We start from the raw sequence: 213,386 nt of genomic DNA, 5'->3' as shown, positions 1-213,386 counted from the left end.
CTCTTATCAAGAACCGTTGTCAACAAAGAATCAGAGACTGATCACTGATTGAAATAACTAAAGAAAAGCTGGGCCGGGCGCGGCGGCTCAAGCCTGTAATCCCAGCACTTTGAGAGGCCGAGACGGGCGGATCACGAGGTCAAGAGATCGAGACCATCCTGGCTAACACGGTGAAACCCCATCTCTACTTAAAAATACAAAAAACTAGCCGGGCGACGAGGCGGGCGCCTGTAGTCCCAGCTACTCGGGAGGCTGAGGCAGGAGAATGGCGTAAACCCGGGAGGCGGAGCTTGCAGTGAGCTGAGATCCGGTCACTGCACTCCAGCCTGGGTGGCAGAGCAAGACTCCGTCTCAAAAAAAAAAAAAAAAAAAAAAAAAAAAAGAAAAGCTGAAGGCCTGAATAAACAAATGCATTAATTGGAATAAAGGAATGTTGTTTACTAGCAATGATAATTATAAAAGTCTAACGTCACCCAGCAATGCAACAAAAAAATGTTAAATAATGTATTTACCCAATGGAATACATATCATATAGTCATTAAAAATGATGCCAAATACTAATCACAGGACAATGTTCACGGTATGTTAAAGGAAAAATGTGACTACAAAATAAGTACAGTATCTCCATCAATATATGTGCACACAGAAAACGGAAGTAGTATATATACACCGACATCTTAATGGTGGTAATCTGTGGGCAGTGAAGTAATTTTAATTTTTTTTCAGTGTACTCTTCTGTAATTTCTAGTTTTTCAGAAATGAACAAGACATATTGCTTATAGTAAAATTTAAATTACAATAAGTGAAGAGAATCTGAAGAGTATCTGAAAGGTAATTTGGCGAGAAAAAAATATGTAGCAAAGAAGAGAGTAGTGAACATCACAAAAGTGCTAAGGGAGAGTGATGTGACTCCAAGGGAGATGACCGAGGGAGGCAAGTATTATTCAGATAAAGAGCATAAGACTTTGATTCAGAAAGCATGAATTTGGGAACCCAGTTTTATAATTACCTGCTAAACCTTACATACATCCAGGGGTTACTGTGAAGTCCAAAATTTAAAAGGGATTATGTATAAGAAAGCATTTGTAGGGCCGAGTGTGGTGGCTCACACCTATAATCCCAACACTTTGGGAGGCCTAGGTGGGCAGATCACCTGAGGTCAGGAGTTCGAGACCAGCCTGGGCAACATGGTGAAACCTCATCTCTACTGAAAATACAAAAATTAGCCAGGTATGGTGGTGGACGCCTGTAATCCCAGCTACTGCAGAGACTGAGGCAAGAGAATCGCCTGCACCCAGGAGGCGGAGGTTGCAGTGAGCCAAGACCGTGCCATTGCACTGCAGCCTGGGTGACAAGAGCAAGACTCCGTCTAAAGCAAAAAAAAAAAGCATTTGTAAACCTCAAATGCTATGTAAAAGTAACATTCCTAACAGAAGGAAGACCCAACTGGCATGAGCAAAAAGGAATTATTTTATTGTGTATATTTATGAGGTACAACTTAATGTTTTTATACATTGTGGATCATTAAGTTAATTAACATCCATCACCTTACAGACTTAACTTTTTTTTTTTGTGATTATCACATTAAATTCCACTCTCATAGCAATTTTCAAATACACTTTATTATAAACTATAGTCATCTTGTTATACAGTAGGTTTTCAGAACGTATTCCTCTTTTATTTATTTATTTTTTAATTAGTTTTTGAGATGGAGTCTCACTCTGTCACCCAGGCTGGAGTGCAGTGGCGCGATCTCGGCTCACTGCAACCTCTGCCTCTGGGTTCAAGTGATTCTCTTGCCTCAGCCCAAGTAGCTGGGATTACAGGCACGTGCCATCACACCTGGCTAATTTTTTGTATTTTTAGTAGAGATGGGATTTCACCATGTTGGCCAGGCTGGTCTCAAACTCCTGACCTCAGGTGATCTGCTCACCTCAGCCTGCCAAATTGCTGAGACTAGAGGCTTGAGCTACCACGCCTGGCCTTCTTTTTTTTTTTTTAAATAGTCTTAGAGATGGGATCTTGCTATGTTGCTCAGGGTGGACTTGAACTCAAGGGATCCTCCCACCTAAGGCTACCAAAAGTGCTGAGATTACAGACATGATCCACCTTGCCCGGCCATAATTCTTCCTTTCTTTTTTTTTTTTTTTTTTTTTTTTTTTTGAGACGGAGTCTCGCTCTGTCGCCCGGACTGGAGTGCAGTGGCCAGATCTCAGCTCACTGCAAGCTCTGCCTCCTGGGTTTACGCCATTCTCCTGCCTCAGCCTCCCGAGTAGCTGGGACTACAGGCGCCAGCCACCTCGCCCGGCTAGTTTTTGTATTTTTAGTAGAGACGGGGTTTCAGCGTATTAGCCAGGATGGTCTCGATCTCCTGACCTCGTGATCTGCCCGTCTCGGCCTCCCAAAGTGCTGGGATTACAGGCTTGAGCCACCGCGCCCGGCCAATTCTTCCTTTCTAAAAGAAACTTTGGACCCTTTGACCAACCTCTTTTCCATTTCCCCACCCCAAGCCTGCCAGCTCCTGTAAACCACCATCCTATTTTCTACTTCTTCGAGTTCAACTTTCTTCCATTCCACATATAAGTGAGATCATGTATTATTTTTCTTTCTGTGCCTGGCTTATTTCACTTAACATAATGTCCTCCACATTTATTCCTGTTATTGCAAATGATAGGATTTCCTTTTTTAAGACTGAATAGTATTTCACAGTGTCTATATACTGCATTTTCTTTATTCATTCATCCATTGACGAACACTTGATCAAGACTTTGAGGCACTCATCTCTATGATTCCCTCAAGGAATTGTGTTGCCCTTTGTTTCATGTTTTCATAAGAGATATTGGATAAGAAAGGTTCTCTAAGTTTTATTATAGCTTCTAAAGCTGTTGTATCAGTTGGAATGCTTTTGACTGAATAGCACACCCAACTAACAGTAGCTTAAACCAATTGGTATGTTATTTGTCTCATACTACAAGAAGTGTAGAAGTATGTCACTGCTAAGCATTGTGCCAATGGCTCGATGATATCAGAGCTGATTATAAGATGGCAGCTTCCTCTCCAATTATCATAATTGTGCTTCAGACAGAAAAAAAAGTAAAAGGGATAACAAGCACAGGTGTTTCTCTAGTGAGGCTTTGCTTTTTTATTTAGGGAAGAAGACTCTTCCTATGTACTTCTACCTACATCTCATTGGCCACCCTTAGGTTCAAAGGTGGCTAGGAAATTGAGTATTTCATTTCCCAGTCTCAATAGTACAGGAAGATAATAGAGAAGATAGTGGGCATGGATGTGACTGAGCCGACCTACAATATCTGCCACATTCCATAAGCCCCACTCTGTCTGATGAACCACAGTGGCATTCTACGACCCAGGAATTGGTTTTAATTCAGGTCCAATGTTTTTGTGATGTTCACTACTCTCTTCTTTGCTACATATTTTTTTCTCGCCAAATTACCTTTCAGATTCTCTTCAGATTCTCTTCACTTATTGTAATTCCAAGAAGCCAGCATGTTTTCTGTTTCCTGGTATGAAGTTACCCTAACAAATAGCCATAAGTCTTTGAGGGAATAAGAAGAATGTGCAGAGTGCTATTACTATAGTGCTCTTTTTTTTTTTTTTTTTTTGAGACGGAGTCTTGCTCTGCCGCCCAGGCTGGAGTGCAGTGGCCGGATCTCAGCTCACTGCAAGCTCCGCCTCCCGGGTTTACACCATTCTCCTGCCTCAGCCTCCCGAGTAGCTGGACTACAGGCGCCCGCCTCGTCGCCCGGCTAGTTTTTTTTGTATTTTTTAGTAGAGACAGGGTTTCACCGTACTAGCCAGGATGGTCTCGATCTCCTGACCTCGTGATCCGCCCGTCCCGGCCTCCCAAAGTGCTGGGATTACAGGCTTGAGCCACCGCGCCCAGCCCAGTGCTCTTCTTTAAGGTTATCTGGAAACAGGAGTAACATTGATAACTCTCAGGAAGACTGAATTGAGGAGATATTAATATCATTTGAGCTAAATTTGAAAGATGAAGTAGTAAAAAGGAAACAAGCTTCATGTTAAGTTTGGATTTAAATCTTCTGGAGCTACAGTTTTAAGTTTACTTGCTTTACCAGTAAGGAGAAACACTAAATACAGGAGTCTGAATGTTTCCAACAGAAGAGCCACCACAATTTATTTAGTGACGGTTTATTTATAATGTAAACAAATTTCATTCCCTAGAGCAATATATTCTGTAAATTAAATGATCCACCAGGTATTCTATGCAGTTTTTCATGGCATGTTAACGTTTTGAAAAGAATAAAAAAAATCATACTGAACAGCTCAGAAATTGTGATTAACACTGGGTATCACAAGATACATTTTGCTCTTATATCAATCAGGACCCAAAAGGAAATAGATGGCAAATCAAAATTGGCATAGTTTGGGAAGTGGTTAATAAGGGAGTATTTATAAAGGCAGGGCTTAGGGAAACCTGGAACCTAGAATGAAGTTATATGAAGAGAGTTACCTTGATCAGAGCTGACATCACCCACATGGAGGGAGGTGGAGGAATAAATACCCTGACCTCACTCCTCAATTCCATTCTGCCAGGACTTTTCTCAATCAGAAACCAGGAAGCAAGAGAACTTATCGATATGGTCTATAAGGGTCAATCGCCAAAGAATGGAGCAGGGTGGATAATGACAGACAGTTGATCTGGAGGGGCAAATGGAAGAAATACATGAATAAATGATATCATTTCCAATTTGTCTGACTTCTTTGTTCTGTTTCTGAGATCACATGACTTTAAATATTGTTTTTTAGAACCCACTACCCTCTAAACTACAGTATTTGGTATAATATCTTTTTTTCTTCCCAAAGCTTGTAATTGTGATACACAATTTCTAAAAAGTCAACTAAGGCTAAATCAATTTTGTTTTTTGTTTTTTGTTTTGAGATGGAGTCTCACTCTGTCTCCGGGGCTAGAGTGCAGTGCCACGATCTTGGCTCACTGCAACCTCTGCCTCCCAGGTTCAATTGATTCTCCTGCCTCAGCCTCCTGAGTAGATGGGATTACAGGCGTGCACCACCATACCCAGCTAATTTTTGTATTTTTAGTAGAGATGGGGTTTCACCGCGTTGGTCAGGCTGGTCTTGAACTCCTGACCTCCTGATCTGCCTGCCTGGGACTCCCAAAGTGCTGAGATTACAGGCATGAGCCACTGCGTCCTGCCAGCTAAATTAGTTTTTAAGATAATGTATGTTTCTACCAGTGGGGATCACATTTCAGGCAAAGAGAAGATCCCACTTAAAGGTTTTGACACATAAAAGGGCTGTGGGAACTGTAGGTTCTGTGGAGTTACCGGGAGGCAGAAACAGTGAGAAGCCTGGCATGATTATGAAAATACTATTTTCCATTCTAAAAGTTTAGGATTTCTTAAAAAAAAAAAAAAAAAACCCGTGGAGGAAGAAACCAGTGGAGGTTTTTAAGCAGGGGTGTGAGAGCAATAGCACTGGATTGAAAGGTAAAATGTAAAAACCAGATAAAGGAAAACAATGAATCCACAGTGAATAAAGTTGAAGATGCAAGTAGATTTTTACAAAATGGCTATTTGAGTGAATGACATCTCAGAGATAATCTTATTTACTGATAAAGAAGTTGAGGCCACCTTAGAAAGACCAAAGAACCAGAAAAGGAGGGAAGGTCATGCCAAACAGTCACTGTGTAACAATGTCAGCAGCAAACTCTTTTTTTTTTTTTTTTTTTTTGAGGCGGAGTCTCGCTCTGTCGCCCGGACTGGAGTGCAGTGGCCAGATCTCAGCTCACTGCAAGCTCCGCCTCCCAGGTTTACGCCATTCTCCTGCCTCAGCCTCCCGAGTAGCTGGGACTACAGGTGCCCACCACCTCGCCCGGCTAGTTGTTTTTTTTGTATTTTTAGTAGAGAGGGGGTTTCACCGTGTTAGCCAGGATGGTCTCGATCTCCTGACCTCGTGATCCGCCCGTCTCGGCCTCCCAAAGTGCTGGGATTACAGGCTTGAGCCACCGCGCCCGGCTACAGCAAACTCTTGTCTCTCTTCCCAATGCACCACTCCCTTGACTATTCTTTTTTTTTTTTTTTTTTTGAGACGGAGTCTTGCTCTGTCGCCCAGTCTGGAGTGCAGTGGCCGGATCTCAGCTCACTGCAAGCTCCGCCTTCCAGGTTTACGCCATTCTCCTGCCTCAGCCTCCCGAGTAGCTGGGACTACAGGCACCCGCCACCTCGCCCAGCTAGATTTTTGTATTTTTTAAGTAGAGACGGGGTTTCACCGTGTTAGCCAGGATGGTCTCGATCTCCTGACGTCATGATCCGCCCGTCTCGGCCTCCCAAAGTGCTGGGATTACAAGCGCGAGCCACCGCGCCCGGCCAACTATTCTTCCCATAGTAAACATTTAAAAGCTGCTGTTTAAACCTGCTAAAAAAAACAAAAACAAAAACATGGCCACACTGTCAGAGAATCCAAAAAAGGTAGCTTGGAGAGTAGAAGAGGCAAATGCAAAAGGAAAGCTACTACTAGGTGCAGTGTGATGCAAGTAAAAGGTAGAAAAAAAGACCTAGTTTGCTATTTGGAAGTAAAGGTGCTGGTGAGAGGATTTATGATTAACCAGCGTTGTGACAAGAAACATCGTCTTGTAAATAATTATTTGCAGACGCGACAGATTCCAGATGAGGAACTTGGAGCCCAGTAGTAATACTACTGCACCTTGAACAAGAGGTTAAATGGTAAGTGATGGGTGAATGCAGGGGCACAAGTGTAACAGAATCTTAAAGGGAGAGAGGCCAGATTGGAAAGAAGTTTGTTTTTTTGTTAAAGTGGAGATGGCGGTACAACTGAAGAGGACTGCTAAGATTGTCAACGCATAGTACCCTTCAGTTTGTCCAGAGGATAACATATCCCTTTATATATATATATACACACACACACATATATATAACATATATATATACACACACACATATATATAACTATATATATATATTTTTTTGCTTGGCCAACTTTAGTCAGGTTTCTGAATCTTCTGCTAGGCTCTTCTGTACACTTTCTTTGTAAAATCCAGTTTAAACAAAGAACTTTGCTAAGTCAGATTAGCAATAAACCCCTATCCTTGATAGCTGATCATCCTCATTATCTGATCAGGTTCTTCAGTCTCCACCACCCCCCAGGTGATGCCTCATCATCTTGGCCTGTCTTCAGCAAAAATCCTATTAGGTGGGTTTAGCCAAAATCCCCCTTACCCTGATGTTTCCTCTTAATAATTTTCCATTCACTTACCTCTGCTCCTTGGCTATAAATCTCCACTTGCCCATGCTGTATGGGGAGTTGAGCCCAATATCTCTTTCCCCACTGCAAGTCTCCGTTGCAGTCAGTGGTCCCCATACCTATTGCGATGGTCCTGAATAAAGTCCTCCTTTTCGTGCTTTAACAAGTGTCACTAACTACTTTTTTCTTTAACAATAGCCCGTTCTCCAAACCCCTAAGTCCACGATTGTTTATTTTTCAGGAAACCTGAGTGAGCCCAAGGTCCATACCATCGTGAGATTTGTGGGTTTAAGGCTGAATTTCTGTCCGTTTTTAGGTAAATGTTTTAGTGTGAAAGCTTGAACAATTGTTGGGAAAGCCTTAGATTTGACCCGCAAAATGACATTTTGCCGTTTTTGGAGGGGAGGGGTCACGGCGCTGTGTTTAAGATCAGGCGTGTGAAAGGCCCTAAACACCCTCCTTTCCTTTGGGAAGTCTCTACGGAGGGAAAAGCACGTAGGAGCAGCGGTCCCCACCCTCGCTGGCGGCGGGGCGGGGCTGCGGGGGCGGGGCTGGGGCCGCACAGGCAGCCAGGATCCCTGGGAGGGCCAGGCCTGTGCGCTGCGAACCCACGTGACTTTTTCGCCTCCCGAGACACCGACGCATGCGCATCGTGCGCTCGACCAGGCGGCGGTGGCGCGGGTGGCGGCTGCTGTGGTGGCTGTGGGGACGGAGGCAGTGAAGTGCCATCTTCGGCTAGGTCGTCACAGGCTTCGGCTCATGGCATCGAGTAGCATCTATTACAAGGTCTGCTGGGGCGGGCTCCTTGAAATTAGCTGGGGGCGGAGGGTGGTACTTGGGACTGAAAAGGGCCTGCCCGGCTTCAGGCCGCGCTGTGGCCGCGGCCTCCCTCTCCCGCCCTGTTTGAGGCCTGGCTCGGACTCAGCGGCCAGTTGTCCATTCCTTTCTCCTTCCCACCTGTTGGGTGGAGCGGTGCGAGGTATTTTTTTCTTAGACCAAACGTTTCACTTGAGGGGTGCGTTAGGTAGGGTGGGGAAGTGTGGGCCTCCTTCGCCTGGATTTAGGAAGATATTTGCGGGTAATTCTAAAGCTCTTGCTTCCCTCGGAGCTGGAACACAGCTGGGATGGCTGGAAGTGGAAGGAGCACATTCGCAGCCGCCAGAGGATTGGGAAGATAATATACGTTCTATTACTAATGCATGTGAGCGCCCTGTAGGGCACGTTCTGCCTTCTAACTACATAAGCAACCTTTTAGAGACCCTAAGTCACAGCACCCAAAGCTTTTGGCAGGATATTTTAGAACAGAAAAAACAGACATCAGAGATCCTGGTAGAAGTTTTTCAGGGAATCTGCTTAAGAATATTTAACTTTGGTAATCAGAGACCGCCACTGGTGTTTTTTCTCCAAAATCACATCTTTAAGTTAATTAATACTTGAAGTTAATAAATAATACTGCTCAGTGTATTAGTGATGATGCCATAATACCATGTAAATTTATGCCGATTCTAATATTATTTTTTTGTTTGATATTCATATGGCCTTCTGTTTGAGGACTTCAGATTATTTAGCAACTGATTTAATCTGTTCAGAAATAAACTTTGCTACAGCTGGAAAGCGTGAGGCTTGAGAAATCAAATTTCGGACAGGGAAGTATGAAACTCATGTTGGAACTTAAGTGTTTGAGGCTCTATGGGAGCTTGAATGGAGTGAAAAGAACAAGCGTTTACTGTCAGGTTTTCCTCCTCCCTCTAGATTTATAACCTCATTCTAGAGTTGCAAAAGTTGGAACTTTCCACTGTTCACTGTCTAGCAGGGATAAAGTGATGGAAAGGAGTTCTGTTAAAGAAGACTAGTACTTAGATTGTGAACTCTGAAGTAGGGGTTGAGCATAGATGGCTAATAGGTGGTTATGAATCACTATTTGTTTAAAGTCTCAATATTTTTACTCGCGTATCTTATAATTGAATAAGAAAGAAGATGTTTAAAAGTCAAATGATAAAAATTGTATGTGCTGTTTTCGTGGTACGTTTTAACAAATCTTCATGGAAGATAGGACTTTAAAAAAATTTAAAAATAGCCAAAAGAGGAAGAAAGTGGTATAGTTCCAGGCAAATGGTGCGTTTTCCAAAAAGCCGAAGATGGTGTAGACATTTATGTAAATGCATATACAAAGTCTAGTTTCTAGAACACAGTGTTTAATATGTAGAGACCTTAAAACGTCAGCCTATGATTACTTAGCCCCTAAAAACAGCTGCCAAAACCAGTGGTTATGATACTTTCTTTTCTTCTTACATCCCACATCTCCAGATTGCCTTATTTGTGGATGAGATTTGTGTATTGCAAAGATACTTGAAAACTCCTTTCAGTCTTTAGTGATGACTTCAGATTTTTATGTATTGCTCTGTTTATGAAAAAGAATAGTCAATGGTATAATGTTTAAGTACCTCTACAGGAATAAGAAGCATACAGAGAATTTTAAAAAATAAGGTATTAGGTCAAAAGACGGCGTTTCACTCTTGTTGCCCAAGCTGGAGCACAATGGCGTGATTGGCTCACTGCAACCTCTGCCTCCCGGGTTCAGGTGATTCTCCTGCCTCAGCCTGCGATTACAGATGCGTGCCACCATGCCCGTTTAATTTTTTATATTTTTAGTAGAAATGGGGTTTCACCATGTTAGCCAGGCTGGTCTCGAACTCCTGACTTCAGGTGATCCGCCTGCCTCGGCCTCCCAAAGTGCTGGGATTACAGGCGTGAGCCACCATGCTCGGCCAAAATGTCCCATTTTTAATTAAGTGTTGGTAATTGAAGTCATCCTCCGAAAGACCTTTTAAATTTTAAGATTTCATAATTGTCACTGAAATATTTAATGTATGTCATAACTATACTAAAAGTGAAAGGTATGATAAATGTATTTTTTATATATTGCATATTCTCTTTATGTTATGTTTCATTTTATACTCGTGTCCTTTGTGCCTATCATATGATTTTATAATAAAGTGTAAAAATAATAATATATAATATAATAAAGTGAAAAGGAATCGACTGGTTTGGTGAGTTGAAAAAGGGAGGACTTTTATTAGTCTGGGGGAACAGCTTGTGTCAAGGCTCAGAAGGGAAGAATCTAAGGGGCTCTGGAAGTGGCAATGAGGAGGAGTATTGTAAGATTAATATTTTTGGAAACTTAAGTTGGGACTGGATCATTCAGAGATACTGTGCTGTTACACAGCAAGTATTATTTTAGGTTCTAGGGGGACAGCAGTGAACAAAACTGACAAGGCCTCGTTGTCACTGAATTTAATTTTTTTTTCCTTTTACTCCTGTTGAGCTGTGATCAGGGAATTTAATATTCTAGTAATATTAGGTTGCAGTAGTGCAGCAGTGTTTCTCATTTTTTTTTTTTTTCTGCAGCCCACAATAAGATGTATATGGACATCACTAACTCAATAAATAGTTCAATTGTGTGTGCTTCAACATTATGCCCTTAAGGTGTGCATGCACTCTGGCATATATATTTTTCTACGTTTACAAAATGAGAAGCTGGTTTGAAGCAATCTGCAGTTTGAAAAACATTGATCCAGAGGGGACAAAATAAATACTTAAATTATAACGCCAGTAGTGTGAATGGAAAGAAAGGGATGGTTAATTTTTTTAAGATGTATTATCCCATTCTGTCACCCAGGTTGAAGTGCATGGTCAGCTCACTGCAACCTCCACCTCCCAGGGCTCAGGTGATTCTCCTGCCTCAGCTTCCCAAGTTGCTGGGACTACAGGCGTGTGCCACCACATCCAGCTAGTTTTTAAATTTTTTTGTAGAGATGGCGTTTCCCTGTGTTGCCCAGACTGGTCTCGAACTCCTGGACTCAAGCAGTCCTCTCACCTCGACTTCCCAAAGTGCTGGGATTACAGGTGTGAGTCACTGCACACATGGCCTAGAGTGTATTATTATTTTTGATTGACAGATCATAATTGTATACATTGTGGGGTAGGAGATCGTTCATTTTTATACCAAGGTATGTTTGATTATTTTGTGAATGAGGCTTACAGAGGTTAAGAGGTTAAGTAATTGGCTCAGAGTTCCCTAATGAGTAGCCAGAAGTCTGTTTTTTTTTTTTTTTTTTTTTTTTTTTCTTGGAGACGGAGTCTGGCTCTGTCGCCCATGCTGGAGGAGTGCAGTGGCCGGATCTCAGCTCACTGCAAGCTCCACCTCCCGGGCTAACGCCATTCTCCTGTCTCAGCCTCAGCTGGGACTGCAGACGCCCGCCAGGTCGCCCGGCTAGTTTTTTGTTTTTTGTTTTTTTTAGTAGAGACAGGGTTTCACCGTGTTAGCCAGGATGGTCTCTATCTCCTGACCTCGTGATCCGCCCATCTCGGCCTCCCAAAGTGTTGGGATTACAGGCTTGAGCCACCGCGCCCGGCCCAGAAGTCTGTTCTTTTGGCCTCTAAAGCCCAAGCACTTACCACTTCCCATTTGGTCATGAAAGCAATATACTGGGTTTTAGTATGGGTGACTGAAGACTAATGTTATTTGTTTATTGTTCAATGAATTGAGTGTATACTAGGCCTCCAGGTGTACTGTATCCCTGTGTATTGGTAGATCAGGTCCGTACTGTCAAGAAATGTGTAATCTGGTAGAGAACATACACATTGAACAAGTATCACAAACGTGTTATGTGCTATGGAGACAAAGAATGCTGTCGGGGCATGATTGGGGGCAACCTAACTTATTTGGGAGATATGAGAACACTTTTCAGGAAGTGATGTTAAACTTTGCCCACTGTGATTTTGGCATTTCTTTTCTTTTTTTTTTTTTTGAGACAGAGTCTCGCTCTGTCGCCCAGGCTGAAGTGCAGTGGCCGGATCTCAGCTCACTGCAAGCTCCGCCTCCCGGTTTACGCCATTCTCCTGCCTCAGCCTCCCGAGTAGCTGGGACTACAGGCGCCCGCCACCTCGCCCGGCTAGTTTTTTGTTTTTTTTTTTTTTTTTTTTGAGACGGAGTCTCGCTCTGTCGCCCAGGCTGGAGTGCAGTGGCCGGATCTCAGCTCACTGCAAGCTCCGCCTCCCGGGTTTACGCCATTCTCCTGCCTCAGCCTCCCGAGTAGCTGGGACTACAGGCGCCCGCCACCTCGCCCAGCTAGTTTTTTGTAGTTTTTTAGTAGAGACGGGGTTTCATCGTGTTAGCCAGGATGGTCTCGAACTCCTGACCTCGTGATCCGCCCGTCTCGGCCTCCCAAAGTGCTGGGATTACAGGCTTGAGCCACCGCGCCCGGCCGTTTTTTGTATTTTTTAGTAGAGACGGGGTTTCACCGTGTTCGCCAGGATGGTCTCGATCTCGTGATCTCGTGATCCGCCCGTCTCGGCCTCTCAAAGTGCTGGGATTACAGGCTTGAGCCACCGCGCCCGGCCAGATTTTGGCATTTCTTAGACAATTTTGGATTAATTATGAAAACAACTACTCTCTGAGCAATTGTTAAAAAAAAAATTAAAAAGCAAACTTTGCCCAGAGGATTAGGCTTTAGTTAGTTTGAAGGCACTGAGTCAGAGTGTGGTGTCGGGTAAAGGGATGAGGAGGCATTCAGGTAGAAGAAACTGCGTATACTAGGGTTCCTAAGCTGAAAGGAGCGGAATTAGAAAAAACGGAAAGCAAAACTCAACAGAAATAGAATGTTTGAGCTGTACAAGTTAGTAGAGAAGAGGCAAGAGTTTTGGTGTTAGGATGAGGTTGAATCTTGGCTGTATTTCTTTTATTTATTTATTTATTTTTTTTTGAGACGGAGTCTCGCTGTGTCGCCCAGGCTGGAGTGCAGTGGCGCGATCTCAGCTCACTGCAAGCTCCGCCTCCCGGGTTCCCGCCATTCTCCCGCCTCAGCCTCCGAGTAGCTGGGACTACAGGCGCCCGCCACTGCGCCCGGCCAGTTTTTTGTATTTTTTAGTAGAGACGGGGTTTCACCGTGTTAGCCAGGAGGGTCTCGATCTCCTGACCTCGTGATCCGCCCGCCTCGGCCTCCCAAAGTGCTGGGATTACAGGCTTGAGCCACCGCGCCCGGCTTGGCTGTATTTCTTATTATTCGTATACATTTAGACAAGTTATTTAACCTTAATGCATTTTGGTTTTGTCATCTTTAAAAAGGAAAGTAGGACTTAACAAAATATTTGCTCAATAAATAGCATCTCTTATTATCATTAATAACTAGTAATTGAAGTTATAGCAGTGCAGATGACATGCTTTCATTGATTCTTCAGAAATAGTGTGTGTGCCAGTCAACTCAATATTCAATAGCTGAATTACACATGTATGTGTATTACATTTAAAGTGTTATAAAACAATATGCTTTTACTATGCAAAGCACTGTGCTAAATTTTTTTTCTATTCTATTTTCCATCTGAAGAAAGGTTCAAGAAACTGGTCTGAAGCAATCTACAGTTTGAAAATTACTGATACAGTGGAGAAATGATGATTACTTAGCCCCTTACTAGAGATATGATATGCAAATATTTTCTCCCATTCTGTAGGTTGCCTTTTCACTCCACTGATTGTGTCCTTTGATGCATAAAAGCTTTTAAATTTGATGTAGCCCTATTTGTCTGTTTTTGCTTTTGTTGGCCTGTGCTTTTGGCATTATCCAAGAGTTCACTGCCATATCCAATATCATTAAGCTTTTCCCTCCGTTTACTTCTAGGAGTTTTATAGTTTTAGGTTTTACATTTAGGTCTTTACTCCATTTTAAGTTAATTTTTACATGTGGTATAAGACGAGGGTCCGACCTCATTCTTCTGCACTTGGATATCCAGTTTTCCAAGCACCATTTGAAGAGACAATCCCTTCCTCATTGAGCAGTCTTAGCACTTTGTTGAGAGGCATTTGACAAGGGAGTTTATTTATGGGTTCTCTATTCCACTGGTCTATTTGGCTGTTTTTATGTCAGTATCACACTTGATTTCTTTCTTTCTTTTTTTTGAGTCAGGGTCTGGCTCTGTCACCCAGGCTGGAGTGCAGTGGCACAATCACGACTCACTGCAGCCTTGACTCCCCAGGCTCAAGCAATCCTCCCATTTCAGCCTCCGGCTAATTTTTGAATTTTTTGTAGAGAATGGTTTTTGCCATGTTGCCCAGGCTGGTCTGGAGCTCATGGGTGATCTGCCTGCTTGGTCTCCCAAAGTGCTGAGATTACAGACAGGAGCCACTACACCTGGTCCATTTTATTTATTTATTTTGATAGCTATTCTGTACCCTTTCCCATTTTATGTTGCTAGTTGAAAGTTACTGGTTGTTTTTAAGAATAAACTGGTAATAACTGACATGTAAATAATATGTTGGAGTAACTCATTAAAAAATAACTTTAGTGTATTCTTTTGGCTCTGTGATTTATGAAGTAATCATCAAAATGATCTCTATAAGCATAAGATTAATGTTCTTAAATCTTTTTACAACACTGTGATTGCAGGGTGTGGAGTAATTGACAGGCTGTGAAGATGCAGGGGTGTGGTAAATTTGCTGATTCCAGAAGAAACCCTTATGTCTCACTTAAGTATGAAATTAGGGTAGCTAGTTAATGACTCAGAAGGTATCAGCCTAAGTCTTTTTTATATTTTGTTTTTAAACTGAGCTCTGAAATATAAAACGAAAAATTGGTGACTAATTTGCATTTGGAAAATTAATCTTCAAACGTATCTTTTTCTTTAAAGGAAGGGGGAAAAAGAGCAAAATAAATTTACAAGTTACTTTGCCTTTTCCTAGAGTCTGAAGTGATTAAACTTGGAAAAGTTGATGACATTAATCATTCATTCAACTAGAAGGGAACTTATTTTTTCTGATAGTCTAATACTTTGGATTCTCTTTTATTATGCATTGGCTAGATTTGCTTTTTGTGTAATTTCTTCTCAAATTCTTGTCTCCATAATATGGCTCCATGCTACTTACTCTGCTTTTACCCTTCTACTTCTCAATACCAACCTCTTCATTCTGGTCATTCTCTCTCTTATCTTTTCAGTCATCATTTCTACCTTGTCTGCTGTCTAGGAGAGGTGTTTAATGGGTTGTTCCACATTCTAGAATAGTTTGCCATTCTTTTTCTATTATTCCATGATTTTTCAAAGTTAATTATATTTCACAGAGGTTTTCATCTATAGATTGCTATCGTTTTCAAATGATTTTTTTTCTAATCTTTCACTTTGTTTCATTTGAGAGTTTATCCCCAAATTGTGTGTGTGTGTGTGTGTGTGTGTGTGTGTGTGTGTGTGTTGTGTGTTAGCTCTTTCTCTACCTGGTTAATAGACCTTAGTGAGTAAGGGCCTTATCTTACACTTATACGTCACTACAAGGAATGTAATATAGTGCTGGAAATCCATCAGGCATTGACATTTTTTTGAGACGGAGTTTCACTCTGTGGCCCAGGCTGGAGTACGTGGCATGATCTCAGCTCACTGCAAGCTCCTCCTCCCGGGTTCACGCCATTCTCCTGCCTCAGCCTTCTGAGTTGCTGGGACTACAGGCACCCGCCACCACACCTGGCTAATTTTTTGTATTTTTAGTAGAGACAGGGTTTCACCATGTTAGCCAGGATGGTCTCGATCTCGTGACCTCGTGATCCGCCTGCCTTGGCCTCCCAAAGTGCTGTGATTACAGACGTGAGCCACTGTGCCCAGCCAGGCATTGAAATTTTATTGTCTCCTTCCCCCATCCCCACGTCCCATTTTTTCCTTTCATATTTTTGTGTATTCCCTAGATTTACCTGATTATGTCTGATTCTTTCAATGGCATTCAGATTCAGAAGGTCTTTTAACATTTAAAATTTATTATTTCTTAGGAACAAAATAGTTTCATACTGTTTGGTCTTTCTTTTTATTTTTTCCTTGTTTTTAATAGAATCTTGCTCTGTCTCCCAGGCTGGAGTACAGTGGTGTGATTGTAGCTCACTGCAGCCTTGAACTACTAGGCGATCAAGTGATTCTCCCACCCCAGTCTCCTCAGTAGCTAGGATTATAGGCACACACCACTGCACCAGCTAATTTTTACATTTTTTGGTAGTGATGGAATCTCACTTTGTGTGGAGAAAAGAGAGATCAGCCTGTTATTGTGTCTATATAGAAAGAAGTAGACATAAGAGACTCCATTTTCTGTATTTGAGATGCTGTTAATCTGTGACCCTACCCCCAACCTTGTCCTTGCAAGAGACCTGTGCTGTGGTGACTCAAGGTTTAATGGATTTTGGGCTGTGCAGGATGTGTCTTTGTTAAACAAGTGCCTGAAGGCAGCTTGCTGGTTAAAAATCCTGCCCGTCCCTGGGCAATGGAACATCTCGGTGTGAGACCCGATTGTATGCTCTGTTTACTGAGATGGGAGAAACCCGCCTTACGGCATAAGGTGGGACTTGCTGGTGAGACTTGCTGGCGCAATGCTGCTAAGAGGTTTATGGAGATGTTTGCATATGCATATCAAGGCGCAGCATTTTCCTTTGAACTTACCCACATCACAGAGATCTTTATCCATATGTCTTACTGCTAATTTTCTCCCTTCCATGATCCTATTGTCCTGCCACTCCCTTATCTTTAAATGGTAAAGATAATTATCAATAAATACTAAAACTCAGAGACCGGTGCCGGTGTGGGTCCTCTGTATGCTGAGTGCCAGTCCCCTGGGCCCACTTTTTCTTTCTCTATACTTTGTCTCTGTGTCTCATTTCTTTTCTCAAGTCTCTCGTTCCACCTAACGAGAAACGCCCACAGGTGTGGAGGGGCAGGCCACCCCTTCAACTTTGTTGCCCAGGCTGGTCTGGAACATCTGGCTTCAAGTGATCCACCCACCTTGGCTTCCCAGAGTGTTGGGATTATAGGCGTGAGCCACCTTGCCTGGCCATGCTACATTTTGAAATGATGGAAATGTTTTAAAATCTGGGTTTTGTATCTGTGTGACAATTTTAAAGGGTCACACATAGACGCACGTCCCCAAATGTAAAACTAACATGACAAACTCATAATAATATTTTACAATGTATTTTGCAAAGATCTGATTTTCTTAGTTTATGAAGAACGTATACAAACCAGTAAGAAAAAAATTAGTAATGAACAGAAAATATGGACAAAAGATGTGAAAAGCCATTTATGAAAAAAAGAAATAAAAATTTTACTTCACTCCTAGTTAAGGAAATGAAAATCAAAGTGAAGTGCTACTTTGTTAAAAAAATTAGATGAGCAAATGATACCTAATACCTATTGTTGACGGGGGATATAAAGCAGTGGACAGTCTCCTGTACTGTTGATGGCTTAATCGGTTAGGAATTCATTTTGTTCATTTTGTCTCAAAGTAATAGAAAATTTGTATATTGATAGTAGTTTAAACAAATAGGAATTTATTTCCTCACACAATAGGAAGGTGGCATTTTGTTAGCAGCTTGATGATGTCACGCTGGTATTTCTTAATATTCTTGGCCAATCCCTTATAGACTACTTCATAGACATGAATTGTTTCAGGTATAGTCAAATCCAAGATAAGAATAAATTGGTAGAAGAAAGAACCATACTAGTTGTGATTGTCCCTTTTTATGAAAAAAAGCAGAAGCTTTCTCAGAGCTCTGCAGCAGATGTTCTTTTCAGTTCTATGGTCACTTACATGAGATTAAGTATATTGCTGCTTTGAATGAAATCAGTCTTTTATTAGTAAGGAAATTACTAAAATAGTGAGAAGGGATATTCGGTAGGTGACTAAAAGTGTCTGCCAGATGACTAGTGCAATTTTTCCAGAGAGAAATTGTCAGCATTGGCCGTGTGCGGTGACTGATGCCTGTAATCCCAGCGCTTTGGGAGGCGGAGGCAGGTGGATCATGAGGTCAGGAGATCAAGACCATCCTGGTCAACATGGTGAAACCTCGTCTCCTAAAAATACAAAAATTAGCTGGGCATGGTGGTGCGCGCCTGTAGTCACAGCTACTCAGGAGGCTGAGGCAGGAGAATTGCTTGAATTCGGGAGGCGGAGGCTACAGTGAGCTGAGGTCACGCCACTGCACTCCAGCCTGGGTGACAGCGAGACTCTGTCTCAAAACAAAACAAAACAAAACAAAAATCATCAGCTCTTTCCAAATTTAATATTATTTTTCGATCCAAAAGTTACACTCTTCAGAGTTTACCCACAAATAAGTTTCTATTTTTCTGAATCATTTAGAGAGCTTGGTAAAGTATAACTTTCTTGGCCCTTCCCTAGACCTCAGAATCATTGTAGTTGGTAAGCAATCTATATTAGTTTTAAACAGCTTACTGGTTGACTTGTGTGGAGCCAGATTTGCAAATTTTAGCGTAGATGGTAGTGAAACCCAGATTTTTAAAGTATGGTAGTCATAAAATTGTAAAAAAAAAACATGTATCCAGTCATTATATAGTTGATTTAAAAAAAAAAAAAAAACAAAAAAATTCTCCCCCCATTCAGTTAAGTAATTGCAGATAAGCAAAAAGAATAAAGGGCACATCTCTCTTTTGTAGGGAGAACAACTGTTAACACCAGCTGTCAGTTTTATTGTATTTTATTTTATTTGGTGTAAATCCTTACAAATCTGTGAGTGCATGTGTGTATGTATATATATGTATTTTAAAAATATATAATGGATATTTTTCTGTATCAATACAGATATACATATTTCCCTTTTAATTCTTATTGTTCCATTATATGAGTGTATGATTTATGTTTTTGTTTTTTTTTTTTTTTTGAGACGGAATCTCACTGTATCGCCCAGGCTGGAGTGCAGCAGCATGATCTTGGCTCACTGCAACCTCCGCCTCCCGGGTTCAAGCGATACTCCTGCCTCAGCCTCCTTAGTACCTGGAAGTACAGGCGCATGCCACCACACACTGATAATTTTTTGTATTTTTAGTAGAGATGGGGTTTCACCATGTTGGACAGGCTGGTCTCGAACTCCTGACCTCAGGTGGTCCTCCCGCCTCGGCCTCCCAAAGTGCTGGGATTATGGTCATGAGCCATTGTGCCTGGCCGAGTATACCATTTATTAAAGCAGTCTTTTTCTTTTTTTCTTTTGAGATGGAGTTTTGCTCTTGTTACCCAGGCTGGAGTGCAATGGTGCAATCTCGGCTCACTGTACCCTCCTCCTCCCAGGTTCAAGAGATTCTCCAGCCTCAGCCTCCTGAGTAGCTGGGATTACAGGCGTGCACCACCATGCCCAGCTAATTTTGTATTTTTAATACAGACGGGGTTTCTCCATGTTGCGTCAGGCTGGTCTCGAACTCCCGACCTCAGGTGATCCACCCTCCTCGGCCTCCCAAAGTGCTGGGATTACAGGTGTGAGACTCCATGCATGGCCAAAGCAATCTTTTTCTTAATATACCCTCCATTTTTGCTATACGACAGTGCTGGTAATGAATGCCCTTAAACAGATATTTTTTTTCTGATTATTTCCATAGTATAAAATATGTACAATTGCTATTTGGTACACTCATTATTTTGATTTATGTCTTTATTAGTAAAGATACAATTCTTTTATATGTTTATTGGTCATTTGCATCTCTTCATTTGCATTATTGTCTTTAAAGTTTTAATCATCTTTTTAATTACTATTAATATATAAGCAGTATATTCTAAGTATATTTTAAGAGTAAGTCAGTTTTATGGTCAGCTTAATTTTGAGAATAATTCCTCATTAAAAAAATGGACATGCCCTATAATTTAATGATTTGGTTTCCATTCAGGCTATTAATGGAAGAGATTAAGGTGATTATGAAAATATAATGTGGCCGGGCGCGGTGGCTCAAGCCTGTAATCCCAGCACTTTGGGAGGCCGAGACGGGCGGATCACAAGGTCAGGAGATCGAGACCATCCTGGCTAACACGGTGAAACCCCGTCTCTACTAAAAATACAAAAACTAGCCGGGCGAGGTGGCGGGCGCCTGTAGTCCCAGCTACTCGGGAGGCTGAGGCAGGAGAATGGCATAAACCCGGGAGGCGGAGCTTGCAGTGAGCTGAAATCTGGCCACTGCACTCCAGCCTGGGAGACAGAGCCAGACTCCGTCTCAAAAAAAAAAAAAAAAGAAAATATAATGTGGTACTACCTTAAAGGGGTAATTCCCTGTTACCTTATAGCCTTAAAAATTAGATGACATAATTTTAGATATGTTGTGCAGTTATTATCCAGACTGTAAGCCTTTCTTTTTTTTTTTTTTTTCCTTTTTTTGTGGAGAACGGGGTCTTGCTGTATTACCCAGGCAGGTCTCGAACTCCTGGGCTCAAGCTATCCTCCCGCCTCTGCCTCCCTGAGAGCTGGGATTACAGGCGTGAGCCACTGCGCCCGGCCTCATAAGCCTTTCTCACATATGTTTTTTAGAGTTAGGGCCGTGCTCTGTTGCCCAGGCTGGAGTACTGTAGCAGGGTCAGTGCTTACAGCCGCCTTGAACTCCTGGGTTCAAGTGATCCTCCTGATTCAGTGTCTCCCGAGTAGCTGGGACTACAGCTGTGTGCCACCATGCCTGGCCCCTTAAATGTGTTTTAAGTAACATTCATTCACTTTAAAAATTACTTTTTAATTTTTTAAAACCATAATTTGTATCTTCTATAATAAATTTGAAACCTAGCTGTCAGGATTTATAATTCATAAGTAGATAGATGTATTTAAGCAATATGAATTTATCTTTTCTAAAACTTTATCCTGAGCCAAGTAATGAGCTTCCTTTTGAAATGTTTATACCCATGACCAGAATTTTTGTCAGTTTTACTTTTAGCCTCCAGAACAGTTATTAAAGATATGCCATTTTCCAGTGATTCATAGCAAGGTAACATTCAGGCACCGAATCAGATTCTTACCTAAATCTGAAAACATTGAATTTTAAATAGTATTTCTTTGTTAGGTAGCAGTCGACTTACTTGTTGTATGAATGAGGTAACAAATCTGTAGCTATTTGGTTTTTATTCAGATACCAGCAACAAAATGGCAGTTTTGTGAAGAATTTGTAATTTTATTTATAATATAAAAACTAATGAACCTTCTGATTCTGACTTGTAGGGGGTTAAGAATCACATTTCTTTAATAGCCAAATTAGGGCTTTTTAAAAGGTGTTGTTGAGACCAAATAATTTTATTGGCAGTTGGAAGATATTTCTCTTTTTTGTGTTTCCACAGATCATTTACTGAAGACAATATGCAAAATTCTCACATGGATGAATACAGAAATTCTAGTAATGGCAGCACAGGCAATAGTTCAGAGGTAGTGGTAGAACATCCTACTGATTTCAGTACTGAGATTATGAATGTTACAGAAATGGAACAGTCACCTGATGACTCTCCCAATGTGAATGCATCTACAGAAGAAAGTGAAATGGCAAGTGCTGTGGACCTTCCAGTAACGCTGACAGAAACAGAAGCAAATTTCCCTCCAGAATATGAAAAATTTTGGAAAACTGTGGAAAATAATCCTCAGGATTTTACAGGCTGGGTATATTTGCTTCAATATGTAGAACAGGAGGTTAGTAACTATTAAAATGGTATCAGAAGGGACAAATTAATCAAGTCATGTTAATTTATAATGAAACAGTTGAGCTTATTTATGATTAAAATCAACTCATAATTTTCAAATGAAGTTGAATAACATTAGGTAGATACATTTTTAGCTTTGAAAATGGCTTATAGCTTTTATATGTTGTAGAGAGTAGCTTAATATTTTGTAATAATTGAGGTGTAAGTGTGTGTGTAAAACTGCTGAATAAAATGTTGACAAAATTAGTTCCTTCTGTTTCCGTTGCATTTAGAAGAAAAAAAGTCAAGGAATAAAAGAAGGGCTGCTCCATCGGCAGAGCAGCCTGCATGTGGAGTTTTTAAGCCTGCCATTTTTTATTATTTTTTTAGATAATAACGTTTGAAAGGAATAATAAATATTTTTTTGATAGAAATTTCCCCGATATTTAAACACTGTTTCATTTTTATCAGAATCACTTGATGGCTGCCAGGAAAGCATTTGACAGATTTTTCATACACTATCCATATTGCTATGGTTACTGGAAAAAGTATGCGGACCTTGAAAAGCGGCACGACAACATTAAACCATCAGATGAGGTGCGTACATCACTGAATAAACTTATCTCCAATAGGTACTGTAAGCCAATTAATAACAAAACAAAGATTTTTTTTTTTTTTTTGGCTGGCAGTACCTACCATTTGTGGTCAAACAATTTTTATAGGGTATTTATTTGCATTTGTCACTCTTGTGGCATTTGTAGCTAATATTTTCTCTCTTTGTTGGCAGGTGCGTTAAACCTCTACAGTTTGTCAAGCTTTGCAGTGCAAGCCTCTGTATTACACTGCAGCTTAACAAGTAGGGCAGGGCTTTTCTCTCACTTACATTTATTTCTCATTTTCCAAACAATATAGTTGGTTTGCTAGTCACATTTGCTACGTCTTATTGCATTTTTGGTCAGACGCTGTCATTGATGCTCTAATGGGTCTGTGCCCTATGGTCTGTAACCCAAAGCCTGCCCACACAACCCGGTCAGAATGCAGGGACTGCTGCGCTTTGAAGATCAAGACTCTGCACGTGGGGATCAGAACATTGCCATGTTCTATCCAACCTCCACCCAAATGGTAATGGTAGATTATTTAAACAAAATTCCAGTAATTAGTATTTCTAAGGTTCACCGGATAACACAGTGTTGCCTCTCTGTTAAGAAATAATTAAATATTTGAAGTACAGTTTGCTGTTTTCTTCTTAGGTTTATCGGCGGGGGCTTCAGGCAATACCTCTTAGTGTTGACCTTTGGATACATTATATAAACTTCTTAAAAGAAACATTGGACCCTGGTGATCCTGAGACAAACAATACAATAAGAGGGTATGTGGAACATTGATACTGAAATGTATTTTATGATATAAATAATTATTCTCATGTTGATAATAGAGCTCATGAAAGCTAAGCTGGAAGTTTAACTTCTATTCCATTGTTAAAAAAATGATACATAAATAATAAACTTATGCTTTATGATTTGAAAATGCAGATAATAAAGCCCTCCTACATTCCATACCCCTTATGTCCCCAGTTCCACTCCTCATGGTTAATAGCTTGGTGTGTGTGCTTTCAGATGTATGTCTAAGTACATATTTGTGCGTATGTTTTCATATTGATCTTTGACTTTTTTTTTTAAACAGTGTTTGAGAATCTCTTCCTGCCATATTTTTTAACCATTACAAAAAGTATTTTATAATACTTTATAAAAAGTAACTTATAAGCCAGAGTACTCTACTGTATTTCAGCAAATCCTTATGTATAGGAAATAATCAGTGCTACAGTGAACATCTCTGTACAAGCCAGTATTTTTGTAGAATGCACTAGAAATTGAACTTCTGTTAAAGGGAACACATAGCTAAGTTTTATCACATGTTCCTTCAAAAATGGTATCAATTCTAAACTCCCACAGTGTATGAAAATAATCATTTTCCCACAGCTGTGCCACATTTTTTGTTTGTTTTACCTCCAGTGGCATCTCTGTTTTAATTTGTGTATATCTTGATTGCTCATCCTGGTTTACCATCTTCTCATATGCTTGTATAAGCCATTTCTTAAATTACCTGTTGATATCATTTGCTCAGTTTTCTATTACATTATCTTTTTCTTGATTACAGTAGTTTGTTAATGTATTTGTTTTTGGTTTTCAAAAAAAGCATGTGCGTATTGCTTAAGAAGTTAGCTAATGTTAAACTGCTCGTAACAAAAAGTACCCTCTCCACCTCCCTTCAAATATTTTAGCTCTTTCTTCTAGTATTTTCCACCACATGTATAACAGTAAATCTATGTTGCTTTCTTTCTTTCTATGTTAGTTGTAGACATTATGTATCTGTTACGGTAAATGAGAATTTTAACTCAAACACTTTGTTTTCCCATTCCTTTCCAATATAGCTACAGGATAGGTTTCAATAATCAGCTTCAGTATTTTTTTTTTAATCATTATAAATCCATAAATAAGGGTGGGCACAGTGGCTTATACCTGTAATCTCAGCACTTTGGGAGGCTGAGGTGGGAGGAGTGCTTGAGCCTAGGAGATTGAGGCTGCAGTGAGCTGTGATTGCACCACTGTATGTAGCCTGAGTGACAGAGTGAGACCTTGTCTCAAAAATAAACATTAGCTGGGCGTGGTGGCGCATGCCTGTAGTTCCAGCTACTCGGGAGGCTGAGGCAAGAGAATCTCTTGAACCCGGGAGGCGGAGATTGCAGTGAGCCAGCCTGGGTGACAGAGCAAGACTCCGTCTCAGAAAAAAAAAAAAAGATCAAAAACCTGTAAATATTTTTCATCATACTGCCCTTTCATTTTTATAACCTTTTTGGTTTTTAATTTCTCCTCCTCTGCCCCTCATTTTTCCCATTTGTCTAATTTTCTTTGAACATTTAAGGTTTTTTCGTATTCTCCAACAGCTTTGTAGAAGGCTTTAAATATAGCTTTCTATATAATCAGACCTGTTAAAAAATGTGTAAGTCCCATTTTTTTCTTCTCCTTTGAGCTGTCTCTCCTGGAAACCTTTCTACTATAATCTGGACTGGTCTTCTAGTTCTGCTGTACAAGAGTTGTCTTGGGATTTTCGTATCATCATGGTTCTAGGAGATGTCTTTACTTCACTTCTGTGAGAGTTTATTATTAGATCTCACTCTTTCTTGATTTTATGTCCAGCTTTTAGAAGAGTGTGTTCTGTAACTTCTTGTTAAAGGATGCTTGGATGAAAAAATAATTTTAAGGTTTGATAAGCTATAGAATTTGGAGTTGAAAGTTATTTTCTCTGTAGAGCTTTGAAGGCGTTATTTATTCCTTTATAGCTTCTGCTATTGCTTTTGAGAAGTCCAAAACCATTCTTCTAGAATAGATTCTCTTTCTGTAACATGTTTTTCCTCCGTGGAAGCTGTTAGGATGTTCTCTTTGAGTCTGATGTAAATGCAGTTTTATAAAAATGAGCTTTGATATGGATTTTCTTTTTCTTATTGTGATTATTGGGTGATTGGGTGAGTCTTCAATCTGAGATTCTAATGTCCTTCTATTCTTAGAAATGTTATTATGATGGATATTCTTGACAATTTCTTTGCCTTGATTTTCTCTGTTGTTTTTAATAGTTGGATATTGGACTTCTTTTAATTACTGAGTTTTTCTTTTCTTCTTCCTATTTTTCATATCTTAGACTGTCTGGCTTTTTGAGGTATTTCCTTGACTCTTGTATTGGATTTTTAGCATCTTCCATTAGATTCTTTTTTTTTGAGACAGAATCCCTGTCCCCCAGGCTGGAGTGCAGTGGCGTAATCTCGGCTCACTGCAAGCTCCACCTCCTGGGTTCACGCCATTCTCCTGCCTCAGCCTCTTGAGTAGCTGGGACTACAGGCACCTACCACCATGCCCGGCTAATTTTTTGTACTTTTAGTGCAGATGGGGTTTCACTGTGTTAGCCAGGATGATCTCAATCTTCTGACCTCGTGATCCGCCCGTCTTGGCCTCCCAAAGTGCTGGGATTACAGGTGTGAGACACCGCGCCCGGCTCAGATTCTTAATATCCAAGAATCTTTCTTGTTCTCTGAGTGTTCCTTTTTTTATACTCTCCAGTTCTTGTTTCATGGCTGCATATCTTTTCGTTTTCTTTGACGATACTAAGGATAGTTGAGGTTTTCCTCTGTTCCCAAGACTGTTTCCTCTGAAATTTTTCTGTTTACTCATTTTCGTCTCTGAGATACCTGATCTGTGGATTTTTGTCCCTATTAGAGATTAGATATTAACAAGCTGTATGAGCCAGGCACAGTGGATCACTTGAAGTCAGGAGTTCGAGACCAGCCTGGCCAACATGGTGAAACCCTGTCTCTACTTAAAATATAAAAAAATTAGCTGGGTATGGTGGCAGGAGTCTGTAATCCCAGCTTCTCAGGAGGCTGTGGTAGGAGAATTGCTTGAACCTGGAAGGTGGAGGTTGCAGTTAGCTGAGATCGTGACATTGCACTACAACCTGGGTGACAGAGTGAGACCCTGTCTCAAAAAAAAAAAAAAAAAAAACCTATATGGATGCACTGTGTGTTTTGTATGGGACATTGTCAGTTGGCCTATAGGGTTTCACAGTAGCGTAATCATGTGGCCACTCTTTTTTGCTGGTGGATTCCCAGTAATAGTAACCTTATATCTTATTCCTGAGCCAAGCAGTTTCTTTAGAGAACGGTAATTTTATTTACCTGGGGAATGGAAAGCTAGCTTCTGAAGTCCCTATAGCTGGGCGGGAAAGTTGAAGATTTCTCACCATTCATTAAGTATACCTTCTTCTAAACGTTCTCTCTTTATTTCATTACCTTCTTGTCTTCTTCCCCTTTTCTCTATACTTTTTTCAGTGTCTGGTTATTTTTCTGAATCTTTTGGGGTTCTGTAGGGACAATAACATCTATTTTATTCTTTAGGAAACCTTACACCAAATATGCACATGCATGCATACACAGACACACATACACACATGCTCTTCAATTGTTTATATTAAACATTTCCTCCAATGTTGGTATGTTTTTAACTTTTTTTATGGTGTCTTTTATCATATGGAGTTTTATTTTTTCCTTAATGTGCTTCTGGTTTCTGAATTTTGTGCCTATTTTGCCAAAAACATATAAATCCTGTATTTTGTTCTAACTTTTCTGTAGTTTTTTGCTTTTTCATTTATCTGACTTTAATTTCTATCTGTCATGAGATAGACATTTTTATTTTATATTTTATATTTTCCTATTATATATCATACACCAAATATTCACATACATTGATCTCTTTTTGTTTTCTTGGCTCTGTACTGTTCATCCATTTTTCTGTTACCGGGCCTGTGCCAAACTTGTAGTTACTGTAGCTTCCTAGTTTCTTATATTATCTTTCAGGAAAATGCCTGCTGCATTATCTTTTTACAAAGTCATTTTGCATTTTTGTATACTAGATGAATAGTGGAATTTGATTTTTTCTTGTTCCACTCAACATTTTCTAGTGCTTTATTGAAATTGTGTTAAAATTGTGGGTTAAGGGCCGGGCGCGGTGGCTCAAGCCTGTAATCCCAGCACTTTGGGAGGCCGAGATGGGCGGATCACGAGGTCAGGAGTTCGAGACCATCCTGGCTAATATGGTGAAACCCTGTCTCTACTTAAAAATACAAAAAACTAGCCGGGCGACGAGGCGGGCGCCTGTAGTCCCAGCTACTCGAGAGGCTGAGGCAGGAGAATGGCGTAAACCCGGGAGGCGGAGCTTGCAGTGAGCTGAGATCCGGCCACTGCACTCCAGCCTGGGTGGCAGAGCAAGACTCCGTCTCAAAAAAAAAAAAAATTGTGGGTTAACTTAGGGAGTGTAATTTTATACTTTTAAAAAATTTCTCTTGATTTTAAGATACTTATCTTAAAAGTATGTATCTAAAAGCTTTATCTCATTGGAGTATTAAATCTAGTGATTAAAATTGCTTGCAGAAATCTCTTGACATGACTAGGTATTTTAAAATACTTTTTAACCTTTTTTTTTTCCCCCTTGGAGACAGAGTCTTGCTCTGTCATCCAGGCCAGAGTGCAGTGGTGAGTGGTGCAATTTCAGCTCACTGTCACCTCCGCCTCCCAGGTTCAAGTGATTCTCATGCCTCAGACTCCTGAGTAGCTCAGGTTACAGATGTGTACAACGCCCAGCTAGTTTTTGTATTTTTAGCAGAGATGGGGTTTTGCTGTGTTGGTAAGGCTAGTCTCAAACTCCTGGCCTCATTTGTTGGGATTATAGGCATGAGCCATTGTGCCCAGCCTGTGATAAATTTTAATGATAGAATTTTAGAATTGAGAGGGGCTTTTGAGAGGTTTAAAGTATACTATACTTTTTTTTTTTGAAACAGTGTTGCGCTCTGTCACCTGGTCTGGAGCGCAGTGGCGTAATCTCGGCTCACTGCAACCTCTGCCTGCCGGCTTCAAGCAATTCTCCTGCCTCAGCCTCCCAAGTAGCTGGGACTACAGGCATGTGCCACCATGCCTGGCTAATTTTTTGTATTTTAGTAGACACGGGATTTCACCATGCCGGCCAGCCTGGTCTCAAATTCCTGACCTTGTGATCTACCTGCCTCGACCTCCGAAAGTGCTGGGATTACAGGCGTGAGCCACCGTGCCTGGCCTTTGTATACTTATCTTACAAGGCAGTCAGATTGCTTGTTGGAGAGTTATTTTTGCTTGAAAATATTCTTTTTTTTTTTTTTTTTTTTGAGACGGAGTCTCTGTTGCCCAGTCTGGAGTACAGTGGCGCGATCTCGGCTCACTGCAACTTCCACCTCCCAGGTTCAAACGATTCTCCTGCCTCAGCCTCCCAAATAGCTGGGATTACAGGCACCTGCCATCATGTCTAGCTAATTTTTGTGTTTTTGAAGAGCTGGGATTTCGCCATATTGGCCAGGCTGGTCTTGAACTCCTGACCTCAGGTGATCCTCCCTCCTTGGCCTCCCAAAGTGCTGCTATTACAGGCACGAGCCACCACGCCTGGTGAAAATATTCTTAAATTGAGATAAAATTTGCCTCTCTTTAACTTCCTACCTGTTTTAATTTTGTCTTCTATCATAAATGAATCTATACAACAGACATTTCAGATTGAACAAATACTTAAATGTCTACTCTTACCTATTTGCAATGTGTACATTTTGTATTTAATTTTCTATATGATAAAATTACATAAAGTACATTTAACTGTTCCCTTTGTTTTCTCACTCTTTTTAAGCAGCTCTTGTATGCTTTCTGTTATTCTGTCTACCCTTTAATCCCTACTTGCATAGGAAACAGTTGAATATAATTTTTGAAGTTAGCATTATTTTCTAAATTTAGAAATATTTTATAAGTGATTTTGTCTTGGAAAGATAACTTAAGAGTAATTTAATTTTTCAGAACTTTTGAGCATGCTGTTCTAGCTGCAGGAACAGATTTCCGTTCTGACAGACTGTGGGAAATGTATATAAACTGGGAAAATGAACAGGGAAACCTGAGAGAAGTTACAGCTATATATGATCGTATTCTTGGTATTCCAACACAGCTGTATAGTCATCATTTTCAGAGGTAGGTGGGAAATTCTGATCATTGAAACATCTTTGATTACTCAGATAGTTAGTTGATAATATTAAGTATTATAATTCTCTTGAAATGTTATGTAAGCTTTTATTACGTGGAAAGAGGAATAAATTTTGTTGCTAATCACAACCTACATGCTTGCTTTTGACATTTTTTCGTATGCCTTATGAAATGTTTAGAAATTTTACTGTTTTTAGATAGAAGTTTCTCCTTATTCATTTTAATAGATAAAGAAACAGAAATTCTGTCTTGTCTAAGGTAGTTCAGAGTAGTGAAGGAATGAGAAAATAGTAAGTTTAGTTATTTATTTGTGGCATTAAATTGACACAGTGCCTGGCACATGATAGATGCTTATTTTTTTTAAACTTAATGATTTGTTGAATATACATTCTTGTGATTGCTATAACACCTTATATCCAAAACAGTGAAGGATGCATTTTGTATAGTAAGTAGTATCTATTTTCAAACAATCAGGTATCATTCCATTTTAATTTTCTACCATGATTTTTCTGTTATGATTGGTATCCTTTTATTTTAATGATTACTGTTAAAACAACTAATTCTGTGTGTCATTATTTTTGTGTTCTGTTTCTGCTTTATTCAGAGTTATCACATCAATAAGGATCCAGAAAGTCTTTCTGAACAAGTATGAGGATTGTGTCTTTGCTTTTTTAAAATTGACATGTTTTCTATTTTTTGTTATAATTTTTATGAGCAGTCTTGAATAAACTTAGGTACTTTTTAAGTGAGTGATTTTCTAAATTTTTCTTTACTACCAAAAGTAGAAGGCTTTTATGAAGCATTTTAAAGTACTAAGGAACAGTTTGCTAGAGGTAGACTCAGGTTAGAAATAGGAAGCATATAGATGGGAACATACTTTCTGCTTTCGATGAAATAGAGGAAGTAGGCAGGTTTCTAAGATATAATGACCAGGGAAGACACTTGCTGAAAGGCGTTAACACAAGCAAGAATTGGCATATGGAAATGCTTGGTAAATAGTTACCGAACACATAAGTACAAAAGTACTTAAATTACCTGATGGGCCAAAGAGAGTGTCTTTTCATAGACTAGTTCTTCTGTGATTTAAAGTATAGGAAAAATCTGTGACTACAGACTTTACTGATGATGAAAAAAAATATGTGTAGGAAACACACATAGCATTTTCTATATCCCAGACACTCTGCTGAGTGCGTTATGATTCACTTAATCCTCCCAATAACCCAGTGAGGCAAGGACTATTGTTCCCATTTTATGAAAGGGGAGACACAGAGAGATTAGCATATTTATCTAAGGCCACAGAGTTTGTAAGTGATTGGAAGCTATTTGGAACCTAGACAGTATGGCCCTGAAGTTTTTGATATGTTATCCTACAAGTCCTTTTTTATTTCTGAATAATTATCCCACCAGGCTTTTATTTATTTATTTTTCTTTAAGTCATCAGTTACCCTAGGCTTTTAAAAATGCATATATACTTATAATAGATATTAGTGGGATTATATTACACATACTGATCTATAATCTGCTATTTTTCACTTAATGCATTTAGAACCACTTTCCTTATCAGTTATAGCGAACTCACAAGTAGTCTTTATGCAGTTCTTACAGTTTATATAAGTTAACTAATTCACATGACTTTGAATTACTTTGAGAACCACTGAATTTTTTTTTCCCCCGTTAACATATGCCTCTTTCTTAAAGTCATTTATTTAGCATTTGCTATGTACCTGTTGATAGGCTAAGTTGTAGGAATGAAGGCCCGAAGAAGCTATGTGTAAATAGCATGCCTGTGAGTTGGTCAGAAGGATAGAGGAGGAGGCGTGTGTTAAAAAACATATTCTAAGTGCTATACAGTAATAATGGAAATATTTTATTGTGCTTGTGCATTAGGCTTGTATATGGGATGTATACACAAGCCCTGCACATTATCTCTGAGATCATGTCTAATTTAAAACCTTCTTTAGCATGAGGACTTTGTGATCTGGTCTAATATCCAGGTCCAATCCCTGGTAGTTCCTGAGCTCTAAACACACCTAAGTCTGATAACTTCCAAAAGGGCAGTGCTGTTTTATATCTTTATGAGTGTAATACCTTTTCCTCTTTCCACTTGTCTAGTGGACTCATTCCTTGAGACCACACAGTTTTGTATCTTCTCTGTGAAATTTTCTCTGGTTCACCTATATTGAGATATCTAGTCTGTCATTTGTGCCACCACTTTACCTACATTTGTTTACATTTATATCAGCACCAGTAACACTGCTTTGAATTTATGTCTAGGCCTCTCAGTTTCTGAGGCGTAATTCTTTGTATCTCTAATACCTAAGAATAGACCTCAGTATATATGAGACACTCAGCCAGTCTTTACTGAATAAATGTTAGCTTTATAATACAAAAAACTGCTGAAAAAATACTGCTTAATATTATGCACACTTTGTCACTGTTTTAAAGAAGTTGCTACATGATGTAGCAATCAAGTCATTTTAGATTTATGTACTGTATGTAGTTATTTTAAAATTTTACCTTATTTTAAGTTTTTTAATTCATACGTTGACAGTTTTGAGTTTTAATATTCATCTGTAATTAAATTTGTTTTTTCATACTACATATTTGAGAGTTGCTTCCTCATTTTTAATTTTTTAACATGAGGCAATCTATGTTAATTTTTTTCCTCCTGGTGCTGAAATAGGCTGTTAGCCTCTATAACCATTGACTTTGCAAAATTTAAATTAGATTCCAATGTTATTTATATACTTTTTTTTTTTTTTTTTTTGAGATGGAATCTCGCCCTGTTGCCCAGGCTGGATTGCAGTGGTGCATTCTTGGTTCACTGTAGCCTCCGCCTCCCAGGTTCAAGTGATTCTCCTGCCTCAGCCTCCCGAGTAGCTGGAATTACAGGTGCCTGCCCTGACACCTGGCTAATTTTCGTATTTTTAGTACAGACGGATTTCACCGTGTTTGCCAGTCTGGTCTTGAACTCCAGACCTCAGGTGATCTGCCCACCTCAGTCTCCCAAAGTGCTGAGATTACAGGCGTGAGCAGGTGCTTGGGAGGCTGAGGCAGATGGATCACCTGAGGTCAGGAGTTCAAGAACAGGCTGACCAACAAGGTGAAACTCTGTCTCTACTAAAAATACAAAAATTAGCTGGGCGTGGTGGTGCGCAACTGTAATCCTAGCTTCTTGGGAGGCTGAGGCCGGAGAATTGCCTGAACCTGGGAGGTGGAGCTTGCAGTGAGCCAACATGTCACCATTGCACTCCACCCTGGGCAACAGAGCGGGACTCCATCTCACACACACACACAAAAAGAAAGAAATGCTGAGGGTATTCATTTTCAGATGACGATGCCATGCTTACTTTAAGATATTTCATATTTGAGGTTCCAAAGATATGTTCAAATTGTGATGGTGTAGATATTTTAGCTCCTCAACCCGGTGTTTTTGATTAAAATTTGTATGTATATAAATTATTGCATGTTTTTATAAAATAGTGAAATGATTTTTTTTTCAAAAATCTTTTTATAGATTAGCTTAAAACTAATCTATATTTCTTTGTGCAGAGTATTGGCAGTTGGATATGCTAATCTGATTAGGAGAAAGGTTTGGACTTGTGTTATAGTTTTGAGAGTCACCATGGTATACTTATTTCAAGCTGTATCTATCAGTGAGATTGGCCAGAAGTATATATTAATAAAAATAGATGAGAACCAACTGGAGAGTGGAATTCTTGGGAATAGAAGCATTTAGGGCAGGTAGGAAGGGGAACAGGACATAGAGCAGCAGTCAGAGGCTTGGAGGACCATACTACAAAACAAGTGTCCATTTAATTTTATATATGAGGTAATTGATAACCTTAATTGGGCAGTTTCATTGGATTTTTGCATACTCACGTAGATGAGGAGTATTTGGGAGGTGGGAAGGAAATGCTATATTTGTTGATTATTTACAAGTGATCATTTAGAATTTAAATGTGGATTACAATATTTAATTTTACTGTAACTTTTGTGTCTTCGTAGTAAAATAGATTCTATGATACACAAATAATAGGTATTAATCATCTTATTTTACAGTTGAGGAAACTAAGATTTAGAGAAAGGAAAAACTTCCCTTAAGTCAGATAACCAGTAACAGACAGAACTGAGGTTTCAGTTTATGCCCGTCCATGCCTTCTCCATTCTACTGTAAAGGAAGGAAGAAATATAAGATGTCTATAGACTGTTTTATCATATGGTAGTGTTTTATCATATATGGTAGGATTTTAATATAGAAAAGAAGGAGAAAAGTTATGATATTTTGGTTTCTTTCTTTAAATCAAATCCTTTGAAAGAGTAGTATGTAGTAGGAATCTCAATATGAGATCTAAAATTATGATTCAAATATAGAGGATATATTTTTACTGTCTTCCTTTAGATTTAAAGAACATGTACAGAATAACTTGCCTAGAGATCTTTTAACTGGTGAACAGTTTATTCAGTTGCGAAGGGAGTTAGCTTCTGTAAATGGACATAGTGGTGATGATGGTCCCCCTGGTGATGATCTACCATCGGGAATTGAAGACATAACTGATCCTGCAAAGGTAACCAGTCTTACTCTAAAGTTCGTCAGTGGCCAGGTGTGGTGGCTTATGCCTGTATCCCAGCACTTTCGGAGGCCAAGTTAGGCGAATCACCTGGGGTCCAGAGTTTGAGACCAGTCTAGGCAACATGGTGAAACCCCATCTATACTAAACATACAAAAATTAGCCAGGTGTGGTAGCACATGACTGTAGTCCCATCTACTTGGGAGGCTGAGGTGGGAAGATTGCTTGAACCTGAGAGGTAGAGGTTGCAGTGAGCTGAGATGGCACCACTGCACTCCAGCCTGGGCCATAGAGCAAGACTCCATCTCGGGGGGGGAAAAAAAGGTCTTTAGTGCAGAAGAAACTGGACCTGTTACCCCTTGACTCCATGAGTAGCACAGTGATCACTTATATTGCCGGCCATTTACCCAGTGACTTGTAGCTTGTTTGAAGTTAATTTCTGTTTAAGGCAAGTGGAGATTCAGTAGCTTGTATGTATAGATTTAAGGTAGAGAATCTATTTTACTATGAGACACCCCAAGATGAACTTAGCTTAGAAGAAATATTTTGCCTAGGTTGTGAATCTGCTATCCCAATGTAAGAAAAAAAAAAAAAGAAATGTATGAAAGTGGTTAATTAGGAAGTTGTGTGATAAATTTTAGTGTTGTTAATTGGATTTTGCACATACTTGCCAACAGTTAAAAATCTACCACTGTTCTAAGACTAAAATATCTGTGAATAATACTTAAATGTAAGCAGTGATATTGAAAATGTTCAGTATAGTTTGTGAGATTTATTTTTTCCCTTTTTCTTCCCAAGTTAATTACAGAAATAGAAAACATGAGACATAGAATCATTGAGATTCATCAAGAAATGTTTAATTATAATGAGCATGAAGTTAGTAAAAGGTGGACATTTGAAGAAGGTGTAAGTGTTTTCTAATAGTCTTTAAAATACGAAGTAGGAATAATTTATTTTTCTTTCAATTTTGATAGTACTATCTCTGTTGTAACTTTGTTTTTGCATATTTAAGCCATAACTTCAGATGTTCGTCTCATTTATTATAATCATTATCAGTTTTTCCATTTTCCCTAATCAGTTTTAGAATGTTTGAATTCAGATTTACTTGAATTGCAAGATATCTGCTTAATCCAAACAATTTTATTCTAATTATTCAATTTTTAAATGTCAACTTCATGGAGTTATACTTTACATATATTATAATTCACCCATTTTAGGTTTATACTAAAATGAGGTAATTTCCCACAGTTTTAATTCTTTGTTTTTTTTTCTGACTGCTTTACTGAGATAATTCACATGCCATATAATTCACCCATTTAAAGTGTACAGTTCAGTAGTTCTTTTTTTTTTTTTTTTTTTTTTTTTTTTTTTGAGACGGAGTCTTGCTCTTTCTTCCGGGCTGGAGTGCAGTGGCCGGATCTCAGCTCACTGCAAGCTCCGCCTCCCGGGTTTACGCCATTCTCCTGCCTCAGCCTCCCAAGTAGCTGGGACTACAGGCGCCCGCCACCTCGCCCGGCTAGTTTTTTGTATTTTTAGTAGAGACGGGGTTTCACCGTGTTAGCCAGGATGGTCTCGATCTCTGACCTCGTGATCCGCCCGTCTCGGCCTCCCAAAGTGCTGGGATTACAGGCTTGAGCCACCGCGCCCGGCCAGTTCAGTAGTTCTTAGTATATTCACAGATATGTACAGCCATCACCACAGTCAATTTTAAAACATAATCACCACCTCAAAAAATAACACCTTAACTTTTAGTTGTCACTACCCCTACCTCCTCAGCTGCAACCCTCTACCCCCAGTGCTGAGGTACCACTATCTGCTTTTTGTTTCTGTTGATTTCCCTATAATGGCCTTTCATATGAATGGAATCTTAGAATATGGAATCATTTCACAGATGTATGTATGTACATTGTAGTCATCACAGCAATCAAGATACAGACAGAACTCTTTTAGCACCGCAAAGGTCCCCTTGGCCCCTTTCCAGCCAGAGTTCCCGTTCTCTACTCCTAGCCCTAGGCAGCCATTGATCTACTTTCTGTCACTATGGTTGTTCAATTTTAAAATATTCAACAAAGTATAAAATGTTCTGTACATTAAAAAGCATGTAATTGGCAAAATGGCAGAATAAATAGGAAATGTATTATTTTATTTGTTTGTGAAGCTTAAGGAATTTAAGGGATTTTAATTTTAAAAGTTTTTTAAATTATGAAATACGATTAAAAAATTTTAATTATCAATTATATTTAAAATAATTTGTATTAACACTGTGCTTGTGCATATTTTGGTGATTTGGTTTACTTTCATTGGCATGTTACAATTTCATTACAGATTAAAAGACCTTACTTTCATGTGAAACCTTTGGAAAAGGCACAACTAAAAAACTGGAAAGAATACTTAGAATTTGAAATTGAAAATGGGACTCATGAACGAGTTGTGGTTCTCTTTGAAAGATGTGTCATATCATGTGCCCTCTATGAGGAGTTTTGGATTAAGGTAAGAAAATCATATGCTCTTAAACTTGAATATATTATAAACATTGATCTAGTGACTAACCTTTTTTGTACTTCTGTTGAATGTTGTTCATATAACTATATCTGTTGCATTAGGAGATGGTCTGCTTGCAACCAGATTTGACTGCTGCATATGCCAACCTCGTTGCCTCTCTTCGTCCTTCCTTACAGAAACTAGTCTAGTGGTTCAATAAAGGTGCTGAATGGGTTTAAAAATAGAATTTTATCGTTCTGTCACAAATTTAATGACTTGTTCAACTGTAAATTATTCAGTATTTCCTCTTTTCTGTATGTAGTATGCCAAGTACATGGAAAACCATAGCATTGAAGGAGTGAGGCATGTCTTCAGCAGAGCTTGTACTATACATCTCCCAAAGAAACCCATGGTGCATATGCTTTGGGCAGCTTTTGAGGAGCAGCAGGGTAAGAGTGGAGAAATTCAATTGATATTTTAGAGATTTTCAGTTATTTCAGGAAACAGTAATAACAAATTGAGTAGTAAGGGATGGTGTAAAGCAGTTTGGCAAATTTTTTCTCTAAAGGGCCAGATAGTAAATATCTTAGGCTTTATAAGCCATGTGTTCTGACTTTTAGGCTTTGTAAGCCATTGTAGCCCCCAGACAGCCCTAGGCAGTATGTAAATATGTGTGGCTGTTTCCCTTTAGTTGCTGGATTTAGCCCCTGGGTGATTGTTGTCAGTATGTGGTTATAAACATTATTTTAGTTGTTTAAACCAAAGCATAAACATTTAATTACTGTTTCTAGGTAATATTAATGAAGCCAGGAATATCTTGAGAACATTTGAAGAATGTGTTCTAGGATTGGCAATGGTTCGTTTACGAAGAGTAAGTTTAGAACGACGGCATGGAAATCTGGAAGAAGCTGAACATTTGCTTCAGGATGCCATTAAGAATGCCAAATCAAATAATGAATCTTCATTTTATGCTGTCAAACTAGCCCGGCATCTTTTCAAAATACAGAAAAACCTTCCAAAATCAAGAAAGGTGCTTTTGGAAGCAATCGAAAGAGACAAAGTATGCATTTGTATTTTTAAGAGTATCTTCTATAAAAACACCAGTGGTCAGTGTATTTTCACTGTGGCAACTATGATGAAAGATTTGGTCTGTATGTAATATGTTTTATTACTAAATGAGGACAACAGTCCCTCTAAACTGATGTTGCCATTTAAAAAAGTTTTTCAAATTATTTTGAATTAGAAGTTTGAGACATAAGATTATTGGGTTAAAATTGTTGTAGACGTGATACTTTATATTTTCCTTTTAGAAATTATCAACAAATTTACTGATTATTAAGTAGAACAGAGGACTTGGGAGAATACTTTATAAACAAAAGCATAGGCATTGCCTGTGTTGTAAGCACATTTGGCAGTGAGATGATTTAGTGTCTCCATAGAGTACTTTTTATATATCAGTTGAAAAAGGCAGTGTACAGGTAATGGGTAATTTATCAGGTTTTAGGATTTTAGTTATTGCCAGGTCTGTTTAAGATAAAGATTTATAGCAGTTTGCTTCTAGCTGCAGTTTAAGAGGTTTATCTTTTTTTGTTTGTTTGTTTGTTCTTTTGGAGACAGTCTCACTCTGTCACCTAAGCTGGAGTGCAGTGGTGCCATCTTGGCTCACTTCAACCTCTGCCACGCGGGTTCACGCAATTCTCCAGCCTCAGCCTCCCGAGTAGCTGGGATTACAGGCACGCTCACTGTGTACAGCTAATTTTTGTGTTTTTAGTAGACACGAGGTTTCACCATGTTGGCGAGGCTGATCTTGAACTCCAGACCTCAGGTGATCTGCCTGCCTCGGCCTCCCAAAGTGCTGGGATTACAGGCGTGAGCCACCTCACCTGGCTTTTTTTTTTTTTTTGAGACAGAGTCTCATTGTCACCCAGGCTGGATTGCAGTAGCGTGATCTCAGCTAACTGCAGCCTCCGCCTCCTGGGTTCAAGCCATTCTCCTGCCTCAGCCTTCCGAGTAGCTGGGATTAAAGGTATGCGCCTCCACACCAGCTAATTTTTGTATTTTTAGTAGAGATGGGGTTTTACCATGGTGGCCAGGCTGGTCTCAAACTTCATACCTCAAGTGATCCTCCTGCCTTGGCCTCCTAAAGTGCTGGGATTATAGGCATGAGCTACCAGGCCCAGTTAAGATGTTTATCTATAGTTGTAGTAAAGAAATTATTTGAAGCATAGAGATAATTTTTTTATGTTTTATTTTCTAATTGTCATGGTAGGTCAAGTCATACTAAATACAAGATAGGATATAGTTTTAATTTATTGGCATTTAACAATTTGTATTGTTTAGGAGATACTAGAATGATCAATTGATTAAAAAATTCATCAGTGTGTTAATGAATTTTTTCACCCTTTTAGAAATATGCCGAAAACATTTAGCATGAGTTGTATTTTAATACAAAACAATTTTCTATTTTTTTTTTCAAATTGAGACAAAAACTAAGGCATTTTAAATATCTGTGCTCTAATAAAAATATTTTAGAAATATTAATGATGCTGCTTTTTACACAGGAGAATACAAAGTTATACCTCAATTTACTTGAAATGGAATATAGTGGTGACCTCAAACAAAATGAAGAAAATATCCTAAATTGTTTTGACAAAGCTGTACATGGTTCATTACCTATTAAAATGAGAATTACATTTTCTCAGAGAAAAGTGGAATTTCTTGAAGATTTTGGTTCTGATGTTAATAAGTAAGATCTTAATTATATTACCTATTTGAATGATAAATGAGCATTGATATTTTTGTATGGGGATTTGATGATTAGTATAGATTAATACATTGTTAAATTTTAAAATGTTCGCTTAGTTTACTTTTTCCTCAGATATATGAGGGGGTAAATTCAATTTTATAAACGTATATGCATTTAACAGGAAGACATAACGGTTTGTCTTTCCTTCAAAACTGTTTTCCCAATTTTAGAATGACAATTTAAACCATGATTGAATGAGAGAAGGCAGGAAGGAGCAATCCTGTGAAAGGGAAATGGGATAAGGATTGAACCTTGAAACCCAAATGTTTAATATATAGGTCAATAAAGATGGATGGGATTAATCTCCAGTCAGAGTGCTGTTTTCTGAGATTGGAGAAGAGGATGGATATGGTCCCACAGAACATGCCTAGTGGCCTCATCTTCCTTCATTTTAAAAGGCCGAAAGTTGAGGATGGTTGAAGAGAATGCTCCAGTGGATTTGGGAAAAGGAAAAGTTTAAGATTTAATTTACTAAGAGTACAAGTATTGGCTAGAGCATTGCTGAAGTTCCAGTCTTACCTGATTCTAGTAAGGAAATATCAGTTTCTGTTAGGCATGTGCCTTCTCTGATTATTCTCATTTAGATTTCTGTTGAAACCACTGTAGATCAACTGAATTAGTTGTATCTGGGTGTTTGTATATGTGTGTATATATTTTTGATGGCTGTGTAAAATTTCAGTGCAACTAATAGAACAGCTAATGTTTATATTAGTATATTTTAATGTACTAATGTATAGATTTGCATGCTTGGCATGATGCCAAATGTTTTATATTAGCTATCTTGCAGAAAATTCATATCAGTAGAATGAGGGTATAGGGTTCTGTTCTCTTAATAGATGAGGAGAGGATTAAACAGAGATTAGGCATTTTTTCTGAGGTAATATAGCTATTATTACATTGTGGAGCTTGGACTGAACCTACTTCAGTTTCTGCTCTTAACTGCTTGGGTGCTGTGTATTTAGTGTCTTGTGTTTACACTGAAGAAGCTACACAAAAGATGAGATATGTAATTCTAGCTTCTAGTCTAGTTGAATGATATAATTAATAGAGGAAATAAGTGTATGAGGTAGCAAGTAACTGCTAGGAGGGCTGTGATCTCTCTGTGGATCAGAATGGATTTGTCATGCTTCATAGAGGAGGTTGAGCTTCATTTAGTTATTACTGGATTCTGATAAGCTGAGCAGAGGACACAGTGGCGAAAGCAAGTTGAAGCTCATCTAAAAGTAACATCTGCTTGATTGGAGGTTTTTGTGAAGTAATGGAAGCGTGATCTTGACTGTGTTGTGCATTGAAAGCTAGACTGAATTGATAGCACATGGAGTAGGCAGTTGATAGTAGTAAGCTATTAGAATTGTGACCAGTGATGTTAAATGACATTATTTTAATTTGGCAAAAATAGGCAGACAAATTGGAGATTCAACGCAAGTGTCATTTAGTCCATTGTAAGTATAGAGAATGGAGTGTGTCTATCAGAACTATGATTTTAGTAGTAGAAATTTTAAAAATAAAGGAGTCGCCTAGAAATTTTCTTAGGCAGTTTCTTAAGTAAAAATAACTTTAAATATTCAATAAAGTTTGTTTTTTATATATTCCAGAGGATATATTTTTCTTTCCTTTTAGGCTTCTGAATGCTTACGATGAACATCAAACACTCCTAAAAGAACAGGATTCTTTAAAAAGGAAAGCAGAAAATGGGTATGTCACTTTTTGCTAAGTCAAGAAGGGGTGCTTTATTATGGAAATGCCTTCAAAGACAAATGTTTTGAAGTGTTACTTTTGTTGTAATTTACACACTTTATTTTTATGATTTGAAAGTCATGAATGATTCAGAACTTCAGTAATACAAATATATAGATAACATTCATGTATTCGGTAAAGTTGTTATCTGTGGGAGTTTTGAAAGTTTCCATTTTGCCATTTTATAATAGATCAGAAGAACCAGAGGAAAAGAAAGCACACACAGAAGATACAACTTCATCATCTACACAGATGATTGATGGTGATTTACAGGCAAACCAAGCTGTATATAATTATAGTGCATGGTATCAAGTGAGTATGCAAAATTATAATTCTTTGTTCATAGATGTTATTAGCATGAATTAGGATACTTTTTAAAAAAAATGTTTTTGTTCCAATTGTGTAATACATTCTTTGGTGGTTAAGTACTAGAATTTTTAGCAGTGAACACTTGCTTGTTTTCTTAAACATACCTGCTTTAATTATACTTTTACATATGGAACTCTGCCACAGTTCTAATATACTAACACTTAATTTTTCCTTTCAGTACAATTATCAGAATCCTTGGAATTACGGACAATATTATCCTCCCCCTCCAACCTGATGGGAAAAGTGTAAATTTCAAATGGAGTGTGTGAAAAGTATGAAATTATTATTTTTTTTAATGAGGGATGTAAACAGTATAAGCTTGTTGTATTTGAAAACCTGTCTTCCTTGTTTCTGTGTAACATGATTTGTTTAGTAATAGGGGAAAAATGTCAATTAGTAGCTTACCACAGATACTGATACTGTTTCCTACCATTTATAAAATTTACTTTTTATTGAAGAACTATTTTTTGATTTTTGCATTAAGTGGTCTAGAATTCTTTTGCAATGCATTTGCAACAGAATTTTGTAGCCTTAAGAGGTAGGAAGAAAAGCCTGACTGCAAATCATGTCAGTGTAGTACAAAATTCTGACAACACATAAGGGCTGGTTATTAAGGATTTACCTCTTTTTTTTTTTTTTTTTTTTTTTTTTTTTTTAAAAAAAAGGACTTCAACCTTTGCTATCAAGGTTTTGTCTGTTTCAGTTATACTTGTGAATTGTGATCTAACGGCAGAAAGGATATATTATTAAAATACTATGCCTTGGAATAGAGAGATTATAAATGAGAAAATGGAATGTTTGCATCCCTTTAAAAATGAAAATCATATCAAAAGTATGTTGTTTCAGGAGACTTTGTATTTAGAATATTCATGTAAAACTTGTGAACAAGCTTTCATTTTGATCAAACTGATCATCTTCATTTTTGTAATAAAATGGAAGACTCATCCAGTAATCGTTTATGAATTTATTTTGGGGGCATCAATTAATAATATTAACTTTATGTTCACCTTTATTAGTGGCTCATTGGTTTTGAAGTGCACTTTTCCTAAATTCAGGTATTGATCTTCATGCCAACATTTCTTCCCTTTTAGCCTTTTGTTTCCCCTCAATCCCTATGCTTTTGCCTTCTCATTATACAGGCAATCTGTCCAGATAATTTTACTGGGAGTTACTCCCTGGTTTGATGAGGTCCTCAGTTCCAGTTACCTAATCAGAACAATAATATATTAACACCAAACAAATCACAGTCAGATCAAGACAGTGGATAAATTTTTATTGAGCCACTTAGTTTATAACATGAGGTAAAAGGAAAAAGTTCTCCTTGACCAGTTTTACACAGCTGTGGGAAAGTATTTTAGACTTCAGGGATTCATAAGGGATTACATCTCTCAAAAGCTGGGATCAAGTAAACAAATTTTATTAACTCCTTGAATTTTCCAGTTGACTCTTCCTTTACAATAGTAACAAGTTCTAACTAGTTATTTAAGTTTCTTCAAGGCCAAGTTTTATCATTGTTGCTAATACCCTTAGAGCTGAACTATTTCAGTCAATATCCACTAATTCCACTTCAAAAATGAGTTTTGCATTTGGTGGAATTCTGTTGAAGAAGTCAAGGTACATTTGATAAAAAGTGCCTCTCCCCTACCCCCATAACCTTAGTGTAGGAAAGGATGACTAGATAGGCTTACTAGATAAATTGAGCTTGGACTAGGATCCTCCTTACCTGGATGCTTTACAAGTACTCCTAAATTAGCCACCACTTAATGAAGACTATTAAGTACTCCAAAAAAAAGGTAATGTCATTCTATCTGGGAAAATACATATGTATGTATACACACACACACACACACATATATACACACTGTATTAAACTTTTTATGAGGTAGTACGCAATATTTACTGTGCATTTTAAGATGCTAAGTTCAAGGCCAGGTACGGTAGCTCACACCTGTAATCCCAGCACTTTAGGAGGTTGAGGCGGTGGACCACCTGAGGTCGAGTTCGTGACCAGCCTGGCCACTATAGTGAAACCCTGTCTCTACTAAAAATACAAAAATTAGCCAGGTGTGGTGGTACACACCTGTAGTTCCAGCTATTCGGGAGGGTGAGGCAGGAGAATTGCTTGAGCCCGGGAGGCAGAGGTTGCAGCAAGCTGAGATCATGATGCTGCACTCCAGCCTGGGTGACAGAGTGAGACTCTGTCTCAAAAAAAAAAAAAAAAAAAAAGCTAACTTAACAGTTACATAATTTACATGTCCATCAGACTGGTCTTGAGATGCTTCTTTACATGGGAGAGGGAGCTGCAGCTGACCATTTGATTTCCTCCCCACCCCTCCGCGAGACAGAGCCTTACTCTTTTGCCCAGGCTGGAGTACAGTGGCATGATCATGGCTCACTGCAACGTCCGCTTCCCAGGTTCAAGCGATTCTCCTGCCTCAGCCTCCAGGGTAGCTGGGATTACAGGCCTGCACCACCACGCCTGGCTAATTTGTGTATTTTTAGTAGAGGCGAGGTTTCACCATGTTGGCCAGGCTGGTCTTGAACTCCTGACCTCAGGTGATCTGCCTTCCTTGGCTTCCCAAAGTGCTGGGATTACAGGGATTAGCCATGGCGCCCAGCCTGGCCATTTGATTTTGAAAAGCTAAGAGAGCTATTATATTCCCAAATATGTTTATCTGCTAAGACTACAGAAAGCTGCCTTCCAAAGGAATTGTTTTTTCAAACTTAATCTTACGGGTCCAAGAGGAATGGAACCAACAAAAGCCATAAACTACCTTCCCTCTTACCTACTGGATTGGTCTGGTCTTAATGGTCTGGAGTCATTCCTTATTCTTTTTTAAATGTTCATAAAGTGGACTTTCAGTGAGTATTGTCATTAGTAGTAATAATAAATGCTTACGCTAACACTGTTGATTCTGTGGTCTCCTTCAGTTCACAACTGGTAATCTCCCACATCTATTCCATTTCTAAGCTTTGAATTTAATTGCCTCAAATTATACTGTACATAAAATTACCATGAGCCATATTTGCATCCTAGTTTGCCAGTTTGTACTGGGCATGGTAACTTTTCTTAAACTTAAAAACATTAAGAATTGCTGCTTAAGCTTAAACTTCACAGTTAAGGTCTTGAAAGTTAAGAATTTGAATAAGAGAAACAAAAATTCTAGCTGAGGTTGAACTTTATACCAATAGAAAATACTATTGTCTATTGGAGGTGCTGACACATAAGCATCTAAAGATCAGGAAGACTAGTCTGGACAGGATTCTTGATCCAGAAGTTTGTCTAGACAGCATCTTTCACATCTTCAGGTGATCTACAGGTTTTTTTTTTTAACTTTAATTACGAAGGGAAAAAAGGATACTTGGCATCAGGCTGTCCTTTCTTTCCATAAGCCCATTCTGGTTCAATCTCCAGTCGAGCCTTTTCTCCTTTACTCATAGTCAAGAGGGCTTCATCCCACTGAAGGCAAGAACAAAATAAAAACTAATGGTATTCTGCAAAAAGCACATGTAATACCAGGACAGTAAAGACAAGATTGTATGTTAAACACAGAATCTATTACTATAGATTTCACTATATTCTAAGGTAATGTACTTTAGTGAGTCCCTAAATCTTTGTCTTCCATTTCTTCAATAGAAAAAAATAAGGGTATTTTAAGCAGGGCTTTTTTAATGTGAAAAGAATCTTTTGGGGCTCACGCCTGTAATCCCAGCACTTTGGGTGGCCGAGGTGGGCAGATCACTTGAGGTCAGGAGTTCGAGACCAGCCTGGCTAACATAGTGAAATCCCATGTCTACTAAAAATAAAATTAGCTGGGTGCAGTGGCGGGTGCCTGTAATCCCAGCTACTCGGGAGGCTGAGGGAGGAGAATCACTTGAACCCAGGAGGCGGGGGTTGCAGTGAGCCAGGATTGCGCGACTGCACTCCGCTCTGGGCAACAGAGGGAGACTCCATCTCAAAGAAACACACACAAAAATTTTTTGTAAACTGTAACATGCCAAACATTATGAAAACCAGTTTGTTATTACATAAAAACAACCTGCAACGCTTTTATATCACAGGACAAACTTGAGTTTATTTTTATTGGAATATAATGGCAAGTACTCACTGTAAAACTGTTTTAAGATTACCAAATTGTAATAGTGGAGTCATGTTGGCACATAAAATACAATTTTTTTCTTTTGAGACGGAGTTTCGCTCTTGTTGCCCAGGCTGGAGTGCAATGGCGTGATCTTGGCTCACCATAGCCTCTGCCTCCTGGGTTTAAGCGATTCTCCTGCCTCAGCCTCCCTAGTAGCTGGAATTACAGGAATGCCCAGCTAATTTTGGAAATATAATTTGTAAAATGTTACGGCACTTTTGCAAAAGTGCAAAAGGTAAAACTAACTTTTCAAAGAAACAATAAAAGGCTTCTGGATTGGCCTCTCCATATTTTCCAAATTTGGATCTTAAAGCTAGTTGCCACAAACAGTGAAGTCCACATCACCACAGGGATAATATTACTAATATTATACGCTCTATTGAAATACAACAATCATATAAAGCTCAAGGGACAAAGTTATGGTGGTCACATTTGGAAAATAAGAATATGGTAGACTAGCCGGACATGGTGGCTCACGCCTGTAATCCCAGCACTTTGGGAGTCTGAAGAGGGCAGATCACTTGAGGTCAGGAATCAAGACCAGCCTGACCAACATGATGAAATCCCGTCTCTACCAGGAATACAAAATTAGGTGAGAGGTGCATGCCTGTAATCCCAGTTATTCCGGAGGCTGAGGCAGGAGAATTGCTTGAACTCATGAGACAGAGGTTGCAGTGAGTTGAGATTGCACCATTGTACTCCAGCCTGGGCAACACGAGCGAAACTCCATCTCGAAAAAAAAAAAAAAAAAAAAGTATGGCAGACTAGAAGAAATTTACCAGTATGCAAATAAGTTACAGAAATAGAAAAATGGCCCAATTTGATATATACTTGCTATCAACTTGGTATGGGCAAGTAACAATTTTTTTTTGTTTTGTTTTTGAGATGGAGTCTCGCTCTGTTGCCCAGGCTGGAGTGCAGTGGCGTGATCTTGGCTCACTACAATCTCCACCTCCCGGGTTCAAGCAATTCTCCTGCCTCAGCCTCCCAAGTAGCTGGGACTACAGGCGAGTGCTACCATGCCCAGATAATTTTTTGTATTTTTAGCAGAGACAGGGTTTCACACTGTTAGCCAGGATGGTCTCGATCTCCTGACCTCATGATCCGCCCACTTCGGCCTCCCAAATTGCTGTGATTACAGGCCTTAGCCACCATGCCCGGCCGGGGCAGGTAACAATTATAAGTTATGCTCAACTAAACCGTTAGTTTCAAGATATTTTATGTTCTGTATATGATTGTCTGAACCATATCTTAGTTCCTATAACTGCATTTAAATAGGCATTTCAGTTATTGCTGTCTGATGTTCTGACAATAACAATTTAAAACAAACAATGGGCACAATGGGCAGGCCCTAGCATGATTCATAGAAGGTGACAGTCCATCCTGCTCTTTTATCTTCTTTTGTACACTGTAATGGTCAGTATGGGTCAAGCCTAACTTCCCCTTTTCTCAAAGTTTCTTTCTGTTCTCTCTCATATATAAGTGTAGGTTAAAGCATGCTTATGTTTGAATGATTTTCTGGTATTGCAGCCTATGTTGTATGAGGTGAAAAGGCTACAGAAACAAACTCTGCTTCTATGAGTACTTCAGTGGAACAGATATTTTACCTTTGCAAATTATATGTAAATGGTACAAACGTCCTGTAAGACGTTTTACAGGAAGCTTAAAAAGACAAATTTAGAGGGCCAAATGTTCTGACAAAGACTTACTTTATGAAGAAAAATAATAAAATGGGTACACATGGAAGGGACTGAAGCCCCTGTTGTATTAGGTACTTCCAAGTTATGCTCATTTAATCTTCTAACAACCTTGAGGCAGGCAGTACTGTCCTCATTTTATAGATAGTGAAATTGAGACCCAAACAACTTGTGCAAGATCAGCTAGCAATGATTATACCCAATTTGTCAGACTCCAAAGTCTGTTTCCTTTGTGTTATATCCCCACACCTAATTATTTAAGGCACCATACCAGAAGCAGCATGTGCCAGAATATCTACTGATTCACTGGCATTCTTTACTTACTCCTCTGATAACTTTGCCTACTCCGACCTTAAAACTTAAAGGCTTGGCATTTTTCTTCTTCTTTGCACCTGTAAAACAGATTTTCCTTATAATTAATGATATACTCTAATTTATTATTAAGAAATTTCCATCGGAAATTATTAAATTCCAATGCAAAAATATAGTGGTTTGATTTCAGAATTACAATACTATGTATTTTAAAAGAAAGAAAAATTTACAAAGTCAGATCATCCATCAATAAAATTCTGGCTGTAAAAATAATTACATTCTTAACAAAGGGTAGAAGGGCAGGACCTATACTTACATCACAAAACAGCTTACTATCCTGCCTTTTCTATTCAAATACTAATGCCTTACTTTCGGACATTAACCAGGTTTAGACTGAGATTCCTTATCTTTTGCTTTCCAATGAACAAGAGGTCTTTAGCCAGCCAATAATCAGTGAACTGAAGACCTCTTCCAAGTAGATCTTGGGGGGAAGTATGTCTGGATAAAAGTAGGTGACAGTCAGGAAAAAGGTACTGCTAACTACTCATCTGTCTGGCACCCAAGTATTTCGAATCTCTTTAAGCCAAAATCATAAGACTACATTTAGACTTACTTGTTTGAATATTAGTATCAAAAACAGTCCCATCTTGTAGTGTTCCTGTATACCAGCAATGAACAACATCTCCCTTTTTGGGAAAGTTGGTTTTATCTCCCTTTTTCAGAACAGATTTAGTATATTTTGGTGGACCCTAAAAACAAAAAACAACACACACACAGAGTTATTAATTTGTGTCCTTCAAAAGAATGACAAACAATAGCCAACAATGACCAAAGTCTATTTGATGGATTTGGTAATAAACAAACAAAACACTCAGTATCTAATTTCAGGGCTGTGATGTGACTATTAGTAACTTACATATCTATAATCTCAAGTAACTTCCAGCTTCTTTGGAAGCCTAAATTATTCTAATAAGATTCTGTTAATTACTCACCAAACCATAACATGATTTCAGTTATTTCCTAAAGTTAAAAAAAATTACTATTTAATTCCTATGAAATCATAAGGCATTAAAATAAGGGATGGTGACTTCCACAAAGATTTGAACTGTTTTAGCAGCAATAATTGATATTACTAGGTGTTTTTATTATATCCAATTAGAATGAATACAGTGATATTGCCTCTGACCCTGATTTGGAAAATAAATTCACACAATGGATGACATTACCTAAAGAAATAACAGGCATATTTCCTAGAACAAAGTAGGATTATCAGGGTCTTCTAAAAAAAAAGGTTACAGATTAATCTAATCTATAGTAATTCATATATGAGAGGAAAGCAGACAGAGGAACTGTCAAGAATCTTAGGGAATTAATTAAAAAAAAGAGGTGTACCAAATTTAAAAGTATCCTCCTTACCTGATATCTATTTGGTTTCTAAATTCAGACCAAATTCAGAGGGATCTGCATTATCCAAATCTGTATTTGGTTTCTAAATTTCATAAAATAAATAACAAAGGTGTGGGTGGATATCAAATATTTCAAATCTATTAGTTCCTGAGTTTGAAAAGCAAGATAAAGTGTTTTCTTTATTCCTGGCCTATTTCCCTTTTTTTTTTTTTTTTTGAGATGAAGTCTCACTCTCACCAGGCTGGAGTGCAATGGCGTGATCTCGGCTCACTGCAACAACCTCTGCCTCCTGGGTTCAAGTGATTCTCCTGCCTCAGCTTCCTGAGTACCTGGGACTACAGGCGCCTGCCACCATGCCTCACTCATTTTTTGTATTTTTAGTAGAGACACGGTTTCACCATGTTGGCCAGGATGTTCTCAAACTCCAGACCTCGTGATCCACCCGCCTTGGCCTCCCAAAGTGTTGGGATTACAAGTGTGAGCCACCACACCTGGCCTATTCCTGATCTATTTCTAATTGGTCAAGGTATGCAAATTTTTATTCACTTTCATTTCCTAGCTGAAGATTTTATCCTTTTCCAAAACTTGTAAGTAAAAATATATGTGCTGGGTGCAGTGGCTCACACCTGTAATCTCAGCACTTTGGGAGGCCAAGGTGGGTGGATCACTCGAGGTCAGGAGTTTGAGATCAGCCTGGCCAACATGGTAAAACCCCATCTCTATTAAAAAATTAGGTGGGTGTGGTGGCATGTGCCTGTAATCCCAGCTACTCAGGAGGCAGAGGCAGGAGAATCACTTGAACCCAGGAGGTGGAGGTTGCAGTGAGCCGAGATGGCACCACTGGGCCACAGAGCAAGACTCCATCTTAAAAAAAAAAAGTCTGATCTCCTTGCAAATAGTCTACCTCTTGGACAAAAGATTCTCTCCCTGAGCAAACCCTAGCTAGGATCCTCTGAGCCCTCTTCACAAGGCTTCAACCTTGCACTATAAAGATCTGAACAAACACAAGTTTCAAATAGCTCAATGCCTTATTCCTAGGAGGACTTGGTCTCTCCTTAAAGTGCCTGCCCAAGAAAACTTAAGGTTGCCAAAAAAATTTACTGTTTGTTCCAGTCAACGCCTGAAGATGAAGATATGACCCTGTCTCTAAGTCTCTATGGGAGCCTAACTTTGATAAGCACCAGTTGGCAAACTCAGGTTTCTTATGGACCAACCCCACTTCCTACTTTTTGTAATTTTTCACTTCCCTAACTCTGCTTAAATAATCCCTCCCTACTCCCTCATTCTTTTTTTTTTTTTTTTTTTTTTGAGACGGAGTCTTGCTCTGTCTTCTAGGCTGGAGTGCAGTGGCGCCATCTTGGCTTACTGCAAGCTCCACCTCCCGGGTTCATGCCATTCTCCTGCCTCAGCTTCCCAAAGTAGCTGGCACTACAGGCACCAGGCTAATTTTTATTTGTATTTTTAGTAGAGATGGGGTTTCACGGTGTTAGCCAGGATGGTCTCGATCTCCTGACCTTGTGATCCGCCCGTCTCGGCCTCCCAGTGCTGGGATTACAAGGTGAGCCACCGGGCCCGGCCCCCTCATTCTTTTAAAAGGCCCAGTTACCTCTCCACAAATCAGACAGGAGTTCAGCTCTTTCCCCTACTGTCAGTAGGCTGAATAAAATCTGTTTTCACCACTTTAATGTCCAATTGTGTTTATCACTGACACCTTCAGTCAGTCCTCTACTCAACTGCTAGAGTGATGTTAACAATTACTGCTTATAGTTTTGTGTCCAAAGGCCTAAATCATGCAGGATCTTAATCTATCCCTCCCTAAAGCTCCAGAATTCTATCAGCCTTTGAACTCTTGTCTCTTCCATGACCTTCTCAGTAGAGCAGGTGCGGCCGGATGCAGTGACTCACACCTGTAAACCCAGCACTTTGGGAGGCCCATGAGGGTTGATCACCTGAGATCAAGAGTTCAAGACCAGTCTGGCCAACATGGTGAAACCCCCATTTCTACTAAAAATACAAAAATTCACTGGGCATGGTGGCAGGCGCCTGTAATCCCAGCTACTTAGGGGGCTGAAGCAGGAGAATCGCTTGAATCCAGGAGGCAGAGGATGCAGTGAGCCAAAATTGTGCCACTGAATTCCAGCCTGGGCGACAAGAGTAAAACTGTCAAAAAAAAAAAAAAAGGAAATATTTCTATATATATATTTTTTCCTTTTTTAAGAGACAGAGTTTCAGTGTTGCTGAGGCTGGAGTGATCATTCCATTGCAAAATACTGAGATATTTTACATTGGGGCAATCACGGCTCACTTAAAGGCTCAAGCAATCCACCTGCCTCAGCCTCCCAAAATGCTGGATTACAGGCAGGAGCCACTGTGCCCGCTTAATAATATTTCAAAAGTATAAAAATATTACTGTCAGGGAGCAATGAAAGGGAGAATGGCATGAAATAAGGCTAGAAAAATATGTAGGACATGCTAGAATCTGGGTTTTTATCTTTAGGACATTAGCCAATTAAGAGTTTTAAATAGAGAAGTTACAGAATCAGATATTTATTTATTTATTTATTTATTTATTTATTTCTGAGACCGAGTCTCACGCTGTTGCCCAGGCTGGAATGCAGTGGCGTGATCTCGGCTCACTGTAACCTCTGTCTCCCAAGTTCAAGCAATTCTCCTGCCTCAGCCTCCCGAGCAGCTGGGACTACAGCCTTGAGCCACCACACTTGGCTAATTTTTGTATTTTTAGTACAGACGGGGTTTCACCATGCTGGCCAGGCTGGTCTCGAACTCCTGACCTCAGGTGATCTGCCTGCCTCAGCCTTCCAAAGTGTTGGGATTACAGGCGTGAGCCACAGCGCCCAGTGATATTAATCACTGTGACTGAAATATAAAGAACAACCTGGGAAGCAAAAGTAGAAGTGGAGAGACTTGTTAGGAAAAAAAACTATTATAGTAGTTTAGGTTTAGACCAGGGTGCTAACAGTGAGGATGACAAAACACGAATGGATTTGGGATATATTTTGGAGGTAGAATCACCAGAAGTTGGTAATGACTACACATGAAGCTGTTATCTAAGATGAAGTTATCAAATTTTTCGTTGCAGTACTTTTATACTGACTTCTAATTGCTAAATGTGAGTTTCTGTTGCAACTTATATTTTCTCTCCTGTACAATACTCATTCATACCTTGAAAATTTTCCTCAACGCTATTTAATATATAATAGACAATAAATATATTGACAATGACTGATTTAAAGTTCTGTAAGAGCTATTAGACAATAGTCTTTAAAATAAAGGTAGAAATAAATAATACAGATACAATGTGCTTTGGAATGTATGCAGTTATGCATGTATACAGCAACGTCTCACATGGTAAAAATCCAGAGGAAGCAATGAGCCCAGGAGCTGGGTCTTAAAGGGAGCACAGAACTGACAAATAGGGAAGTAAAAGAACACTGTAAGGAAGAAATAAAATATGGAGGTAGGAAAGGGCATGATTTAGTAGACAATGAGCAGACATTTGTGGTCAAAGAAAAAAATTTTTTTTTTTTGAGACAAGGTCTTACTCTGCTGCCTAGGCTGTAGTGCAGTGGTACAATCTTGTCTCACTGCAATCTCTGACTCCCAAGCTCAAAGGATCCTCCCTGCTCAGCCTCCTGAGTAGTTGGGACTATAGGCACACGCCACCATGCCTGGCTACTTTTTTTGGTAGAGACAGGTTTTGCCATGTTGCCCAGGCTGGTCTTGAGCTCCTGGGCTCAAGTGATCCACCTTCCTCAGCCTCCCAAAGTGCTGGGATAACAGACGTGAGCTGCTGCACCTGGCCAAGAATATGTCTATACAGGCCGGGCGCGGTGGCTCACACCTGTAATACCAGCACTTTGGGAGGCCAAGGTGGGTGGATCACGAGGTTAGGAGTTCGAGAATAGCCTGACCAACATGGTGAAACCCTGTCTCTACGAAAAATACAAAAATTAACCAGGCGTGGTAGCACGCGCTTGTAATCCCAGCTACTCAGGAGGCTAAGGCAGGAGAATTGCTTGAACCTGGGAGGTGGAGGTTGCAGTGAGCCAAGATCACACCACTGCATTCCAGCCTAGGCGACAGACAGACTCTGTCTCAAAAAAAAAAAAAAGAATACGTCTATAGAAACATGGAATATGGAGCTTAGCAGTGGCCACATTTTGGAAGGCTTTGAATGCCAAGAATAAGAAATTTGGATATATACTGAAGACCAGTGGTGACCAATAACAATGGGAGTCACAAATGTAATTTTAAGTTGCTAGTAGCTGCACTTAAAAATGTAAAAAGATGAAGTATGTCTATGCCAGGTAGTAGTATGCCTGTAGTCCCAGTTATTCTGAGGCAGGAGGATTGCTGGAGCCCAAGAGTTCGAGTCCAGCCTGGGCAACACAGCATGACCCTGTCTTTTTTTGAGACTGAATCTCGCTCTATTGCCCAGGCTGGGGTGCCGTGGCGTGATCTCAGCTCACTGCAACCTCCGCCTCCTGGGTTTAAGTTATTCTCCTGCCTCAGTCTCCCAAGTAGCTGGAATTACAGGTGCACGCCACCATGCCCAGCTAATTTTTGTATTTTTAGTAGAGATGGGGTTTCACCATGTTGGTCTCAAACTCCTGACCTCAAGTGATCTGTCCCCCTCAGCTTCCCAAAGTGCTGGGATTACAGGCACGAGCCACTGTACCTGACTGACCCTGTCTTTTTTTTTTTTTTGAGACCGTTTCACTCTTGTTGCCCAGGCTGGAGTACAATGGCGCGATCTCGGCTCATCTGCCTCCCGGGTTCAGGCAATTCTCCCACCTCAGCTTCCCGAGTAGCTGGGATTACAGGTGCACGCCACCACACCTGGCTGATTTTTTGTATTTTTAGTAGAGACAGGGTTTAACCATGTTGTCCAGGCTGGTCTCGAACTCCCAACCTCAGGTGATCTGCCCGCCTCGGCCTCCCAAAGTGCTGGGATTACAGGCGCGAGCCACCACGCCCAGCCTCCCAACCGACCCTGTCTTATATAAATAAAATACAAATTTTTTAAATGAAAAACTGTCTTATTTAAACTAAAACATCCCAAATACCATCATTTCAATAAGTAATCAATATAAAAAATACTGAGATATTTTACAATCTTTTTTAAAAAAAGAAACGTCTAAATCACACCTTTGAAACTGAGTACATATTTTAGTCTTAAAGCACATTTCAGTTCAAAGTAGCTAAAGCACTCTGTAGCCACATATGGTTAGTAACTACCATACTGAACCGGACAATTCTAGACAGCACTCAATTACTGAATATATTCTTCAGCAGGGTGTGGTTTGGAAAAGTATTGTTTTAGAAATATTATTAGAATACCCATTTTGTTGCTGACTGGATAAAGAAAGAGAAGGGAGGCAAGACATGAACAGTGTTTCTAACATTCCAGGTATGAGGCCTTGCTTTGAATGCTTGAAAATGGAAAAGGAATGAACATTTAAAATAAAAGGAAGATGTTTGAGAGCATTAGTCTTGAAAGAGACATGAGAAAGAAAAAGGAACAAAAAGATTCAGAGAAATCTTAAGCTCAGAAGGGAATGGCAATGGCTAGACATTCACATTTTGGCAATATAGAACACAGGAGCATATAATGAGAAGGGAGGCCAGGCACAGTGGCTCATGCCTGTAATCCCAACACTTTGGAAGGCCGAGGTGGGCGGATAACCTGAGGTCAGGAGTTCAAGACCAGCCCAGCCAACATGGAGAAACCTCATCTCTATTAAGAATACAAAAATCAGTTGGGTGTGGTGGTGCCTGCCTGGAGTCCCAGCTACTGGGGAGGCTGAGGCAGGAGAATCACTTGAACCCAGGAGGTGGAGGTTGCTGTGAACCAAGATGGCACCTCTGCACTCCAGCCTGGGCGACAGAGCGAGACTTTGTCTTAAAGACAAAAACAAAAATAAAAAAAGAGAAAGGAGTAAGAAGAGACTGAGAATTTGTGAGAAAATGTCAAATACATTATGTGAGCAATGAGCAATGTGACGGAGAATTGGGCAAAGGATAGTATAAATGTTGAGTAGCAATGAAACTAGAAAACATGCTTGGCTAGTATTAGCATGAATTTATACCAGGCTCAAAAGGTTTTATGATTATGTGTGTATAATGCCTGCTCTCCAGTCCCAAAGCATAAAGACAGAGAGTAGACAATGAGGGTTAGCAAGGAAATGGACAAGAGGCTTTTGAATCTAGGATGCTAGGAAAACGGTCACAGTACGTAATTGGGCTCAGGCTGGCCAGTTAAATGAAGAGATTTTAAATAAAATGATATAGTTTAGGACCCTCATAAGCTCTCTCTAGATTGTCTCTAGCTCTTATGAACTTACCTTTTAATTTATTTATAACTTATTAACTCCTTAATGAAATACTGTATGTCTCCTAAAACCATCCTCATTCAAATTTCCTGGACGGTAAACTATGTTGCCAGTTGCTTCTGAAATCCTTCAATAATAATTGCTCCATTTACCTTAGTAGCTACTCAATAGATATAACATTTATCAAATGTTAATTGTGATAAACTTTAAAATTGCTTTATGTGCACATATACCTATAAACATTAATTTCTGCTTTTTGGCCAATAGGAAAAGATCATGCAAAATTAACTAGCTTTAATCAAATAAACATCTATAATTGTATAACTGAATTTATACTTTCCACAAATACCCAAAAGCCACACTGTCATCAATAGCCTTACCTCTTTACAAGAACTAAATATAGATTATTATCACTGATACTAAGACTGCTGGCAATGAGTGTGCTTATACAGTAAAGTATTATCAGAAATTACAAGATTATAACCAATTCAGCTCTGCTAAGTGAGTTCTTAGTAGCTGATCTTAGCTCTACTAAGGCTGTCAATTTGCAGGAACAAAATAATCTGGTTCTTCAAACCTTTGTACCAAAATATAAAACCTGAGTTGGGAAAACTAAGACAGATGAACCCACGTCCTGCAGCCAAGCCTGGATTATTTCTATTGCCAGGGACACCACGTACATTAGAAAAAGCTAAAAATAATCAAAGAAAATGTATGTCATTTAGTCCAAGTTGGCCATAGAATCAAGGCCTTAAAATAGCTTTGAAAGCTCAGAAGGTCTGGACAGATGTGGAGGCAATATTAAATACAGTATCAGAAGTGTTTCAAAGGATAGGCTAATAACTGTAAAGTACTAGTTCTTAGGATTATTTCTGTCCCAGTACACCTAAGGGAAACAGCACACTCCACTAAGTGTTTAGCTCACTGAAAGTGGTCATACTCAACCACCTTTCCACTACAAGAAACTAGTGCAAATAATAAAGAAATAAATACAATTTCTAGAATCCACATGATAAAATAAAAAAATACTATATACAGACCTCATCCAGGGTCTCTTCAGACTTGGTTTCTTTGGGTTTATCTTCATTAAGCTTCACGTTTTTTACTTGCTCAGACACTTTACTTATACTTTCAGTACCCTTAAAACGCTGTAAGGAAAATGTTCTAACATCATACTCAGGACAGGCTAAAACCAAGGAGCAACATCAAGATTTTCAGCCTCTCAATTAAATGAACATCTGCATAATAAATACAGGTTGTATAACACAGTTGTGAATAAATGGTCTAAGGAAACAAAGAGCAAAGAAATAATTTTGTTCATAATTTATTTTTAAACAATAAATTATTACCCTCAAACCAGCTTACAATATAAATACTGAAATGAGAACCATGACCTTAGAAAGGCCAATGCATACCCAGAGATATAAACACTATTCAAATAACTCCTAAAGACTTTTTTCCCGTGGAAGATATTCATTTCATAATAAACATATATGGGAGAATGTCTTAAAATTTATTTTTGTAAAGGCTCAGCCTAAATCTAAACCAGACTTTAAATTCATTAGTGAAATGGAAACTTATTTTCTGTATAACATTTAATATATATAATGACAAAATACATTTAATATACACCATATGCTAAAGTAATATGGTAATACCTAATACCACTGATCTAATGAATTTATAACTTCAGTGGCCTTAAGAATTTGTTGTCTCAATTTAAGCCACAAAATCCAGACCCTGCCGGGCGCGGTGGCTCAAGCCTGTAATCCCAGCACTTTGGGAGGCCGAGACGGGCGGATCACGAGGTCAGGAGATCGAGACCATCCTGGCTAACATGGTGAAACCCCGTCTCTACTAAAAATACAAAAAACTAGCTGGGTGAGGTGGCGGGCGCCTGTAGTCCCAGCTGCTCGGGAGGCTGAGGCAGGAGAATGGCGTGAACCCGGGAGGCGGAGCTTGCAGTGAGCTGAGATCCGGCCACTGCACTCCAGTCCGGGCGACAGAGCGAGACACCGCCTCAAAAAAAAAAAAAAAAAAAAAAAAAAAAAATCCAGACCCTTTGAAAATACTGAAACATTCTGCCATACTGCAGATTAGCCTTGCTAGATTTGACAGCCTGTCCACTTACGATAATAGTTCAGAAAAATTACAGGTGGAAAAGCTCTAACACATTCAGCAAATAAATGCATTTTAAACATATTTTTTGGAAATAAAATTTCAAAAGTGATGTTCTGTGAACAGAATCTAACAATACTCACCTTAGTTTCAAAAAGATGGTTATAGGCTGTAACCAAGTGGTCCTTGTTAGCTGTCTTGGCCACATTTTTAATGTTTCCTAATAATTTATGTTCTGCAAGAAACTATAAGGAAAAAAGCTGGGTAATCAAGATAACTTCTCCGGAGTAAGAAGTGTCTAAAATTAGAAAATGACCCTTTTATGTTAGCAGTTGTGTTTTCAACAGTACTAGTATTGAAGAAGAAATAAACCCTATAGTTTATACTCTACTTCATTATAAAAAAAATGTAAGATAGAGTTTTTTTAAATTGGGTATTTATAAGAATTCGTCACAAGACTGGAACTGCAGTGTTATGTACTGAACACAGTGGTTCATCCTAACCTTTTTCCTGTCAACACTCACGAAAAATAACATTTATACGGTAAGTATACTGTGGTGACTTGAGTCAGTTGCTCACTGCAGGAGGATACTTGGATGCAGTCCTTGAGAGTTTCCAGCCAGGTTGGGCATAGCTATCCTGAGGCATTTGTAACCCATTCCTAGCAGACTAGGAAGAGTCACTGTTACACACGCATGTAACATAGATATGTTGAGATTGCTATGCTTAATGTTATATATATAATTGCTGAGTGTATGGGCTGTGGAGTCATTATTATCTAGGTTAAAATCCTAGCTGACTGGGCTGGGCACGGTGGCTCATGCCTGTAATCCCAGCATTTTGGGAGGCTGAAGCAGGCAGATTATCTGAGGTCAGGAGTTTTGAGACCAGCCTGGCCAACGTGACAAAACCCCATCTCTACTAAAAATACAAAAATTAGCCGGCCATGGTGGTGCATGCCTGTAGTCCCAGCCCAGGAGGCTGAAGCAGGAGAACTGCTTGAACCTGGGAGGTGAAGGCTGCAGTGAGCCGAGATTGCGCCACTGCACTCCAGCCTAGGTGACAGAGCAAGACTCTGTCTCAAAAAAAAAAAAAAAAAAAAAAAAAATCCTAGCTGTCTGACACTAGACAGAGGACTAAGCTTGTCTGAAGACTCAGCCTCCATATCTGTAGTGGAAGATTAATAACCGTGTCTACGTCAAAGAGTTGATATAAGGATAAAGTGCAAAAATCCATTTAATGCATTTAGCATAGAGCCTGTCACACAGTAAGAACTTAATAAATATTGGAATTATGATTAATACTATATTTAATAACTCAAGGTAATAGCGGAATTCCTTTTCTCTCAAATATAAGACTGCTAAGATGGCAGAGGGACACTAAAACACTACTGCTGAAATAGCAAGTTGCAATATATCTTTATCTCAAAATCACGTAATTGTGAGGATTTCCATAACTTCTTTGTTTCCTTATTTTATTCTGCTTCTTTTTCTGCCTTGTGGTCCTTGCCTAATTCCTAATTTTGTTACCTTCTCAAAGTTGTCCTTTGCCATCTTCTAAGCTTTTGATAAAGCAGTTAACATTATTAGCAGTCAATAGCTAACACTATCACTATTGTTTTTTTTTTTTTTTCTTTTGCTTTTTCTTTCAAAGATATGTTCTAAATAACAGCTGATGGGGAAAGGAGACAAAGTTGATTAAACGGAAGTAATCAGTTACCTTTAGCACGCTGGTGGTTTTTTGTTAAAAGATTCCAGAAAATACCCAAAGCATAAAAGCATAAACATCTCTTTGATATGATTAATAAAATAATTATTGTCAAGTATAGGTCTAAGTGTTAATGATCACTGGAGATTATTATTATTATTTTTTGAGACAGAGTCTAGCTCTGTCGCCCAGGCTGGAGTGCAGTGGCCCAATCTCGGCTCACTGCAACCTCCACCTCTTGGGGTGAAACGATTCTCCTGCCTCAGCCTCCCGAATAGCTGGGATTAGAGGTGCCCGCCACCAGGCCCAGCTAATTTTTTTTGTATTTTTAGTGGAAATTAGGTTTCACCACGTTGGCCAGGCTGGTCTTGAATGCCTGGCCTCATATGATTTGCCCACTTTGGCCTCTGAAAGTGCTAGGATTACAGGAACCAGCCACCACGCACCGCCGAGACTATGCATTTAAAAGATTAATATGTTATAAAACCATTTTGATAATCCAAGTCTGTTAAAATTGTTCCATGTGGTCCAGTTTTACATACGATTTCACATGGCATGATTTGTTTCATAAGAATATGATGGATGAAGTACATGACTGAGGTATTATTAAATGTTAATATGTCTATTCTGAAATACGAATTGGCTTAAGAGAAAATAGTTCCATTAAAATGGGGTAAGATTCCCGACGCCTGTTCTTTCTTTTTCACCCTTGTACCTCCAAACATTGAGAGTAGTTCTTGTTACAGATGTTGTATTAACATCTGCTAATCTAAGATGCGGATGCCAGGATAATGATTCAGGAAGAAGAAACTGAAGTTGGAGAGTTCTTGTATCTCCCCGTCATGACGGCCGCCCAAAATGAAAATAAAATATAAGCTTCTCAAAATAACCCAGAAACAGTGGCTCACGCCTGTAATCTCAGCACTTTGGGAGGCCGAGGCGGGCGGATCACGAGGTCAGGAGATCGAGACCTTCCTGACTAACACGGTGAAACCCCGTCTCTATTAAAAATACAAAAAATTAACCTGGCGTGGTGACACGCGCCTGTAGTGCCAGCTACTGGGGAGGCAGAGGCAGGAGAATGGTTTGAATTCGGGAGGCGGAGGTTGCAGTGAGCCGAGATCGCGACACTGCACTCCAGCCGAGGCGACAGACACTCCGTCTCAAACAAACAAAAAATCCAGAAACACATTTTCTAAATGAAAAGTTTAGAATTTTTAAAATTGTATAGAAAACACAAGCAGGCTGCCGCTTGTAAGAGAATGCTGCGTGCACAACTATTCCAGCAATTCAAGAGATGCCTGATCTTAACTTTCAAAGGAAAAACAAATGTGACAAAAATAACTTGACTATAGACGGATGGTTAAGATGGAGACTATGCTGACAAATGGAGAGCGTACAGTATAAAGAATTCCAAATAAATTTTAGTCTGTTTATGACAGACCACCGCACAAGAGAAATGTGAATGTAGCTCTTAAAGTATAAAGGTGAAAAGGTCATTTAAAGGGTCGATATGTTAAAACAAAACTTTAGCCACAACCTACGGATTTTTAAAAATCACACGCATTAATGTTCTGTATCTAGTAAATTGTTAAGCAAGTTGGATACACCGTTCCCACAGAAATCTTCACGTCCCTTCCCATTTCCCTAGTAGCCGGCGCCCCACTCCCAGGAGTCTCATCCACACCACTATTCCTCGGCCTCCCCGCCCTTAACCCAGTATCTCCGGATTCCTATTTTTCTGGCCTCCACCCCCACTCAAGGATCCCAATGAGGTTCTAACTCTACAATTGTAGCCTGTGTGCTCCAATAAATAAGGCTGCTCCCCTGCCCCAGCAGAGCACGACCGAGGGGCGGGAGCGAGGCCCAAAGCACACCCTGGGCCGCTCCGGCCTTCCCGGCCACCGGCCGCGGGAAGACGAGGGCGGGGGCACAGAGGAATACGGAATGTATGGGCATCTCCAGGGGGGTGAGGCGTCCCTCAGCCGCACCAGCCCGGCCGCCCCTACGCCTCCGGTACCGAATCTGAACCGTGTTCCTGCAGAAACTTGATAATGTCCTTCTTGGGCAGCTGCTCACTGCGCAGCTGCTCCACGGTCCACGCCCGCTGTGGAACAGCCGCCGCCATCTTCCCCCGCTGCCTCCGCTTAACTGAGCCAGCCCGCCGCAGTTCGGCATCGCCCCGCCCCCTAGGGCGGGGCGTGACCCCTCACGGAGGTCGAGGGGCGGGCCACTGCGCTAGCAGTCGGGATTGGGGCTTGTCTTTGAGTGACGTCAAGGATGTGCTATGAGGGATTCTTTGTTGAGTCCGGGTTAAAAAACCTACCGCGGTCGTCTCTGCAGTAGGCCGAGTTGAAGACCGCTAGCGATTTTCGATTCTGAGTTAGATCTCTTGTGAAGAGACCTCTGAGGGTAGCGACATTTATCAACCATTACCCACATGCATTACCTACGGCAGCTATGCCTTTAAAGTTCAGTCTATAACCTGTTAAAACAGCATTCAGGCTCCTTATTTCGTTTTATCTACTTCTAGCCTAAAAATTCACACCTAAACTGCTTCAGTCCTTGTCGATCCGAAAATCCATATCCCATCATCTCACCTTTAAAGATGAAACAACTGAAACTTAAATACAAACTGCCCATCCCCTCCCCCCCATACAAATACGAGAAAGTTTGTCCAAAACGAAGTTCAGAAACTTGAACAAATAAACAATTTATAAAGAAGCTGCACTCAGGATGCCACTTGCTGATGAGAATGAGATTATTAATGCTCGTAACTCTGTGATGTATATTTTTTCTCAGTACACGAGGAAACAAATTTGCAGAGGTTACTCAAAGTCAGGTTTAGAGAGAAGTCAGGAATTGTTTGAGATAGAAATCTTTGTTAGAGTGGAATAATTGCAGACCGACATTTATTATAATTCTATCTATAATAAAGATTTAATAGTTGAACATTAGGACTCCTTACTTAAAAAAATCTAGGCTGACTCTGGGCATGTTGCTTATGAGTTAGCTCTGCTATGCAAGGAGCATTAAAAAATAAAAAATTCTGACGAATAGCTGGACCAGACCACGTTCACGTCCCTTTAAACAATCAAAATATTAAAATAATGGGTTGCCATTCCTTGCACGGTGAAAAAGAGACTTGGCATTTTGTTTTCTCAGCCCAGATAGAGATATAAGACAAATTATTCCATCTACACACTTTTGCTTTTCACCTTATATTCTGATTTAAAAGTACAAGGAATGAAGCACATTAGACGCTCAATAACATTAAGTTCACAAATTGATGGGTATCCCATTGTCCCAGGGTATATATTTTATAATAAATCTCTATTATAACATTTTAAGTGATTTAATCACGTTAGCAATGACGCCCAGCCATCTAATCATTGGAAACGGAAGTTAAATTTTGAGTTTGTTAAAACAAAACAAAACACCGGAAGCGCACAGGGGACCATATTTAGAGTAACGCCTTAATGGTGCGCATGAGTCTCCGGGAGGGCTGCGAAGGTTTCCGGGAAGCCAGCCAATGATATTCCCAACGCAAACTTAGTGGCGGCATTTTCTACTGGATAAATTGGCCTTAGTCCCGCCTTCTCGTTGCAGAGTTTTGTGCGAAGGAAACCGATGGGGATCGGAACCGTAGCGGTTGAGCTGCAGCTGCTACGGCTATCTGACCGAAGCCTTCGGTGGTTGTCGGCCTAATGAGCGGACGGCAAAGAACGCTTTTTCAGACGTGGGGCTCAAGTATCTGCCGATCATCTGGGGCTCCGGGTTGTAGCTCCGGAACTGAGCGACCTCAGAGCCCTGGCAGCTCCAAGGCGCCTTTGTCGGTAGCAGCGGAGGCTCAGCTGGAGTCGGACGATGATGTGTTGCTTGTCGCAGCGTACGAGGCTGAGAGGCAGTTGTGTCTAGAGAATGGCGGGTTCTGCACCTCCGCAGGCGCCCTGTGGATTTACCCTACCAATTGCCCAGTGCGGGACTACCAGCTGCACATCTCCCGGGCTGCTCTGTTCTGCAACACGCTGGTGTGTCTACCCACCGGACTGGGAAAGACCTTTATTGCCGCCGTGGTCATGTACAATTTCTACCGCTGGTTCCCTTCAGGAAAGGTGGTCTTCATGGCCCCAACGAAACCCTTGGTGACACAGCAGATCGAGGCTTGCTACCAGGTGATGGGTATCCCGCAACCCCACATGGCCGAAATGACAGGTATCTTAGACTGGACTAAATTTGAAGTCCCCAGGGGAAAACATGCGTTTTGGTGGAAATAGAGTTAAAGGAATTCCTGACCCATGTGGAATGGTTCCCAAGCTAGTATATGTGCATCTTATGCCCTCTCTCTTAGAACATTCTCTACTTGTAGCAAGCCCAACACTGATGAATAGGGTTGCTTTATTCAATCTTCAGAGAATACCTGTAGCTTCTCATGGTATTTTGAAGCTATTATGTGTGTATACCCCATAGGTAACTGAACATGGTGTTTCCTGGCATTCTTTCTGAAAAAGATTTCTCAGTTGAAGAATTTGCCTCTCTTCAAATATTATGCCATTTTGTAAGACTTTTCTAAAGATAATTTGGTTGTAGTCCTAGATAAGTGCCAGCTTTGATATTTGGACCACACCAGAACTTTAAAATGTAGCATTCCGATGAATTGTCAAATTGTTTTTCTCTTATATTACCAAAGCATGTTTGCATTCTGAAAAGGCCAGACTATATTTTATAGATAACAGTCTGAAGTTTAGAATGTAGAATGTCACTTTCATTTTCAGGGTCTACACAAGCTTTCACCAGGAAGGAAATATGGTGCAGTAAGAGAGTCCTTTTTCTTACACCTCAGGTCATGGTAAATGACCTTTCTAGAGGAGCTTGTCCCGCTGCTGAAATAAAGTGTTTAGTTATTGATGAAGCTCATAAAGCTCTCGGAAACTATGCCTATTGCCAGGTAATAATTTTGTAAAACGGTATTTTGTAGTGTAACTGTACTGTTAAAAGAGTATTTTGGCGAATAGTTACTAGTGGGATGGAAGTTATTGACAATATTATAAAAAGCCTTTACGTCTATTAATCTCAGAACAGATGGTGATAAAGAATATCTGTACTTTCTGTCATCCATTCAAATCAGTGTCTCCACTGCCTTTTGCTGTTATTGTTGTTTTCTTTTTCTTTTTTAAGACTAACCAGATAATTAGCGTCAGATGTAGATCATAAGAGCCTAGTCATGATCGGGACAGTGATCTAAAATAGGATATGAATGGAGTTTTGAAATTAATAAAGATTGGTAGTGGATATGCGGTGTCTTTACTTGGCGGCTAGGTAAAGTAATGACATGATGTATGCCACATACCTAACACAGTGCCTTCCAGTTGAGTACTCCAGGAATATAAAATAAGATGAAGTAGTGTGATGTGGTTGTAAACATCATTCATATCTTTGCACTGAATGAAATGGACTCTCTGTTTCCCTCTTCTATTAAGGGGGACCCTGCCTCTTCTACTTAAGGGCCAGGTCATTAATATTTTATGCTTAACAGTTTGAAAACCTTTGTAGGCCATAGTGGATAAAGGTGGTGGGGACTCATTAAAAAATATTTAGCTGGGATAACCCTTAAGATCTGAAAGAGATTAGAGAGAAGAAGGCTAAAGACAGGGTATCTAATGAGGGGTAGAAGGGATGTAGGATGACTTCCAGATTTCTGACTTGGAAAACTGTGAAGACTGTGAGTTCTGAATGGAGAGCAGGTTTAGGGAATGTGGAAAGATGGTTTAGATGTGTTGAGTTTGAGGTGTCTGTGAGGAATTCAGCTGTAGATATTCATTAGGTGATATTGATAGAAGTATGGATCTTGCTGGAGAGTTCTGAGGTAGAGATACAGATTTGGAAATTATAAACATATAGATAGTAGTTAAAACTATAGTAGCTGGTGATGATAGGAGGAGATTATAGAGCAAGAATAAAAGAGGGAAAAGGTAGGGAAAGTTAATTTCATTTAGGGCAAAGACATGAATTTCACTGCCAGTTTTTGAATTTGTATAGTCATTTCTTTGGGGACTGTAAATGTTATTTTATTATATCTCTGTATTAGGGATAATTGTCCTCTTTTTTAATAGTTGATCTTCCTAATTATATTCAGGAAATGAATATAATATATTTTCCACTTATTTGTTTCATTCCAAATTAAATTAATACACAGCATGTTAAAAATTTCCACCTGAGAGGGGCATTTAAAAACTTTTGGCTTGAGGCCAGGAGTTTGAGATCAGCCTGGGCAACATAGTGAGACCCTATGTCTAAAAAAATGAAATGAAATAATAAAACACTTAAAAAACTTTTTTTGATTCCAACTGTATGGAATACGTTTTGAAGATTTAGCTGGTAATTATTTTATTTTCAAAACATTTCTAGGCATTAGATTTTTTTTTTAACAGCAAGGCTTTATGAATACAATAAAACATGCATTGACTTCATTAATAACCAGACAGCCCTGACAGCTTACACTACATTGAATATTCCAGATATATATTCCAATAAGTACACCTGCTCCATGAAGCACACACCACCATTTCCTCTTCTACAAGATGCTTGAGAATTCTGCCTGAAAAGAAGTAATGTATTTGGCTTACTTTTCATGTATAATAGTTCTGGAAGGCATATTGATACGTGTGCCATATAACAAAAAATGATTTCACTCAAAACTGCCTCACAATCTGAAAGAACACTTTGAATTTTGGCTATCATACAAAACAGATTTTTCAAAGCATCAATCCAGTAAGCTATCTTTTTGTCTTCCTTTACTGCACTCATGACTTTTCAAAAATCTTTCTATGATATGTAAGGACCGTCACTTCTAGCATTAAGCTAAACTGAAAATGGTCACTAGGGATATTTTGTCTTGCATCAGTTTTTAATTATAATTTTACTTGTTTCTGAAGAATAATAAGTATAATGTTATGTCTTCATATGCAATCTGTACCATATTTTTAAAACTCTATAAATAATACCAGTATTAATCAAGATTCAGTGTTAGTCTCATTGAATTTGTTTTTGTCTTGGGTTGAAACTGGAGTGATTTTTGAATAATCTGGTTTTATTGTTTAATCCTTTGTTTAATTTGGGAACTATGGTATACTGAGAGCTATTCCTGCAAATCTGTCTACTTTGGAAGTGTATTTTCCTCTATATTGGGGCTTCACGTGAAGTGGTATTTGGGAATCTGGCAGATTATCCGGGTGTTGAGTTCAAACCAGAAAGTGCAGGTGGTGATTTGGTACTACCGAGGAAATGTTTTAGAATTTAAAAAGATATTTACCTTTTAAAAATTACCTCAAATGACTATATTTTTTAATGAATACACTTAATTTATATATTGTGAGCTGGGCGCAGTGGCTTGAACCTGTAATTCCAGCGCTTTGGAAGGCCAATGCCAGGGATCACTTGAAGTCAGGAGTTCAAGACCAGCCTGGGCAACATAGGGTGACCCTGCCTCTACAAAAAGTGAAAAAATTAGCCAGGCCTGCTGGCACATACCTTTAGCCCCGGCTGCTTGGGAGGCCAAGGCAGTAGGATCACTTGAGCCCCAGAGTTTGAGGCTGCAGTGAGCTATGATGGATGTCATCACTGTGCTCCAGCCTGGGCGACAGAGTAAGACCCTGTCTCTATTTTTTTTTTTTTAAATTGTGAGTTTTCCATAAAATCTAACTTTAAAAAAAAATCTTTCACAAAATTTCAAATATAATTTCATATTGCTATTTAAAATTTTGCTCAGTTTTATCTATTAAGGTTTATCTTTTTTTTTTTTTGAGACGGAGTCTTGCTCTGTCGCTCAGGCTGGAGTGCAGTGGCCGGATCTCAGCTCACTGCAAGCTCTGCGTCCCGGGTTTACGCCATTCTCCTGCCTCAGCCTCCCAAGTAGCTGGGATTACAGGCGCCCGCCACCTCGCCCGGCTAGTTTTTTGTATTTTTTAGTAGAGACGGGGTTTCACCGGGTTAGCCAGGATGGTCTCGATCTCCTGACCTCGTGATCCGCCCGTCTCGGCCTCCCAAAGTGCTGGGATTACAGGCTTGAGCCACCGCGCCCGGCCTATTAAGGTTTATCTTAATCTGTCAAGTGTGCATATGGATATAACTGTAAGGCTGAACTGTGGCCCAGACAATGGAAACTGAACTTTCTTCCTCTTCTATTTGACCTTAAAGCACCCTTTGAGTTTTTTTTTTCTTTTGTAGAGACCGGGTTTCACCATGTTGCCCAGGCTGATCTTGAACTCTTGAGTCAAAGTGATCCGCCCCGCTTGGCCTCCCAAAAGTGTTGGGATTACAAGCATGAGCCACCGTGCCCAGCCCCTTTGAGTATTTTGATTTGCCTCTGTATTTGGCTTTGATGTTGCAGTTTTTTCTGTAGAAGAAGCTGTACTGTGTTCTTGATCAGCGTAGAGAATAAACCTAAATCATTTGCTCTTCAGATAACATAACTGGTGGTGGTTCACTCACTAGACCATCAATATACTGATTAAGGAATAATGATAAGGGACCATGTATAATAGGTAGCTTAATAGAACCACTGTTATTTTTGCATTGAACAGATGAAACTAAAGAACTTTTTTTTTTTCTTAAGGTTGTAAGAGAACTAGTCAAATATACAAATCACTTTAGAATCTTGGCTCTAAGTGCCACACCAGGTAGTGATATAAAGGTAAGTAAAATGTTTTTCCATTTATTACAGTTAAGAAAATAAAGCTTTTGGCCAGGTGCAGTGGGTCACACCTGTAATCCTAGTGCTTTGGGAGGTGGAGGTGGGAGGATCACTTGAGGCCAGGAATTCCAGACCAGCCTGGGCAACATGGTGAGACCTATCTCTACAAAAAATTTTAAAAATATTGGAGCATGGTGGCACACATCTGTAGTCCCAGCTACTCCAGAGGCTGAGTCAGGTAGATAGCTTGAGCTTAGGAGATCGAGGCTGTAGTTAGCTATGATCACCACTGTGCTGCCGCCTTGGTGACGGAGTAAGACCCGTAATCCCAGCACTTTGGGAGGCCAAGGCGGGCAGATCACAAAGTCAGGAGATGGAGACCATCCTGGCTAACACGGTGAAACCCCATCTCTACTAAAAATACAAAAAATTGGCCGGGCGTGGTGGCGGGCACCTGTAGTCCCAGCTACTCAGGAGGCTGAGGCAGGAGAATGGCATGAACCTGGGAGGCGGAGCTTGCAGTGAGCAGAGATCGAGCCACTGTACACCAGCCCGGGGGACAGAGTGAGGCTCCTTCTCAAAAATAAATAAATAAATAAATAAATAAATAAATGAATGAATGAATGAATGAATAATCCAAATCGTATGGGGCCAGATCAGTTTTCCATTGTAGTATTTATCTAGTTTCACATGAGAACTACAACATTTCCTGCAACCTGCCTAGCTTTTTTTCAGTGGTTGTAGGACTCCCATCCCCTCCCCTCCGTTCTGCTCCATTCTCCTCCCCGCTCCCCCTCCCCGGTCCTTTCCCCTTCCCCTTTCCCTTCACTTTTCCTTCGCTTACCTTCGCCTCCTTTCCTTTCCTTTCTTTCTTTTTTTTTTGACGGAGTTTCGCTGTTGTTACCCAGGCTGGAGTAGAATGGCATGACCTTGGCTCACTGCAACCTCCGCCTCCCAGATTCAAGCGATTCTCCTACCTCACCCTCCCGAGTAGCTGGGATTACAGGTGTCCACCACCACCACGCCTGGCTAATTTTTGTATTTTTAGTAGACACGGGATTTCACCATGTTGGCCAGCTGGTCTCCAACTCCAGACCTCAGGTGATCCACCCGCCTCAGCCTCCCAAACTGCTGGGATTACAGGTGTGAGCCACTACGCCGAGCCCAGGAGTTTCATTAAATTAGTAGTTTTCAGACCTCAGTGTGCATAAGAATCCCTAAAACCTGTTAAAAATGCAGATATTTTTAAATAGTAAAATGATTTTTAAAAGTTGTTACCGTTTTCAGTTTTTTAAAGTTTTATTTTGAAATAACTTTAGATTTCCAGAAAAATTGCAGAAATTGAAGTCTTTTTTTGGTCCTCTCCCATCTTCCCCTAATGTTAACGTATCATATAATGATAATAAAATTATCAAAGCCAGAAAATTAGCATTGGTATACCAGTAACTAATCTGCAGATCTTGTCTGAATTTTGCCAGTTTTCCCACTGATGTACGTTTCTGCTGTGATCTCACATTGTGTTGTCATGGCTTATTAGTCCCTTCTAATCTGTGATGGTTCCTCTTTTTACTTTTCTTTTTTTTTTTTTTTTGAGACGAAGTCTCACACCGTTGCCTGAGCTGGAGTGCAATGGCATGATCTCAGCTCACTGCAACCTCCACCTCCCGGGTTCAAGCGATTCTCCTGCCTCAGCCTCCCGGGTAGCTGGGATTACAGGCGTCTGCCACCACGCCTGGCTAATTTTTTGTATTTTTAGTAGAGATGAGGTTTCACTATGTTGGCCAGGCTGGTCTTGAACTTCTGACCTCGAGATCCACCCGCCCTGGCCTCCCAAAGTGCTGTGATTACAGGTGTGAGCCACTGCGCCCGCACGGTTCCTCTTTTTCCTTGTTTTCCATGGCCTTGATGCTTTTGAAGAGTAGGTGCCAGGTCTTTTGTAGAATATCCCTCAATTTGGATTAGTCTGATGTTTTCTCATGATGTGGTGGCGTTATGCATTTGCTAACAATAATCCAGAAGTGATGCTGTACCTTTCTCAGCATATCCTATCAGGGAATACATGACGTTGGTTTGCCTTTTTACTTGTATTGTTAATCTTGACTTGGTTAAGATGATGTCTTCTTGGTTTCTTCATTGTAAAATTACTGTTACTCCCTTTGTAATTAATAACTATCTTGTGGGGGAAATACTTTGAGACTATGTAAATAATCCTGTTTTAGCATCCGATGTTGGTTCTTGGCTTGCAGCAATTATTGTTGTATTTGCCTAATCATTCTTTCTCTCTTTTACATTCATTAATTTGAATTCTTCTGCAATAAAGAGCTTTTTTCCTTCTATGGGCCACAGTCCAATACTATTTTGTCAATTTTGTTAAGATGGTTCCAGCTTTGGCCATTAGGACCTCCTTCAAGCTCCTGTGTCCTTTAGACATGCACTTTTTTTTTTTTTTAGATAGGGTCTCACTGAGTTCTACAGGCTGGTGGGCAGTGCACAATAATACTCACTACAGCTAAATTTCTGAGGTTCAGGTGATTCTCCCATATCAGCCTCCCGAGGAGCTGGGACTACAGGTGCGTGCTGCTACCACACCGAGCAAATTTTTGTATCTTTTGTAGACACAGAGTCTCCCAGTGTTGCCCAAGCTGGTCTAGAACTGCTGGTCTCAAACTCCTGGGCTCAAGTGATCCACCTGTATCAGCCTCCAAAAGTGCTGGAATTATAAGCATGAGCCACCACACCTTGCCACCTTTTTTTTTTTTTTAATGCTTCTGTAACTTTCTGACATCATAAGATACATTATGCTCCTTTAATATCTTTTCGGTCCAGCCATGGAATCAACCATTTCTCTGGGAAATTCTGGTTTCCTTTATTGAAGAATGGTAAAAATGCAGATTTTGAGACCTGTCCTATAACATTCTGATTGTAGTCGCTCTGAACGGTCTTCCATATTGAGTAAGGATTTTATTGGATACATTCTGTGACAGCCTTTTTTAAAAAAATGTTTTTATTTTTATGGGTACATAGTAGGTATATATGAGATATTTTGATACAGGCCTGCGATGCATAATAATCACATCAGAGTAATGGGATATCCATCACCTTAAGCATGTATCCTTTTTGTTACAAACAATCCAATTATACTCTTTTCGTTGTTTTAAAATGTACACTTATTATTGACTATAGTCACCCTATTGTGCTATCAAATATTAGATCTTATTTATTCTGTTTTTTTGTACACATTAACATAGGATCCCCCCTCCTACCCACCTCCCCCACTACCCTTCCCAGCCTCTGTAACCATCCTTCTACTCTCTATCTCTATGAGTTCAATTACTTTAATTTTTAGCTCCCACTAAAAAGTTAGAACATGTAAAGTTTGTCTTTTTGTGCCTGGCTTATTTTACTTAACATAATGATCTCCAGTTCATCTATGTTGTTGCAAAATGACAGTATCTCTCTTTTTTTTTTTAAATGGCTGAGTATTGCTCCATTGTATATATGTACCACAGTTTATTTATCCAAACATTCGCATGTTGATGGACACTTAGGTTGCTCCCAAATCTTGGCTATTGTGAATCATGCTGCAGTGAACATGGGAGTGCAAATATCTCTTTGATATACTGATTTTCTTTCTTTTGGGTATATACCAAGCAGTGGGATTGCTGGATCACATGGTTGCTTTATTTTTAATTCTCTGAGGAACCTCCAAACTGTTCTCCATAGTGATCATACTAATTTACATTCCCACCAGCAGTGTATGAGGCTTCCCTTTTCTCCATATCCTCACCAGCATTTGTTATTGCATGTCTTCTTGATAGAAGCCATTTTAAATGGGGTGAGGTGATATCTCCTTGTAGTTTTGATTTGCATTTCTCTGATGATCAGTCATATTGAACACCTTTTCATATAGCTGTGCCATTTGTATGTCTTCTTTTGAAGAAAAGTCTATTCAGATAGCTTGCCCATTTTTCAGATTATTAAACTTTTTACTATAGGATTACTTGAGCTCCTTATATATTCTGACTATTTATTTGCTTTTGAGACAGGGTCTCATTCTGTAGCCCAGGCTGGAGTGCAGTGGCACAGTCATGATTCACTGCAGCCTCAACCTCTAGGCTTAATCAATCCTCCTGCCTCAGCCTCCCATGTAGCTGGGACTATAGGCCTGCAACACCATGCCTGGCTAAATTTTTTTGCTTTTTTCTGTAAAGATCGGGTTTTGCCATGTTACCCAGGCTGTTCTCAAACTCCTGGGCTCAAGCAATCCGCCCGCCTCAGCCTCCCAAAGTGCTGGGATTACAAGCATGAGCTATCACACTTGGCCTCCATATACATTTTAGGACTGTTTTTCCTATTTCTGTGAAGAATGTCATTGGGATTTTGATAGAGATAACGAGAGAGAGAGAGAGAGAGAGAGAGAGATTACATTGAATCTGTAGATTGCTTTGGGTAGTATGGACATTTTAACAGTATTGATTCTTCCAATCCATGAACACAGAATATCTTTCCCTTTTCTTGTGTGCTCTTCAATTTCTTGAATCAGTGTTTCTTAGTTTTCGTTGTAGAGCTCTGTCACTTCTTTGGGTAAGTTTATTCTTAGGCATTTTGTTTTATTTGTGGCTATTGTAAATGGAATCACTTTCTTGATTTCTTTTTCAGATTGTTCACTGTTGGCATGTAGAAATGCTATTGATTTTTGTTTGTTGATTTTGTATCCTGCAACTTTACTGAATTTTCTTATTAGTTTTAATAGTTTTTTTGATGGAGTCTTTAGGTTTTTCCAAATATAAGATCATATCATCCGCAAGCAAGGATAATTTGACTTCTTCCTTTTCAATTTGGTTGCCCTTTATTTCTTTCTCTTGTCTGATTGCTCTAGCTAGGACTTCCAGTACTATGTTGCATAACAGTGTTGAAACTGGACATCTTTGTCCTGTTGAAGATTGTAGAGAGAAGACTTCCATTTTTTCCCCATTCGGTACGATACTAGCTATGAATTTGTCATATATTACTTTTATTACGTTGAGATATGTTCCTTCTACCCTCAATTTTTTGAGAGTTTTTATCATGAAGGGATGTTGAATTTTATCAAATATTTTTCAGCATCAATTGAAATGATGATATGCTTTTTGTCCTTCATTTTGTTGGTATGATGTATCACATTGACTGATTTTTGTGTGTTGAACTATCCTTGCATCCCTGGTACAAATCCCACTTGGTCATAATGACTTTTTTTTTTTTTTTTTTTTTGAGACGGAGTCTTGCTCTGCCGCCCAGGCTGGAGTGCAGTGGCCGGCTCTCAGCTCACTGCAAGCTCCGCCTCCCGGGTTCACGCCATTCTCCTGTCTCAGCCTCCCGAGTAGCTGGGACTACAGGCGCCCGCCTCGTCGCCCGGCTAGTTTTTTGTATTTTTTAGTAGAGACGGGGTTTCACCGTATTAGCCAGGATGGTTTCGATCTCCTGACCTCGTGATCCGCCCGTCTCGGCCTCCCAAAGTGCTGGGATTACAGGCTTGAGCCACCGCGCCCGGCCAATGACTTTTTTTTAAATCATATTGTGGAATATAGTTTGTTGATGATTTTTCCATCAATATTCATCTGGAATATTGGCTTGTAATTTTCTCTTTTTGATGTGTCTTTGTCTACTTTCGGTGTCAGGGTAATACTCTAGCCTTGTATAATGAGTTTGGAAGTATTACCTCTTCATCTATTTTGTTTGTTCAGATTTTGGATTTCTTCATGGTTCAATCTTGGTAGGTTGTATGTTTCTAGGAGTTTATTCATTTCTTCTGAGTTTTCCAATTTATTGGCATATAGTTGCTCATAGTAGCCACTAATGGTCCTTTGAGTTTCTGTAGTATAGATTATAATGTGTCCTTTTTCGTCTCTGATTTTATTTGGGTCTTCTCCTTTTTTTTTTTTTTTTAATCGTTAGTCTGGCTAAAGTTTTGTCAATTTTGTTTTTTGTTTTTTTTTTTCCCAAAAAGCTAACATTTTGTTTCATTGATTTGTGTGTGTGTGTGTGTGTGTGTTGTTTTCTTCATTTCAAATTCATTTATTTCTGCTCTGATTTTTATTATTTATTTTCTTCTACTAATTTTGGGTTTGGTTTGTTCTTGCTTTTCTACTTCTTTTTTTTTTGAGACGGAGTCTCACTCTGTCGCCCAGGCTGGAGTGCAGTGGCCGGATCTCAGCTCACTGCAAGCTCCCCCTCCCGGATTTACGCCATTCTCCTGCCTCAGCTTCCCGAGTAGCTGGGACTACAGGCGCCCGCCACCTCATGCGGCTAGTTTTTTGTATTTTTTTAGTGGAGACGGCGTTTCACCATGTTAGCCAGGATGGTCTCGATCTCCTGACCTCGTGATCCACCCGTCTCAGGCTCCCAAAGTGCTGGGATTACAGGCTTGAGCCACCGCTCCCGGCCGCTTTTCTACTTCTACTTCTTTAAGATACACCGTTGAGTTTTTTATTTGAAGTTTTTCTTTTTTGATATAGACACTTAATAGCTATAAACTTGTCCCTCAGAACTAGTTTCATTGTCTTCTGTAGGTTTTAATATGTTGTGTTTCTATTGTCATCTGGTTTCAAGAAATTTTTAAATTTCCTTCTTAATTTCTTCATTGACCCACTGGTCATTTGGGAGTGTATTGTTTGATTTCCATGTGTTTGTATAGTTTCCAGAATTCCTTTTGTTATTTTGTTTGATTTCTAGTTTTGTTCCATGTGGTTAGAGAAGATGCTTGATATTATTTCATTGTTTTCAGATGTTTTAAGACTTGTTTTATGATCTAACATATCTATGGTTTGTTCTTGAGAATGATCCAAGTGTTGAGGAGAAGAATATATATTCTGCAGCTGTTGAGGAAATGTTCTGTAAATATTAGGTCCATTTGGTCTGTAGTGCAGATTAAGTCTGATGTTCCTTTGTGGATTTTCTGTCTGGAAGATCTGTCCAATGTTGAAAGTGGGGTGTGAAGTCTGCAGCTATTAGTGTCTTGAGGTCTATGTCTCTCTTTAGGCTCTAGTGTTTGTTTTATGTATCTGGGTACTCCAATGTTGGGTGCATACATATTTAAAACTGTTATATCCTCTTGCTGAAGTGACCCCTTTATCATTATATAATTATCTCCTTTCTCCTTTCTTACGGTTTTTGTCTTGAAATCTATTTTGTCTGATGTAAGTATTGCTACTTCTGCTCTTTTTTGGTTTCTATTGGCATGGAATATTTTTTTCCATCCCTTTATTTTCAGTCTGTTGGTATCTTTATAGGTGAAGTGTGTTTCTTATAGGCAACAGATCATTGTGTCTCATTTTATCATCTGCTCAGCCACTCTAGATCTTTTGATTGGAGAATTTAGTTTGTTTACGTTCAGTGTTTTTGTTTTTATTTATTTAATTTTTTGAGATGAAGTCTCGCTCTGTCACCCAGGCTGGAGTGCAGTGGTGCAATCCCGGCTCACTGTAAGCTCTGCCTCCCGGGTTCACGCCATTCTCCTGCCTCAGCCTCCCGAGTAGCTGGGACAACAGGCACCTGCCACCATGCCTGGCTAATTTTTTTTTTTTTTTTTTTTTGAGACGGAGTCTCACTCTGTCGCCCGGGCTGGAGTGCAGTGGCCGAATCTTAGCTCACTGCAAGCTCCACCTCCCGGGTTCACGCCATTCTCCTGCCTCAGCCTCCCGAGTAGCTGGGACTACAGGCGCCTGCCACCTCGCCCGGCTAGTTTTTTGTATTTTTTTAGTAGAGACGGGGTTTCACAGTGTTAGCCAGGATGGTCTCGATCTCCTGACCTCATGATCCGCCCGTCTCGGCCTCCCAAAGTGCTGGGATTACAGGCTTGAGCCACCGCGCCCGGCCTAATTTTTTGTATTTTTAGTAGAGACCGGGTTTTACCATGTTCGCCACGATGGTCTCGATCTCCTGGCCTCATGATCTGCCTGCCTCAGCCTCCCAATCAATGTTTTTATTGATAAGTAAACTCTTACTCCTGCCATTTTGTTGTTTGTTTTCTGCTTGTATTGTGTTTTTTTCTTTCTTCTTTCCTCCTTTCCTTCCTTCCTGTCTCCCTTTTGGTGAAGGTAATTTTCTCTGGTGGTACCTTTTAGTGTCTTGCTTTTATTTTTTGTGTATCTGTTGTAAGTTTTTAGATTTTAGGTTATCATGAGGTTTGCAAATAATATCTGTAACCCATTATTTTAAACTGCTGACAACCCTGATTGCTCATACAAACAAACAAGCAAGCAAAAAGAAAACTAATAAAAAGTCTACACCTTAACTTTCTCTCCTTGCTTTTTATCTTTTTGTCCATATTTTTATCTTACTGTACTGTTTTTGTTTTGAAAAGATGTTTTAGTTATTTTTGATCAGTTCATCTTTTTGTCCTTTTACTTAGGACATTAGTAGTTTACACACTGCAGTTACGGTGTTACAATATTCTGTGTTTTTTTAATGTATTTACTATTACCTGTGAGTTTTCTACCTTCAGATGATTTCTTATTACTCATTAACGTTCTTTTCTTTCAGAACTTAAAGTATTCCCTGTAGCCTTTTTTTTTTTTTTTTTTTTTTGTAAGAAGGGTCTAGTGTTGATGAAACCCCTCAGCTTTTGTTTATCTGGGAAAGTCTTTATTTCCCCTCATATTTGAAGGGTATTTTTGCTGGATATACTATTCTAGAGTAAATATTTTTTTTTTCTTTGAGTACTTTAAATGTATCATGCCACTCTCTCCTGGCCTGGAAGGTTTCTGCTGAAAAGTCTGCTGCCCGATGTATTGGAGCTCCATTGTATGTTGTTTCTTTTCTCTTGCTGCTTTTAGGATCCCTTCTCTGTCCTTGACCTTTGTGAGTTTGATTATTAAATGCCTTGAGGTAGATTTACTTGGGTTAAATCTTCCTGGTGATCTATATCCTTCTCGTACTTTAGTATTGATATCTTTCTCTAGGTTTGGGAAGTTTTATTATCCCACTGAATAAACTTTCTACCCCTATCTGTCTCACTACCACCTCTTTAAGGCCAATAACTCTGAGATTTGCTTTTTTGAGGCTATTTTCCACATCTTACAGGCATTCTTTATTCTTTTCTATTTTTTTTTTTGTCTCTTGTGTGTATTTTCATATAGCCTGTCTTCAAGCTCAGTATTTTTTTCTTCTACTTGATGAATTCTGCTTATATTAAGAGACTCTGTTGGATTATTGAGTATGTCAATAGCATTTTTCACCTCCAGAATTTGTACTTGGTTCTTTTTAATTATTTCCATCTCTTTGCTAAATTTATCTGAGAAAATTCTGAATTCGTTCTCTGTGTTATCTTGAATTTCCTTGAGTTTTCTCAAAACAACTATTGTGAATTCACTATCTGAAAGGTCCCATATCTCCTGGTACCTTATTTAATTCATTTGGAGAGATCATATTTTCCCAATGGTCTTGATGCTTTTGGATGTTCACCTGTGTCTGGATAATAAAGAGTTAGGTATTTATTGTCTTCACAGACTGGGGTTGTTTGTACCCATCTTTTTTAGGGGGAAGGATTTCCAGGTATTCAGAGGGACTTGTGTGTTGTGATCTAAGCTGTATTTCCATTAGCGAGCATGCCAAGTGCAGTTAACACTTTAGTTCTTGCAGACTCAGAGGCACTGTCTGAGTCTCAGAGAGAAATAAATGGAGTTTCTCTCTCTGTGCTAAGCTACCTGGAGCTGGGGGTGTGGTGACATAAGCCACCCTGTGGCCATGACCACTGGGACTGCACTGGGTAAGACCTGAAGCTACCACAGCACTGAGTCTCACTCATGGCCTGCTGTCACCACTACCTGCCTGCTGTCTATGTTTACTCAAGACTCTATAATCAGAAAGGGTTGAAGCCAGCCAGGCTTCTCTCCTTTCTTTCAGGGTAGCAAGTTCCCCCAGGCCCTGGGCAAGTCCAGAGTTGCCATCTGGGAACCAGGAACTAGAGTAAGAAACCTTAGAAATCTGCCTTGTGCTCTATACTACTGCAGCTAAGCTTGCACTCAAAGCACAAGATGAAGTCCTGCTCACTCTTTCTTTCCACAGGCAGAGGAGCCTCTCCCCATGGCCACCACTACCATAGGCCCATGGGGTGTACCGCCAGTCTACTGCTGATTTTCACTTAAGGCCCAAGGACTCTTCAGTCAGCTTGTGTTGAATGCTGTCAGGCCTGGAACTCACCCTTCAGAGAAGTGGGTTCCCCTCTGGCCTGGGACAGTTTCAGAAATGCTGTTCAAGAGTCAAGGCCTGGAATCAGGTCCCCAGGAGCCCATTTGTTGCTCTGCCCCACTGCGGCCAAGCTGGTACCTAAGGTGTAAGACAAAGTCTCCTTTACTTCTGCTTTTCTCAAGCAGAAGTAGTCTCTCATTATAGCCATCATTGCTAGAGATGTGCTGGGTCTCACCTGAAGCTGGCATGTCTCAGAGTCTCACCCAAGGCCTATGACATATTATCTGGGTATGGCTGATGGTTATTAGGGCCTAAGGGCTCTTTAGTCAGCAAGTGATGAATCTTGCTAGGACTGGGTTCTTCCCTTCAAGGTAGTGGGTTTCCTTCTGGCCCAGGGTACGAATAGAAAAGTTGTCGGGGAGCTAGGATCTGGAACAGAGACCTCACTACTCTGCCCTATCCTATTGTGGCCGAGCTGATATCCCGGATGCAGGACAAAGTCCTCTTTACTCTTCCCTCTTTTTCCCTCAAGCAGAAGGAAGGAGTCACTTTCGTTTCTGTGAGCTGCATAGCCTGGGGTTGAATGAAGGGTGGTGCAAGCACTCCTTTAACTGTCCCAGCTGGTGTCTCACTAGGTCGTGAGTCCCCCATGTTCATTGTCTCCAGAGCACTTGCCGGAACTTAGGTTCCAACCACTAGGATGGGGAATTCCCTTCTGGCTAGGGCTGGTCTAGATGCTCCCTCTGTGGTAGTGCTGAGTTCCACTTGGTTTTGCTTTTCACTGTGACAGAGCAACACTTAGTTCAAGGCACAGTCTCACAGAAACTGCACTCTTCCTCCCCCAAGTTCTTGGATTCTTTCTCCACACCACAGGGCCTCTGGGGGATGAGGGAGGGGTGGTGTCGATGATTCAAGATTATGTTTCCTGGCCGGGCGCGGTGGTTCACGCCTGTAATCCCAGCACTTTGGGAGGCCGAGGCAGGTGGAACACGAAGTCAGGAGATCGAGACCGTCCTGGCTAACATGGTGAAACCCCATCTCTGCTAAAGATATAAAAAAATTAGCCAGGTGTGGTGGTGGGTGCATGTAGTCTCAGCTACTCGGAGGCTGAGGCAGGAGAATGGCGTGAACCCGGGAGGTGGAGCTTGCAGTGAGCTGAGATCTAGCCACTGCACTCCAGCCTGGGCGACCGAGTGAGACTCCATCTCAAAAAAAAAAAAAAAAGATTGTGTTTCCTATCCTCTTCAGTACCTCTTTCAGCAATATAAAGTGAATACCAGGTACTGTGATTGCTCACTTGATTTTTGGTTCTCATGAAGGTGCTTTTTTGTGTAGACAGTTGTCAGATTTGATGTTCTGCGTGGGCGATTATCTGTATTTCCATCTCGCTCCATGCTTCCAGTGATAGCTTTTAACTCTCCCAAGCTGCAAGACTTTTTTCGTCTATCCTTTTTTTTTTTTTTTTTTTTTTTTTTGAGACGGAGTCTCGCTCTGTCACCCAGGCTGGAGCGCAGTGGCCGGATCTCAGCTCACTGCAAGCTCCGCCTCCCGGGTTTACGCCATTCTCCTGCCTCAGCCTCCTGAGTAGCTGGGACTACAGGCGCCCGCCACCTCGCCCAGCTAGTTTTTTTTTGTATTTTTTAGTAGAGACGGGGTTTCACAGTGTTCGCCAGGATGGTCTCGATCTCCTGACCTCGTGATCCGCCCGTCTCGGCCTCCCAAAGTGCTGGGATTACAGGCTTGAGCCACCGCGCCCGGCCGTCTATCCTTTTTTTTGGTGAGCTTAGAAATTTGTATCCTATCTCTGGTTTTCTCCCTGACCTCGTTTAAACATTCACGTTTTTCAGTCAGCTTAAAAATGCCATCCCTTCAGAAAGGTCCGTTCTAACTAAGCTATCTTGTCAGTGTTCCCTATCTTGTTGTTTTTTTCTTAACATTTGTGATAATCTGTCATTCTTTTGCATATTGATTATTTGTGGTCTTTCAGCGCCACTAAAATATCAGCTACACGAATGTAGGGATTATGCCAATTTTGGTCGCTCCTCTGTCATTAACTCAATGCCTGGCATGTGGGAGTTACCCATGTATTTCTTTCATGAATGAACTATTAAAAGCAATAAGCTTAATTTTATAAAATGGTCACAAATGTAGTCTAGATTTTGAATACATATAGGCCCCCAGTGATTATGATTATGGTGTGCTGTATTGGGCACTTTGCCAGGTATTGGGAATGCTAAGATATGATTCTTGCCCTAGGCTGTTTTGTTTTGTTTTCCTGAAATTCAGCCCTCCAAGCTTTCTTTTTTTTTTTTTTTTTTTTGGAGACAAGGGACAAGGTTTTGCTTTGTCACTCAGGCTGAAATGCAGTGGCAACTGTAACTCACTCACTATAGCCTAGAACTCCTGAGTTCAAGTGATACTCCAGCAAGTGCTTGCCACTTCGCCAGCAATTGTCATTTTTTTGTAGATATGGGGTCTCACTGTGTTGCCCAGGCTGGTTTCAAATTCCTGGCTTCAAGCAGTCTTCCCAACTTGGCCTCCCACAGCCCTGAGATTACACCCTTAGGCGTGAGCTGCTGCCTGGCCTAAACCCACAAGGCTTTCTATTTTTGTTTGCGTGCCATGGCTCACACCTTTAATCCTAGCACTTTAGGAGGCCAAGGTGGGCGGATCACAGAGGTCAGTTAGAGACCAGTTAGGCCAGCGTGGTGAAACCTCATCTGTACTGAAAATACAACAATTAGCTGGGTGTGGTGACGTATGCCTGTAGTCCCAGCTACTCGAGAGGCTGAGGCAGGAGAATCGCTTGAACCTGGGAGTCAGAGGTTGCAGTAACCCGAGATAGATTGCGCCATTACACTCCAGCCTGGGCGACAGAGGGAGGTTCCATCTCAAAAAAAAAAAAAAAAAAAAGCCAGACACGGTGCTTCACTCCTGTAATCCCAGCACTTTGGGAGGCCAAGGTGGGCGAATCAGGAGGTCAAGAGTTCCAGACCAGCCTGACCAACATGGTGAAACCCCATCTCTACTAAAAATACAAAAAATTAGCTGGGCATAGTTGTAGGCGCCTGTAATCCCAGCTACTGGGGAGGCTGAGGCAGGAGAATCACTTGAACCCGGGAGGCAGAGGTTGCAGTGAGCCGAGATCGTGCCACTGTGCTCCAGCCTGGGTAACAGAGCAAGACTTCGTCTCAAAACAAACAAACAAACAAACAAACAACAACAACAACAAAACAACTTTTAATTTTTAGATACTTTCAGGATCCTTTCTTTGTTTTGGTTTTTTTTTCCGTTTTAATTGTTAATCACACGTTAGTATCGTAGTCTTCTGGTATAGTAGTTGTTTACACCAACAGATTATATGTTTTTTCTCCAGTTTCCTAATTTTACAGTGAAGTCTCTTTATCAGCTTTGGGTACATGAAATTTAGCCCTGGAAATGTATTCACATCATATATGTTGATTTAAATGGAATATATTCTACTAATTTATCAGTAATTGATTTAGTACTGCTAATCTGAAATTTTTGTCTGAGTCTTTATAAAGACTCTATTTGGAAAGTACCAAACTACATTTGAGGAACTTTTTGGACATTTACTGTATTCTTATTTCTCAGATGCTTTGCTTGAAGGTCTGTGTGGGGAAAAGATGTTTCGGAAGCACTTTTCACCTGTTGTGCTGCTTCTGATGTACTTTTCTTATAGGCTTGTCTTCTTTCTTTTATGGTATTTAATGATATACATTTCTGGTGCTTCTTTCAAAATTTTATTGCTATTTTATTTCTGTTAGTGACTTAAACTAAAAAATTTTAACATGTAATGTAATTTATAATCATACTTAATTGATTTCGCATAGGCTGTGCAACAAGTTATTACTAACCTGCTAATTGGGCAGATAGAGCTTCGTTCTGAAGATTCTCCAGATATTTTGGCATATTCTTATGAAAGAAAAGTTGAAAAGCTTATTGTTCCGCTTGGTGAAGAACTCGCAGCCATCCAAAAGACCTATATCCAGGTAAGCCATTTTTATGACATTTAGGATTTCATAAATAAACTGGTAATTTAATTATTTCAGCTAACAGGATTTGGATGTGATAATATACTTATTTTTATATAATTGATATGTTGAAAAAATTCTTTGAAGTTAAAGTTTTTGGAATGAGCACTGTGTTTTGTATTTACTAGCAAACTATTATTGAAGGGGAAAATACAAAAGACGGGCCATTTGTAAAGCAAGTGATAGCCTTACATGGTTTTGTATTTTTTTAAGTAAACCTTTTAACTGGAATATAGAGCATGCACACACACACACACACACACACACACACACACACAAACAGCAAAAGTAGACAAAGCTCAGTGAATTTTCACAAAGTGCGCACAGCTGTAACACAAACACGTACTGAGATTCAGCCAGAAGTTTCTTTGTTTTGTTTTGGTTTTTTTTTGTTCGGTTCGGCTGGGCTCACTGCAGCTTCCACCTGCCCGGTTCAAGCGATTCTCCTCAGCCTCCCAAGTAGCTGGGATTGCAGGCGCATGCTACCACATCAGGCTGATTTTTCTATTTTTTAATAGAGACGAGGTTTCGCCTTGTTGGCCAAGCTGGTCTTGAACTCCTGACCTCAAGTGATTCTCCTGCCTTGATCTTCCAAAGTGTGGGATTACAGGTGTAAGCCACCATGTTCCCGGTCCTCAGAGGTTTCTTTGTAATGAAATACATTTTCACTATTATCCTCCCTGATCCTTTATACAGCAGTGCTTTGCAACTGGGAATTATTTCACCTACCTGGCAACATTTGGGAATGACTTGACACATTTTTGGTTCTTACAACAACAACAACAACAACAAAAAGCCAGGATAGAAGGGGAAGGCAAGAGGTGAAATGTGGAGTTATAATTGGCATCTAGTATGTGGAGGCCAGGAAGCAGCTAAACATCCTACAACGGATAGGACAGCAACCCCACAACAAAGAATTATCTGGCCCAAATGTCAATATTATAGCTGTTGAGGACCTACTTAGACAATTGTCATTTTCACTGGGAGAAATTTGAGGTAACACATTGTTTTTCTGTAGTTCATACTTAGTGTCATGGTAGAACAACATGTTTTCACATTTTCATTGCCATGGATTAAAGATGGTTACAGGACTAGATAACCAAAAAGTTATCTGTCACTTAATCTATAATAAGCCTTTCTTAAAGAGACGTTTTGTAGTAATACAGCTTGTTTTTTGTTTTTAAATTATTTGTAACAAAATTCTAAGCATTATTGAGTTAAGATGTGGCAAAGTCTTTTTGTAATCGTCTCTTTGATATTAGTGCATTTTTAATTGAAAATCATTCCATTTATAACAACGTAAATATGATAATTCTTATAATCATATGCAAATGTAATTTAATTTTGTTGGTATTTTTAGAGTGTCTTATTAGGCAGTATGATCAACAAAGTTGGAAGGGAGAAAAATACTGTATTAAACTAGCCATAGTTTAGAAAATACAAATTAGGCAAAAATTTAAACAATTACATGCTGCTGTAGTAGGTCTTCATCTATCGGTCTCCTTTTGTGCCATTAAGCTCATTTCTGCCTCAGGACCTTTTTGTTTGCTGACTTCTCTCTCTGGAATCCTTTGTCCTTAGAACCTCACATGGTAGACATACCTTGTCATTCACATGTAAACTCAAATGTTCTCTCCTCAAAGAGAGAGTCTTTGTTCACCTTATTTAATAATGATCCCTTTCCTCTCAAAGACTCTACAGCATTATTGTGTTTTAGATTCTTAAATGCATTTGTTATAATCAAAATGATTTGCTTTCTTTGTTCACTTCTTTATTCTTTGGTTCCCTCCTTTGGAATGTAAATTATATGGGAGCAGTGACTTTATTTGTCTTAGCCACACTCTCCCCAGCATTTAGAACAGTGCTTGTTACGTAGTAGATGCTTAATAAATATTTATTGAAAAAAATGAATCAGTGAGTAAAATTAAATATACTCAAGTCATTTCAATTTATTCAGTACTTTACAAACTACTCTACAAGTATCTGCTGAGGACCTAAGTGCCAGACTGGTCTAGGTACTGAGGTTGTAACAGTGAAGAAATCAAAGGTCTTCTTTCATGGTACTTACACTTAGATTACAGTGTGTGTAGGGTGAGGGAGAGAGGAGTTAAGAAATAAACAGATTAACAAATGTGTTCTTAAATTATAGTTGTGTATAATAATTGCTCATGTTGATTTTTATATCGTTATTATTTGGGGATAGATGTCAAATAGTTTTAAATGTTGTTATCATTGCTGAGTTTACTTAAACATTCATTGTAAGGCAAACTTTATTGAATATATAATTCCTATTGTAATTTGTGAGAAAATGATTGTACTTGAAAAAGGACTTAGAGCAAGCTTAAACTAGATTGCTTTTAAATTTGCAGATTTTGGAATCATTTGCTCGTTCTTTGATTCAGAGGAATGTTTTGATGAGAAGGGATATCCCAAATCTAACAAAATACCAGATAATTCTGGCAAGAGATCAATTTAGGAAAAACCCATCTCCGAATATTGTGGTAGGTATTTTAAAATAAATTTTGATGACAGATTAAATTTTCACCTAAAGCCAGGATAAAACATAGGTACTGATTTTTTGGGTACCTATTAGCTCATCAAAAAATGAGGCTGAACACAGTGGCTGATGCCTGTAATCCCAACACTTTGGGAGGCAAAGGTGGGAGGATCACTTGAGCCCCGGAGTTCAAGACCAGCCTGGGCAACATAGTGAGATCCTGTCTCTACAAATGTGAAAAAAAAAAAAAATAGCCAAGTGTGGTGGTATGTACCTACTCAGGAGCCTGAGGCAAGGTAGGATTGCTTGAGGCTGGGTGGTCGATGCTGCAGTGAGCTGTGATTTCAGCATTGCATTCTAGCCTAGGTGACAGAGTTAGACCTGTCTCAAAAAAAAAAAAAAAAAAAAAATCAGAAATGTTTATATAGTTTATAAAAGCGTGAAAAAATCTGGCAAGAATACAATGTAATGATTTGAATTAAGATAAATTTTACCTTTTAACTTTTTCTTTCTTTCTTTCTTTTTTTTTTTTGAGACAGAATCTCGCTCTATTGCCCAAGCTAGAGTGCAGTGGCATGACCTTGGCTCACTGTGACCTCTGTCTCTCAGGTTCAAGTGACTCTCATGCCTCAGCCTCCCTAGTAGCTGGGACTACAAACACGCATCACCATGCCTGACTAATTTTTGTATTTTTAGTAGAGAGAGGGTTTCACCATGTTGGCCAGGCTAGTCTCAACCTCCTGACCTCAGGTGATCCGCCTGCCTTGGCCTCCCAGAGTGTAATCCCAAAGATTACAGATGTGAGCCACAGTGCCCAACCTTTCTTTTTAACTTTTAATGAAGAATTTGTCGGCCGGGCGCGGTGGCTCAAGCCTGTAATCCCAGCACTTTGGGAGGCCGAGATGGGCGGATCACGAGGTCCGGAGATCGAGACCATCCTGGCTAACACGGTGAAACCCCGTCTCTACTAAAAAATACAAAAAACTAGCCGGGCGACGTGGCAGGCGCCTGTAGTCCCAGCTACTCGGGAGGCTGAGGCAGGAGAACGGCGTAAACCTGGGAGTCGGAGCTTATAGTGAGCTGAGATCCGGCCACTGCACTCCAGCCTGGGAGAGAGAGCTTGACTCAGTCTCAAAAAAAAAAAAAAGAATTTGTCTTTAAGTCGATTTATTTTGTAAAGTTGCAAGGCCATAAGAGGGTAGATTGTAACTGAATTTTAGACACAGAACATTCTTATTCTCAATACCAGAGTTTAAAGGAAGCATCACAGCAAGCTTCTTGTTTCTAACATGCATTGGAAAAAAATAAATGGATAGGAAAACATCTGTCAAACTAGGTCCAAAGGTTAAATGCTACTAAAAATGTTAGAAAACAGTAGTCTTCATCTCAAAGGAAAATAATTAGAATATGTTCTCCATGCTCTCCTTAAAAACTATCTTATCAGATAGATACACATACCATGTACTTCCATAAAGGAATGTGTCCTTCATTTGTCCATGAGAGTAGCAGTTGAAAGCACAAGGCCTCTTAGCCAAAATTCCTGGGTCTAAATAGTGGTTCTGCTACTTACAGCTTGTATGAGCTTCCTCATCTGTAAAATGAGCATAACAATAGTAGCTACCCGCTAGATACTAAGATTAAGTGAATTGTGCAAGTAATGTGCTTAGAATAGTTTCTGGGGCTCAGTGTCAGATATTTTCATGGCACCTAAACTTGGTATTAAATGTTGGCATTAAAACAGTCTGATTAAATATTTGTACTTTTGCCGGTAACATGCATGAGGATAGGCCATATCTAACTTATTTTCCATTTCCATTGTATCTAGCTCAGTGCTTGACATGTAGTAGATGCTTACTATATAATTTTGAAAGAACAAATATATCTATATACTGCCCATTAATTTACCTGTAAAGAAAAACAGTATATTTTTTTTCTCCTTTACTTATTTTTAAAATGTAAGTTTCCTGTTTAATTAAAGAAAAAAAATAAAGGGGCAGATTTTACATAAAAAATACATTGGTACCTTTCCATAGCAACATCCTGCAAGATGACATTTAATAACCAGTCAGTTATAGCAGTGTAGAAGGGAATGATTATTATGATCATTTGGATTATATTATAAATGTTACACTGACTATGGCTTGACAACTTGGGCATGGAGCATGTATGTTCATTTATTTCTCTGATTAAATTTGACATATGCTGTTTTTCTAGGGAATACAACAAGGCATAATCGAGGGAGAGTTTGCTATTTGTATTAGTTTATATCATGGTTATGAATTATTGCAGCAAATGGGAATGAGATCATTATATTTCTTCCTTTGTGGAATTATGGATGGAACTAAAGGTAAATTATATCAAATTATTTAAAGAAATAATGACATGTATTATTTTGGCTAAAGAGATTGAAGGGCTGGGCACAGTGGCTCATGCCTGTAATCCCAGCACTTTGGGAAGCCGAGATGGGTGGATCACTTGAGGTCAGGAGTTCAAGACCAGTCTGGCCAACATGGTGAAACCCCGTCTCTAATCCGGCCACTGCACTCCAACCTGGGGGACAGAGTGAGACTCCGTCTCAAAGAAAAAAAAAAACAAAAACAAAAACAAAAATAAAAATTAGCTGGTGTGGTGGTACACACCTGTAATCCCAGCTACTCAGGAGGCTGAGGCAGGAGAATCACTTGAACCCGAGAGGCAGAGGTTGCCTTGAGTCAAGATTATGCTGCTGCACTTCAGCCTGGGCAACAGAGCGAGACTGTCTCAAAAAAACCAAAACAAAAAGACAAAGACTTTGGATTACTTAAAAATGATTTATTGCCGGGCGCGGTGGCTCAAGCCTGTAATCCCAGCACTTTGGGAGGCCGAGACGGGCGGATCACGAGGTCAGGAGATCGAGACCATCCTGGCTAACACGGTGAAACCCCGTCTCTACTAAAAATACAAAAAACTAGCTGGGCGAGGTGGCGGGCACCTGTAGTCCCAGCTACTCCGGAGGCTGAGGCAGGAGAATGGCGTGAACCCGGGAGGCGGAGCTTGCAGTGAGCTGAGATCCGGCCACTGCACTCCAGCCTGGGCGACAGAGCGAGACTCTGCCTCAAAAAAAAAAAAAAAAAAATGATTTATTTTAAAAAGCACTGGAATAATTAACAAATGGCCATGTTTCTTTGTTTTTAATAAATTCCTGGAGAAAAGGAAACTATTCATTAATACATATATGAATGTAGAACTGCAAAAAGTTGCTGGTTTTCATGTTTACACTTGAAAAACTTACATGCATTGCTAAAGTTTAATTTCTTTTTAATAAATAATACATTTTATCAGTTTTATTATTATTTATTTGGAAAACCTTTTCTTAATTTCTGAAGGGATGACACGGTCAAAAAATGAACTTGGCCGAAATGAAGACTTCATGAAGCTCTATAATCATCTAGAGTGTATGTTTGCACATACACGTAGTACTTCAGCAGATGGTGTTTCTGCTATTCAACAAGGTCTGGTTTTTCTTTTAAAATTATGTATTGCATTGTGTTTCTTAATCACAGTTAATTTTGAAATTTTGCTCCTTTGATGCAAATGTCTGCAATTATTTGTATCTTGTAGCAACAGATCTGTTAAATGTGTAACTATTTCATTTTTAAAGTTAAGATTAATATATACAAGTTTAAAGTTTATATGCTTTAAACAATGTTTAAACTTTAAACAAGTTGATAAACTTTAAACATATAACAGATGTTAGTAGTTGTTAGTGGTAGTGAAAATTCTCAGAACTGTCAAAACCTGATTTATAGTTTAAAATATATTTTTGCTTTGCTGCTGGTTCCTGTTTAGGTTCTCTCAGAATGAAATTTTTATGGAAGTTCAAAGTTCATTTTACAGTAAGACTTATGTGCTACCTAGATGTTACCTCTGGTTTAAATAAAAAAAATTTTTTTTAAAGTCCAACATGAGTTGCTTCAGCATCTTGGTGCTGCTCTGCCGTGGAACGTTTGCAGCCTCTTAGCCAAGATGCCTGAGGAAACCCAGACCCAGGACCACCGATGGAGGAGGAGGTTGAGACGTTCGCCTTTCAGGCAGAAATCACCCAGTTGATGTCATTGATTATCAATACTTTCTATTCGAACAAAGACATCTTTCTGAGAGAGCTAATTTCAAATTCATCAGATGCATTGGACAAAATCCGGTATGAGAGCTTGACGGATCCCAGTAAATTAGACTCTGGGAAAGAGCTGCATATTAATCTGATACCAAATAAACAAGATGGAACCCTCACTATCGTGGATACTGGAATTGGGATGACCAAGGCTGACTTGATCAATAACCTTGGTACTATCGCCAAGTCTGGGACCAAAGCGTTCATGGAAGCTTTGCAGGTTGGTGCAGATATCTCCATGATTGGCCAGTTCGGTGTTGGTTTTTATTCTGCTTGTTTGGTTGCTGAGAAAGTAACTGTGATCACCAAACATAACGATGATGAGCAGTACGCCTGGGAGTCCTCAGCAGGGGGATCATTTACAGTGAGGACAGACACAGGTGAACCTATGGGTCGTGGAACAAAGGTTATCCTACACCTGAAAGAAGACCAAACTGAGTACTTGGAGGAACGAAGAATAAAGGAGATTGTGAAGAAACATTCTCAGTTTATTGGATATCCCATTACTCTTTTTGTGGAGAAGGAACGTGATAAAGAAGTCAGCGATGATGAGGCTGAAGAAAAAGAAGACAAAGAAGAAGAAAAAGAAAAAGAAGAGAAAGAGTCCGAAGACAAACCTGAAATTGAAGATGTTGGTTCTGATGAGGAAGAAGAAGAAAAGAAGGATGGTGACAAGAAGAAGAAAAAGAAGATTAAGGAGAAGTACATCGATCAAGAAGAACTCAACAAAACAAAGCCCATCTGGACCAGAAATCCTGACGATATTACTAATGAGGAGTGTGGAGAATTCTACAAGAGCTTGACCAATGACTGGGAAGATCACTTGGCAGTGAAGCATTTTTCAGTTGAAGGACAGTTGGAATTCACAGCCCTTCTATTTGTCCCACGATGTGCTCCTTTTGACCTGTTTGAAAACAGAAAGAAAAAGAACAACATCAAATTGTATGTACGCAGAGTTTTCATCATGGATAACTGTGAGGAGCTAATCCCTGAATATCTGAACTTCATTAGAGGGGTGGTAGACTCGGAGGATCTCCCTCTAAATATATCCCGTGAGATGTTGCAACAAAGCAAAATTTTGAAAGTTATCAGGAAGAATTTGGTCAAAAAATGCTTAGAACTCTTTACTGAACTGGTGGAAGATAAAGAGAACTACAAGAAGTTCTATGAGCAGTTCTCTAAAAACATAAAGCTTGGAATACATGAAGACTCACAAAATCGGAAGAAGCTTTCAGAGCTGTTAAGGTACTACACATCTGCCTCTGGCGATGAGATGATTTCTCTCAAGGATTACTGCACCAGAATGAAGGAAAACCAGAAACATATCTATTATATCACAGGTGAGACCAAGGACCAGGTAACTAACTCAGCCTTTGTGGAACGTCTTCGGAAACATGGCTTAGAAGTGATCTATATGATCGACCCCATTGATGAGTACTGTGTCCAACAGCTAAAGGAATTTGAGGGGAAGACATTAGTGTCAGTCACCAAAGAGGGCTTGGAACTTCCAGAGGATGAAGAAGAAAAAAAGAAACAGGAAGAGAAAAAAAAAAAAGTTTGAGAACCTCTGCAAAATCATGAAAGACATACTGGAGAAAAAAGTTGAAAAGGTGGTTGTGTCAAACCGATTGGTGACGTCTCCATGCTGTATTGTCACAAGCACATACGGCTGGACCGCAAACATGGAGAGAATCATGAAAGCTCAAGCCCTAAGAGACAACTCAACAATGGGTTACATGGCAGCAAAGAAACACCTGGAGATAAACCCTGACCATTCCATTATTGAGACCTTAAGGCAAAAGGCAGAGGCTGATTAAGAACGACAAGTCTGTGAAGGATCTGGTCATCTTGCTTTACGAAACTACACTCCTGTCTTCTGGCTTCAGTCTGGAAGATCCCCAGACACATGCCAACAGGATCTACAGGATGATCAAACTTGGTCTGGGTATTGATGAAGATGATCCTACTGCTGATGATACCAGTGCAGCTGTAACTGAAGAAATGCCGCCCCTCGAAGGAGATGACGACACATCACGCATGGAAGAAGCCCGCTAACCTCCAGCTGAAGGATGACTTACCTGTTCAATACTCTACAATTCTTCTGATAATATATTTTCAGGGATGTTTTTCTTTATTTTTGTTAATATTAAAAAGTCTGTATGGCATGACAACAACTACTTTAAGGGGAAGATAAGATTTCTATCTATTTCTAAGTGATGCTGTGGTACCTTAGGCACTAAAGCAGAGCTAGTAATGCTTTTTTAGTTTCACATTGGTTTATTTTAACAGATTGGGGTAACGTGTGTTGTAAGATGTATGTAACATGTTAACTTTGTGGTCTAAAGTGTTTAGCTATCAAGCCGAATTTCTGAGTAGACCAAATCTTGTTATCGAAGTGTTCTTGAGTTATATACCTGGATGTTTAGAAAAGTATTTGTTACATCTTGTAGGATCTACTTTTTGAACTTTTCATCCCCTGTAGTTGCCAATTTTGCATGTACTAGCCGTCTAGAAATAGGTTAAACTGAAGCAACCTGATGGAAGCAACTCTCCACAGGGCTTATTTTCCAAAGAAAACTATTGTTTGGAGGAGCAAAGTTATAAGGCTACCTAAGCATATCATAAAGCTGTTCAAAAATAACTCAAATCTTGTGGATGGAAATGTAGTGCTCGAGTCACATTCTGCTTAAAGTTGTAACAAATACAGATGAGTTAAAAGAAAAAAAAAAAAAAAGTCCAACATATGCATTGGAAAAGATAACTTTAATATATACTAGTGTAATTGAATATGGAAAAAAAATTTTTTTTAATTGATATTTTTGTTTTTTTCTAGGAGATGAAAATAAAAAATTTGTTTATAGTCATCCAAAGTTAAAGAAATTAGAAGAAGTTGTAATTGAACACTTCAAGTCATGGAATGGTAGGTCATGTTTAGTAGCTTTAAGGCAAGGCAAAGTTATTGCAAGAGGTAAAACTTTACTTATGGCCGGGTGTGGTTGTTCATGCCTATAATCCCAGCACTTTGGGAGGCTGAAGATCATGGGAGATCAGGAGTTCAAGACCAGCCTGACCAACATGGTGAAATTCTGTCTCTACTAAAAATACAAAAATTAGCCAAGCATAGTGGCACATGCCTGTAATCCCAGCTACTTGGGAGGCTGAGGTAGGAGAATCGCTTGAACCTGGGAGGTGAAGGTTGCGGTGAGCTGAGATTGTGCCATTGCACTCCAGCCTGGGCTACAAGAGCAAAACTCAAAATAAATAATCTCGAAAATAAAACAACAAACAAAAAACTTCAACTTATTAGTTTATTCTAACATTTCTTATGGAGAAAATGGGCTTTTAATTACTCTAGATAATGAATACTAAAAAGCTCTGAGAAATTTTGGAAGGGTTCGGGCAAGGGTGGTGGGAATGTTAAGAATAAGGTACTATATAAGTTAGTTTGGGATAATATACAGGAAGTGGACAGTAAAACAATATATAGTACAGAAGAAGATTAAAGTAAAGTAGATTAGGAGAGAGAGAGAGAGTTAGAGAGGAGTGCTGTTTTATATAGGATGGTTATGGAAGGCTTCTCTGTAGAGGGATATTTAAAGTGATAATGGAGATAAGGGAGGAAGCCTTGTGAGTTTTGGAGGTTGGGGGAGAGATAATTCTAAGCAGTAAAAATAGCGGATTCAAAGGCCCTGAGGTGGCAGTAGGGTGCTTGGTATGATTAAACAGACCAATGTGGTTAGATTAGTGTGACTGAGGCTACAAGTGGTATAGATGAAAGGTATCCAGATAATATCAGACTTTAGTTTTTAATTTCTGAGTATTTGTGCTTTGCAAAACCAAAGAGAGGTATTTGTAGCAGTGGAATGATGGGACATTTTAAGGATCACTCTGGTAGTTTTGTGGAGCATAGACATTGATAACTTAGAAAACTATTATGATAGTCTTGGATGATGACACATAATAATGGTGTGCATCAAGGCAATAGTGGTCAGGGTGCTGGGAAATAGGTTCTAGATATATGTTCAAATTGAAGCCAACTTATTTATTGTATTTGTTGGTGGATTAGACATATGGTATAAGAAAAAAGGAAATTGGCTGGGTGCAGTGGCTCACGCCTGTAATCCCAGCACTGTAAGAGACTGAGGCGGCCAGATCACGAGGTCGAGATCAAGACCATCCTGGCCAACATGGTGAAAGCCCATCTCTACTAAAAATACAAAAATTAGCTGAGTGTGGTGGTGCATGCCTGCAGTCTCAGCTACTCGGGAGACTAAGGCAGGAGAATCTCTTGAACCTGGGAGGCGGAGGTTGCGGTGAGCCAAGATCGTGCCACTGCACTCTAGCCTGGCAAGAGTGAGACTCCATCTCAAAAAAAAAAGGGAAAAAAGGAATCTAGCCGGGTATACACATTTATGTGTACATGTTTGCAAATGATTACACGAGCAAAGTGAAAAATGTAGAGATAAGTATGTGAGGTAATACGTATGTTAATTAGCTTGATTTAGCCATTCCACAATGTATATAGACATCTCAAAACATACTGTACAACTTTTGTCAATTAAAAAAGAATAACAAAAGAAAGAGCAAACACGTTAAGATGTTTTTGAGACACCTAAAATTAGATAAGCAAATCTGGATCTCAGAAGAATGGTTGGTGCTGTTTTTACATACTTACATATATGTGAATACATTTTGAAGTTATCAGCATACAGGTAATATTTAAAGTTTCAGGAATAGATGTGATTATCAGGACAACAGTTTAGAGACAGACAGAAGAGGGTCCAGAATGGAGTCCTGAAGAACATCAACAAAGTTTGGATGAAAAAAAGCCACTAAGGAGCTTGGGGAGGAAACTAGACAAGTAAAGTGTCAGAGAAGCTGAAGAAAGAGACTATTTCAGAAGGAAAGAGTACAGTGTGTTAAACTAAAAAGTGTCCATTGAACTTGGCAGTATGGAAGTTACTGATGATTTTGCTGGAAGGAGCTTTAGTGGAATGAGGGTAGAAAGGCAGGCTGTGACAGATTGAAGGAGATGTAGGTTTTGTGATGAAAGCAGCAATTCATTCAGGAGCTGATCACATACAGAGGCTTGATGCTTGATGCAATGATGAATTAAAAGAAGTTTGTTTAGAATAATTTTACTTGGAACAGCTGCTTCAAGTCCTACGTTTTGCTTTTGTATTATAAATTAACTTTATATTTAATAAGTCATGTATTCCTTATAGGAGTTGTGAAGACTGAATGAGTTAACATACATAAAATGCTTAGTGCAGTCCTTGGAACACATATGATGATTAAGATAATAAAAATCATTAGAAGCTGGATGTGGTGGCTCATGCCTGTAATCCCAGCACTTTGGGGGGCTGAGGTGGGCAGATCTCTTGAGCCCGGGAGTTCGGGACCAGCCTGGGCAACATGGCAAAACCCGGTCTCTACAAAAAAATTTTAAATGTAGCTGGGCATGGTGGCATGTGCCTGTAGTCCCAGCTACTCAGAGTGTGAGGTGGGAGGATCACCTGAGCCCAACAGGTCGAAGTTGTAGTGAGCCGTGATGGTGCCACTGCATTCCAGCCTAGGTGACCAAACATGACCCTGTCTCAAAAATAAAAACAAACAACCAAAAACCCCACACAATATGCAATAATTAACCAATTACTATAAGTGCAGAACTATATACTTTACATTTACTGTTTCATGTATACATCAATCCATATTAGATATGAAGAAACTAAAGCTTAAAGAGCTTAAATAACTACCATGATCACCAATCACCCAGAGAATTAAGTGCCCAGCCACAAAGGTCATGTTCTATTAGTGCATTCTACTGTCCGCCACCCCCCTACCCCACCTGCCCCCCAGCACAGACATATTGGGAACAGCTTTGGAATTCACTGTAGGGTATATTCTGCAGTTTGGAGAATTTGAAAGTATAGTAGATTTGAGGACAAAATGCATGGCGTGGATTAAGACATTGCCTTTAGTGAACAGAAAGGAAAGGGAAGACTTACTAAATTAGGGGGAGCTACATAATTCTGTGCTTCTGGCTCTCTTAGAAGGTAAAGGGAAATGATAGCCATTATACCTGAATTGAAGGACTAGTTAAAAGTGAGTCAGGTAATTCATATTTGATTTGTTTAGGATTTTATTTTATGACAGCCAATGATAAATAACAAACTATAATTATTAAAATTAATAGAGAATATAGTTAAAAAAAGTAAAATTTCAAGGTGTTTGAAATTATTTATTTATTTGTTTGTTTATTAGAGACTGGGTCTTGCTATGTTATGTTGCCCAGGCTGGTCTTGAACTCCTGGGCTCAACTGATTCCCCCATCTCAGCCTCCCAAGAAGCTGGGACTACAGGTGTGTGCCACCACATCCAGCTAAATTATTTTTTTGAAAGAATTATCATTTGTTAGCATAATACTTTCAGGTTTGTCTTTTGAACTAGTTCTTGTCTAAATGCTTTGTAAAAAGTTGTAATTACAGTTTTTATATATATATGTAGCTGAAAACACTTCTGAAAAGAAACGTGATGAGACCCGAGTTATGATCTTCTCTTCATTTCGAGATAGTGTTCAAGAAATTGCAGAAATGCTTTCACAGCATCAGCCAATTATTAGAGTAATGACTTTTGTCGGCCATGCCTCAGGGAAAAGCACGAAGGGTTTTACCCAGAAGGAGCAACTGGAGGTAATTATTTTTGGAATTTATGAAAATAAAAATAAGATTGATTAACTTTGCACTTGTTCTTTTTTTGTTAGTTTTAACTCATTGGTCAATTAGCTACTTAAAAAGAATTTTATAGTAAACATGTAAGTAAAAATAAGCATATTTTGAAAGATGATAACAAATGTTTTATGTGGTTTTGGAACTTTTCTTTTTTTTAAAGTAATGTAAAGTATAAAAGTTAAGCAGAAAAGCTCTAGAATTATATTACCTGGGTTGGAATCATGACTACCACTTAAAAGTTTCTTTACTTCTTCTTCCTCAGTTTTCCTTGTCTGTAAACATACATCACAGGGTTGTCGTAAGCATTAAAAGAGATCTTATTGTAGAGCCACCAATAAATGTTTACTATTTATGTTAAGTCACTTTAATAATTTATTCTAAACAAATAATTAGCCTATCTTTATTTACTTAAAAATCTTACTTTAAAAATGGGATCAGAAGAAACCATGATAGTATTTAAGGTAGCCTCATCCTCTAAGTAAAAGAACATTCAGTTTTCTAAGTGCTGTGAGGTTTTGAGGGAAATTTTACGTTATTGATTTTTATAAAATCTATGCAGCTTTTTATAAATTAACTGTGTAAGTCTATACTTGAGTAGTGACTGCCAATTAGATATCTCTTTAATTTCTAATTCATTTTGACAGATTCTTTTTTGATTCTGCAGATGTTAGTAGATGAGGTATCTTTTTTTCTTTGGAGATGGAATCTCGCTCTGTTGTCCAGGCTGGAGTGCAGTGGCATGATCTCGGCTCACTGAAACCTCCACCTCACAGGTTCTCCTGCCTCAGCCTCCCAAAATGCTTGTTACAGGCATGAGCCACCTTGCCCGGCCGGGAGGTAGTCTTCTTTTGTTTTTGAAATGGAGTCTCGCTCTGTCACCCAGGCTGGAGTACAGTGGCCCGATCTCGGCTCATTGCAAGCTCCACCTCCCAGGTTCAGGGAATTCTCCCGTCTCAGCCTCCTGAGTAGCTGGGACTACAGGTGCCCGCCATCACACCCAGCTCTTTTTTTTTTTTTTTGTATTTTTAGTAGAGACAGGGTTTCACCATGTTGGTCAGGTATTCTTTTCTTTCTTTTCTTTCTTTTTTTTTTTTAAGACAGAATCTTGCTCTGTCGCCCAGGCTGGAATACAGTGGTGCCATCTCGGCTCACTGCAAGCTCTGCCTCCCAGGTTCACGCCATTCTCCTGCCTCAGCCTCCTGAGTAGCCAGGACTACAGGTGCCCACCACCATGCCCAGCTAAGTTTTTATATTTTTAGTTGAGACAGGGTTTCACCGTGTTAGCCAGGACGGTCTCAGTCTCCTGACCTCCCGTGATCCGCCCGCCTCAGCCTCCCAAAGTGCTAGGATTACAGGCGTGAGCCATGGTCAGGTATTCTTTAAATACCTTTTATACCTGCCCTCACTACACCGAGAAGAGTCTGTTTAAGCTGACTGGATATGATGGGGAGGGCCTTCCTGAATCTGAAAATAATACCTTTGCCCATCATCAAGTCAGACTATACATATTTTTAAGGCATCTATTGGGTGATTACTACTCTTTTTTTTTTTCTTTTTATTATTAGTATACTTTAAGTTCTAGGGTACATGTGCATAACGTGCAGGTTTGTTACATGTGTATACTTGTGCCATGTTGGTGTGCTGCACCCATCAACTTGTCAGCACCCATCAACTCGTCATTTACATCAAGTATAACTCCCAATGCAATCCCTCCCCCCTCCCCCCCCCCCCCCCATGATAGGCCCCGGTGTGTGATGTTCCCCTTCCTGAGTCCAGATTACTACTCTTAACATTTATGTATGAATGAAAAATGAATTGAATTTTTGCTTTGGAGGTCAAGCATTTTCATTATTTGAAATACCCACAATACCCAATCCGATCTTTGATCAATTTCAGTATTACCTAAAGTCATTATTTCCTGAGCTTGTCAGGCAGCGTTAAGAACCTTATTGATTTTACTGACTTTATCATTTACTCATTTATATCAATAATATTTTAATGTATGCCAAAGTAAAAACTTTTTTTATTACTTCTATATGTGATTGCTTTCATAACAGCTGTTTTATTTTGAAATGAGCTTGCAGGCAATTAATTGTACATTGTCCGTTTATTTAGAAACATGATATTAAGTCAGAAGACATGGGAGGGTGAGATCCTTTAGGGCCCTGTATGTCATTTCCATTTTAATGACTTTCTCTTTTACTGTGACTGAGATGAGAAGTTCTTGGAGAGTTTGGGGCAGAGGATGGTCTTAGCCTGATTTATATTTTAAAAGAATCAGTTGGACACTGTGACTCATGCCTGCAATCACAGTACTTTGGGAGGCTAAGTTAGGAAGATTTCTTGAGGTCAGGAGTTCGAGACCAACCATGGCAACATGGTGAAACCCTATCTTTACCAAAAATACAAAAATTAGCTGGGTGTGGTGTCATGTGCCTGTAGCTTCAGTTACTTGGGAGGCTGAGGAGGGAGGATGCTTGAGCCCAGAGTTTGAATCTGCAGTGAGCCAAGATCACACCACTGCACTTTAGCCTGGGCAACACAGTGAGACCCTGTCTCAAAAAAAGAAAAAGAAAAAAATCATACTGGTTATTGTCTGAAGAATAAACTGTAGGGAGGTAAGGGTGGAAGTGGAGAGACCAGTTGGGAGATTTATAACAATTTAAACTGAAGATGGTGGTGACTTGGACTAGAGTGGTAACAAGGAAAGTAGTGAGAAGTGATTAAGTTCTGAATGTATTTTGCAGGTCAAGCTGATGGTGTATTGACAAATTAGAGTGGGATATGAGATAAAGGCACGTGAAGTCTGACTGTAGGATGACTCCAAGGTTTTTGGCCTGAGCAACTGAAAGGAGCTGGTATTAACTAAGATGAATAAGACTGCAGGAAATGCCAGGCATGGTGGCTCACGCCTGTATTCCTAACACTTTGGGAGGCCAAGGCAGGCGGATCATTTGAGGTCAGGAGTTTGAGACCAGCCTGGCCAACATGGTGAAACCCTTTCTCTGCTAAAAATACAAAAATTAGCCAGGCATGGTGGCAGGTGCCTGTAATCTCAGCTACTTGGGAGGCTGAGGCAGGAGAATTAGGGAATATCAGGAGCTTGGTTTTAGATGAGTTAACTTTGACATGCCTCTCAGATTAATGCTTTTCAAACTATTGAAACTGGTAGAGGACCAGTTTATTTCCCCCACTACATCACATACTGATACTTTTGAACAATACAGTAAAAATGAAATATTAGAAAGTAAAATTAATGAAAAATAAAGTTCAAGTCCAATTTTTAAAATATTACTAGAGTCTGCCAACAAAATTACTCTTTCAAGTGTCTAAACCCTTACGTTCAGTTATTTTACTTATCTTTTTCTCAGCCAGTAATAAACAGTTTTTGGACAGGCACCCGTAATAAACAGTTCACGGAGCACACTCTCAGTAGCAGTATTTTAAACATCAAGCAGAGATATTGGATAAACAATGGAATATATGTCTTGAATTTGTGGAAAGGGTTCATGGAAGTATATATTCAGTGGCAAATTAATGTCAATCTTAAGCATGGAAGTAACAGTTTAGTTTATACATGTTAACTAAAAGAAAATTGACATTATTAATCTGTTAATTACATTAAGAATTTTTAAAAATGTATCTAGCACTGTGGTTTTTTTTTTTTTTTTAATCTGGGCAAAAAGGACATCTGCTTTTGTATGTTAGATGCAGGTTGGCTTAATGTCATTACAAATTCCAAAGGAAATGAATTACTCTTAATGTTTTTTTTTTTTTTTAAATATTTATTTATTTATTTATTATTTATTTTTTTTTTATTTTTTTTTTTATTATACTTTAAGTTCTAGGGTACATGTGCATGACGTTATATCATGTATAACTCCCCAATGCAATCCCTCCCTCCTCCCCCCTCCCCATGATAGGCCCCAGTGTGTGATGTTCCCCTTCCCGAGTCCAAGTGATCTCATTGTTCAGTTCCCACCTATGAGTGAGAACATGCGGTGTTTGGTTTTCTCTTCTTGTGATAGTTTGCTAAGAATGATGGTTTCCAGCTGCATCCATGTCCCTACAAAGGATGCAAACTCATCCTTTTTGATGGCTGCATAGTATTCCATGGTGTATATGTGCCACATTTTCTTAATCCAGTCTGTCACAGATGGACATTTGGGTTGATTCCAAGTCTTTGCTATTGTGAATAGTGCCGCAATAAACAAACGTGTGCATGTGTCTTTGTAGTAGAGTAATTATAATCCTTTGGGTATATACCCAGTAGTGGGATGGCTGGGTCATATGGTACATCTAGTTCTAGATCCTTGAGGAATCGCCATACTGTTTTCCATAATGGTTGAACTAGTTTACAATCCCACCAACAGTGTAAAAGTGTTCCTATTTCTCCACATCCTCTCCAACACCTGTTGTTTCCTGACTTCTTAATGATTGCCATTCTAACTGGCGTGAGATGGTATCTCATTGTGGTTTTGATTTGCATTTCTCTGATGGCCACTCTTAATGTTTAATCATGATCATTGTTTCTCCTTATACTCTGAGGATTTCCATATTGAAGGAAAATCCTTGGATCAGTGCAACCGAAATGTTTATGAGAAGACTTAACATGATACATTTATATTTATTATCCCACTTTTAACGTTGTTGTTTTTAACAGTAAAACTAGCTTATAGATTAAGTTAGGTTTTTGGAGTCAGAGACACCAACATTCAAATGCTGATGATTATTAGTGAGACATTAGGTAAATAGCTTAACTTTTCAGATTTTCAGATTGTTTAATAAAATGCAATGATGATATCTACCTCATAGGGTCGTTGGCAGTAGAAACTAATGTATAAGGTACTTATTATGTTACCTGCCTCATAGTGTGCCCTTGCACATAGTAGCTATCATTATTTATCAGCTAATTCAGCTTTTGATGTTGCATTCTCTCATTTAATTACCACCACCACCACTCTACTGTACACAAACCTGCAATGTTGGTATTGGTCTGTTTGGAGAAACTGAGGCTCAGAGCAGTTGAGAACTAAGTTTATAAGGCTTAAGGGACTTTTAGAAAATGTTTCATTAACTTTTTCATTAACTCCTCATGCTATTGGGGTTTCATTAAACTGATCAGAGAAATCCTGGAATGGTAGTATAAAAGGTAAGATATGACTTCTAAGAGTAATACATCATTCTTACAAATATTATCAGAAATATTTATAAACCGATTTCAGATAAAACTATATACATTTAGGTCTAAGATATGATAAACAGGAGTGATTGCTGTAGGCTCTTTACCTGCCCTATTCCCCTTTCTGTGGTGCTAAAAAATAAACTCTGGGGTTTCTCATTCAGTGACAGACTGTTAAATTGTGGACAAATCCTTTTGACATCACAACCATTACTAAAGCAAAATAATTAGAACTGTTTATTTTACCATAATCTCTTTTGGCTTATATTGCCAGTTGGTTGCTTCTTTTCCTGTTCTGTACTACCCTGATTTTTTTTGTTTTGTTTTGTTGAAACAAGGCTTTATTCTGTTGCCTAGGCTAGAGTCTTAATGTTTAATCATGAGCATTGTTTCTCCTTGTACTCTGAGGATTTCCATATTGAAGGAAAATCCTTGGACCAGTGCAACCGAAATGTTTATGAGAAGACTTAATACATCCCAAAAACCCAAAATATTTACTTTCTGGCTCTTTATGGAAGTTTGCTGATGCCTATTCTAAGTGATAAGGAACTTGAATTATATTCATACTGTGCTGCAATCTTGAGTGACAGGCCTTTCTAAATAAGATGTTACATAAGATGTTAATACAGTGTCACAATAATAGCTCACTGCAGCCTTGAACTCCTGGGCTCAAGAGATCCTCCTGCCTCAGTCTCCGAAGTAGTTAGTACTACATGCATGCACCATCATGCTGGGCTAGTTTTTTTATTTTTCATGGAGACAGGGTTTTTCTGTGTGCCCAGGCTGAGCTTGAACTCCTGGACTCAAGCAGTCCTTCTGCCTTGTCCTCCCAAAGTGTTGAGATTACAGGCATGAGCTGTGGCCAGCTTTGAGGCTGATTTTTAATCTGATTTTACTATTTTTCAGGTGAGTGGGGAAAGATATGCTTTGATCTACAGTTCTATTTGCAGGTAGTTATTTTTCAATCATTTTTATTTTAGGTAGTGAAACAGTTTCGTGATGGTGGTTACAACACATTGGTTTCTACCTGTGTGGGTGAAGAAGGTTTGGATATAGGAGAAGTTGATCTTATAATATGTTTTGATTCCCAGAAGAGCCCAATTCGTCTTGTACAACGAATGGGTAGAACTGGCCGTAAACGTCAAGGCAGGATAGTTGTTATCCTTTCTGAAGGACGAGAGGAACGTGTAAGTAGAGCTGCAGAAACACAATTTGACACTTGAAATTTGAGAAATATAGCCCAAAGGTGGATATCAACATGTTAGCATTCCAAGTCCAAACACTCTAGATAGTTTTGGTTTATTTTCCCCCCTTTGTATTGGATTCTATCTTGTAACTAGGAGAGTTTTTGACTGGATTCAGTTTCCTAATTTTTATCCATCTAAAGAAACACATTTTTAATATGTAAGTAGTAATTCAGAGATACCTAGATCCAAAAACCAATATGTATTACTTTGTTTTACTATTTTCCTGTGCTTCTAAAGAAGGCCTATGCTTTGTGTTTAGTTTACTTTTCTTTCTGAACTACAGTAAACTGAGAATCATTTTTTTCCTTTTCAAGGGCTGTCAAAATAACTGACTAAGTAAGAAACAAAGAATATATATCAGAGACAGTATGAAGCCTGAAAAACCCAAAATGTTTACTTTCTGGCCCTTTATGGAAGTTTGTTGATGCCCATTCTAAGTGATAAGGAACTTGAATTAGATTCATACAATCTTGAGTGACAGACCTTTCTAAATAAGATGTTACATAAAATATTATTTTGTGTTTGTTACACTAAAGCATTAACTAACTTTTGTAACTCATTGAGACTAGTTACAAATATATAGATTTGTAACTATATAGCGGCCGAATATATAGATTCACATTAAAGGTCTCCTTAACAGCTATAATTTAAAAAAATTGATTTTTGGCTGGACATGGTGGCTCATGCCTGTAATCCCAGTACCTTAGGAGGCCGAGGCGGGCAGATCACTTGAGATCAGGAGTCCGAGACCAGCCTGGCCAACGTGGTGAAACCCTATCTCTACTAAAAGAATACAAAAACCAGACAGGTGTGGTGGCGCGTGTCTGTAATCCCAGCTACTTGGGAGTCTGAAGCAGGAGAATCGCTTGAACCTCAGAGATAGAGGTTACAGTGAACCAAGATCCTGCCACTGCACTCCAGCCTGGGTAACAGAGTGAGACTCCATCTCCAGAAAAAAAAAACTGATTTTAAATATTTTATATACTCTTAAAATCATCCTGAAAAATGAATTCTTTCTCTAATACTTTTCATGTGATTATAGCATATTCATATATAACATCTAGTTTATCTATAAAATGATCCTAATGAAATGTTTGGTAAAAGGCCATATAATATCAGTCAGTGGAATTGGGTTTTAATTGTACTCCCTAGCTGAGTTACTTAACCTCTCCATTCACTTGTTAGGTTTCTTATCTGTAAAATAGTAACAGTGGCCACATTTACTCAGTATTTACATTGTGCTGTGTAATGTTCCAAGTTTCAGATTCATTATTGTATTTAATCCTGTCAGCACCCCGTAAGGGGAGTAACGCTTTTGTTGTATACAGAGAAGGAAACTGAAGTGTAGAAAGATGAACAAACTGAAATAAGGGAATAGTTTTAAAAAAAAGCACGAGACAACCTTACACTTCTATGTAAATATCAACCTCTTTTAAAAACAGCAAGGTAACAAAGATTTACTTCTGCAGTATAACTGCTAAGGTAGGCTTTTGTAATTATGGACTTTGACGTGGTTTTCTTTTTAAAAAAAAAAAAACAAAAAAAAAGGAGTCTTGCTCTGTCATCCAGGAGGCTGGAGTGCAGTGGCGTGATCTCGGCTCACTGCAACCTCCATTTCCCAGGTTCAGGCGATCCTCCTGTCTCAGCCTCCTGAGTAGCTGGGACTACAGGTGTGTGCCACCATGCCCAGCTACTTTTTTTTTTTTGTATTTTCAGTAGAGACGAGATTTCACCATATTGGCCAGGCTGGTCTTGAACTCCAGACCTCGTGATCTGCCTGCCTGGGCCTCCCAAAGTGCTGGGATTACAGGCGTGAGCCACTGCGTCCAGCCTGAAATGATTTTCATTAAAGGTTAGTCTAACAATTTACTGATAGGTTTTAAAATTCAAGACAGCTGGGCTCAGTGACTCACGCCTGTAATTTCAGCACTTTGGGAGGCTAAAGCTGGAGGATCGCTTGAGCTTTGGAGTTCAAGACTAGCCTGGGCAACACAGGGAGACCCCATCTCTACAAAATAAAGATTAGTTGGGTGTGGTAGTCCACACCTGTAGTCCCAGCTACTCAGGAGGCTAAAGTGGGAGGATCGCTTGAGCCCAGGAGGTTGAGGCTCAGTGAGCCCTGACCACACCACTTTACTCCAGAGCCTGGGTGACAGAGTAAGACCCTGTCTCAAAAAAAAAAAAAAATCAAGACAACAGAAGCTCTATTTTCTAAGTATTTAAGTGGATCGGGGTTTAATTTTATGTTTACAATCAATCCAAACTAATAATTGCTTGTTATGGAAAAATTGTTATTTATAAAAGTAATGTAATCTGACATTTTATATTTGTTTTTACAGATTTATAATCAGAGTCAGTCCAACAAAAGAAATATATGTAAAGCTATTTCAAGTAACAGGCAGGTCCTTCATTTTTACCAAAGAAGTCCACGAATGGTTCCTGATGGAATCAACCCAAAATTACACAAAATGTTCATCACACATGGTGTCTATGAACCAGATAAGCCTTCTCGGAACTTGCAGCGAAAGTCATCTATCTTTTCCTATAGGGATGGTAAATAAATTTTGCATTTGGCACATGCATTTTTCCTCTGTTTTTACTTAGCAGATCATATCTTGATATAATATTTCTTGTTTGAAAAACTGAATATATGTTCTAAGTAATATATTATAGACATTCTCTTTGGAAAGTCTATAAGAGATTGTTCATGTGGCAAATGGAGAGACACTGGTAGTATAGAGTGACAGAAACTCAGTGCTGGGGAAAATTAAAAATACCCTACCAACCCAGAGAATGTTCTCCATAAAGTTTAGAAAAGAAAGAAAACAGTTTTGTTTTTGAATAAGCATTAAACGAGATTACAATGTGCACTGAAGACAATGTACTAAGATAATACCAAGACAGAAAGAAATTCCTATATGTATCCCCATGCACTTAGAATCCTTTACATACATGTTGTCAATATTAATAGTAACTTGTCTTCATGTAAGAGGGCACCATTTGCTATACATTCTTTCATCATTTATCCTGTATTTACCTGGTAATTGAGGTAGCCATTTGCGTTAACTGGTTGCCTTTCTCAAATATCTTGAGATTTTTGCACTATGAAAGTGAGAAAAAAAGTTTATTTTTTGGATTTTACTTAATCTCTAAGGCGGGTTTTAAACTATCATAAAAATCATATAACTGTATTCTAACATTTGGAAGGAACCTTGGGAGTCATGTGGTCCAATTACTTACCAAGGTAGGAATGCTTCTGCAGCATTCTTGTTAAATGCATACCCAGTCTTAACTTGAATACCTCTGTTTATATAAATTATATTTCTTTAGCAGGTTAATTCCATTGTTGAACGGCCCTATATAGTAGAAGACTCTTATGTTGAAAAATCTGTGTCTTTGGACCTTTTTCCCAATGATCTGGTTTCTTAGATAAAAAGTACAGTTTTCATCTTTGGTTTACCTTTATAACAGTACTCTATATATTTGAAGGCCATACCTTTTATGTTTGTTCAACTGTCTGTTCCACTGTTTTCATAACATGCATTTTTTTTTTTTTTTTTTTTTTGAGACGAAGTCTTGCTCTGTCACCTGGGCTGGAGTGCAGTGGCGTGATCTCGGCTCACTGCAAGCTCTGCCTCCCGGGTTCACGCCATTCTCCTGCCTCAGCCTCCCGAGTAGCTGGGACTACAGGTGCCTGCCACCTCACCCAACTAATTTTTTGTATTTTTTTAGTAGAGACAGGGTTTCACCGTGGTAGCCAGGATGGTCTCAATCTCCTGACCTTGTGATCCGCCTACTTCAGCCTCCCAAAGTGCTGGGATTACAGGTGTGAGCCACCGTGCCCAGCTTTTTTTTTTTTTTTTCCACATTTTAAAAAAGTTTCTTACACAGTATTTTGGAATACCTGAGACGTGATCCTAGCTCACTGAAGCCTCAGCTCCTGGGCTTAAGAGATCCTCCTGTCAGCTTCCTGTGTGGCTAGGACTACAGGGATACAACACCATGCCCAGCTAACTTTATTTTTTTTACACTTGGAGTCAATCTGTGTTGCTCAGGATGGACTCAAACTCCTGGCCTTAATTGATCCTCCCTCCTAGACCTCCCAAGGAGGAGGTGTCAGCCACTGTACCCAGCCAGTTTCCTGATTTTTAATTCAGTAGCTTCTCAATTATTCTGGTCTAATCTGTATTAGCCAGAGTTCCTGCTTTGTACTGTTTAGCCTTTTCAGTTTGGTGATTCTTAGAGATTATAGAAGCTGAAAGGAATGAATGTACTATACATATTTTTAAACATCTATTATGTCCTCTTTTAAAGCAACAAGTCTGTTCCCCCTACACTTTACTCCTTTTGCCCCCAACCGCCATTTATGACTTAAGATACATACCCTTTTAAAAAGTCTTGGCCTTTCTTGCCCACTCTCAACACCCACACCAAGCTTCAGATGAACTTTCCAATACTGCTATGATAGAATCATAATACCAGTTTTCATCTGTGAGTTATTTTACTCTGTTTCATGCCAGGTCTTAGGCAACCAAATGAAAAGAGTCCAAAATAAGCCAGGACTGAGAGCCTAGCTACCTGGCTCTGTTCTGTTAACGAATTCATTACCAAAGGATGGCTCCTAGACAGATGGGTGCTTTCAAATAGGTAAGAGAAGTTCAGGAGACATTTAGAAGCATGAAGTGATAAACTGAGTGGTTTTATATGGAGAATACTAGTTTAAAGAAACAGAATGATGGCTGAGGAGTTTGAGACCAACCTGGGCAACATATCAAGACTTCATCTCTATAAAAAATAAGAAAAGTAGGTGGGCCTGGTGTCATGAACCTATATTCCAGCTGCTGTGGAGGCTGAAGCAGGAGGATTGCTTGATACCAGGAATTTGAAGTTACAGTGAGTTCTGAATGTGCTGTTGCACTCCAAGCTGGGTGACAGACTTTGAATGGATATTGTGGGTTATTTTGCTTTGCAGATTTTTAAAAAGTCTCTTTTCCATTATTTTTTCAACTTACAGGAATGAAGCAAAGTAAACTAAAGAAAGATTGGTTCTTATCAGAAGAAGAATTTAAATTATGGAACAAACTTTATAGATTAAGAGACAGTGATGAAATTAAAGAGATAACATTGCCTCAAGTTCAGTTTTCTTCTTTACAAAATGAGGAAAACAAACCAGTAAGTTGAATATATTTTCAGATGTTCTTTTTCCCCCTCTCATTTTAATGCCAAAACCCCTCAGATGTTCTTTATAACAATAAAGGAATAGCTTTGAGAATAATGAGATAATTGTGATTGGAATGTCAGCTTACTTTTAGAAATTAAGAATGTAATCAGTTTAAAAAATCATTACAGTCTAAGTTTACAAAACTACTAATTTTCCTGTATTATTTGTTGTATATATGTATTTAACCAACTGTGATATCCTTTATATAAATTATGCCTTTCTTTCATTACTATCATTTAAACATTTCTATATAGGCATAATCTTACATGGTTGTCACTTTACTCTGTGATATACCATAGTTTGTTTGACTATTTACCTATTGTGTTTTGGGATTCTTTTCAACTTTTTTTATTTTTTAAGAGACGAGGTCTCGCTCTGTTGCCCAGGCTGGCCATCAGCTCCTGGACTCCAGTGATCCTGCTGCCTCAGCCTCCCAAGTAGCTGGGACTATAAGTGTGCACCACTGCATCTGGCTTTTTCAGTATTTTACTAACATAAATTATGCTTTCATAAGTATCCTTGTAAACCATTTTTTAAAAAATTTCAATAGTTTTTGGGGAACAGGTGATGTTTTGTTACATGGATAAGTTCTTAGTGGTGATTTCTGAGATTTTGGCACACCCATCATCCAAGCAGTGTACACTGCACCCAGTGTATAGTCTTTTATCCCTTGCCCCACTCCTACCCTTCCCCCCAAGTCCACAGAGTCCATTATATTATTCTTAAGCCTTTGTGTCCTCATAGCTTAGCTCCTACTTCTAAATGGGAACATACGATGTTTGGTTTTCCATTCCTAAGTTACTTCACTTAGAATAATAGTCCCTAACTCCATCCAGGTTGCTGCGAATGCAATAATTTCATTCCTTTTTTATGGCTGAGTAGTAGTCCATGATGTGTGTGTGTGTGTGTGTGTGTGTGTGTGTGTGTGTGTATGTATCACATTTTCTTTATCCACTCACTGATTGATGGGCATTCAGGCTGGCTTCATATTTTTGCAGTTGTGAATTGTGCTGCTATAAATGTGCGAGTATCTTTTTCATATAATGACTTCTTTTCCTCTGGATTAGATACCCAGTAGTGGGACAGCTGGATCAAATGGTAGTTCTGCTTTTAGTTGTTTAAGGAATCCCCATATTGTTTTCCATAGTCGTTGTACTAATTTACACTCCCACCAGCAGTGTAAAGGTGTTCCCTTTTCACCACATCGACGCCAACATCTATTATTTTTTGATTTTTTAATTATGACCATTCTTGCAGGAGTAAGGTGGTATTGTATTCTGGTTTTGATTTGTATTTCTCTGATAATTAGTGATGTTGAACATTTTTTTATGTTTGTTGGCCATTTGAGTTCCTTGTAGATTCTGGATATTAGTCCTTTGTCAGATGCATGGTTCACAAAGATTTTCTTCTCCCCTGTGGGTTGTCTGTTTACTCTGCTGTGCAAAAGCATCTAGTTTAATTAAGCCCCATCTATCTTTGTTTTTGTTGCATTTGCTTTTGGGTTGTTGGTCATGAACTCTTTGCCTAGTCAATGTCTAGAAGAGTTTTTTCAATGTTACAGAATTTTTATGGTTTCAGGTCTTAGATGTAGGGCTTTGATCCATCTTGAGATGATTTTTGTATAAAGTGAGGGATGAGGATCCAGTTTCATTCTTCTGCATGTGGCTTGCCAAATATCCCAGTTTCATTTGTTGAATATGGTGTCCTTTCCCCACTTTATGTTTTTGTTTGCTTTGTTGAAGATCAGTTGGCTGTAAACATAAATTATGCTTTCATAAGCATCCTTGTAAACCAGTTTTTATTTTTTGTTTTGAAATTATAGTTAAGGCCGGGCGCGGTGGCTCACGCCTGTAATCCCAGCACTTCGGGAGGCCGAGGCAGGTGGATCACATGAGGTCGGGAGTTCAAGGCCAGCCTGACCAACATGGAGAAACCCTGTCTCTACCAAAAATACAAAATTAGCCAGGGTGGTGGCGCATGCCTGTAATCCCAGCTACTCGGGAGGCTGAGGCAGGAGAATTGTTTGAACCTGGGAGGCGGAGGTTGCAGTGAGCCGAGATGGCGCCATTGCACTCTAGCCTGGGCAAAAAGAGCAAAACTCCGTCTCAAAAAAAAAAGAAATTATAGTTAAAACTTTAAATGTGATGTTATTGTTTATTTTGTTTATTATTAACAAATTCTTAGTTAGCTTTGTGAAAGTCAAGATCAAAGGTTGTATGTGTGCTTGGAGAGCTGGGAAAACAACCTCAGAAAAGATTTCTTTTAAAATATTTAACTATTTGTTCTTAACATGGAACTATATAAACAGCAATATCATCAACTTGTAAGTCATATGACAGTTATTTAACAAATATATTTTAAAGGGCATATTTCTGCTTTATGAAATTTTCTTTTTTTCTTCTGAGATTTTAGTTGGGAATATCTAAATGGATCCAAATTATGTTAAGCTGATTATATGTGTATCGAGTGTTTTTTAAAATTAGTTTGTGAAATCTCAGTATGTTTTCCTTATTTTTATTACTTTTTAAATAATTAAGACTCAAGAATCAGCCACTGGAATTCGTCAACTCTCTCTCTCTGAATGGAGACTGTGGCAAGATCATCCTTTACCTACACATCAAGTTGATCACTCAGATCGATGCCGCCATTTTATAGGCCTTATGCAAATGATAGAGGGAATGAGACATGAAGAGGTAAGGTTTTATTATAACTTTCTCTTGCTGGTATGATAGTAAAACTAAAGTACTTATCTTTTATTTTTGTTAATTTGAAGTAATAAGAAATATTTTGTTTTTCTGTATAGTTCCTTGTGATCTCAATAAGGAATGAGTTTTCTGCCTTAAGAGAAGAAACAGATTTAATTAATTAGAAGAAGAATGTCATCTGTAAATATTGATGGACCAGAGTAGAATTTTAATATACTTAAATGATTTGTGTAAACTGCTTGTAAAGCTAATTTAGGATTCTTTTGGATTCGGATTTATTGAAATACTCTCTATCATCTAGGTTATTTGATATCTTTCTTGTATCCTGGTCCTGGTTTAGAGAATTATGGATTCCTTGAGCAGTTCCTTGATTATTCTTCCTAGAGTCAGCATAGTGAACCAATTATGATTGTGAAATCCATAGTGCATGGGTTAGAATCCTAACTCTGCCTCCTACTGATTGTGTGTTTGTAAGTTATTTCACCTCTCAGTGTTTCAGTTTTATCTGTAAAATAGGGATAGTGATAATACTTATTTCATAAGGTTGTTGTGAGGATTAAATGACCTAATATATGTAAAGCACATAGTAACTGGCATATAATAAGTACACAGTAAATTGTAGCTCCTATTTTTATTACTAGCGTTTGGTCATGCATACATGTAAATAAAGTAGTTAGATGTGGATCCCAGCGAAATGTGTGCAATCAAATTAACATATATTTATTGAGTGCCTTCTGTGTGCCACACTCTGTTACCTGCTTTGTGGCTATAACCGTGAGCAAACGAGAGAAAATATTCTGTTTATGTGGAGTATATATACTAGCAGGGAGACAGACATTTGCTCACATTAATGCTTATTATATTTGTTACTCAAAAAAGCAGAGAGGTCTGGGCGCGGTGACTCAGGCCTGTAATCTCAGCCCTTGGTGATGCCGAGGCGGGCGGATCACTTGAAGTCAGGAGTTTGAGACCAGCCTGGCCAACATGATGAAACCCTGTCTGTACTAAAAATACAAAAATTAGGTGGGTGTGGTGGCACGTGCCTGTAATCCCAGCTACTCAGAAGGCTGAGGCAGGGAAGTCACTTGACCCCAGGAAGCAGAGGTTGCAGTGAGCTGAGATCAAGTTACTGCACTCCAGCCTGGGCGACAGAGCAAGACTTTGTCTTAAAAAAAAAAAAAAAAAAAAAAAAGGCAGAGAGTTAACTGCTTAAACCTATAAGTAATAGACGAATCCTGATTAAAGTAGCATTCTTGGGGGAAAGGAGGGATGGTGGAGATTGTAGTTTTAGCTTATAACTTAGACATAAGTAAGGCTTAGAAATTCACTATACAAATTCTTGATTAGGAACTTTGTTACAAACAGAAGTATATTCCAGGATAGAACCTAGTAAACATACAGGTACTACTATGTTGGGCATTCTAAAAGCTATTCTTAGTTTACTGTCATTGAAAGAGTAAATTTAACAAATGTATATGGTTTTTATTAATATATATTTTTAAAATATCTATTTTTAGGAAATTAGAATAATTCAATTAAATGTTAGAAATGCAAAACTCACTATATTCTTACGTATTCATTCAATTTGTTCTTCCTACAAATAGTTATCAAGGGTCTTTTGGGTATTAAATACTGGGGATACAAAAAAGTTAACTGATTAATGATAACTTGATAGTTTCACAGTAGTGTACTTTATAATTTTGATTTATCGGAATAACTTTTAAGGTATAAAAGAATATCATTGGAACAATGTAATAATGAAATATTTTAATACAGAGTGAAACTCCTCTCTTAGATTTGGCTTTCTGTTTTGTTTTGTTTTGTTTTCCTGTGGCTTTTTAAATTTTCCTTATTTATAGGGAGAATGCAGCTATAAATTGGAAGTTGAATCTTATTTACAAATGGAAGATGTTAGTTCAACATTTATTGCTCCCAGGAATGAATCTAATAATCTTGCCAATGACACCTTTATCACTCACAAGAAATCGTCATTTTTAAAGAACATAAATCAGAGCAGTTCGTCCTCAGTGATAGAATCTGATGAAGAATGTGCTGAAATTTTTAAACAAACTCATATCAAACCTACTAAAATTGTTTCTTTAAAGAAAAAAGTGTCTAAAGAAATAAAAAAAGATCAGCTTAAAAAAGAAAATAATCACGGGATTATAGATTCTTTAGATACTGACAGAAATTCTACTGTTGAAAATATTTTTCAAGAAGACCTACCAAATGATAAAAGGACATCAGATACAGATGAAGTTGCTGCCACATGTACTATTAATGAAAATGTTATTAAAGAGCCATGTGTATTATTAACCGAGTGTCAGTTTACAAACAAATCCACTAGTTCATTTGCTGGAAATGTTTTAGATTCTGGTTATAATAGTTTCAGTGATGAAAAATCTGTTTCATCTAACTTAGTTCTTCCATTCGAAGAAGAGCTTTATATTGTTGGAACAGACGATCAATTTTATAATTGTCACTCATTGACAAAAGAGGTACTAGCTAATGTAGAGAGATTTTTATCTCATTCTCCTCCGCCTCTCAGTGGACTCTCAAACTTGGAATATGAAATTGCTAAGGGTACTGCACTTGAGAATTTGCTTTTCTTACCCTGTGCAGAGCATTTACAAAGTGATAAATGCACCTGTTTGATGTCACATTCAGCTGTGAATTCTCAACAGAATTTAGAATTGAATTCACTTAAATGTATAAATTATCCGTCTGAAAAAAGTTGCCTTTATGATAGACCTAAAGATAATATTTCTGATGAGCCAAGCCTCTGTGACTGTGATGTATATAAACATAATCAAAATGAAAATTTAGTACCTAACAATCGTGTTCAAATACACAGAGGCCCTGCACAGAATTTAGTTGGAGAGAACAATCATGATGTTGATAACAGTGACCTTCCAGTATTGTCCACTGATCAAGATGAAAGTTTACTATTATTTGAAGATGTTAATACAGAATTTGTTGATGTGAGTCTTGCACTCTTGAACAGTAAAAGCAAATCTTTACATGTGTCAGACAAAACTGCTATTAGTGAAATGCCTCTGGTCTCTCAGTTCTTAATTTCTGATGAACTTTTGTTGGACAATAATTCTGAACCCCAAGATCAAATCACATGTGATGATAATAGTTTTAAATCTCATGATGATCTGACAAGTGTACAGGAAGAAAAAATGAAGAATCGTGAGGATATTTTTGATTGCTCTATGGATTTATTTTCTGTTACCTTTGATTTAGGATTCTGTAGTCCAGATTCTGATGATGAAATGTTGGAACATACATCAGATAGCAATAGACCTCTGGATGATCTATATGGAAGGTATTTGGAAATTAAGGAGATAAATGATGCAAATTATGTTTCAAATCAAGCACTAATACCAAGAGATCATAGCAAAAATTTTACTAGTGGAACCGTTATTATCCCATCAAATGAAGACATGCAGAATCCAAATTGTGTACATTTGCCACTGAGTGCAGCAAAAAATAAAGAGTTATTATCTCCTGGTTATTCTCAGTTTTCTTTACCAATGCAAGAAAAAGTTATGAGTACACCACTCTCTGAATCAAACACATTGAACTCATTTTCTAAGATAAGAAAGGAAATACTTCAGACACCAGATTCTAATAAGGGAAAAATAAATCTACAAAGATTCAAAGAAGCATTGAATTCAACTTTTGATTATTCAGAATTTTCTCTAGAAAAGTCTAAAAGCAGTGGTCAAATGTGTCTGCATAAATCCTGTCATTCTGTTGAAGGTAAGATTCCATCTTTATAAAGTCTATAACTCTTTCTAGAATAATTACTCTAGAAATACTTTGGTAATTTTTCCAAATGTAATTTTTTAGTACATGGTACAATATAAATATTGAATTAGATAATTGTTGTGTTATATTTTTCTTAAGGTGATATTACTAATATTAGATTTATTTTGTTTACGTATACTTACGGCATGCATGGTATGGAAAAGGTTATTGCTAGACATTATGAAATACACGAAGATGTGTAAGATCTGGCTATGTCTTGGTTGTAAAACATAATTATGTGACATATTTATATGTATTTGAAAAGATGCCAGTAAAATGTGGAAATAACTACCAAATGAATAATAAGAGAGTGACTGTTTAGGAGGTTCAGAGGATGATGAAATTTTGAGTTTGATTATATTGGAAATTTTTTTTTTTTTTTTGAGATGGAATTTTGCTCTTGTTGCCCAGGCTGGAGTGCATGCATGGTGTGGTCTCGGCTTACTGCCACCTCCGCCTCCCAGGTTCAAGTGATTTTCCTGCCTCAGCCTCCCAAGTAGCTGGGATTATAGGCACCCACCATCATGCCCAGCTAAGTTTTGTATTTTTAATAGAGACGGGGTTTCACCATGTTGGACAAGCTGATCCGGAACTCCTGACCTCAGGTGATCTACCCGCCTCACCCTCCCAAAGTGCTGGGATTACAGGTGTGAGCCACTGCGCCTGGCCAAGGTTTTATATATAGTGTAGATTTTCATTTTGGTTCCTTGGGAGTATTTATGCTTTTGGTATGTTGAAGATACTAAAGACATAATTTAGGTATTATAAAATGATGAAAGTGAAGGGAAAGAAGGAAAGTATGATTTTGAGAGATAGTTTGAAGTAATAGTTTTATGTAGCAAAATATTTGAGAAATAAAAACTGTATTCAGATGATTAAGACCAGACCACAAAAAAACAGAGAAATCTCTGGGTTTCTGTAATCTAACCATTACACTTACAGGAAAACTAGAAGTTATAATGATAGATGTTTGATATGAAGTCCTGCTGTATAATACAACTCTACAGGTTATTATATCAAGTCATTTATGAATTTTACTCCTTATGTTAAAAGCTGAATAAAAAGTAGCTGTAGGAGAAAAGGAAAGTTTCCTCTGTAAATCTTTTCCTTACATTATTCTCGTTAGCATGGAGGACATGGTTCGTGAATGTTCTATTTAAGATGAAAGCATGTTGGAAGTAAGTTCTGGAAATACGTTTAATTTTCAAAACCTGACTATTCTATATAGTCTGGGGTTGTGCCATGACATATATATTTTTACAAAGTATATGATGCCTCTGAGCCTTCAATATTTGCTTTAATACCTCTATTGAAGTCCATGTTAATGAGTGAGATAATTTTTCTGGTTTTGTGTCAGATTTGCACAAAAACATTTTTTCTAGGATTATACTTAACTACAAATCGTGGGCAAAATAATTACAAATACAAATACAAATCAGGAAATTATTTATTAGAGAACATTTAGTTATTTTTTATTCTACTTATTTCAAAGAGAGAATTTAAGCTCATTTTTCTGTATTATATATGGAAAACATAGTTGATTAAAACATCATGAAAGCACTGAAAAGGAAAGCTTCCTAGAATGAGTTGGTTACTGTAGCCGAGTCCTGCGTTTAACTTTGGCTTTCTTAGAAGGTAATGAAAAGAGAAAAACTAGTTGATTTATGTATTGCTCATCTGCAAAAAGGAAATCACTCAAGTTTGTCTGTCTGGGTAGATGTTTTATAGCAGAATATGAGGAGAAATTTACTGAGTAGTTTTGTGTTTGTTATCTATTGCTGTTTAACAAAGTACCCCCAAAAAACTCAGTGGCCTGAAATAATCAGTAAAATAAAACAAACTTCTTAGAAGGCCTGTTGTTTGAGAGGATCTGTGAGGAGCTTCTTTAAAATCCTTAGTGGGCCTGGTGCAGTGACTCATGCCTGTAATCCCAGCACTTTGGAAGGCTGAGGCGGGTGAATCACCTGAGGTCAGGAGTTTGAGACCAGCCTGGCCAACATGATGACACTTCGTCTCTACTAAAAAGACAAAAATTAGCCAGGCATCGTGGCGCATTCCTGTAGTCCCAGCTACTCAGGAGGCTAAGGCAGGAGGATCGCTTGAACCTGGGAGGCAGAGGTTCCAGTGAGCCGAGATCGCGCCACTGCACTCCAGCCTGGGCAACAAAGTAAGACTCTATCTATAAATAAATAAATAAATAAATAAATAAATAAATAATAAAATCCTTACTCTCTGACTAAATGGTACTGTAAGGCACAATCTTTGATTTTTTTTTTTTTTTGAGACGGAGTCTCGCTCTGTCACCCAGGCTGGAGTGTGATGGTGCGATCTCAGCTCACTGCAAGCTCCACCTCCCGGGTTCACGCCGTTCTCCTGCCTCAGCCTCCTGAGTAGCTGGGACTACAGGTGCCTGCCACCGTGTCCGGCTAATTTTTTGTATTTTTAAATTAGAGACGGGTTTCACCATGTTAGCCAAGATGGTCTCGACCTCCTAACCTCGCGATCCGCCCTCCTCGGCCTCCTAAAGTGCTGGGATTACAGGCATGAGCCACCACGCCCAGCAATCTTTGATTTTTAAGGAGGTCTTAACAAAGGATTTAAACTACACCCTCAGCTTCATGATATATTCCTGGCTGTCCTTTGGTTTGATCTTTGCCTAGAAAATTTCTTTTTTTTTTTTTTTTTTTCTGGAAACGGAGTCTCACTCTGTCGCCCAGGCTGGAGTACAGTGGCCGGATCTCAGCTCACTGCAAGCTCCGACTCCCAGGTTTATGCAATATTCTCCTGCCTCAGCCTCCCGAGTAGCTGGGACTACAGGTGCCTGCCACCTCGCCTGGCTAGTTTTTTGTATTTTTTAGTAGAGACAGGGTTTCACCGTGTTAGCCAGGATGGTCTCGATCTCCTGACCTCGTGATCCGCCCACCTCGGCTTCCCAAAGTGCTGGGATTACAGACTTGAGCCACCGCCCCCGGCTGAAAATTTCTTAATTTTAGCATTGTTTGCCATCAGGAGAGGCTGGGAGTTTTCACAATCAACAAATTCTAATTATGTTTGTCCTTATGTCTTTCTTTTTACATTTTGCTCTTATAGCAAAAAGCAACATTTTGTCTGGAAGTCTTAGCTAGATTACCTCTCATAGATTAGGTACATTTTTCCTTTTTTTTTTTTTTTTTTTTGAGACAGTCTCACTCTGTCGCCCAGGCTGGAGTGCAATGGCACGATCTCGGCTTACCACAAACTCTGCCTCCCAGGTTCAAGCAATTCTCTTGCCTCAGCCTCTCAAGTAGCTGGGTCTACAGTTGCCTGCCACCACACCTGACTAATTTTTGTATTTTTAGTAGAGATGGGGTTTCACCATATTGGCCAAGCTGGTCTCAGACTCCTGATCATGTGATCTGCCTGCCTCGTCCTCCCAAAGTGCTGGGATTACAGGTGTGAGCCACTGCACCTGGCCCATTTTTTCCTTTTTGTGCTAACTGCAATGATGCCAAATTTTCTGGTACTACATTAAAGGATTTAAGGTTTTTCCTACTTTTCTTTAAGCCCTCACCTACCATTTCCTCAGTGGCCAACTAACTTTCCTACAATTTCTTTGAGGCTCTTCAAGTCTTCCTTCACTAAAACTCTCAATGTCCTTTCAGCATCTACCCGCTATCTAGTTCCAAAGCGACTTTCCCAGTTTAGGTTTTTGTTATGGCAACTCCCTATTTCCACGTACCAAAATCTGTATTATTTATCTATTGCCGCATAGCAAGCTACCTGCAAAACTTGATATAAAATAACCCCTTGTTACCTCAAGGTTTCTATACAACAGGAGTTTAAGTGTGGTTTAGCTGAGTGATTCTGGCTTAGGATATTTTATGAGGTAATAGTCAAGACATTGGCCGGGGCTGCAGTTATCTGAAAGCTTGAACAGCTTTGGAGGATCTGCTTTTAAGATGGCTCAGTCATACTGCTGTTAGTAGGAGACCTTGGTTTCTTGCCATGTGGACCTCCTCGTAGGGCAGTTTGATAAGTGGGTTCCCCCCCCTACCCCAGACAGGGTCTTGCTCTGTCACTCAGGCTAGATTGTAGTGGTGCAGTCACGACTCACTGCCACCTCCGTCTCTTGGGCTCAAGCAGTCCTCCCTCAGCCACTGGGACTACAGGCACGTGCCACCACACCCAGCCAATTATTATATTTTTTGTAGAGACAGGGTTCTATCATGTTGCTCAGGCTGGTCTCAAACTCCTGGGCTCAAGTGGTCTGCCTCCTTGGCCTCCCAAAGGGCTGGGATTACAAGCGTGAGCCACCACTCCTGGCCTGGAATGGTCATAGAACATAGCATCTGACTTCTCCCAGTGCAAGTGATGCAAGAGAGAAAGCAAAAATGAAGCCACAATACCTTTTATGACCTAAACTCATAAGTCATATACCTTCATTTTCATTATATCCTTTTTTTAGAAGCAAGTCACTAAGTCTGGCCCACACAGTTCTAGTTACAACATTTTGTATTGTATTGTATCTTACCAATTTTTATTTCATACACACAAATACATATGGAAAACACATATATAACAAAGAATCTTTTAATGTGTTGTTTTGTAGCTTGCATTTTTATGCTTTAACTTTCAAGTAGAAAGAGAATAAGACACAAAGGGCAGAAAGACTGCAGTAGATTTTAGAGATAAATTCTATTAATAGAACCGGTGACTAATGAAATTACATTTTTGTGTTTTTCTGGCCTCATTTCAGTTAATTTATAAAATTGAACTTCATTCAAATATGTGTTTATTAGCAAAAGACATTGTCTTATTTTCTTCACTGGCATTTTAATTTTTTTGTCTCTTATTTAGATTTTTGTTCAAAGTTCTCAAAGACCATATTTTTTTTGAAAGTGAGTAAATGTTGAGATTGCCTGAAATAATTCTTAATGTAGTCACCAATAAAATAGATTGTTATGATTGGGTGAACCTAAATCTATTAACCCTTCATTATTTTAAAAAATATATTATAGATGGACAATTATTAACAAGTAATGAAAGTGAAGATGATGAGATTTTCCGAAGAAAAATTAAAAAAGCAAAAGGAAATGTTTTAAACTCTCCTGAGGTGAGTCATTCAGTAATCACAATAGTATAATCATATCAAAGGCTATTTTCCTTCTATACCTTGGGCTTCTGCTGAGACTTTTGTTACCTTTTACTTTATTTACTTACTTTAGGATCAGAAAAATAGTGAAGTTGATTCTCCACTTCATGCTGTCAAAAAGCGCAGATTTCCTGTAAACAGAGTAAGTAAATAACAGATAATGTTTAATAATCCAAATTCCTTTGGAATAAAAATTTTGCGAAAAATGTATGTGTAGATAAATATAAGTATTTTAATCCTTAGTAGAAAAGTTGACCTTCTATTATATGTGATTGGAATTTCTAGCTTCTGCTAATTTTCAAAGATGTATTCACTGTAAACTTTCCTAAGCACAATAAATAAAAATATTAAGTAATTTTAGACTCTTTAAAAACCATCCTATTTTTGTCAGTACACTTGAGCAATTTGGCAAGCATTCATTAAATACCTACTATGTGTCTACTGTGTAAGATGCTGGAGATACTCTAAAGAATATATCCTAATACTGTCATAAGTTACCCAATAGGAGAGATAGAGAAGTAAACATAATTTCAGTATAATTTTTAAAGTTGAGTGATAAGAATAGTTAAGTCCTTAACCTCGATCTTGGGAGTTCTGGCAAGCTTCTTGAACTAAGGTTTAACCTTAGTTAAACCTTAAACTGTATTTGGCAATGAGGCCAAAGAAGGGAGAAGAGAAGGCATTGTTTACAGAATAACAGCTTAAAGGAAGACGCAGAGGTGAGAAATGACATCTCTATGTTATTAGATTGTAAAGACAAAAGAGTTTCAAGAAGTAAAATTGGAGAAAAATCAAGGTCAAGTGTTAGAAGTGCTTATTCTTTTATTTGATTACTGAATGAGTTTGAAAGAAGGAAAGGAAGGAGTCCAGGATGACTCTGGTTTTTGGCTTTTTGGCAAGTGTGTCACAGATTTAGGCTAAACAAGAAAGAGATGGTAAGTTAAGTGTTGAACAGGTTTGAGTTTGAAGTTCCTGTGGGATAGTAAAGTCACAGTGTCTGGCAGGCATTGATGACTGAATCTGAAGTTTGAGTAGATGGGCAGGTCTTCAGGTTAATGATACTCACCAGTTATAGCTGATAGCTAAATTTTGAGATTAGCAACTCATGTTTTAATTCTCAAATACGGTCTAGGATCATTTGTGTAAAATTACAGGTGCTCCTCAACTTACAATAGAGTTGGATCCTAATACACACATCATAAATTGAAAACATTGTATGTTGAAAATGCATTTAATACACCTAATCTACTGAAAATCATAGCTTAGCCTAGCCTACCTTAAACGTGTTCAAAACACTTATGTTTGGTCAAAATCATCTAACACAAAGCGTATTTTATAATAAAATGTGGAGTATCTCTTGTAATTTATTAATACTGTACTGAAAGTGAAGAACAGAATGTTTGTATAGGCACTTGAAATTTGGTTTCTACTGCATGCATATCACTTTTGCACTATGGAGAGGTCGAAAAATCATAACTTGAACATTGTAAATTGGGGACCATATGTAATTAAAAATACAGCCAATCTGTATTAACTTTGTGTACTCATATAAGACTTCACTAGAAAAACAACTTGCTACCTTAACTAGAATATCTGATTGACTTATCAGAAATGATTTAAAATATTGATAATGCTGATGATCAATTTGTTTTAAACTAAATTTATTCCTGTTAATTGAATTGATTTTGATAAACTTTTCATTCTTTTGACTGGTTTTACCTTATCCTATAAGAGATATGGTGATAGGCCTCATAGTCAAAACTTGTTATTGTTTTATTGGTTTCTTGGTTTCAGAGGATTCCTATATTTGGACTGATTTTGATGGCCAAATGTATAGGCTTGTTCTTTGTGAAGCCCTTGAACATCTTCTGAAGGAAATACTGTTAAACTAAAAGTATCAGTTTGCTAAGTCACCATAGTGTTTGCAGAAAAAATAAAAATAAAAACTAAAAGTATGTTTTCATCAAATGTGTTTGATGTAATACTATACTGGATGAATATACTAGTATTACTTATCACCTAATTTAGTATTTCATATTACCTAGGTTATTTACTTTTACATTCTTAAGTATTTATAACATAATTATTATGTATTTATAACATGGCTCTGAGTTGTGAGAGCTATTTTACTTGTCTAGGAAGAAATTTTTTTTTTCTTACGCAAGAATTTTATTGAATTATTATAGTCAGAATTATCATCTAGTGATGAGAGTGAGAATTTTTCCAAACCATGTTCACAATTAGAAGACTTCAGGGTTTGTAACAGGAATGCCAGAAGAGGCATCAGAGTCCGAAAGAGACAGAGTCACTTAAAGGTAATCTTTTTTTTAGTTTCTTTAAATATGTATGTATTTTATCAGTAAAGATAATTGGTTTTACATCAATGTAGATTTCTCTATACATTCTCTTTATAGAAAAAAAATTTAAGTATTTTGACACCCATTTAGTTTTTTTTACTGGAATTAAATTCAACGTATAGTTTTTTTTGTTTTTCTTTGTGTCTTGATGCTTTATCTTTCAGTGTTGTGTTACTTTGAATGAATACCAAAAACTCAAGTGTATTGAGAATTTATGTTTCAAATTGAAGAAAATTTAGAATTTGAAATTTGAGTTTTTTTTTTTTTTTTGAGATGGAGTCTCGCTCTGTCGCCCAGGCTGGAGTGCAGTGGCCAGATCTCAGCTCACTGCAAGCTCCGCCTCCCGGGTTCACGCCATTCTGCTGCCTCAGCCTCCCGCGTAGCTGGGACTACAGGCGCCGCCACCTCGCCCGGCTAGTTTTTTGTATTTTTTTTAGTAGAGACGGGGTTTCACCGTGTTAGCCAGGATGGTCTCGATCTCCTGACCTCGTGATCCGCCCGTCTCAGCCTTCCAAAGTGCTGGGATTACAGGCTTGAGCCACCGTGCCTGGCCTAGAAATTTGAGTTTTAAGATACTTGCTTTTATTATCAGTATATTGTTTTTCTTATTTCTATCCAATTTTCAAATGCTTGGAAAATGTTCTCAGTACCTTTCCTTCCTGATTAAATTCTTTCGTGATGCAGTAATTTTCTTGAAAGAGCTGGAAGACTCAAGAAATTTTATGTTTATTAGGAAACATCAAGCAGGCTGGGCAGGGTGGCTGATGCCTGTAATCACACCACTTTGGGAGGCTGAGGCAGGTGGATCACCTGAGGTCAGGAGTCTGAGACCAGCCTGGCCAACCTGGGGAAACCCTGTCTCTACTAAAAATACAAAAATTAGCTGGGCGTGATGGCATGTGCCTGTCATCCGAGCTACTCGGGAGGCTGAGGCAGGAGAATCTCTTGAACCGGGAGGCGGAGGTTGCAGTGAGCCAAGATTGTGCCACTACACTCCAGCCTGGGCAACAAAGTGAGACTGTCTCAAAAAAAAAAAAAGATCAAGCAAATATGCCAACTTTTACTTTATTTTACTTATGACAGAATTATCAGAATTTTTAAATAGATTTGTAACTTTATCATTTCTTCTTGGAATTTTCTTTTTTAGACAGAGCTTCTCTCTTATTGCCACAGGCTGGAGTGCAGTGGTGCCATCTCAGCTCACTGCAATCTCCGCCTCCCAGGTTCAAGTGATTCTCCTGCCTCAGCCTCCCGAGTAGCTGGGATTATAGGCATGCACCACTACGCCTGGCCAATTTTTTTTTTTTTGTATTTAGTAAAGATGGGGTTTCATCATGTTAGTCAGGCTGGCCTCGAACTCCTGACCTCGGGTGATCCACCTGCTTCGGCCTCCCATAGTGCTGGGATTACAGGTGTGCGCCACCACACTGGGCCTAGAAATTTTCTGTTTTTATTATTTTATTAATCTTAAAAGCATTGATAAGAAATCAGTTTTCCAGAATCATTTCCAATCAAGAAAGAAAATTATTTTCTCAATGATATCTTTATGTTTTCTAATTTGTCTTAGCATGTAGCTAGGAAGTTTTTAGATGATGAAGCAGAACTTTCTGAAGAAGATGCAGAATATGTTTCATCAGATGAAAATGATGAGTCAGAAAATGAAGAAGATTCCTCATTACTTGACTTTTTAAATGATGAAACTCAACTTTCACAGGCTATAAATGGTAAATGTTATAATGATCCTTCAGATTTTTTTCAGTGTTTGTATGTGCTTATATTTAAATATTTTAATCAGTTTTTAATGAAACTAGACCTTAAAGGTAATTAAATGTGATATGTGCAAAATATTTATTTGGTCATTTTCATTCAAATTCTGTAATACTTGCTTTATTTTAAACTGGCTGTTTATAGGCTTCTGCTAATTTGAATATTTCTCTTCAGATTGACCTGGGTTGCTGAAGTGTGAAATGTTCATTTCACACGTGTTTAGTGCCTGCTACATGCCTAGTACTACGTAAGGCGTTTAGGAACCATATATGAATGAACAAAATAGACAAAAAATTTATTCTTATGAAGCCTACATTCAAAGGGAAAGAGACAATATATATGCTAACTAAATTATTTAGTTTATTGTAAGATAAAAAATTACAGAAAAATAAAAAAGTTGGACAAGATGAGAAAAATTTGGAGTGACTGAGGTTGGGGGTATAAATAACAGACAAGTTGCCATTTTATTATTTTTTAATTTTATTTTTTTAGAGACAGAGTCTTACTCTGTTGCCCAGAATAGGGTGCAGTGGCGCAGTCATAGTTCACTGCAGCATTGAACTCCTAGACTCAGGAGATTCTCCTGCTTTAGCCTCCTGTCGGACTACAGGCATGTGCCACCATGACCAGTTAATTTTTTTGGCCTTTTGTAGAGATGTAATCTCACTGTGTTGCTCAGGTTGGTCTCCAACTTCAGGCCTCAAGCAGTCTTCTAACCTTGGCCTCCCAAAGTACTGGGTCAATAGCTGTGAGCCACTGCACTCAGCCTAGCTGTGATTTTAAGTAAAGCAATTAGGAATAGGCTTCATTGAGAAGGTGACATCATCAGAGACTAGAAGAAGAGAGATTTAGTGATGTAGATTGTTAAGACCAACTGAAATACAAAGCTAAATTTATTAAATTTGCCAAGTAAAGGCAGTTTACTTTCAGAAAACGGTGTGTTCATCCAATGCTTGAACAGGTCTTACATACAATACATTTAGAGGAGATGGTTCAGATTGACTGTAAAAGAAGTGAGAAATATTCTGATTATATCTCTTCAGTATTCTAATCTTTCACAGATCTCGTCATTTATTCTGCTTTTGCAGTCTCTGATATTATTTAAAGTGACAGTTTCTCAAAGTTCGTGACTTTTAAGATAAAAGTGTTGAAAGACAGTGTTCTCAGTACTGTCCTTAATGCTGATATAATTTGCAGGATAAGGTTTTATGCCCTTGATGTTCATTAACAGAAGTGGCTTTTGCAGGTTTACAATATAAATCCAGTGGAAGAATGTTGATACAAAGACAACAGCCAGTGCAGAGGCCCTGAGTCGGTAGTGTGCTTGGCCTGTTGAAGGAACAGTGTTTTGACTGGAATGAGGGAAAAGGGAAGGTAGTAGGAAGATCAGATAAATAGCAGCCAGATCATAATCTGACATAATTTAGTAGAATCTCTGTAGCTTCTATGTTGAGAATGACCTATAGGGGAACAGAGGTAGACTGAGACGAGTTAGGAGACTGTTGAGGTCCTCCAACCAAGGAATGGTAGTGGCTTCTACCAAGATAGTAGCACTGAGGAGAGTGAGAAAGATTGAATTCTGGATACGTAAAGCTGACAGGATTTTCCGATGGATCAGAAAAAAAGGAGGAGTCAGTAAGCTTGAGCAACAAGGACATAGTTGCTGTTATATTATTGGGAAGGCTGCAGATGAAGCAGTTTAGATGGCGATTATAGAAATTTGAAATTCCATTGCAGACACAGTATGTTTGAACTATGTATAGTTTCAAAGCTTTTTTTTTAAGTACCTCGAAATTCACATTGTCTTTTGTTTTTATGTGTCATGTCTCAAGTACCTTTCATTATATTAGAACTTTTAAAAATGCTAGGCATAAAAAAAAACCAAGGTGTTTCCCAGGTTTTCCTTAACTGAAAATTATTAAACATACTTTTTATTGGCTGTGGGTTTTAATGTTTTTAGTACATATTTTCTCTTCTGGCTAGATTTCTTATGTTTTTGTGAAACTTCTGTAAATCTGGTACATTTTTAAGGTCTTTGTATACCTTTGTTTTGAAAGAAAAGTCTCTGTTTCAATCCTCATTTTCAGAGAGATAGCTAAAGCAGGGAACTTAAGTTGTCCATGATCATTCAGCTAGATGATCTGATTTCAAAGGCTGAACTCCTAACTTAATATTTTTGAATAATTGTTTATAGATATCTTTTAATATTTATTGTCTTTGTGTAAAATATTTGCACAAGGTTTGAATCAAGTAAATTTGAAATAGATTGAAGTTAAATACTTACTGGTTTTCATTTAAATAATTTTGCTACTTTATCTTAAATTCTTATCTTTACACAGATGCTGAAATGAGAGCTGTTTACATGAAATCTTTGCGTAGTCCAATGATGAACAATAAGTACAAAATGATTCATAAGACACATAAAAACATAAACATTTTTTCACAGGTATGAACTATAGAAATATAATGGAGAATTTCTGGATGGTGATGTTGAAATATGTTCCTGTTAATGAAGCCTCCATTTTGTTTCTAAAACTGGGCTGTCAGAGCTATTTGAGATAATTTCTGCCCAAAGTCAGGAAGCTTGACTAAATGAATTCTCAAGATCCCTTTTTGGCCGGGTAGGGTGGCTCACGCCTGTAATCCCAGCACTTTGGGAGGCCAGTGCTGGTAGATCACCTGAGGTCAGGAGTTCAAGACCAGCCTGGCCAACATGGTGAAATCCCATCTCTACTAATAAGACAAAAATTAGCCAGGATGGTGGCACATGCCTGTAATCCCAACTACTTGGGAGGCTAAGGCAGGAGAATAGCTTGAACCCGGGAGGCAGAGGTTGCAATGAGCCAAGATTGCACCATTGCACTCCAGCCTGCACGACAAGAGTGAAACCCCATTTCAAAAAATAAAAAAGATCCCTTTTTTGTCCTTGGTTGATAAATTTTTTTTTTCATAAAAATGTTATATTCTGCCGGGCGCGGTGGCTCAAGCCTATAATCCCAGCACTTTGGGAGGCCGAGACGGGCAGATCACGAGGTCAGGAGATCGAGACCATCCTGGCTAACATGGTGAAACCCCGTCTCTACTAAAAATAGAAAAACTAGCCGGGCAAGGTGGCGGGCGCCTGTAGTCCCAGCTACTCGGGAGGCTGAGGCAGGAGAATGGCGTAAACCCGGGAGGCGGAGCTTGCAGTGAGCTGAGATCTGGCCACTGCACTCCAGTCCGGGCGACAGAGCGAGACTCCGCCTCAAAAAAAAAAAAAAAAGTTATATTCTGAAAATTATAGGTTATATCATTTATGGATAACATTTTCTTTTTTTTTTTTTTTGAGACGGAGTCTCGCTCCGCCGCCCAGGCTGGAGTGCAGTGGCCGGGTCTCAGCTCACTGCAAGCTCCGCCTCCTGGGTTTACGCCATTCTCCTGCCTCAGCCTCCCAAGCAGCTGGGACTACAGGCGCCCGCCATGTCGCCCGGCTAGTTTTTTGTATTTTTTAGTAGAGACGGGGTTTCACCATGTTAGCCAGGATGGTCTCGATCTCCTGACCTCGTGATCCGCCCGTCTCGGCCTCCCAAAGTGCTGGGATTACAGGCTTGAGCCACCGCGCCCGGCCAACATTTTCATATTAGTCGTGTTTGTTTATAAATTGCCATGTTCAGCTTGGTAATGTGTACTCCCTGTACTTCCACTGTGCTTATTATATAGCATTTATCATCTATTATTATTGTTTACTTTCTACCTGTTGTTACTAAACCTTAAATTTCTAGACGGTAAATCATTCTTTTCCTTTATTCTCAAACTCATTTTCCTCCACAAAGAATGTACTTGGTATATGTTAGTTGAGTAAGTGGCTGAATTAATAAAGTAAATTAAACAAATATTAATGCAGATTTCATGTGCTTCGAAGTATGTTTTAAATACCTGTTAATTGTCTGAAATAAATGTAAAATATTCTTTTGTTTTTATTGTAGATTCCTGAACAAGATGAAACCTATTTAGAGGATAGTTTTTGTGTTGATGAAGAGGAGTCTTGCAAAGGCCAATCAAGTGAAGAAGAAGTTTGTGTTGATTTTAACTTAATAACTGATGATTGCTTTGCAAGTAGCAGTAAAAAGTATAAAACCCGACGTGCAGTAATGCTAAAACAAATGATGGAACAAAACTGTGCACATTCAAAAAAGAAATTGTCCAGAATTATTTTACCAGATGATTCAAGTGAGGAGGAGAACAATGTAAATGATAAAAGAGAATCTAATATTGCAGTTAACCCAAGCATTGTTAAGAAGAACAAACAACGGGACTGTTGTTTAAATTCAGTGCCTTCTGGATCTTCTCTGCATTCCAAAGTGCGTTCTAATCCAGTAGTTAATCAATCACCAAAGCAGAGCAAACAGACATCACTTAATTTAAAGGATACAATTTCTGAAGTCTCAGACTTCAAACCTCAGAATCATAATAAAGTCCAGTCTACCACACCGTTCTTCACTACTGTTGATTCACAGAAAGACTGTAGAAAATTTGCAATTCCACAGAAGGTATGGATCAAAGAAAGGAAAAAATGTCTTTAGATGGTTACCAGAAGTTTTTCTTTTTCTTTCTTATGTGTGTGTTTTGTATTAAATAACTAGGTCAAAGAAAAATTAACAAAAAAATTTTGAAGAAAATGTCTTCAAACAAGAAAACAATACACAAAATTATATGGGCAATTCACAGGATGCTCAGGTTTTACTTTTTTAAATATGTTAATGTTTTGTTAACACTATGTAAGGAAACTTGATAATTTTATTAAAAGGATGTGGGAAAATAGGGCTTTCTGCAAGGCAAAGTTGATTGAAATTATGTGTTCAGAACTAGTTCCTTGGCCAGGTGCGGTATCTCATGCCTGTAATCCCAGCACTCTGGGAGGCCGAGGCAGGTGGATCACTTGAAGTCAGGAGTTCAAGACTAGCCTAGCCAACATGGTGAAATGACGTCTCTACTAAAAACACAAAAATTAGTCAGGCGTGGTCGTGCATCCCTGTAGTCCCACCTACTTGGGAGGTTGAGGTAGGAGAATCACTGAAACTTGGAAGGAGAGGTTGCAGTCAGCCAAGATGGTGCCATTTCACTCCAGCTTGGGTGACAGAGCAAGACTCCGTCTCAAAAAGAAAGAAAGAAAAAAAAAGACCTAGAACTAGTTTCCAGATTAACTTCTCTTCTTCTCAGAAGCCTTCGGGTATGTAAGTCTCTTTTTATTGGGTAAAGGAATTTGGGAGTACCACGTCTCAAAAAAAAAAAAAAAAAAAAACTAGAACTAGTTCCCAGGTTAACTTTTCTCCTTCTCAGAAGGCTTTGGGTATGTAAGTCTCTTTTTATTGGGTAAAGGAATTTGGGACTACCAACTGGTTTCCTTCCTTAAAGTTTTCTTCCATTTCCTTCCAGAATGACTGCTAAGTAGTTCAATTTTACCTTCTCCCTGTTGTGCTATTTCTAGATGAATCACTGTAAAACTGTTTCCTGTTTTTAAGAGTTTATAATTACAGTAATTTTGCCAGATAGGGGTTAAAGAAATAATAGGAGCCGTATATATTGATTCATTTGTTTGCCTAACTAGGCGTGAGACTGAAAATAGACTTATTAAAAATTAATAATTTTTATAATTGACAAATAATTGTATATATTTATCAAGTATAACATGTTTTGAAATATGTATACATTGTGGAATGGCTAGATCAAGCTAATTAACATATGTATTACCTCAAATACTTATCATTTTTTGGTTGAGAACACTTAAAATTTACTCTTTCAGTGATTTTCAAGATAAAATACCTTGTTTTTTTTTTTTTTTTTTTTTGAGACGGAGTCTCGCTCTATCTCCCGGGCTGGAGTGCAGTGGCCGGATCTCAGCTCACTGCAAGCTCCGCCTCCCAGGTTTACGCCATTCTCCTGCCTCAGCCTCCAGAGTAGCTGGGACTACAGGCGCCCGCCACCTCCCCCGGCTAGTTTTTTGTAGTTTTTAGTAGAGACGGGGTTTCACCCTTTTAGCCAGGATGGTCTCGATCTCCTGACCTCGTGATCCGCCCGTCTCGGCCTCCCAAAGTGCTGGGATTACAGGCTTGAGCCACCGCGCCCGGCCTACCTTGTAATTGACTATAGTCTTCCTATCTGAAATTTTGTATCATTTGACCAACACCCTCCACCCCAACCTTAACCCCCTTACTAACTACTATTCTACCCTCTGTTTCTACTTCTCTTTATCCCCAAGAAGTTTCATCACACTCTGCCTTTAGCCACATGCTTGACAGTGTCCACACAATGGTCCTCATATTTGTGTTTCCAGTTGCAAATTGTCCCCAGTTTTTTTTTTGTTTTTTTTTTTTGCGGGGGGAGGCATAGTTATTTCTTGAAGGCATTGTTAGGAAAAGATTGACTACATTAAGTCTTTATAATAGACTGGAGAATAAGAAAGTACTTAATTTCTTTGAGTTTCAATATCCTCATCGATAGCATAGAGATTAAAATCCCAGGATGAGTTCTCATTGTGTTGCCTAGGCTGGAGTACAGTGGCTATCCACAGGTGCGATCATAGCTCACTGCTGACTTGAACTCCTGGACTCACGTGATCCTCCTACCTCGGCCTTCTTAGTAGCTGGGACTATAGACATGCAACACCATGCCTGGCAAGATTACTATTTTTATATAATTCATTGTAATTGGGGTCTTTTATTTGAGAATTATTGTGTTCCTTTGGAAGTATCATGTCCTTGCTTTTTCATATATGACGGGTCTTTATGTTGATTTCTACACATCTAGTGGGATATTCACCTCATGAAGTTTTATGGAGTAATTTCCGAGGGAAAGACTTATTTGTATAAATGGATCTTAGGGTGTCAGTTTGATGGGGTGTGTTGGCCTTGGTTCTAGGTGGATACAGTAGTGTAGTTTCTGTGTAGTTTATTCAGCTGTAATTCACACTAGTGACATTTGCGAGTGTCTTAGTATGCCAGGCTTTTCTCGACAAAGCAGAGTCCCTCCTGACCCTGGGCTAACTATCTGGGCAGTGGAGATGAGGCTACAGAGGCTGGGTGCCTCCACACTGCCCTTCTGGGCTTCAAATTACCGTAGATGCCTATTCACTCCCACACCACACTCCAGTGCTCTTTACTTTGAAAAGAGAAATAAGCACTGGTAATCACTAACACTTTAAGCAGTATTTCTACTTTGGTATGTCCTAACTAAAAAATAGATATAGGCTAGTGGTACTTTGAAGAGCACTATGAAAAAGGATCAGTAGATCTTAATGGAAAGATGTTTTAAGTTTTCTACTATTAGTGAATAAAATTACATATAGTATGATTCTTATTACTTGAAATTAGGGGAAAGAATTTTTGAGGTAAATTTGAAAAGGCATAAAATAGAGTACCCTGACAAAAATCTTCACAGATTAAAAATACTAATATTTGCATTGTCATGAATATTACAAACAGTATTCCTTGTCTTTTATTTGCTTTTTTTGTTTTGTGTTTAGTGTTTCTTGCTATATGAAATATAACTTCTTTATGCAGCCTAGATTGTTTTCTTTGTACTTCCTGACCTTGTCGTGTTTAGAAAGCCATACTCTAAGATAACTAAGTACTTCCACTATTTTCTTCTAGTTAGTTCTTTAGTGGCCATTTCCTCCTTCATTACATTTATTATTCTTTTTTAAAAATTAAATATTAAATATATTTTAGTGATAATTTCTGAATAATTAGGATGTTGATCTTAGTTTATTATGTTAAAAGATAGAAAGTCCACCTTAAGTTACGATGTAGAAAGGTAGAGGGAGTATTGCTCCCATCCTTACTATAACAAAGAGCCAGTCATCAGCAAAATCATGTTTTCTTGAAACCATTACAGAGCTAAGGTTGTAGGGCAAACAATTAGGCTGATATTTAAGGAAAAACAGGCCCCTCCAGTGAAAAGCTTGCTGATTCATGGCAATCACTGGACACTATAAAATGTGGTAAAAATAATTCAGCTGACCGGGGGCAGTGGCTTACGCCTATAATCCCACACTTTGAGAGGCCAAGGCAGGTGGATCACTTGAAGTCAGGAGTTTGAGACCAGCCTGGCCAACACGGTGAAACTCCATCACTACTAAAAATATGAAAAATTAGCCAGACATGGTGGCAGATGCCTGTAGCCCCAGCTATTCAGGAGGCTGCGCCAGGAGAATTGCTTGAAGCAGGGAGGGAGAGGTTGCAGAGAGCTAAGATTGCGCTGCTGCACTCCAGCCTGTGTAACATAGCGAGACTCCATATCAAAAAAAAGAAAAATGAAACAAAAACAACAAAAAAATTAGCCTGGCATGCTGGTGCATACCTGTAGTCCTAGCTACTCAGCATGCTAAGGTGGAAGGATCACCTGACCCTGGGAGGTTGAGGCTGCAGTGAGCTGTGATCGTGCCACTGCACTCCAGCCTGGGCAACAAAGTGAGACTCTCTAAAAAAAAATTAAAAAAAAAATTTCAGCTAAAACGTTAGTGAATTGCAAAAGGCAATGGACTAGCATGAAAGTTTAGAACCCCTGGGAGTTGTAGACACAAGGGGAATTTACGGCCACTCATGGGCTCTTCACACACTCATCAGGGATTCATAAAAAAAACTGAGAATGAGAAAAACCCTTGTTCTTCATACAGTCCTTGGGGAAGAGATAAGCAATTGCTGTGGAAAAGGAACCATGCCTCACCTTGTTCCTTTCCAACTTTCCCCTATGGAACAAAAAGTTTTAAGCTACTGGGGGAAGAGCAGCAAACTATATTGCCCTCAGAGCTTAGGTGAAGACCGCAGATCAGGAAGGAAACAAGAAAAATACCCTCTATAACTGGGAGAAGGGCAGGAAAACATCTTAAGCTTAGACAATTAGAGGTCTCTAATAACTGGGAGGGAGAGTAAGATCACTGAGAAATTCCTGCCTTCGAGACCTACGGAAACAAGTCGAACCAGGACAACAGAAAACACCAATTCCACACTCCTAGTGCTCCCTCCCACCAGTCTAGCAAACACCAAGTAACTAGAGCAATCTGCTGACCCAAGTATGGGAAGAAAACATCTTGCCAAATCCAAAGTCATGAAGATTTTCCTTTATGTTTCCTTGTAAGAGTTTTATAGTTTTAATTCTTCAGTGTATACCTTTGAATCATTTTGAGTTAACTTTTGTTAATGATGTAAAAGTCCAGCTTTTGTTGGTGGTGGTGCATGGCTATCTTACTTAAAATCAGTTGACCATATGTGTGAGGGTTTATTTCTAGACTCTCATTTCTTTGGCATATGTCTTTTTCTATGCCAGTACCACACTGTCTTGATTCCTGTAGCTTTATAGTAAGTTGGTAAGTCTGAGTTTTCTAACTTTTTTTTTTTTTAAAGATTGTTTTAGATATTCAGAGTCCCTTGAAATATATGAAATTTAGTATGGATTTTCCCATTTCTGCTATATATCCTTTTGGAATTTTGAAGGGGATTGTATTGAATCCATAGATCATTTTGGGTAGTATTGTCATTTTAATAATGTTAAATTTTTCAGTGCATGAAAATGGGATGCCTTTTTATTTATTTTGTTCATGGTCCCAAATTAAAATCTACAAAATAATTTATATTCAACAAATTCCAGGCCAGGCACAGTGGCTCACGCCTGTAATCCCAGCACTTTGGGAGGCCGAGGTGGGTGGATCACCTGAGGTCAGGAGCTCAAGACCAGCCGGGCCAACATGGTTTGAAACCCTGTCTCTACTAAAAATATAAAAATTAGCCGGGTGTTGTAGCAGGCACCTGTAATCCCAGCTACTTGGGAGGCTGAGGCAGGAGAATGACTTGAACCCAGTAGGCAGAGGTTGCAGTGAGCTGAGACTGTACCATTACACTCCAGCCTTGACGACAAGAGCAAAACTCCATCTCAAAAAAAAAAAAAATTTCAGTTTTATTTTTGTGTCCTTCACTGTTTCCTTCCATGTACAAAGGTAATAATTAAAAATATCTATATACTTCGGTTTGTTTATACATTGTTTGAAATATATAATTAGATACTTTTTTATTTTTAATCTTCCTTAGGTAAGTAGTAAAATATAGTACATACTTTATCCCATCTTGATTTTTTTACTTAAAACTATATCCTCAGGTTCACTCAATAGTAATATACAGATATATATTCCTCATTACTTTGTGTAGCTGCATACACCATTGTATGATTATGTAATAATTTATTCAACATTTCCATATTGATGCATATGTGGGTTGTTTCTAATCTTTTGTTCTTATAATAAATAGCCATGTTTGTATTCTCTTAAATGTTGCTGGTGTAACATTGGGATTAATTTCTTGGAATTGCTGTAAAAAGTAAATGCATATGTAATATTGCCAGATATTGCTAACTTCTCTATAGGGTTTGTACCTTTTTTTTTTTTTTTTTGAGGCAGAGTCTCACTCTGTCGTCCAGGCTGGAGTGCAGTGGCGTGATCTCGGCTCACTGCAAACTCCGCCTCCCACACCCAGATAATTTTTGTATTTTTAGTCAAGATGGGGTCACCATGTTGGCCAGGCTGGTCTCGAACTCCCAACCTCAAGTGATCCACTTGCCTCAGCCACCCAAAGTGCTTACAGGCGTGAGCCACCGCACCTGGCCCTGTACCACATTATTACTACCAGCACTGTAAAAGAATTTCTGATTTCTCCAGAACCTTATTAACAGAGAATATTGTCAACCTAGTGAGAGATGGCATGTCATATAGTTTCAAATTTGTGTTTTTCTTTGCATAGCAAATTTGAAAGCATCTTTTTTCTTTCAGTTTCATATATTTATATAGCTCGTAAGAGCCATTTGCATTTCTTTTTTGAGAGCACATTTTATTACTTTTTGTGGATCACACAGGTATTGTGTATTCTGGCTACAAGCCTACATGAGGGCTGTGGGGCCAATATGTAGATACCAATTCTGAGATTTTTCCCTCTCTACCAGATATCAAGATTGACAATTACTTTTTCCTTTCTGCTTTTATGGAGTAGATTTATTTTTTATTTGCGCTTATAATAAATGTTTAACCGTTTTTGGGGACAGAGGTTCAGACATCTGGCATTGTTTCCTGTGCCCTGTGCCTCTGCAAAAAGAGGAGCTCATGGTTCACAGGATTTGGCAGATTACTTTGGAAAGGAAAGCTGGTTCTGGCTTAAATAACTTCCAAAATTCTCACTTCCATGTTGTTTTTGACCTCGGTGTATTCCTTCCTTTCTCGTCAGACCATTTATGTATTTCTAAGTATTTTTTACAAACATGTTAGTTTTTTAAAACTAAACAGGTTTAGTTGTTTTCAACTGGAGATACTTTCTGGTTATCTAATCTTCCTATTATTTTTCAAAAATGTCTTGTCTGGTTTCCTTATTCTTCACAATGAACTCTAATCTGCTCTAAGGTTATTTCACCTTCCGTTCATTTATTTTTTTTCAACACTTATTTCCTTTCCTGTTCATTTTTAGACTTTCTCCTATTTCTTTACATCCTACTGTTCTTAGCTTTTGTTGTTAATTATAGCTTTATAGTTTTTTGAAGTATAAGAATAGTGACTTATGTGTTCCTTCATTTATTGTCACTTTGGTCAAATTGAAGGAAGAAAACTGGACATTCTCAGTACGGAGACTCAACTTCGGACATGAGACATTTATGGCACATTTATGTATTTCACCTGATTGTGACCAGTGTTTTCCACTTTTTCAGGATGGTAGTGCGTTGGAGGATTCTAGCACTTCAGGGGCATCCTGTTCCAATTCAAGACCACATTTAGCTGGGACACATACTTCTCTTAGACTTCCACAGGAAGGAAAAGAAACCTGTATTCTTGTAGGCGGTCATGAAATAACTTCTGGATTAGAAGTAATTTCTTCCCTAAGAGCAATTCATGGGCTGCAAGTAGAAGTTTGTCCTCTTAATGGCTGTGATTACATCGTGAGTAACCGCATGGTGGTGGAAAGGAGGTCTCAGTCTGACATGTTAAATAGTGTCAATAAGAACAAGCTCATTGAGCAGATCCAGCACCTGCAGAGTATGTTTGAAAGAATATGTGTGATTGTGGAAAAGGACAGAGAAAAAACAGGTTTGTATTTTTAAATATCTTTGTTTATAAGACTGTAAAGGAACTTTACTGTTAACTTAGTTTATTCTTCTATTATTAGGATATGGGAAACTCTTAAAATATAAACACTTGACTGGTGAATGTCATTCATATTTTCATGCAGCCATAATGGCTTTCATTAGTTATTGTATTTAAATGCAGCTTATGAGAACTGAAGGGTCGGAAATTGAAGGCAAGTCTGCCAAACATAAGACTTTTTCAGGAACCCACGAAGAATGAGGGCCTTAAATAAGGCAGCAATGGGGAGGAGTAGTAGTATTCGGGAGATGTTTAAGGAGTCGGGATTAGCAAGAGTTGGTGGGAGAAGTTGAGAATTACTGAGTCGACCAACTTCTTGGTTATTGGGCAGTTAAATAGTGGTACTGTTTATTGCAATTATGAATATAATGGAAGCAACAGATAAGAGGGACAAGGAAAGTTCAATTTTGAACACGTTAAGATCGAGTTCTCAATGGGTCACTGAAGTGGGTGCCTAGGATGCATTTGGAAGTGCAGGATTGGAGCTTCAGGTAGAAGATTTCTGCAGTAATTATTCAATTGTATGGCGAGCTCTTAAGAACAGTGAAAAGATCATGAGATACGGAATTAGAAGACACACCGATTACTGGTTTCTCTATGCGACATTGCACTGACAAATCACTGCCTCTGAGGAACTAGTAATACACTTGTCCTATTCGTCTTGTAATATTATGAGAACTAAGTAAAATCATGTAGTTGTGAAAGCCACTGCAGAAGAATTGAAGATTTATACTTTTGGTAATAGTGTAATTTATGTAAAACATAAATTACATAAGATAATATGAGGAAGATAATATGGGAATTGGGCAGCTTTTTCATCCCCATTTTGTCACTGGTGAACCATGTAGCCTTAGATAAGTCATTTTATCTTTTGGTTACCCAATTTTTTTTTCCTTTTTTTTTTTTTTTGAGACAGAGTCTTGCTCTGTCGCTCAGGCTGGAGTGCAGTGGCACGATCTCAGCTCACTGCAACCTCCACCTCCCAGGTTCAAGCAATTCTCTTGCCTCAGCCTCCCGAGTAGCTGGGATTAGAGGCATGTGCCACCACGCCCAGCCAATTTTTATATTTTTAGTAGAGACAGAGTTTCACCATGTTAGTCAAACTGGTCTCGAACTCCGGACCTCAGGTGATCTGCCAGCCTCGGCATTCCAAAGTGCTGGGATTCCAGGCATGAGCCACCGTGTCCAGCCTTTTTTTTTTTTGGAGGCAGAGTCTCGCTCTGTCACCCAGGCTGGAGTGCAGTGGCGCAATCTCGGCTCACTGCAACCTCTGCTTCCTGGGTTCAGGTGATTCTCCTGCCTGAGCCTCCTGAGTAGCTGGGACTACAGACGCGTCCCACCACGCTCAACTAATTTTTTTGTGTGTTTTTTGTAGAGACGAGGTTTCACCATGTTGGCCAGGATGGTCTCGATCTCTCGACCTCGTAATCTGCCTGCCTCGGCCCCCCAAAGTGCTGGGATTATATGTGTGAGCCACCGTGCCCAGCCCCAGCCTCTTTTTAATTTGAAAAGTCAGGGATAAAGGAAATAGATTTGGAATAGACAGGAAAGTAACATGGCAAACGTTATAGGAAAGTATCAGGGGCCATAATAGCGAATACCAATAAAAGGATTTAAGTAGAATATGGAATAGAAAATGAACAAGAAAGGGTAGGGAACTAATTGACAAGATGACATTAAAGTGGGTGTACAGGGTATTTGTTGAGTGATTCTTTGGAACAAATACATAAGATAATTTTATGTCACTTAAACTAGTACTTAATGCGCCCTTCCTCAGAGGTAGCATGAAAAATTAGAGATGAGTAATACAATCTTGGCCTTCAGGAGTGAATTATGTAGGAATATAAGCTCTTCCTTACTTATTCACCTTTCTATGTTAATTCCAGCTCAAGGCGCTCATAGTTATCCCTATTTTCTTTCTCAGATATTTGAGAAACATTAGTTGTAGGGTTTCTCATTAGCAGAATGTGGCACTTGTTTGCCAATGGTGTAGATCTTGGGATTTTAATAAAATAAGGTATATTAATGATTCTACTTGATATTAGTTACTAAAATTTGCCTTTCCCTAAATTTAAATACTTAGGAGACACATCAAGGATGTTTAGGAGAACAAAAAGCTATGACAACCTGCTGACTACCCTAATTGGCGCTGGGATCCGAATTCTTTTCAGTTCCTGCCAAGAAGAAACTGCAGATTTGCTAAAGGAACTATCTTTAGTGGAACAAAGAAAGAATGTTGGTATTCATGTTCCAACAGTGGTGAATAGTAGTAAAAGTGAGGCACTCCAGTTTTATTTAAGTATTCCCAATATAAGTTATATAACTGCATTAAATATGTGTCACCAGTTTTCATCTGTGAAAAGGATGGCTAACAGGTATGTCTGTTGTAATATTTTTAAATGATTACTTTTAAAAGATTCTTAAAAGCATTCCATAGAAGTTTAACATTAAAAAAATTTACGAGGCATTGTGCCTGTTAGATTATTTTATTCAGTAAACATTTTTTGCCTGCCAACATATATTAGTTACTATATGAAGCTGAGGGACATTAATCAAAGAAAAGAAAAAATAGGTGTAGGGATTTCCTTTGAGAACCTTAGAGCTCTGTGGAGAGACAATAAATAGCAGTTACATTTGACCTTGCAATCTAACATTTCTGGGCTGTTTAGTTCTGTAACAAGAAAAATGAGCATTTATATTGCTTGAAGAGGGAGATTTTAGAATGTAGTTCATTTTAATTAAAGGCCTACATCAGATACTGTCTTAGCTCATGCTGCAATGCTGAAATACCATAAACTGGGTAATTTATAAACAACAGAAGTTTATTTCTGCCAGTTCTGGATACTGGAAGTCTGAGATATGGCTGGGTTCTGGAGAGAGCTTTTTACTGAGTCACAGACTACTGCCTTCTCATTATATCCTCACATGGCAGAAATAGAGCTAGCTAGCTCTTTGGCCTCTTCTTATAAGTGCATGAGGATATCCACCTTTATCAACTAATTCTCGAAGTTGCCTCTTCCAAATACCATCACATTGGGATCAGGGCTTCAACATACGAATTTTGGGGAACACAAAAACATTCAGTTCATTGAAGATACTGGAATTGTTTTTCTAGATAATTTTAAGGAAAGGAATCAAGTAGCTGTTTTATCCAAACTAATTTTCAAGACGTATCAGCTGGATGGATAATGCTTGAGATGATTTCCTTAAAGGCTACTGTGTTTGGTGTTCTTTAGGTAATATTAAATTTTATAAAAGCCAAAAGTCCTAGTGTAATGATTTTGTCTCATTTATTTTTCAGCTCACCTCAAGAAATCTCCATGTATGCACAAGTAACTCATCAGAAGGCTGAGGAGATCTATAGATATGTTCACTATGTATTTGACATACAAATGTTACCAAATGATCTTAACCAAGATAGACTGAAATCTGATGCATAATCAAGCTGCTCAAAATGGGGTTTTCAAAGAACTCTCACAATATTAAACGCACTTCAATAATCATTGCTGTTTTGTGATTATGTTTATTTGTAAATAAGAGAATATTTCCTTAAATATATTTTATATTGTATATTTTTATTTATATAGATTATATAAATTATTAAAAAAAAATCTGATGTTCGGTGATCATTTTGACTAGATTATGAAACTAATTTTTTTTTATTAAATAAAACAAGGTTTATTAAAAGTGTTACTAAGGATAGTTTAAGAAAGGAAAAGCTAAGCTAGAGGTACTTTGGAATGGTTCCCAAGATTAAAGTTGTACTGTTGTGATAAATAGTAAAGTTGATATGTCTGACTAGAGCCAACTTGTCGATTTTTCCCATGTATAGATAGTATACTTTAAGTGTACTAAGTATGTGTACTTGGTAAGGTGTAGGTGATGGGTGGTTGTGAGATAAATGACCCACTAACTAGGAAAGTAGAAAACTTAACTGAATGTTTATCTGACCACAGGTGCGTCCCAGTTAAGTACTGTCAAATCTGTTAATATGAGCTCTAATATGGTTTGGCTGTGTCCCCAACCAAAATCTCATCTTGACTTGTAATCTGAATTATAATCCCCATATGTTGGGGAGGGACCTCCTGAAAGGTGATTAGATCATGGGGGCGGTTCCTCCATGCTGTTCTCGTGATAGTGTTCAGAGGATCTGATGGTTTTATAAGGAGCTTTTCCTCTGTTCACTCTGCAGTTCTCTTGCCTAGTGCCATGTGGAAAAGGAAACGTTGGCTTCCCCTCCACCATGATTGTAAGTTTCCTGAGGCCTCCCCAGCCATGCACAACTGTGAGTCAAAATCTTTTCCTTATAAATTTCCCAGTCTTGGGTTATTTCTTCATAGCAGTGTGAGAATGGACTAATACAAACTCCCAGCTACCTTACTCTTTTTTATTGCCGAAATATATTCAAAGTGGTATATTGGTTTGGACTTAGAAAGTTTCTTTTCAATATAAATTACTGAATGCAGGCCCATTATGTTGACCACATTACATTTACTGTTTTGATCCATTCTGTTGTCTGTGATGACATTAAGAAGGCTTTGCTTGGGGCCGGGCACAGTGGCTCACGCCTGTAATCCCAGGCAGATCACGAGGTCAGGAGGTTGAGACCATCCAGGCTAACACGGTGAAACCCCGTCTCTACTAAAAATACAAAAAAATTAGCCGGGCGTGGTGGCGGGCACCTGTAGTCCCAGCTACTCGGGAGGCTGAGGCAGGAGAATGGCGTGAAACTGGGAGGCGGAGCTTGCAGTGAGCTGAGATCGCGTCACTGCACTCCAGCCTGGGCGACAGAGTCAGACTATCTCAAAAACAAAAACAAAAAAACAAAAACAGAAGGCTTTGCTTGTATCTGCAATATATATGACATCTTTCTTCTAGTCAGTCTAGTACTAAAGCAGCCTTTAATTATGTGAGTCCTTTATTCTTGGCCTCATTTTTACCCCTATTACATTGTTGGGTACTTGAACCAGCCTCACCGCAGAGAGCTTTCCTCACCTTAAATCTGGCAGGGATTTCAGAGCTCATGTAATTAAAATCACTTCTCTTCCCTTTCTTACCAAATGATAAAAGTGATGCCCAGAAACAAGTGACTTATTCAAGTTTAAGCTGGCAAATCTAGAAGCAGAACCCAGAAACTAGATATGATTCTCTCTACGGTGAGAGAGAGATTATGATTCTATGATTCACTCTACGGTGTTGATAAAAGGCGACAAAAATCCTGCTTAGCTCCTTTGAGAGAGTATCAACTCTCAACTTGTCTGAAAGCAGCTGACTTCTTATGTCTGCTGCTCAATAATTCTGTCAAAACCACAGAGAGGAAACACTGTAAGTTATTGCCTAGTGTACAGTTATCGATTTTCTGTAACTGGACTTTTTGAGTTATTTCTCCTTTAGTAGTGAGCACAATGCTAAGCTTTGACAGGAGGAAAGGAGCCTTTCTCCTTCCACTGTGCTACATCTTCATGCATCATGCTGCTGCTACATTGTCAGCAGGGACTGCGGGTAGGGGCATCTCTGGTGGTGCTTTGCCCCAGCTCCAAGCCAGAATCATGCAGTGCCTCAACCTCAGAGATACCACATGCTCAGACTCAGCTGTGTGTGTACCCATCAGACCAAAAAAAATTACATAAACATGGTGTTTGACATAAACTAGAGGATTTCATTTATTTATGCTTTCCGTGTAGAGAGCTCTATCCATATTTAGGCTTGCAATAGCCTCCTCCTATACTCTCATTGGTAGCCATTAACCATTAATTATCCATCTTATTTAAGTCCTTAAGGTCTTTTTCTTTTCCACTTTTAAGTCTCCTTTGGAGGTTACTTACCTTAAACTTTATTATTAGTTCATCTTATGACCTGATAGAAATGGGACAAACCAGGTACCTGGCAGGTGAGATACCTTAGAATAGGGAAGGTGCTGAAGGAGTTCTGATAGGACAAGGGAATATATGGGCAGTAGGGGTCAGACTCTTGATTTGAGTCAAGTTTATGCTATTTCAATTACCTTTTTACTTTTTGTTAAGGGATTTAACTACCTTCTTAACTCCTAAAACACTATCCATTAACTCCAAGCAGTATAGCATTAGATCAAATATTGGCAACTCAAGTAATACAACAGCATTTTTTTTTGGCCACTCCAAAATAACCCTTTCTTTTGATCCATCCTATATCCACCAATGGTCCTTATGGCAGAAATAATCATGGTAGTTTAAAGAATTATCTTAGTCCAATTGCACTGTTCTTTTTAGTGTTTCCATGAGTCCTATAATTATACAACTGCTGATTATTACTATTTTGTTTTATTTACTTATTTAAGAGGAGTCTTTTTCTGTTGCCCAGGCTGCAGTGGCTAGTTGCAGGCATGATCATAGCACACTTCAGCCTTGAACTCCTAGGCTCAAGCAATCCTCCTTCCTCAGCCTCCCAGGTAGCTGAAACTACAGGTATATGACACCACGCCTGCTCTGACTAAAACAATTAAGAAACAAGAAAATGTTACTGGTTTTTTTTTTTTTTTTGAGAAAACTTAAACAGGACCACTCGTGATTTGTTTTTATTTCTATCACCCAGTAATTAGTAACAAACAAAAACAAGAAACAAATACTATAAAAGCAAACTAACTTTATTTGAATAATCTAAATAGAGAACAAGGGTAGATGAATGTGTAGCCAGAGGGAAAATATCCTATGTCAAGTTTCAAAACATAATAAACGAAAATAAGTTTATTTCTAAACGAAATTTCAGTGAAAAAGGATGTTTATTATGACATAATATATTGATTACTAATGGTGGATCTATTAACTGTCTAGTCAAAATATTTAAGCTGTATCTGCATATGTAAATAACACTTAAAAATTAGAGAACAAAATCTGTTCTCTAATTTTACCTAGTAAAATAATGGCAAATCAATAAACTAAATGTACATAGGTTTCATAGATATGCCAATCACATAAAATAAAAAGAATCAGGAGAGAAGCACGTCAGCAATGTGTAATTTAATTTCAACAATGTGTAATTTAAACATTAGGCTTGGATAACAACTGGTAACAAATCCTACTCTGGCTTGGATAATAACTGGTAACAAATGCTAACTTAAAAGTTTTCATGAATTCAATAGCTACCAGTACAACCTCTGTCATCCTTCTCACCTTCCCTTACTTAAATGGTAGCAAAATTTTCTTGAAATTAAAAAAAAATCTGTTTGGGAAATGATTTTCTTAAAGTAAACAGACTTGGATGCTTATTTAAAAAGTATCTATATATTTTAATATGCAAAAACAGAAATGTACAGATACCTACACAAGCAAAAACAATTTTCTTTACATTTTTAGTAAGCTGCAGCAATAAGGATATTTTAGTTTGAACACAAACACATGAAACCTTCAAAGAAGTCCACATTTTCATAGGAAGCTACTTTACAAAGAAAATACATGTACTCCAGTTGAAAATACAAACACATTGTCTGCTTTATGGTAAAAATCCCAGGAATCGTATTTTCTCATTTTACTATGCAGAATCAGAGTTTGAAAAATAATAATCTTTCTCTTCTTCATCTAAAGATTTCACAGCATTAGTGAAAAGTTTTCCAATACCAGAGTTTTCTCCTAAATCTGTGAAGAGAAGTTTAATAACAAGATTAATAAATTTCTAAAAGTACTTTCAATAAAACTGAAAACAACTATAAGGAATAAAATGCTAATAAGTCTGTCCACTTGAGAGCAATTAATTTTAATACCATTTAAATAAAGAATCTACCTTATAATAGAACTGAGCCACAAAAGAAAGCTGTAAGTATATTACCTGTGTTAAGTGGGGTTCTCCTTCTTGGTGTTGGAGTTGAGAAATCAGTTTCAACCTATAAAAGAGTTACTATTAATAGCTAAATGGTACCTCCTGGTGAAGTCTACCTCAAATCTAGACAAAATTAAGCATGCTTATCCCCAGGTTACTTTGAACATATACCTACAACAACATTTAATCACATTATAATTATCTGTGAAATGCCTAATTCTCTTTTGGGTTTATTCAGGGCAAGAACCATGACTTACTCAGTGTTGTTTCCCACTGCTGGCAAACACTACTCATAAGAAATTACTATAAACTGGCCGGGCGCGGTGGCTCAAGCCTGTAATCCCAGCACTCTGGGAGGCCGAGACGGGTAGATCACGAGGTCAGGAGATCGAGACCATCCTGGCTAACACCGTGAAACCCCGTCTCTACTAAAATATACAAAAAACTAGCTGGGCGAGGTGGCGGGCGCCTGTAGTCCCAGCTACTCGGGAGGCTGAAGCAGGAGAATGGCATAAACCCCAGAGGCGGAGCTTGCAGTGAGCTGAGATCCGGCCACTGCACTCCAGCCTGGGCGATAGAGCAAGACTCTGTCTCAAAAGAAAAAAAAAAAAAAAAAAGAAATTACTATAAACTAATGCTATAGCAGTTAAAGGATAGTCTGTGGGCCTCCAAAAGTTGCCAAAATGTACTAAGTAATCAAGTAATAAATATACTGGTTTAGTAAACGTAAAATATAAACAAAATTTATCATGATTATATATAGTAATTATAATTACAATACTATACTATTACAGTATAGTAATTACTATATAGAATAGTAATTACTAGGCAGGAGAATGGCGGAAACCCAGGAGGCGGAGCTTGCAGTGAGCTGAGATCTGGCCACTGCACTCCAGTCCGGGCGACAGAGCGAGACTCCGCCTCAAAAAAAAAAAAAAAAAAGGGGCGGAGCAAGATGGCCGAATAGGAGCAGCTCCAGTCTCCAACTCCCAGCGCGAGCGACACAGAAGACCGGTGATTTCTGCGTTTTCAACTGAGGTACTGGGGTCATCTCGCTAGGGAGTGCCGGACAATCGGTGCTGGTCAGCTGCTGCAGCCTGACCAGCGTGAGCTGAAGCAGGGCGAGGCATCGCCTCACCTGGAAGCGCAAGGGGGAAAGGAATCCCTTTTCCTAGCCAGGGGAACTGAGACACACAACACCTGGAAAATCGGGTAACTCCCACCCCAATACTGCGCTTTAAGGAAACAGGCACACCAGGAGAATATATCCCACACCTGGCCGGGAGGGTCCCATGCCCACGGAGCCTCCCTCACTGCTAACACAGCCCTCTGCGGCGATCTATCCGCAAGGCAGCAGCGAGGCTGGGGGAGGGGCGCCCGCCATTGCTGAGGCTTAAGTAGGTAAACAAAGCCGCTGGGAAGCTCGAACTGGGTGGAGCTCACAGCAGCCCAAGGAAGCCTGCCTGTCTCTGTAGACTCTACCTCTGCGGACAGCGCACAGCTGCAGCCCATTAGGGGAAAGAGCAGGGGCGGTGCAGACGCGAACGACTCTGTCTGACAGCTTTGGGGAGAGCCGTGGATCTCCTAACGCGGAGGTTGAGATCCGAGAACGGACAGACTGCCTGCTCAGGTGGGTCCCTGACCCCTGAGTAGCCTAGCTGGGAGACATCCCCCACTAGGGGCAGTCTGACACCCCACACCTCACAGGGTGGCGTCACCCCTGAGAGGAAACTTCCAAAGAAAGAATCAGACAGGTACACTCGCTGTTCAGCAATATTCTATCTTCGGAAACCTCTGCTGCTGATACCCAGGCAAACAGGGTCTGGAGTGGACCTCAAGCAATCTCCAACAGACCAACAGACAGTCCTTCTGACTGTCAGACGGAAAACTATCAAACAGGAAGGACACCTATACCAAAACCCCATCCGTACGTCACCATCATCAAAGTCCAGAGACAGATAAAACCACAAAGATGGGGAAGAAGCAGGGCAAAAAAGCTGGAAATTCAAAAAATAAGAGCGCATCTCCCCCTGCAAAGGAGCGCAGCCCATCGCCAGCAACGGATCAAAGCTGGTCAGAGAATGACTTTGACGAGATGAGAGAAGAAGGCTTCACTCCATCAAACCTCTCAGAGCTAAAGGAGGAATTACGTACCCAGCGCAAAGAAACTAAAAATCTTGAAAAAAAAGTGGAAGAATTGACAGCTAGATTAATTAATGCAGAGAAGATCATAAACGAAATGACAGAGATGAAAACCATGACACGAGAAATACGTGACAAATGCACAAGCTTCAGTAACCGACTCGATCAACTGGAAGAAAGAGTATCAGCGATTGAGGATCAAATGAATGAAATGAAGCGAGAAGAGAAACCAAAAGAAAAAAGAAGAAAAAGAAATGAACAAAGCCTGCAAGAAGTATGGGATTATGTAAAAAGACCAAATCTACGTCTGATTGGGGTGCCTGAAAGTGAGGGGGAAAATGGAACCAAGTTGGAAAACACTCTTCAGGATATCATCCAGGAGAACTTCCCCAACCTAGTAGGGCAGGCCAACATTCAAATTCAGGAAATACAGAGAACGCCACAAAGATACTCCTCCAGAAGAGCAACTCCAAGACACATAATTGCCAGATTCACCAAAGTTGAAATGAAGGAAAAAATCTTAAGGGCAGCCAGAGAGAAAGGTCGGGTTACCCACAAAGGGAAGCCCATCAGAATAACAGCAGACCTCTCGGCAGAAACTCTACAAGCCAGAAGAGAGTGGGGGCCAATATTCAACGTTCTTAAAGAAAAGAATTTTCAACCGAGAATTTCATATCCAGCCAAACTAAGCTTCATCAGTGAAGGAGAAATAAAATCCTTTACAGATAAGCAAATGCTTAGAGATTTTGTCACCACCAGGCCTGCCTTACAAGAGACCCTGAAGGAAGCCCTAAACATGGAAAGGAACAAGCGGTACCAGCCATTGCAAAAACATGCCAAAATGTAAAGACCATCGAGGCTAGGAAGAAACTGCATCAACTAACGAGCAAAATAACCAGTTAATATCATAATGACAGGATCAAGTTCACACATAACAATATTAACCTTAAATGTCAATGGACTAAATGCTCCAATTAAAAGACACAGACTGGCAAACTGGATCAAGTGTCAAGACCCATCAGTCTGCTGTATTCAGGAGACCCATCTCACATGCAGAGACATACATAGGCTCAAAATAAAGGGATGGAGGAAGATCTACCAAGCAAATGGAGAACAAAAAAAAGCAGGGGTTGCAATCCTAGTCTCTGATAAAACAGACTTTAAACCATCAAAGATCAAAAGAGACAAAGAAGGCCATTACATCATGGTAAAGGGATCAATTCAACAGGAAGAGCTAACTCTCCTAAATATCTATGCACCCAATACAGGAGCACCCAGATTCATAAAGCAAGTCCTTAGAGACCTACAAAGAGACTTAGACTCCCATACAATAATAATGGGAGACTTCAACACTCCACTGTCAACATTAGACAGATCAACGAGACAGAAAGTGAACAAGGATATCCAGGAATTGAACTCATCTCTGCACCAAGCGGACCTAATAGACATCTATAGAACTCTCCACCCCAAATCAACAGAATATACATTCTTCTCAGCACCACATCGCACTTATTCCAAAATTGACCACATAATTGGAAGTAAAGCACTCCTCAGCAAATGTACAAGAACAGAAATTATAACAAACTGTCTCTCAGACCACAGTGCAATCAAACTAGAACTCAGGACTAAGAAACTCAATCCAAACCGCTCAACTACATGGAAACTGAACAACCTGCTCCTGAATGACTACTGGGTACATAACGAAATGAAAGCAGAAATAAAGATGTTCTTTGAAACCAATGAGAACAAAGATACAACATACCAGAATCTCTGGGACACATTTAAAGCAGTGTGTAGAGGGAAATTTATAGCACTAAATGCCCACAAGAGAAAGCAGGAGAGATCTAAAATTGACACTCTAACATCACAATTAAAAGAACTAGAGAGGCAAGAGCAAACACATTCAAAAGCTAGCAGAAGGCAAGAAATAACTAAGATCAGAGCAGAACTGAAGGAGATAGAGACACAAAAAACCCTCCAAAAAATCAATGAATCCAGGAGTTGGTTTTTTGAAAAGATCAACAAAATTGACAGACCGCTAGCTAGACTAATAAAGAAGAAAAGAGAGAGGAATCAAATAGACGCAATAAAAAATGATAAAGGGGATATCACCACCGACCCCACAGAAATACAAACTACCATCAGAGAATACTATAAACACCTCTACGCAAATCAACTAGAAAATCTAGAAGAAATGGATAATTTCCTGGACACTTACACTCTCCCAAGACTAAACCAGGAAGAAGTTGAATCCCTGAATAGACCAATAGCAGGCTCTGAAATTGAGGCAACAATTAATAGCCTACCCACCAAAAAAAGTCCAGGACCAGATGGATTCACAGCTGAATTCTACCAGAGGTACAAGGAGGAGCTGGTACCATTCCTTCTGAAACTATTTCAATCAATAGAAAAAGAGGGAATCCTCCCTAACTCTTTTTATGAGGCCAACATCATCCTGATACCAAAGCCTGGCAGAGACACAACAAAAAAGAGAATTTTAGACCAATATCCCTGATGAACATCGATGCAAAAATCCTCAATAAAATACTGGCAAACCGGATTCAGCAGCACATCAAAAAGCTTATCCACCATGATCAAGTGGGCTTCATCCCTGGGATGCAAGGCTGGTTCAACATTCGCAAATCAATAAACGTAATCCAGCATATAAACAGAACCAAAGACAAGAACCACATGATTATCTCAATAGATGCAGAAAAGGCTTTTGACAAAATTCAACAGCCCTTTATGCTAAAAACGCTCAATAAATTTGGTATTGATGGAACGTACCTCAAAATAATAAGAGCTATTTATGACAAACCCACAGCTAATATCATACTGAATGGGCAAAAACTGGAAAAATTCCCTTTGAAAACTGGCACAAGACAGGGATGCCCTCTCTCACCACTCCTATTCAACATAGTGTTGGAAGTTCTGGCTAGGGCAATCAGGCAAGAGAAAGAAATCAAGGGTATCCAGTTAGGAAAAGAAGAAGTCAAATTGTCCCTGTTTGCAGATGACATGATTGTATATTTAGAAAACCCCATTGTCTCAGCCCAAAATCTGCTTAAGCTGATAAGCAACTTCAGCAAAGTCTCAGGATACAAAATTAATGTGCAAAAATCACAAGCATTCTTATACACCAGTAACAGACAAGCAGAGAGCCAAATCAGGAATCAACTTCCATTCACAATTGCTTCAAAGAGAATCAAATACCTAGGAATCCAGCTTACAAGGGATGTAAAGGACCTCTTCAAGGAGAACTACAAACCACTGCTCAGTGAAATCAAAGAGGACACAAACAAATGGAAGAACATACCATGCTCATGGATAGGAAGAATCAATATCGTGAAAATGGCCATACTGCCCAAGGTGATTTATAGATTCAATGCCATCCCCATCAAGCTACCAATGACTTTCTTCACAGAATTGGAAAAAACGGCTTTAAAGTTCATATGGAACCAAAAAAGAGCCCGCATTGCCAAGACAATCCTAAGTCAAAAGGACAAAGCTGGAGGCGTCACGCTACCTGACTTCAAACTATACTACAAGGCTACAGTAACCAAAACAGCATGGTACTGGTACCACAACAGAGATATAGACCAATGGAACAGAACAGAGTCCTCAGAAATAATACCACACATCTACAGCCATCTGATCTTTGACAAACCTGAGAGAAACAAGAAATGGGGAAAGGATTCCCTATTTAATAAATGGTGCTGGGAAAATTGGCTAGCCATAAGTAGAAAGCTGAAACTGGATCCTTTCCTTACCCCTTATACGAAAATTAATTCAAGATGGATTAGAGACTTAAATGTTAGACCTAATACCCTAAAAACCCTAGAAGAAAATCTAGGTAGTACCATTCAGGACATAGGCATGGGCAAGGACTTCATGTCTAAAACACCAAAAGCAACGGCAGCAAAAGCAAAAATTGACACATGGGATCTAATTAAACTAAAGAGCTTTTGCACAGCCAAAGAAACTACCATCAGAGTGAACAGGCAACCTACAGAATGGGAAAAAATTTTTGCAACCTACTCATCTGACAAAGGGCTAATATCCAGAATCTACCAAGAACTCAAACAAATATACAAGAAAAAAGCAAACAACCCCATCAAAAAGTGGGGAAAGGATATGAACAGACATTTCTCAAAAGAAGACATCCATACAGCCAACAGACACATGAAAAAATGCTCATCATCACTGGCCATCAGAGAAATGCAAATCAAAACCACAATGAGATACCATCTCACACCAGTTAGAATGGCAATCATTAAGAAGTCAGGAAACAACAGGTGTTGGAGAGGATGTGGAGAAATAGGAACACTTTTACACTGTTGGTGGGATTGTAAACTAGTTCAACCATTATGGAAAACAGTATGGCGATTCCTCAAGGATCTAGAACTAGATGTACCATATGACCCAGCCATCCCACTACTGGGTATATACCCAAAGGATTATAAATTACTCTACTACAAAGACACATGCACACGTTTGTTTATTGCGGCACTATTCACAATAGCAAAGACTTGGAATCAACCCAAATGTCCATCTGTGACAGACTGGATTAAGAAAATGTGGCACATATACACCATGGAATACTATGCAGCCATCAAAAAGGATGAGTTTGCGTCCTTTGTAGGGACATGGATGCAGCTGGAAACCATCATTCTTAGCAAACTATCACAAGAAGAGAAAACCAAACACCGCATGTTCTCACTCATAGGTGGGAACTGAACAATGAGATCACTTGGACTCGGGAAGGGGAACATCACACACTGGGGCCTATCATGGGGAGGGGGAAGGAGGGAGGGATTGCATTGGGGAGTTATACATGATATAAACGTCATGCACATGTACCCTAGAACTTAAAGTATAATAAAAAAAAAAAAAAAAAAAAAAGAATAGTAATTACTGTATTTTACCTACAGTCTGTTAATTTAACAGTACAATGTTTTGTACTGGGAGAATTTTAATTCTCTGTACTTGAAATTCTTGGCTAAAATGGTAATGTAAATGGCAAGTTTGAAGTACATGCTCACACACATTACAATGCTTATCAAACTATTGACCATGGCTGGCAATCCTTAAATCTTTTAAAAATAAAAAGTAACAGAATAAAAAATATAATAGCCCCATACTAAGAGTAAGTACTGTTTGAAGAAATTTTTGAGATACAAATTCATGCTCACAGACTGTGATATAAATGTATTTTTTTCTGACATGAGGTAAAACACTGTATTATATCATTTAGCCCTCAAAATCATTTGGTAACATAAATCAATATAATCATGATCCCCACTGTCATACCACACATGAATAAAATGATACTAGAAAGCTTAAGTAACTTGCTCAGTGTCATAAAGCAAGGGACTCAAAGGGGTTCCCATAAGTTACCATTTTCTAAGATTAGCTACTTACTTTGACGAAATTTGAGATGAAATACTTTTTCCAGAAACCTAGTACTTATATCTGATTGATAATCAGTTATTGCAATTAAAATCAGAAATTAAAAATTTAAAAAGTAATTCAAGGGGATAAAGGATTGTCCTAATCTTTTTTCTGAGGGATATAGATCATTCTATTAAGACATCTTTTAGTTAAAAATTTTTCTGGCCGGGCGCGGTGGCTCAAGCCTGTAATCCCAGCACTTTGGGAGGCCGAGACGGGCGGATCACGAGGTCAGGAGATCAAGACCATCCTGGCTACCACGGTGAAACCCCGTCTCTACTAAAAAAATACAAAAAGCTAGCCGGGCGAGGTGGCGGGCGCCTGTAGTCCCAGCTACTCGGGAGGCTGAGGCAGGAGAATGGCGTAAACCGGGGAGGCGGAGCTTGCAGTGAGCTGAGATCCGGCCACCGCACTCCAGCCCGGACGACAGAGCGAGACTCCGTCTCAACAAAAAAAAAAAAAAAAAAAATTTCTGTAGTTGGATTTTAATGTTAGAATGTTAAAAAAAAAAAAAAAAAAAATTAAGTAGCTACATCTGAAAAACACTTGAAACCATTTTAAAGTTACATAGGATTTGATGAAATGTCTTACTTTATGAGAATCATGACTCAGTCTGAATTATTCTTTAATCCTTGAACAGATAAGCTTTTGTGTTTTGCCTGAAATATCCTTCCCAGACCTGTGTATATTTTTCTCACCCTTCATTTCCCAAAAATCAAAGTTTTTACGCATTTTCCCCTTGCTCCAATGTTTCAGTCTATGTGATGCCATCTGTAATCCTATAGGACTTATGTACTTACCTCATTCATGGCTTCATTATTGTAACTTGTTACATTATAATCACCTTAGGGACAGGGACTGTTACATCACTTATAACTACCACAGTTTATATTAAAGTTGTTTCATAGATATGTGTTGGATAAAGAAAAATACTTACTAATTTTTTCTTGATGTTGCCCCAGACAATACCACCATTACTTTTATGATATTTTTGCATACGAAAAACATATTTATCACAATCATTCCTGTTTGAATACAAAATAATTTTAAGTCAACTTAATAATTTTAAGTTAACTGTCATACTTTTAACCACAGGTTGAACAACAATTGCCTAATTAATTTCAAATGTATTTCTTTTTTTGAAACAGGGTCTCTCTCACTCTGTTGCCCAGGCTGGAGTGCAGTAACATGATAATGGCTCACTGTAGCCTCAGCCTCCTGGGCTCAAGTGATCCTTCCAACTCAGCCTCCCACGTAGCTTGGACTACAGGCACGCGCCATCACGCCTGGCTAATCTTTGTATTTTTCTTAAGAGACAGGGTTTCGCCACATTGCCCAGGCTGCTCTCGAACTCCTGAGCTCATCAAGCAATCTGCCCTCCTGGGCCTCCCAAAGTGTTGGGATAACAGGCGTGAGCCACCATGCCTGACCTCAAATGTATTTCCATCTTTAAAAAGTACATTCTGTATTTAAAAGAGGACAATACAATGTGCCTATGGAGAGGGGCAAAACGCTTAAACATTTTAAAGGAAATACTGAATAAGACTATTTTGGGAAATTATGCTTTGCTTACTGTTCATTGTACCATCTAAGCTCTTTCCAGTATCTTGCTGCCTCTCTTCATTTTCCAAAACTCCCACTGAGACCTCTGGTTCTTGGACTCCCTTTTGCTATACCATTATCTCTCCTGTTCACTTCCTTCCCTATACGAATTGAATCTCAGTTTATTCACTTTAAAGATATGCCTGGTGATTGAAAACCCTCAATTTTTTCAACTGTGCTGGGTTTCCAATCCAGCTCATCAAGCCTTTTATTTCTACAAAACTGTGTCTTTCTTGAATTCCCCATATCAACCACCAAATTTTTTTTTGTTTTTTTCATTTCCTTTACCTTATCTCTTCCCTTACAAGTAAATAGGCTTGACTCATAACTGACGAGATTAAAAGCCAAGTAGAATGGTTGTTTTTAATTCCTTAAACCCACAATTCCTAATCGCACTTATGACAGTAAATACCAGCCGAACACCCATTTCCATACTCTCCCTTACCTCTAAGATCTTACATACCTGAGTATCCTGTTCTTTATGACTATTTGGGAACAACCTTAAAGGCATGACATGTAGAAATGTGACTGTATTAAGATACTTATCTGAATCAAACACTGCTGTATAGCAATGAATAGACCTCATCAGGTATTAGCAAACTGCTTAACAAATGAACAGGTGCGATCCCAGCACTTTGGGAGGCTGAGGCTGGTGGATTACCTGAGGTCAGGAGTTCAAGACCAGCCTGGGCAACATGGTGAAACCCCATCTCTACTAAAAACAAAAATTAGCCGGGCACGGTGGCATGCGCCTGTAATTCCAGCTACTTGGAAGGCTGAGGGCATGAGAATTGCTTGAACCTGGTAGATGGAGGTGGTAGTGAGCCGAGATCGTGCCACTGCTCTCCAACCTGAGCAACTCCATCTCAAAAACAAACAAAAAACAAATGAACAGGCCTAGCCAGTTGTTCAGGATCAGCAACTGGTAAGTCTATTGTCAAAGAGATGTCTCTGAAGACAAAGAGTTTTTCACTCTGAAGTGATACAACTGTTTGATTACTTAAAACTGTTATGAAAAGTTCATCAATTACTAGAGATAGTAAAGTCAAAGATAGTGAAGAAGCCTAAGAAAATCTTTTTTTTAAGAAAAAGTTTTAGACAATATAGATTCATGACATAAGTGAGTCTATCGGATTTCCTTAATTGTAAAAGTGATGTAAATGGAAGAAAATATCCCCCAAAACAAAAAACAAAAACCCACAACCCACACTGGTGTCATTCTACAACCTAGAAATAATGGCTGGTGATGTATAAGTTAAGAAATTTCCTTCCTTATGAATTTGCTACATAAAATTGGGATCATACTGAATATAGTTTTCCTAGCTTTAAAAAACTACTATCCAGTGGATATTTTTCTGTCATTAAACATTCTTGAAGACATGATTTGTTTCATATTCCATTATATGGATAAATCTTAATTTATAACTTTCCTTATTTTTGGATGTTTTGGTCATTCTCAAACTTTCAGTATTGTTTTATGATGAACATCTTTGTTCATATAAATACATGCCTGTCCAAATCTCATATTTCCTTAAAGTGTCTAATAAAATTCAATGGCCAAAAGGATGAATTTTTTTTTTTTTTTTTTGAGATGGAGTCTCGCACTGTCACCCAGGCTGGAGTGCAATGGCGTGATCTCGGCTCACTGTAACCTCCACCTTCCGGGTTCACATGATTCTCCTGCCTCAGCCTCCTTGGTAGGTAGGATTACAGGCGCACACCCCCACACCTGGCTAATTTTTTGTATTTTTAGTAGAGACAGGGTTTCACTATGTTGGCCAGACTGGTCTCGAACTTCTGACCTCGTGATCCGTTGGCCTCAGCCTCCCAAAGTGCTGGGATTACAGGTGTGAGCTACCGCGCCGGCCAAGGATGAATATTTTAAAGCTTTTGATGATTTGGTCAAAGTGCTTATCAAAAAGTCTGTCCAAAATTGTATTCTCAATATGCTTTCACCTGCACTAAATACTAAAATAAAAAATAACTTTTAGATGCCTAGGAAAATTATATTTTTATCTAATAAGTGCAAATTAAAATTTTAGCAAGCTTCCTGAGAGTACTGAATAGTTTTTTTCTCAGTCATTATTATCTTGCTTCTGCCTCTCATTCTGTGGAAATTACTCTAAGATCAGCAATAGCCTCTTACTCGCCAAATGGAATAGCCTATTTTCAGGCCTCATTCTTACTACTTTCCATCTTTTTTTGGTGAAATTTTATTGTTAGTCACCCCTACTTTTTTCTTAATTTTATTTATGTATATGTTTCAAATTGTTCCTGTCTTCACGTGGTTCAAAATTCAAAAGCCCCCCTCCTCTCCTTCCTCTAGCTACCTTAGTTCTCCCTAAAGATCACCGATGTTTTGGTTTCTTATGCATCCTTTTAGAAATACTTAATCTAATAAAAGCAATTATATATACACACACAAGTATATACATATATGCATACACACATATAGGTTCTATTTACACAAACAGTATATTATTCACTACATCTACCTTTTTTCCATTTAATGTATCTTAGGCATTTTATCATGACAGCAATAAAAAATATCTTCATTAATTCCTTTTTTTTTTTTTTTGAGACAGGATCTCACTCTGTTGTCCAGGCTAGAGTGCAACTGTTGCAATCACAGCTCACTGCAGCCTAGACCTCTGGGACTCAAGCAATCCTTCTACATCAGCCTCCCTAGTAGCTGGGACCACAGGCTTTCCCCACTGCATCCTGCTAACTTTTTTTTTTTTGGTAGAAATGGGGTCTTTCTATGTTGCCCATGATGGTCTTGAACTCCTGGGCTCAAGTGATCCTCCCACCTCAGCCTCCCAAAGTGCTGGGATTACAGGCTTCAGCCACTGTGCCTGGCTCTTCATTAATTTCTATGACTACATAATGGACAAGGATTCATTTAATTAGTCCCTACTGATAGATTTTTGAGGTACTGCAATTTAAACAATGCTACCATGAATAAGCTGTACATTCACAATTCTATAAGTAAACTTCCTAAGTCAAAGGGTATGTGCATTTATAATTTTGATACTTACAAACTGTTGCCGCAAAGATCGCACTAATTTACCTTCTCACTAGCAATGCACGAAAATTAACAATGAATTCCTTGTTAATTTGTAGGAATGCTGTATATATTACAGAAATTAGCCTTTTGTCTGTGACAAGCTGCATATATTCTTTTCTCAGGTTGTCTTTTGTTTGTAGTGGTTGGTACCAAGTAAAATGTGTTAAACATTTTTATACAGTTGACTTTATTCATCTTTTCATTAATGGCTTGTAGGTTTTATATTATAGTTAGAAAGACCATCACTAATCTGGTATTATAAAATAATTCTCCAAGGTTTCTTTAGTTTAGTTTTTTTTTTTTTTTTAGTTTTTTACAAGTAAAACCTTGATCCATTTTGAATTGATCCAGAAGTAAATGTGGATTATATCACAATGCTATTTATTGAATAGAACCCTGACTTGATAAAATTGTCCATCCTTAACTTCTAGAAACTATATATTCTTGATTTTTTAAATAATGACTTTTCCCATTACTGGCATCTATGGTCCTCATGAAATGTTTAAATGTTCCTCACTGCTCTGATGCAGAGAATTAAAATATCATATGCATGAATATTTACCTATTTATAGAAGCTAGCATGCCAGGACTGACATGCTGACATTGAGGAGTTTTTACCAATGGAAAGATAACTGATGATGGAGTTGTTGGATTTTTGTCCATATTTGGCAGAATATCATCATCATCTTCACTGTCCTGGAAACTTGGCAACTAGAAAACAAGTATTTATTATCAGCAGGCACCTCATAAAATGTATTTTCTCATTATCACAAAATAATTTTTGGAGGACTGATAAGTTGGTTCTCCTTATAACTTTTCAAGTTAGATAATTAAAAACAGTAGTAGGTAGAGGAGTAGAGGCTAGAGGAACTCCATTTTAGATGCTAATTCACCATGCTGACCTCTGATTAAACCCGGTTCTGGAAATGCCCCTAAGATTTCTACTTCCATGTACTTACCAGAAATTTTGTCCTTAGGTCAAAACAACCTTGGTGTTATCTTAAACACATACTTACCATAAATCCGGCCCTTAGGCAAATTCCCTATGGTATATAAACCCTGGGTCTGGGGTGATAACAGTGCATAAATCCACCATCTTGTGGCCACCCAAGAGATGGCTTCTGCTCAAAAGTCTCTATTAAATGTTTCTGAGAAACTGTATTTGTCACCCTCTTTATTCAGCCTGTAACCGAGTAGTGTGGCTTCAAACCAGGTTTTAAAACTTTTTTCTTCCTTTCTCCCCAATTTTAAGATACAACTTTGAGATAAACTGCCTATGTGTTTCCATTCATCTTGAAATACAGCCTCTGGCCGGGCGCGGTGGCTCAAGCCTGTAATCCCAGCACTTTGGGAGGCCGAGACGGGCGGATCACGAGGTCAGGAGATCGAGATCATCCTGGCGAACACGGTGAAACCCCGTCACTACTAAAAAAAAAAAAAAATACAAAAAAAAAACTAGCTGGGTGAGGTGGTGGGTGCCTGTAGTCCCAGCCACTCGGGAGGCTGAGGCAGGAGAATGGCGTGAACCTGGGAGAAGGAGGTTGCAGTGAGCTGAGATCCGGCCACTGCACTCCAGCCTGGGCCACAGAGCGAGACTCCGTCTCAAAAAAAAAAAAAAGAAAGAAATACAGCCTCAAAATGTGAACCTCCATTCCCTTTCTTTACCCATTCTATGCTGCCATGCCTTATGCACATGTATTTACCTAGACACTTTTTAAGTGCACACCATGCTCGTTTATCTGGTCATGTATTTCCTTAGAAGCTTCAGGGGCTGGATCCTGGCACAAATTGGATACTTCCATAATTCTCTCCCCAGTCAAGGCCAAAACTCACTCCCATCTAGAAATTTACTGCAAGATTTACTACAATTAATTTGTAACCTGGTTGGGCCCAGGATGGTGCTGGTCCCTTCACCAAATGGAATAATATTTCAAGATAAGCTGTTGAAGCACACTGAGCCACCTGACACCTCCTAACCCCTCCTCTCTTGCATTCCAAACCATTCTCTCTTTAAAAACTCCTATGTTCACTCCACAAATTGAAGACTGGAATTTTTGGAATTTCACCCACACTTCCCTTTGCTGGCACAGATAATAAAACTCTGTCACACCTTGCTCTTGTTATATTGTCTTCTTTTCATAAGTGGCGAGTAGTTGGACTACTATGCTGGTTACAATTTTTGGTGGCCCATACAGGGAGCCCTGTGTATGCACAGGAGGCTCCAGACCCACCTATCTGATATTCTGTTGGATGGGGCGATGGGGCCACCTGTGAGTGCCAGCTGCTTGTGGCTAGCCGACCCCGTAGAAAGAATATTAGGGGAGCTTCCAGCAGCTGCCAATGTGCCTTTGTCTTGCGGAACCTCCTTTTCTCTTTCTGTCACAGCATCTGCTGCTTCCAAAGCTTCACTGATACAAAGAGACTGTGACATTTTGAAGAAGTCAACAAACGTTGGAACCAGGCGAGCTGCTGATGTGCACCTAGCCTCCCTCTGACTCTTACAGGGTGTTGCTGGGTCTCTGCTCTGTTTAGACTTAGCTGTTGGTATCACCATTTGGCCATTTTTATGCATTTGTATTTGTGGCACCCTCAGGCTTTGCTCACATTGGACTCAGTCCCCTGGTGGGGGCCGTTTGAAAGTGAGGCAAGGCGTTTGGAACTCTACCCAGTCCTCTTAACTGGGGATTTGTTTGGAGGCAGTGCACCATTTGTTTGCACATGTAGGTGTATAACCTTAATGTGTATATGGGCCCTAATCTCTCTCTCTTCCTCCATCTTGTCTATTCCTCCCAGCTCCATCCCACTGACTACGTTGGAAACAAGCCATCAAGCCTAACCTCCCCTGGGCTTGAAACAGCTCTGGGTCGAAACAAGCCTAACCTCCCCTGGGCCATAAACACCATTAGCTTCCTCCAGCTGGAAACAGCTAACCTTGACTGGTGACTTGTGGAAGTGGGAATGTTACAGCAGGCAGCTAGTCAGGGATAAGCAGGGAATGAGCGGGCCTCCCCATCCCCTACCAGGAATGTTGTTAGGCAACCATCCTATGATGGTCAGGTGGTTGTTAACTGTGTCTCTAAAATAATAATTAATCGCAGCCAGCACCAGGGAAAGGCAATCTCTCAATAAACAGAAACACCTAAAATTGGTGGTGAGCAGCTTCCTGATAAGATCTCAGAAGTTGGGCGAGTGGGCTCAAGCATGTGCATTAAGAGGCAAAATGGAGGAGTTTAACTGGTATATGACCTCCTATAGACATTCGACTGGTAAGGGAAGAAAGCCTCAAGTGAGCCTGTGTGTGCAAATCCAGTAAACACACTGTAACTTGCTCCCCTCCTAAGTGCTAGCACACCACTGAGCATGCAGACAGCCTACCCCAAAGTCAGAATCAGAAGAGAAGGAACACATGACCCCCAGAAGCATGCCAACATATAAAACCCCAAGTCACAAAGTTAAACCATGCTTCAAGTCACTGGCTTGGCCCTCTTCTGAGAGTACTTTCCTTCCTTTGGTTCCTGCTTTAAAGTTTTTAAATAAACTTTCATTCCTGCACTAAAACTTGCCTTGGTTTCTCCTTCTGCCTTATGTTTCCTTGGTCAAATTCTCTGTTTAAAAAATTTTTATAATTATTATTAAAAAAAAAAATGGAGACGGAGTCTCCCTATATTGCCCAGGCTGGTCTTAAGCTCCTGGGCTCAAGGGATCCTCCTACCTCGGCCTCCCAAAGTGCTGGGACTATAGGCATAAGCCACCACACCTGGCCAGAATTCTTTCTTCTGAGGAGGTAAGAACTGTGGTTTCTGCAGACCCGTATGGATTCGCTGCCAGTAACAGAAGGGATTCATCCTACACTATATAGGTCTAAGGTGCTGAGGCTCTCCCTGACAGAAGATAAACAAGAATGATGGTGGTCTGCTGGTTGCACAGGTTCAGGCTGTGTCTGCTAGAAATTTTAAGGTCAAGGAACAAGGACAAGGACACAGCCTTAGCCTTTAAAAGACTTAATTTCTCTTGTGTAAAACAGAGATAATAACACCTATTTCTAAAGGTTATGTAGACCAGAGGTCAGCAAATGTTTTCTGTAAAGAATCAGATAGTGAATATTTTAGGTTTTGTGGTCCAGTCTCTGTTCTAACTACTCAACTCTGCACTGTAACATGAAAGCAGCCATAGACAATATGCAAACAAATGTGACCTTTCGTATCAACAGAACAAAACTCTAATTCACTTAATATTATGCTTAGCCCTCAGTAGGAACTCAAGCAGTGTTAACTATGTCACAGAAAATGAGATAATTTGATGCTGTCTATTTCTACTTTAGTTCTGTTCTTTACATTTCTATTTTTGTGAGATGGAGTTTCGTTCTTGTTGCCCAGGATGGAGTGCAATGGTGCCATCTCGGCTCACTGCAACCTCCCACTCCTGGGTTCAAGCAGTTATCTCGCCTCAGCATCCTGAGTAGCTGGGACTACAGATGCCCACCACCACACCAGCTAATTTTTGTATTTTTAGTAGAGATGGGGTTTCACCATGTTGGCCAGACTGGTCTTGAACTCCTGATCTCAGGTGATCTGCCCACCTTGGCCTCCCAAAGTGCTGGGATTACAGGCGTGAGCCACCATGCCCAGCAGTTCTGTTCTTTATGATGCTACTATTGCATTTAGGCTAAAATATACACATATAGAACCTGAAATGATGGTGGGATAACATAAAGGGTACAACCCCTAGTGGACCACAGTGTTTTGAAGAAAACATTTGTCAGGGCATCTGGTGGCTCTCTTAAGACTTCCCTCTATAACCAGTGTAAGCAAAAAGGGGGCCCAGCTAATGCTACTAAACTTTGTAAAGCATTGTGTAGCCTTTTTAAATTGAAGATGATTTAATGACAAGAAATTGGTAGATGAAAAAATTACGCTTATGTCTAGCTCACTAACTGTTTGAATTCTTATACTCAATAGTCCAGTTGTCTATTATCTACACATTTCTGCATTACTTTAATCTTAATAATCTTTTTTTTTTTCTTTTTTTGAGACGGAGTCTTGCTTTGTCTCCAGGCTGCAGTGCGTGGCTGCAACCTTTGTCTAGGGGGTTCAAGCGATTCTCCTGCCTCAGCCTCCCAAGTAGCTGGGATTATAGGCACGCGCCACCACGCTCGTCTAATTTTTGTATTTTTAGTAGAGACAGGGTTTCACCATGTTGGCCAGAATGGTCTTGATCTCCTGACCTCATGATCCACTCGTCTCGGCCTCCCAAAGTGCTGGGATTACAGGCGTGAGCCACCACGCCCGGCTAATCTTAATATTCTTAACATTTATATTTAGATTCTAGAAAGTCTTAAATGTGCATTTAATATCTGTATTCTATTTCACTGTGTTTATGAAAAACTGGATATACAGATTGTTTCCAGTTTTTTGCTATAAAGATAAAACTGCAATAAATATCTTGCAAAGATTTTGGGCTTTTGGATTTCTTAGGATAAACTCTCAAGAATAGAATAAATCTTGCCGGGCGTGGTGGCTCACGCCTGTAATCCCAGCACTTTGGGAGGCCGAGACGGGCGGATCACAAGGTCAGGAGATCGAGACCATCCTGGCTAACACGGTGAAACCCCATCTCTACTAAAAAATACAAAAAAATTAGCTGGGCGAGGTGGCAGTCACCTGTAGTCCCAGCTACTCGGGAGGCTGAGGCAGGAGAATGGCGTGAACCCCGGAGGCGGAGCTTGCAGTGAGCTGAGGTCCGGCCACAGCACTCCAGCCTGGGCAGCAGAGCAAGACTCCGTCTCAAAAAAAAAAAAAAAAAAAAAATAGAATAAATCTTTATGGCTTTTATAATATATTGCTATAATGCTTTCTTACTAAAAGGTACGATTCAATTTGTATGCCCACTGATGTATGACTGTATCAGTATCACCACTGCTTCTGTTAGCAGTGGATATTTTAACTTACTTTTTTTTAAGATTCTGTAACTTAGAAAGTATACATATATAATTTACTTTACTTTCTTGAATTACTAACTAAAATGACCACTTCCCCAAGTGTTTATTCAGCCTTTTGAATTTCTTCTTTTTCACACCTTTTCTGTGATCTTGGTACTCTTTGTTATTCCAGTAACATTTGAATGACTTGTTCATATTACAGATACTAGCTTGGTTTTATTTGCTATGAATATTTTACTCCACTGAAATTTTTAGTTATTCTACTCTTCATATGACAAAAATTCTTTCATACATTCAAATCTTTTAATACTGTGCTACTATCATTTAATCCCTACTTTCAATTACTACACCGTATCTTTTATCACCTTTAAAAAAAAGTTTGCTTGGTAGTATATTAAACTTTATATATGTTTCGCCTAATTCTAAGTTTACTGTTTGGTTCTACAAACATTAACTTTGAACCGACTGAAGTGCAGACTCTGGAAACTAGTAAGAATGGCATATATCAGCACATTGTTTGCCATAAGACTACAATCATGTCTAGGGAGGCTACTGATCCTTCGCCTAAATATTAGTGATGAACACTACCATACATAAAAATGAAAGATACAAAAGTCAATACAGATAAGGAAAACAATGATTTTGTGCCTCTTACCAGTATTCTTTGATGCTGTAAAGGTGTTGTACTGAAAAAATCATCATGGTCATCTTTTGGCAACTGTTCCAGAAATTCCCTCATCTGTTGCTTCCTTTTAAGAGTTCCCACTTTGGCAGTTATCTTAATAGTTTGTTTCTGATCAGCATCACCTCGCTTGCCTGAAGAGTCAGCAAACCATTTTGATAAGGATTTGGTTATTTATAGTAACTGCTCTATAAAGTTAACAGCCTTTGCAAAATCTAAATTGTGCATTCATGTTAAAAAAAGAAAAGAAACTCAGCCTTGGCCAGGCTCAGTGGCTCATCCCTGTAACCCCAGTACTTCGGGAGGCCAAGGCAGGAGGAATGCTTGAGCCCAGGAGTTCAAGACCTGCCTGGGCAATACAGTAAGACCCCATCTCTCTAAAAAATGTAGATATAGATAAAGAAAGGAAAAAGAGAATGAAAACTTAGCTTTTTATTTTACAAGTCTCCTATAGAACAAATGATTATTTCTACACTGGGATCTGGGATTTGTGCAATATGATTAGCCCATAGGATACTCATGAAGAAGCTAAGATTAGGCAGGGTGAGGTTAAAAAGATCTTTTTTTTTTTCTAGAGATGGGGTTTTGCCATGTTGCCCAGGCTGGTCTTGAACTTGTAAGCTCAAGTAATCGGTCCACCTCGGCCTCCCAAAGTGCTGAGATTACATGCATGAGCCACCATGCCTGGCCAAAAAGATCTTTACACTGCAAGAATGATTGCCTCTACATTGCCTCTTGCTGAATGCCTAATTTATTGATTTTGCTAAAATATATAAACCTTATTGAATTATGACGGGGTACTGGGTTCTCACTAATGCTTATTACAGAAATTCTCTGGCATAATTAACCTTTTTTACTAGTACTCATGAACAGGAGTATGTAATCATGGGACTATGAAAACTGAATATTTTCTGAGCTTTCTCATAAATTACTTGGGGATCTGACCCAAGTGCCTTTTAATTAAACCCTCAGAACAATAATTCAGATATTGAAATCTCTGAATCTAACTGCAGAATTCCTAAAACTCAAAGCACAAGGCTACTAAACTACTACTGATGGAAGTAGAGACCTAGGTAAGACTTAAAAATTAAACAGATGATTTCTGAAATTCTTTCTAGCTTTAATATTTTAAGAAAATACCTATTAATATTCATGGATAAATATAAAATATATCTGATTTCAGTGATCAGAAATCAACACTGAATACTACGAAAAAAACTATTTACTATGAAGTTTACCATTTTGGCCTTTGGAATTGGCTGGCTTTTTCTTAGTGACATGTTTCTGGGATCCTTTTCCTCTGGGATTTTCCATGTATTTCCTCTGGCATTCTTCAGCAGATCGAGAACCTACAGCTGCAGCTACATCTGACCAGAAACCAGGTTTGTGCTTTGGAAGAGATGCAAAAGCACTATGGAAGATCAAAACCAATTAAAGAATAAGAAATTCAAACCAATGACAATAACCTCTTAAAAGCATACCCCTGAACTGATGAGATTTACTGAGATGAAGGAATTGGTTTTATCGAAATCATTCTGGATAACAATTAAGATAGATATTATTCCCTCCCCTCAGTAACTTACTCTAGTGCTTAAAATATGAAGATGTAATTTTACCTATCTAGTAGATGTCTTCTAACTATTTTGATGTGTTTTATTAAGCCTGAAAAATGACCCTCAGCCTTTCAACATTTTTTTTTTCTTAAGTCCAACTAATCGATGATACGGTTTTTTAGGAGACTCTGGCATGACCAAATTTTCTACACTGTTACCTTAAATCTTACTGGTGCTAAGTATATTGGACAATAAGCTCTTAGTTCTCTTATATAGTCTAGGTTATAAGCTATTAAAAAGTGTTATGCTTGCTTTCATTCTACTATACTTTGTAGAACTCAGCATTTTAGATATATGCTCTGTTAATTAAGGAAAATGAAAATTGAAAGAGAAAACTATAAGGAAGTCCCTAATTTAACATTTGAGTTACATTCTACAAGTTCCTTTGTAAATGATTTAGAACCTGGTATACAAGTTACCACCCCCACTCTCCCCATAAAGATTTTATGCATTGTGGTGAGATTGACAATTTAGTCAGAAAACATCTATGTAACTCATTAGTGTAAAAGTGATATTAACAATGTTATTTCAACTATACCAAGTCTTTATTTTTAATCTGTTTCTTTGGCAAAATATTTTTATTTCTACCTGGATTCCAATTAATAGATATAGGTTTCATGCAGCAGTATGCGGGAAAATTTTTAATCAGCTCTCTGGGGTTAAACAGCCTTGATTTATAAAGTCTGATGATTTTCAAAGGGTCAGTATTCCCATTGGGGTTGATGTCAAGCTACCCTCATGTCACTGACTGTGGCGTTGATAAAACACGTGTGATAGCACACAATTATATAGTATTTCCACCATACAACAGAGGTGAAGAGTCTCAAGAGCATATATAATAAAATGTAAAATAATTAAGAAGTAATGAGTTTTGAGCATTATCTTTGTTTTAAATAAGTTTATATAATTTAATTTTTAAGGACTTTAACACTCAATTTTTAAAATTCCCCAAAATTTAACTATCAGCTCTTGTAAACAGCTACCAGTTGACCACAGCATACTATTCCATGCAGAAAAGAATACTTATGAGCATTAAATACTTGTTAATGAATTATTTTACATAATTAATCATTCCACAGGTGTTCTAAAGTGAAAAACTAGAAGGACTTGGGAACTCAAGCTTCTCTATTTGTGTGTGTGGCTAATTTCTTTTTTTTTTTTTTTTTTTTGAGACGGAGTCTCGCTCTGTCGCCCAGGCTGGAGTGCAGTGGCCGGATCTCAGCTCACTGCAAGCTCCGCTTCCCGGGTTTACGCCATTCTCCTGCCTCAGCCTCCCGAGTAGCTGGGACCATAGGCGCCCGCCACCTCGCCCGGCTAGTTTTTTTTGTATTTTTTAGTAGAGACGGGGTTTCACCGTGTTAGCCAGGATGGTCTCGATCTCCTGACCTCGTGATCCGCCTGTCTCGGCCTCCCAAAGTGCTGGGATTACAGGCTTGAGCCACCGCGCCCGGCCTGTGTGGCTAATTTCTAAGTCTACGACTGTCTAAAAGAACTATTTTATATAACACAAATAATAATGTATTTAATAAGAAACTAGTACTTAACACATCTCCTCTAGATTATTCCAGATAATTTAAAAAGACACACTTAAACATATCACACCATGTTTACAACTTGTTTCATTATTAGCATAAAACCCCAAATCCTTAGTGTAACGCTGTATTGTTCCTTGCCCAACTCTCTAGTCTCATCTTGTACTGCTCTTTGGTCAACTTTCAGTATTCCAGTCATTCTGGCCTTTTTTATTTTTCTTTCTTTTTTTTTTTTTAAAGAGACAGGGTCTCAATCTGTTGCCCACACAGGAGTGCCAGGCATTATCATAGCTCAGTGTGGCCTCCAACTTCTGGGCTCAGGCGATCCCCCTGACTCCACCTCCCTAGTGGTTGGCACTACAGGCACAAACCCCACACCCATTCTTTCAGTATTTCTAAATATGCCCTCTTTCTTTCTACGTTTGTGTATGCTATTCTAAGGTCCATTTGTCTTGAATCCTTGGCTTAAATAATTCTTATTTATTGATATAGTTTAAATACGTGCCCCTACCCAAGACTCATATTGAAATGTATCCCCAGTATTGGAAGTGGGGCCTAGGGGGAGGTGACTGGTTAATGGAGGTCGATTCCTCATAAATGATTTAGCACCATCCCTCTTGGTACCATTCTTTTGATAGTGAGTTCTTGTGAAATCTGGTCATTTAAAAGTGTGTAGCACACTTTTCCAGAATGTCATATAAATGGAATCATATAGTATATAAGCCTTTGAGTTGGCTTCCTTCACTCAATATGCCTTTGAAATTCAACCAGGTTGTTGTATGTATCAATAGTTCTTCCTTTTTACTGCTTAGTAGTCCACTGAAAGAATGCACCATAATTTATGTAGAAAGTATGACAGAAATCAGGGAGAGGGAGGAACTTGGCATAGCACCCTTTAAAGTTGTTTATGAACTCCTAGGCCCATCCTGCAAATTTTAATATATTTTCATTTTTGTTCAGTTAAGAATATCTGGCCGGGCTGGTGGCTCACACCTGTAATCCTAGCATTTTGGGAGGCCAAGGTGGGTGAATCACTTGAGGTCAGGTGTTCAAGACCAGCATGGCCAACATGGTGAAACCTCACCTCCACTAAAAATACAAAAATTAGCTGGATATAGTGGCGCACGCCTGTAATCCCAGCTACTTGGGAGGCTGAGGCAGGAGAGTTGCTTAAACCTAGGAGGCGGAGGTTGCAGTGAGCTGAGATGCATCACTGCACTCCAGCCTGGGTGACAGAGTGAGACTCCGTCTCCAAAAAGAAAAAAATAAAAAAAGAGAATATTTTCTACTGAGTCTTCTTCTTTGACCCACAGATTATTTAAATGTAAGTTATTTAATTTTAAACCACTTGGAAATTTTCCTTTTATTGATTTGTAGTTTAATTCAATTATCATCAGAGAACATGCTTTGTATGATTTCAGCAATTTTAAATCTGTTAAGATGTTTTATGATCTGGTATATGTTCTATCTTGATGAATGATCAACCTATCCTTGGAAATAACCTATTCTTTTTCTTATTATTGGGTGGAATGTTCTGTAAGTGTGAATCAGATACAAATGACTGATGGTGTTATTCAGTTCTCTATACTTGCTAATTTTCTGTCAGTTATATCGAATACCAAGAGAAGAGCAGGGTGGTTTCCTACAAGTGTGGATTTAACTATCCTTGCAGTTTAGTCTGCTGCTTTGTCAGTTTTTAATTCATGTATTTTGAGGTTTTATTGTCAGGTGCATACACACTTAGGAATTTTATGCCTTCCTGTTGACTGACCCTTCTATCATTTGTAATGTCTTTCTTTATTCCTGGTTATTTTCTTCCTACTAAAATCTATTTTGACAGATATTAATACAACCACTCAAGCTTTGGTTTGTGTTTAGATACCATTTTTCTATCCTTTAAACTACCTATATCATTATATTTAAAGTGAGTTTCTTGTATACAGCATATAGTTAGATCATGTTTTTAAATTCATTCTGACAATCTGTCTTTTAATTGGTATGTTTAGACCATGTAATTTAATTATGTTGAATTTAGGTCAATTATTTTATTATTTGTTTTCTGCTTGTTCTATGTAAAAAAAAATCCTCCATTTCTCTTCTTCCTTGCCTTCTTTTGGGCTATCTGATTTTCTGGTATTTTAATTTATGTTTGAATTTATTTCTTTGTATAGTTTTTTTTAGAAGTTGCTCTAGGGATGCCATTAAATATACTTAACTTCAACAGTCTACTTAGAATCAATATTTTACTGCTTCAAGTGAAATGTTACTATTTTTATTTTAGCAGATCATCAACCTGGTTGTATCCCAAGCTATATGTTGAGTCTACTATCATTGTTGTTTCAATGTCAGTTTCCTTTTTCAAAGCTCTGCAGTGCTGCTAGGATCTATCCTAGTGTGTGGGACACTGAGTAGCTAGCCTAGAAACTGCGTGTGGTCTACTGCTTAGTTCAGTTCTCAGTCTTTTATATGCTCTTTAGGACCATGTCCACATATGTACAACTCCTGGGTGGCATAGAAGTTCATAAACAACTTTATGGGGTTGCTTTTCCTAGTTCCTTTCTCTCCGTGATTTCCAGTTCCCTGGAGTTTTCCTTGTCAGTTCTCTGGCCAGAAAGCTTGGGCTTCATTACTCTGCTCTGCTGTATGCTTCACACAACTGAATTTTTCTCCAGTACCAAGCAACAGACAGCAGAAAGAGAACAGAAGCAACAGGTCCTTGCCCCGCGGGCATGTTTTGAGACAACCATTCCTAATTGTAGAAGAGGTTCTCATCTCTCAGAGTTTTAGATATATCTCAGCCCCAGCTGATGCTGTGATTGTAGCAGGATTACATGGAGTTAAGAGAATAAGTCAAACAAAAAACAAAAAACAAAAAAAACTGGGGATTTCCTCCACTGTTTCTGAGTGTCAGAAGTCCCCCTTTCTGCTCCTCAACCCAGAACTGGAGAGCTCCTCTTTAAGCCCTCCTTGTTACGCTTCAATGCCCACTTCTAGGTTTCTAGTATCCTCGAGTCTCACTTGTAGGGCACCAAACAAAATACTAGAAACTCACTGCTAAGTTGGTGGTACTTAAAATTCCAATCTACAATTGACCTGCTATTATTTACTTTTCTAAGTCAACAAAAAGCTGCTCCATACATTCTGTTCTAGGGTTTTTTTTTTGTTTTTTTTTTTTTTGAGACGGAGTTTCGCTCTTGTTGCCCAGGCTGGAGTGCAATGGCACAATCTCGGCTCACTGCAACCTCTGCCTCCTGGGTTCAAGAGATTCTCCTGCCTCAGCCTCTGGAGTAGCTGGGATTACAGGCACGCACCCCATGCCCGGCTAATTTTTGTATTTTTAGTAGAGACAGCATTTCACCATGGGGGCCCAGCTGATCTTGAACTCCTGACCTCAGGTGATCCACCCACCTCAGCCTTCCAAAGTGCTGGGATTACAGGCGTGAGCTACCGCGCCAGCCTCTGTCTAGGTTTTATAGCTGCAGAGAAGAAATAGAGGGGAGTGTACTTATTCCACCTTACTGGGAACTGGAATCTCTACAGTTCAGGCATTGTAAAATCTCCTGAGATGATCTGAATATACAGCAAAGGTTGAGAAGCTTTATTATAAGGAAATGATAAGGGATATAGCTGGAAAGGATAATCAAGACTATAATACAGATTGCTCTCAATGAAAGGCAGAAGAATCTTGATACAATCTGAAGATTAGTAAGAATGCAATGCAAGTTTTTGATCAGAACCACAACAATGTATAAAGAATAACCTGGAGACGTATAAAAAACGTTACAGAGGCAAAAAGAAGAAACTACAAATGAGACTACTTCCATAGTTCAGGCAAAAGGCATCAAAGACCTAAAAGGGTAGCGTCAAGAAAACAAGGTGCAGATAGAATGACTCTGTGGAATAGCTTTTTGGCAACTAATTGAATTTTTTTAAAAAATCAATAATGACAAAGAGTTTAAATGTAGTTGATGGAAAGAATTACATTTCCAGAAAAAGAAATGTTCGCAAAGTAGGCAAGCAGGGGAAAATAAGTTTGCTTTTGACATATTACATCAGACCCATAGGTGAGGTTTATATAGTAATGCCCAGCAGACAAAGGGAAATACAAATCTAAATATAAGAATTCAGGGCCAGAGATACAGACTGGGGACTCATTACACAAAAAAGAAAGTTAGAGTTTTGTGAGGACAAAAAATCACTGAGGGGGATACTATAGCAAGAAAGCAGACAAGAAAAATAATTTTGGGAAGTAAGAGGAAGATTGCCTTTTCTGCCTGAAATTAAGACAGAGATGGAATACTTAGAAAATTTAAAAAGGAAGAGTACAGTTTCACAGAGATGCCCTAGGAAGAATCTTTCTAAAGGCAGATATGAAATGAATTATAATTGTTCTAAGTTTGGGGAGTACACAAGGCAGTAGAACACTAGATGTGGTCTAGTTCTGTGTTCTTCTTGCCTTTATCAATCACATCTTCCTTTCTTTTCACTAGATCACTTCCATCATCATACCATCATACTCTGGCAACAGCCATCTTACAAACAAATAAGTAAGTAAGCAACCAAACATCTTCCTTTATCTTCACATTCTCTTCTATTATCTCTGTGGTTTCTTATTCCCCATCACTGCCGAATTTCTTGTGTTGTCTACACCTAGGCTGTCTCTTTACCCTTCCATTCACTTTTAACCACTCAACTATGATTTGGTTTCCAATACTACTAGATCACTGAAACTTAAATCTATGTAGCCATATCCAATTCTTAACATACCTGATTTATCAGCAGCAATAGGCACAACAAATCACTCCCACACTTTTGAAAGACTCTCACTATTGGTCTCTGCAATATGACTTAGTCCTGGGTTCTTCCCCCTTACTGGCCTACTCCTCTTCCTCCTTTAAATACTTTTCTCAGAGCTCAGGACTATGCCCTTATTCTCTTCACACCATCTCCTTATGTTTTCTCATCATTTCAGTCTACTGGATTCAAATACCATCTCTATGCTTACCGAAGTTATACTGTAGCCTAGATCTCACTGAAACCTGCCTTTTTTTTTTTTTTTTTTTTTTTTTTTTTTTTTGAGACGGAGTCTCGCTCTATCGCCCGGGCTGGAGTGCAGTGGCCGATCTCAGCTCACTGCAAGCTCCGCCTCCCGGGTTGACGCCATTCTCCTGCCTCAGCCTCCCGAGTAGCTGGGACTACAGGCGCCCGCCACCTCGCCCGGCTAGTTTTTTGTATTTTTTTAGTAGAGACGGGGTTTCACCGTGTTCGCCAGGATGGTCTCGATCTCCTGACCTCGTGATCCGCCCGTCTCGGCCTCCCAAAGTGCTGGGATTACAGGCTTGAGCCACCGCGCCCGGCCGAAACCTGCCTCTTAACAGACAATCCACATAGAACTGTCTAAAAAGAAACTCAATTCCCAATCTCAACTTATTCTTTCCTCAAATATTTCCCACACTGCCATCTACCAAGTTATTTAGGTCAGGTGCCACATAATTGATAGGATTTGTATTTGATATTGTACAAATATTGCTAGATTTAATCCGATTTTCTCCATTTTTTCAGTTCCCATATCAGTGCAGACCACAATGGACTACAACAACCCCACAATTAATGCCTTGTCTACTTCCCCAAAGGCATCTTCTCAAACTATATCATGCCACCCTTAAATGTCTTTTTATTACACCTAAAAACAAAACTCCTAATCATGACCCAGAAGGTTATGCCCAATATAGTCACAGCCTCTCTCTGCTCACACCTCAAGCCATTCCCCTACAACTCATTATGCTCTAATAACAGTAGTCTTATTTTAGTTCCTCCTATATCAACATATTCCTAGCATTAGGACTTGTGTTTAGGTTGTCTCTGTTCCTGGAATGCTGTTTCTCTAGTTCTTTATATGGTTGACATCATTTCATCTTTTGATCTCTATTTAAGTGGCATCAACCAAAAGGGAGCTTTCCTGATCACTTTCGTTTGTTTCCTTCACAGAATGTATCACAATTAATTATTTTTATTTACTGGCTTACTTTTGTATTATCTGTCTTTCCTACTAAATTGCTCCTTGAGGAAAATAACCTTGTCTATTTTATTTCTGTATCTCCAAACATTCCAAACTAACTAGCATATAGGAGGCACCTAAATAAGTAAGTGTTTAATGAAGGAATGAAAGAGCAGGTTCTTAACTGAGCTTTTCTTGAACTTCTGTTCTAAGTATAAAACCTTGGAAAAAAATTATCAATTTGAAACTCTATTTTATTCCCTACAAAGGAAAAAGACTACATCAAGTAACCTACAAATTTGAATTCAGCTTTAAGGTTTTATAACAATAAAGTTAATTATAAAACATTTGTTAGGCTGGGTATGGTGGCTTATGCCTCTAATCCCAGCACTTTGGGAAGCCAAGGTGGATGGATCATTAAGTCAGGAGTTCAAGACCAGCCTGACCAACATTTTAAAAATGTAAAAATTAGCCAGGCGTGGTGGCGTGCGCCTGTAGTCCCAGCTACTCAGAAGGCTGAGGCAGGAGAATCGCTTGAACCCGGGAGGAAGAGGTTGTAGTAACCGAGATTGCGCCACTGTGCTCCAGACTGGGCGACAGAGCAAGATTCAAAACAAAACAAAACAAAATAAAACAACAAATTTCTTAAAATATGAAGCTACGTGAGAGAGTACCATTTGGCTATCTTGAAATATTACATGGGAATGAAAAGAAGGTCACTTTTACTTTCCTCATACTTAGGCTTTCCTCATAATTTCCTCATATTAGAGATGACCACAAAATACCACTAGAAGTTATCTGTATTCTATCTCCATTCCCTGTACAAATTGTAATTTCTCCCAATTTTTTTGATGACATCTTCCATGTTAACCCCTTATTGCTATTTTTATGTCTTTAACTGTCTTGTGGCTGCTCTGTAGATATTTCAGAATGAAATCTAACTACTTACCAATGAAGTTTCTGTAACTCCTTCTCATTCCATTCCTTATCCTGAATTAAAACAGGTAAACATTCTAAGGAATGCCTATTTGTCTTATCAGATCCTACTGCCTCAGTAATTGGAAACTCTTTCCTAACACCAGACTTCTGAAGAGTTTCTTTGACGGAAGGTCTAGCTTTCTTTTGTTTGATATAAAATTCATATTCACTTTCTTCAGTTTCAGGTTCCAAAATCACTGGAATATTACTTGTGTTTCTTGTGCTCTTTCTCAGGTGAACTACTGCTTCTTTGGTGTTTCCTGCTTTGGTTTTCTTAACTTCAGCTTTCCTTTTAATTTCCTTTTCTGTTTCACTTTCTTCACTTGACAAATCTGGTGAGGACTGATGCTTATAAAATGACATAGCTACCTGATTTTCTATTTTCTTCAATTTTGGTAATAGTCTGGTATTTTTCTTAAAGTCAGAGGTGAGCATTTGTTCCTTTTCAAGGTTACATATTTTTATTTTCTGGTTGACAGTAAGTAAGTCACGTTCATTGCAATCTTCCTTGTTTTCACTTTTATGACCTTCAAATGTATTTTCTAAAGTTCCCGTGGACTTGCTGATGGGACTTTCTTTTTGACACTCTGGTATTACAAAATCTGTTACTGCTTTAATGGTGCCAGAGGACAGATTATACCTCATGCATCTTTGCTCTATCACTTTTCTAGATTTAAGTGGTGTTACTAAAATATAAGCTTTCTTCTGATTGATGGCCATGTATTTTCTTTCTTCATCTGAGAAAAACTGTTCCCTTGAGGTTAGAATATCAATGGATACATCCAATTCTTCAGTTGTCTCTTTAATTTCATAAGACAAAACCAAAGACCAAAATCTCAAATTAGTTATAAACAAATATAAGCACAGAATATATATTTTCACAGAGAAAAGACACTATTTTTATATACAAGCTACACTGTATAACCTCCTGTCATTCTGATCTTTCTGAAGCCCAGGTCTATTCAGACCACTGCCCCTTCAACTGTAAACATATACTATTGTTTATACAAACCTGACAGTGACTTCTCACAGTCTTTTAGTAGACATATAAATAAGCTCCTTTGCCTGGCCTTCCACATAGTTCCAATCTCTCACTGCTGTCAAAATCTCCACTATATTCCATGTTCAGAACCACAAAAATTGCAATTTCTCAGATTTTCTTGGTTCTCTACTTTCATTAATGTTGTCCACTCTGCTTTGAAAATGTTCTTCCTTCATCTATAAACAAAATCACTACCTGCTTTGATTTTATTCTCTAACCCACCTAGTGTACAAACTTGTACACATTCCCTATACTGAATGAAAGCTCTTCTTCAAGTTTCCAGAATACTTTAAAATAATGCCATGTTTGACAGTGAAGACATGTATTATAACTGCACACTTGTCTTTCAATCAGACTGGAAAAATTAATTAATAGTTAGAACTTTATCTGTATGGTTTGATTTTTTTTTGCCAGAGTTAGTACAGAGCCTTTCACATATACAGTAGGCAATAAGTAAATACTTGTTAAAGCCCTGGAGGTAAAATATTCAGAAGATATAAGAAAACCGGTAGAGTCACTGAAACCTTACTAAGTATACATTATATGAGCTCTGCTAGTTAGGAGGACATGGAACTTCCTCTGCATGGTTCCACTTTTATCGCCAATGGTGGTCATAGAAACACACTCAAAATGAATCCCCCCAAACACCATGAAGTACAAAACAAGCAAAACAGAACAACCTGAGAATCTTATATTATACCTTGTCATTAAAGAAAGCAAATTAAAATGAGAACAATTCACCAATTCAAAACCTAAGTAATGAGAAGTCAAATTAACTGCAACTATCGAACTGTAATTAGAAATACATACAAACTGCAAATCATCCCATTGTCATAGAAACATATTACAACAACCTCCACATATTATTGTTTACAAGATGACTGACAAAATGAGACTGATAGATAATACTGAATGCTGGGGAGAAAAGAAGCCTCTAAATTACAATCCATGGAAAAAGGTACTAATCAAAATAATTTAGAAAGTGTCTACAAGATTTTCCACTGGCATCATATATCTTCAAATTATGAGAAAAGTATTTTCTTCTAACTTCTCATATAAATCCAATTCAAATATACAATTGGGAATTTGAAAATTTTCAACATTCTAATTTTGAACAATATTTCCATTCAGAGTATTTGTTAATTTTAATAAATTATTTAATAAATATCCAGCTATCTTGGATACTTTAACCAAGTATGAACTCGGAAGTATAAAGCAGCACTGCTTTCCTATCTTCTTCAAACAAATAAATGTTCTTCACTTTCACTTCTTTTCACTTATAAGAGGAAATAAAACAGAAAAAATGCTATAAAACGAATGGATTTAGCTCAACATGAAACTGTAAACTTGCCAATGTTTAGAGGAAAGGCTGTAAATTATGGCATGCAGGATTCCAATTAAATCACTCTGAAAATCCACACTTAAAACTAAATTATTGTAGTAAATTCATAAAAGGCTCTTTACACATTCCTGTAAGCGTATTTTAAATGATACATAATTTTGTGATCTAAACAAATATTTTAGTACCCAGATTAAAGAAGGCAAACCTGTAAGTATAGGTGGTTTTTAAAAGGGCTATTTTATTATGAGAATCATCTTATGTAAAAATAACAAAACCAAACATTTAAAACCATTAATTTGCCATTTTACATGAGGAAATTTACAAGATCACTTTTATCATATTAAAAACATTTCAAATAGTAGCTTTCTGCTTACCATTAAAAAAACCATTAAAGATATATTACCTTGCTTCTGACCTTTTATTATCCTTTCATTTGTTCTTTCACCAATTTTTAGTTTCTTTGAAGACATTTTATATTCTTTTTTTCCAATTAATTCCTTCAAAACAAAAAGATACCTAGGTTTTATTTTAAAACTACTACCTAAACATGATCTGAAGCATTTTCATAGTATGCATCGAGCATACAAATTTCTAGGTACTTACAGTTCCACAAATTTCATTAGTGGACACAGTCAGAAATCCACTTGCCAGACCTTGAGCGCTACAAGCAACATCTGGGTATCCATTATCTTACATATTTTCTATATTAATTTAATACTTTGTGGTTTTTCAAATGCTTTTAAAAATATGCTTTATTTAAGCTTTACTCTAAAAGCTAAAACTTTTATTGTTGCCTGCATTTTTTCATTGAGAGACAGGGAAAATAAATATCAAGACATTCAGTCCCCAAATTAATGAAAAGCTGATACTTGAAAAACAGAATTCATGGCCTGGCGTGGTGGCTCACGCCTATAATCCCAGCACTTTGGGAGGCTGAGGTGGGTGAATCACAAGGTTGGGAGTTTGAGACCACCCTGGCCAATATGGTAAAATCCCGTTTCTACTAAAAATACAAAAATTACCCAGGCGTGGTGGCGCACGCCTGTAGTCCCAGCTACTTGGGAAGCTGAGGCAGGAGAATCACTCGAACCCAGGAGGTGGAGGTTGAGGCAGGAGAATCACTTGAACCCAGGAGGCGGAGGGTGCGATATGCCAAGATCACGCCACTGCACTCCAGCCTGGGCAACAGAGGGAGACTCCATCTCAAAAGAAAAAAAAAAACAGAATTCATATCCCTGATATGGTCGCAAACCTTTTCAGTAGTAAATCACCCCTCTAAATATCAGCTTGTACTATACAGTGTACAATAAAGCCTTACCTGATTAGATAAGTCATCTCCTCCATTTTGAATAGTATTATTTATTTGGTCATCTGGGAACCTTGATGTTGGTTTATTTTGGCAATTATTGTGGCACATGTTTAATTCTGTAGCTCCTGGCGACTCACTGTGCTTATTACTCTTCAGTTCTATGAGTACAAAGATGGAGATTTCAGTAAATGGTTATATAAAAGGGAAGCTGCTTTTCTACATGAAGAATTAACTTTGAGGCTAGGTGTGGTGCTCACGCCTGTAATCCCAGCACTCTGGGAGGCCAAGGGAGGAGGACTGCTTGAGCCCAGGAGTTCAAGACTAGCCTAGACAAAATAGTGATATACTGATTCCACAAAAAATAAAAGGTTGGCGCATGCCTATGGTCCCAGATACTTGGGAGCCTGAGGCGGGAGGATCGCTTGGGCCAGGGAGGTCGAAGCTGCAGTGAGCCGTGATTGTGCCACTGTACTCCAGCCTGGGTGACAGAGCAACGCCCTGTCTCAGAAATAATAATGATAATCTGTCTAATCCCTCTGTCATAAATATTTGTTATAATTTGACTAGGATATAAAGCAATTTTATTTGGACAGAATCACTCTGTATAGGGCTATATTTTGTTCAAATCACTTTTTTTGCTTCAAAAAAAATTTTAAAAAGCCTAGACAGCCATATTATTCATGACCATCTGTTCTGGATCTTCTTAGTCACATCTAAAGACAAAATAGTAAGGTTAATCCATTTTGTAAATAAAAATTCCTGTTGATCCTAACTGTACATCAACTAAATAGAAAGCTAATAACTGTTCCTCTATTTCTTCATGTATGTAGTTAACGTAAGTTAATGTTTCAACTAGTTTGTGTACTCCAATGCATAACTAAATTTCTGTAATTAAAATTTTGAGCAAAACTAAAGTATACAGTATATAATATATGCTCAACAGTTACTAAGCTGGAATTCTAGGTAAGTTAAAACAGATTCATAAAAAGTATAAAAACATTTTTGTTATTCTTCTAGAAGCTATACTTTAAAGGTGTACTGATTAGTCCTTGCTCCTGAAAATATTACCATATAATGAAGGAGGCTTCTATTATGATAGGTCATTTATCATATACTCTGGTAAGTGTAGTAACAGAGATAGAGTGCTTTAAGAGTAATAATATGATACAGAAGTACTTTTTAGGCAAATCATTAAAACACATATATAAAATTACATTATCTTAAATTAACACAGGTTGGTACCTTTACATAACGTTAGCTGTGGTTTTGTTTTTTTCACGCAAAGTGCAATGATAATAATAAAATTAATAACAGCCCCAACCAACTACCACTCAAAATAACTTATGTGATATGTAGTGTCTAACAGTTTCATTAAACAAAGATTTAATGAATCACACTAGAAAAATGATATAATCCTAACAGAATACATTAATATTTGCCCCTAAACTAAGATCGCTGGGGGTTGGAGGGGCGGGAATCATGCCTTATTCATCTCTAAGTTCCTAAAACTTAACAGACCAAGGTTTATGGAAAGCACTTTAAAAATGTTGACACCAGGTGCTATGTTCATGTCTACAATCTCAGCACTTCGGGAAGCCAAGGTGGGAGGACTGCTTGAGGCCAGGAGTAGGAGACCAGCCTGGGCAACATAGTAGAACTCCATCTCTACAAGAAATAAAAAACAAACCAAGTGCAGTACTATATGCCGAGAGTCCCAGCTACTCTGGAGGCTGAGGTGGGAGGATCACTTGAACCAAAGAGGTCAAGGCTGCAGTGAGCCATGATTGCACCACTGTATTTCAGCCTGGGAGACAGAGCAAGACACTGTCTCCAAAAAAAAAAAAAAAAAAAAAAAAAAAAAATTGCTGAGTGATTTTCCTATGGACACAGCTGATAAGCTGGTATGTAAAATAGTTATCAAACTTTAGTCTTTTAAATTTTTATTCATTTCTCTTGCCACTAGCTTTCTTAAATACTTTACTGATAATATTCGCAATTAAGATCAAATCCCTAATAAGTGCTGGCTCTAAGTGAAATGGGGCACAGGAAGAGACAAGAACCAAGACTAAAGACTAACAAATGATTAAAAGTGAGATATACTGTTAAGGATTCTCATTTTAGGAGTAAAAAAGTAGAGAGCAGGTACTAAAGCCCCAAGGTTCCAGCATACTCAAGATGCTCAAGCAATATGCCTAATTTAGGGAAAATAGGATGACTTTTGATAAAAAGAGGAAGGGTTCAGAAGGAACTAGGGCAATGGTAAGTGACTTTTTGCTAGCTCTGGGGAAGCAGCCATCTGCATATTTAATTTATTCCTTTCTCTGCATTAGAAAGGATAAGCAAAGTTTCAAGGGTGGAAGTTCAAATGGGGGTTGAGGAGTGGTTAGAATAGGATACAGGTACATTTATATCCAGTATGGTGCTATGTTTTTGGCAGGATTCCTGAACTCTTTTTCAAGTTTTGGAAGTTCTGTAAAGCTCTTAGTTACAAGGTTAAGGCAAAATCAGCAGAAACGTTTACAACATATTTTAGTAACTTTTACTCTTCTATATTGTTTAGAAACAGCTGTAAGTTAATGTGCATCATTTTTACACAGGTGAAGCAGATTATAATGATGGCAAACAGCTGATACAAAACAGTTCTGCTCTGGCAAGTTGGTTTCCTTATTAAAAAAGAGAAAAAAAAAACCAGTTCTGCAATCTATCCTTATAGCAATAGTCATTCAAGAAAACCATTTTCTTGAATTCCATTTCCTCCATGAAAGGAAACAGATTTTGCCTATTTGGAGCAATGAAATTTAGTACAAAAATAATATATGTCTTTATAACAGGTTTGCAGTAGGTTGGCAGCTTAAATACTTTGGGTCAAGGAAATTAAAAGAACAATCATCTTTCATTAATATGTTTACCAGTGTTCTTTGGTATTCTGATTAATAAAAAGGTAATTATTATTATTATTTTTTGAGACAGTGTCTCACTCTGATGCCCAAACTGGAGTCTAGTAGCACAAACACGGTTCATTGCAGCCTCAACCATCTGAGCTCAAGCGATCCTCCCACTTTAGCCTCTCTAGAAGATGGGAACACAGGCATGTGCTACCATGTGTGGCTAATTTTTTTGACTTTTAGTAGAGACAGGGTCTTGTCATGTTATCCAGGGTGATCTCGAACTCCTGAGCTCAAGCGATTCTTGCACTTCAGTCTCCCAAAATGCTGGGATTACAGGCATAAGTTATTGGGCCCAGCCAAAGGTGAACTTTGATGAAGCAAGCTGAATACTGACCACGATTAATTTGTATTATAGTTACTTCTCACTTAGTAGTGAAGAAGCAGGAATGTGGGGGCGGTATAAGTCAAACAACACAATACTATACACATTATAAACCATAAATAATTTAGACCATGTAAGAACTTACCACTCCCAGCACTTTGGGAGGCCGAGACGGGCGGATCATGAGGTCAGGAGATCGAGACCCTCCTGGCTAATACAGTGAAACCCCGTCTCTACTAAAAATACAAAAACTAGCCGGGCGAGGTGGCGGGCGCCTGTAGTCCCAGCTACTCGGGAGGCTGAGGCAGGAGAATGGCGTAAACCCGGGAGGCGGAGCTTGCAGTGAGCTGAGATCCGGCCACTGCACTCCAGCCTGGGCGACAGAGCAAGACTCCGCCTCAAAAAAAAAAAAAAAAAAAAAAAGAACTTACCACTGTACCAACAGAGAAGTAAAGACAAAACATACCAAGTGATCACAATCAAAATCATGAGTGGTGGTGGCTCTTTGAACGGTATCTGTTTGGTTTTCTCGTGCATCATTTTTCATTGATTTTCTTATGTCATGAACAGATCTTCCCATTTTCTGTTTTCGTTTCATCTTCTCCCTGTTCTTTTCACCAGCCCTAAAAACAATTATATTATTTTTCCTTAATACTGATTCTCAAAAAAACAAAACAAAATCTTCATAAACAAATAAAAACCCTTCCCATAAAGCTCTTTCCACCCAGGCAGGGTATCTTTAATCTTACATTATTAATCCTTCATGGCTTCCACTCCCTTCCTTCACAAAGAACTGAGGTGTAACATCTTAAGTCAAAGGACTCAAATATGATCTGCAAACTGCTTCCCACTATATGCTCTTAAAATTCCTACTTAAACTGATATTACAGGACAACTGCCAGTTGCCTGTTTTTGTCAATGAAGTTTATTAAAACACTGCCATGCTAATTCATGTATATACTATCTATGGTTGCTCTTCTGCTACAATGGCAGAGTTGAATAGCTGCAATAGAGGCAATATGCCCGCAAGAATATTATCTTTACAGAATATGCCCTTTACAGAAAAAACATGCCAGCCCCTGTTATCAATTATTATATTTATGCTGTGATTAAGTTTAAAGTCTGTATCCCTTATGAGTTCCACAGGGCAAGAATAAATCAAATTCTTGTTTCACCAGCATCAAGTAGAGTGTCTATAAAGTAGCAGACACTCCATAACTACTGAGAAAATGAATGAAAAAAAGAAGGAAGAACTGCACATTAGTATTTAATAACTGCATGCCTTTTGAAGGGTAAATGATTAAGAATTACTCTTTGACATATGTCAAAAGTTTTATTTTCCTTTGAGATTTACTAAATTTGACATAAGTTCTAGTAAAATGTTATTACTTGTGAAACGCTTCACAGACCAAAGCAAACTTCAAAGCTGGCATTTCGGCCGGGTGCAGTGGCTCAGGCCTGTAATCCCAGCACTTTGGGAGGCCGAGGCAGGTGGATCAAGAGGTCAGGAGATCGAGACCGTCCTGGCTAACATGGTGAAACCTCGTCTCTACTGAAAATACAAAAAAAATTAGCCGGGCGTGGTGGCGGGCGCCTGTAGTCCCAGCTACTCGGGAGGCTGAGGCAGGAGAATGGCATGAATCCGGGAGGTGGAGCTCGCAGTGAGCCGAGATCCTGCCACTGCACTCCAGCCTGGGCGACAGAGTGAGACTCCATCTCAGATTAAAAAAAAAAAAAAAAAATGACATTTCAAACAAATATCTAAAATAGGTGCATTTAATTAAATGTAAACTGTACCTCAGGCCAGACACAGTGGCTCATGCCTGTAATCCCAACACTTTGGGAGGCTGAGGCAGGTGGATCGCTTGCAGCCAGGAGTTCGAGACCAGGCTGGCCGTCATGGCAAAACCCTATCTCTATTAAAAATACAAAAATTAGCTGGACATGGTGGCACACACATAATTAAATGTAAATTATGCACACACATAACAAAATGTAAAGGTATCTCAATAAAGTTGACTTCTAAAAACATAAAACAACATTTTACCTTAACTGTTCCAGAAAATTATCAATGTGTTCTTTCCAATTTTCTGGAAATCCAAACATAAATTTCCTTATGAGATAATTTGGATACCCTATTTAAGGATAAACAACAACAAAAAAAGTATTTAAAAGCCTAGAATTTTAAAGAGATATAATTAATTCATTAAATAATTCAAGAAATATGCACTTATTCCTTAATATGCACCAGGTACTATTATAGATATTCAGAATTCAGCAGTAAACAAAGCAGACAAAAACTCCTATCCTCATGCAACTTGCCTTCTAATGTGGAAAAAAAAGCTAACCAATAAGTACAATATCTTGTTTGTTAGACGGTCATGCAGGGACGGGTGGATAGGTGTATTGATATGTTCATGGGGGAGTAGAGGGGTGAACAGCAATTTAAAAAAGGATAATCAGGGAAGTCTTTAATGAAATAGCATCATTTGAACAAACTGATTGAGCTATGTAGTAATATGGGGTTAGAATACTGGAAACAAAACATAAAGTGCAAGGCAAGAGTATACCTGGCCTGTTTGAAACAATTGGAGTGGCATGAGGAGAGGTTAGAACTTAGGAGGCCACTCACATGGGCAACAGAGGCAGTAAGAAGCATGAGAGATTATAATATAAGGCCTTAGAGTCATTTTATAGAACTGGCCATTTACCTTGGACAAGATGAGAAGCTATGGAAAGATTCCAAGCAGAGGGGCTATAGGATCTAATTTATTTAACAGGACTGCTAAAGCAAACTGCTATTTTGAGAAGAGCCTGCGGAAGAGCGAGGGAAGAAAGAATGAGACCAGTTAGGAGGCCACTGTAATGATCCAGACAAATTATGAGGAAAGTCTGGACTACAGTGATGCTGCAGAGGTCTCAGTTTGGGATATATTTTGGAGATATATTAATAGGATGTACTGACCCACACACTGATGTGCGTATGACAGAAATGGAGAATTTAAGGATGCCTCCAAGAATTCTGGCTACTGACACATGGAAAGATGGGGAAGACTATTGGTTTAGCAAATTTAAGGGAAAAGATCAGGTTTTAGATATACTAAGTTTGAAATGCCTACAGACATCCTAGTGGAGATGTCAAATAAACAGGGAAAATGAATTGGGTACTAACGGGAGAGGTCTTGCTTTGAGAAATAAAATTCGCATTCATCATCATATAAATTATATTTAAAGACTAAAAGGAATCAGCACACCACAGTGTATTAAGAGCCCCAAGCTACCCCATTATTAGAAAAAATGGAGAAATACACAAAGAAACTAAGAAGGAACAGTCAGTGAGGCAGCATAGAAATTGAAATATGGTATTAGAGAAGCTAAGTATTTCAAAAAGGTAAGTATGATTAACTCTGTTAAGTGTATACTGAATGTAGCAATGTGGAGGCCACTGGTGACTTTGATACGGGTTGTTTTGGTGAAGAACCGGAGGTTAAAGAGAGTTCAAGAAAAAAAAATGGAAGAAAATTCAAGAGAAATTAGACTTACAGAAGTAAATATAAACAAACTATATGAGTTGTTTTGCTATAAATGAGAGCAATACTGGCTAAAAGGAGAAATGTGGTTAAAAGAGAAATTAAAAAAAAAAAAAAAAAGGAGAAGGGAGCGTTACTGGAATAACGTCCTTGAGTAAAAGAGAAAATGAGAGCTAGTGTACAAATGGAGAGGCTGACAGACAGTAATGTGCTAGTTCATCCATAATAAAAGTGGGTGCTGATCCAAGCAGGTGAGTAGATGTGGTAAAGAAATATCCTTCTGATTGTTCCTCTTGCTCAGGTGCTCTGCCCTCTCCCCTACTTTGCCCACCTGAGAGAGGGTAAAAAGGAGGTGGTATTGGAGATTTCTCAAAATATGAAGGAGTCATCAGGAAAGATGGGAGAGTGAATGAATTAGGGAAATATGGTAGGATACCAAGCAGCACCAAGAAACCACTAAGGGACCGTAACTTCTTGCTATTAAACATAAATTTAGACTACTTGGATGTGTTTTTCTCCAGTTATATTCAGCTGTGTGTAAGGCACAGGTAGAAAATCAGGTTACACCAGGACTGGGGTTGTACCAGGTAGGTTCAACAAAGAGAGGAATCAGGGAGTTAAATTATATTCTTATAACATAATTCCTTGTAAATAAGGAGTATTTCATTTGATATTTTAAAATTCACACAAATTAGGCTGGGCGCAGAGGCTCACGCCAGTAATTCCAGCACTTTGGGAGGCTGAGGTGGGCGGATCACCTGAGGTCACAAATTCAAGACCAGCCTGGCCAACATGGTGACTCTGTCTCAAAAATCAGCTGGGCGTTGTGGCACACGCCTGTGGTCCCAGCTACTCAGGAGGCTGAGGCACAAGTAATCGCTTGAACTCAGGAGGTAGAGGTTGCAGTGAGCTGAGATCACGCCACTACACTCCAGCCTGGGCAATGGAGCAAGACTCCAAAAAAAAAAAAAAAAATTTCCCAAACCTCTCAACACTTCTGTGTCCATTCCCTGGGGGGCGTATGTGGATCCTGTGCATGAAAAGGACTGGCCACAGGAAACCACCGGTGTTGTTGCAGGCTTATTTATCCACAGCTACTTGCAGTTGCTATTGCATCATTTTTTTGTGCCATGTTGGAAGTGGTCATGCACAGAACTAGGCTGGTGAAACCCTGTCTCTACTAAAAATACAAAAATTAGTTGGGCACGGTGGCAGGACCCGTAGTCGTAGTCCCAGCTACTCAGGAGGCTGAGGCAGGACAATCACACTTGAATCCCGGAGATGGAGGTTGCAGTGAGCCGAGATTGTGTCACTGCACTCCAGCCTGGGAGATAGAGCAAGACTCCATCTCCCAAAAAAAAAAAAAGAAAAAAAATCACATAACTTACTAGAAATTGTCAGTAAGAGTGATAAAAATCAGAGAAAATTACCAATTTTATACAAGTTTTACATTAGTTTTAATTTTTAGTTTTGATTTATTCGTAATTATAAAATATAATTAAAAAGTTAAAAAATGTGTATTACTGTGAGAAACATGATTAACTGCTTTACTTCTTAAAATAACTTATCAATAATGACAGTCATTTACCTGCTTCTTTCATGGAAATTTGGTCTATCATGCCTTTTAATATATAAATGTTGCCTGATATAGTCCTAAGTTTGTTGTGCTCAATCCGCTCTATAATCACGTTACTGTGCCAATATATGTTAGTGATGTCTCTAGGAAAAAAAATAGTTTTGGTAGGGTCAAATATTCATATAGAAATTTCTAACAGAAAATAATTTTAAACTCTAGCTACAGCAACACTAACAATGTTGTTAGTCTAATTACAAAATATTTGACGGCCAAACATTAAAGCAGAACTCAACTGCTTGGCTATTGTAATCCCAATATTGTACCAAAAAAACTATATTGTGGCCAAACCATGTCCCTTCTATAAAATTAGTAAGGGAGCAGAGGCCTTGTCTCAGTGTCTGATGCTGGCAATAAATACCTGCAGCTTCAGCTTAACTGATGCTAAGCTTCCAAAGGATGATCTCCCTGTCCCTCTCCTTCAGGGTCTATACTGTGTTAGCTTTTATGCAGAAAAGTAGATTGGATCCAGCTAATCTAGTGTTTTTTCACCCTCGCTATACAGCCAAATGTTTTTACCTTTCATTTTGGAAGGTACCAAAAGAAGTTTAAGTGGGGAAAAAAGAAATTACCATATCAAATCACTGACCCATAAATCTATTCTTCATATTTCTTTAAAGAATAAATATGAAATAGAAAAAAATATGAAGATGTATTAGATAAATGATGAATACTGTCCCATTCATCAGGTAACTGATAATAATAAACATACTAATAAGCATGACGAATAACGAAATCAAGTTACTTTTCTTTGGTCAACTAGGATTAAACTCATACATTATACCTTAATACAGTATTACTTCAATTCTTTTTTGCTTTAATTACTTATTTAAGAAACATTTAAATAACATTCTAAAAGCACTGTTCTCTAGTCTTTCATTTAATCCTCAGCACAACCAACAAGGTAAGTAATACAATTATCCACATTGCACAGATGAAGAAACTGAGACTGACGGGATAAATAACTTGGCCAGGTAATACAGATAGTAGGCAGCAGCAATGGAATTCCAACAAAGGCAATCTACACTGCATCTTTAATAGTAAGGAAATGTGCACAAAGCAGACAGATAAAGAATGGACAACACAGATTTTACACATTCAACTTATAAACTTACATAAGTACCTTAAACCGTTATAACTTTTTTTTTTTTTTTTGAGACAGAGTCTTGCTCTGTCACCCAGGCTGGAGAACAGTTATAATATTTCATTACAAATATTTGTAGCACTAAGAAACTGGCCTTGAAGAATAGGAAATGGTGCTAATAGAGAGCAGAATTAGGTAAAGCCCACTTACCTGGTGATGCTCTCACTTTAGGGAGAACCAGAAAGTGCCAATGATTACTTAATATGTAGCTGTATGGCAAAGTTTTAAGTAATTTTGATTCCTTTTCTGGATCAGTAATTTATATCTGGTTGTCCCAATTTAGATGTAAGAATCTGGACTGAAATGCATGTAGTAAATATTAACTGATCATATATAATTAAGCAGATAATACCAGTCCACTTATTAGCACCTCAGAAAAAAAAGCACTATACAAATAAACACTGTCACTATTTTAAAAATAACTTGAGTAAACATGCAAAAACAAAAAAGCTGGTAGCACTCAACATGGCTAGGACCTGCACAGTAATTTTACTTTTTTGCCTTCAGTTCATAACCTTGTTAGGTCATTGTTTTGTGGAGGATGCTATTTCTCATGCATCACCTCTTAAGTGCTTACACATAACTAAAGTTTTATTAAAAGAATAATGAAATAGTATACTTACACCAATTTTCCTTCTACACATACAGCAGTATTATTATTGATGCTTTTAATCATCCATTCCTGTAGCTGAACTACCTAATCAGGTACAAAACAAAGAACATATTTCCTGTATTACTTGCAGCACGAGCATTACAAAATTAACTTACAGTAAAAGAAAAAACTTGTCTAAGTAATCCAAATATTCCTTAGTGCCATCGATGTAAGATTCACATTCTACTCTAAATAGCAATAGGTAAAATTCTTGTATACAATGAAACAGAAAAGAATGAATTCAGGTTGTACTGCATTTGTTCTACAATCAAGAAGCAATTATACTTCAAATATTCTACTATCAAATCTCAACTGGTGGGGAAAAAAAATCATGTAAAATCCCAAGGTACAGATTAAAACACCAAGTCCTGCAAAAAGCCCAATAACTTGGAGTGAAAAGGAGTCAGTTACGTTTTATCCTTAAAAAATTAGAGGTTTTTTTTTTTTTTTGTAAAGTTTAGACTTGTATTCCAATTTCCTACAAACTAAAAAGGTGACTGCTGGTAATCTAGATTTAACAGCATTTTATTCCAAAGTAAACATCTGAATAGCTCAGAGAACTCCTTATTATCTTACTACAAGTAAAATATCATTCCAATGGAACACATTTTATGACAATCTATGCAAAGAAATTCTTGTATATACAATTCATAAAATTTAAAACTGAACTACTTTTGATGAAAATTTAAAAATAAAGTCAAAATTTATAGAATAATTTGAGTAGCAATTTATTATATATAAAGTTACACATTTACAAATAAAAACAAATTCTCTAGCTGTAGTTTTATACTGAATCAGGAAAAAACATTAAAATGGGACAGTCTTTGTTATGGCACATGTCAATTACGTTCATTTAAAAAATTATAAATAACGGCTGGGGACAGTTGCTTAAACCTGTAATCTCGTAACTGTGGCAGGCCAAGTCGGAAGGAACGTTTGAGCCTCGCAATTCAAGACCAGCTTGGGCAACATAGTAAGATTCCACAAAAAAATTAAAAAATTAGCTGGGTGTGGTGATACACATCTATAGTCCCAGCTACTGGAGAGGCAGAGGTGGGAAGATCACTTGAGCCTCGGCTGCAGTGAGCCTCAACAGATGACGGAACAAGACCCTCAAGAAGCAAATACATCAAAATAAAAAATTATAAGTAGGATGGTTTATAAGCCGTGGGTCTCAGTAGTAATGGCGAGGGGATTCACCATCTTGTCTTACCCTCACCCAAGACACAGACATGGCTTCTGTTTTTAAGCCCCCTTTAAATGTTTCTTTCTGAAAAAAGTAAAAAATTATAGGTAGGACTTGGGGAAGAAGTAGTAAATACTACTCTCTTTTTACCTTCTCCCACATTTGGAACTACCTGAGATATATCAACGCACCAGTCAGATGGAGATAATAATCCTGTACCATACTATTATACTGCTTATATAAAATATCAAAATGTTCATTCATTATTCATTCAACAAATATTTGTTGAGTTCTACACAATGTTTTAGATAATGGAGATTCAGTGAGAAACTAAACAGCTGCCTCTCTTAGGTTCAACATTCTTGTGTGTGTGTGTTGGGGTGGGGGGTGGAGGCAAGCAGGATAACGGCATCTAAACAAATATGAAAATGTCAGGTGGTGATAATTACTATGAAAAATAAATATAAGGTATTAGATAAATGAGGTGGCTTTTTAAGACAACAGTCAGAGAACATCTACGAAGAGAGAACTGAATAAAGTGAGGAATGAGTCACATGGATATCAGCAAGAAGATTATTCTAAGCACAGAGAGTTAGCGCAAAGACCCAGGTAGGTAGCATGGAAGGCATAATATGAAAGGAGTAAGTGAGAGGGAATAAGTGGTGAGGTTGGAGATCTCCAGGATTAACTAAGTACAGCTCCATAAACCATGGTAAAGGCTTAGTGTTTTCTATTGAGATGACAAGTTACTGGAGGATTCTGAACAGAATGACAACATTTGATATTTTAAGGGACTGTTGGGTAGAGACGAGACTATATCAAGATTTTAGCTTCTGTCTGGAAAAAGGAGAAAAAGGAGAAAAGCAATACTGGAAGCAGGGAGACCACTAGGCTATGAAGTCATCCCTGGACTAGGAGGTAGTGGTTGAACAGCGAGAAGAGGCCACATTCAGGAGAGTAGAGTCAATGGGATTTCCTCATGGTTTGGATGTGGAGCATCAGAGAAAAACAAGAGTCCAAGATGAATCTAAAATTTTGCCTAAATACTGGGGCCAATGGTATTACAGTTGGTACTAATACAGGATAATGGAGAAGGTACGGTAAAGAAATCAAGAATGAGAATCTCACGTTTTCTCACATTTCAAATTTGGGATGCCTATCTGATATCAATAGAAAAGTCATATAGACAACTGCACATCAGTGTAGAGTTGAGAAGAATATTCTGTGCTGGAAACATATTGGAGAGCTATCAGCATAGAGATGGAATTTAAAACTATGACACTGGAAATACAGCCTAGAGAGTGTGTGTAGGTAGAGAACCATTTCTAGGGCTGATTTGCAGTAATTCCAACATTTTTAGGACTGATTCTGGGGAAAGGAAGAAGAAATAGCAAAGGGGACTGAGAAGGGATGGCAGCAATGTAGTAGAAAATCAGGAAAGATCCTGGAATACAAAATATAAAGCATAACACTTCTTTAGAAAGACATTTTGGGGCCAGGTGTGGTGGCTCATGCCTGTAATCCCAACACTTTGGGAGGCCGAGGCAGGTGGATTACCTGAGGTCAGGAGTTTGAGACCAGCCTGGCCAACATGGTGAAACCCCCTCTCTACCCAAAATACAAAAAGTAGCTGGGCTTGGTGGCGGGCACCTGTAATCCCAGCTACTTGGGAGACTGAGGCAGGAGAATCACTTGAAACCGGGAGGTGGAGGCTGCAGTCAGCTGAGATTGCACCAATGCACTCCAGTCTGGGCAACAGAGCAAGACTCCATTTCCAAAAAAAAAAAAAAAAGACATTTTGGGAGCCAAGGTGGGCACATCACGAGGTCAGGAGATCGAGTTCATCCTGACCAACATGGTGAAACCCCGTCTCTACTAAAAATACAAGAAATTAGCTGGGTGTGGTGGCGCATGCCTGTAGTCCCAGCTACTCGGGAGGCTGAGGCAGGAGAATCACTTGAACCCTGGAGACAGAGGTTGCAGTGAGCCAACATCATGCCACCGCACTCCAGCCTGGCAACAAAGCAAGACTCCATCTCAAAAAAAAAAAAAAAGACATAATAAGATGCCTGTAATCATTAACACTTTGGGAAACTGATGCAGGCGGATCACGTGAGGTCAGGAGTTCGAGACCAGCCTGGCCAACATGGTGAAAACCCGTCTCTACTAAAAAGAGAAATTAGCAGGATGTGGTGTGGCGAGTGCCTCTAATCCCAGCTACTCCAGAGGCTGAGGCAGAATCGCTTGAACCCAGCAGGCAGAAGTTATAGTGACCCAAGATCGCACCACTGCTCTCCAGCCTGGGTGACAAGAGCAAGACTCTGTCTCAAAAAAAAAAAAAAAGAAATGGCCGGGCGCGGTGGCTCAAGCATGTAATCCCAGCACTTTGGGAGGCCGAGACGGGCGGATCACGAGGTCAGGAGATCGAGACCATCCTGGCTAATACGCTGAAACCCCGTCTCTACTAAAAATACAAAAACTAGCCGGGCGAGGTGGCTGGCGCCTGTAGTCCCAGCTACTCGGGAGGCTGAGGCAGGAGAATGGCGTAAACCCAGGAGGCAGAGCTTGCAGTGAGCTGAGATCTGGCCACTGCACTCCAGTCCGGGCGACAGAGCGAGACTCCGTCTCAAAAAAAAAAAAAAAAAAAAAAAAAAAAAAAAAAAAAAAAGAAATAAGAATCTGTCACTGGATTTGGTGTTATGGAGATGACTGCTGTACTTGGAAAGGGCAATATTCATAAAATAGTGGATATTTTATGAATAGTCTAAGGTGAAACCTGTTCAAGGGGGAATGGAGAACTTAAAACCACAGACCTCTTTCAAAATGTCTTGTTATATAAAGGGAAACAAAAAATAGTGTAGCAGTTGGAGTTGGACAGGGGATAAAGGAAAGATGGGTCTTTGCATGTTTTTAAAAAATGCAGGCCATGTTTCAACATGTTTATATGTTAATGAGAATAATTCAGGAAAAAAAAATTGAGGGGGCAATTGAAAGGGCAATGTCCTTACCACCTAAGGTAAAAGGAAATGAATGGGCCCTGAAAAGGAGCATAAATTGTTCATCCATTTTAATAGGAGGGAAAAAGCAGAGTATGTGAAAACAGCAGCAGGTACATTTTCTGATGGATTATGAAGTTCTCAATGAAATGGGAGTGAGAAGATCTGGAGGTTTTAGGAGAGAAAAGGTGAGTTACTCTTCCAGGAAAGTCAGAGAGTAGATTGACAAGTGAAATGTACCAGGACTAATGGGGCAATAATGACAGCCCATTTAAGGTTTGTTGTCAAATTTAAAATGAGATAAGCCAATATGATTGTGTGTTTTGCTCCAGCCACTTTCAGCTGTCAGGTACAGGAATGTACAGTTAAACTTAACCAGGGCTAGCATTTAGCCAGAGGAGGACAAACGGGGAAAAAAGAGAGTCGAGACTTAAAACCTCTAATGGTTATAGTGATGGACTAGCGAAATGAGGACATGGGAGTTGATGGATGAACGCTGTCTTAGAGGGGTCAGAGTATTGACGGTGGAGGGTAGGGGAACAGTACTAGAGGGGAATGATCTCAACTACAGGAGTTGGCAGTGAGACAGTGGCATGTTTGAAAAATTCAGTGCATGTTTATTTGGTAATGAGAAGCCATGGGGATGTATACGGTAGAGGGCAAAGGTAGGAGAAGGTCACTGACGATCAAAAAAAGATGGTTGGATGGATCATCTAAATGAGTGTAGATGTAACCAGAGATTATGACAGAAGTAGTAGAGGGAAAACTAACAGGTGTCAAATACTTAGAAATGCAAGGTCATGACTAGGAGGTTGTGTTACAGATGAATACAACTGGTAAAGTCGTACGGCATGTGCTTCAAAGAAGCTTTAGAGAAAAGGAAGAAAAAACTGCCTGAAGTAGCAATGAGGAGCAAGAGAGATACACCTTATGTCATCTCTAGGTCCAATGGAATGTGGGATATGAGAGAAAAAGGAGCCACCACTTGAGTGGGTTGTTTGTAGAAGCCACATTTTAGTTAGAGCAGGGTAAGGAATCTTCATAGAAGATTGGCAGTAAAACATTTTGCTGATGACATAACTGGAGTTCAAAAGGACACAACGTAAGGTATGGAGAGTTAGGTAAGAGTGAGAAATTGAGACAGAATTAGTGGATGTACAGAATGAAATAGGGATAAGAGTTTTGGGAAGCTTGGACTTCTTGTGGTAACTGAGATAAACAGCACTACAGAGATGATTAAATTAGTACTGTGGGGCCTCTTAGGAGAACAGTTTGTCTTCAAACTTTTTTGCTTAACCCATCTCACATGTTTTTAACTCAACATCTAAAACTTCTCATTAAAAGTTTTAAATATTTTCAGACCAGGCATGGTGATTCACACCTGTAATCCTAGCACTTTGGGAGGCTGAGGCAGGCAGATTGCCTGAGTTCAGTTCAGACCAGCCTGGGCAACATGGTGAAACCCCGTCTCTACTAAAATACAAAAAAAAAAAACAAAAAACCATTTAGCCGGGCATGGAAGCATGCGCCTGTAGTCCCAGCTACTCAGGAGGCTGAGGCAGGAGATTTGCACGAACCTAGAAGGCGGAGGTTGCAGTGAGCTGAGATTGCGCCACCGCACTCCAGCCTGGGAGACAGAGTGAGACTCCAAAATAAATAAATAAATAAAATAAATAAATAAATAAATAAATAAAGTTTACATATTTTCAAATAATGGGATTTCTAGTGAATATATTGAGATATAAAACCATAACCGGTATGTCACTCTTTAAAATTTAGATGGCCACAAGGGAGGCTTAAGTGGGAGGATTGCTTGAACCCAAGAGGCCAGCCTGGACAACAGAGTAAGGCCTCATCTAAAAAATTATTAATTAAAATTTAGATGGAATTTATACACCATCTCAATTTGATAACCACCATCATACATTTAAGAATTAATGGCTGGATGCCATGGCTCATGCTTCTAATCCTGGCACTTTGGGAGGCCAAGGCGGGAGGACCACTTGAGGTCAGGAGTTAGAGACCAGCTTGGCCAGCACGGTGAAACCCCGCCTCTACAAAAACACAAAAATTAGCTGGGCATGGTGGCAGGTGCCTGTAATCCCAGCTACTCAGGAGAGTGAGGTAGGAGATCGCTTGAACCCAGGAAGTGGAGGTTGCAGTCAGCCAAGATCGTGCCATTGTGCTCTAGCCTGGGTGACAGAAGAAGACTCTTGCTCAAAAATAAATAAATAATTAATCGGCAAACCTTTAACAATTGGAAATTTTACACTGCATCTTCCTCCTTAAGCTTGTATTTCCATTCCACTTCCTTCAGAGAATTTGTCCTAATGTAACAGTTCGATGCTCTGTAGTCTTTTATTGATTACTCTATTTAGGAAAAATTCTCAAATCTTCAGATGCTACAGTTCCTTTCTATCTTAATTGATTTAACTATTTTAATAATACCGTATCAGAAAAAAAGAGTAGGAATGAATTCAATGTTCATCACCAAAGGGAACAGGTAAATTATTGAAGACTACACAATTAGTAACAGAGCAAGATAAGACTTAACACGTGGCTCTTCTTACATTCAACTCACTGTTCTTTTCACTACGTCACACTGTCACTGCAGTAAATAATAAAACATGATAATGAAGACACTGTTAATAATGAAGCATACAGGTTCAAATCCTAGCTAGAAAAAAAAAATGAGAGAACATTAAAAGCTCAAGCTCTTGAAGAATGGGGTAAAAATAGAAATCAGTATCTGTCTTAAAAGTTTTCCCACCTGATTTTTCTTAACTCCATTTGTAACAGTTTGAAATATTCTTGGAGAAAGCTTTGAAACATTTCTTTTTGACCTCCGAGGTATTGTTACATGAAGTCTTGGTGTTGCAAGTACAATTTTACATGTATCTTTCGTGGAACCTGGAAGACCTGTCTCCCCAGGCACTGTTTTGTCATTTCCTTCCTTAACTTCCCGTTGTGAAGTCCCTTCTGTTGTCCTCTCACTATCAGAACCCATTAACAGACTGCCATTTTTAATAGGAACACAATTAGTACTGAGAGTCTCAGCATTAGTATTTTGAAATTGTTCATCAGCAGAATCAATGCCTTCTAAAACAAACATGTGCTTTTTGGACCCAGTGGTTGCAACTACATTCTCCTTTGAGTGAAGAATTTGTTTAGCCAACTGAGCTCTAGTTAATATCTTGCTTGGGGCTTCTGTAGCCAAAAAATTTTCCTGTTCTTGGTTCCGAGTTGGAAGTTCTGCAAAAAATACAAAACAAAACAAAACAAAAAAATTATATAAGGATCATAGGAAACTAAGAGATAAATTTAGGTTAGGAATGTTCCACCCTCCTGCCCAGTCTTTCTCTGTCTCTTTTACGATTCAAGCTTTTGTCCACAGCCAAAGTTTAATGCCCACACAAGGAAAATAATTACCTAGAACATTTAACTATATATTTAAGTAACGAACTAAAAACAAACCAAAAATAGTTTACCGTAAGTTAAATTGTGCAGTGGTGCTTTCTTTTCCTGCTGGCACTGAATCTTTTGTTTGACTGGGAGGAAAATATTATTATTTGATGATTCTAGAGGAACTCCTTGGACCGAGGCTAAGGTTTTATTTTTTAAAGAAAGAAGAAGTTGAATTGTATTAGTCACTAAGAAAAAAACATATTTTAAAATTCTTGAAATAAAGACACTTAGATTTAGTAATGATCAGACCATTATAGTACTTTCACAATATATGACAGTTACATATATTTTTATATTTTTGGCTGTATTATCTTCTAATACCTTTACCCCATTCTCTATACCAACATTACGGTGAGGAAGAATTTTTTAAAACCTTCTCCAAGACACAACCCGCCAGCTCTAGACAAAAGTATTAGACTTAGAAACCTAGAGATCTGGAATTCTGGTGCTGCCACAAATTGGATATGTATATGTTAAGATTACAATATAAAGTTTCACCCAGTCTTGAAAATTTTGATTCTGTTTCTGGTTGCTGTGAATTTCTAAAGTATGAAACACAGTCGAAGAGTTGTAACTTACTCCTTAAAAATTAAAATGTTGAGACGCAACAGCAGACTCAGCCATAATTTATATCCTTTAGACAATTTTTAGTAGGTCTTCAAATGCTCACAAGTTGTAGGTTTCTCAACTAGACAAATAAGAACTAATAGCACTGCTTACATTTTATTCTGCTTTACCTCCTAGATCTTTAAAGTTTAATGTTTCTGGAATGTAGTTTCTTTCACACAAAAAGGGGATGATAATAGACTTAAAATTTGAGCCTGAGAATTATCTTATATGTTTAATTTTAAATCTTATACTTGAAAAGACTGGTAGTGACTATGTTTTAATAAGTATGGCACTTTGGTCTCAGAAATCTTAACATAAAGATTTCATTATAACAACGTGTCACAAAAAGAAACAGTAAGTTTCTATATCTTTAACTCATTCTACTGGAAATGGCAAGGCAATTCAGTAGTAATTCAATCAAATGCAACAAGTTATATTTATCCACTTATGTGGGAGTCCCAGGTTCATGCAGACTCTCTAAAAGGTTTCTAAAAGTATATACAAAATCTGTATTTGTATTTGTGTTTATATTATCTGGGGGAAAGGGTCACCAGATTCTCAAAATACTCAGGTATTTCTTACTCTCAAATGCTACCTTATTATATTTGAACACTTTAATATACATTATTTCATTTGCTTCTTCCTTTTCTTCCAGGCTATATGAGAAATAGATGACTGTGAGTCTCCCTACTTCTACCCCCAAATTCCCTTAGAAAACTCTGTGTTAGAATATGTTACTGTCTTGGAAATGCAACAGTATACCCACAATCTACTGTGTAGTGGTTTAGAGCACGGGCTTGCTAAGAGATACCTATACTCAATTATCAACTTATCACTTGTTACCTATGAGACATAGAGCAAGCGGACTTACTCTCTTTATAATCCCCATTTATAGACCACTAATGGGTATCTACCCATAGTGTTTGTTGAAAGGATTAAAAGAGATAATACAAGTAAAATATCTTTCATTATCAATGACTGAAACTCATTAAAATCTCAATTTCAATTGTTGTAGTGTCATCTTTCCAGATCATTCTCTCAAATCCAGTGATTATCCAAACAAAATGTACACTTCACAATCCCTCATCTCCTTCAGATCCTTTGCCCTCATTAATCAGCTTAAATTTCATCGTGACTCCTTCACACACACCCTCCTTTGTCCTTCTGTCACTTCATTCTATTTGGCAAAATTACAACCAGGTTAAATCCAGCTCCCTCCCTATTCTACACCAGCACCTTAGCACCTAAACAGAGCTAAGGAAAACTCACAGCCATATTTACTGGTTCCATTTTCAATTCATGTCCACAAATCTTAAACATATCTTCTGCGTTACCAAGGAAATCAAATTTAGGCCTCTCCCAAACTATTCAAACCTCTACCTCCTCAAACTTCAGCTGATGAAGTTTACTTCTTATTTCAGATTATTTGTGAAGTCATACAATAAAAACCCACCAACATCTGTGTAAATGTCTTTCTTTTCTGTTAACAATTGGTCTGTTTGTGTTCTGATCAAACCTCTCATGATGCATTGGATTATATTTCCTCTCAACTACTGAAGGGCATCATACTAGCAATTTCAATTTTTTTCTTCCTACTTCATTATTCCCAACAGCATATAAAAATGCTGCATTTCACCAAGTACTAAAAATTATAAAACCTTAAACTACACTTGCCATTATTTCTTTGCAACCCTCAAAAAAAAGGCTTTTTATGTTCACTATTGCCAATTCCTCTTGTCACATTCTCTCTTGAACCCTTTCACGCAATGTTTTCACTGCTATCATTCCACCAAAGCCGCCCTCCATCAAAGTCACCAATGACCTTCACGTTGCTAAATCGAACAGCAGAATCTCAGCCTACTTGACCAATTAGGAGCATCAGACAGCTGTCAACTCCCACCTTAAAGTATTTCATTCTCTTGGCTTTCACAGTATCACTCTCCTGGTTTTCCTTCTTCCTCACCATCTTCTCAGTGGCCTTTCTACTCTTTTCTTTTTACCCTTTTTTTTTTTTTTTTTTTTTTGAGCTGGAGTTTTGCTCTTGTTGCCCAGACTGGAGTGCAATGGCATGATCTCAGCTCACCACAACCTCCGCTTCCCGGGTTCAAGCGATTCTCCTGCCTCGGCCTCCCGAGTAGCTGGGATTACAGGCATGCGCCACCATGCCTGGCTAATTTTGTATTTTTAGTAAAGATGGGGTTTCTCCGTGTTGGTCTGGCTGGTCTTGAACCCCCGACCTTAGGTGATTCTCCTGCCTCAGCCTCCCAAAGTGATGGGATTATAGGCGTGAGCCACGGTACCCGGCCAGCCTTTCTACTCTTTCTTCTACCTTCCAAATGCTGGAGTACCCCAGGACCCAGATCTTGAATGTTTTCTCTTTCTACACTTACTCCTTGATGACCTCATCTAATCTCATTGCTTTTAAAACACCATTTAGGTGCTAATGATGCCCCAATGTACTTTTCTCACCTTGATCAATTCCCTAAATTCCAACTAGTTTTTTACAACACCCTAATACCTAAATTTAGATTTTTAATAGAGATTATCAAAATTAACATAACAAAATATTAATAAGCCCATACTCCATTCCTCCCTCAGTTAAATCATCCTCCTGGTTGCTTAGGCCACAACCAAAAACATAAAACAAAAAAACACCCTGGAGCTATCCTTTATATCTTTTTATTTTACATTCTACACCCAATCTATGAGCTAATCCTATTGGCTCTACCTTCAAAACACAGTCAAGAGTCCAGCCATTTACTATCTGTACATTTACTATCTGCACTACTAACACCTGAACCAAGCCAACACTGGCTGTCATCTGACTTACTGCAGTAACTCTATTTCAGAACAGCCAGAATGATATTTTAAAAACATAAGTCATTGTACACAATGGTTAATTAAAAAACAACAACAAAAACCTCATAAGTCAGATCTTGTCATTCACATGCTCAAAACCCTCCAATGGCTTATTCTGCTCACAGTAAAAGCCAAAACTCTTACATTTATCTATAAAGCCCTTATATTATCTGACCCACTCTTATTTATCCCTTCCTCCTGAGCTCTATCTACTCACTCCATGACACACTAACTTTATAGCTAGTCCTTCAACATGTCAGGAATGCGATTTCAAGGCATTTGTTTGTTTTTTTTTTTTTAGAGACGGAGTCTCGCTTTGTCGCCCAAACTGGAGTGCAGTGGCCGGATCTCAGCTCACTGCAAGCTGCGCCTTTCGGGTTTATGCCATTCTCCTGCCTCAGCCTCCTGAGTAGCTGGGACTACAGGCGCCCGCCACCTCGCCCGGCTAGTTTTTTGTATTTTTTAGTAGAGACGGGGTTTCACCGTGTTAGCCAGGATGGTCTCGATCTCCTGACCTTGTGATCCGCCCATCTCGGCCTCCCAAAGTGCTGGGATTACAGGCTTGAGCCACTGCGCCTGGCCTGATTTCAAGGCATTTGTAACAGGTGCCTAGATCATCTTTCCCCATTCCTCAAGATACACGTATCTATCATCACATTCAATTTTGTGGGCTCAAATTCCCAAATTCAAATTATTGAAGCTTACTCTGACCACCCCACTGAAAATTACATACCCCTCCAACTCTTCCCATTATCCTAATTCTGCTTTTTCTCTTTCCACTTTTCCTCTTCTACTATGCCATAAAAATTACTTATTTAATATGTTAATTATGTCTTCCCACAACGTGCATGTGAGACACAAGGGCAAGGATTTTTGTCCATTTTGTTCACTGCTATATTCTGAGTACCAAAAACAGTGTCTGAAACATTAAACACTTAAGACATTACAGCTTTTTAGCTAACACATAAAACTAACCTCTTAGTGAACTGTTATCTGACTGGAATGATTTGTTGTTTTCCTTTTCTTCACATAGGTAGGTATGCTGCAATTTTTTTTTTTCAACTCTGTTAGGAGTGAAGGTTTCACTATTTCCACTTTTCTGTGGTTCCAACAAACTACTGTTTCTTGGTGGCTGTTCTTGCTTGTCACGCAGTACTTTTTCTTTCATTCTTTGAAATATTTTTCCCGGTGATTCATAGTTTGCTTTATTTTTTAATCCATCCTTGTTGGGCTTTATAGCACTGATATCAAGAGAACAGTTAGAGGTAGTAGCCTCTGTTAGCATAGTTGATTGAAATATATTTTTATTGTTAAAAGTGGTCATTTTTAGGAACTGATTCTTTTTATGGTCATTCGATTTTAAAGAGGAGTTCTGATATTTCACCAAATCTTTTACAGGAGTAAGTGTGCCTGAAGGAATGCTGTCAAAAAATATTGCATCCATGGGCAGATTTCTCCTTTGAGAAGATGTCTCTGGAGGTAAGTAAATTCTTGAATGTTTCAAAGGTGTTGCAATCATCTTGACAAGGCAGTAGCAACCAAGTTCTTCTAACAGAAAATTCACTTAAGCACAATTTTCATAAGAACTTCAGAAGCGATCCACAGAAACCTGTAGTTCAATGTAAAATCAGCCTTTATCACGCTTTGGTGCAGAAAATGTTTAAAGTTTATTTGCTTTCCACAACATTATACTAATTAAAATGTTTAACTGGTTCATAACAATACTAGATAATCTATAGCTCACAAATCAGACTAAGATTTTATTTTTATTAAAGTCTCCTTAACAAAAGAGCTGGGTGTGATGGTGTACACACTTGTAGTACTAGCTACTTGGGAGGCTGAGCAGGGAGGATCACTTGAGCCTGAGAGGTCATGGCTGCAGGGAGTCATGATTGTGCCACTGCACTGCAGCCCGGGTGACAGAGCAAGACCTCGTCTCAAAATAAAATAAAATAAAACAACACAAAATGAAATAAAAGATACATGCAAATGGCAATACATTAGATTACAAAAGATAAAGTTCCACAAATATAATTTTTCCCTTTAGGCAGTTATATTTTAAGGCAGCAACTACAATGATCTAGTCTAATAAAAGCTAAAAAAAACTATTCAATTATTTAATAATACCCAATCCCGATTTTTTATGCTCTAGAGCATTTATATTTTAAGGTCTTAGCTGAAAAATCCTCAAATAAATGGTAAATTATTTTCATTTTCATTTCTTTTAATGTAGTGCTATTTAGAATTTTTAGCAGAAATACTGTACTTCAGTTTACATAGTTTTAGCCTTGTTTCTTTCTTTCTTTCTTTTTTTTTTTTTGAGACGGAGTTTCCCTCTTGTTGCCCAGGCTGGAGTGCAATGGCGGGATCTCAGCTCACCACAACCTCTGCCTCCCAGGTTCCAGAAATTCTCCTGCCTCAGCCTCCCGAGTAGCTGGATTTATACGTATGCACCACCACACTTGGCTAATTTTGTATTTTTAGTAGAGACGGGGTTTCTCCATGTTGGTCAGGCTGGTTGGTCTCAAACTCCTGAGTTCAGGTGATCCGCCCATTTCGGCCTCCCAGAGTGCTGGGATTATAGGCGTGAGCCACTGAGCCCGGCTGCAACTTGTTTCTTATGTATACATTTTGTTATTCACACCTAGAAATTAAGGTTCTAGGTAAGGAACCATATAGTTGCATTAACTAATATTTGGTAAATAAATAAAATATTTCAATCCAAGGACCCTGGAACTTACTAGTCTAGATTTACAGCATCTCTTATAGCTGAATTTATAACTATTCCAATTAGTTAACATCATATAAACATAAAAAAACCTATCACAGAAAATTCTAACATAGCCAGACCAAAAAAATCAAGTATCTTTATTACAACTACTTCTGTGAGAAATAAGCAATTAATGTAAAAAGTATTATTTAATCCAATAATTTATGATAACAGAGAAAAAAAGAAGGAAAATATCCCTAAATTACAACAGTCAACAAAGAAGGCTATCTTGGGAGTCTGGAGCTCCTAAAAACCACTGTAATTCTTCCACAGAATATGAATCCTGCAAATACATATTAATGCATGCATGTATATGTTTATGATGTGCTAGTTCCAGGAGTTCTGTACTGGGAAGTTATAATATTAGCTGTTCACTTCATTTCTGTTTTATTTTTGGGACAGTGTCTCTGTCACCCAGGCTGGAGTACAGTGGTGTGATCAGGGCTCCCTGCAACCTCGAAATCTGGGCTCAAGCAATCCTCCTACCTTCGCCTCCAGAGTAGCTGGGACCACAAGTGTGTGCCACTGCACCTTTGCTATGTTTTCTTTTTTCTTTTTTTGCTTATTTGTTTTGTTTTTGAGGGGGAGTCTCGCTCTATCGCCCAGGCTGGAGTGCGGTGATGTGATCTTGGCTCACTGCAATCTCCACCACGTGGGTTCAAGCAATTCTCCTGTCTCAGCTTCCCAAGTAGCTGGGATCACAGGCGCATGCCACCACACCCGGCTGATTTTTGTATTTTCAGTAGGACGGGGTTTCACCATATTGGTCAGGCTGGTCTCTAACTCCTGACCTCAGGTGATTCACTTGCCTCAGCCTCCCAAAGTGCTGGGATTACAAGCATGAACCACCTGAGCTATGTTTTTTTATGTTTTTTTTATAGAGACAGGGTTTCCCTATGTTGCCCAGGCTGGTCTTGAACTCCTGGGCTCAAGTGATCCTCCTGATTCAGCCTCCCACAAGTGCTGGGAGTACAGGTGTGAGCCACCATGCTGGCTTAGCTGTTCATTTCAAAGAAAGGCAATAAAGCTATACAATCTCTCAAAATAAAAAACGAATAAACTCGGCTGAGCACGGTGGCTCATGCTTGTAATCCCAGCACTTTGGGAGGCCAAGGCAGGAGGATCACTTGAGGTCAGGAGTTCAAGACCAGCCTGGCCAACACAGTGAAACCCCGTCTTTACTAACAATGCAAAAATTAGCTGGATGTGGTGGCACATGCCTGTAGTCCCAGCTACTCAGGAGGCTGAGGCATTAGAATCACTTGAACCCAGGAGACGGAGGTTGCAGTGAGCTGAGATCATACTACCACTGCACTCCAGCCTGGGTGACAGAGTGAGACTCTGTCTCAAAATAATAATAATAATAATAATAAACTGGAAAATTGCAAAGCAAAACGACAAAGAATGTTCAGGTTTACACAATCTAAATTCCTCAGCCTAATGAGACGCTTAACAGAAAGTAAAAACTGCAAATAAGCGAGCAGCACTGAAAACAGAACCAGTCTGTAATGGACATGCAGAACTGTCTTCATTTAAAGTCAGATAATTGTGGTCACACTGAAAGGTTACAAGAACCAAACAGAGCTTACTGTTTCCTAATGTCCCTGCCTCCAATTCAGGCAAGTAGTAGGATAAAGGTGAGTAGCCAAGATTCTGAAAAATCCTCAAATTCCACTTCCCCTCCCAAAGACACAGAAAGTTGCTCTAGGAGACCTTTCTCTCACCATGTGATAAATAGCAACTCAATATAAGCCAAAAAAAAGCAGTCAGTATTTGCCAGTGGTTTGTTAAAGACAGAATGCAGAGAAAAAAAATCATGGTTCAGTTCCCACCAATGAGTGAGAACATGCCGTGTTTGGTTTTCTGTTCTTGTGATAGTTTGCTAAGAATGATGGTTTCCAGCTGCATCCATGTCCCTACAAAGGACACAAACTCATCCTTTTTTATGGCTGCATAGTATTCCATGGTGTATATGTGCCACATTTTCTTAATCCAGTCTGTCACTGATGGACATTTGGGTTGATTCCAAGTCTTTGCTATCGTGAATAGTGCCGCAATAAACATACGTGTGCAGAACAATGAGATCACTTGGACTGGGGAAAGGGAACATCACACACCAGGGCCTATCATGGGGAGGGGGGAGGGGGGAGGGATTGCACTGGGAGTTATACCTGATGTAAATGACGAATTGATGGGTGCTGACGAGTTGAGGGGTGCAGCACACCAACATGGCACAAGTATACATATGTAACAAACCTGCATGTTATGCACATGTACCCTAGAACTTGAAGTATAATAATAATAATAATAATAATAAAAAGGAGACATGACAACTAAAAAAAAAAAGAAATCTCACAAATAAAATATGAGACATAATAAAATCAGATGATATAATGTATATGAAAAACGGGACAAGAGGAATATAAATAGAAAATATATACAGTCTTGTAAAACTAAAAAAAAAAAAAAAAAAAAAAATCATCTACAATTTCCTCTGACCACAGAGGCTTTGCAGAATACATAAACAAGAACACCACTGGGTCTAGATAATCCATGCAGGTCAGATCTGAAGCTCCATTTCCTTCCTAGTCAAAAGAGCAAAACAAAGAAATCAGCCTCTGATGAAAAACAGACATTAGTGGAGATTTAACAACTGGCATCCCTCAAGTGGAGGAAAGAACAGCCTGTCCTGAAGCCAAGCACATTTGTTGACCTAACAGATGGAGGTCAGCAACAAGAAATGGTTAGTTCCTCTCAGACTGGAGAAAGTATGTTTCCATTTTCATTAACTGCTTAAAGTTGTTTGGAAAATCTAATCCTTAAAACTTATTCTAAAAACTGACAAATGCTTATGTACTGGGGGAAAAAAGTTGTTTTCAACATAAAGACACGGGAATGGGAAAACCATTGGATGAAAGGGCTGGCCAGGTCGGGCGTGGTGGCTCACGCCTGTAATCCCAGCACTTTGGGAGGCCGAGGGGGGCGGACCACGAGGTCAGGAGATGGAGACCATCCTGGCTAACACGGTGAAACCCCGTCTCTACTAAAAATACAAAAAGTTAGCCAGGCATGGTGCCACACGCCTGTAGTACCAGCTACTGGGGAGGCTGAGGCAGGAGAATGGCGTGAACCCGGGAGGCGAAGCTTGCAGTGAGCGGAGATCGCACCAGTGCACTCCAGCAAGACTCTGTCCCCCCCCCCAAAAAAAAAAAAAAAAAATTCTGGCCATAAGCATTTGTAGTACAGTGATGCACTGCATAATGACATCAAACTCATAAGATTATTTTGGTGTACCCTTTTTTTAACTTATTTTTACTGTACCTTTTGTATATTTCGGTATGTTTAGATACACAAATACTTATCATTATGTTACAACTGCCAACAATATTCAGTAAAGTAACATGCTGTACAGGTTTGAAGCCTAGAAGCAATAGGTTATAACGTATAGCCTGGGTTTTTATAAGTACACTCTATGATACTGGCACAATGAAAAAATTTCCTGAGAATGTACTTCTCAGAATATATGACAGTCAGTTACAAGTGACACATATAAACACAGAACTGAAGCTAAACAATTATGTATATGATCCTGAATATAACTACTCCTCCTCCTCCTTCCAAAAAGACACGGAGAGTTCTTGTAAGAATTTACTGTAGTGGTAGCAGTAATAATAACTATTACTATGGAATGGGTCAAAAATCCCAGAGCACACTAACCAAAACTGGGACACAGAATTAGGGGAAAAATAGAATTTTAACAGGCAAATGATACACTTGAAAAAAATACTCAGCACATATGACAAAGTGCTAATTTACATAACATTCAAAGAGACCTAATAAATCAACTTTAAAAAATGTACAAAACAGAAAACCGTCACGGGACATGAAAGGCAATTAATAGAATACAAAAAGGCCAACAAACGAGTCAAGTGACACCTAATTTTACTCATAAATGGAAATGCAAACTAAAACAGTGATTTTTTTCATATCATATTGGTAAAGATTAATTTCAAAATGCAAGTTTGCATACTATTGACACGGGAATTCCACTTCTAACGTTTTTTCTTATAGAAACATCTGCATAAGAATGCAAATATATATGTATCATAATAGTCGATATTTACTGAATATTTACATGCCAGTCACTATATAATCTAACAGCTTAACTCGAAAGAGTTAAGTACTGTTATTACTACCAATTTGAAAAAAGAGGAATTAAGGTATAAGGTGGTTAAGTAACCTGACCAAGGTCACTTGACAGTAAGTGAGAAATAGGATCCGATTCTACCCGACTCCATAGCTTAAGTTCTTTACCAAAAGGCAGCATAGTCTACACAGCCACCAAACAGGGAAGTTCATGCTGCAGTACCTGCAGCCTAAAATGAAATTAAACAACCCAGATGTCTACCAATAAAGGACAAAATAAATTCCACACATCCATACAATTTACTCTATGTATTCAATAAATATATATACATGTGCTTACACGGAAAAGCGTCCAAGAAATATTAAATTGAAAAAGAAAGTAACAACATATAATTGCATTTGTGTAAAACAATTTAAATAAATAAATAAAACACAAACAAGCATAGAGAAAAACTCTGGAAGCAGTGAACCAAATTGTAAACAGTGATTATCTTCGAAGGCAGGGTGAAGCGGCCTACCATTTTCTTGAACTCCTGAGCTCAAAGACCACCCGCCTCGACCTCCCAAAGTGCTGGGATCACAGGCGTGAGTTACTGCGCCCGACCATTTTCTAAATAATTTTATTAACATCTAAAGCTGTTTGCAACAAGCATGCAATTTAACCAGAAGAAAACATAAGCTGAATGATCAATTGCTTCTATAGCCCTGTGGGTCCTGGGGTCCCAAGGGGAAGACTTGGGTAGTGAGGCATATAATTTTCCCACTTGGTATTCTAAAAAAAAAAAAAAAAAAAAAGTTATTTTAGAACAAAGACCTAGAACGCTCACCATCGAAATAAATCTGAGCAATCGTGTTCTACTCTCTTAAGTACAGTAGACACGCAACAAGTGAACATCGAGTGCGAACCTGTAAAATCAGTACCAAAGCCAGAAATCTATAAATAAATAAATAAATTAATTAATTAATTAATTAAAAAAACTGCGTGAGGCCGGGCGCGGTGGCTCAAGCCTGTAATCCCAGCACTTTGGGAGGCCGAGATGGGCGAATCACGAGGTCAGGAGATCGAGACCATCCTGGCTAACACGGTGAAACCCCGTCTCTACTAAAAAATACAAAAAACTAGCCGGGCGACGTGGCGGGCGCCTGTAGTCCCAGCTACTCGGGAGGCTGAGGCAGGAGAATGGCGTGAACCCGGGAGGCGGAGCTTGCAGTGAGCTGAGATCCGGCCACTGCACTCCAGCCTGGGCGGCAGAGCGAGACTCCATCTCAAAAAAAAAAAAAAAAAAAAAAAAAAAAAAAAAAACTGCGTGAGCCGACACGCTTAAGGGCAGGACGCCCACCATCGGCGAGGACCCGCGGCAAGAGGCTAGCGGAGGGCGCGGGAGGACGTACCTTGGGTGAAGGGCCTGGCAGGGACAGATTGCCGCAGTCCCGGCTCGGCTCCGCGCGGAGGGAAGGCCGGACACCGCCCGACTCGCGCCTCAGGCCCACGGTGGTCCCTGCCCGCGGCGGCCGGACACCAAGCGACGCTTACCCCCTCCGCGAGATACTCTCACACAACACTTCCGCAATTCAAATTTGAAGAGCCCGCCCTCCAGTCAGCCCGGGATTGGCACTCTCGGGGATGCGCCACCGTGCGTCTCACAGGGACGCTAGAAAACTGCAGGCGGCCTCCGCACTCCGTGGACGGTAGTGTGTCCACAAAAAGTAGGCGACCCTAAGCTGTCACGGGCAGGGGGCGAGATCCTCTAGTTTTCCTCAAAGTTCGTTTCGTCTTCGCAAGGCACCCGCCCACCCTGAATCCCGCCTTTCCTCCCGTGAAGCTCTGCCGGGGCAAGGCTGACGTCGCTCGCAGTGGGCCGCGAGCGCGCTCCGGCGCTGCTGCGGCCAAGTTTGGCCCTTCCTAGCTGCCGTCCTCCCCCACTAGGCTGTGCGCAGTAGCGGCTGTTATCCGTCTCTTCCGTCTCGGGAAAACAGCGTGCTCGGTGGGTTTGAGAAAACGTTTGTTTTTCTGCCCTCCATGTTTGAGGGGGAGAAAGAACATTTTGTTCTTGAGGGGATGATGGATTGAATGTAAAGTTACGCACAAAGTGGGATGTTTAGTTTGAACCATTCCCTCAAGAAGTGTGATATTTTGGGGCATGGGGGATAGGTTCTCGCTCTGTCGCCCAGGCCTGAGTGGAGTGGCGCAATAACGGCTCACTGCAGCCTGGAACTCCAAGGGATCTTTCCACCTCAGCTTCCGAGTGGCTGGAACTACAGGCGTGCGCGACCATGCTTGGCTAATTTTTATTTTTTAGAGAGGAGGTCTCGCCATGTTGCCTGGGCTCGTCTCCAACTCCTGGATTCTAAGCGATCCTCCCATCTTGGCCTCCCAAAGTGCTAAGATTACAGGCAAGCAACCGCGCTGGGCCAGGAAGTGATTAATTTTTTTTTTAATCACCTCACATTCTAGAAACATTAATTTCAACAACTGTAGGTTGCTGCGTGCAGCTTGTGACGGTGGCCCCCAGACTGCGTCCCGCCTTAGGCTGCACCCAGTGAATCTCCGCTATAATCACTGCGGAGTAACCGGGTGTATCCTTCGCCTTGTATAGGGCACATTGGTGCAGTCTTGAAAGTAGAGAAGGGGAAGCGAGGGTAGTAAGGTGTGTTTTCATCCCTGAACCCTGTTCAACTCCAGTCCTGCATGAAGTCTGTCCTCTTCCCCCCATCCACATTTGTGATGAGAGCTTCTTTTTATTTTATACTTTCATCTAAGAAAATTACTCAACTTCCTAGTCACATACCACATTTCCCCATTAAGAGGCTTTACTGAAAAGGTTGTAATGGATTGATTTTTTTTTAAGTGATTTTTGCAATCCCTTCTAAATCCTGCATCTATTGTACCCGAGTGAGTTAGAGAAATGCCACACTTTGAGACAAATTTAAGAGTCCTTTATTAGCCGGCGACCGAGAGATGGCTAAAGGTCGAAATTCTTGGCCAGAGGAAGGGGATGGGTAAGGAGTCCTTGAAGCCTTGCAAATGACGAAGCCAAATGGAGTTCATCCAGCCTTCTTAGCTAAGGGAGAGCTTATCATGTGGAAACAAGGCTAGGTGATTGTAAAAACAAAGTAAAAAACAAGGTTAGGTATTACACATCTGAATTTTGTACACGCTGAATAATGAAAATCCAAAATATAAATTTAAAACATCCACATGAATGCAAGTAAGGAAAAGCAACAGTTGGAGGTAGGGGGAAAGGAAGCAAACTTACCTGGATAAAATGAAGTTTCTTTCTTGTACACCATAATGAGAAAATGATTGGACATGGATTTGCAGTAGTTTTGTGGGAACCCGCCTTAAAACAGGTTAAATGGCATGTGTGAAATATACTTTGATAGGGGAAGTTTGAAGGGATGGTCATTCAGATTTCAAAGCACCTGAAATTGAGGTGTAAGAGGTTTCTGTGCCTGATGAAGATGGCCATGGCTCACAAGTTTAGGCAAAATAGGAACCCTGAAGTATTAACGGCAGGTACTCAGAAATGCACACTTTTTTTTAATTGACCACTTCTCATGTAAGAAGGAAGTAGTATATAGTATGTAGTATGCCCCAATGTGAATGGCCGCAGGAATTTACATAAGATGACTAGTAATTTTCCAAACAAAACTGGATTAAACAGTTTGTGGATAACAAAGTGTGATGAGAAGGCCTAGAGGCCAAGCTACAGTTTATCTGTCCCTTAATGGCAACATGCTGTAACTGCCCAAGGGATTCACCTTGCCTGCTCCCTAGAGAGCAGATTCAAGACAAGGGAATTGCAATGGAGAAAGAGTAATTGATATGGAGCTGGCTGTGCAGGAGACTAGTGTTTTATTATTACTCAAATCAGTCTCCCCTGAGCTTTTGGGGATCAGAGTTTTGGAGGATAATTTGGTGGGGGGAACCCAGTGAACTGGAGTGCTGATTGGTCAGGGATGAAATCATAGTGAGTAGAAATTGTTTTCTTGCACTGAGTCAGTTCCTGGTTCGGGGGGTCACAAAATCAGATGAGCTAGTTTATTGATCTGGGTGGCGCCAGCTGATCCCGTGTGCTGGGTCTGAAAAATATCTCAAGCACTGATCTTAGGAGCAGTTTGAGGAAGGTCAGAATCTTGTAGCCTCTAGCTGCGTGACTCCTAAACCATAGTTTCTAATATTGTGGCTATTGTTAGTTCTACAAAGGCAATCTAGTCTCCAGGCAAGAAGGAGGTCTGCTTTGGGAAAGGGCTATTACTGTCTTTGTTTATAGATTACAAACTAAGTTTCTCCCAAAGTTAGTTCAACCTACACTCAGGAATGAATAAGGACAGCTTGGAGGTTAGAAGCAAGAAGGAGTCAGTTAAGTTATATTTCTTTCACTGTTTCAGCCATAATTTTGCAAAGGCAGTTTCTTTTTTTTTTGAGACAGAGTCTCGCTCTGTTGCCCAGGCTGGAATGCAGTGGCCGGATCTCAGCTCACTACAAGCTCCGCCTCCCGGGTTCACGCCATTCTCCTGCCTCAGCCTCCCAAGTAGCTGGGACTACAGGCGCCTGCCACCTCACCCGGCTAGTTTTTTGTATTTTTTTAGTAGAGACGGGGTTTCACCATGTTAGCCAGGATGGTCTCGATCTCCTGACCTCGTGATCCACCTGTCTCGGCCTCCCAAAGTGCTGGGATTACAGGCTTGAGCCACCGCGCCCGGCCAACAAAGGCAGTGTCAATGCTGCCCTGGATTGGCCCTCCTTTAAGTTTCTGTCTGCTTGCAGGGGAGACTGTAATGAGAAAATGGTTGGAAATGGATTTGCAGTTCACAGCCACCTGGGATAATCTGTCCCATCCTAGGCCTATACTTCATGGGAACACATGCAGACACCCATGTAGGGTCCAAAAAAAGGGATATAAAAGGAAGAGACAGAAAGCTTCACGCTGTGTGCGAGTTGCTATCAAGGCATCTGGGGCTGCTTAGCCTGGAGGAGTTCCCAGGACCATGGAAAGTTGTAGCAGGACTACTAACTGACCATATGACACTTTTGGAGAAAGTAGAAAAATGCTGTTTCATCAAGGCCAAGGGTTCTTAAGCAGGAAAAGTTTTGCCCCCCTTGGGACAATTGGCAATGTTTGGAGACATGTATGAATGTCACAGTTAGGGAGGGTACCAGTGTCATCTTGTGGGTAGAGGACATATACACTACTAAACGTCATAGTGTAATGGTGGCGGGGGGACAGCCCCCCCAACATTACAAAGGATTAACTATTTTAAAATGTCAGTAGTGCCATGGTTAAGAAATTCTACTCTTGGCAGATATAGCCCTGAAACAGGATTTCAGAGCCCTTTCATGCTCTTAGCTGGGTGCCCTTATGTAGGGCACAAAGTAAAACCACTACTCCCCTGTATAGGGTACAAGGAGGGAGTCAATGAGGAAGTTATCCAGGTTTTATGAGAGGAAGACCCTTCAGTGAAAAAGGCTGCCAAAGAAATTGCTATGTGATGGAGACAATATACAAACACATAATCATATTACAAATTGTGATAAGTGTTGAGGATATATCAGTTCAGATCACCCAGGAAGCTGATGCCAAATTGGAATGAGGATTATTAAGAAATAGGTCCTGTGAAAGACCAAGGAGGGGAAGAAGAACTGGACCTGGGAAATCTTCAGATCTTGATACAGATCTGACATTTGTAAAAGGAAAGATTGATGAAAGTGGAATTGGGTAGGTGCAGTCTAAAATTACAGTGGAGATTTGACAAGGTCTTGGTTAACCCAATAGGAAGATTTGGGGTTGTCTATCAGAGAAGTCCTGCAGTGGGCAGACATGGCCAGGCCCTGGTATCCACCAGACTGGAGGCTGCCTGGGAAGAACATGGCCTTGGCACAAAGATTTTAACAGATCTCAAAGGCTTTGCAGCCAGAGGCTGTCAGCTGACTGCACTCCTCACAGCTCAGTGACTACCTTTTTTTTTTTTTTTTTAACAAAAGATCAGAATTGCATGTTTCCATGCCTGCCACAGAAGAATAATTAAAAGAGTGTAGCAGCAGGATTTCATTTTCAGGGCTTTCTATTTTTTTTTTTTTTTTGCAACCCACAGTAAGAAATATTGTACATTGTAACCTAATAAATATACAAAGCTACAATTAACTAAAACAAAAAGCTTTAAAAGTATTACTGAACATTACTTTGTGCAGTGCATGCTGTTATTTTCTGTTTCCTCTTTTTTAAAAAAAGCTGCCTATGGTGTATGATTATAATACAATATGAACATTTTCATGTTTCTGCATGGTCAGGACTTTTAATTAAAAAAAAACCTAAGGTAAAATTCACTTAAAATAACCATTTTAAAGTTCACAATTCAATGACATTTAATGCATTCACAATGTTCTGCAACCACCACCTATAAAACATTTTTTATCATCCTAAAAGGAAATCTCATACCCTTTAAGCAGTCACTCTCTCTTGTCCCCTCCCCACAGTCCTAGGCAAACACCAGTCTTCTTCCTGTCTCTATGAATTTACATATTTAGATATTTCATATAAATGGAATCATACAATATTACAATATGGACCTTTTATGTATAACTTCCTTCACAGTTTTTTTCTGAGGTTTATATACCTCAAAAATTGTACATTGTAGATCAGTACTTGATTCCTTTTTATGGCTGACAGTAGTCAATATTTTGTGTGTGTGTGTGTGTGTGTGTGTGTGTGTGTGGGTGGGTGTACCACATTTTATTTATCTGTTCCTCCATTGACATTTGGGTTACTTCCACCTAAATCTATAATACCCTAGTTTGAATTGATACCAGCCTAGTTTCAATAGCATACAAAAACTCTGCTTCTAAACAGCTGAGTCCTCTCCTGTATGTTTCTATCATTACCAATTACATCTATATACATCGTGTGTTCATTAACATATTTGTAATTATTTTATGTACTTGTCTTTTAAATCATATAAAAAAAGGGGAACCACACACCAAAAATATAGCCATCTTGGCTTTTGTATTTACTGATGTAGTTATATTTATCTAACTTTTTGATTTCTTCTTAGAGCTTTTAGTTACTGTCTAGTTTTCTTTCATTTAAGCCTGAAGAACTCCCTTTAGTATTTCTTATAGTATAGGTCTACTTGTGACAAACTCCTTCAGCTTTTATTTACATGCTAATGTCTTAATTTCTCCATCATTTTTGAAGGACACTTTGCTGAATATAGAATTCTTGGTAGATAGTCTTTTTCTTTCAGCACTTTGACTATGTTATCCCACTGCCTTCTTGCCTACATAGTTTCTGATGAGAAATCAGATGCTCTTATTGTAGAGAATCACTTGTATGTGACAAATCTCTCCTCTCACTGCTTTTAAGATTTTTTTTTTTGTCTTTGTCTTTTGACAATTTGATTATAATGTGTCTCAGTGTGGAACTGTTTATAGTTATCCTTCTTGGAGTTTGTTGAGATTCTTGGGTGTATAGGTTCCTGTCTTTTACCAAATCTGGGCAGTTTTTGGTTATTTCTTCAACATTTTTTTTGCTCTGTTTTATTTTTCTTCTCCTTCTGGGACTCCTGTAATGTGTATAGTGGTACTCTTGATTATTCCCATAGATTTTTTAAGACTCCAATAATTATTCTTCAGTTTTTTTCATATTTTTAAAAAATTTTTGAGACAGAGTCTGTTTCTGTCACCCAGGCTGACAAGCAGAATTACGGTTCACTGCCTCATGAACTCCTGTGCCCAAGAGGTCTTTCCACCTCAGCCTCCCAAGTAGCTCAAACTACAGACATATACCACGATACCCAGCTAACATTTTTTTTTTTTTTTTTTTGAGACGGAGTCTCGCTATCACCCAGGCTGGAGTGCAGTGGCCGGATCTCAGCTCACTGCAAGCTCTGCCTCCCTGGGTTCACGCCATTCTCCTGCCTCAGCCTCCCAAGTAGCTGGGACTACAGGCGCCCGCCACGTCGCCCGGCTAGGTTTTTGTATTTTTTAGTAGAGACGGGGTTTCACCGTGTTAGCCAGGATGGTCTCGATCTCCTGACCTCGTGATCCACCCGTCTCGACTTCCCAAAGTGCTGGGATTACAGGCTTGAGCCACCGTGCCCGGCCCAGCTAACATTTTAAAAAAATTTTTTTATAAAGACAGAGTTTTACTATGGTCTTGAACTCCTGGGCTCAAGCGATTCTCCTGTCTCAGCCTCCCACAGTGCTGAGATTACACGTGTGAGCCACCATGCCTGGTCATTCTTTTTTCTTTATACTCCTCAGTCTGGATAATTTTGATTTTAGTTGACAGTTGTAAGTTCACTCTTTCTTTATTCTGCCTGCTCAAATCTGCTATTGTAACCCTGTAGTGATTTTCATTTCAGTTATTGTATTTTTCAGCTTCACAGTTTCTACTTGGTTTCTTTTCATAATTTCTATCTTTGTTGATATTTTCTATTGTTAAGACATCATTCTTCTGGTTTCCTTTAACTCTTTGTCTATGGTTTCCTTTACCTCTCTGAGCATATTTAAGACAGTTGATTTTAAATTTTTGTCTAATATGTTCAGGGTTTGTGCTTCCTTAGGGAGAGCTTATATTAATTTCTTCTGTAAATAAACTGTACTTTCTAGTTTCTTTGCATGCTTCATAACGTTTTTGCTGGAAACTGGACATTTGAATATTAAAATATGCTAACTCTGGATATCACATTCTTCTCCCTTCTCAGGATTTGTTGTTGTTGTTGTTGTTGCTTCCTGTGAAATATAGTTGTTTGCTTGTTTAGTGTCTTTTCTTTATGATCTTTGTAAAGTCTGTATTCTTTGTCATGTGTGGTCTCTGAAGTCTCTGTTTCTTTAGCTTGTGTTCAGCTGGTGCCTTGATAGATATTTTCCTGAATACCAAGAGCTATACTAGAATAGAATAAAATAATAAAAGAAAAGAAAGAAATAACAACAACCAAAAACCATCTTCCAACCTTTGAAGACTGACTGTGTGTTACAGCATGTTTTCAGTACTTAGTGAGGCCATTTATAACCCTGCCTAAACCTTCACTCCCTACTTGTGCTGAGCCCAAAGATAAGCAAGAATTAAAAGCTTACAGTCTTTATAGATTGTTTTTGAATATGCATCCTGCCCTAGGCATGTGCATAACTTCTAAATTCCTCAGCATATAGAGACTTTTGAATAATTTCCCGAAGAAACTCTACCCAGCCTTCCCTTGCAGGCTTTCACTGCATCTATTACTTGCGTCAATTGTAATTCTTTGCCCTAGGTGGCAGCATGTTGTCCATTTGTCTTATAATGTTTTTGAGGAATGTCTTCTGTGTAGCTGTTTTTTTTTTTCATGCTGAATAGGTTTCAAGTTATGTAAAACAAAGTCAGGTGCCTAGTATCATTCTTTCAAATAGTGCTCTGTGATGGTAAATTTTGTGTGTCAATATGACTATATCATGGATTGCCAGATGTTTGGTTAAACATTTTTTTCTTAGTTTGTCTGTGAGGGTGTTTCTGAATGAGATTAATTTTTGGATTGGACAGAGTAAAGCAGATTGCTCTTCTCAACATGGATGAGCCTCATCCAATCTGTTGAAGGCCTTAATAGAATAAAAGGCTGAGTAAGACAAAATTCTTTCTTTTGGCCAGAATATATTTGAGCTAGGACATTAGTCTTCTGCCTTTGGACTCATTCTTGGACTAGAACTTACACCATTGGCTCTCCTGTTTCTTAGGCCTTCGTACTGGGTGATATGGTTTGGCTGTGTCCCCATAAAAATCTAATCTGGAATTGTA

The 213,386-nt window shown here is 38.9% G+C and overlaps 5 protein-coding genes and 1 non-coding gene across 20 annotated transcripts; 4 read left to right on the top strand and 2 right to left on the bottom strand.

The window, feature by feature from the left end:
* Window positions 1-7,899: 7,899 nt before the first annotated feature.
* PRPF39 (pre-mRNA processing factor 39) lies at window positions 7,900-42,212 on the top strand. Of its 6 annotated transcripts, XM_033188143.1 has the most exons (15): window positions 7,900-8,049; window positions 21,374-21,716; window positions 22,178-22,303; window positions 22,494-22,828; window positions 22,957-23,075; window positions 29,121-29,288; window positions 33,703-33,868; window positions 34,670-34,777; window positions 36,197-36,361; window positions 36,675-36,801; window positions 37,144-37,412; window positions 38,914-39,098; window positions 40,779-40,853; window positions 41,087-41,207; window positions 41,443-42,212. In XM_033188143.1, exons 4-15 carry the CDS (start codon window positions 22,742-22,744, stop codon window positions 41,497-41,499), a joined length of 1,647 nt encoding a protein of 548 aa, XP_033044034.1. In that variant the 5' UTR covers window positions 7,900-8,049; window positions 21,374-21,716; window positions 22,178-22,303; window positions 22,494-22,741; the 3' UTR covers window positions 41,500-42,212. The 6 variants fall into 6 exon arrangements, with proteins under 6 accessions (XP_033044034.1, XP_033044033.1, XP_033044036.1 ...); XM_033188142.1 differs by lacking the exon at window positions 22,494-22,828; XM_033188145.1 differs by lacking the exon at window positions 7,900-8,049 and having other exon boundaries at window positions 21,695-21,716; window positions 22,178-22,562; window positions 22,666-22,828.
* Window positions 37,477-37,562, top strand: LOC117071920. The gene has a single exon (XR_004432643.1). It is a non-coding gene; the product is annotated as a small nucleolar RNA SNORD127 (small nucleolar RNA).
* A 293-nt stretch (window positions 42,213-42,505) lies between the features above and the next one.
* On the bottom strand, window positions 42,506-61,208 carry FKBP3 (FKBP prolyl isomerase 3). Its single transcript, XM_033188149.1, has 7 exons — window positions 61,021-61,208; window positions 57,437-57,538; window positions 56,216-56,323; window positions 48,029-48,164; window positions 47,428-47,495; window positions 44,627-44,724; window positions 42,506-42,861 (listed from the first exon to the last, which is right to left on the bottom strand). Exons 1-7 carry the CDS (start codon window positions 61,126-61,128, stop codon window positions 42,807-42,809), a joined length of 675 nt encoding a protein of 224 aa, XP_033044040.1. The 5' UTR covers window positions 61,129-61,208; the 3' UTR covers window positions 42,506-42,806.
* Window positions 61,209-62,456: 1,248 nt separating this feature from the next.
* On the top strand, window positions 62,457-139,182 carry FANCM (FA complementation group M). 9 transcript variants are annotated; one of them, XM_033188130.1, is made up of 24 exons: window positions 62,458-63,215; window positions 63,776-63,948; window positions 67,615-67,692; window positions 81,714-81,872; window positions 84,284-84,415; window positions 86,626-86,758; window positions 87,777-87,902; window positions 91,395-91,481; window positions 95,069-95,253; window positions 101,455-101,661; window positions 104,061-104,274; window positions 106,736-106,893; window positions 109,480-109,635; window positions 111,507-113,415; window positions 118,461-118,555; window positions 118,668-118,736; window positions 120,781-120,829; window positions 120,860-120,909; window positions 122,519-122,675; window positions 125,058-125,164; window positions 126,684-127,247; window positions 134,437-134,812; window positions 136,953-137,244; window positions 138,171-138,672. In XM_033188130.1, the coding sequence occupies exons 1-24, from the start codon at window positions 62,708-62,710 to the stop codon at window positions 138,307-138,309; spliced, it is 6,123 nt and encodes a 2,040-aa protein (XP_033044021.1). In that variant the 5' UTR covers window positions 62,458-62,707; the 3' UTR covers window positions 138,310-138,672. The 9 variants fall into 9 exon arrangements, with proteins under 9 accessions (XP_033044023.1, XP_033044024.1, XP_033044021.1 ...); XM_033188132.1 differs by having other exon boundaries at window positions 62,457-63,215; window positions 120,781-120,909; window positions 126,684-127,058; XM_033188129.1 differs by having other exon boundaries at window positions 120,781-120,909; window positions 138,171-139,180.
* On the top strand, window positions 88,402-91,295 carry LOC117069698 (heat shock protein HSP 90-alpha-like). Its single transcript, XM_033188141.1, is given in 4 exon segments — window positions 88,402-88,441; window positions 88,444-90,104; window positions 90,106-90,375; window positions 90,377-91,295. Coding segments are annotated over 4 exon segments (2,196 nt in total). The 5' UTR covers window positions 88,402-88,416; the 3' UTR covers window positions 90,617-91,295.
* A 2,288-nt stretch (window positions 139,183-141,470) lies between the features above and the next one.
* Window positions 141,471-205,413, bottom strand: MIS18BP1 (MIS18 binding protein 1). 2 transcript variants are annotated; one of them, XM_033188139.1, is made up of 17 exons: window positions 205,009-205,413; window positions 197,676-198,309; window positions 193,256-193,369; window positions 192,538-193,019; window positions 185,557-185,630; window positions 183,745-183,875; window positions 180,674-180,761; window positions 179,093-179,249; window positions 175,366-175,515; window positions 174,451-174,544; window positions 171,635-172,463; window positions 162,781-162,953; window positions 161,516-161,676; window positions 155,485-155,633; window positions 151,191-151,278; window positions 142,670-142,724; window positions 141,471-142,479 (listed from the first exon to the last, which is right to left on the bottom strand). In XM_033188139.1, exons 2-17 carry the CDS (start codon window positions 198,217-198,219, stop codon window positions 142,376-142,378), a joined length of 3,393 nt encoding a protein of 1,130 aa, XP_033044030.1. In that variant the 5' UTR covers window positions 198,220-198,309; window positions 205,009-205,413; the 3' UTR covers window positions 141,471-142,375. The 2 variants fall into 2 exon arrangements, with proteins under 2 accessions (XP_033044030.1, XP_033044031.1); XM_033188140.1 differs by having other exon boundaries at window positions 175,366-175,514; window positions 179,143-179,249.
* Window positions 205,414-213,386: the final 7,973 nt, after the last annotated feature.

Source organism: Trachypithecus francoisi, unplaced genomic scaffold (genome assembly GCF_009764315.1).
Source record: "Trachypithecus francoisi isolate TF-2019V2 unplaced genomic scaffold, Tfra_2.0 Lachesis_group3, whole genome shotgun sequence".
NCBI classification, from domain to species: domain Eukaryota; kingdom Metazoa; phylum Chordata; class Mammalia; order Primates; family Cercopithecidae; genus Trachypithecus; species Trachypithecus francoisi.
Note: the sequence above shows the minus strand (reverse complement) of the source record. Positions and strands in the feature narration are given on the sequence as shown.

Bases quoted from the DNA above. Each gene is read 5' to 3' on its own strand.
- PRPF39 (XM_033188142.1), top strand. From the start codon at position 21,393: ATGCAAAATTCTCACATGGATGAATACAGAAATTCTAGTAATGGCAGC. The intron at 39,099-40,778 runs GTAAGATCTTAA...CTTTCCTTTTAG, and splicing joins TTTGGTTCTGATGTTAATAA to GCTTCTGAATGCTTACGATG. The intron at 41,208-41,442 runs GTGAGTATGCAA...TTTTCCTTTCAG, and splicing joins ATTATAGTGCATGGTATCAA to TACAATTATCAGAATCCTTG.
- FKBP3 (XM_033188149.1), bottom strand. From the start codon at position 61,128: ATGGCGGCGGCTGTTCCACAGCGGGCGTGGACCGTGGAGCAGCTGCGC. The intron at 48,165-56,215 runs GTCTGTATATAG...TTTTGTTTTTAG, and splicing joins CTGAAGAGACCCTGGATGAG to GGTCCACCAAAATATACTAA. The intron at 47,496-48,028 runs GTAAGTCTAAAT...TCTGTTTTACAG, and splicing joins TGATACTAATATTCAAACAA to GTGCAAAGAAGAAGAAAAAT.
- FANCM (XM_033188129.1), top strand. From the start codon at position 62,708: ATGAGCGGACGGCAAAGAACGCTTTTTCAGACGTGGGGCTCAAGTATC. The intron at 67,693-81,713 runs GTAAGTAAAATG...GATTTCGCATAG, and splicing joins CACCAGGTAGTGATATAAAG to GCTGTGCAACAAGTTATTAC. The intron at 109,636-111,506 runs GTAAGGTTTTAT...CCTTATTTATAG, and splicing joins AGGGAATGAGACATGAAGAG to GGAGAATGCAGCTATAAATT.
- MIS18BP1 (XM_033188139.1), bottom strand. From the start codon at position 198,219: ATGATTGCAACACCTTTGAAACATTCAAGAATTTACTTACCTCCAGAG. The intron at 174,545-175,365 runs GTAAGGCTTTAT...TTTGTTTTGAAG, and splicing joins GAGATGACTTATCTAATCAG to GAATTAATTGGAAAAAAAGA. The intron at 142,480-142,669 runs GTAATATACTTA...TTCTCTTCACAG, and splicing joins GAGAACCCCACTTAACACAG to ATTTAGGAGAAAACTCTGGT.